This window comes from Vicugna pacos, chromosome 12 (assembly GCF_048564905.1).
Source record: "Vicugna pacos chromosome 12, VicPac4, whole genome shotgun sequence".
In the NCBI taxonomy this organism is placed as follows: domain Eukaryota; kingdom Metazoa; phylum Chordata; class Mammalia; order Artiodactyla; family Camelidae; genus Vicugna; species Vicugna pacos.
In genome coordinates this window covers 820,060-1,093,085 of record NC_132998.1, presented here as the reverse complement: position 1 = coordinate 1,093,085, position 273,026 = coordinate 820,060, and the positions used below count along the sequence as shown (strand labels likewise).

At 47.2% G+C, this 273,026-nt stretch overlaps 20 protein-coding genes, 5 long non-coding RNA genes, 2 other non-coding genes and 1 pseudogene across 51 annotated transcripts in view; 13 read left to right on the top strand and 15 right to left on the bottom strand.

Moving 5' to 3' along the window:
- Positions 1–14,397, top strand: part of LOC140685349 (protein timeless homolog) — a 24,024-nt gene extending 9,627 nt beyond the window's left edge. For both annotated transcript variants that reach the window (XM_072972451.1, XM_072972450.1), the window contains exons 2-29: positions 1,995–2,153; positions 2,311–2,464; positions 2,566–2,680; positions 2,776–2,838; positions 3,097–3,198; positions 3,373–3,528; positions 3,773–3,906; positions 4,103–4,190; positions 4,484–4,660; positions 5,020–5,237; positions 5,485–5,588; positions 5,732–5,901; positions 7,354–7,488; positions 7,603–7,754; positions 8,593–8,690; positions 8,780–8,903; positions 9,010–9,211; positions 9,480–9,625; positions 10,259–10,344; positions 10,429–10,546; positions 10,636–10,718; positions 10,952–11,094; positions 11,285–11,462; positions 11,554–11,622; positions 11,739–11,857; positions 13,119–13,344; positions 13,476–13,580; positions 13,721–14,397. In XM_072972451.1, the coding sequence (XP_072828552.1) occupies positions 2,072–2,153; positions 2,311–2,464; positions 2,566–2,680; positions 2,776–2,838; positions 3,097–3,198; positions 3,373–3,528; positions 3,773–3,906; positions 4,103–4,190; positions 4,484–4,660; positions 5,020–5,237; positions 5,485–5,588; positions 5,732–5,901; positions 7,354–7,488; positions 7,603–7,754; positions 8,593–8,690; positions 8,780–8,903; positions 9,010–9,211; positions 9,480–9,625; positions 10,259–10,344; positions 10,429–10,546; positions 10,636–10,718; positions 10,952–11,094; positions 11,285–11,462; positions 11,554–11,622; positions 11,739–11,857; positions 13,119–13,344; positions 13,476–13,580; positions 13,721–13,794 (3,621 nt within the window). In that variant the 5' untranslated portion in view covers positions 1,995–2,071 and the 3' untranslated portion in view covers positions 13,795–14,397. The remainder of the gene's footprint in view (positions 1–1,994; positions 2,154–2,310; positions 2,465–2,565; positions 2,681–2,775; positions 2,839–3,096; positions 3,199–3,372; positions 3,529–3,772; positions 3,907–4,102; positions 4,191–4,483; positions 4,661–5,019; positions 5,238–5,484; positions 5,589–5,731; positions 5,902–7,353; positions 7,489–7,602; positions 7,755–8,592; positions 8,691–8,779; positions 8,904–9,009; positions 9,212–9,479; positions 9,626–10,258; positions 10,345–10,428; positions 10,547–10,635; positions 10,719–10,951; positions 11,095–11,284; positions 11,463–11,553; positions 11,623–11,738; positions 11,858–13,118; positions 13,345–13,475; positions 13,581–13,720) is intronic.
- Positions 14,398–14,528: 131 nt separating this feature from the next.
- Positions 14,529–19,277, top strand: LOC140700012 (uncharacterized). The gene is made up of 4 exons (XM_072972479.1): positions 14,529–15,522; positions 16,879–17,441; positions 17,841–17,969; positions 18,077–19,277. Exon 4 carries the CDS (start codon positions 18,141–18,143, stop codon positions 18,903–18,905), a length of 765 nt encoding a protein of 254 aa, XP_072828580.1. The 5' UTR covers positions 14,529–15,522; positions 16,879–17,441; positions 17,841–17,969; positions 18,077–18,140; the 3' UTR covers positions 18,906–19,277.
- A 10,656-nt stretch (positions 19,278–29,933) lies between these two features.
- On the bottom strand, positions 29,934–30,006 carry TRNAA-GGC (transfer RNA alanine (anticodon GGC)). The gene has a single exon. It is a non-coding gene; the product is annotated as a tRNA-Ala (tRNA).
- A 1,498-nt stretch (positions 30,007–31,504) lies between these two features.
- LOC140700359 (apolipoprotein F-like) lies at positions 31,505–32,139 on the top strand (annotated as a pseudogene).
- Positions 32,140–32,942: 803 nt separating this feature from the next.
- LOC102529732 (apolipoprotein F) lies at positions 32,943–34,185 on the top strand. The gene is given in 3 exon segments (XM_031683402.2): positions 32,943–33,027; positions 33,265–33,299; positions 33,301–34,185. Coding segments are annotated over 3 exon segments (1,005 nt in total).
- Positions 34,186–34,930: 745 nt separating this feature from the next.
- Positions 34,931–49,144, top strand: LOC140700014 (signal transducer and activator of transcription 2). The gene is made up of 24 exons (XM_072972489.1): positions 34,931–35,077; positions 37,081–37,224; positions 37,380–37,533; positions 37,881–37,985; positions 38,161–38,250; positions 38,342–38,417; positions 38,853–38,938; positions 39,103–39,251; positions 41,502–41,660; positions 41,768–41,860; positions 42,077–42,136; positions 42,540–42,560; positions 42,794–42,887; positions 43,038–43,085; positions 43,166–43,249; positions 43,396–43,494; positions 43,596–43,731; positions 43,836–43,888; positions 44,001–44,095; positions 44,726–44,862; positions 45,015–45,197; positions 45,434–45,491; positions 46,430–46,764; positions 47,198–49,144. Exons 2-24 carry the CDS (start codon positions 37,094–37,096, stop codon positions 47,338–47,340), a joined length of 2,589 nt encoding a protein of 862 aa, XP_072828590.1. The 5' UTR covers positions 34,931–35,077; positions 37,081–37,093; the 3' UTR covers positions 47,341–49,144.
- LOC140700015 (interleukin-23 subunit alpha) lies at positions 48,353–50,415 on the bottom strand. Its single transcript, XM_072972490.1, has 4 exons — positions 49,592–50,415; positions 49,273–49,374; positions 48,615–48,761; positions 48,353–48,514 (listed from the first exon to the last, which is right to left on the bottom strand). The coding sequence occupies exons 1-4, from the start codon at positions 49,754–49,756 to the stop codon at positions 48,353–48,355; spliced, it is 576 nt and encodes a 191-aa protein (XP_072828591.1). The 5' UTR covers positions 49,757–50,415.
- A 2,677-nt stretch (positions 50,416–53,092) lies between these two features.
- On the top strand, positions 53,093–66,516 carry LOC102544921 (poly(A) specific ribonuclease subunit PAN2). Of its 3 annotated transcripts, none has more exons than XM_006218584.4 (26): positions 53,094–53,248; positions 53,895–54,311; positions 56,783–56,952; positions 57,064–57,184; positions 57,331–57,408; positions 57,794–58,061; positions 58,448–58,790; positions 58,995–59,091; positions 59,927–60,046; positions 60,258–60,377; positions 60,793–60,921; positions 61,047–61,246; positions 61,357–61,490; positions 61,626–61,732; positions 61,947–62,045; positions 62,163–62,236; positions 62,344–62,491; positions 62,790–62,933; positions 63,069–63,128; positions 63,355–63,445; positions 64,064–64,221; positions 64,321–64,464; positions 64,597–64,776; positions 64,904–64,997; positions 65,282–65,479; positions 65,833–66,516. In XM_006218584.4, exons 2-26 carry the CDS (start codon positions 54,030–54,032, stop codon positions 65,865–65,867), a joined length of 3,594 nt encoding a protein of 1,197 aa, XP_006218646.1. In that variant the 5' UTR covers positions 53,094–53,248; positions 53,895–54,029; the 3' UTR covers positions 65,868–66,516. The 3 variants fall into 3 exon arrangements, with proteins under 3 accessions (XP_072828553.1, XP_006218646.1, XP_006218645.1); XM_006218583.4 differs by having other exon boundaries at positions 61,354–61,490; XM_072972452.1 differs by lacking the exon at positions 65,833–66,516 and having other exon boundaries at positions 53,093–53,248; positions 61,354–61,490; positions 65,250–65,424.
- Positions 55,894–64,087, bottom strand: LOC116282787 (uncharacterized). Of its 2 annotated transcripts, XR_012078215.1 has the most exons (5): positions 63,841–64,087; positions 61,881–62,128; positions 60,494–60,937; positions 59,936–60,073; positions 55,894–58,201 (listed from the first exon to the last, which is right to left on the bottom strand). It is a non-coding gene; the product is annotated as an uncharacterized lncRNA (long non-coding RNA). The 2 variants fall into 2 exon arrangements; XR_012078217.1 differs by lacking the exons at positions 59,936–60,073; positions 60,494–60,937; positions 61,881–62,128.
- Positions 66,517–66,918: 402 nt separating the features above from the next.
- Positions 66,919–70,277, top strand: LOC102544650 (protein canopy homolog 2). The gene is made up of 6 exons (XM_006218580.2): positions 66,919–67,433; positions 68,020–68,132; positions 68,281–68,396; positions 69,263–69,466; positions 69,628–69,724; positions 70,112–70,277. The coding sequence occupies exons 2-6, from the start codon at positions 68,045–68,047 to the stop codon at positions 70,153–70,155; spliced, it is 549 nt and encodes a 182-aa protein (XP_006218642.1). The 5' UTR covers positions 66,919–67,433; positions 68,020–68,044; the 3' UTR covers positions 70,156–70,277.
- A 4,855-nt stretch (positions 70,278–75,132) lies between these two features.
- On the top strand, positions 75,133–96,438 carry LOC102544049 (citrate synthase, mitochondrial). The gene is made up of 11 exons (XM_006218577.3): positions 75,133–75,393; positions 85,462–85,512; positions 86,101–86,208; positions 87,263–87,328; positions 87,648–87,779; positions 88,025–88,213; positions 93,027–93,226; positions 93,789–93,918; positions 94,041–94,142; positions 94,341–94,550; positions 94,871–96,438. The coding sequence occupies exons 1-11, from the start codon at positions 75,352–75,354 to the stop codon at positions 95,039–95,041; spliced, it is 1,401 nt and encodes a 466-aa protein (XP_006218639.1). The 5' UTR covers positions 75,133–75,351; the 3' UTR covers positions 95,042–96,438.
- On the bottom strand, positions 88,956–93,780 carry LOC140700019 (uncharacterized). The gene is made up of 2 exons (XR_012078214.1): positions 93,468–93,780; positions 88,956–91,559 (listed from the first exon to the last, which is right to left on the bottom strand). It is a non-coding gene; the product is annotated as an uncharacterized lncRNA (long non-coding RNA).
- LOC102529476 (coenzyme Q-binding protein COQ10 homolog A, mitochondrial) lies at positions 94,000–100,603 on the bottom strand. Of its 2 annotated transcripts, none has more exons than XM_072972480.1 (5): positions 100,250–100,603; positions 99,579–99,725; positions 98,602–98,794; positions 98,267–98,368; positions 94,000–94,189 (listed from the first exon to the last, which is right to left on the bottom strand). In XM_072972480.1, the coding sequence occupies exons 1-5, from the start codon at positions 100,369–100,371 to the stop codon at positions 94,112–94,114; spliced, it is 642 nt and encodes a 213-aa protein (XP_072828581.1). In that variant the 5' UTR covers positions 100,372–100,603; the 3' UTR covers positions 94,000–94,111. The 2 variants fall into 2 exon arrangements, with proteins under 2 accessions (XP_072828581.1, XP_031539276.2); XM_031683416.2 differs by lacking the exon at positions 94,000–94,189 and adding an exon at positions 97,142–97,963.
- A 4,143-nt stretch (positions 100,604–104,746) lies between these two features.
- LOC102529216 (serine/threonine-protein phosphatase 6 regulatory ankyrin repeat subunit C) lies at positions 104,747–120,952 on the top strand. The gene is made up of 28 exons (XM_072972454.1): positions 104,747–104,881; positions 105,192–105,275; positions 105,731–105,809; positions 106,009–106,079; positions 107,106–107,306; positions 107,830–107,917; positions 108,062–108,204; positions 108,492–108,704; positions 108,965–109,043; positions 109,356–109,470; positions 109,665–109,747; positions 109,849–109,966; positions 110,178–110,246; positions 110,433–110,573; positions 110,653–110,733; positions 111,822–111,933; positions 112,140–112,211; positions 112,468–112,669; positions 112,917–113,004; positions 113,082–113,199; positions 113,758–113,977; positions 114,168–114,255; positions 114,363–114,446; positions 114,545–114,690; positions 114,906–114,988; positions 115,184–115,266; positions 115,438–115,529; positions 115,986–120,952. Exons 1-28 carry the CDS (start codon positions 104,855–104,857, stop codon positions 116,234–116,236), a joined length of 3,231 nt encoding a protein of 1,076 aa, XP_072828555.1. The 5' UTR covers positions 104,747–104,854; the 3' UTR covers positions 116,237–120,952.
- Positions 120,953–121,568: 616 nt separating this feature from the next.
- Positions 121,569–125,734, bottom strand: LOC102543614 (zinc transporter ZIP5). The gene is made up of 10 exons (XM_006218576.4): positions 125,400–125,734; positions 125,015–125,198; positions 124,037–124,199; positions 123,717–123,886; positions 123,353–123,493; positions 122,897–122,993; positions 122,649–122,807; positions 122,386–122,466; positions 122,060–122,250; positions 121,569–121,813 (listed from the first exon to the last, which is right to left on the bottom strand). The coding sequence occupies exons 1-10, from the start codon at positions 125,681–125,683 to the stop codon at positions 121,670–121,672; spliced, it is 1,614 nt and encodes a 537-aa protein (XP_006218638.1). The 5' UTR covers positions 125,684–125,734; the 3' UTR covers positions 121,569–121,669.
- Positions 125,735–127,060: 1,326 nt separating this feature from the next.
- On the bottom strand, positions 127,061–132,187 carry LOC102543359 (SOSS complex subunit B1). Of its 8 annotated transcripts, none has more exons than XM_072972484.1 (7): positions 131,875–132,187; positions 129,954–130,054; positions 129,409–129,563; positions 129,236–129,307; positions 128,994–129,075; positions 128,836–128,899; positions 127,061–127,586 (listed from the first exon to the last, which is right to left on the bottom strand). In XM_072972484.1, the coding sequence occupies exons 2-7, from the start codon at positions 130,029–130,031 to the stop codon at positions 127,387–127,389; spliced, it is 651 nt and encodes a 216-aa protein (XP_072828585.1). In that variant the 5' UTR covers positions 130,032–130,054; positions 131,875–132,187; the 3' UTR covers positions 127,061–127,386. The 8 variants fall into 8 exon arrangements, with proteins under 8 accessions (XP_072828585.1, XP_015106915.1, XP_072828583.1 ...); XM_015251429.3 differs by having other exon boundaries at positions 129,409–129,547; positions 129,953–130,054; positions 131,875–132,184; XM_072972482.1 differs by lacking the exon at positions 131,875–132,187 and adding an exon at positions 131,516–131,858.
- A 50-nt stretch (positions 132,188–132,237) lies between these two features.
- On the top strand, positions 132,238–156,986 carry LOC140700011 (E3 ubiquitin-protein ligase NRDP1). Of its 3 annotated transcripts, none has more exons than XM_072972476.1 (8): positions 132,238–132,432; positions 134,908–135,092; positions 147,213–147,325; positions 147,933–147,999; positions 152,209–152,480; positions 153,180–153,315; positions 153,723–153,826; positions 154,642–156,986. In XM_072972476.1, exons 3-8 carry the CDS (start codon positions 147,267–147,269, stop codon positions 154,991–154,993), a joined length of 990 nt encoding a protein of 329 aa, XP_072828577.1. In that variant the 5' UTR covers positions 132,238–132,432; positions 134,908–135,092; positions 147,213–147,266; the 3' UTR covers positions 154,994–156,986. The 3 variants fall into 3 exon arrangements, with proteins under 3 accessions (XP_072828577.1, XP_072828579.1, XP_072828578.1); XM_072972477.1 differs by having other exon boundaries at positions 132,239–132,402; XM_072972478.1 differs by lacking the exon at positions 147,933–147,999.
- Positions 141,338–164,555, bottom strand: LOC140700020 (uncharacterized). The gene is made up of 3 exons (XR_012078218.1): positions 164,504–164,555; positions 164,066–164,194; positions 141,338–141,381 (listed from the first exon to the last, which is right to left on the bottom strand). It is a non-coding gene; the product is annotated as an uncharacterized lncRNA (long non-coding RNA).
- On the bottom strand, positions 163,848–163,929 carry TRNAS-CGA (transfer RNA serine (anticodon CGA)). The gene has a single exon. It is a non-coding gene; the product is annotated as a tRNA-Ser (tRNA).
- Positions 164,556–164,820: 265 nt separating the features above from the next.
- LOC102542679 (SWI/SNF related BAF chromatin remodeling complex subunit C2) lies at positions 164,821–183,815 on the top strand. 9 transcript variants are annotated; one of them, XM_072972444.1, is made up of 30 exons: positions 164,824–164,964; positions 165,410–165,718; positions 167,021–167,140; positions 167,734–167,819; positions 168,275–168,356; positions 168,458–168,550; positions 169,164–169,233; positions 169,464–169,533; positions 170,222–170,297; positions 170,453–170,584; positions 170,691–170,806; positions 171,443–171,567; positions 172,556–172,615; positions 172,770–172,807; positions 173,076–173,206; positions 173,493–173,564; positions 175,219–175,332; positions 175,794–175,947; positions 176,633–176,725; positions 176,958–177,077; positions 177,170–177,232; positions 177,526–177,784; positions 178,030–178,191; positions 178,465–178,529; positions 178,761–178,896; positions 178,971–179,137; positions 179,513–179,647; positions 180,748–181,129; positions 181,434–181,856; positions 182,413–183,815. In XM_072972444.1, exons 2-30 carry the CDS (start codon positions 165,680–165,682, stop codon positions 182,487–182,489), a joined length of 3,660 nt encoding a protein of 1,219 aa, XP_072828545.1. In that variant the 5' UTR covers positions 164,824–164,964; positions 165,410–165,679; the 3' UTR covers positions 182,490–183,815. The 9 variants fall into 9 exon arrangements, with proteins under 9 accessions (XP_072828550.1, XP_072828545.1, XP_072828548.1 ...); XM_072972447.1 differs by lacking the exon at positions 165,410–165,718 and having other exon boundaries at positions 164,825–164,964; positions 176,961–177,077; positions 181,434–181,517; positions 181,791–181,856; XM_072972446.1 differs by lacking the exon at positions 165,410–165,718 and having other exon boundaries at positions 164,825–164,964; positions 181,434–181,517; positions 181,791–181,856.
- Positions 183,816–184,534: 719 nt separating this feature from the next.
- On the bottom strand, positions 184,535–187,774 carry LOC102542299 (myosin light polypeptide 6). Of its 2 annotated transcripts, XM_006218570.3 has the most exons (7): positions 187,648–187,774; positions 187,350–187,377; positions 186,331–186,474; positions 185,947–186,120; positions 185,772–185,849; positions 185,426–185,470; positions 184,535–184,726 (listed from the first exon to the last, which is right to left on the bottom strand). In XM_006218570.3, exons 1-6 carry the CDS (start codon positions 187,648–187,650, stop codon positions 185,442–185,444), a joined length of 456 nt encoding a protein of 151 aa, XP_006218632.1. In that variant the 5' UTR covers positions 187,651–187,774; the 3' UTR covers positions 184,535–184,726; positions 185,426–185,441. The 2 variants fall into 2 exon arrangements, with proteins under 2 accessions (XP_006218632.1, XP_006218633.1); XM_006218571.3 differs by lacking the exon at positions 185,426–185,470.
- Positions 187,775–188,013: 239 nt separating this feature from the next.
- Positions 188,014–192,259, bottom strand: LOC140700013 (myosin light chain 6B-like). Its single transcript, XM_072972481.1, has 8 exons — positions 192,146–192,259; positions 190,569–190,815; positions 189,805–189,832; positions 189,442–189,585; positions 189,039–189,212; positions 188,434–188,511; positions 188,257–188,294; positions 188,014–188,119 (listed from the first exon to the last, which is right to left on the bottom strand). Exons 2-7 carry the CDS (start codon positions 190,767–190,769, stop codon positions 188,266–188,268), a joined length of 654 nt encoding a protein of 217 aa, XP_072828582.1. The 5' UTR covers positions 190,770–190,815; positions 192,146–192,259; the 3' UTR covers positions 188,014–188,119; positions 188,257–188,265.
- A 19-nt stretch (positions 192,260–192,278) lies between these two features.
- On the top strand, positions 192,279–212,057 carry LOC140700021 (uncharacterized). Its single transcript, XR_012078219.1, has 3 exons — positions 192,279–192,383; positions 210,838–210,972; positions 211,910–212,057. It is a non-coding gene; the product is annotated as an uncharacterized lncRNA (long non-coding RNA).
- Positions 203,255–215,781, bottom strand: LOC140700007 (extended synaptotagmin-1). The gene is made up of 31 exons (XM_072972453.1): positions 215,278–215,781; positions 213,653–213,694; positions 213,339–213,473; positions 213,144–213,217; positions 212,955–213,027; positions 212,709–212,798; positions 212,477–212,532; positions 211,924–212,047; positions 211,659–211,835; positions 211,459–211,541; positions 211,107–211,155; positions 210,862–210,948; positions 210,670–210,762; positions 210,406–210,477; positions 210,138–210,224; positions 209,259–209,408; positions 208,775–208,930; positions 208,484–208,660; positions 208,226–208,308; positions 208,059–208,107; positions 207,864–207,953; positions 207,636–207,731; positions 207,313–207,384; positions 207,137–207,223; positions 205,380–205,520; positions 205,112–205,266; positions 204,910–205,008; positions 204,697–204,828; positions 204,514–204,619; positions 204,256–204,305; positions 203,255–204,065 (listed from the first exon to the last, which is right to left on the bottom strand). The coding sequence occupies exons 1-31, from the start codon at positions 215,665–215,667 to the stop codon at positions 204,032–204,034; spliced, it is 3,309 nt and encodes a 1,102-aa protein (XP_072828554.1). The 5' UTR covers positions 215,668–215,781; the 3' UTR covers positions 203,255–204,031.
- A 4,620-nt stretch (positions 215,782–220,401) lies between these two features.
- LOC140700009 (zinc finger CCCH domain-containing protein 10) lies at positions 220,402–222,345 on the bottom strand. Its single transcript, XM_072972469.1, has one exon. It carries the CDS (start codon positions 222,343–222,345, stop codon positions 221,038–221,040), a length of 1,308 nt encoding a protein of 435 aa, XP_072828570.1. The 3' UTR covers positions 220,402–221,037.
- A 4,466-nt stretch (positions 222,346–226,811) lies between these two features.
- Positions 226,812–229,938, top strand: LOC140700017 (uncharacterized). The gene is made up of 2 exons (XR_012078211.1): positions 226,812–227,176; positions 229,609–229,938. It is a non-coding gene; the product is annotated as an uncharacterized lncRNA (long non-coding RNA).
- On the bottom strand, positions 229,020–236,008 carry LOC102541294 (proliferation-associated protein 2G4). Its single transcript, XM_006218566.3, has 13 exons — positions 235,702–236,008; positions 233,756–233,884; positions 233,387–233,492; positions 233,222–233,291; positions 232,999–233,091; positions 231,179–231,242; positions 230,861–230,939; positions 230,636–230,714; positions 230,409–230,542; positions 230,013–230,107; positions 229,779–229,906; positions 229,571–229,624; positions 229,020–229,351 (listed from the first exon to the last, which is right to left on the bottom strand). The coding sequence occupies exons 1-13, from the start codon at positions 235,787–235,789 to the stop codon at positions 229,286–229,288; spliced, it is 1,185 nt and encodes a 394-aa protein (XP_006218628.1). The 5' UTR covers positions 235,790–236,008; the 3' UTR covers positions 229,020–229,285.
- A 956-nt stretch (positions 236,009–236,964) lies between these two features.
- LOC102541044 (receptor tyrosine-protein kinase erbB-3) lies at positions 236,965–254,031 on the bottom strand. 2 transcript variants are annotated; one of them, XM_072972440.1, is made up of 29 exons: positions 253,813–253,941; positions 251,429–251,576; positions 250,244–250,395; positions 249,489–249,675; positions 248,660–248,785; positions 247,948–248,013; positions 247,508–247,626; positions 247,258–247,399; positions 246,771–246,884; positions 246,549–246,669; positions 244,901–244,974; positions 244,638–244,728; positions 244,188–244,393; positions 243,865–243,997; positions 243,590–243,680; positions 243,213–243,367; positions 242,767–242,820; positions 242,281–242,422; positions 241,558–241,677; positions 241,333–241,431; positions 240,956–241,141; positions 240,646–240,801; positions 240,349–240,424; positions 240,020–240,166; positions 239,829–239,926; positions 239,543–239,731; positions 239,309–239,380; positions 238,800–239,094; positions 236,965–238,615 (listed from the first exon to the last, which is right to left on the bottom strand). In XM_072972440.1, the coding sequence occupies exons 3-29, from the start codon at positions 250,298–250,300 to the stop codon at positions 238,092–238,094; spliced, it is 3,840 nt and encodes a 1,279-aa protein (XP_072828541.1). In that variant the 5' UTR covers positions 250,301–250,395; positions 251,429–251,576; positions 253,813–253,941; the 3' UTR covers positions 236,965–238,091. The 2 variants fall into 2 exon arrangements, with proteins under 2 accessions (XP_072828541.1, XP_006218627.2); XM_006218565.4 differs by lacking the exon at positions 251,429–251,576 and having other exon boundaries at positions 253,813–254,031.
- Positions 254,032–273,026: the final 18,995 nt, after the last annotated feature.

Here is a 273,026-nt window from a genome sequence, read left to right as displayed (position 1 = left end):
TTTCTGTCTTGTTCATAATTTGCTCCAACTGCACGTATGTGCAGTTACTTTTTAGTCCCTCATAGGTTCTTTGTATTCTGTTGCTCCAGGACATGTTTGTCCAGGTGCAAGCATTACAGTAAAGGGTCCCAGGTCCCAGCCTATCTCATTACCACCTCTCGTTGTTTTTACTTTCCGGGTAAAGTGACGTGTTGGAAGCAGAGGTTTGAGTGCTCCACTGGGGTCAATTTTACAAATATTGAATCTTTGCTTAGAATTGATCCACTATGGTTGAGGCAAGATACAGGGGGAGGCAAGCTGGGAGGACTGAATGGGGTTATCTTTCCAGACATGGCTTTGTCCGCGTTGTTAGAAGACTTTACCTTTCGCACTTTTGAGTGTCAGTGTGATGCTGTGCTTTAGTTTGAGGAGGGTGTGCTGGCTCAGCGTCTCTACAGACAGCTCTGTCTGTCAGTTTCGTAGGCTGCCACTTAGAGCAGTCAGGGAAGCCTTTTAGTGTGTGTGTGTGTGTACACACCAGTGGCCTGTCTGGAAAAGCTAGATGCATTTTGAGGAAAGTCAGAGATCTCACATACTGCACCCACCTCACTGGTGCCCAGATCTCAGGGTTTCCAGGTCCCATGAGAACGGGCAGCGAAAGGAAGTCTCCCTTCAGTTTTCCTGGTCATTCAGTGAGTGTTTTACTGGCTCACTGTCGTTGGGCTGAGCATTCAGAAGGATAAGCCCTGAGTGAGGGTAGAGGGGTAGCAGGCAGCCAAGAGAAGTGGCCCCGTTACATAAATGCAGCGAGATGACATCAGGCATTAAACCCTGGCCCTTTGGACATGACCCATTTCCTGTGGGGGAACAGGGGTGGAGTCAGGGGCTAGAGGAAGGTATGGAACAGGGAAAGAAAGATGATCTTAGAGGAAGCTGCCACGCGCTGAGACCAGTGCAGATAAATGTGCTAAAGGGACAAGATTGATAGATACTCTTGGTTTTCCACAGGAGCAGGATGGTGAGTGTAGCATGTGTGTGTGTGAGAGAGAGAGAGAGAGAAACAGAGAGACTAGTGCCAAGTTTTGAAACATCCAGGATTCTGGATCTATGCCTAGTTAATTATCGGATAAGGGGTTGGGGATCTTAATCAAAAGAGCATGCTTTAGAGAAGGAAGATGATTCTTCTGGGGAGAAGGGCAAGGAGTTTAGCCAGTTGCTGTTTGCTTCTTTTTCTCATGCATTCTGTTAGAAGCTGGCTGCTACTAAGATCACCAAAATTTAAGAGTAACTTCAGGGAGGAGAGTGAAGGAATTTTCTCTACACGTCCTCAGCGCCTCAGAAGCCTCAGGGCTCCTGGATCAGATCCTCAGTGCAGTCACTGTACAGTTAGAGCTGGGTTTTCTCGATTCTCATGGCACAGAAGAGCTGTAACTATGAAAGTAGAGGGACTGGGTCTGGCAGTTTTAAGGGAGAGGGAAGCTAATTCCCCTCTTCCTCCAAAAGGCTGCAGAGCTTCCCCAGGGGAAGGTCTCTGAGGTGACACCTTTCGCCACCCAGCCTTTCTTTCTACTGGGGGGCTCTCTTGGCTCTGAAACAGACTTTCTACAGTTTCAGACCCAAATTAGAAGATGGGGCAGGTGCTTAATTCTTAGGCTTGGAGCTGCCTTGGGTTTTGTTTTTTGTTTTTTTCTTTTCTTTAAAAAAATTTTTTTATAGTTCTTTATTTTTATTTTTATTGGAGGTACTGGGGATTGAACCCACGACCTTCTGCATGCTAAGCATACGGTCTACCACTGAGCTGTACCCTCCTCCGACCCAGAGCCTCCTTGGTTTTGATACGGTAGAAGCCTAAACTTAAAGCTTCCCCTGGGACTGAGGACAGCACTTTTGGTTCTGACAAAACTAAAGCCTTTGAGGGTCTTGTTCAGAAAACTCTGAGCATTAGGGCCCTGCCTGTTCCCCTCTCCCTTTTATGGAGAGGACCTTACATTTGTTATCTTTCCTTGTCTCTGCAGGCCTCATCGTTTCTGTCTCCCTTGCTCTACCTGCCTTACCTGTCGGCTGGCCCACTGATGTATGGACTTTGTACACGATGAACTGTGAACTCCTAGCCACGTGTAGTGCCCTTGGGTACTTGGAGGGGGACACATACCACAAGGAGCCAGATTGCTTGGGTAAATACCTTTTTGAGGAAACAGGTTTTTAAAAAAAAAAAAAAACTTGCTTGAGTCGAGGTGTTTTGAATTTCTCAAGCCATGGGTGTGAAAAGCAAGTGGGCCTGGGTGAGGTTCCTTCTAGGGTTCCGTGTAAGTGTTTATTCTGTCCCTGAAGAGAGTGTGAAGGATTTGATCCGCTACTTGAAGCACGAGGACGAGACGCGAGATGTGCGGCAGCAGCTGGGGGCCGCGCAGATCCTGCAGAGCGACCTTCTGCCCATCCTTACCCAGCACCGCCGGGACAAGCCTCTCTTTGATGCCGTTATCAGGTTGATTCCCCAGCCTTTTAACTTTTACCACATTCCAGCCTTTGGCATTTGTGCCTGGTGAGAAAACTTAACAACATCTCCCTCCTTCGTTGCCTCCCCAGGCTGATGGTGAACTTGACGCAGCCAGCCCTGCTCTGTTTTGGCAGCGTGCCCAAGGAGCCCAGCTTCCGGCACCACTTTCTGCAGGTGCTCGCGTACCTGCAGGCCTACAAAGAGGTGCGGTTTTCCTTCAGAGTCCCTGGGGCAGCACTTGGGGGTGGTGGGGAAGGAGTGGGTTGGGACTACTTAAGACCCATCCCCCTATTTCATAGGCCTTTGCCAGTGAGAAGGCTTTTGGAGTCCTCAGTGAAACCTTGTATGAGCTGCTGCAGCTGGTGAGTCTCCACCTCATAGGATCCCAGGGGACAGAGCCCCAGGCCGGGCACTGTCAGGACATACTGAGTTTGCAGATATGGTCCCAGGCCTTGGAGATAACATTGTCCAATCCATTGTCTCTGCTGCCTCAGGACAGCTAGAACTCTACTTTCTTTCTTCTTAATTCTGATTCTCTTCTGTGCCTCTGTCCCCCAGTCAGGGTAGGTGGCGCCCACCTTCCGTAGGGAGCCTCTTCCTCTAACTCTTCCTCTGACTAGGGCTGGGAGGAACGGCAGGAGGAGGACAACTTGCTGATTGAGCGGATCCTGCTGCTGGTCAGAAATATTCTCCATGTCCCAGCCGACCTCGATCAGGAGAAGGTGATCTTGGGTTGTCCGGGTTCTTGTACTTGGTTAGGTCCAGCTGCCCCTTTTTCTCTGTTCTGTCCTCTTACAAGTCTGGGAGAACTTTGATCAAGGAATGAGTTGGAGAACTTCATGGAAGGCCGTAGAACTGAATGACCTCCCTCTTTCCCCTCACCCCTCACCGCTCAGAGGATCGATGATGATGCCAGTGTCCACGATCGGCTTCTCTGGGCGGTCCACCTCAGTGGCCTGGACGACCTGCTCCTCTTCCTGGCCAGCTCACCTGCGGAGCAGCAGTGGAGCCTACATGTGCTGGAGGTCATCTCCCTTATGTTCCGCGATCAGGTAAGACCCTGTCCTGTTGCTCCAGTCCCTTCCCCCATGTCGTTTTCTGCTACGCGTCCAGAATTGCTCTTGTGTCATGACTGAATTATCTGGGGAAGGCAGGTGACAGGTAGAGTTGCCATGTCTTAAATACAGTGTCCCATCAACAGTGCTATTTTGTTCACTCTTCCTGTCCCCACTAGGAATGAACTCACAATAAGGAATGACTGTCCTTCTGACTCTCCCCTCCTTGTCCCACATGTAGCACCCTGAGCAGCTGGCAGGGGTAGGGCAGGGACGCTTAGCTCAGGAGCGGAGCACAGATGTGGCAGAACTGGCGGTGCTGCGCCAGCGCGAGATGGCAGAGAAGAGGACTCGGGCCCTTCAGCGAGGCAACAGGTGAGCGGCGGGGAGCTGCTCTACCAGTGTTCCCATTCCTGCGCTACTGGGAGTGCTGGGGCTTGGGCCAAGTGCAGACAGTGGTGGCCGGAGAGCATTCTGCAGTTACAGCGTGCTCTGATGTGTTGGTGAGAGAGAGTAGGGACGGAGCTTCAAGAACATTGAGGAATCACTCTGGACCTTTTTTTCTCTGCAGGCATTCTCGATTTGGGGGCTCCTACATTGTCCAGGGCTTGAAGTCCATTGGGGAGAGGGACCTCATCTTTCACAAAGGTCTCCACAATGTGAGTATGTGCCCGTTGCGGGTGGGAACATTGTGGAGTGGGGGCCCTGTGAAAGGTAAGCATCTCTGGAGTAAAGCTTCTCTGTTCTTGGGCTTAGAAAGCTGGAGACTAGGAGAAATAGAGCCTTTGGCATTATTGTCTTTACCTATATCTTCACTTAGTACCAGAGGGCAGAGGGAGAGCACTTTCTGTGAGTTTCTTCTGAGAAAACTGCAGTACCAGGGACGTGGGAAGAGCTGCAGGGGAGGGTGGTGGTTAGGAGTAATTCTAATCCCCTCAACCCACACCCCCAGCTCCAAAACTATAGTTCTGATCTGGGAAAGCAGCCCCGACGGGTGCCCAAACGTCGCCAGGCTGCCCGGGAGCTGTCTGTCCAGCGCCGCTCTGCCCTCAATGTGAGACTCTTCCTCAAAGACTTCTGCTCTGAGTTCCTGGAGAACTGTTATAACCGGCTCATGGGCTCAGTGAAGGTGAGAGCCTAGGGAGGATGGAGTAGGGAGGGGATGGGGCCGGCCGTGGGTAAGAGGGGCAAGCTGGGGAGGGGCCGACAGGAAGCTGACCATGGAGTGTGGACTAGTAGGCAGGAAGGGCACCCCTGAGAGATGCTGTCGGGGTCAGGATGGAGTGGGTTATCGGTAATGAAAAAAGGGCTCTAGAGAAATTGCCCCAGAGGAAGGGGAAGGGGATGGGGGGAGAACAAGAGAAGGATGAAAATAGTGGGTCCTAGAATATTGTTACTGTGGTGTCCGGGGTCCACCCGGTCATCATAGGACAGCGGGAAGTTGGAAGCCCTGAGGTCATAGAATGGTCTGTTTTTCCTGGACGTTAGGACCACCTGCTTCGGGAAAAGGCCCAGCAGCACGACGAGACCTACTACATGTGGGCCTTGGCCTTCTTCATGGCCTTCAACCGAGCTGCCTCCTTCCGGCCAGGTCTGGTTTCTGAGACCCTCAGTGTCCGCACCTTCCACTTCATTGAGCAGAACCTCACCAACTACTATGAGATGATGCTGACTGACCGCAAGGAAGCTGCCTCCTGGGCACGCCGGTGAGTGGGAGGAGAACTGGGGTTAGAGCGGATGTCTTGGCCAGGCTGGGAATCTGAATACCTGAATTTTGGGTGGTACTGCCTTCCCTCTTTCAGGTTGAAGGTGTTCAGGCTGGGGAGCGAGGACTGGTTGAGTCATTCAGTTTTTGATGAAACAGTTTGAGGAGGGGAAGGTGTAGAAGAATGATGCTGTTTCCATGAGCCAAGGTCCTAAGTTGTCTTCATTTCACCTCTGTCCCTCTCGCAGGATGCACCTGGCTCTGAAGGCCTATCAGGAGCTGCTGGCCACAGTGAATGAGATGGACGTGTCCCCAGACGAGGCTGTGAGGGAGAGCAGCCGCATCCTTAAGAGTGAGGCCCCAGCCTGGCCTCTAATCCACCTCCCCCGCTTCTCCACCCGAATCCCACTCTTCCCAGCCCCAGCTTCGCCCATCTCTCCTTTGCCCAAACTTTCCAGGCCAGTCCTTCCATTCCTTTCTCTTTCCCATTTCTAGACAACATTTTCTATGTGATGGAGTACCGAGAACTCTTCCTGGCACTCTTTCGAAAGTTTGACGAGAGATACCAGCCCCGCTCTTTCCTTTGTGACCTGGTGGAAACCACCCACCTCTTCCTCAAGATGCTGGAGCGGTTCTGTCGGAGCCGTGGGAACCTGATGGTGCAGGTACTGGGCAGCCCAGGGTGTGGAAAGAGCTGGGAGGAAAAGGTCCAGGACGGGGGTTCTCACATTTTCTGTAGCTTAAGCTGATCTGTGAGAACTACCCTGAACTGAGGGCAAGCGTTTCCGTGGTGTTGCCAGTGTGAGTCTGCCTTGTGAGTTTCCTTCTCCCGTTAGGTGAATCCCTGATCTACCATAAATGTCTTAATTCATTCAGGAACATTTATTAAGCACCTGCTCTGTGCTAAGCACATAGACTCTGAGGGTTCATAATTTTAGAATTTAGTAATTAAGCTGTGATATTTCTAGATTATACTTAAGAAGTACTGTAGTGAGATGGAAAGAGCCTTAAATTAAAAGTCAGAAGGTCTGGGATCTTGCCCTGTGTCAGTTATTGTTAGAATAACTCAAGCTGCTTAGGTCAGCCTCCAGATCTTTTAAGTTGGTTGCAATATCTATCCATGAGCCTGAAATGAAATAATAAATGAAAAGTCTGGGGCCACCTCAAGGAATTTGTATCCTGGAGACACAGGGACTCTGCTTTGTAAAAATATTCCTATAATTCTATTTGCTACAGCTTAAAATCTGGTCAGAGCTGGACTTGAAAAGGGCTGTAGTACCAATGAGACTTTGCTAAAAGTTCTTTTTACACTCAGGGCTCTGTTGTATTATCAGTACTAATGGATGCTGTCATTTATTGAGTGTTTACTTTGTCACAGGTGTTATGCTAAGGTTTTCCTGTAAGTCTCACTGCACTAGGACACATACATGAGTGGTTAAGCAACTTGTCCAGGGTCTTATTGGTAAATAGCTAGCGTCAGCACTTACATCCTGATCTGCCTGACTCTGGAGTTCATGCTCCTGATCTTTGGTGTGTTTATAAGTTCCTTGAATTGAGCATGAAGCTTATTAAGGGCCTGATAGCCCATGCTGTTTGTTCACAGAGAAGACTGGTTCACAGCCTTGGCTTAGGGGAGCAGGGCTGGAGTATTGACTCATTCTCCTGTTTTTCAGGAGAAAAAATCATGGTTTACATTTGCAGAGTGCTTTGCATTTTACAAAGCCTTTTCACGTAGAATTTCTTGTCCTCCTAGCAGATCTGTTCATTCTGTAGACTTTTGCTTAAGATAGCACTGCTTTGGGGAAAACTCTGGCCCCCAGGAAATGAGCCAAGTGCTTTTCCTTTTAGGCTCAGTCACGTTCTTGGTCTTATCCACACTGCGGTGTCATTTGCTTGTGTGCTTACCTGTCTCTCCTCTAGTAGACCACAAGCACCTCAAGGGCAAGGAAATGTGTGTTCACCGTTGCCTTCCTGCTGCCATCGAGCAGAACATAGCGGTCACACTGTGAATGTCTAGTTAATTCAGACATCTAGTTAATTAATTAATAGAGAAGACATGGATAGGAAAAAGGCCTCTCTAGCTCTCCTGCCATTCCAACACAGCTCTCTCTCCATAGAACAAGAGAAAGAAGAGAAAGAAGAAAAAGAAAGTCCCAGACCAGTCCGTTGCTTCTGGTATGGTCCCCTGCAGCCCAGGGGAGCTGGAGGCTGTGTGGCCGTCCCTGGCCGAGCAGCTACAGTGCTGTGCCCAGGTACGTAGCTGTGGAAACCCTGTCTTTCTTGAGGGTAGTGCTCCGGGCAGGCTGTCTGGGTCCCCCCAAGCTCCTCCCTGCACTGTTCCCACAGCTTTAATAATCCCTCTCTAGGATCCTAAGCTCAGTTTGGACTCTATGGTTCCCTTTGATGCGGCCTCAGAGGTGCCAGTGGAAGAGCAGCGGGCAGAAGCCATGGTGCAGATCCAAGATTGTCTCCTGGCTGGCCAGGCCCCCCAGGCCCTGGGCCTCCTTAGGTCTGCCCGGTAAGAACCCTGCTTACCCATCCTCCTGGATCCAGCCCCGGGGCTTTTAGGGGCAGGGGGAGGCTTTCTCTGTGGTACCGGGTTCTCTGTCTTCAAAAGGGAAGTTCCATCGGAAGTCCTGGGGCCCTGTACTGAGTCAAGTCCTGGCGAGTTTTGATTGGTTTATTGGGGAGGTTTATTGTTTGTTTTCATTTTACTTTTGAGAAATACCAGAAAGTACAGCTAATTGGGGGAAAAAATAAAGTTAATTCTACAAGCCAAATATAGCCATCATTAATGTTGTTTTTGAGTTATCGTCCACAGTTTTTTTCCCCTCTGTGTTATATATACAGACACATATACCTTCTTTCACAAAATCAAAATATTGCAATACTGATTAATTTTTTCACTTCTCGAACATTGTGAGCATCATTTCGCATCAGATATAATTCTGCAATTGTTAATGCTTTTGAAACACCATCGTGTTGAGGGGAGGATATAGCTCAAGTGGTAGAGCACATGCTTAGTGTGCACAAGGTCCTGGGTTCAATCCCTGATACCTCCTCTAGAAAGATAAGTAAATAAATAAACCTAAATGAAACACCATTGTGTGACTATGTACATCTGTTCAACTAAACATCAAGCATTTAGATTGTTTGCATTTTGTTCCTATATGGTTTTGATTGCAATGTAGCTTCTGAGGGGAAGTTTCCCTCCAGTCTTTTTCATCTTTGAGATAACCGTTCAATTCACATCCTCTTTCTGGCTAGAAAATAAAATAAGTCTAAATTTCTTCTCCCACTTCAAATTGTAACTCAGATTCCCTCTGGTGAAAGCCTTTTTTCTCCCTGTGCCCCAGGGAGGTGTGGCCAGAAGAAGATGTGTTTGGTTCTCAAGACATTTCCCCAGAGGAGGAGATCCAACTGCTGAAACAGATCCTCTGGGCCCAGCTTCCCCGTGAGTCTCCGTTTCCTTCGTGTCTCTCTCCCTCCAGCTCCTGTCTAGCCCTCGTCGCAGAGACCCAGTGAGCCCCATTCTTTCTGTAGGGCAGCAGGGCCTGGAGGAACAAGGGGTGGAGGAAGAAGAGGAGGAGGAGGAGGAGGACGAGGAAGAGTTGCAAGTGGTCCAGGTGTCAGAGAAAGAATTTAATTTTCTGGACTACCTGAAACGGTGTGGCCCGAGAGGACTGAGGTGGTGCCCGGGTGGAGACTGGGGCGGTGAGGGCGAGCAGTGTCTTTCTCATGCCGACGTCCCCTCCCTCCCTGCCTTGGTGCAGCTTTGCAAACTCAACTGTCGTCCGAGCCTACGTGCTGCTGCTGCGCAGCTACCAGCAGAACAGCGCCCACACCAACCACTGTGTCGTCAAGATGCTGCACCGGCTAGCCCACGATCTCAAAATGGAAGCCCTGCTTTTCCAGCTTTCCCTCTTCTGCCTCTTCAATCGTTTGCTTAACGACCCTGCTGCCGGGGCCTACAAAGTGAGGGGATACAAGGAATGGGGGTCTGGAGGTGTTGGGGGGCCTGGGATAAAGGGATAGTCTTCAGGAGATAAAGTGCACTGAGCGGTGCAAGGCTGAGAGATGAGCGTGGTGAGGAGGTGGGCAGGAGGGTTGAGGGGGCTGCAGGGGGAAGGGTAGAAGATCCTGAGCCAGGAAGGGGCTTGTAGGAACAGGTGTAGAGAAAATACCTGGAGGGCTGTGTTTATATTTAGGCCCCAGGCCTCACGGCAGCATCCCTCCCCTACAGGAGCTAGTGACTTTCGCCAAATACATCCTGGGCAAGTTCTTTGCATTGGCTGCCGTCAACCAGAAAGCCTTCGTGGAGCTGCTGTTCTGGAAGAACACGGCTGTGGTTCGAGAGATGACTGAGGGCTATGGCTCCTTGGATGGCGGGTGAGCTTGGGGATGGGGAAGGCTGGGGGGTGGGGGGGGTGGATGTGACAGTCCCAGAGTGTCAGAGCTGGAAGAGCTTGCAGATCAGTTAGTGTAACCTTTCTCTCCCTTTCACAGGTGAGAAAACAAGCCCTGAAGGTGAAATGCTTTACCTAAGGTCACGCAGGAGGGGAACTGGGATTGAGCCTACGTCTCCTGTCTACCCTTGTTTCCTTCTCCTTCATCAGCCTCCATGGGGTGGGGGTCAGTGGGGAGTGGGGTGGCCCCCTAGAGACAAGAGTGTATGTGCCCTGTCCCATGATGTGCTGGGAAACTGTAAGGATGCACAGAGATGTTTGTCATCTCTTCCTGAGCATCTCACTCCTCTCCTTCCACTCTTCTCTCTTTCCCATAATACTCCCGGTCCCTGCGGCGGTCAGGTTCCATAGGCCCAACCTGGAAAATCTTAGTTTGACTTTTGGGTGCTTAAGTGGAAGAGGAGTGAGAGGAAGGAAACACACGTTAGGCCTCTGCTAACGAGCTCCTTTGCAGTACCTGCATCATCCTTATTCCTTTTGGAACTGACCAGAGGGCGCCTTTGATCTCCTCTTTTGGGGCCAACAGCCTACATGCTGCCCTCCTTTCCCCGTTTAGATCCTCCAGTCGCAGACCCCCTGTGTGGAGCCCAGAGGAGGAGGCCCAGCTTCAGGAACTGTACCTTGCCCATAAGGATGTGGAAGGTGTGAGGCCTTGAGGTCTGAAGAGTAAGGAGGGCAGCCTGAGCTCTGGGACCCCCCTTCACTGCCTTACTCCTCCCCCCCCAGGACAGGATGTGGTGGACACCATCTTGGCACACCTGAAAACCGCTCCTCGGACACGCAAGCAGGTCATCCACCATCTGGTACGGCTGGGCCTGGCTGACAGCGTCAAGGACTTCCAAAGGTACAGGCCCATGCCCTGGGAGGAACTGAGATGGGGAACCCACCGTTCAGTCCCCGAGTCCCCTCTTCCCCGGATACCTCCCTAAACAGGAAAGGAACCCAGATTGTGCTGTGGACGGAAGATCAGGAGCTGGAGCTGCAGCGGCTCTTTGAGGAGTTCCAGGACTCTGATGGTAGGTGAGGTGGAAGCTCAGGGGGCTTCCGAGATGAGGGCCAGACTGTGCGTTTCTTCTCCTGCTGCTTCCTGTTCCCAGGGAAGGCTTGTCCTGTCCCTTCTGCCCACTTGCTCTATTTGTGATGTCGTTTTTGAGTGAACTGAGCCAGCCTTTCTCCACAGACCTCCAATTTCCTTTATTAATCCCTTTCCCCTGCTGCTCTTGGGCATTCACACTTCCCCTCTCTTTAGACGTCCTGGGTAATATCATGAGGAACATCACAGCCAAACGCTCACGGGCTCGAATCGTGGATAAACTGCTGGCTCTGGGGCTGGTGGCTGAGCGGCGGGAGCTGTACAAGAAACGCCGGAAGAAGTTGGCGCCCTCAGACTTGGTAACAGTCTTACCCTGGGTCTGCCAGCTGGGCCCACCCCACTGAAATGATCCTTACAAGTAGCCCCCCCAGTTCTTCCTGCCTCAGGATGCTCTGACCAGGTCTCCCAAGTGGGCGGTCAGGAACCAGAGGATTCCACCCAGTTCCTCATCTGGTCTCCTTTATTTATTTTACTCTCAATGAAATTTAGCCTCATGAAGAGGAGTCCCTGAACAATTTTTGCCAGGAAGATCTAGAAGAAGAGGAGAACCTGCCAGAGGAAGAGAGTGAAGAGGATGAAGAGAGGTGGAGGAGCTCAGAAGCAGAACAAGCCCAGGGTACCTCCAGCCTTTCAGCTCAAAACCTCGGGCAAAGCCTGCATCTGGAAGGTGAGGAGGGAAGTCGGAAAGGTTGGGAGAGACGTCTCCGGTGGCGGGGCTGGAAGTATGGGCCAGATACAGGTTTCCCTCTTTCCCATAGGCTTTTCTGCTCCCCTCCTGTGGCTCCAGAATTGCCTGATTCGAGCAGCAGATGATCGGGAGGAGGTTGGTAAGTGGATAAATGACGGTTTCAGGAGGACTGGAGGTTCCTGGAGACCTGGTTGTGAAATGGAGGACCAGTTCTTTCTTCACAGCTTCACCATGTGATTGTTGACCCCGTCCTAGGCTGCTCCCAGGCAATTCCATTGGTGCCACTGACGGAAGAAAATGAGGAAGCAATGGAAAATGAGCAGTTTCAGCAGCTGCTGCGAAAGCTAGGGGTTCGGCCTCCTGCCTCTGGGCAGGTAAATACACCAGTTAGTGCATCAGCCAAGCCCCGCTGGTGCTACTTCAAGATACACCTCCCACTCCTCCTCCTCATTTCCTGTCGTCTCTGACCGTGACTCCTGTAACAGCCGTCCTGCAAGTCTTCCTCCCTCCTGTCTTCCACTCTGCCCCCTGAGTTGTCTTTCTAAAATACAGCCTTGATTTTATCACTCTCCCGTCCAGAGCACTTGCTGGTCCCTGACTGTTTGCAGAGCAGAATTCACAGCCTCCAAGGGGCGTGCCTGGCCTTGGCCGACCTTTGCAGCCTCACAGCCATGCCACCCGCTCTCCTGCCTTACACTGTAGTCATCCTGGGCTAATTTCCATCCTCCAAACAGTAGGCCTTCTCATACCATCAAACAGTTGGCCTTTTCATACTATCAAACAGTTGATCATGCCAGTCCCTCAGCTGGAAGGCTCCAACTGCAGACACGCGGTGACATGCACGTCACCCGTCTTCCTGATGAACTTGCACCCAGAGTCAGTTCAAGAGTCAGTTCAGTCATCACCTCCTCAGAGAAGCGGTTTCTATTACTCTTTCAGCCCCTGAAGCAGAAGTACAGTTGCCTCTGGGTTTCCAAGGAGGGGATTGGTTCCAAGACCCACTGCAAATACTGAAATTCACTGATGCTCATCTCTTTTATAAAATGACATAATATTTGCATATAACCTATGCATATCATCTGTAGATTATTCATAATGCCTAACACAATGTAAATGCTATGTAAATAGCTGCCAGTGTACAGCAAATTCCAGTTTTGCTTTTTGGGACTTTTTGGAATGGTTTTTTGTGAATATTTTTGAACCACTTGGTTGAATCCGTGGGTGTGGAACCCATGGATATGGAGGACCGACTGTAGTCACTTTGGTGGCTGGAATTTGTTCATTCCCATAGTATAGCCCCAATCCTGTGGTCTTACAGTACATTGGTTCTTTCTCCCATTAGATTGTGAGTTCCTTGGGAGCGAGGATCAAATCCGACTTAGGAGATCCCCAGGGGCCATTATTCATTTACTTATATAATTGAAAACTATATTTACTGGGAACCTCCTGATGTATCAGGCACTGTGCTCAACACTGGGCATATGCTGGAAAAATAAGCAATAAGTAGAGTTCACAACCCTTGTGGAGCTTCACCAGTGTAAGCTCATGTTTATTCAGTGAGTAATATCAAAATCTGGTGAACCAGAGGCTGCTCCTTTCCCACCACTCTCATTTTCAACTTCTTTGCCCCCGTAGGAAACCTTCTGGCGAATTCCAGCCAAGCTGAGTCCCACCCAGCTCCGGAGGGTGGCAGCTTCTTTGAGACAGCCAGAGGAGGAGGAAATGCTTCAGCCTGGACTAGAACCCAAGGTCCCTGGAGAGCAAGGCCCAGAGGAGGAGCACCAACAGGAGCACCGAGCACAAGCTCTGCGGGCCCTCCTGTTAGCCCGGAAAAAGAAAGCAGGCCTGGTGTCCCCGGAGGGTAATAGCAGGACCACTCTTGTATTGAGTGCTTACTACGTGCCAGCCGTGTGAATCAAGAGGGCTGATAAGAGTATTTTGAGTCTATGAGGACCTAGTTCCCTAATTTTATTCCTCCTGTGGTCATTTCAGAGGAGGGGACTGATGATGGGAAAGAGCAGCTGAAAGTGGCATCCAGGAAGAGACAACTGCTGGACAGTGATGAGGAACAGGAGGAAGATGAGGACAGGAGCCCAGGTAGAGCGTCTGGTCGGACCTGCTTTCTCCTCTACCCTCTAGCACTCCTCTCTCCAGTCCTGAAGATAAATGCTACCATCCCCCTTCTCCCTTAACATGTTTAGGTAACCTCTCTCTTCTTACCCCTGACATTCCCACAGCACCAGAGTTGGGAGCTCCAGGAATCAAAAAGAAGAAGCGGTTTCAAATTGAGGATGAAGATGAGAGTGACTGAGGAGCCAGGAGCCTGGGGGAAGAGATAGATCTGTTTTCGGGTGGTGAATTTAAATCTGAGTTTGGAGGGTGGTACAGGATCCAGAAATTCCTCTTACTGGACAGAAACAGTGGAGTCCTGGGCTTGCCTATCGATTTACAGTCCAAGAAGTTCAGGCAACAGTGTTGGCTTCCTGTATAGTCACTTCTTCTTCTCCCAGTTTTATCAGTGGGCCTCAAGAGTTCTCTGGAGACTTACTCCTCTTCTCATTTCTTTGAGTTAATAGCACCCCTTAGCAAATGAGAGGAGTGAGTGAAATATAGAAGGCACCTTGGACCCCTCTTACCAGTCTGTTCCTTGTGGCTTTCAGCTGGAGGTGGGTCACAGCACCAAATGGGGAGTTCTGTGACATGACGGATGAGGTGTAGGACCATCTTTGAAGGGCACCAGATGCTCCCATCCTCATTTTCTTTCCTGTGATCACCCTCTAGACACCAGATTGAGCCCAGTTCCTGCATTTGAAGTAGAATTGGGATGCATTACTCTCCAGATGATGAGTGTGTTTGGTTTATATTTGGTATTGATTTAAACATGTAAAATTAAAAGTTGCCCATGTTGATCCGACTTGCCAATCTGTCTAAGTACCCCAGCTCTCCACCTGTTACGTTCATGGAAGAACTTTTAACTACTAGGGTTAAAAGAGACTTAACCAGCCTTCCCTTTTCTCCCACTTCCCTATAGAAGACACAGAAAAACATTTTCACCTCAAGATCCTCTGTCTAGGATAAATCTTTAGTGACAAGAGCATGCATGAGAACAGGCACATGAAAAGAAGCTCAATATTAATCATAGAGAATCACAAATCAAAACCATAATGATGGATCACCTGACACCTGTCAGAACGGCTATCATTAAAAAGACCACAAATAACAAACGTTAGCAAGGATGTGGAGAAAAGGGAACCCTTGTACACTGTTGGTAGGAATGTAAATTGGTGCAGCCATGTGGAAAACAGTATGAAAGTCCTCAAAAAAACTAAAAATAGAACTATCATGACTCAGCAATTCCAGGCTTGGGTATACATCTGAGAAAAATGAAAACACTAATTCTAAAAGATACATGCACCCCTGTGTTCATAGCACCACTATTCATGATTGCCAACATAAGCAATTCGTGTCCATCAACAGATGGATGAATAAAGAAGACTCACACATGTACACACAATGGAATACTACTCAGCCATAAAAAAGAATAAAATTGCCATTTGCAGCAACATGGAACGGCTTGGAGGGTATTATGCTTAGTGAAGTAAGTCAGAGAAAGATAAAGCCTGTATGATATCACTTATATGTGGAATCTAAAAAATAAGCTACTGAATAATGAAAAAGAGACCGACTCATAGATAACGAGAACAAACCAGTGGCATTACAGTGGGAAGGGGTGAGGGGCAAAATAGGGGTAGGGAAGTAAGAGGTACAAACTGTGTATAAAATAGTTAAGCTAAATGATACATTGTACAGCACAGAATATAGCCCAATATTTTATAACTATAGATGGAGTATAACCTTTAAACATTATGAGTCACTATGTTGTATACCTGAGACTTACATTATATTGTACATCAACTATACCTCCAAAAAACGAAAAGAAAAGAGAAAAAAGCATATGCATCAGGAAGAAGCAGGAGCAACAAGAGAGAAAAAGCCAGTTTGTCAGCACAGAGGTAGACAAAGTCCGGGTAAGAAAGATGTGAGTAAACCTTGCAAATCTCTTGTCTTTCCTTGTTCTTGGAAGCCATCAGTTCTCTGGCTCCCTTGTGTTTCCAGCTGAGGTAGGGTGAAGGTAGGATTGTGAAGAAAGCCATTCAGATTAGGGAGAGCCCCCTCAGTAAACGATGTGTTTCAACTGCCTTGTTTCTCTAACTTGTTTTTTTCCCTTCCATAACCTCTAAAGATAGAGGTGAAGCTAAGTCTAGGGTAACTGCAGTTTTCAAGGGCTAAGACACATTTTGCCAGTTAGAGTAAAGTGTATAAACCTTGCCTCTCCAGGTGTCTTTACCTTCTCCCATTCATACTATAATTATTTTGAATATTTCCTCTCTATATGTTGAGAACCATATAAGGCAATGTTGTAATATTTTATTTCAATTTCCTAACATAATTTAGAAAACTCATGAGGAGACAGATGGTATATAATTATCTGTATTTTTTACCCTTTCGGTTGCTTTTTATGGGATCCAGACAAGCTGAACCCCCAAGAAGGTTGGATGCTTCTTTCAGCCACTCAGAAGAGGAAAGCTTCAGCCAGTGCTGGAACCTGACGTCTCTGGAGAGCCAGGGCCTGGGGAGGAGTGCTGAGCACAAGCCCTGAGGGCCCTCCTGTTAGCCACAAAAGGGAGCAGGCCTGGTGTCCCAAGGGAATGATAGCAGGAAGCACGTGTGTTGAGGACTTACAGTGTACCAGCCGTGCTGGTTGAGGGGGCTGACAGTGTTACTTTGATGCCTCCTATTTCAGTGGGAGATCAAGCTGATGGGGACTGGCAACTAAAAACGGCACCCAAGATTTTTAAGGCAGTGAAAGTATTCTGTATGATACTGTAAAGGTAGATTATACATTATACATTTGGTAAAATCCATAGAACTATGCAATGCAAAGAGCTGAACCCTAATGCAAGCTTTGGACTTAGGTGATAACAATGAATAATACATAATAATATAAAATAAATAAAAATTTAATATAATAATCAAATGTAACAAAGGTACCATACCAGTGGAAGATGTTAATGGGAAACTGAGGGGTTGGGAGAGAGGATACTGCTGGGGGGCGGGGGTGTCTATACTTTCTGCTCAATTTTTCTATAAACTTAAAACTAGTCTAAAATATAAACTCTTAATTAAAACAAGAAACTCATTACCCAAGAAGTGACAACTAATGGGAATTGATGAGGAACAAGTGGATGAAGACAAGAGTAAAGGTAGAAAGTCTGATTGCGAGGACTTGCCCCTGTCTTCACCCCTCTGTCATTTCTCTCCGTCCTGGAGACAAACGTACCACCACTTTCGAGCCTCCTGCCATATTGACACAGTCTCTCCTGTCATTCCCAAGGCACCAGAGTTGGAAAGTTAAGGAATTTCAACGGAAAGTCATATTTATATTGAAGATGAGAGTGACGCCGACTGAGGAACTGGAAGTGGAGACAGGACCAGTTATGGATGGTGAAGTCAAGTCAGAAATGGAAGAATCTGACAGGATCCAAAACTTCCCCAAGCTGGACAGAAGCAGTAGACGTTCCCCATGCACGGGGTTGGATATCTCTATATCCAGTTCCCCCAACTTTAGGAGTGTGTCCCCAGTAGCTCTCTGAAGACTTACTTCTCTTATTCTTGGAACTGATTTCTTCTTGCTTGTTAAGGGCCCCTCCTGGAACTGAGAGGAGTGAGTAAGAGAGGAAGAGGAACCCAGGACCACCTCTTGTCCAGCTCCCTTTGGCAGTCGGCCAGTCGGCCAGGGAAGAAGCTCTGTGGCACAATGATGTGTGGACTTTTGTACCAGTTTTAGGAGGCACCATAAACGATTGTTCGTTATTGTCCAGACTGCAGTTTCTCACCTAGAATCCTGGATGAGAAAAGAAGTCAATCCCTATAGTTTTGACACAGGCTTAGAAAGAGGTAATATCATGTATTTAATTAGGGTATTTCACTGTAATTAAGAATGTCAGAACTGAAAAGTTGCTCTGGTTTGATCTGACTTTCTGGTAGGTTCTATCATCCCATTGCTCTACCTGTTAAATTCATTGAATAAGAATTATTTTGGGGTCTTTTACCTAGAAATCATTGGCACCCCTGTCTTTGATGTCCCTGCTTCCCCAGAAGATGCAGAGGAATTTTTCCTGATCTAAGTTTGGGTCTAGAGAAGTCCTTAGGGTGGGGGGAATATGGGGCGGGAAAAGCAGTAGCCACAAAGGGAGCAGGCCTGATTGTTGGCATGGGGGCAAAGGTGAGGGCAAAGCCTGAACCAAGAAGAGGTGGATAAATATTTGTAAATGTTATGTCCTTCACTGTTTTCAGAGGGGTCAACTTTTTTGGCTGGGATAAAGAGAAGATCAGATCTAGAAAGCAGTGATTCAGATCACAGAGGCACCGAGGCAAAGGACGTGTTCAGACCTCTTTCCTCTGTCCTGTTTCTTCCCGGAGTAGGTGAGTATCACCCACAGCCTATAAGGTCTGATGTCCGGGGTGATTAAAGTTCCCAAGGGCTAAGACACTTCCTAGCTCTGACCAGTCTTGGTGTCTCTTCATCCCAGGCCTCTCCCCGCTTCCCAGCCTGAGCACTGCTTCTTTCCAGCGGGGCTGTTCTGCTGACCCACCATGGCCCAGGCTGTGCTGCTCCTTTGCTGTGTTTTCCTGTCTCTGGTGGCTGCCTTTCCAAGAAATGGCCAGAAAGGAGCCTTGAACTTCCAGCTGTCTTTCACAGAAACTGGGCATGCTCTGAACAGGCTCTCCAACCAGATCCCTCTCCCAGATCCCAAGACCTGCCAGGATCTTTTGGGCATGGCCTCCTCCTTAGCCCCTCTGCCTGAGTACCTATCCAGCTTAGCTCTGGAGGTGGTCCTGGAGGAGGTTGGCTGCCCAACTGAGGCCCACCTTCTGCAGCTTCAGCTTGTTAAGATGGGAGGAAAGGACACCACTGAAACCCTCATCCGTGAGAGTAAAAAGCACGATGAGGAGGAAGGGACTGGCATTACTACGGTCATTCTGAGGGATCAGGGAGGACCCCCAGGGGAGCTGAGGCGGCTCCAGCGCTCAGTTACCCTTCCTGAGGTATGCAGGCTTGAACATAGGTGGGTGCTCTATGAGACAGCAAAACTGATAGCTGAATTTGCTGACAAGCTTTCTTCTACTGAGCTGGTAACAGAACTAAAGGCTTCTGCCATTAATGTCACCCAGAAGTGCACGGATGAGTCTTGGAAGCATTTGGAAGCAGTAGGCAAACGGCTGATGAAAAGCCCTGAGGCTAAGGGCCTCACGATGCCTATAGAAGATCAGATATACTTTGCCAAGCGTACCATAACCCTTCTGCTGCACATTATACTGGAACATATACAGGAAGCTTTTACAGGCTTCATAGGATAAGGAGAGCCTGTGAGGCATCATATTTCCTTTCTCAAATGTCTCCGATAGGACTGTACCCAAGGACTGAGCACAACAAGTCGTTAGAAATGGACAGAAGTATGCTATTCTTTTGATCCTAGAGCTAAAAGACATGTGACCGGAGCCAGCTTTGTCCCCTCTCTTAGCAAGTCCTAGCCCCTATTTTTTCGCCTAATTTCTCTCTCTTTCAGTTGTCGAATACTGTGGATTTATTATGTACTAGACGTGAAGGATATTGTGACCTTTCCCCATTCATGTGCCATTCACTTTCTAATTGCCCAACTGGATACTGTAATTTGCTTAAGTTAATTTTTAAACTGAAAAGAGAAATTAAAAGTTGCTTCTATATCAGAATCACAGTTACTTGATCTCTCTTAACTCCGGGTCGCCATGGCTTCTTTTGTGAACTAGCGATAGAATGTGGCAGGGACATGTTGGAAATACCAAGGTCTTTTGGGGCTGAGTGTGTGACAAGGGGACAAGGTTCAGTCAGTACAAATGGACAAACATTTGTAGGAGTCATGCCCTTGCTGATCACTGGGGAAAGCAACCATCTTCCCTCCTCATGGGACAGAGAGCTGGGCAGAGTGGGTCTAGACCTACTAGAGCAGTCTCACTTCTCACTGACTGGATTTTGTGGTAATTTGGGGCCCCATAACTGCATGAAATGAGGTCCATGTGAAGCAGAGGAAGTCCCTGGTGATCTGGATGGGGAGACCAAGAAGAGAAATAAGGTCCCATTCCTCATTCCAGGCCCCAAACTTAAAACAAAGAGAGGCTGGGGGTTGTTGGGTAAGATGTCCTCTGACTGAACCCTGGGCTCCTTCAGACCACAGCCCAAGGGAAACAGTTTAAGTGTTGTCTTCCAGTCTAGCGTAGTCCGATCCAGCTAGGCTTCACCGAGACCCATCATGACCTGCTCCTTTACTGCCTCCTGCTGTACCTTGTGGTTGTCTCTTCATGTGGCACCCAGAAAAAGACCTTGGTGCCTTTTCCCTCCTCTCTGGGGATCTGGCCACCCTCTGCAGGCTCTTGGTTTTGCCAGATTCTGCTCCCAAAGCCCTTGCCTGGCCTCACCCACTTTGTCCTCCACCAAGCACGTCTCTGGAGCAGGCTGATCACCAGCCTGATTCCTAGACCCTGAAGCTTCATCTTTACAGCCAGAGAATATGAAAGCAGTACCAGGTGCCACACGGACAGCAGCACAGAGATGGGCTTCGCAGGGGATTCTCTGGTCTCTGTTCTGCAGCTAGTAGGCAGGGAACCTGCCTAATACAGGGATACAGGGAAAGAAAGATATGCCTTCTCTACCCTAGAATGTTAGTATGAGCAAGAGCAGTGTGGTCCAGCTGTTGCCAGCAGTGGGAATGTGCTGCAAAGTCAGGCACAGCTTTGTACTCTGCTGCTTTTTTTTTTTAACATTTTTTATTGATTTATAATCATTTTACAATGTTGTGTCGAATTCCAGTGTTCAGCACAATTTTTCAGTCATACATGTACATATACACACTCATTGTCACATTTTTTTCTCTGTGAGCTTCCATAACATTTTGTGTATGTTTCCCTGTGCTATACAGTATAATCTTGTTTATCTTTTCTACAATTTTGAAATCCCAGTCTATCCCTTCCCACCCAGTACTCTGCTGCTTAGAACTACTTTAGTAGACTAAGGAGTGAGGCTGAGATGGGGCCATAGACCTGAGCTGCAGCCTTCTGATGATCACGCTAAGGTTGTCTGGGGCCCAGGGGTTACTGGTGAGTTCTGTGCTTAAACCTGCAGTGAAGGCTGGGGTTCAGCAGCTGATCCAGTATTACTATGAGAAAGAGGCAAATACCCCTCTGTCAGAGACTGAGGAGGAGGGGTTGGGAGGCACCACAGATGTTAATTGCCCAGGGGTGACAGACAACAACCATGACATCAGAGGACAAGGGTCCTGAAGAAGTGAACTCAGCTCCTACTCATTGTGGGCCTTATTCAAGGACACTGTTCCTAGGAATCTTACACTTTGTATAAATAAAGGGGTTACACACAGAAGAAATTAAAGTGAATTAAAAATTATCACCAACTCCTTTGTCCTAATCCTCAGATATGGAATGAAATATTCAACTATGAGTATGTCACTCTGTCATTATCCATGCTAGTGAGGAGAACCCTCTTACCTCAAAAAAAAAAGTTTTCCTTCATAATAAAATTGTGTGACTCCTTAAATCACATATATGCTTTCTTTATTCTATTAGGTTCTGTGTACTGTAATAAGTCTAGGTTTCCCAAACAAAGATCCGATGGCCCCAGCAGCAAGAATGCTGCATAGCCCAAGAGATCTTTCTTCGATGTGCTAATCCATGCATTGAAAATCAGAGGTGACATAAATCTTAACAGTCTTTGCTGAAATTCCAGGTGGTTTGAATGAGGATGATCCTCTGATTAAGGAAGGGAAGAGGGACCTGGGGGTGAATTAAAGCCAATTACAACCTTAGGAGTTTTATGACTTCTTGCACAATTTCTAGACCACAGCTATCCAACAGAACTTTGAAGGATGATGGAAATGTTCTGTATCTGTGCTGTCCAGTATGGTGGATGCAAGCCCCATATGTCCATTGGGCACCTGAAATGTCAGTAGTGCGACTGAAAAACTGAATCTGTTTCTTTCCATGTTTTAAGTTATTATTCATAGTTTTAATTCTTGGTATTACAGGACAAGGTCTCTAGGTGTTACAGACTGAATTGTATCCCCCTCAAAATTCATACGTTGAAACCCTACCCCACAGTGTGACTACATTTGGGGAGGGGGCCTTTAAAGAGGTAGTTAAGGTTAAATGAGATCATAAGAGTGGGACCGTAATCCAATGGGACTGGTGTCATAAGAAGTGGAAGAGACAGCAGGAATGCATACACGCAGAGGAAAGGCCATGTGAAGGCACAGCCAGAAGGCAGCCATCTGCAAGCCAAGGAGAGATATCTCAGGACTAACTAAACCTGCCAATTCTGTGATCTTGGACTTCTAGCCTCCAGACAGTGAGAAATAAATTCCTTTTGTTTAAACCACTCAGTCTATGGTATTTTGTTATGGAGTTCTCACAGACTGACACATTAAGTATGGATCTTTTTTCAACTATTTTCTGGTATCCTGTGAGTCCACTCAATCCGAAAAATTTTTCTTCTTCATTCCCCTCCTCCAAAAAGAACCTCTTATAACTGAAGAAAATAATTTTCTCACTTCTCTTTTTTTAGTTTAGTTTTTTTAAATTGTGGTAAAAAACACATAACATAAAATTTACCATCTTAACCATTTCTAAGTGTACAGTTCAGTTGTATTAGCTATTCACATTGTTGTGCAGCCCGTTTCCAGAACCTTTTCATCGTATAAAATTGCAAATCTACCCATTAAACAACAACTCCCCTTTTCTACCACCCCTCAGCCCCAGCAACCACCCTTCTACTTTCTGTGAATTTGACTACTCTAGATCTTTTCCTCCTCATTGCAATGTCCTTGTCATCTTTTCTAAAACATACCTCAGCGGCCTCAGGGCCATGCCACCCACACACCTAATTTACACTGGAGTCATCCTCATCTTGGGCTACTTTCCCTTCTCCAAAAGCAGGCTTTTTTCATGTTTCTAAATTGCTGGTTATGCCAGTCCCTCTACTGGAAGGTTCCAATCACACACATACACAGACACACACACATACACACACACACACACATCGCAGTTGTCTTCCTGATAAATCTCTACCTTCAAGAGTCAGCTCAATGGTCACTTCTTTTGAAAAGTGGTCCCTGTTACCCTTTGAACCTATGGAGAAAATGTGGCAGCTGGGCTCTGTTCATTGCACTGCTATAGCACCAACCCTATAGCACAACTGTTACTTCTCCCCCTAAAGTGTGAGCTTCTAGAGGGCAAGGATCCTGCCTTACTCACTTTTAGATCTTTAGCATCCATTCAATAATTTATGCAATTAACAAATATATTTTTGGGCCAGCTGGAGAAGTAAGTGTTCAGAAGCACCTCCACCCTACCCTTAGCACAGCTCCACTGCCACCTGTTCTTTGTAACCTATAATAGTGTAATAGCTGTTGTCAAATTTGAGTGCACATGAGAATCACCTGTAGGGATTGGTAAACCCCAAATTGTTGAGCTTATTCTGAGTATCTGATTTAACAGGTCTGGGATAGGGCCCAAGAGTTTGCACTTCTAAGTTCCCAGGCAATGCTGAGGCTGGTGGCTCTGGGATCACACTTTGAGATCCACTACCCTATAGCCACTGGGGGGTACTGATCCATGTCTCTCTCCTCCTTGTAATGATCCCTGCTCTGCTACCCGACTCCAAGGCCTCTCTGGAGCCTCATTCTCACTCCCCAGAAAACTCAGAGTCCAGTGTTTGGTTCAGTGGGAGTGATGATTTAACCCACAATCTGATAATCTGATTTCTTCCTTTTTAATGCTACCTATAGACCCACTTCAGAGGCGTAGTTTATTAATATTTAGATGTCCAACTATCCTTATAGAATTTTTCTGTAACTGTATATGCACATACATTTTTAAGGAAAACTCAGACTTTATTGTTCATACTAGCTTGAAGCCTGTGAACCCTTAACCTAGTTCCCCATCCCCCCATCCTGGACTCATTCTTAATTTCTGGAAATAAATTTCCAGAAGTGGAATTTGTGGGCCAAAGGATATACACATTTTTGTTGTTAGTTGAGCCATTCATCTCTTTGTTAAAATGAAAAGAATTGCTTTGTTTTTTTTCTGGTTGTAAATGTAATACATTCACATTGCAAAAAAATTAGCCAACTTAAAAGAAAAAACAGTCCTTCAAATCTGATAACTCAGAAATCACTTCTGTCAATTTTTTGGCTGAGGTATATTTTACTTATAATAAAACAGGGGATGGGGGTATAGCTCAGTTGGTAGGGTGCATGCTGAGCCTGCACGAGGTACTTGGTTCTATTCCCATTACCTCCATTTGAAAGAGGGAAAAAAAGAGAGATACCCGTAATAAAATAGGCAGATTTTAAATGTACAGTTCGAAGCACTTTGACACACACAAAAACAAGCACACACAAAGACAGATACATAGATAAATTACCACATCAATCAAGATACAGAGCATGTCCTTCACTTTGAAATTTTCCCAGTTAATTCCACTCCCCGCCCTCATCTCTCATGACTCTCTCCCCACATACAAACACTGGACTAATTTCTATCCGTGCAGTTTAGTGTTGCCTCTCTGTAATTTCATACACATGGAATCACAGAATATGTCTTCTCTCGAGTTTGACTTCTGCTCAGCAGTCTATGATTTATCAGTGTCCTTGTGTGTATATCAGTAAATTATAGCTTTTTAATGCTGAATAATGTATCAGTTTGTAAATGTATGGTGGTTGTTTTTAAAATCCATGTGCCTGTTAGTGGATATTTGGATAGTTTCCAATTTGGGGCTATTATAGATAAATATGCTATGAACATACTTGTCTTTTATGGGACGTGTGTTATCATTTCTTTTGGGTAAATATTAAGAAGAAAAACTGCTAGGCAATAAGGTGTGTATATATTTAACCTTATAAGAAATTGCCAGTTTTCCAAAGTGATTGTACCAATGTATGAAAGTTCTAGCTGATTCTCATCAACACACTTGACATTATGTCTTTCTAGTTTTAGCCATCCTAGTGAGTATCTTCTAATGGTATTAATTTACATTTCTTTGATGACTTATTGCACATCTTTTGGCCATTGTTTCCTCCTCTCTTGTGAAGTGTCTGTTCAAGTCTTTTGTCCATTTATAAAACAGAGTTGCTTGCTTATTTAATATTGTGTGTCTATATGCATATTGTATGTATCATACCACTGATATAAATTATAGTGGCATATGGTCCTCCTTCAGTATCCGAGGGGGATTGTTTCCAGGACCCTCCACCCATACCAAAATTTGCAGATGCTCAAGTCTCTTACATAAATGTCACAGTACAGTTGAGCCTCCATATTCCAGGTTCCACATCCATGGATATAGGCTGTTTATCCCTGATATAAATTTCACACACATATCATATGTGTTAGAAATCCTTTGTCAGACATATATTTACAAGTATTTTCCTTTGGACTATGCCTTGCCTCTCAATTTTCACAGCAGCAGAAGCTTTAATTTTGAAGTCCAATTTACTGATTTTTAATTTTATGGTTAATGCTTTTTATTGTGGTAAAATATACATAACATAAAATTTACCACTTTAACCAATGTAAGTGTACAATCTAGTGACATTAAGTACATTCACACTGTTGTACACTGTTACCATGTCCATAACCAGAACTTTTTCATTATCTTTTCAAGTTGAAATTCTGTACCCATTAACACTAACTCCCCATTCCCCACTGTCCTCTGTAGGTACTTCATGTAAGTGGAATCATATAATATTTGTCTATTTGTGTCTGGCTGACTTCATTTACCATTATGTCCTCAAGTTTCATCTATGTTATGTAGTGTTCAAATTTCCTTCCTTTTTAAGGCTGAATAATATTCCATCGCTATGTATATACCATATTTTGTTTATTCATTCATCTGTGAGGGACATTGAGGTTGTGTGAACTGGTATTTCACTGTGGTTTTGATTAACATTTTCCTAGTGTTTGGTAATGTTGAGCATCTTTTCATGTGCTCATTGGCCATTTGTATGTCTTTGTGGGAGAAATGTCTTTTCAAGTCACTTGCTCATTTTTAAATTGGATTGTTTGTTTGTTGTTGTCAAGTTGTAGGAGTTCTTTATATATTCTGGATATTAGCCACTTGTCAACTATATGATATGAAAATATTTTCTCCCATTCTGTGGATTATTTTTCACTCTGTTGTTAGTGTCTTTTGATGCACAAAAGTATAAAAATTAATTAATTTTAATTTGAGTTTTTAATGAAATCCAATTTATTTATTATTTCTTTTGTTGCCTGTGTTTTTAGTGTCACGTTTGAGAACTCACTGCCAAATGCAATGTCACGAAGCTTCCTCCTATGTTTTCCTCTAAGAATTTTAGTTTTAGCTCTTTTGTTTAAGTATTTGATCCTTTTTGAGTTATATTTCATATTTGGTATAAGAGAAGGGTCAAACTTTATTCTTTTGCATGTGGATATCCAGTTGTCCCAGCACCATATGCTCCATTGAGTGGTTTCAACACCCTCATAAAAAAATCATTTAACTATATCCACAAAGATTTACTTCTGGGTTCTCTATTCTATTTCATTGGTCTATGTGTTTATCTTTATGCCAATATCACACTGGGTTTTGTTTAGGTTTTTTTTTTTGCAAATTTTCTTTTCTTTAATTAAAGTTTTTTGTTTTTCTCATTGATTTTTATAAGTTCCTGATATATTAAGCATAATTTCTTATCCACATATCTGAGTTAGGGCAAAACTAGAATTACTTTCAGAAAATACTTGCCCAAGCATATTCTCTTGGGAGACAAACCTTGTTGAGTTGTGTGTCCTACTTGATATCTTCATTTTTAAGAAAAGGAATTCTCTCACCGTAGCAAAAGCATACAAGTGTGGCTTTAATTGGCCTTGCAGAATAGCTCCTATGAGGTACTTGTCATTAAGACAATAGCACACTCTTTCCATTAAGGTAGTTTTGTAATAAATTTTGAAATCAGGAAACAAGTCCTTCAATTCTGTTTTCTTTTTCAAGATTGTTTTGGCTATTTATGTCTCTTGAAATTCCATGTGAATTTTAGTTTGGTTTTTCTATTTTGGGGGGAAAAAAAAACCACTAGGATTTTGGCAAGGAGTGCATCAAATTTTTTAGTCTCTTTGGGTTGTAATGACATCTTAAGAATAGTAAGTCTTCCAGTCCATGGGCTTGATGTCTTTCCCGTTATATATGCTTTCTTTAATTTCTTTCAGCAATGTTTTGTAACTTTCATTGCACAAGTCTTTGGCCTCCTTGGTTAAGTTTATTCCTAATTATTTTATTCTTTTTGATGCTGTTGTAAAAAAATTGGTTTTTTAATTTCTTTTTCAGATTTTCCATTGTTAGTGTATAGAAATGCAACTAATTTGGGGTGTTGATTTTGTTGATCCCGCAACTTTTCTTAATTTGTTTATTAATTCTAGCAAGTGTGTGTGTGTGCTCGAATATTTAGGGTTTTCTACATATATGATCATATCTTCTGCAAACAGAGATAATTTTGCTTGGATGTCCTTTTTTCTTTTTCTTGTCAAATTGCTCTGGCTAGAACTTTCAATACCATGTTGAAAACAAGCGTCTTTGTCTTGTTCCTGATCTTAGAGGAAAAGCTTTCAGTCTTTTGTCATTGAACATGATGTTAGCTATGGGTTTTTCATATATGGCTGTTATTATTGAGATACTTAGTTTTTTCTATTTCTAGTTTGTTGATGTGAAATGCCTTTCTGCATCAATTGAGATGATCAAGTATTTTTTTCTCCTTTATTCTGTTAATGTGATGAATTACACTGGTTGATTTTCATATATTGAGCCACATCTATATTCTATAAATAAATAAATGGTGTGTAATACTTTTAATATGCTACCAAATTCAGTTTGTAAATGTTTTGCATTAATATTCTCAAGCGATATAGGTCTGTGGCTTTCTTTTCTTGTAATGTCCTTGTCTGGCTTTGATATCAGGGTAATGCTGGTCTCCTAGAGTTAGTTATAAATGTTCCCTCCTCTTATTTTGGAAGAGTCTGAGGAGGATTAGTATTAACTCTTCTTTAAATGTTTGGTAGAATGCACCAATAAAGCCATTTGGTCCAGGGCTTTCCTTTATTGAGAAGTTTTTTTACTGATTCAGTCACCTTACTAATTGTAGGTCCATTCAGATTTTCTGTCACTTCATGATTCAGTCTTGGTATCTTGTATGGTTCTAGGAATTTGTCTGTTTCATCTGGATTACCCAACTTATTGGCATACACCTATTCATTGTACTCGCTTAAAATCATTTTTGTTTCTGCAAAACCAGTAATAACATTCCCACTTTCATTTCTTTTTAAATTGAGATATAATTGACATATAACTTTATATTAGTTTGAGGTGTACAACATAATGATTCAATATTTGTATACAATGTGAAATGATCACCACAATAAGTCTATTTAACAACCGTTGGCACACAATGATACCATGTTTTCCTTGTGATGAGAACTTTTAAGATCTACTATTTTGGTAATTTTCAAATATACAATAGAGTATTATTGATTATACTAATTAATAATAATAATTATTATTATACAGTATAGATACCATGCTGTACATTCCATCCGCAGGACTTATTTATTTTATAAGTGGAAGTTTGTGCTTTTGACCTCCTCTATCCATTTTGCCCACTGCCCACCATCTGCTTCTGGCAATCACCAATCTGTTCTTTGTATCTATGAGTTCAGTTTTTGTTTTTAAGATTCCACATTCCACTTATGATATAAGTGAGATCATAAAATATTTGTCTTTCTCTGTCTGACTTATTTCACTTAGTGTAATGCCCTCAAGGTCCATCCATGTTGTCACAAACAGCAAGATTTTATTCTTTTTATGCCTGAATATTCTACTGTGTGTGTATATATATATATATATATATATATATATACACACACACATACACATACACAGCACAGTTTCTTTATCTATCTATTCATTGATGGACACTTAGGAAGCTTCTCTTGTAAATAATAGAACTGCAATGAGCATGGGGGTGCATATACCTTTTCAAGTTAGTGGTTTCATTTTCTTTGGATAAATGCCCAGAAGTGAAACTGTTGCATCATATAGTAGTTCTATTTTTAATTTTTTGAAGAGCCTCCATACTATTTTCCATGACGGCTGCACCAATTTACGTTCCCACCAGCAGCGCACAAGGGTTCCCTTTTCTCCACATCCTTGCCAACACTTGTTATTTCTAGTCTTTTTGATAATAACCATTCTAAAAGGTGTGAGGTGATGTCTCATTGTGGTTTCAATTTGCACTTCTCTGATGACTAGTGATACTGAGCACCTTTTCTTGTACCTGTTGGCCATCTCTATGTTTTCTTTGGAATAATATCTATTCAGATCCCCAGCCCATTTTCAAATCAGATTGTTTGTTTGTTTGTTTGCTATTGCATTGTATGAGTTCCTTACTTATTTTGGATATTGTCCCCTTATCAAATGTATAGATTGCAAGTATTGTCTCTCATCCAGTAGGTTGTATCTTCATTTTGTTAATGGTTTCCTTTGCTATGCATCCCACTTTTATTACTGATGTTAGTAATTTGAGTTTCTCTCTCTCTTTTTTTTTTAAGTCAATGTAGTTGAAGTTTTGTCAATTTTGTCGATTTTTTTTTAAAGAATCAATTTTGGAAAAAAAAGAATCAATTTTGGATTTATTGATTTTATCTATTGCTTTTCTATTCTCTGTTTTATTTATCCTGCTCTAATCTTTATCATTTCCTTCCTTATGCTAGCTTTAGGTTCAGTTTGTCCTTCAGTCTTTAGTCTTCTTTAATCATTTTTGATAATTGTTTGTAGTTTTCAGTGCACAAGTTTTATACTTCTTTTGTTAAATTTATCCCTAAGTATTTTATTCTTTTTGATGCTATCAGAAATGAAACTATCTTGTAAATTTAATTCTCAGAGTATTCACTGCAAATGTATATAAATGTAATTGATTTTGTATATTGATCTTGTATTCTACAACTTTGCTGAACTCACTTATTTTAATAATTTTTTGTGTGGACTCTTTGAGAGTTTTCTATACGCAATATCATGTTATCTGCAAACTGAGATAGTTTATTTCTTCCTTTCTAATCTGGATGTCTTTTATTTCATTGTCTTGCTAAGTCACTCTGGCTAAACCCTCCAGTACAATGTTAAATAGAAGTGGCAAGAGTAAGAATCTTTGTCTTGTTCCTTCTTTTAGGAATTTTGTGTGGTTTTTTGTTTTGTTTTTTATCTTTCCTTGCTTTTTTTTTTTAATTTTGGGGGGAGATAATTAGATTTATTTATTTATTTACTTCATTTTTTTTTTTTAATGGAGGTACTGGGGATTGAACCCAGGATCTCGTGCATGCCAAGCACGTGCTCTACCACTGAGCTACACCCTCCCCCCGAATTTTATGTGTTCTTTAACAGCATTTTAATTGAATTGTTTTTCTAAGTTAACTTTTCAATATATGCTCCTAGAACACAGAAATATGTTTATATTAATATCTTATCCTGTCACCTTCCTAAATTCACTTATTAGTTCTTGTAGTTTTTTAAAAATTTTGGCTCTTTAGGATTTCCTACATAAACAATTATGTTGTTTTTAAATAAATACAGTTCTGATTCTTCTTTTCTACTTTTATGCCATTAATTTTTTTATTATTTCCTCATTACACTACTTAAGACTTCCAGTACAATGGTGATAAAGTGGTAAGCGTAGATATTCTTGCTTTTTGGTAGATTCTAGGAGAAAGGGTTAAATATTTACCCTTTGTTACGCTGCTACACAGAAACTGTAGAGTCCTTGGGATTCCCCAGGGATTTAGTGTCTGGTCACTTCAGTAGGGCTGAACCCCTTTGCACCTAGCTCCTGCTACTTCCAGTTTTGGAAGTGTGTCCTTACAGATCTCCTCCTCTTCTTTCTTCTGTCTGCTCTTGGTTGTCAAGGGCCACTTCTGAGAACTGAGAAGTGAAATAAATAGAGGAAAGGACTCTGAGCCCCCGCCCCACCTCTGGCCTGTTTTCTCTGGCTGTCTGTCAGAAGTGAGTGACAGAACCAAAGAAACTTTTTGCCATAATGCTATGTAGGAATCTGTACCAGTTTCAGAAGGCATCCAATATCTTCTTCCCCTAATTTTTGGACTGTAGTTACTGCTAGACCCCAAATGAAACCAAATGTTTGGAGTTTTGGTTAGATTTGGAAAGTGTTACTACCTAGCTGATGAACATGTTTCATTTATGGTTTGCATTGGAATTAGAAAAGTGAGAAATAAGAGTTGCACTGATTTCATTTAACTTACCAGTCTTTTCAGTTTTCCTGGCCTCCACTCAATGTATCTTTTTGAAAAAGAACTTGTGGAGTGTTTTGGAGGTCTCTTACCAGAGATCATCAGCCTTTCTGCCTTATCCATTCTCCCCTTCAGAAGATACAGAGGAACTTTTCCTCATCTCATGTATAGGTCCAGGGTAAAACCTTAGGACAACAAGGATATGGGGCAGGACTAGCAGGGCCAAAAGGGGAAAGGCCTATTTGTCATTATGGGCCAAAGGTGAGGAGGACAAAGTCTGGACCTAGAAGAGATGTATAAATATTTGCAAATGCTATGTCCTTCACTGTTTTGGACATTGTCAGCGTTCTGGCTTCCTCGTGATTCTGGCTGGGGTAAGGGAGAAAGAGCAATTAAAAAAATTCAAAAAAGTCATCCCAGTCATGAAGATACCAAAGCAAGGGAGATGTTTGGACTTTTTTGTTCCTCTGGCTTGTTTCTTCCTCAAAACAGTTGAGGATCTCTCATGGCCTTTAAGAGTGTGAGTGAAGTATGTCCAGAGTAACTGAAATTTCCAAGGCCTGACACTTCCTAGCTCTGACCAGTCTTGGTGTCTCTTCATCCCAGGCCTCTCCCCGCTTCCCAGCCTGAGCACTGCTTCTTTCCAGCGGGGCTGTTCTGCTGACCCACCATGGCCCAGGCTGTGCTGCTCCTTTGCTGTGTTTTCCTGTCTCTGGTGGCTGCCTTTCCAAGAAATGGCCAGAAAGGAGCCTTGAACTTCCAGCTGTCTTTCACAGAAACTGGGCATGCTCTGAACAGGCTCTCCAACCAGATCCCTCTCCCAGATCCCAAGACCTGCCAGGATCTTTTGGGCATGGCCTCCTCCTTAGCCCCTCTGCCTGAGTACCTATCCAGCTTAGCTCTGGAGGTGGTCCTGGAGGAGGTTGGCTGCCCAACTGAGGCCCACCTTCTGCAGCTTCAGCTTGTTAAGATGGGAGGAAAGGACACCACTGAAACCCTCATCCGTGAGAGTAAAAAGCACGATGAGGAGGAAGGCACTGGCAATACTATAGTCATTCTGAGGGACCTTTGGGGGACCTGCAGAGAAGCTTGGATAAATCCAAAACTCAGCCACTCACCCTGAGGAGTGTGTTAATGATGGTGAGTACACCCACTGGAGTGGCTGGTCTACCTGTTAGCTCAGATGGTGGTTGAATTTGCTGAGAAGCAAACAGTTTCCATGTTGCTAGCTGATGATACAATTTAAAGCATTGCTATCAACAACCCCTAGAACTGCAGATATGAGTCTTGGAAACATGTTGAAGAATTAAGCAAAGGCTGAAGACACCTCCACGTTATGGGCCTCTCAGTGTCTATAGATGATTACAGTATAATTTATCAAATGTTCCACAGTAATTCTGAAGTGTTTTAGGGGGAAATTGTTTCAGGAATTTGTCCAGATTATTTACTTCAGATATTCAATGTCACCTAGGTGACAAGTCTGATTTCCCACGACTCTGTTCGAGGATGGAGCACAGTAAGTAGGCAGAATGTTGGACACCACTTAGGACAGATGCATGTTCTTTATTTCATCCCAGTGCTAAAACACACAGGTGACTGGTATTAACCTTGCCCCTCTCTACTTAGTAGCTCTCAGTCCTTATTTCTCATTCCATTTTCCCTTTTTTCCTTTCTTTATTTCAGTTATCCTATGCTGGGCATGTAATAAGCATAAGAAATATTTTAACTTCTTTTTCATTCATCTACCCCGTGCTAAATCCCCAACTTGACACTATAGCTTGATAATTTAATTTTTAAACTGAAAAGAGAAATAAAATAAAAGATCATGAAAGACATCTAATCTGTTCTGATTCTGTCTCCTTGCTCCTATCATGGACTAGAGTAGGAATGTGGCAGGGAATTATAGGAAATGCCAAAGAACAGGGTTTTAGGTATTGAGGTTGAGTGTGACAAGGGGATGAGGTTTGAGAAGCCAGCACAAATGGGCAAATATTTGCAAAGATTACATCTCTTACTGGTGATAGGAGAAAACAAATATCGACTTTCTTCATGGAACAGAGGAGTAGGCAGAACAGGATCGAGGAGCTACCAAACCTACCAAGGCAGTCTCAATTCTTAATCGCTGGACTGTATGGTAATTTGGGGTCCCCTACAAATGGGTGCAAGTAAGGCAGAGGAAAACCCTGATGACCTGAAGATTGAGAAGGCCAAGTGGGAACAATTGGGTTGCATTTCCTGTTTCTTAGGCCTATACCTGAAAAGAACAGAAGTTTGGAGGTAACAGATGAGATGTGCCCTGAGTCCTGGGCTCCTTTCAGACCACAGCCCTTAGGGACATGATTTGTATGTTTCTGGTTTCTCCCCTCTCCAGCTCACTCTGTTCCAGACATGCGTGGCCTCAGACTCAATCATGATGCTGATTGAGCTACTTCTTTGCTACTACCTGCACGCTGTGGATGCCATTTCATATGAAAACCAGACAAATGTCTTGATGCATCTTCCCTCATCCTTGGGATCCTGGCCACCTTCCTCAGACCGCTTGTCTTGCCAAATGCTGCTCCCAAAGTCCCTGCCTGGCTTCACCCACATGGCCCCTCTACCCAAGTTTCTGGTAAGCCTGCCACTGATGATCGCCCTGGAGGAAGCGGGCTGTCAGGCTGAGGTACAGGTCCTGCAGCTTCAGCTCTATCGCCAGGTGGGTGTAAATGCTACCCAGATCCTCATGAGACATCTTCAAGAGCTCGAGAAAAGCAGAAGCACAGGAAGGAGAGTGTCAGTGGATGCCCTGGCCTCTGCTCTGCAGCTGTTGGCCAGGGAGCAACCAGGCCCACAGAGGGCCCGACGAGCCATCTCTGTCAAGGACTCTGAACAGGAGCAGGAGCAGGGTGTGTACAATACAGTCCAGCAGTTGCCGGTAGTGGGAACCTTCTACAACCTGGGCACAGCATTGTATTATGCTGCTCAGAACTGCCTGGACAAGGCCAAGGAACGAGGCCAAGATGGGGTCATAGATCTGGGTTATGATCTTCTGATGGCCATGGGTGGGCCCAAGGGACTACTGATCGGTATTGCACTTAAACCTGCAGTGAAGTTTGGGGTTCAACAGCTGATCCAGTATTACAGTGAGAAAGAGGCAAACACCCCTCCACCCGAGACCAGCAAAGAGGTCTTGGGGGACACCTTAGTTGCGAGTGACCTGGAAGAAACAACTACCATGGTCCCTTTCGTATCAGAACTAGTCAGTTCAGCACCTTTCTGGAGTTGGAACTTATTCAAGGGCTATGGCTTATAACCTGGGTATGGGAATCTTGGGGTATAAAAGAAGGTGGTAAACACAATTACTAGATCTCGTATTCTGACAAGCTCTGTGTGTGTTCAAAATCCAAATCTCTGATACATTATCAAGGAGAAAGGCAGTGCTGTTAAATGTAGGAACTTTAAAGTTTGCAGTTTGGCTGAGGACTTGGTTTTGAATCCAAGCTCCACTTGTTAGAGCTTCAGTGATCGCTGACTAGTAACTTAAATTCTTTCTCCAAACTCGGTTTTTAAGATTTCTAAAGTGAGGATGATTTTCACTTCAATGGGTTATGCGGACATTAAAAACGATACGTTGTACTAATGCTTAGCACGATACCATCAATAAACAGGTTTCTGTTGTTCTTGTTGTTGTCGTTACTTAAGCCCTCCCCTTCCTGTCCCAAAGTGTCGAAATTCCGTCTCGCTTCTTGGCATAGTGCCTCCAAGGTCCTGAGCTAGTCTCGGTTCTGGTCCTGTGGTGCGGGTTCTCGGAAATCAGCTGTTTCAGTCCTTGGCTATTCTATTCATTGGACTCCTCCCTCCGGAGGCCCGGGGCTCACTTGAGCTTTTCTACCAATCGCCGCGGCTGGAGGTGTGGTTTCGGCTCAGCTTGTCCCGCCCCGCGGAGAGGGAGGAGTTGTGCTGGCACCAATGAGCTCACAGCCTGGTGAAGAAACGGGCTGAATGGCAGCCAGTGTCCGGGTGCCCAGCTGGGAATGGCGAGTTTTGAGGTTCAGCAGCTCACAGAAGCTTGCGACAGGGGGCGGTCCCGAGAGGCGGGCCGAAGCCAAGGGCGTCGCAGGAGGTCCTGGTGCCGGAGCTCCCTCTGGGGACCGGAAGCCTGCACCGGAGCTACTGGAGGAAGCGGGGGCTGAGACCCTGACCAGGTACGATCCCTAAGAGGGCGCTCAGGGGTGAGGGTGGAGGCGCGAGTTTCTCCTTGTGAAGGGAGGCAGGCTCTGGTTGGGTACGCCCGGAAGGAGTCAAGACTCTGTCCCCAGGTTGAAATAGGAGCTGTCGCCTGCTGCATCCTCCTGTCCAACTTAGGTCCCCAACCCCAAAGCCCACCTCCCCAAACACCCTGTAACTTCCAAGACCCGAAACCTGGCATTGTTGCACTGACTCAGTGTCTTAGCCAACGCTTTTACCTTCTGGTCTGTGTTATTTTTGATCCTAACCCCCCAAAAAACAATGCCTAAATGTATCATTATTTGTTAAAGTGTAAGGTATAGGAAGGTGAAACGATTTGCCTAAGGTCACATATAAAATGCAGTTCATTTCAGAATAGCTTGTTGAGCACGCAATATGTGCCTGAGAACATGACGGATAACTGGAGAAAAATGAATTTACAGTCCTTAACCTCGGTATTTGCAATGTATTTGGGAAGACCAGGTTTTCTGTTTTTGTTTTTCATATTTAAACCTCACGGTTTACTTCCCGCCTTGCTCTTTTAATGTCAGCCGATTAGTTCCTGGGGAATTGGGGCCTCGTCATTTGTTTTTTAAAAACAGTACAGGTATACCTGGGGGGAGGGTATAGCTCAGTGGTAGAAATGCGTTCCTAGCACGGAGGAGGTCCTGGGTTCAACTCCCAGTACCTGAAATTGAAAAAAATAAAAATACAAGTACATAGTTTAAAAAGTCAAGTTAACCCTAAAAGAATTAAAATGAAAAATAGGAGCCCCTGGCCAATCCTTTCCTTTCCCTGTTTCTACTTCCCAGAGGTAGAAAGGCATCTATCTCATTATTATTAACTCTGGTAGAAAAGAATCTCTCCCACCCCAAGCATTTGATCTGTAATAAAGTCGTGTGACCTCTTTTTAGACCACAGATGTGGGTGTTTATTCTTTTCTGTTAGGCTCAGGCTGCAAGAAGTTTTGATTTCCTAAACAGACAGATGGCAGTGGGCGGGGAAAGGTAGGCAAAGATTCTCCACCCAGCCTGCTTGGTGACAGGCAAAAGCCAGTTTTGAGTGAAAGTTCTCACAAAGTTGATAATCCACTTGAAGAATCAGAGATTGACTGAGGCCATAAAAATGTCAAAATCTTAGGAATTGAGATTAAATACCCTTGCACAGTATTTAAGCATCTTCTAGAATGGAGCTCCTCCTTCCAACATGGAGAGCAGTTTATAGGGTGTAACTTATGTTCAAGGAGGTTTTAGCCCCTGGCAAAGCCGTGGGGCCAGCAGGGATAATGCTGAAGTAAATACTTAGGACCAATCTTTAAACACTCTGGCATAAATGAATACAAACACAAACAGATAAATTTAAAATCAATTCATTGGGGGAGATAGATGAAATAAAGATGGTAGAAATATCATTAATGTTCGTTGAAGCTGGATGATGGGTACATGGATGATCCTTGTGCTAGTCCCTCTACTTTGTTGTGTTTGAAAATTACCACTGAAACAAAAAGGCCTACATATTGGAGCTCTTAAATAGTACTCCCTGGAAGAATGTGTACCAAACTGATAATACTGGTTACCTCCGGAGAGGAGGGGAAAGGACCAAGATTGGGGGTGGGTGGGGCAATCTAGACTAATTTTTCTTCTTACCTGTATAATTTAAAATTTTTTAATTTGTGGGGAGGGTTATGTGCGAACTCTGTATTTTCTGCTCAATTCTGTTGTGAACCTGAAACTGCTCTAAATGAATCAAGTCTATATAAAAATGTTTTTAGGGGAGGGGATAGCTCAGTGGTAGAGTGCCTACCTAGCATGCACAAGGTCCTGGTTTCAATCCCCAGTACCCCCACTTAAAAAATAAGTAATTATCTCCTCTCCTAAAAAAAAAAGGGAAAATTTTTTTTTAATTTGTAATAATAAACAATCACGAGACTATGAATGATTTAGTCCAGCCAAATTTCCAATTGGAAACCTGCATCCTTCAGGCTCAGGCCCCAAATGGCGCAGTGGGAGATGCTGCAGAATCTTGACAGCCCATTTCAGGATCAGTTGCACCAGCTCTACTCTGATTGCCTCCTGCCAGTGGACATTCGGCAATACTTGGCTGTCTGGATTGAAGACCAGAACTGGTAAGGCCATTAGGTAGTTGAGGGGATGAGGAAAGTGATTTCTTTCTTCTGAGCCCCCAGGATCCTGGAGACATCAGGGGCAAAAAGGAGTTGGGAGGCCTCAAGATAGTAGAAACCCTGCAGAGATACTAATTCTTGTCCTTCCTGGTCCCCAGGCAGGAAGCTGCACTGGGCAATGATGATTCCAAGGCTAATATGCTATTCTTCCACTTCTTGGACCAACTGAACTATGAGTGTGGCCGCTGCAGCCAGGACTGTGAGCGTTTTTTGTTACAGCACAACTTGCGAAAATTCTGTCGGGACATTCAGGTATGTGGAGGAGCTGGGAATAACAAAGTAGGAATGGGAGCTGAGTGTAGAGGAGTACATTTTAGGGTATGGAACATGGAACAGGATCTGGAGGTTCAAAGGGATGGAGGAAGATCTGGGGAAAAGGGGACAGTGCCTCGACTTTGGAGATCACTGGCAGAGAGAAGAGCAGTCTAGGTGATCCTGTTGGGAGGAGGCTAGGGTTGGAGAGACCAGTAGTGAAAAGGGGTAGGGCTTGGGACCCTGAAGGAGAGGGAAATACTGAGGTCACTGTTGGGGAGGATCTAAGATGGTAGTTCATTGATGGCAGTTGAGTTAAATGAATCCTTTTTCTTTTCCTACTGCAGGCCTTTCCCCAGGGCCCTACCCAGTTGGCTGAGATGATCTTTAATCTCCTTCTGGAAGAGAAAAGAATTCTGACCCAGGCTCAGAGGGCTCAGAGGGCTCAGTTGGTGAGAGCAATTTGGTGGTGATGCTGAAAGCTCCTGGAGTAGAGAGGGACCATGCAAAAAACTCAGGAAATTTGTCTCAGAACAATATCACTCCACATCCTGTGATGTAATCTCCGGCCTGGATTTCAGGGATGAAAGGTCAGAGTTGAAATGTACTCAGAGCCTCTTATTTCAGGAGCAAGGAGAGCAAGCCCTTGAAGCACCCGGGGAGAGCCAGCAGCATGAGATTGAAACCCGGATCCTGGAATTAAGGACGATGATGGAGGTTGGTAGATGTGGCAAGAGCCAGGGTGGGCAGGGCTCAGCCTGCCTCTTTCCACTGGAGCAGCCTCATCTGGGTCTCATCTCCTCTGCAGAAGCTGGTGAAATCCATCAGCCAACTGAAAGACCAGCAAGATGTCTTCTGCTTCCGATATAAGACCCAGACCTCAGGTAGGAAGCACATAGAGGGATGGGAGAAAGGAGCCTACTGGGAGGTCAAGGGTGGAAGAGAGCAGCAGGGAAAAGCTTCAGTAGGCAACAGGCACCTTTGGCTATGTCTCACTGGTTGTGGTCCTGCTGTCGTGCCAAGCTAAAAGTGCCAGGGTACATTGTAGAGGTTGGGCTGGAGGTGTGGCTGAGGGACAGCTAATGAATGTTGGAGGAGATGCTTGGGAAGCTGCCTTAGCAGATTAAGTCAGCTTCTGGTTCTAGCAAGGCCATTCAGAATTCGCCCGAGGGCCCAGGTGTGCCTGTGCTCTTCTTGGTTCCCCTTCTTTTCTCTTCAAAATTCCCCTCTCCTGACTCCGATTGAGGTCTAGGTTGGGAAGGAGAGGGGGAGGAGCCTTAGGTCTGCACACTTTTCTCACTCCTGCTCCTGCCATCCAGCGAGGACACCCTCTTTGGACCCCCATCAGACCAGACAGCAGCAAATTCTGCAGGAAACTCTCAATGAACTGGACAAAAGGAGAAAGGTGGGAGGCAGAAGACAGAGGGAGTGGGCAGCAGGGAACTGGGGAAAATGAAGGATCTGGGAGCCCTGGCCTCCTAGCCTTGGCTTCTTTGTCTCTTCATCTTTAGTTAGATGGTGGAGGGTGATGGTGAGAGGTGCTCAGTACTCACTTTATGTCTTTCCTAGGAGGTGCTGGATGCCTCCAAAGCTCTGCTAGGCCGATTAACTACCCTGGTCGACCTGCTGCTGCCCAAGTTGGAGGAGTGGAAAGTCCAGCAGCAGAAAGCCTGCATTGGAGCCCCACTGGATGGAGGGTTGGAGCAGCTGGAGAAGTGGTGAGAGGCACCTCCCTCCCCTCATGCTTACCCAGCCCTAGTCTTAACTACCTCTCTGTGCTTTGTAGGTTATAACGCCCTGTATATGACAAGAGGTATTTCCCTCCTTAATCTCTGCTCCCTAGAATGATCCCTGCCCTTGTCTGGCTGCAGCTCTGCTCTTCATTCTCACCACCCAGGCAGCATGGAGCCCAGTCTTTGCTTGGAGAAAGTAATGGACTGATCCACAGTCTGATTTCTACTTCCTGTTTAATCATCCGAGAAATATCTTTTTACTTTTTTTTCAGCAAAATGAATATAAAGCCAAAAACAGAAAAAGAAAAGAAAAGAAGGAAGATTATCTATTACTTTAATATCCAGGTGTAGCTACTATAATATTATTAAACAAAAATAGAATCATACTGTTCATACCATTTTGAGATCTGTATGTTTGTTTGTTTTTAACTTAGCAGTATATTGTATTTACTCATGTTACTTTTTTTTATTTTTACTTTTTGGGAAGAGGGGGTCATTAAGTTTATTTATATATTTTTTTAATGGAGGTACTGGGGTTTGAACCCAGGACCTCGTGCATGCTAAGCATGCACTTTACCACTGAGCTAGATCCTCCCCACCATCTGTGTTACTTTTAATGGCTGCATCATAGTTCCCTACGTGGAAGTAACATAATTTAATTAATGAGCTCCTATATTTTGACATTTAGATTGTTTTTAATTTCTTGCTATTGTTTTCCAGCAAACTCTTTATTTTAAATTAATTTTATTGTGGTGTAGAAAAAATAACTAATGTGTCCTTCAACATATTCCAGAAATACCTAGTTAAATATTTTCTCGTGAGAAAATTCATTATAATTTAAACTATTAAAAATATACCACAACAGTTCAGGTAAATTGAAAACAGATGAATAGGGCTTAGGGTACAGGATAAGTATTTACATTACAGTTGCATCTATATTCACTATCTTCTACAGGTGTTGGCAAACTATGGCCTGTGAATGATTTCTTACTATTTTAAACAGTGCTGTAATAAGTAACCTCATAGCTACATCTTTCTTTACATCCCTAGTTATTTCTGTAATGTAAGTTACCAGAAGTAGTATTCCTGGGTTAAAGTATATACCTTTTTATGTTGGTGGTGGTGGTGCTGTCATTGTGTTGTTTCTTTGTTTCATTGTTTTTAATACAAAGGTTTCTTGCTTTTTCTGATCATAAATATAATGCAAACCAGTTGAAAAATTTTCAGACAACTTAAAAGGTAAAAAAAGTAAAAATTCCCCATCTGCATAATCTGATTGTGCAGAGGTACCCACAATTAATGCTTTTGAATACATTTTTCCAGATTTACCCTATGCATATATACAAATACACATCTATTTTAGACAGAAGTCAAATTATATCATATATGTACTATCCTGTAATTGTTTTTAATTTAATATTCTTGGACATTTTTTAATGTTAAAAATTTGAGCCTGTATCATTGTTTTTAATGGTTGCATAGTATTCCATCATGTGAATATGCCATAATTTATATTCCCAATATCAATTGTTTCTAATTTTGCTATTACAAATAACAAAACTATGAACTTCCTTGTACATTTATCTTTGTCCATTTGTCTGATTATTTCTTTCAGATATATCTTAGAAATGGAATACTCCAAAATGTATGCACACTTTTTGCGGCTTTAAAAAAAAATAGTTCCAAACTGCTATCTCTGTCTGTTTGCTTATATATAGTGGATGATTCTTTTCCTGTCACCACGTTGCCCAATATTTTTTTTTTCATTATAGGGAAAGTAAAATACAGAAGTTAAAAGTGTGGATTGTGCAGCCAGACTGCCTGGGATCACATACAACTTTATCCCTTACTAGTTTTAAGTCACTTAATCATTCTGTGCCTTAGCTTTATCATCTGTAAAATGGGGATAATAATAGTACCTATCTCATGGGATAGTTGTAAGGATTAAATTCATGAATATGTACAAAGCACTCAGAATAAGTAGTACATATCAAGCATCATATGAAAGTTAGGTTTATTATGTTAATAAATCTCTTAGCAGTTTTATATGTAAAAATAGCTTCAATTTTCATTTCTTGGATTATGAACCATGTTGAATAATCTTTCATTTGCTTCCTGGGTTACGTTTTCGTCTCAATTTCTGACTCTCCCCATAGTTAAAGAAGAGCTCCTGAAGTCTGTTTGGGGGTTCTGGGACACCCATGGGCTCTCTCTCCCTTGGATTCTGTCACCCAGGTTCACAGCTGGAGCAAAGCTGTTGTTTCACCTGAGGCAGCTGCTGAAGGAGCTGAAGGGGTTGAGTGGCATGGTTAGCTATCAGGACGACCCTCTGAAGAATGGGGTGGACCTGAGGAAGGCCCAGGTCACAGAGCTGCTGCAGCGTCTGCTCCACAGGTCTAGAGGCCAGGGAGGGACTTGAGGGAGGCCAGAGGGAAGGAATCAGGGGAGCCACCCTTACAGATACTGACCTACGTGTATTCTCGCCACATCTCTCTCCCCAGAGCGTTGGTAGTGGAAACCCAGCCTTGTATGCCTCAAACTCCCCATCGACCCCTCATCCTCAAGACGGGGAGCAAGTTCACTGTCCGAACAAGGTTGGCATTCCAGAACTCACCCCTGTTTCCTTTTTCTAGCCCCGGCACTGTTTGCTTTCTGGCTTTACAAATCTTCCTACCCTTGGGTGTTTCTTTTCTCTTTTCTCTTCAATCCACTTACCTTTTCCATTCTCTTCCCTTATCTTTTTCAAATATCTGGTCTATCCAGGAGATTGAGGTTGTCCACTTTCTCCCATCTACCTCCCTCCCCCGCAGGCTGCTGGTGAGACTCCAGGAAGGCAATGAGTCTCTGACCGCGGAAGTCTCCATTGACAGGTAAGTTGGGGTGGGTGAAGGGTGGGACTAAAGGGTGGCCAGGACATGGGGTGGTGGGTTGGAGGAGACCCCTACTCTCCACAACAGGGCTCGAGGGATGTTCTCCCCCTTCCATTCCTGCCTCATAGAAATAACTCATCCTTTTTGTTGAGCGCTTACTGTGTGACACACAGCTTGTCCACTACTCAATTTAGTTGTCACAGGAACCCCATGTGTTAGGTATTATCAATGCACCATTCAAATGAGGAAACAAATTCAGAGAATTTGTGTTTCTAGCGCAAGGCCATATAGCTAGTGAGCTGCAGGTTTGGGTTTGAACCCAGGTCTTTCTGATCCCCATAATCAAATTCCTAACTTCTATACTATTTTGCTACCATTGATTTTTTTTTGTATTTTTTTTCAGGAATCCTCCCGAATCACAAGGGTAGGTGCCTGACAGGAACGCTGCCTGCAAACATTTGTGTACTGCATGACCTGCACAACCACATGTGGCAGCCCTGATGGGGGCACAAACAAGGAGGAGGTTGATTTCGGGTGGTGTGTGGACAGAGGGAGGAGGGGAGATCTGAAATGAAGTGGAGCTTTTGTTGTTTTCCTGCTGAGTTTTTAGAGTAACTCCACTCCTGACCTCCATATGTCTTCTTCCTCCTGCAATAGCTTCCGGAAGTTCAACATTCTGACCTCAAAACAGAAAACTTTGACCCCCGAGAAAGGGCAGAGTCAGGGCTTAATTTGGGACTTCAACTATCTGGTAAGAAGGGATGGAATCTTAAGCTTCTAGTCCAATGGAACAGGCTGGGAGAAGTTCCCAGGCCTTGGGAAGTCCTGAGGGTACCAGCAAGGGTTCCAGGGGCCCTGGGGTCCCACTCAAGGATTCCCTCTCCTTCCCCTCAACTCACAGAATCTGATGGAGCAGCGTTCAGGTGGTTCAGGAAAGGGCAGCAATAAGGTGAGGCCTGGACAGATGGTTGGGGGGCAGGAGAAATTTGCCAAAGGGCTCTCTGATCACTGTATCTTGGGCTGTCCCAGGGGCCACTGGGCGTGACAGAGGAACTGCACATTATCAGCTTCACAGTCAAATACACCTATCAGGGTCTGAAGCAGGAACTGAAAGTAAGTGAAAATGAAACACACTGGGGGGAAAGCATAAGGAGGGGTGAAGCAGAAACCTCTTAGGGTGGGGTATTACCTGGCCCTTACCAAATGTCTGCAGCTGGAAGCATTACATCCCTCTTCTGTGATTCCTATCTCCTCCCCAGACGGACACCCTCCCTGTGGTGATTATTTCTAACATGAACCAACTCTCAATTGCTTGGGCTTCAGTTCTGTGGTTCAATCTGCTCAGCTCAGACCCCCAGGTAGGAGATGGGGCCAACAGGTGAAGGGTGGCCAAGAGGGGAGTTGAAGTGGGGCATGAGGGCACTGCTTCTGAGCCAGCCTGTCCCTCCCGCCTCTGCAGAATCAGCTGTTCTTCTCCGGCCCCCCCAAGGCCCCCTGGAGCTTGCTGGGCCCCGCTCTTAGCTGGCAGTTCTCCTCCTACATTGGCCGAGGCCTCGACCCAGACCAGCTCGGCATGCTGAGGGATAAGCTGTTTGGTACAAACGTTCTCCTTTTCTCTCAGCCTTTCCACAGCCTTAGTGCCCCCACCCTCCTTCCTATCTGCCTCCTCCCGTCATCTGAACTGTCTGTCTGCACACAGGGCATCACTCCAGGACTGAGGATGCATTTTTGTCCTGGGCTGACTTCACTAAGGTAACTCCCTGCATCCTGTGCAGCTAGACCCTGACGCCCCATCCAGTTACTAGCCCTTCCTTTCACCAGGAGCAACTCCACATTTCTTCCCGTCTTTCCCTTCCTCCTTCAGCGAGAGAGCCCCCCTGGCAAGCTACCGTTCTGGACGTGGCTTGACAAGATTCTGGACCTGGTCCATGACCACCTGAAGGATCTCTGGAAAGATGGGTAAGGCCTTAGGCCTCTCTCCACCTGCCCCGCCGCCCCCACCCTTCTCAAGGCCCAGGTGCCTTTCTGGGCTTGAGAGTGGACTCTGTGCGCCCTCATGTGGCAAATAGGGGGAGAAAGCAAAAACTGGTGCAAGGTCACACTCCACCACGTTTGCAATAATAGTCTCGTAGCCAGCATTAGTCAAGCATGCACTGTGTTCCAGAGCCTGCTGAGTGCTCTTTCTGAATTCTGTCACATAATTCTTACAACCCTGCTGAGTGATGGGTGTTGCCACCCTCAAGTGAGGAAATGAAGGCTCAGAGACGTTAAATGACTCATGCAAGGGGCAGAGTTGGGATTTGAACTCAGGCCTCTCTGACCCTAAGCCTATGCTCTTTCCTCCACACTGCCTGCTCATTTGTGTGGCACTCTGCCTTTTACAAGATGCTTTTCGCTGTGTGACCTCGCTGAATCTTCACACCTCTTCCAACCCTGGGAGATGGATGTTGTCAGGAAAGCTAAGTGACTTGGCCAACATGGAAAAGTTTGTAACAGTTTGGCAGTGCCAGGGCCAAAACCTGGCACCCTTTCCCTGTACAAGGGGAGCAGAGAGACAAGAGGGCCTCACAGCTGCTCTCTGTGCTGCAGACGCATCATGGGCTTTGTGAGCCGAAGCCAGGAGCGCCGGCTGCTGAAGAAGACCATCTCTGGCACCTTTCTGCTGCGCTTCAGTGAAACATCGGAAGGGGGCATTACCTGCTCCTGGGTGGAGCACCAAGATGATGGTCAGCTGCTCTGCCCTGCCATTCCCACAGCCTCTCCCTTCGGCCTCGCTGCCTGCCCTTGGCTTCCCTGGCTCTGTCCTGAATCCCTTGGCAGGTTTGGGGTTGGGGAGCCTCTTCCCTCAAGCCTGCTTGTTCCTATATCCACTCTCCAGATAAGGTGCTCATATACTCTGTGCAGCCCTTCACCAAGGAGGTGCTGCAGTCACTCCCGCTGACCAAAATCATCAGCCACTACCAGCTGCTCACCGAGGAGAACATACCTGAGAACCCACTACGCTTCCTCTACCCCAGAATCCCCCGGGATGAGGCTTTTGGCTGCTACCAACAGGAGAAAGGTGAGGATCATTGATATGCGTCACTGGAAGATTGCAGAGATTCACAGGCATCCACAAATCCAACTCCATCCTTCCAACGTGGAAAAACCGATTTCCAGAGAAATTAAAGGATTTGTCCATGGGACACTGCTAGTTAGCTGGGAGACGTGACTGTCAGGACTGTCTGCACTGGGGGACCCAGGGGCTATGTGCCCAATCCACTGACCTCCCCCTCCTCCTGTGTCTGTTCCCCACAGTTAATCTCCAGGAACGGAATAAATACCTGAAGCATAAGCTCATTGTGGTCTCTAACAGGTGAGCTATGAACTCTTCACCCATCCTCCCTAACCCTCTTTGGCTCATAGAGTGACCCAAACCTGCCCAGTTCCTGTCTCTCCAGCCTTCTCTCCTACTGACCCATACTCTCCAACCCTCTAGGTTTTTTCCTGGTCTTCTGGTCTCTCTCCTCTCTATGTTCCTGCTGCCATCCTTAGGTTGTCTCTGCAAGGGTTCTCTGATAATAATGGTCCTGATCGGCAGGGGGTTGGGGGCGGGGGGTATAGCTCAGTGGTAGAGTGAATGCCTAGCATGCACAATAAGGTCCTGAGCTCAATCTCCAGTACCCACATTTTAAAAAATGGTCATCATCACTGCTGTTAATGGGCACTTACTTGATGCCAAGCATGGTACTAGATTTTTTTAGAACATTTTTTTCATTTAATCCATATGGGAACCCATCTGAGTCAGTAATGATAACAGCCACATTTAATGAAAGTTTACTATGTGCCAGGCACTGGGCTAAATGCTTTGTGTTCATTTTCTCATTTATTGAATCTTCTTAATAGTCCTATGAGGCAGAAGACACTGTTATTAACTGTTTTCATCTGAGAAACCTGAGGTTTAGTGCGTTGAAGTGGCATGTCCAAGGTACATGGCTAATCAGTGATCCAGGTCTGTCAATTTCCAAAGCCCTGCTTTTAACCATCATGCTGCCTCTCAAGTACTATGAGGTATTGTTGCCTTTTTACAGATGATAAATCTGAGGCTCAGAGAGGTTAGGTCACTTTGCCTAACGTCACCAAACTAGTAAATAATATGATTTAAATTCTGGTAAGCCTAACTCCAAAGCCGGGGCTCTTAAGCCATCTGCTCTGTTGCCTTTTTCGACTAGAGAGATAGCCTCTGCTTGCTCTACCATTCTCCACTTCACCTAAACCACTGAGCCCTGCTTCTCTCTGTACTGGGGTGTCTAGACAGGTGGATGAGCTGCAGCAACCGCCAGAGCTGAAGTTGGAGCCAGAACTGGAGTCATTGGAGTTGGATCTGGGGCTGGTACCAGGGACAGAGTCAGGGCTGGGCCTGGACTTGGAGCCGCTGCTGGAGACAGGGCTGGATCTGGGGCCAGCCCTGGAGTCCCCTCTGGAGCCCGTGTTGGAGCCCACACTAAATGAGGTGTCCCAGAGCGTCCCAGAGCCAAGCCCAGGACCCAGACTGAAAGAGGAGCCTCTTCTAGCGCGTATTTCACAGCCAGTGCCAGAGCCGGATTTGCCCCACGATCTGAGACACTTGAACACTGAGGAAATGGAAAGTAAGTGATGAGGGGGAGGGTATAGTTCAGGGGTAGAGTGCATGCTTAGATGCTTAGCATGCATGAGGTTCTAGAGTCAATCCCCAGTACCTCCATTAAATATAGACAGACAAACAAACAAACCTAATTATTCCCCCCCCACCACCAAAAAACCCAGAAACTAAGTGATGAGATGCGGCTAGGGAAGAGGGGACACATTCCCTTTCCCATCTCCCCTCCCTCACCCATTACAGAAAAAGGCTGTGCTCTAAGCTCCTTATTGGAGAAAGGCTTATTTCCCTGGGGTTGCTTTTATTAGGAAATGTACATGCCTCCCCTTGCCTGACCTCTCAGGCCAGGCCTCTGCTGCCTTCCCCCCACCCCCCTTTTTTCCTGCTGGTTTGGGAACTCCTTGCCTAAGATCAGGGCCTGACTTTTTCTCTGGACTATCTAGTCTTCAGAAACAGTATGAAGATTGATGAAATCATGCCAAATGGTGACCCACTGTTGGCGAGCCAGAACAACATGGACGAAACTTACATCTTCCAATCCAGCCATTTCTACACGGATGGGCCCCTGATTCCTTCTGACTACTAGGAACTACGTTTCTTCTGTTATTTCCATATGTTTTGCCTATCCTACCCCTCACATCATAAGGATGTGAAATCAGGCATGTGCCCCTTCAAAGCTGGATTAACCCTGGGATTTGGAATGAGAGGTGGAAGCATAATATGGGTAAGAAAGAGTCACCAATGAATCAGAACAGATGTTGGCCATAGTTCCAAGGATCCTGGAGGCTGCCTGCTGTGCTGGGAGGTATAGGGATTCGGGGGCAGGCCAGGACAGTTCAGAGGTACTTGGAGGGCTCAGGGCAGTGGCTTTTTAGTACAGAAGGATTTCAACATTTTTGTAGCTGATAAGGCTAACCTGGTGCACACTTCATCTTCCTGGGATGCCCTTTCTGCTCAGAACTTCTGATCCTGTAGTGATTGGGACTACTGTCTTTGGTGAAATATATACTCTTGGCTAAGAAAGCAGGGAAGGAAACCCTGGGTCAGGGAGCAAGAGGGCCACACTTCGGAGCCCTGCTTCCTAATCACAACCTTCTGTGATCTCATTCAACTTGCTTAGCCATATAGGGATTAAGGCCAAAAAGATCCCATTTACTCTACATCCCAGGGAGTCATGAGGAAAGATCCCTCTCCACCATAGCCCTGCAGAGTAGAAGGCTATATTTTGTAGTGCTTTGGCCCTGTTTTTCCATTTTTTCTTTTTCCCAACAAGCCTAGAAAGTAGACTCAGCTATCCACATAAATAAGTCTTTATTGAAAAAAGTACATAATTCATTATAAATATAATAAATAATCCTCCTCCCCAAACCACTACGAGGATAAATAATCCCCAAATTTCCCTTCCCATGTAATAAATATTCAACCTTGTCCTAAGGCAGCATCGTAAGTCAGTCAGTATTGGTAATTTTTCAACAGAGCAAGTCCCCATAAAATTACTAAACTGATTAACTTGTGGGCTCACAGGTGTCTAAGCTGATAGATTCGTTGTAGCATTGCTGAGCCATGGAGGTCTGGGTGCCACCCTTAAGCTGTTGGATTTAGGGGCTCAGGGTTGCTGCTCCATGGGCAAAGACCCGGGCAGCTACAGCCACAAAGGCCTGGAGGCTGCGAAGGATCTTGAGGCGGAGAAGAAGACGCTGCCACGGCTGGCTGGGACTGGGGCTTGGAGTCTGCTCAGTCTCCCAGTGGTGACCCTCAGGCTGAAATGACACAGGACACAATCAGAGAGGATTCTAGATCCTTCAACCCCCAGGCCCTGACACCTGCAAGCCCTCCCCACCCCAGATCCCTAGCTCATACCTGCAAGAGTTGCCTGAGGCCCAGCAAAGAGGCATGAAGCTGGCCCACAGGGCCATGGGGGAGCAGAGAAGCCTCCCCGGTGAAAATGTCTGAGCCCAGCAGCTTCTCGTAAAAGACCAGGCCTTGGTGGATCCTTTGCAAGCAGGACTGGACAGAAAAGAAAGCCATGAAAAACACCAGATACCTTCTAATCACTCTATTTACCGAAGACCCATCTGATGTTTGCCATTCTTAGGCATGGTTGACACCTGAATATTTGCGTCCTCACAGAATTCATATGACCCCCAGCATGATGGCATTAGGAGTTTGGACCTTTGGGAGATAATTAGGTCATGAGAATGGAGCCCTCATGAATTGGATTATTGCTCTTATACAAGAGACCCACAGAACTCCCTAATCCCTTCCACAATGTGAGGATACATGAAGTCTGCAACCTGGAAGAGGGCTCTCACTCAGCCATGCAGGTACCCTGATCTCAGACTTTCAGTCTCTAGAACTGTGAGAAATAAATGTCTCTTGTTTATAAATTACGCAGTCTGTGGTTGGTGGTTATGGAAGGCTGAATGGACAAGGACAAATACAACTTTTATAAATTCACCATGGTGTCCAGTTCTGTCCCCAGTCCCCTCTTCCTTGTGGCTCAGCCTCATCTTAGTACCTGACTGTTGTCCCTGAGTCCTTGGGGATCACAGCCATCCTCACACTGGATATGGGGGACACCATTTGTAGTTTCATCTTCTCCCTCTTCTCTTGGTAGATCCTGGAATGGAGGAGGGGGTAGAAGAATGAAGAAATAAGTACTTTCAAACCCCACCTGGATTCTCAGGCCCTGACTCCCCCTGGAATCCAACCCCCTTGTCCTCTTTTACCCCTTGATGGCCTTCAACCCTCCAGCTTCCACCCCAGGCCACAGTCTTCCACTGCAGCCTTGGAGAGTTTGGATGGGCTCCTGTTTGGTCCCAGAGGCTGCCACTCACCACATGTCCCATTGGCAGATGTGCACTCCAGGCCAGCGTGCAGAGCTGCTGTGAGAGCTGCTGGCCCTGAACCCAGGCAGGGCTGTTGCCCTCCGGCACAGCCCGGCCCTGAGTGGTCCAGGGCAGCACCAGCAGCAGCAGCATCACAGCTCTGCTTCCCAACATCTTGTTGCCTGCTTCTCGAATCTGGCTGGCTCCGTGCCTTGCAGTCCCTGTGGAATCTCTGTCCACTTCCCCTTGCTCTGAGCCTGATTCTCTCTGTTCTGTGTGTCTCTGGTTTGGTTCCCTCTGTTGTGCACCAAGTTTCTGAGCTGCTTCCTGTAGATTTTCTCCCCTTGTCTGAGTCTCTTTTTAAGATCCCTGCATTGTAAGACCCGCCCTTTATACTAGCAGGTGACTCACAGCAGGTGGGATTCCCCTCCCTGCATCATCCCTCTCCTTGGGGAGCCCAGGTATGCAGCCTCAGCCCAGGGGAAATGAGTCGTGTGGTTGCTGTGGCTGGAGGCCTGGGATGAGACTTATGTGTAATGCTCTCCAGGAATCGAAGTGGCTGCGGGGGGGGGGGGGTTGGAGTAATGAATATTTAAATGAATTAAGTCTCAAGTTCCTTCCTGTTTAACCTTTCCCTCATCTTTTTGCCTCTCAAAGCTATATTCTCCCTCCCTTCAAACCAGCTCTGATTTCCTCACCTCCTCCTGCCTGAGTTAAAAACCAAAAGAGAAGCATTCATTTATCTCACAATAGAATGGCAAGTTCAGTTTGGAATGAAGTTTGGTTCCCACCTGATGCCCTCAACCTAAGAATAAAGGGGCTTCTTTTTCTCTGTTGGAAGCGTTTTTTCCACTAGGAGAGAATGTATAAGAAAACACTTTGCGAACTGGGAAGCCACATAAGTTCAGCATAAGGTATTATTGCTCCCTCACTTCAGGTCTCGCTCTGGAGGCTAGAGAGCTGCTGGAGAGAGAGCTGTGGCTAAGAACCAACTGATTCTTCAGCCTTCGTGGCTCAAGTGTCATGGGCTCTGTGGGATTCAGGTGATTTTGGGGGGGTGGGGAACACCAGTGTAAGCAAAGGCTAGAAATCCAACTTAGATATTTCAGCACCCAGTCCCTTCCCCATGGCTAGGAAGTCAGGGAGTTCTGCGTAGTTGAAGGTGCACAGTGTCAATGACTCTGGCTGGTCCTTCAGCCTGTTGCATCCATGGGTAAAATCCGCTGACACTGATTTCATCACCATCCCTGATGCAACATTCAGTGAAACAGCTGAGAGTGTGAGGTCGGGTGTGGGAGTGGAGGGTGGTCCAAATCTGGGACTGCCCCAACCCCAGTGGAGGGTCCCAGGACAATTTGGACGTCAGAATGAGGCCATGAATGACCACACAGATGGCTCCCAAAGCCTTCCCAAGAGGTTGACCCTTTTTCTCCGAGAAATTTACCCTTGATAGAAAAGTCTTCCTTCCCTTAGGACTATGTAAAACTGCCCAATGAAACTTCTGATTCAAATATGACTCTGTGGTAAATCCACTCTTTGGATAAACATTTCCAGCATTAGAGAGGTTATCTCAGTTTGAGTGAGAAATGGTTTGCCTCTTCTTACATTGGTGGATACACACGGAATAAAGACCTTGGAGGTGGGGTGTGGGAGGGGGAAGGGGAGATCACCTCACTTTTGTATAATGTCTTCCATGCTTTTACCACCTCTGGTTCTCATTCTGGGAGCCCTTTAGGATAGGAGATGGAAGGTGAAAAGGAGGAGGAGGAAGTGGAGCCCTGGGGGATGGGATGAGAGGGACAAGGGTGAGTTGGAGGCACGGGGCTTTGTTTCACTTCCTGGTGCTTCGGGAGCTGGGTAGGAAGCAAGAGTGGTGGGGCGACTGTGGGACTGTTGTGTGACAGGAACTACTTCCAGGACTAGATCTGACCTGAAGCTGCAAGGAGACCTTGACGTCAGCAGGACCGCAACCGTTATGCAAATTACATTGACAAGACACTCCCATGCAGGCCTTTCCAGTTGGATACCCAGATGCTAAATCCAGCTGAAGTTTCCCCAGGTGGTTAAAATTATGGCTTATACCCAACTCTCACTTTATGCCAAGTACTTGATTTAAGCACTTTTCACGTATTAACCCATTTAATTTTCACAACCACCCAATGAGATAGGTACTATTATTATCCCCATATTACAGATGAGGAAATTGAGATGCAGAGATAAGCAACTTGCTCAAGATCACAGAGTTACTAAGTGGCCAAAATTGTACTGCAGATTTCAGAACCTGCATTCTTGGTCATTCCATTATATTGGACTCTGTAAGGCAACACAGCATCTTAATAAAGCAGCTCATTTAGCCCAGGTATCCTTGGTATCTCAGGCCCTGTTACTCTCAGTGTGACCTCTTTCTTAATTTGCGACTTCAATATGGACATTTCTAAAGATGAACTGTCTGTCTCTCAGCACTGGTCTTTTTGGGAGACTTTAAATCTAGGGACCTGTGAAGTCAGCTGAGTTTGGGAGACCTTCTGAGTTAAGGTGTTTCTCCATCTATGACCTCTGAATAAGCCTAAGACCTGTCTGAGTCCTGGAAATTTAAATTATTGGATTCTTTTATGAAGGTCTATTTACCAGTCTTTATTGAGAGAGAAATGCTTTAAAACTGTATCCTCTATAAGGAATTCCTTTCACCAAAAAGGCCCTCTCTGTGGCCTTTAGAAACTGAGCTAAAAAGCCCCAGAGACATCTAACAACCTGGATCTATTCCAAAGCAGTTCAAGCTCAGAGATAGACTCCAAGAATTCCTCAGAGCTAGTGTTGACGCTAAACTTCTAAGAGCTGGGGGAATGCAAGTATCTAAATTCGCCCTGCTCTGCCCCTCTGGGGAATAATGTCCAGCTCCACGAGCTAGGGGAACTTGATAGCTGAGGATTCCCGTTCCCTGAAAATATTACCGGGGCCTCTAAGGAGGGAATAATCACAGATGGGAGTTTCAAACCGTAAAAGATGCATCTACTTGGGCCGTGTTAGGAGGCTGCCTCCCGCTTCCTTTTTTCTCTCCCATGCTTGGAAATGATAGGAAATGCCGGCGAGTTTCGGGGGTAACAGAGACGGAGGTGGCTGAGCGCTCACAAGAGCACCACAGGAAGAGGGGGTGGACTGGGCCATACTGGGAATACCCAGCAGTCGATTCCCAATGCTTTGGCTTGGGCTCCCCTTATTCTAGTTTTTAAAGCTATAGGGAGCATGAAGAGTCGGCTTCCAAGCCTGGGGCTAATTTTGTTCAAAGGAGGCCTAGAAGAGAAGAGGTTACTGTCTAACGAGACCAAACACAGACAGAAGCGGACTCCGTTTGTCCTCAATTGCGTCCCGTAGCTCGTTTCTGCCCAGCTTCCGCGTCATACGTCTTCTCGCGGGGCGGGGGGGGGGTGTTTGCGCGCGCGCGCTGTACCTGGCTCCTTCCGATTGGCTGAGGTGAGCCCCTAGCCCTTTCTGATTGGAAGCTGAGACTGGGAGTGCGCCGTCTTTTCCGTCGTAGAGTTTGGTTGAACCTGAGGCGCGGGGGAGAATTGGGGAAACTGGAATTTCCCGCGGAGCTGACGGCGCTTGCTCTCCCCCTACTCGTTTTAATTCCACGCGCTCCAAAATATCCGCCATGGAGAAATCTTGGTAATGACCCAATCCCCGTAAACATCCCAGGAACACATCTGACCCCTACCTTAATCCCTCCTCTCCCCGCTGCCGCCGGGGGAGAATTATGGGTAATTGATTTTTCTGGTTCCCCAAGAGAATTCTGGGTAACTAGCTATTTCCATCACGTCCCCCCACCTCCGCCCCAATTGTGGGTAGATGGCCATTCTTATTTTCCCTTGGAGAATCCTGGGTAACATTGTAGAGGATTCTAGGAAACTGACTTCTCTTGTACTCACCTCTCAACCACCCACCCCCACCCCTAATTCTGGGAAACAGGCACTTTAGCTCCCTCTACCTAACTCCTACCCCTGCAGTTGCTGCTCCTTCCACTGTTGGTTCAGGAATGAACCAGGCAAGTGGGAGGCCTGAAGGGAGGTGAAAGGGAAGTCAAGGATTAAGTTAGCTATGGGGTGGTGGGGAGTACAGAGTGCCTAGAGGAGAAGAGGAAGGGGCAACAGTTCTACCTCTACCCGACTTCCCATCCCCTTCCTGCCTGCTTCATCCCCTGCTTAGCATTCTCACATCTGCCTGCTTCATCTCCCTCCTGCTGGTAAAACCTAGAACACACTAAATACAAGTACCTCGTCCTACCCCTGACTCAGTTACCTCTTTCCCTTTGCAGGTCAGGATGTCCATTCTAGGTCCACTGGTGCTATTCTGCTGAAGGTTGGGTCAGGCATCCAAAGGGGCTGTGGCAAGGGAGGGTGTGACACAGGTCTAACCTGCTGCCATCATCATCATCATCATCATCATCATCATGAACTTCGAGAGCCTGGACCCTGGACTGGCAGAATATGCCCCGGCCATGCATTCTGCCCTGGATCCTGTCCTGGATGCCCACCTGAACCCAAGTCTGCTACCGAATGTGGAGCTGGACCCGGAGGGAGTGGCCTTAGAGGCTCTTCCTGTCCAGGAGTCAGTGCACATAATGGAAGGTGTCTACTCTGAGTTGCACAGTGTGGTGGCTGAAGTGGGTGTGCCTGTCTCCGTCTCCCACTTTGACTTGCACGAGGAGATGCTGTGGGTGGGAAGCCATGGGGTAAGAACTGTACCCCTTTGTAAGGTCTGAAAGGAGATGTTGGAGGTCTGTTCTCTGGTTTTAGCCCAAGGACAGCTGCTTTATAGGAAGCCAGAACTAAGTTGAGGTGACAAGAATTACCTGGGTCTCTTAAGTCAAGCCAAGAGGAGGGGAGTGGAGGGAGAAGGAGGGAGTCACAGGATCCAGAGGTGGGTTACATAGGTGTTCTTATTCAGAAGGCATCCCACTTCTACCACAATTTGCCCATTCCATGCTTTGATTTATCTTGATAACCGTACCCATCAGTTAGCCTATAGCCATACAAATCCGGTCTCTAATGCTCCTCCTGTATTCCATTTTTATAATTATATAACATTTAACACATATTTCTGCAACATGGAATCATTTTGTCTTCTCTGGCTGATTTTAATGTCTCTGAGAGCAGTTATCATTGTTAATTTTTTAAAATGTGTATCTGTATTGCCAGTATGCTAGGGAGCCCAAAGATTTTTTAAGAAATAGCATGGTATCCTTGGTTTATTAATTTACCTACCATAGGGTGTGAATTGTTTTTCCATTGGAAAGAATGAAGTTTTTTGGTAGTACATTCATTTCAATAGGCAGTGTCTACTGCTAGGCTAGGCCCAGGGAATAAAGTGGGAATAAAACATAATCCTTGCCCTCAAGGGATTCACAGGACAGTGGGGGGTGGGAGGAAGAAAAACATGAACAGATAATTTTATGGCATTGATAAGAAATTAAAGTGTTTCACTTAATAATTATGAATTTAGGATTTAAACTAGTAAATACCAGTGTGAAAATATGTACTGGGTGTTGGTGAGCATAGCAGAGGATCAGAGGATCTCCAGAAGGAAGTGACACCTGAGCTGAGTCTTGAGAGATGAGTAGGAGTCAGGTCAAGAAGAGGGGGAAATGCTCTCTTGGCAAAAACAGTGGGATAAACAATGATTCCCAAGGTATTACACAGCAGGGTGATTGAAGAGTGTGGGAACTACAAGCAAGTAGGGTTTATTGGATGGTAAGCTGAAGCTAAAGAGTTAGACATGTCTTCATTCAACCAGTGCTTTTTGAGTACCTAATAGGTGCCAGACCTTGCTTTGGGGTCTAAGTTTGGAGTAAGCATTTAGAAAGGCAACAAAAATACCTTTATGATACATCAGGTGTTGCTTAATATCCTTAAAAAAAATAAAGTGGAGTAAGAGGGTTGAGATATTGAAAGGTGGGAGATGTTGCTATTTTAGGTAGTTGGTCAGGGGAGGTCTCTCTGATAAAGTCATATTTGAGTAGAGACCAGAGTGTAGGCCAGGATGTCTATTTTAATCCCGTCTAGAAGGGAGAGAGGAACCCATGCTGATTTCTGGGGGAGAACGTTCTGGAAAGCCTCATATGCTGTGTTAAAAGAGCTTGGACTTGAGCCTTCAGTCCACTGAAGATTTTTATCCAGAATGGCAAGGTCTGGTTTGCATTTTGGGTGGAGTGCTGAAGTAGCAGTATACAGTTTGACTTAAGGGGGATGGGTCAGGATTCAAGTCAGTTTGTGGGATATTGTAGGAATTCACATAAAATACGATGGAGGCCTGAATGAAGCACTGTAGAGATTTATTCATGAGAACTGATTTGGGAAATATTTAGGAAGTAAATAAATAAGACTTAAGTCAGCTACCAGTGACTTACTCCTGGCTAGATCATGGTACCATAGGGAATATAATTAGGAAGAATTGAAATGGTGAATTTGATTTAGGATGTGGGGAGTTGGGGTTCTTATGGGATATCCAAGGAGAGATGTTTAGTAGAAATTTGGATGTGTAAGTCTGAAGCTTGAGGCAATGGTTCGGGCTAGGGAAGGAAATTAGGATTCATCAGCTTTAAGATGAAAGGTTAAAAACTTGAGATGGGGTGAGATTACCTAAGAAGACCAAGTAGAGTGAGAAGATAGTGGGCTGGGAATAGCCATATTTCAAGAGTGGTCATAAGGGTTGCACATAAGGAGAAGGTATGAGCTAAGAGTCAGGAGTGAAACCAGGAGTGAATGATGTCATAGGAGCCAAGGGTGGAATGAGTTTCACATTCTCTCTGCTGTAGTCTGACCCACCGTATACATTTGCCACATGGATTTAGACTTGACTGTGGAACATAAGAAAGCCAGCTGGCCAATAGAGGATTGGACCTGTGTCCTTGACCTTCTGAACACTGTTTTAACCAACTGAGCCATTAGCTATTTGGCAGGGTCATTGTGAGGATAAAATGAAGTAGAGTTTACAAAAGTACTCTGTAAAGTATTAAACAAACATAAGATAATATTATCAGTGTCTTTATCACTAACATTGGTGCCCAGCCTTATACCTTGGTCACTGCCAGCCAGAAAGGCCAGGCAAGAATGGAGAAAAACTGAGCAACGTCCAGTCTCTGATTTGTATCTGGGATGGCCCTTCCCCTCCACTCAAGGTGTCTCATCTTTTCATCTGTTACAGGGCCATGCCACTTCATTTTTTGGCCCAGCTTTGGAGCGCTACTCATCCTTTCAAGTCAATGGCAGTGATGACATTCGGCAGATCCAGAGCCTGGAGAATGGCATCCTTTTTCTCACAAAGAACAACCTCAAGTATATGACCCGTGGGGGTCTCATTATATTTGATTACCTGTGAGTGGCTTCTCACTTCTGGACTGGGAAAGAGGGTCCCTCATAGAGTGGGAAGGCTAAACGACTGGAAACTTGTGAGACTCTGGCCCGTCAGCTTTTCCTCTCCCACAGGCTGGATGAGAGTGAGGATATGCACAGTCTCCTGCTGACTGACAGCAGCACTCTGCTTGTTGGTGGGCTGCAGAACCACATATTGGAGATTGACCTTAACACTGTCCAGGAGACTCAGAAGGTACACGCAGGACCCAGGCGGGGCCTGAGGTTGTTAGTGGGGAGTATACCCGGGCTGGAATCGCCAGTGATGTGTGTGTGACCTTTCTGTTCCTTTGGTCTGTGGGAAGAATCATTCTCACTGGTTCCTTCCGCTTCCCTCCCCAGTATGCAGTTGAGACGCCTGGAGTCACTATTATGAGGCAGACAAATCGCTTCTTCTTCTGTGGCCATACATCTGGCAAGGTGGCGAAGTTCCATTTTTCCTCCCACCATAGGACCCTGTTTCACAGATACGTGATTGGGCTCTGTCTTTCCCTCAATTCTGGGGCTTTAGTTGGAGGGGTGGGAGGAATGAATTGAGTTCCTTCTCAGTCATGTTACACTATAAGATTATCTTCCAGCCTGATGTTTTCTGTTGTGAATGGGTACCTTGGAGGCAACAGGATAAATGAGAGTTCTCTTTAGGGTCCCTTCCAGCCCTTGGCTTCTCATTTTGCCTTTTCTGTGCTTTAATTGCCTGTATTCTAGAACCTTAGTTCTTTTAGTAGGAGCCTCACAGGGTTAGGTAGATGTCAGTTCCTCTTCCTGATAACAGCGTTGGCAGATAACCAAGTTCTCAACTCTTCAGGTTTCCCTTCGAGACCTCCGTACTTTTAAGGTGGAGCATGAGTTTGATGCTTTCTCAGGGAGCCTGTCGGATTTTGATGTGCACGGCAACCTGCTGGCTGCCTGTGGCTTCTCCAGCCGCCTCACCGGCCTGGCCTGTGACCGTTTCCTCAAGGTGTATGACCTGCGCATGATGCGTGCCATCACGCCACTTCAAGTACACGTGGATCCTGCCTTCTTGCGCTTCATCCCTACATATACCTCTCGTCTCGCTATTATCTCCCAGTCAGGTATGAAGGGGTTGAAGGAGCGGGTAGAAGGCGCCAGAGTATACTCCCTGGAATTTCTTTGTTGGAGAGAAAGTAACCTTTCTGAGAGGTCTCAGGGTCTCACTTAGATTTGCTCAGAGATTATAGCTTTTATTTTCTCCCTGGGTGTGAAGAACACAGGAAAAAAAAAAAGGTGGAGCAGGCAAAACAACTTCAGAACTGCCCTTTGCTGGATAGAAAATCCCCCTGTGGTTTATGGGAAGGCATCAGATAATATGTTTTCCTATCTCTAAGCATGGATTGGGGGCCTGTCTTTCCTTGATACCAGGAGAAGAGGGTAGGAAGGGCATAAAAGGATGGCTCCTTTTCACTTTCCAGGGCTCAGTGGGCTTCCTCCTCCCTCCTAGGGCAGTGCCAGTTTTGTGAGCCCACAGGCCTGGCCAACCCAGCGGACATCTTTCATGTGAATCCTGTGGGGCCTCTGCTGATGACGTTTGATGTGTCAGCCAGCAAGCAGGCCCTGGCCTTTGGGGATTCTGAGGGCTGTGTGCACCTCTGGACTGATTCCCCCGAACCTTCCTTCAACCCCTACTCCCGTGAGACCGAGTTTGCTTTGCCCTGTCTCGTGGACTCACTGCCTCCTCTGGACTGGAGCCAGGACCTGCTGCCTCTTTCCCTCATCCCTGTCCCGCTCACCACTGACACACTTCTCTCCGATTGGCCTGCTGCCAACTCTGCTCCGGCTCCCAGGTTGTACCTCATCTCTGGGCCCAAAGAAGGGGGGTGGGGGAAGGGCTGAAACACCAGGGTTCTCTGTGATCTCTGTTACTATCCTACTTCTTTCCTTATTTTTACCTAGCTTTAGTATTTTCTTTTTTTCTGGCCCCTTGGGGATTGGGGATTGGATGGGCAGACACCACTACCTTCAAGCCCTAGAACTGTACTGCATTACAGGCGAGCACCCCCTGTGGATGCAGAGATTCTGCGCACCATGAAGAAGGTGGGCTTCATTGGCTATGCGCCCAACCCCCGCACCAGGCTGCGCAATCAGGTATGTTCAGGGGGGAAGAGGGTCAGCCTCCACCTCAACTCACTGGCATTTCTGTCTTTTTCCTTTAGTAGTCCTCAGTAGTTTTTTTTAGTCAGTCAAAAAAGATTTTTTTGAAGCCTATTGAATTGAAGGTACTATATGAGGTGTTAGCAAGGATTCAGAGACTTAGATAGGGTCCTTGCTCTTAAGAAGTTCAGTATTTGGTTGGCGAAGATAAGGCCTATCCATAACAGAAATTACTTACTCTTGTTAAATGCTAAAGGAATGTTAGAAGCATTCGGTGCCAGAGCTATTTAGAGGGAAGATACTACTCTGGGCTACAGTGGTCAGGGAAAGCATACTGAAAGAGGTGGATGTTGAGCTAGCAAGGTGAGAGATGGGTAGGTAGACAGTAACAGGGGAGCCTTTCAAGATGAGAGAATGGTGTTAGTAAAGGTCTCAGGAGGCTTATCGTCAGGTGCATCTGACGGGGACTATGCTGGAGCAGCTGTTAGTATTGGGAAACAGCAAGAGATGAAGTTTGGGAAGGGCCTGATTGTGAAGCCTTGAATATGGAAGAAGTGATGCAGCAGAAGGGCCATTCTGGGAGAGTGAGTTTGGTGGTGGTATGCTGGACAGAGTGAATGTGGAGGCCCAGTGTGGAAGCCATCGCCGTGGTCCAGCTGTGATGAGATAGGGCAATGGCAGCGGGAATGAAAAGGAAGCAGTGGATGCTGAAAACCCGTGAAGTTAGAAGGTTTAGGACTCGGTGACTCTTTCAATGTTGAGATAAAGGTGGGGGGAAACCAAAGATGATTATACAGCCAATGAGGATACCTCTTTTTAAAAACCCTAGATTCCTTACCGACTCAAGGAGTCCGACAGTGAATTTGACAGCTTCAGCCAGGTCACTGAGTCACCCATAGGGCGGGAAGAGGAGCCACATCTCCACATGGTCTCTAAGAAATACCGCAAGGTGCTGGGGGATACCAAGGAAGGAGCCCTGGGATGTGGGGAAAGTTTCCCAGGGAAGGAGAGTCATATGGGGAAGGATTCAAGGCCTCATTCAAGAAGTCTTCACCTATCACTCAACTCAGGAAGGAGGTTTTGGGGAAGGTTATGGCTACTGCAAAGATTTAAGGGATTCAGAGGGCATCTTCATCTTGCTCAGACTGTTTCTGCTTCAGGTGACCATCAAATACTCCAAGCTAGGGCTGGAGGACTTTGACTTCAAACACTACAATAAGACACTATTTGCTGGATTAGAGCCCCACATCCCCAATGCCTACTGCAACTGCATGATCCAGGTAAGCCTGGGTCTTCCTGCGGCTTGAACACGCCTACTGCTTTTCTTCTTCCCTGTGGCCCACAACCCTTACTCTTTTTTCAGACCCCCCAACAAGCCCACGTTAGCTTTCTTTACCATTCTTTCTTGCCCCGTGGTCTTCAGGTCTCCTGTAAACTTTCCTTCTTCAGTGGACTTCTGCTTTGTGTTCTCCACCGGCTTTTCTTTTTAAATTTTTTTTTTTGAGGGAAGTAATGAAGTGTTTTTATTTATTTACTTGATGGAGGTATGGGGATTGAACCCAGGACCTCAGGCATGCTAAGCATGCCTCTACCAGTTGAGCTATACCCTGTCCCCCCCCCACCGGCTTTCTTAACCTTCCCATCCCTCTTCCTCTGCACAGTTGCCTGCATCATTTCTCCTGCTCTTCCCTCCAGGTGCTCTATTTCCTGGAGCCTGTTCGCTGTCTAATCCAGAACCACCTTTGCCAAAAGGAATTCTGCCTGGCATGCGAACTGGGCTTCCTCTTCCACATGTTGGACCTCTCCCGAGGTGACCCTTGTCAGGTCAGTGCCTGGAGACCTGGGACAATAAAGCAGAAGGGAGGTGGACAGTAGGCAGGGCAGCACTCTATAAATGGCCACAAAAGAGAAAATAACCCTTTTTCACCAACACACTTCCTGGATTCCAGGGCAGTAACTTTCTTCGGGCGTTCCGCACCATTCCTGAGGCCTCAGCCCTTGGTCTGATTCTGGCTGACTCGGATGAGGCTTCAGGCAAGGGCAATCTGGCCAGGCTCATTCAGAGGTGGAATCGCTTCATCCTCACTCAACTGCATCAAGATATGCAGGAGCTGGAAGTACCCCAGGCTTATCGAGGTGCTGGAGGCAGGTATGGAATTGGGACAGGAATAGTTAAAGCCATTGTGACAGGCCCCTTGGTGACTTTTGGGTCTCCTAAATCCCTCAGTGTGCATATACTGCCCTCCTCACTCTTAGCAGCTTTTGCTCATCGGGGGACTCTGTCATCGGGCAGCTGTTCAGCTGTGAGATGGAAAACTGCAGCCTCTGCCGCTGTGGCAGTGAGACCGTGCGAGCCTCATCCACCCTCCTCTTCACACTCTCCTACCCTGAGGGTAGCAACAGTGGTATACCCCGCAGCTGGGTTGGGGAGGCTCCCCCGAGTGTCCTGTAACATCAGGGAAAGGGTGTTGGGGACCTAATGGTGGGTACAGGGAGGACCTGGAGTGAAGCATTCAGTTTCCCCTCAGATAAAACCGGGAAGAACTGTGACTTTGCTCAGGTGCTGAAGCGAAGCATCTGCCTGGAGCAGAATACACAGGCCTGGTGTGACAACTGTGAGAAGTACCAGCCCACGGTGAGTGGGCTGTTGCACTGGACTAGAGTCCTGCCATGTTGGGGACTTGGCCATGGTCTCATCTGGGACTGGCTGGGTCAGCACTGCCATCCAGAGATCTGTGGGGAGTGGGAAGAACCCTAGTTTGAGGATACAGATTCAGGCTTACCTGTTCCTGTTGGGGTTTCTTTTCCTATAGGCTCCCTGCCATTCCTCGTTTGTTTTATTTTCTCAGATTCAGACCCGCAACATCCGCCATCTGCCAGATATTCTTGTCATCAATTGTGAGGTGAATAGCCTGAAAGAAGCTGGTTTCTGGAGAATGCAGGCTGAGGTAAGGACTGGGGCTGAAAACGGACCTTTAGGAGTACTTTGTAGTTTTCTTCCTCTTCTGACCTCCATGTATGATTGATGCTCCTGAGGAATTGGATATTTTCTCCTTTGTGTTCAGGTTGCCTTCAAGATGGCAATAAAAAAGCATGGTGGGGAGATCTCCAAGAGCAAGGAGTTTGCTTTGGCTGATTGGTAGGTTACTGTCTGTGGAGCACTCACAGGATTGAGCTACCCAGTGGCTCCTCTTGTCACTGGCTAGATCTCCTCAGGACAAATTTCTAATTCTTTCATCCTGATAGGAAGGAACTAGGGAGTCCAGAGGGCATGCTGATGTGTCCCTCCATTGAGGAGTTGAAGAATGTCTGGCTTCCTTTCTCCCTTCGAATGAAGATGACTAAGAACAAAGGGCTGGATGTTTGCAATTGGACTGATGGGGATGAGATGCAGGTTGTTGAAAAACTGGGAAGAGGAGGGGGAATGAGGGAGAAAAGTTCGGGGCAGAAGCAGGGCAAGGGGAAGGTGGAACTTAGGATAGGAAAAAAGAGGAATAAGGCCTAGTAATTCACCAGTTGTGGGCTTCTCCAGAGTGATTCAGTTCAGGGTTGGGAGTCACAGATGGGCTAGGATGGAGAGTCCCTACCCTGGTCCCCTGTCCCCATACCCCAAACTCCCTGTCCTCTATCCCCCTTCCCCTTCCTTCCCCAACCTCAAACTTAGCTTAGCAGCCTGGGTACCCCCCTCACAGTGGGGCCCAGCCAGGGCAGAGGAGGAGCATGGTGTCTATGTGTATGACCTGATGGCTACTGTGGTACACATCCTGGACTCACGCACAGGGGGCAGCCTGGTGGCTCACATCAAAGTTGGAGAGACCTACCACCAGCGCAAAGAGGTGAGTGAGGTAATACAGGGCAGGGACACTCCTGGTGATGTCCACAAAGGAGTCCCAGGTCTGTCCTTATCTCGAGTCTGAGCCAGAGTGGTTCAGCCATCACTTTGGTATCAGTCTTTCTCTGTATCTCCACAGGGCGTTACCCACCAGCAGTGGTATCTCTTCAATGACTTTCTCATTGAACCTATTGATAAGGTTAGTTGTAACACATTCCATTCCCCCTTTCATCTCCCCCTTTCCTAGCATCCTCATCCTCAGTGCCCGAGAATGCCGGGCAGATTCAGGAAGGAGGGATGGGTCCTCAGTAATAAAAAGCATTAGCAGAGCTAAAAATAGCACCTGAGTCCTGTCTTCTCTCTGACTTGGGAAAGAAGGGAAAGGGGGCATATATGTAGGCTACTGAGTGCTTTTTCTCTTTTAGCATGAAGCTGTGCAGTTTGACATGAACTGGAAAGTGCCTGCTATCCTTTATTACATCAAAAGGAATCTTAATTCCAAATACAACCTGAATAGTAAGTGGTACAAAGTAGACCCAAGGGTGTGGGCAGTTTAGATTTGTCTTCAGGAAGAGCTCTGAGAAATAGCTTGTTAAGATCAGGATTGGTTATCAGTGTTACCAGGTGATCAGTTTCCAGGTAAAGAGATTTCTGCTCCTCAGGGCTTAAATTTAGAAGCTGGAGATCCTGAGGGTGTATGGGAAGAGGTGATGGAGAAGAAGTCTGATCAGAATGGCTAAGATTATGATTTTGAGCCTAGCCATTCTTATCCCCAAGTGCAGGTCTCTCCTTTTTTTGGCAATAAACTCCTTATTAAATCCCTTTTTAGTATCTTTAAGCCATAATTTCTCTGTAACTTTATTTTTCTGAATTTTCTAAGCTAAAGTTCAAAGTGAAAATCTTATTCTCACCTGTCTGTTGACTTTTGTTTTCTCTTAGCATATTTCCCGATCAGTTTCTGATTTGACCTGTTCCATCTATCTCCTCTGTTTGTCAGACATGATCTTTTTACTCACGTGCTTGGATTATTGAGGGAACACAGTGTAGACCTGGTCTGTAGTCAGACACTCTGGCTTCCCTCCCCTGGTCCCTTCCCTTTCCCCAGCTGTCTGTGTTCTGGATTCTCCCTTCCAGTCAAGAACCCTATTGAGGCAAGTGTTCTACTGGCTGAAGCCTCACTAGCACGGAAGCAGCGGAAAACACATACTACCTTTATTCCACTGATGCCAAATGAGATGCCACAGGTTGGGGACCTGGTGGGCTTAGACGCTGAGTTTGTCACCCTTAATGAGGTAACCAAGACCAAAAGGGTGGGGTGTTGGAACAGAACTCTGAAGATATTAGGAGTCATAAGCATTTCTCTGGTTTTCTTACTAAGTCTTTCCACGTAGGAGGAAGCAGAGCTGCGCAGTGATGGCACCAAGTCTACAATCAAGCCTAGCCAGATGTCAGTAGCGAGGATTACCTGCGTTAGGGGCCAGGGACCCAATGAGGGCATCCCCTTCATTGATGACTACATTTCTACCCAGGAGCAGGTATTAGGATGTTGGAGGTGCAAATGAAACAAGCCCTGTGCTTATACAGGGTGCCCTAAAACCCAGGGAAGAGTGGCAGGGGGAACTGTGCGCCTCGCCTCCTGGGCGACTTGCCCTTTTCTCTATCCCTAGGTGGTGGATTACTTGACTCAGTACTCGGGGATAAAGCCAGGAGACCTTGATGCCAAGATTTCCTCTAAGCACCTCACAACTCTGAAGTCTACCTATTTAAAGCTTCGTTTTCTCATAGACATTGGAGTCAAGTTTGTGGGTCATGGTCTGCAGAAGGACTTCCGGGTCATCAACCTCATGGTTCGGGCAGGGCTTTTTTAAGAGTCTTCTTTGCATGTGGTCCCTCCAGGGTATACATCATGCGTTTGGGAAAATGGGAAATTATGGATCCCCTACCTTCAGCCTCCTACTCTTTTGTCCCTGGCAGGTGCCCAAGGACCAAGTCCTTGACACTGTTTATCTATTTCACATGCCCCGAAAACGAATGATTTCCCTGCGATTCCTTGCTTGGTACTTTCTAGGTGAGTTGCTCTGCCCTGGAGGCCCTTGTGGTGCTCAGGAAGAACGTAAAAAAGTATAACAGACCAAGGGGAGCAGGCAGGACCCTGAGTTAGTGGTGAGAGTTATTGACGGATTTAATTAGTTTCATGATCCCTTCTCTGCACTAGGGATGATGTGTGGCTCTTTCTCGTAAGGGCAGTCGGGTTTTTTATTACGGTTTATTGAGAGTTGGGGATGTGAGTAGAGGACATGTTCTTACCTCCCTTTGCTAGGTCCCAAACTATTCCACCTCTACTTCCCCCAGACCTGAAGATTCAAGGGGAGACCCACGACAGTATTGAGGATGCCCGCACAGCTCTTCAGCTTTACCGAAAGTATCTGGAACTAAGCAAAAATGGCACTGAACCTGAGTCCTTCCACAAAGTGCTCAAGGGCCTTTACGAAAAAGGCCGAAAGATGGACTGGAAGGTGCCTGAGCCTGAGGGCCAGACAAGTCCCAAGAGTAAGGCCTGGGATGGGACAGGGGAAACTAGACTAGGGGGTTTTGATTGCATATGTGAAAATTACACCCACCATAGTAAGAATGACATGATGTTAACAACTGTACTACCCCAGCCTTAATATTTGTAAAGCACTTAACACTTTACAAATCACTTAATCCTCTCAAAATTCAGTGAAACAGATTTTATTATTGAAATTCTCTATTGGTCCTAACCTCCTCTTGCCCAATTCTGAAATGTTTGGAGCAGGTCCATGCCCTTTTTTCTCTTGCTTTTTTCCTTCATAAGAAGTATCCTAGGTGCTTTTTCTCTGCTTACCTTAAGAGTCAATGCTTTTGGTTTTGCCTCTTGACAGATGCAGCTGTCTTCTCCTCAGTGCTGCCGCTCTGACCTCATCGTCTCCCAATGAACAACTCCCTCTCCCTTCAATGTTCTGTGGCCCAAGAACTGGGAGATGGCTTCCCAAGTTGGCTATACCCTGTCTACTTCCAGAATTGGACCTGCTCAGGGTCTACAGATGGTGCTATTAATAGAACTGGAATGCAGCAGAATTGTTGCAAAGGGTCTAGGAGCCAGATTCCTTTTTCATCCTTTGCAGAATAGTGGGCGAGAAACAGTCTAGAATTGACCCAGATGGAAAATAATTAGCATTCTTAATAAATATCCTGGGTAGTTAACTCAGGCAAAGAAGCTCCTGGAACCAAAACTTTTCAGTTCCTACTTAGTAAGTACTGAAGTCCCAGACAATGACATGATACAACAATAGTTCAAGACCTAGCTCAAGTCTCTGCCTGAGGGATGCCTGGAGGGGCCAACATTTAGGGTCTTGGTGGCCCCAGCAAACCAGTGTTGCCAACATCATCATTGCCAAAAGGGCCTTTGGGTCCTAGACCAAGCTTGGCTGTTGGCTTCACTCCTGCTGACAGCTGAGAAGCATCTGTCTTCCATCCACTCTCCTGTCCCAAGTCTTGTTTTCTTGTTATTTTTTAAAAATTTTGTTTTAAACTGCATGTTTTATAAAATAAAACCAAAAATATTATTATGTGTCATCTATCTCATTAGAAACGTGCCAGTGTGTGGTTCTCTGACTTCAGCCCTCATCTCCTTTGTGTTGGCGTTACTACTGGTAAAAAACACTAAGGCTTTCAAATTTACACCTAGAAATCAAAGTAAAGCTCTGGAGTCCAAAGTTAAGGATTTTGAAGGAGTATAATTATGTCTCTCCTGGGCAGTGTTATGTCTTTGCTGTGGCAGCGTAGAAGCCTAAGGTCGGATTCTTTTAAGACGTACAGTATGGTTTCCCTGTTAAATGTGTAAAAGGGGAGTTGGAGAAGCTGACAAACTACAGGTCCCAGGACATCTTAAAACGTGTAGTTACTACCAAAGAATCTGTGTGGTGCTGCGGTGCTTCCTGGGAGATGTAGTTTTCTCGGTACTGAAACCAGGGCTTCTCAGTGGCTAGCAGCGCACCTTTCTTTTTGAAGGTCCCAGCCCACCTAGACTGGCAAGCGCGAGCTTGACAGCCTCCATGCACCACGTCGGGCTCTGTCCCTGCTTCAAGCCACTCCTATTCTTCAGCTGGCCCCTAGTGGTCACGTGGAGCTGCTCGCCACGCAAGTCTGGGTCCTGAGAGCCACCGGGGTCCTCGCTGCCTGGGAGCCGCTCCTAGGCTGCCTGTTCGCGCGAGAGTTTGGAGGGGCGGGCTTGGGGTCGGTCTTCGGTGTGGGGCTCATACTACAGCGCATCCAAGCCCTGCTTAGCTGTCCGCTTAGGGTGCGAGGAGCTGAGCTGGCTCAGGCGGTCTCCGGGGCACCCCGCGTCTAGAAAGCGCAGGAGCGCTCTGGAGAAGCCTGGACAGCCCCGCTTCCCCGCAGCCAGGTGGTAGGGTCGGAAGCTAAAGTGAGAATCCGGCTGTCTTCCAGCGCCTGGGCCACGGCGGCGGCCCTGGGAGCAGAGGTGGGATGGATGCGAGTGGCACTGAGGGTCGGGGATGGACAGAAGCGAAGGCAATGGCGGGGTCTTTAGAAAGGGGGCTGGTCCGCATGGGGGATAACTTATAGGTTGGTGTTAGGGATGCAGTGATCTTCGGTGCTGGGTCCAAATAGGCCTCAGTTTTTGAGTGCTCTTCGCCAGTCAGCTACCTCGCTACCTCCTGGCCAGAATCATCTACTCTCCTTGCCAGCAGCTCCTCTGTGCTTGTCGTCCTTGTTTAATCGCCAACCACCGATCCGTAGCTGCCACATAGGACTGTGAGTCCTAGGCAGCCGACGCCTAAGTCCTGACATCTAGGGCCTCACCTGTAGTGTCTGGGGCTGAGCCCCAATTCCGGGCTTGAGCTCTCACCCACCGCCCCTGGGAATCCGGGTCCTTGAGCGCCAGAACAGAGGAACCCCTTTGTGTCCCGGCTATTTCCTGGAAAGTAGAGCCAGATCACACTGAGGCCTTTGTAGGCCTGGGTGGCGGGGGGGGGGGGGGGGGGTAGGTAGCAGGGGAGAGTGGAGCCGGCTCCTCACACCTGTGCTTTATTTCAATCCAAACCCAGGTGGAGCAACCCCATTACGCTAAAGATGAAAGGCTGGGGTTGGCTGGCCCTGCTTCTAGGGGCCCTGCTGGGAACTGCCTGGGCTCGGAGGAGCCAGGATCTACACTGTGGAGGTAAAGGCACAAAAGAAGAAATGGGAGGAAAGGAGGTGGGGGAGAAAGAGCCTTGAGAGGGCATGGGATCCAAGACCTGAGAAAAGGATGAATGGAAATCCCTGGGTTGATTCTTTTCTCTGCTCCCCCCTCCCTCCCCTTGCACCAGCTTGCAGGGCTCTGGTGGATGAACTAGAGTGGGAAATTGCCCGGGTGGATCCCAAGAAGACCATTCAGATGGGCTCTTTCCGAATCAATCCAGATGGCAGCCAGTCAGTGGTGGAGGTAACTGTGACTGTTCCCCCCTGCAAAACAACTCAATCTTTGAATGAGAACTTAACTGATTAAAGAAGGACCTTAGTTTAATAGAAATGAAGAAAACACTGACCCACAGAAGTGTCTAAAAGATTAGGCTGTCTCATTTGGAAAAGGCTGGAGGCTTATAACCTATGCACTTGCTTCCTGGCTCCAAACCTTAATACTTTGTTTCTGCTGTAGAAGTTGTTAGCAGACAGGGAACCTTGATTAGCCGCCTTATTCATATCCTTAATCCACATGACTTGTGTTTTCACTACGGCAGTATGGTATACATACAAACATTCGTTCGAAAAAGAGGTAGGTCTTATCCTTATATTTAGGAAATTTATTTTAGTTGAAAACATAACACACATGACATAAACCTGTACCTAGTGAGCATCTGAGAAACGTTATGGTTATGATCCTTGTGAAATGCTTTAATAGTTATCCTCAAAGCCTGCACTACCTCTCTAATGCTTTCCCACTGAGGGCAGGTATCAGTCGCATTTCAATACAAAAAAAATCATTACCTTACATCCCAAAAAATGAAAGGAATTCAAAAAATTTTTTAAATGAAGGGAATTCAAACGGAGAGAACACATAATTGACTAGGGTTAATCAAAGAGGCCGTTTATCTGTAATTTGGAGCTAATGACACCTATTTTATTTTTGAGGCTCGTGTAACGAAGTAAAATAAGATCATATATCAGAACTACACAAATCATACTGTTTTTAAATTAGGGAAGGCTTTTTAGAATAGGTTGGTTGAGCTAGATTTGGAAGGAAAAGTAAGGAAATAAATTACTAATGTACAGAGGTAGAAGAATGTGACCCAAGGCTGAGGACATTTCTAGGTGCCTTATGCTCGCTCAGAGGCCCACCTCACAGAGCTGCTCGAGGAGGTGTGTGACCGGATGAAGGAGTATGGGGAACAGATAGACCCTTCCACCCACCGCAAGAACTACGTGCGTGTAGTGGGACGGAATGGAGAATCCAGTGAACTGGATCTACAAGGCATCCGAATTGATTCAGACATCAGCGGCACCCTCAAGTTTGCGGTAAGCTATGGGAGTGGGCAGCTGGTTCTTGGAAATTAGGGGAGTTATTGGAGAGCCCAAGTGGAAAGTTGGGTTAATGTCTTTGTCCTCCTCTCTGGAGGTGGAGACCAGAGGCTTCCTCTTGTTGTCCTCTCTTACTCGTTTCTCCCTTGGGCTGACAGTGTGAGAGCATTGTGGAGGAATATGAAGATGAACTCATTGAATTCTTTTCCCGAGAGGCTGACAATGTTAAAGACAAACTTTGTAGTAAGCGAACAGGTAAGCTACTGCCACTTTACCTCCCGTCCTCACAGCCCTGTGGAACCTGGCACATTCTCTAGCGTGTGTCCCACCCCCACTCCTCCAGTACCCTCCTAACAACACCCCCCAACCTAATCCTCAGAAACTAGCTCAAGCTTCGACTTCCATTACATATGGCGTAGAAGCCTGGGTTGTTTCTCTCCCTTCTCTGTCAGCTTTCAGAATTTGAGGCTCCCTCACCTGAGATACAAGTGAGAGGACATAAGAATGTTTTCTCGTTTAAAAGCACATGCTCTGAAAAATGGTGGGGGGGGTGTCTGTTTGTTTTGAAGTATTTTTCTTGATAGTGGCATATATCAGTATGAGAGTGGCATTTTCTTTCAAACTGTTATGTGCTATTTGCAGATCTCTGTGACCATGCCCTGCATATATCACATGATGAGCTATGAACCACTGGAGCAGCCCAGAATGACAGGCTTGATGGATCACCCCCAGGAGGGGAAGAGGGTGGCAATGCCTTTTATATTATGTTTTTACTGAAATGAACTGAAAAAATATGAAACCAAAAGTATGAACTGTGTTGTCTTTTCATGCCCAGAATCGGCCCTTACATTAGGCTTGAAAATAGGGGATTCCAGACTGGAAAGAAAAGAGAAGGAAGAGCTTTGGAAACGATGTAGCATAATGGTAGGAGGAGCCTGAAGCTCTCATTCTTTTGCCATCTGAGATTCCTGCTGGACTCACAAACTAGATAAGCATTGATTTGGTGCCTATTCAACATAACGTGTTTAGAGTCTAATTATAGCAAGAAGAGGAACCTCTATGAATAAGCTAGGAAATAAGTGTATGGTAGTATAGGATTCTAGAAATTTCTTGTATTCATCCTGATGAAACATAAGGTAAGACAGAGCTTCGTCTTGAAGGAAATAGATCATTCCTCCCTCCCTACCCTTCCAGATGGAGGGATCGGCAAGAGCAGACAGGAGGGAGCAAATGGATGTGATCAACTCAGCTGAAAAGGAAAGGCTTTGTCAGATAGGGAGAAATGAGGTAAGGAATGGTATTTAATGAAAAGCCTTGCTTGGTGGCCTAAGCTTTCAGATTTGATGCCAACAGCAACACTAAAGTATACATTTTATCATCTCCATCACTAGGCATTGTCAGTCTGGACTATAAGTCTGTCTCCACTTTTTGTGGGTAGAGATTCTGTACTGGGGCATAGGGATGAAAATATAAAGGATACCTTCTCTGAGGAGCTTCTCAAACACCCTCATGCTGAGGTGTGGCTGTCTCAGGGTTTGGAATGGAACATTTCGGCCCCAGAAAAGCCTCAGGGGGAGAACACCTGTTTTTCAGGTTTATTCGATTTCAAAGACTTTTTAAACTAAGCTCTTTAGAAGCTAAAGGGAGCTTGGAGGTCATCTAGTTTACCTCTGCAGATTTTACAGATGAGGAGACTGAGACCTAGAGAAATCATAGGTCCTGAAGTTCTATATTTAGTGGCAAAACTGGATCTATAAGTTAGTGTTCTCAAGTGTCAGTCTGATCTAACATAGCTGTGAAGTAGCTTCTCCTTTAAGTCTTTTTTCCTCCTAAGATCTTGCACTAAGCCCTGGCACACAGATTGAATATAGTCACAAAGCTTTCTCATACCACAAATCCCTGTGAAACCTAACAATTAACTAGCCCAGGGTAAGCACCCTGATGTTAGTTGACAACTAAACTCAGGGTCTGGTGCTAATTCCTTCTTCTCTCATCAGTCATAAGAGATGCTGTCAAATAGTTTTCCACATTAGCTGTTACTAACCTTTATTTCTTCTGTGATGCATGTAAATAATGTTCACATGCTTCATATCCCTGTGAGTATACCCAGGATTCTGTCCATTGCCTGCTTGGTGTCTAAAAAGTTCTTACTCTGACACCGGAAAACTTACCAGAGCCTAAGTGAGAGTGCTCTTATAGGGATCTTGAAACTGTTTTAATTTACAAAAAAGCAAATTATTTACAAGTTTTAATAAATAAAACAAGTTTAATACTAACCAGTAATAAATTACCTGGGGTACACCTCACTGGTTTGTCAAGGTATAGCTGTTCAGAACTCTCCAGCCACTGGGACACAGGCATGTCTCATATAAGGAAGAGTGGACATTATTATCCTTGACTTGATCCTCAGAAAGCCAGGAGGATATTCTTTGCATATCTTTTAATTCATATCCCAGGGTAGCACAAGGAATCCATGAATTTATCTGAACCTTTCTGGAGGCTCACTATAACAAATTATTCTAGTCCAGTATTTGGTAGAGCATACACTCAACCTTGCATATCTGGTTACACCTAAAGTTCTAGATGCCTTCTAAATGAGTTTATCAGTAAAATGTTAGAATTTAAAGAAACTTTCCCAAAGACAGTGTTAAATGAGATCCAGGTGTGACTAGGAAATTGTATATGTGAAAACCTAGTCCTTTAAAAATAACTTTTAGAGGATTTCTTGCTGTAAAAAGGATTCAGAACAAGAATAGGATTCCTTTAAATACAGGACAAAGATGAGCAGCAAGGGGAAAAGAACTAGTATATGTTAAATACTCAGAACAAGCACATACACACACTTAGTTAATTGTTACAACTCTAAGAAATATTAGATGTTACTCCCATTTTACAAGTGAAGAAACCAAGCTCAAAGAGGGACGGGGGAGCCACGGCTTCAATCTTATCGCTAGGCCAAAGGAGTCTCCATGTAGTCCCCAGTGGCTATATAAAGTAGTACTTCTTTTATTTCTTTGAAAACTACCTTCAAGTTTGAACATGTGTTCTCTGAGTCTAGTAATATACAGTAAAAAAAGCACTATGTCCTCTTTTCAGTCATTTTTCCAGGCTGATTATTCCCTGTAAGAAGCCCATTCTACCTCCCTGGTCATTTTAGGTGCTAAATGTTTGTCTCTCCTACTTTTATTACTTGCATTCTGGGAGGGTCACCATTTATCATGTATTTCAGGTATGAGGGTACAAAGGTTTTACAGGATGAATAAGACTGTAGTCTTATCTTTTAAAATATCATTAAATATAGCAACACACTGAACTGATGTGCCAGGAGATAGTTAACAATGACTCAAAAGTCCCCTTCCTGAATTGCAGCTGATTATTTACAGTCATCACCATATAAAGTAACTAGTAGTTAAGATACAGCTTCTGGAGTAAGGCCAACCTAGGTCTGAATTCTAGCAATGCCAGTAGCAAGCTATGGCCCTGAGCAGGATACTTTATCTAAATCTTGGCTTCCTCCTCTGTAGATATACTAATATTACCTACATCCCTTAGAGTTGTGAGGATTCATTAAGATAATGCATGTACCACATTCAAATAGTATCTGTAAATATTAAGCATTCAATAAATTTTAGCTATTACCCATTAAATAAGAGTTTGGTTTACTGATAATGGATTTAAGTTTAGGCTGCATTCTTCCACTTATCCTTGGCCACTAGGGGGCACCATTGCCTCTGTCCATTTTTAAGAGGTCATCCCAAGGTCAGGATGACCTCAATTCTCAGCCTTCTCTCCATTGCCCCTTCCATTTCTCAGGCACTTAGTTGTATTTGGACCTAGAGCTCATTTGACTCCTTTATGCATGTTAATCCTTCTTTCTTAACTTTTTCCCACCTCCCCAGGCCCCAGCCATGTTCAGAGAAACTCTGCCAGCTCCTAGGAGTTTCCATTTAGTCCCTTTGATCCCTGGGCTTTCCCGTTGGCCTTATACTAGAGGATGCCAGGACTAAATAGCTTCAAAACAAGTCTAAGAAAGTCCTCCTGACACTAGGCTCCAGGACACTGTGAACATTATTGTTCCCCACTCTTACCCCAATCACTAGGACTCCAAAATAGGTTACCCTTATGGCCACTCAATAATATCCCTTTGGTAGCCTCACCCTGAGAATGCCTCCTGTCTCTTAGGGCACTGGAGTTCAGTCCTCTGGTCTGCTGGCTAGTCTCTGGTTAATAGATGATTAACCAGAGAGAGGAAACAAGGCCAGACTATTCTAGGGTTTGGAGGAAACCCTCTGTGAGATCCTAAATTGGGAGCAAATATTGATCAGTGGAGCTTTGAAGTCACTGAGGAGATAGCTGAGGTCAGTGCTCCTCTGGGACACTGCTTGGCTTCTCTTTATGAAGTTCTTTCCTGAAACCTACCGATCTGATCCCAAGCCAGAGGAGCATTGGTTCATAGGTTTAAAGCTGAGTATGAGAAAACTTGGGAAGGAAAAATGGTGTCCTTCTTTTTCCAAGTTCAAGCTATAAACTAGGTTCTTTATAAGGTCTATCTAAACCTGGCTTAGATGGTACTGAGACCTCTGAACTTTATTACTGCTATGTGAGGAGATAAAAGGACTGTTCACTTGGGGCTTGGGTTTGTAGATAAGGTGTCCTGGTCCTTGGGTTAGTTCCCCTCTGTCCTTGGGTCAATGGCAATGTTAGGCTTAGGGAGGTAGAAAGGTCCTATGGTCTCATCTACCCAGAGGAATTAATGAAGAGTGATTTGCAAGATCACTTTAGTGCCATGGTTCATTTAATGGCCTCTAGGGAGCACAGGATAAGCGTGTATAGAAGATAGCCAAGTAAGTGGAAAGGTCCACAGGCCCTATGGGAGTGACGGGAGTGATGTGACAAGAAGGGAGGGTACCTAAATGCCTTATTTGGGATGAGGTGTTGGTCTGCAACTCCTTATCTTATGGCTAGATACGGGGTGGACTGGCTGTATGGGGTTATGTGACTGGAGTGACAGTGAGACTAATGCCCAGGACCCAGAGGCTCTGGCCTGTGCTGGAAGCCTTCATAATAAGAGGGCATTTGTAAGACTTGGATTTCCCGGCACTAGACACACCAACTGACAGCTGGATGGATATTCAAGCTACTGCCTTTGCTTTCCTTCTCTGCATATTGGGGTCTGTTGGTATCTATAATACCATGGCTCTGCTTACCTCAAATGATCTCCACCAAGTAGCCAACTCTGGCAACACAGCCTGTGTCCACATGATGTCACCTCTCTGGCCATTAAGTCATTGACCAAAGACATTGTTCAAAACTGCAGGCCAAGAAGGTAGGAGGAACGGGCAATGATCAGTTGCCGTGATAGTATATTAAGGGGTTGGCTTCCGAGAACCTTCAAAGGTCGAAGTCCTTGAGGCTTTTTTCTCTAATATCCACTTCAAATTAACCCCACGTGTGTTAAGGGCATGGGGAAAAGCCTAAGAAGGAAGTTAACTGAGTTCTCAGGCAAATACTTAACCACCTACACGCTCCCCTCGGCCCATCCACCCTTAATTAGCCTCCCTCGGACGGTCCAATCCTCCCCGCCACAACAGCTGTCAACGGCTTAGGACCCGCCCCCCACGCATACTGGGCCAATGGCCGAGCCCGGGGCGAGTCCCCTGAGAGGGGGCGGGAGTGCGTTCCGGGCGGTAGGCGGGGCCTCGCTGAGGACCCCGGGCTGGGCGCCGCTGCCGGCTGGTCTACCCTTTCCCTCAGCCGCCTCCTTTCAACCTTGTCCCCCAGTCGGCGCGGCCTCTGGTGCGGCGGCGGCGGCGGCGGCTCCCGTTCCTGCCGCAGTTCTCTTTCCTCCGTCCCTCCCCACCAGATCCCCGAGTCCGCCCGCCATGGCTTTACTCACTGCGGCTGCCCGGCTCTTCGGAGCTAAGGTGAGCAACTAAGGGAGGGAGTGCGCCGTCCTAGGGTGGGGCTGAAGCGACTGCAGGCCCTCAAGCGCCGGGGTCTCCCTCCCCTACCCAGGCGCACCCCAGCGCGCCTTAAAGGGGCCCTGCGCTTGGCTGGCCGCCAGCCCTGCATGGACGCTCCCTGGGCCATGTGCTTCGCTGGCCTTCCGGCCCCAGCGAGTGAAGTGAGCGCTGCCCGCCCTGGCATGCGGTCTTGGGCGTGTGGCAAGGCTGGACCCTACTGTCACCCCACATGTCTAGAGTGGAAGAGGGGGCGATGCTTGGCGTTGGAAAGAGAAGCAGCCGCCAGTGGAGAACATAGGTGTTGTTTCATTGGAGTTAGGGAAAGAGCCTGTTTGGAAGAGGGCGCGGGGGTGAGAGAAGTGGCAGGGGTGAGCAGGTGTGCTCACTCTATCCCTGGACCAGAGAGCTAGAGCAGTGGCTAATTTCGGCTTCTGCTTTGTAGAGGGGGCCTTGTCATTTTCTGAACTGCCTGATTCCATTTTTCCAACCCAATTGTTTAAGCCTTTAGTGACCAAGCCGTAGCAGTTCCTGCTAGAGGAGTGTGACTGGGGTCCTCTGTGTCCTTGGGACTCTTGTACTTTTTATATATAGGAGGAGCTTGGGTGGGGTGGAGCAGTTGTGTAAAACCTGCATGATTATCACATATGATTGGAGAAAGAACCAGAAAGGTTGTTCCCCCAAACTGCAGGACAATAAATGAAGATACTGGGCAGGAGATAGTAATTCCAAAGTCACATGACCGGCCCTACTACTTGCTCACTCTGGTTTTACTGTTCCTCTTAAGTCTACTCTACTCAGAATAGATTCCTCTTATTCTTTGGGGCCTTTTACTTGACTTTTGTTGCCGTTGGGATCATAGGAATATTGCTGCAGATAAATGGTGCTGTCAGTTTCATATGCCAAAATTGTCTCTGGGTAACTTAGCTTTTTAAAAGACAAACTGCTGTGCTGAAGGAGTCCCAGTCCTCTAATCCAAGCAAGGACAGTCCCACAAGTGACCTTGACTCCTTCAAGGAACTTACACTTTCTCTTCTGCAGACAGATTAAAGCTGCCAGCACCTGAAAGGAAGGAAAGGAAAATCTTAGAATGGTTTTGGCTTACTGTGTATTATCTTGCATGGTTGGCAGATAAGGTGAAGCCTGGGGTTCTTCCAGGCACCTGGCAGCAAGGTGGAGGCTGATCACTTGGGAGATACTTGTCTTACTTGACTGTTGTTCTCCTGCTGCCAGGGAACAGGATAAGGAAGCCTCTTGGGAAATGAAGCAAGTTCTAGACAGTAGTTTGGCAGAATAGAGGATACTATAATTAGCTCATACCAGAGCTTCTAACCCTACAGTGGAGTTTGAAAAAACCTTTAGAATTTAGATTTGATTTTATTTTGTCTCTTAAGCCTCTGGGGAAACTCAGCTTTTGGGTTGACAGGGCTACCTAATTGGAGAATCATTATTATTTTGTTTACTTTCCTGTTAGAGATAGACCTGAGGATCCCCGAAACCTGTGTATTGGAAGCCATCAGAAGGCTTTTGACCCTTAAAGCTAACAAAGCCCCACAGACTCAGTGGAAATTTCCTGAGATCTAAGCAGTATAGCCAGGATACCAAGAAGCCTTTCAGTTTGTCAGCATTGCTAGCACCTGCCTGAGCTTTCCAGATCAGCCTGCGGCCTAATTGGTACTCTGTTTTACTTTTGCTGTTAAGCAAGGCTTTGGAAGGGAAAAATACCTGGAAAAACTGACCCCTGCCACTTTGATTCTCAAGGTCAGGTGTAGTTTCACTTTTCTGAGAAATTTTTTTTTAACCTTACTAGGAGACACAAATGCTAGTCATTGTTCTATTGCTCCACGCTACCGCCTGTCAGGTAATTTAATGAACACCTGAGTTGGAGAGCCCCCCTAATAAAGAGCTTTGAGATTATTTGACTTCTTGTTTACCTGAATGAATTCCTTCTATGCAGTGGCTTTAGTATTAGCTGTGAGTGCCTTAGCTTTTTGCTGTAGGTACTGTCTTTTCACAGGGGACCTGGATTGGGAATTGGAGAAGGGCCACCAATTAACTTATTGATTCTTAACACCAAAGTGGGTTAACCAACCCTAGTTCCATCCTGTACCATTGAATTGTTCCTCCAAGCTAGGATGTGTGATAACGTTGAGTAAATCAATCCAAAAGTGTTTCTAGATTATTTCTAGACTTTTTCAAGACACTTAAATTAATATCCATGATTCTTTTACAGCAGACTTGTACCACTCACAACATATCCTATATAAAACCTAATCTGAAATTGGGTTCATCAAAACTGAGTCAGTTTTGTCTTGTGAAATGTTAGGCTTAAAGCCCAAAACTTTTAAAGGTAAGAACTCAAATCTCTTTGCTTTCACTTTGATTACCAGCCTACCCAAAGTAATGGCAATTCTTTGATGCTTACTAGATGGACCAAAGATGAAAAATGGAGAATAAAGTGTCATTGTCATGTGCTAGTGGTGGGATGATTGCTTTTGCACTTCCTAGTGGTCTTTAGTCTGGTAGCAGATGAATGCATGGGTGTGGGGAGGCATCGAAATGAGCAGTTGTGAAGGAGATAATCAGAAAACGGGAAGGCTGGCATTCCTAGTTCTTAGAATCCAAGTGGTCAGAAGGCAGGAAACCAGACTTGGTGGGTCTCCCTAAAGCCACAGAGTAATTCTTTCTGCCCTATTTTCAGTGCCTTATGTGATAGATTTGAGCAGGATTTGAGTGAAATTTAAAACAATAGTGAGGCAACTTTAGTAATAGATCTTAGGATCTGACGAACTTTCACTTATTCCCTCAGCTGCCCAAGTTCCTGTATTTCTTTTAACGTGTTACCATTTTTAAAGGTCTATAAAGTCATAGTGGGTGTCATCACCTGAGGTGTTTGTTTTCATTGCACATTCATAAATCCTGTCTTCACATTCTGATTCAGCAAAGGTGGGATGGGATCTGAAAACTTGTATTTTTCAAGCACCTCAGTTGACTGACAATGCTTGGTGATCCCCTTCTGTTGAACCAGTAAAACCACATGCAGTCCTTTTTGTTTGCAACTGTATTTAATGTATGTATGAAGCTTTGAATGTTGGGCTTTTTTTTTTTTTAAATCAATGATTACTTTAAAATGACTTCAAAAGTGATTATTTTAAGCAATAGTCCATTTTAGTCTATTTTCTCTAGGTTTGTCTTCCAAAGCGTTTTTTTCCCCAAAAAATGCCTCAGGAAAAGTTTTTTGTAAATCCCTGAAACAAAGCATCATAACAACTCCTAGTAGAAGTGAGAGAACAGTTTCTAGTTCCTGAAAAAGTAGTGTGGTGACAGATCATAAACACTTTATTCACTACTGTACATTTGGTGTGCACATAATAAGTAGGTGTTCAGCAACTATTTGTTAAAGAACAGTAAGAATTTCTCTGAACATCAACTGTTTGGTAAAGGACAGCAAAGAACAGTAAAGGAAAATAAGGACTCTTGATTCTTTTCTGAGGCTGAATTTGTGTCCTTGGCTGTCTTCCTCACTGAATAATCAGTGAACCTTTTGGGAAGGGTCTGTTAGACAATGAGAGTTAGGTAGAATTATTAAGGAAACTCTTGTGAGTATTGTGAGTATGAAGGGGATCAGAGTATGAACTCTGAGGATTATTCTGCTCAGGCTATCAACTGGCCTGAACGAGCAGTGCAGGCTGACTTCCAGTATCACCATTGTGAAACACAGATGTTAAATGGCTTTAGTTCTCTGACCTGGTTCTGGGGAGAGAGGAACCTTTGTCCTATGCGTGTTCTTCTTTTTCCCTTAATGCAAGTTGTTTCTTCTGCGTTGGAAGGCTTTGTAGCACAAGATTTTTCCTACAGTTATTAGTGAATTATGTTTGTTTCATCAACTAAGCCAGTTCTGCTGGCTTGGCAGGCTCTGATTTTGTTTTATGAAGGAGGAGAAGGGCTCTATTAAAATCAGGAGCATCTCTCACAAGGTTTTTTTAATTAAATTTTTATTGGGTTATAGTTGATTTATAATATTAGTTTCAGGTGTACAGCATAGTGATTTAAAAATTTTGTAGACTATACTCCATTTTTTTTAGAAGTTTTTGGGGGGGAGTAAGGATTTATTTATTTATTAATTTAGTTAAATGGAGGTACTGGAGATTGAACCCAGGACCTCTTGCATGCTCTACTACTGAGCTATACCTCTCCTCAATTATACTTCATTTATAAAGTTATTATAAAATATTGGCTATATTCCCTGTGCTGTACAGTATACCCTTGTAGCTTATTTATTTGATACGTGATGGTTTGTAATCGCTCAAGTTTTTGATGTCAGAGCTCCGGGATATGTGGCAGGACTTGTTCCTGAATATGCCTAGGATGGAGGATCAAGGAAAATTTGACTTTTCCCCTGTAGAGTATGGATCCTAGATGTGAACAAATGATGATAATAGGCTAAGAGGAGTAAGGGAGAAATAACCTTATCCAAATAGGATTCTATTGTTTCCAGAATTTGGGGGAGAATGGAGTAGCTTTAATTGATTTTTGTTAAGTTATTTGGACAATACCCTGTCCCAGAAATAAGTATTATAAGGAAGTCTTTTTTTAACTTTTTTTTTTAATATAAGCAAGTTTTTAGCAGAATTTCCTGCATGTATTATTTGTCTTTATCCTCCTTTGGCCCTTTAAGATAGATGTTCCCTTAATTATATTTTTCTATCCTAACATAGCACATGTGAGAGCTACAGCCCACTTCTATCAATAATAGCAAACTCACTAAAAGAGTTATTGCAAAGGGTGACAGCATATGAGGTTTGAGAAAGCCTTTTAGTGATTATGAATCCCCCACCCTGTAGAGAATCCTAGCTGTCAGAATTTCTGAGCCAGGCCCTTATCTTTGGAAGTAGCTCTATCTCTTCCCCATGGAGGAGCCGACCTATTGAGTGGAGTGACTCCCTGATTCACCTGACAGCTGCTGTTCCAGTAGGATGACTCTACGTGTGGCATGCAACCCAAAGCCAAAAGCCCAGTTGCCACACCTCCAGAATTAGGGGAGGAGCTGGGAGGTGAAAGTTCAAGGATGACTCAGAGGTTTGTAATCTGCCTGTTCCATCTGAGTATAGCCTGAGTGCACTATACAAAGCCATTTAGCAGCTTTCATTGGCAACCAGGGGGTAGATGAAATGAGATGTGTAGGGTGTGACAGTCCTCTAACATCTCCCGTCTAGGATCACCTGCTGGTGTAGATTATGGTTGGTTAAATTTGTTTTCTCTCCCTGAGACTCCTCTCTTGGTCAGGGGGCCCTTAAGGAAATTGGGGCTTTATTTCCTGTTCTACAGCTAGAGGGAATTACCCATTCATCCCTTCGTCAAACTTGACTGCCTCTTTCCTGGGATCCAACTCCTCGAAATAGTTGTGACACTTGAGTTGGTAGTAATAGGCCAACACATTTCCAAGAAACAAATGTTTATTGAACTCAGCTATGCAGCAGGCACTGTTCTAGATGCTTTCATGCAAATGATTTCATATAGTCTACTTGTCTACCATGAAATTGGCTTTATTACCAATTTAGAGATATGAAAAGTGAAACTTAGAAGTTAGATCATATAGCCATGGTAGCACAGAAGGATAGTGTCACAACCTGAGTAGGACTTGACCCTTGATAACTCCACATCCCAGAGCCTTTATATTCTACCCTTCTGCTCGCTTAACACTTTAGACCATGACTATGTCTCAAATTTTATTGTTCATAGGAATCACCTAATGAGTTTGTTAAACTGCAGATTTGTGTTCAGTAGGTCTGCGATGAGGCATTTCTGGCAAGCTCCCAAGTAATGCTAATCCTGCTGGCTAGGCAGCCATACTGTAAATAGAAGGCTTTTGACTACTTTTACATATGTCCTTATTTGAGTCTTAGAATCAAACTTGGAGCTAAGTAGCCTGAGCATTACTAAATGTGGAGAAAGAAAGGGAAACAGTATTCAGTTGTTTTGCTTTGGATGTCTCAGTTACATAGGAATAAAGCTGGGACTAGAACCCAGATTTCCTTTCCTAATTCCAAGTCATGTGCTTGTCTTCTGCACTACTAGGTAAAGTTGCCCTAACTTGAATTTTTCCTGTTCTAGCCTTTTGAGTGGTCATATCAATGAATTGCTGCCTTTAAAATCCTTCGTATTTCTTCAGTTTCTTCTAAGCTGCAGAGTAAGCTAAAAATATGACTAAACCTGACATTGAAGGGTGCTAAAAAGTGGCCATTCTATTTGATTTTCTATATTTCTTGTATAATAAATACAGAGCACTTGCTATGTGCCAGACATGGTTTTGAGTGCTTTGTAAATATTGGCTTGATTAATTCTCATAGCAGTCCTTTGAGGTAGGTACTATTATTGTTCTCATTTTACAGATAAGAAAACTAAAGCACAGAAAGGTTCAGTGGCTAGGGTCACACAGTAAGTGGCCAAGAAGTGTAGTAGAAACAGAATATACTAGCTTTATTCTATAAGCATAGAGCCAGCTTCTCCACAAACTAGCATTGCTTTGCAAATTGGAGATCTGGCTAAGAAGTGTTACTGTTGGAGATGAGGGACAGTTGAGATTAGCTTTCCTTAAGTTACTCCTGAGGCACCTCATTAAATGGCATAGCTGCTGTCTACCAAGGCAGTTAAGACTTTGCTGGTGGTAGAAGTGGGGTGATAGTTTAGTTCCAAGTTCTTCCTTAACCGTTGCCTTATAGTGTTTATATAAACAGATCTGAGAAATGGCTGTAACTAAGCAGCAGTTGTAACCCATTTGATGCCCTTAAATGATGCTGCATTCTTACAGCCTTGTTAGGTAACCTTCTACATCCTTTTCTTTCTGATTTCTCTTTTTTCCTTTTCCTTTTTTTATTTTTTTATTTTTTTTACCTTAAGTGAAGTAAAAGGAGAGGGAAGCTTATTGATTCTAGCAGTTCTCTCAAGGGAAAAAACTGTATTTGTTTTATGTTTATATTGGTGGAAGAAAGACCTCCAGCCTGAGGAAATTTCTGTTTACATCTTAAGATCTGGCTCTCATTCTGTCTTTTGAGCTTTGGTAGATTTTTTTCCCATAAGATTTAACCTTAAACTATTCTTCTTACAATCTTTCCTCTTGCAAATGAAGCAGACAGCCATTATAGAAACCTAAAGATGGTTTAGAAGTGGACAAAATGATCATTATGAAGAGATTGCAACTTTTTTCTCTTAGATGATATGTTCCCCTATAGCCTTTTTAAAAACAAAACCAAACCACAACCACCACCTTACTCACAGTTAAAAGGTCCTGCTGAAGGCTGATGTGGTCTCTGGGAGATGGGACCTCTATAATAGGGGATCTGTGGGAGCATGGAATGGCTTGAACATGGTTAGGCCTGTAGAACAATAGTTGAAACCTATTCACAGGTTTTCCCTTGTTCATTTTTTGGTGACTAGTTAAAAAAAAAAAGAAAGTTATTTCTTGAGTGCTGGGTCCAGCCTCCGTTTGCCCCATGTAGGATGAACAAGCTAAAGGGCTATTTGTGCTGCATACTTTCTGCCCAAATGGTCCTCGGTGAGCTAGAGGAGATTCTTTTTTTTTAATTGAAGTATAGTTGATTTACAATGTTGTGTTAGTTTTGGGTGTACAGCGTAGTGATTCAGTTATACATATGTATATTCTTTTTCATTGTAGGTTATTACAAGTTATTGAATATAGTTCATTGAGCTATCCAGTAGGACCTTGTTGTTTATTCTGTATATAGTAGTTTGTATCTGCAAGAGGAGATTCTTTAGGAAGTTAATGTAAGGAGTTGTGAGCAGCCCTGGTTAACAAGTTGAAGCTTTCCCCTCTTTGTTTTAGGGCCATATCAGTTTGCTCTATGCTGTCTGAATTTAGCTTTGGGTTGATTCTTTTTAAAATAACCTTTTCTCAAGGGCCTTTTCCCTTTTCAGTCCTCACTCCTGCCCTAGCAGAAAGAGGGGTATAAAATTCTAAAAAGCCTCAGGCCCTACTGAACTCTCACCTTAGGCATGTAGTCTTTTGGAGTTTATACAGTATCACTGTTACTAATGATTTTCAGCACAATCAGACAGCAGTGCAGTGCAGTCAGTCGTCTGTATCTGCCGGTTCTGCATCCATAGGTTCAACCAGCTGTGGATCAAAATATTTTTTAAAAAATTCTGGAGAGTTCCAAAAAGCAAAACTTGAATTTGCCACCTGCTGACAGCTATTTACATAGTATTTACAATTATATAACATTTACATTGTATTAGGTATTATAAGTAATCTGGAGGTGATTTAAAGTATATGGGAGGATGTGCATTAGTTATATGCAGATACTACAACCTTTTATATAAGAGACTTGAGCTTCCTCCAATTTGGGTGTCTGTTGAGGGAGAGGTCCTGGAACCAATCCCCTCTTGGATACCGAGGGATGATTGTAGTTACTACAGAAGATGTCTCTGGCCTTTTGGCAAAAGGAGGAGAGGTGTAGCCTTGCTCCACCATTAGTTTGTGTGTGTGTGTGAAATCTTTTTAATTTGCAAGGTGCTTTCACATCCATTGTAATTTAATCATCACAAGACAGCCCTGTGAGATGTGTGGTGGGTGTGTCAGCACCATTTTATAGATGAGGAAACTGGGGCTTACTTTGTCTCATTTTATCTTCAAAATTATCTTGTGCAAAAAGGCAATCTCCTTGCCTAAGCCCTTATGATAAACTTGGTAGTAGTATAACTGGTTGTCTTTTTCAAAGGCAGTGTTGAACTTTCTCTTGCAACTCAGCAATCTTCACATAGAAAAACATAGGCTAGCTACGCTATTTATATTTACAATTGTCAAGATATGGAAGCAGCCTAGGTGTCCAACAACTGATGAATGGATAAAGAAGATGTGGTATATGTGTGTGTGTGTGTGTTTTCATATACACACACAATAGAATACTACTCAGCCATAAAAAAGAAATTTTGCCATTTGCAACATGGATGGACTTGGAGGGTATTATGCTAAGTGAAATAAGTCAGAGAAAGACAAATACTGAATGATACCACTTATGTGTGGAATCTAAAAAATGAAACTAGTGAGCATAACAAAAAAGAAAAACACTCACAGATGTAGAGAACAAACTAGAGGTTACCAGTGGGGAGAGGGAAGGAAGGTGGGGCAAGATAGGGGTACGGGATTAAGAGGTACAAACTGCTGTGTGTACAGGGATATATTGTACAGCATGAGGAATATAGCCAATATTTTATAGTAACTATAAATGGAATACAGCCTTTAAAAGATGTGAATCACTGTGTTGTATACCTGAAACTTACATAAAATTGTGCATCGACCGCACCTCAATAAAAAAAAAATTCCTTTGGTACAGTGTGTAGGTGATAAACTCAGCTTTTGTTTACATGAAATGTCTTTATTTCACCTCCTTTAAGATTTTTTTCCTCACCTGGATAACACAGCTCTAGCTTGATAATTATTTTCTCTCAACACTTTAAAGATAATTTTCCAGTTTTCTGGTTTCCGTTGCTCTTATTGAGCAGTCTGTCCGCTGTTACATTGTAGATATTGTCTTCTCTGTGTTTTTTCCAGGAGCATTTCAGGTAGGGTTGTAATAGGCTGCTTCCACCTGTGGGCTCTCCTAGACTAGAGAGGTTGAAGTGCTGCCAGAAGACCAGGTGCTGAAGAGACCTTCCCATCCGGGTTAAGTAATTGATCAGTTTCCTCATTTGCTTTTCTCAGGGCCACTCAGAGCTGTTGACAGCTAGCTTAGGGTGGACTAGGTACTTTAACAACTGCCTCTCTGACCTTCCCTGTGTGCCTAACAAAGCCCAGCCCTAGAAGCCAGGTGATGGGAGTCTCTGTCAGGAACACTAATGAAGCTGCTTCCTCCAGACTGATACCTCCTTCCAGATTGCTCAAGGCCTTTTACAGCCTTTTTGTGTCAGACTGTCCTTTGAAGCCAAGAGGAAAAGAGAGGTTGAGTCACCGTAACTACTTTCTAATGCATAAGAGGGAGGACGATTGCATAAGGTTTTGTGTTTTCTTTGCAGAATGCATCCTGTCTGGTTCTTGCTGCCCGGCATGCCAGTGCTTCTTCCACGGTAAGGTTTGAAAAAGACAACTGAGAATCCTCGAGGCAGCCTGACCCTGGGATGGGGAGGGCGGGTGGGCTACCACCCAGCCTCTCATCATTGTTGTTATATCTGTTATTACTATTACTGTTTGTTTGTTTATACTATTACTATTTTAAAATAGCCAAATCACTGTGAACGTGGTACGGGTTGTGGATTTTGGCTGGAAAAAGTAGCTCTGTAATGTACTTCAGCAAAAGTAGCATTCTCTTTACTGACTGTTCAAAGCATTCTGACCCATACAAGGAAATGTTGGAGCTTATGGTGTTCATTAGAAATTAAACTATTCTTAAGTTTATAGTTCAGTGGCAGTAAGTACATTCACATTATTGTGCAACCATCGCCACTGTTTTCATCTTACCAACTTGAAACTCTGTACCCATTAAACAGCTCCCCATTCCCTTCTCCCTCTGCCTGATTCTTTTACGCTCATATGTAGGGTAGTTGACCATATTTCCCTGATAGACAGGAAATCTAAGAAGCAAATCTTGACATACCTACTTTGTAGAAATCTAATTAATATTTTGATCATCACTTAGCCTCTACTTCTCTTTTTAGAATTTGAAAGACATATTGGCCGACCTGATACCTAAGGAACAAGCCAGAATTAAGACCTTCAGGCAACAACATGGCAAGACAGTGGTGGGCCAAATCACTGTGGACATGGTAAGGTTTGTGGGGTTTTGGCTGGGAAAAGTAGCTGTGTAACGTGCTTCAACAAAAGTACCATTCTCTTAAGGTAGGGTATATAGCTCAGTGGTAGAATGCATGCTTAGCATGCACGAGGTCCTGGGTTCAATCCCCAGTACCTCTATTAAAAAATAAATAAAAATAAATAAACCTAATTACCCCTACCTCCAAAAAAAAAAAACAAACAAAAAACTCCCCACTCCCCCCCCCCAAAAGTACCATTCTGTCTTATACAAGGAAATGTTGAAGCTTCTGGTGTTTGTTAGAAGTTAGATTATTCTTTTCTACAGATTTAATAGTTGAGCCTAACCTAATTCATGTATGGGAGGGATGAATGAAGTTTCTGTTCCTTTTCCCAACCCCTCAGCTGTTGGGGCCAAGGCTCTCTGTCTTTGAGTTGATGCTCTACTGACCATCCAGTTAAACCGCAGCTCTAGCAGGCCTTATAGAACAGCTTTAGGACAGCTTCTTCTCCAGCCCTAAGAGTCTAAGCAGCTCAGATGATAATTTCACAACAGTGTTTAGCCATTCGCCTTTGTCTCCTTTCCCTGCAATTAAACCCTTTCTGTTTACTTTGGTTGGTGGGAATGAGGGGATAAGAGTAGACAGGAGAAAAATTAAAATAAGAAAAGGGAGCAGAGGCAGAAACTAATTAAAGATAGTGATTTCTCAACTTAAAAATTCATTTCCCATGTTAGCGGTCTTCCTCTCAAAGTTCCATTCTATAATAAATTAACTTCTCAGAAATCTTCCCCCAAATGAAGCCTTGCAAGTCAGAGAATAAATCTCCTCTTCCAGATCCCGTGAAGCACTACCAGTCTCTAGCCTGAATTATTCTTTTTTTTCCCTTTTTTTTTTCTTCAGTAGGGGAGGTAATTTTAGGTTTATTTGTTTTTTTTTTTTTTTAAATAAAGGTACTGGGGATTGAACCCAGGGCCTGTGCATGCTAGGCATGCACTCCAGCACTGAGCTATACCCTACCCGCTAGCCTGAATTATTTTAATGACTGGTTACATCTTCCTTTCTTTAGATGTATGGTGGCATGAGAGGCATGAAGGGATTGGTATATGAAACATCAGTTCTTGATCCTGAAGAGGTAAGAGACTCATTGACTTTACTGTTGTGCACACCATGGATTAGACCACTGGGGAGCAGGAGAACCAAATAAAGCTCCTACCTGTGTCTTCTGGAAGGTGAAAATAGGTACATATGGAATAACTAAAGCACGAATTTACTTTTTTACTATATCAACTAATAAAACTAAAAGTACAAAGCAGGAGTGAGTTACCTGAAGATTTTCACTTTAAAAGTTCTAACTTGTTGACAGGTCTGATAAAAGTGGAACAGGTCAATTATGTGACTTCAAGGCTAATAAACTTAAGAGTTGTAACCCTTACTCTTCTCCCTCCCTCAAGGGCATCCGTTTCCGAGGCTACAGTATCCCTGAATGCCAGAAATTGCTGCCCAAGGCTAAGGGTGGGGAAGAACCCCTACCAGAGGGTTTATTTTGGCTCCTGGTAACTGGACAAATCCCAAAAGAGGAACAGGTAAGCCGAAGGACATTAGCTGTCTCATTTCCCTCCTTCTTTGCCTTTCTCTAATCTCAGACACTTAATCCTGATCTGGTTATGGGTGGTAGTTGATAGAGATGTGCAGTGAGGGGAAAGAATCAGCAGAGTTACATGGATTGGATTGAATTATCTTGGATTTTCTTTACTCAGAGGTCACTTGTCTTTTTATTTCTCTTCTTTTTCCTTGCCTAGTGTTGTGAGCAGTGTCTCCCTTTCCACAGGTATCTTGGCTTTCAAAGGAGTGGGCAAAGAGGGCAGCTCTGCCTTCCCATGTGGTCACCATGCTGGACAACTTTCCCACAAATCTACACCCCATGTCTCAGCTCAGTGCAGCCATTACAGCCCTCAACAGTGAGAGTAGCTTTGTCCGAGCATATTCAGAGGGTGTCAACCGAAGCAGGTACTGGGAGGTAAGGAAACTTTGGTGCAGTGATTGATGTGTGATGGAGAATCAGGACTTGAGTGTGAAGGAAGAGAAAGAAATGTAGAATCCTTAGGAAAATTACTACTCTGAGATATGCCAGAAACTCATTTTACACGTTTTTTTTTTGTAGGCTTGCTTTTTATTGGTTGTTGGGATTACAAAGAAAAGTGGAGCATGATTTCTATCACCAAGGCTATTGATTTAGTTAGGGTGATATACATATAAAAAAAGAAACTACAATTCAGTAATCTTGCTGTAATAGAGGTATGTACTCTGTGCTGTTGAAACATTGAAAAAGATGTGACTCAACTGCAGGGTTCAGGGTTCCCGAGGAAGCTTTCACAGAATAGTCTTACCCTGGCCCCAAAGGATTCTTTCTTCTCCTCCCCTTCTCCAAATAAGGAGAACCTTGAGAAGTTGGGTGAATGGCAGCTGAGTAACTGGAGCCTAGGAGGGCTAGTGCCTATCAGCCACAGTTCTGCACTAACCCACTCAAGATACCTGTCAGGAGTGGAATGGTGGTTAGCATCCTAGAAGTAGGATCCAAAAAACAAAAGAGCCACATTTTCTGAAAATGAAATATGACCTTAATAGTTTGAACTCTGTGGTTAGAGTACAAGAAGATTGTTGTGCCTTGTCCTAGCACACAGGACACAATTCCTTCCACCCTGTTTCTAACACCCCACATACTCACAAACACTGGGTACAGTACAACGTATCTGGCTAGGTTTACAGGAGGACATCTCATCTTTTGTTTATTTGGAAACAGGTAGCATAGGAACAGAAAAGTTCCTTTTTACAGAGCAGATACACTAAGTGATTTTTGACCAGGAGAAGGCCCCCAGTGAGTCCATTATGAGGCAAGGCAGAAAACAGCATGGGCCACTGGTCTGAACAAATCCTCTTGGGGTTTTCACAAATCCTGCTTCATTTGGTTGGTCAATATTTATTCAATGCCAACTGTGTATTTAGAGAATTGTGTTTACTGTTGGGGGAAAGAGGGAGAGAAAGTTGTGTAATTGATGTTAGTCTGGTTGGTATTGAGGAGGAAGGTGTAGGAATGATGCAAACTAAACATATTCACAAGCACTTAAAGCATTTATAGTTACACGTCAGCAGGTTCAGAAGGTCATATAACCTAAATATATTGCTTTCCATTTTCTTTTTTAAATGCTGTTTAAGTAACTGCTGTCTTTGTGGGTCACCATAAAGTGTTTAATCAAGCCCAACAGGTTTCTACTTTATAGCTTAGAAATGGGCCGCTTAGCGGTGCCTGTTAATACTTACAGTGCTGTTGTCTTGTCTGTTGTAAAGTTCTGCATGCTTTGCAATAAATACTGTCAGATATTTCCCAGGTAGCCAAACATGCTGCGTTCCTTCACACTGTCCTTTACTGAATCACTAAAATGAATCTTGTTCTTTGCTTGCTATTGCCTCCATTTCAAAGGACAGCCATTGACTGGTTGTTCTGCCACCTCTTTGTGAAATGTTATTGGGTGACTTTTGAAGTAAATGTTGTATTTCAGGACTTGGCTGCCTGGAGAGTATTTATAAGCAGCACCAGTATATCTGTCAGCTTCAGGATGTGTATCTATTAAGTTCACACTGAACAGAAATTAGCACCAGTAACTGCTTTAGTTTAGTGGAGCTTAGTGCTCTTTTGCTGTCCTGTCTTGTGGTCTCTCTCTCAAGTCAAACATGCTCTTTCAGTTCAGTTCTCTCATCTTGGTTAGTTTAACCATGGGCTGCTTAAGTAGAATTATATGACAGCATTCAGCTGGTTATTTCTGTTGAAAAATTTATGTTAAGGAGTATGTGTGATCTAAGTCTTTACTAAAATCATCAGTTCATGCTGTTTTTTACATATACCTCAAGAGGATGATTTGCCTACAACATTTTCTTCCATCATAGTTTACATGACTTTAAATAGTGTCATCTCTTGAGGTGAAACAGGTCTTTTTCTAATTGACTTAACTTCACTCATGACTAGGAGGTTACTCTGATGCAACGAGCTGTTTAATTGTGAAGTAGCCTTAAGATATTGTTGAATTGAGTAAAATTTGCAAAGCGCCTGACAGATAAGGTTTTTCTAGTAAGGCCTATGAATAGTTTATGTAGGGTTTGAAGCTGTTTATAATAAAATCATCATCCCAGCACATAAGCTCTTGAAAACATACTAAGTATTATGTTTAAATGCTTTCTATTCATTATGTGAACAACTCAGAACAACTGCATGAGATAGATGTTACTACTTATTCCCATTTGGGGAAACTGAGGATTAGAGAAATTAAGTAGCTTGCCCAAGGTCATGCAGCTAGTAACTGGTAGAGACCAGGTTCAGACTTGAGTTGGCTTCACTTTAGGGTCTCTTCACATTAATACTGGCTCTCTCCTTTTTCTTTGTCTTCTCAAAAATGATTAATAGCTAAATGCTCGGCCAGAATTTCTCTAGCAGTAGAGATAACTGGCTCACGATGATGATTATGGTCCGTTTTACCTTTACTCCAGGCAGTTGTGATAGTGGCATGTTTTAAGGTCTTTTTTCCCAAGGCTTTATAGATAAAGAATGAGTGAGTACAAGTAGCTAAATAGCACCTCAGTCTTAGCTTATTAAAGAAGAAATAAGGAGTTCTCTGTCGGTGTGTTTATTTCGTCTCTTGACTGCAGCTTTGCCACCACACAGAGCCGGGTAAGGATCCCACACCGTCATACCTGGTCTGATATGTGTTCCTTTATAAACTTCATCTCAGTGGTAGAAGTTGAAACAGTCTCCTTTTTGTAGTTTTTTATGATGTGGTCATTCATACTTTACAGATGATTTTTGAAAGTTAGTATATACTCCACAGATAACCAGTTTGCCTAGCCCCGGATCCTGTTCTTGTCATACTGCTCATGAATCCAGGTCCCTTAGAACTGCATATCCTTGATGCAGGCTTCTGGAAATAACCTACTTCCTTGGGGGATGTAAATCTGCAAAGAGGTATAGTTAATAGTATGATTATCTTGCAGGTAATCTCCTGCGAACTTGCAAGTGTTAGCTGAGTATTTCTTGCTTCAAGTCGCTTTTTAATTTTGGCAGTATTCTCACTGAATCTTGGTGGCATTGACAGAATTCACTGAGTTCTTGAGTAATAGATGATTTCATAAGGATTAACTCATTTAGGCTAGGTACTATAGATTTTGCCCTTTGTTCCAACAGAACTACTGAAACCTCATGACTTACTGCAGTAACATTTAGCCAGTAAGCTCGATAGGACAGCACCATGTGATATCATTCAGCAAGTATTTTCTCCATGCTTTCCATATGCCTGGAAAGTTATGCTTTCTATGTACTGTGAATGAAAGTAGAAATTGTTTGTTACTAAAAAAAAAAAAAAAAAACTACTAAAACTCTGTCCCCTCCCTAAAGGAACTTGAAATCCCTTTGAGAAGATGAAATTGAGACATAAAAGTTGAGCAAGCTATTAACATCACAAAAAGCAACCAGATATTTTATGTTTCTCTTAATAAATGAACCCAGCACTATTTATCAAATAGTCTTGCTTAAAAAATTGAACCTGAGTCTACTCAAGCCTCTAGCTCTGTCAGTTTGTTGGAAATACAGTGGACAGAGGAACATGTTAAATGACATCACAGGTACATAACCAGCAAAATTTAAACTGTGAGAACAGATAATCTGATCTTCCACAAATAAGCTGCAAAGTAAAAAAAGGACAGCATAAGAAAGAACTTAAATTGATTAAAAGAGACTTCAGAGACATTATCAGACAATTGCAATGTGGGCTATTTTTAGTCCTGAATGAAATGAATGGGGGAGGGCAGTTATAATAAATGAATTGAGATATGAGGATGGATTTGAATACTGAGTAGGTATTTAGTGGTATTGAAGATTTATTCAGTTTTTTTTTCCAGTGGGATAATGGTTTTGTGCTTTGATTATGAAAGCCCTTTATCTTCTAGAGATACATGCTAAAGTATTTACATGTTGAGATATCTATCTATCTATCTATCTATCTATCTATCTATCTATATCTATATCTCATGTCTGGGATTCACTCAAAATAATTTGGAAGGTGAGAGGGGAAAGTAAGGGTATAGATGAAACAAGTTGATAACTATTTAAGCCAGATGATGCTTATTAGCTGAGTGGGTGACCTTGTGCATGTTACTTAACCTGGCAAGCCTCAATTTCTTCATTTGTAAAATGAAGGATACGTAACCTTACAGGATTATTGTAAGAGAAGAAAAAAATGCAAATAATATGTGTAGCACAGTACCTGTTACATAGTAAGTGCTTAAAAAATGGAAGCCTTTGTTAACAACTAACAACTGAATGCCACTGTTTGACCCTTGGCATATGTGATGAATTTTCCTTCAAAGATGAAAGAGACTCATTAAAACCTAGTGTCTTAGCATTCATTTAGTGCGAAGTTGTGTAGCAGAAAACATGATTAAACATACAAGGATTCAAAATCTGACTTTGGCATTTAACCAAATGCTCTCTGAGCCTCAGTTCCCTATTCTGTAAAATGGAGGTCATTATATACTTTGTAGAGTGGAAGAAACTGGGAATAATGTTTTAATATACATGAGATAGTGTGTGTCAATCCCTCAGTGCAGTGCCTGGGTCACAACAGTTATTCAATTAAATAGTCACTTTTGTTATACTCCCTGTGTAACCACCCAGCATATAATCATCCACCCAAATAGCCCGACCCATGGATGACAGACACCACCCCTGCCTAATTCTTCTTTTTGATAATTTCTTTTTTTCTCCATTTTCCTCTTCTTCCCATCAGTTGATTTATGAAGACTGTATGGATCTGATCGCAAAGCTACCTTGTGTTGCAGCAAAGATCTACCGGAATCTCTACCGGGAGGGCAGCAGTATTGGGGCCATTGATTCTAAGCTGGACTGGTCCCACAATTTCACCAACATGTTAGGCTATACTGATGCTCAGTTCACGGAGCTCATGCGCTTGTACCTCACCATCCACAGGTGAGGGAGACCCAGCAACCGTAGCCACCAGGTGCCTGGATTGGTTGTGAATATTAAGAAAAGCTCCTTAACATTCTCATCTTCTGGGAACAGGTAGTGGGCAGCAAGGAGATGGAAACACAGCATAAGAGATGATACAAGGCAAAAAAGGGGTTCAGTTGGAAGGTTAGGAGGTCTAGGGAAATTACCATAACTGCCCTAAGATCATACTTCTAGCCAGGAAGAGGTACTAGCTGCTCACATTGGATAGGTCCGTCAGCTTTCCAGGAGCTCCCTCTTCTGGCCATTGCTATTAAAGTTGGGGTGAGAGTCAGGGAGCTTGGCACAGCAGCATCATCAACCAGTCACCTCTCCAGCCCTGTGGATTAGTGAACAAAGGCTGGTAGTAAGATTGGGGCATCTCTTACAAGAGCTTATGTAGAAATGACTGGCTGTAGGCTGGGTGAGCCCATAACTAGGCTAGTGTGTGACCATAAGAGAACAGCAAGGTCTGTGTTCCCATAATCTATGCCTTCTTTCTCCTTTCTCTCGGCCTTGATTCTCTTTTCTTACTTCCCCACAGCGACCATGAGGGTGGCAATGTAAGTGCCCATACCAGCCACTTGGTGGGCAGTGCCCTTTCGGACCCCTACCTGTCCTTTGCAGCTGCCATGAACGGGCTGGCAGGGCCCCTCCATGGACTGGCAAATCAGGTAAAGCTACTCTTTTTCTTTTCCTGCTCCATGTTTTTCTTACTCCCATGCTGTGTCTGATCCTGTCATTCTCTCCCGGCATACGCATTGACACTCTTTTATTCTCTAAACCTTACTCACAGGAAGTACTTGTTTGGCTGACACAACTACAGAAGGAAGTTGGCAAGGATGTGTCAGATGAGAAGTTACGTGACTACATCTGGAACACACTCAACTCAGGACGGGTAAGCAGAGATGCTGAGCAGCTAGGAGAGAAGCCAAGACTCAGGTTCTGTAATTTGGAAGAATGAAGGAGAAAAGAATGAAATAACTCCCTAAATTACAGAGGGAGATTTTTTTTTTCCCATTTGCCTACCCAGAAGAATTCAGAAGAGATAAGAATCTCTGAGACTACAACTGGCTTTTCCCCTCATTCTTTACAGGTTGTCCCAGGCTATGGCCATGCAGTGCTAAGGAAGACTGATCCACGATATACCTGTCAACGAGAGTTTGCTCTGAAACACCTGCCTCATGACCCCATGTTTAAGCTGGTTGCTCAGCTGTACAAGATTGTGCCCAATGTCCTCCTAGAGCAGGGCAAGGCCAAGAATCCTTGGCCCAATGTAGATGCTCACAGTGGGGTGCTGCTCCAGGTGAGTCCTCCCTTCCCGGCTTTCTCTCATTTATACCAAACCCTACTGTTCTCTACCGTGCACAGAGTTAACTCCCTAGTCAGAGCAAGGACTCTCACACCTCCTTCCTTCCTTTTTTGATAAAGTTGCCTTTGTTAAGGGGTGTGGGGGAGGGTACGGGCTGGAGGAAAGGGGTGCTCTCTCTTCAGAATCCAATTGCTATACTTTTCCCAATGTCATTTCTACTGAAGGCTAACTAGTTTAAGGTTTTTATCACCCTGGGCTTGTACATGCCACTATCTGTAGGCCTTTAACAAAACCTGTTTCTCTTTACCTTACAGTACTATGGAATGACGGAGATGAATTACTACACAGTCCTGTTTGGGGTATCGCGGGCACTGGGTGTATTAGCACAACTCATCTGGAGCCGAGCCCTGGGCTTCCCTCTAGAGAGGCCCAAGTCCATGAGCACTGAAGGTCTGATAAAATTTGTGGACTCTAAGTCAGGGTGAAACTGGAGGCTAGGAGGAAACTAACTACCACAAAGTGAGGGAGCTTAATTTAAAAAGTATACTTTTGTTTCAGGGGGCTTTTAAAGACTTAAGATTAAATTGTGTCTGAGGCACTGATGATAAGTTTGAGTTTAAAATATAAATTAAGATTTTAAAAAATGAAAAGTGACCCTTCTTCCCTAACCACCTCTTTCCCTTGCCTGGTATGAGTTGCCCATCAACTGTTGATGACCAGGACTAATGCATGTGGTATGCGTTAGGTTTGCCACCCCCTAGTCTCCAGAGAGAGAATCTGACTCCTATTTCCCTGGGTCAAAGCTGGTTGCAGAGAATCTGCTGTCACTTCAGAGCTTTTGGTTCTATTCTGCCCACCCTTTAATAGGCCAGCAAACCAGGACTCTGCCCCTTCTGTTTCCATAGGAATCATGTTGGATCGTCAGCTGTACCAAGCCCCATTAACCTCCCATGCACACAGACACTTCCAAGCAAGACCTATTGGTTATGCTTTGGCTTTTTTTTTTTTTAATGCTACCACATGATCTTTATAAAGGCCATGGCATTTGTTGTGACTGGCACCCAGTGTTTGATTTTTATTTATCTTTTTAAAGTTATCCCATTAAAACTAAGATCTGGGAGTGTTTTGTTGCCCACTACTTAAACACTCACCTCCTTCCAGATTTTCTATACCTGCTGCACCTCAAGCCGAGGTTGCTCTGGACTGTCCCCTCTTGGTCACTGCTAGAGGCCTCTTTCACGGGTTGTATATAGCACTGTCTGATCTGTGGTCTTTCCTAGTCATTTGGATTTATCAGTGCTTAACATAAACTAAGCTTTTTACTTCCACAGAACACAAACCACTACCCTTTGGCTTTTTTCCCCTTTAACATGCTATGGGCTATAGAATAGAGACTTGGGGATGACTGACATTTCTTCCCAGAGGTGCTAGCACCTCTTTCTGAACAGGGAAATGATTTAAGATTGGACATGGTCTCCTTTGAATATCAAGTACTGGGACTGAGGGCATTAAAAATAGTAAACCTCCCTCCTCATCCCCTGCCACAAGCAGATATCCCTTTATTTATCAGGGTCCTTATCCTGCACCTTCCCCAAGAGCTCACAGTACAGTGTTTGTTTTTAGAAGCCCCATATGCACAGGTTTCCAATGACTCAGAATGCTCTACTGCCTTTTCTTTTTAAGAAAGGATTGAAATACACTCCTGCTGTGCCCCTTTCCTCCCTCGCAACTCCTGCCTGTGTTTGTGTGGATCCCTAATCCCCAGAACCACGCTGTTGAGATGGATAATACTGTCTGTAAAACCCTGGGTAACTGTCAAGTCATAATGCAGACTTCAGGTTGTTCTCTATAAAATACAAAATAAATGTTTTTATTAACAATGCTTGAGCCTATTAAATAAGGTCTGAAAGAGTCTCTATTATGAGGTAAGGAATCTGGCTATATCCTGTGTATCCCTTTATTTTGAGGCAGGTTTGGCATTCATTTACCCTAATTAGAAGACAGGCTCCCTGTGAGATTTCCAAAGGTGATTTTTGTCTTTCTTCAAGGTTAGAAGTCTTTGACCTTTAGCCCCCATCCTTCCTAAATTTGTTGTAAGGTAGAAGCCTCAACGACTAGAGCTGAGACTTCACAACTGCTTATGTGACTGATCCAAGGAAGCTAGTCCAGCCCACTGGGTGAAAGGTACAAACGATACCAAGGGCAAACAGGATAGGACTGCTGGCTCAGGATCTGCACCTCTAGAGCGCTCGGGTACTTCACTGAGTGCCTATTCTTTGCAGCCTCCGTTAAGGAGACCCCCCAAAATAAGAGGTAGTCCTGTGGGCATCAGTTATATAGGAGGTCTGAGACCAGATTGCTCTGTCCTGAGAATCCTGCAACAACTGACCTTCTGAAAAAGTCTATAAATAGGCAAGGGAGTGGGTACTAGGTCCTGGCTTGTAGAATGTGCTACTATAGTTAGCAGGGACATTATGTCCAAGAGGCCTTCTTGCACCTTCACTCCCCTAGGGAAGGAAGCCATGACTTTTCTTCTCTGCTATATCTACATCATTCCCCCCCAAAAAACAATATAAAAAGCCAAATTCACACTGTCATAACTTATTTATTGAAATTTTATAAAAACTCAGGCCAAGTGGAAGAATAAGGTACAACCCAAGAGTACAACTGTTCAGTGTTTTTTGCTCCTTGCCCCTGTGGCACTGGTGGTAAGAAAGCCCTTCACTTTCCACTATCCAGGCAGCATGGAAATACTCTTAAAGTGAGGTCATATGGATTTCAAGCTGGGGCCAGATTTCGGGCATCTCCTGAGGCTTTCAGGCAGGCAGAGTTATTGACCACCCAACAGCTCTCTGTCAGAGGAAAGAGCTCAATGAATTCAGTCCTTAAAAAGTTGCTGTCTTTCCCTGGTCACACACTAAGGCACTTTGACAAGAGCTGAGATAACTGTGTAGTCCTGATTATAATTCAGTGTGAGAAGGTTGCAGGCATCAAGCATACAGGGCTCTCAGGATGAGCCTGACCATTTCCAAGGCATTTCTCCTTTCCATACCTCCCTGCCTTTTCTTTCTCCCAGCATTTCCAGCCAGCTTAGAGCCCAGTGTCTGGGGAATTGAGAGGGAGAATAGTATTATGAACACAGATTCTTCTCTCAGATTAGAGCAGGAGCCAAATGAAATAAATAAGAGAACTGGGTGGGAAGGGAGAGGAGAGGAGAGGCTAGGGAACAATCCTTTGCCTCAAGTCTGGTGCACCTCATGGAACATCATTTCACGGGGGATGATTGTTTCTGGACCAAACTTGGTTGCTGCCCGGCGCTCGAAAGCAGCGACATTCTTTTTGACAACCTCATCAAAAAACATGGCGGCCAGCTTGGAGTGCAGCAGAGAACGAAATTCAAAGGAAATCTGGGGATGGGTAAGAGATGGTCAGAAACTCTTCAAGACTATGTTGGATAGTCCCTGGACAAATGCAAGGATACTATTCAGTGCCTTTTCCTCCCTCCCCCTCCATTTCCTTAATCCTCTCAAAAGCGCCAGAACTGAGTACAAAGTGCAGGTTTAATACAAGCTCAGACCTGTGAAAAGCGTCACTGACTTGGAAAATGCTAAGTGCTAGCTATGCTTTAAAGAATAACCATCACAATACTTCATTCAGTTCATCCCCTACAACCCAGTGGTAGCCCTGTGCTACACAGCCTCTTGACTCACCGAAAAGTCCACAGTGCAAGTTCGGGGATAGGCAGGAATACCAGGGCTAAACCGCCAAATGGTCTCTAAGTGGTTGAAGAGCTTGCCATCAGTGCAAACAGCCTAGAATAGGACAATTAGTTAAACAATATTACAATGGAATAAAGCCTGTATCAAGTATAGGAGACATTAAGAAGGAATAGCCATTTTCCTTTCCTTCTAATATTTTATTAGGGAAATATTTGACACATGGAGACAAAAACCATTACAAGGAAAGGCAAAATAGCCCTTAAATACAAAACTGCCAGAGAACTCAGAAAAAACTTCCTGATCAGCCCCTCCCAGATTGGCCTCACCTTGACCATGTGAGGTTTGACCATGGAAACAGCAGAAGTATAACGTTCCACGACAGGAGGAAAGCCAACCTCCAACTGGGCCTTCAGGTGACCTTTGCGGCTGGAGACCACCAAAGACTTCTTACACCAGGGCACAAATTCACGATACTCCTGGACATTGGCTACCACCTCGTACATCTCCTGCATTGAGTACCTAGGGGGAGGAATCACAGGGAGAGGCCAAGGGACTGCCATCTGGGCCAGGTTCCTCCTTGCCCAGGCACCCTCACCTCATACTTTTGCCCACTAACCATGCACCTTCAGGAGCTGGAGAACTCAAATAAGCCAGGATGAATGACTTCCCAAAAGCAAATGTGCAGATTTCCATGATGTTCATGTTACCGTAAGTTTTGAGGTTTACAGAATGCTTTTGCATTTACTATCTATTTTGATTTTAAGAGGGACCATCTTAAAACAGGTTGTCAGTTTTACTAGTGATCACGCAAGGAGTCAGATCGCAGCTTTACAAATTTCTGACAATGTGGCCTTGGATAAATTACCTGTCTCCATTATCTCCTCTGTAAGTCATAGGTAATAATAGTACCTGAGTCATAGGTTTGTTGAGGTAATCATATGAGGAAATCTATGGTAAAACACCTAAGCATCCTAACTGCCAGCAGTAGCAAGTGCTCAATAATTTAGTTCTCATCCTGCTCAGAATACATAGTTCTGCAGAGAAACAATACCCTGTTGTCTTACGTTATTGTCCAACCCTAGTCATGTTTCACTTAATGCACATGCACAGCAACCAAGAAGGGGGGAATTAAGGTTGGAAGGCAGGTAGAGGAGGATAAAGGGTCAGTAATGTAGCTGGGGAGAGGGATAGCCAAGGATGAATCTTGCCCAGTATCGCTACCTTTACTTTCTAGCCCGGACCTGGCATTTTGTTTGGAGGGAAAGGGAATGTGGAGGGATGCTGAAGAGGAGAAGATGCTCACCCCATGATCCTACGCTCCGAGTAAGCCTTTCGCTTGTTGGTGAAGGGGGCAGCAAAGCCCATGAAGGAACGGCTGGGAGGTAAGCCAGCCTCAGGCGCCAAGGCCTGGGCAGCTCGGGGCAAGAAGAGGCTGCAGGAGATCAGAACTCTAAGGCCAAAAGGAAAGGAGAGAGACATCGTCACGATTCTTTCTTTGTGTCCCTCAACCATTCCCAGGGGAAGGGGAAGAGGGGCGCATCCCAGAGGACGGTCGTCCAGACAAGTTTTCCTCTAGCACCTGCTGCAGTCGGCCAGGCTCCCTAGCCAGGCAGTCACGAGTGCGAAAGGTCGAGGGCAGCTGAGGACAGTGCCGGGGGAGGAGATGGGGAAAAGTGGGGTGCGTGCGAAGCGCCAGCTGCCTTTGGGGGCTACCCTACTGCTGAAAGCGAAGATTCTCAGGCAGCATCACAGTCCCAGGGGCCTCTTCAAGCTGCGCCCGCGAGGGGCAAGTGGGAATTTGCCTAGGTAATAACTTGCAAAAGATTTCCCCAAAGCTCTGCATTAGACCCCAGGATACGACCGCTGCCGCCCCCCGCCGCGCCTGCAGCCAGAGTTTCAATCCTCCACCGCGGAACTTCGGGGTCCTGGGCGACCCCCTTCGCTCGGGCGCGGACACCCGCACCTCCCTCTCACCTCATTGGTCCCGGCGGTCGCGGAGGGCCCGGGGGCGGGGCCGGGTGCTGCGAGAGGCCGCAACAGCCCCGGGTCGCCGCGCGCGTCCCGGCCGGGAGCCGCCGCGCACCCGCCGAGGCCATGCGCGCGACCCTCCCTTACTCCCTCCGCTCTGTTACCCGCTGCGCCCTCCTCACTCTAGAGGAAGAGCGCAGGGAAGCGGCCGCCGGGCGGGTTCAGGGCCCCGAGCACAGGGGCGGCGCGGGGCGGTGGCTTCTCTCGCCCTGCTCCCGCCCGGGCGGCCGGGTAGTCAGAACTGAAGCCGGGACCGCGGCTCCAGCAGCTCCCAGTACCCCCACGTCACGCCGTTGCCATGGATCGGGACCAGGAGAGGGGGGAAGGAAGGGGACCACGCGGCCTGTCGGGAGATGTAGTTTCACACCTCTGGCGAGAATGGGCGCTGCAATGGGTGTTTGCGAAGCTTGCAGATATCGCCCAGTGGAGCGAGGTCGCCAGGCAAACTACTTAGCGAGTCTGTGGTCAGGAACCTGATACATAAGCACTGAGGCGATTTCATGGGCGTGTCAACAGCAGACACTCGTTGGTCTTCTGAACGTCTGTCTTAGAACCGTTACCAGATTCTGCCTTGTTTATAGCTAGAAGTTCCATTCATCATTGTAGCCTCCGTGGTGCCTAATACACCTGGTACACCCTTGAGAAGGGAAATTAACGTACCAACCTCTGGGCTAAGACTTTGCATAGTTTTTTCTGTTAATATTTATAGAAAGAATTCGGGGTAGGAAGAACCAGACTTACTTTTAGGGTAGAGAATCATCTTTCACTTTTGGGGAAGAGAACCATCTTTGTCTGGAAAAGTGTGCGCTTTATGGAGGTGAGACCTCATGAACAAGAACCCAGGCAAGGAAATGTCACTACACTGCTTTCAATCATGATACAAGGAGGGGGGGAAAAGCTCTCAACAGAAGTGGGGAGAAGGAAAAAAAGTGGGGAGAGAGAAGAGAGAAATCAGATATTAGAGAGAGAGACTGGATCTGGTGGGTACAAGAGCCCTTGAAATTCTCCTACGGCGGAGTAGAGGAAGGACATTTTGAGAAAGGTGGTGCCTGCTGTTGCATTTAAAGATGTTTATGGTACTATAGTGCAAGCCTCTCCTTTGTTTTCTTTCTAAGTCTTTAGTCATGCTCTCCACATTCAGGAAAGTTTCATCTGAGTAGTGTTGTGGAGGTGAGGGTGAGGGGCTAAAATAATTAGAGTCTGTATTGCCTTTTGGGTCTAGCTGGTATGGAAGAGAGACATCTTGTCCAGAAATAGGGGCCTGGAAACAGATATAAATCCTCCAACCCCCCGTCTCCTTGAGATTGGCATTAATTTTGGGAATTCCACGGGATTTGAGTTGATATAAAATGCGAGCCCATTTTATCTGGATTTCGAGGAACAGGAGCCCTCCCATGAGACTGTGGCTTATATTTAACATTTTGTAAGAAAAGCATTTTAAACCTTACTTTATATTATACATACATGAAGTCCCAAATTGGGGGGAATGGTCTCACCTCTTTTTTTCTTTCAACATTTCTTCTTTTTCCCTCAGCACTCCCACCCCCACCATTAAGATACAGTATCTCCTTCGAGGAGCCACTCTCAGAAAGGCATGTGACTTTAAGGAACAGACTTACCCTTTCCAAGCCCACTCTCTTGTCCAGCCCCACTCCCTCTGACTAAGGGCTTACACATGTGAGACAGCTGCTTAGAATGAGCAGAAAGGATCTGGTCAGATGAAAGACAGAAATTAACTGAGATACATGACTAAATTGTGACCTCATTTAACACTATGCCTTAACCGAGTTAACTGCTGCAGAGTCCCCAAGGTACAATAGGCCTGCCAAGCCAATTTTCTTGTTGTCCCCCTACTAATTAGATTAGGTAATTATTGCCATTTAAACTTCTCCTAGTTCATTCCATGTTCCTGAAACAACCAACTTCCTGCTATTTTCCTGTCATTCTACATCGATAACTTCCTTCAAGTATTGACTCAAAACACACCTCCTCCAGAAAGACCTTCTTGACTGAACCCATCTCTCAACATCACTGTGAACACATAATGCCACATGAAGTAGCATGAATTCTATATTCTCTAGTGGTTTCATGTGTATATGTATATTCTACTAAGTTATGAACTCCACAGAAATAGACACAATTACTTCAAAGTTTCTACCCCCAAACCAGGCTGAATACAATGATGAATCCTCAATCAACATTTGTTACAAGACTGAAAACTGAGGCTTGAAGACAGGGAGGCATCTGCCTAAAGTTATTCAAATATGAATTCAGTAGTCGAATCCAGAAGGACTGTTTGCATAAGAGAGCTTTGCCACCACTTCCGGCCTCCTCCTCCCTCCAACACTATGCATCTCCCTGAGCTCTGGAAGTATCTGTGTTACCTACATCATAGTCCTTTTTTCCCTACTGGGAAATCCTCTTTCTGTGCTCTGAATAATATTAAAAATAACTCTTCTAGCCCTTCCTCCTCCTTTCAGCTGCCCAGAGAACCCGTCTGGCAGATTCCCTTGTTCACCTCCACTCAGGAGCCAGAACTAGGCACGTGACCCCAGCTCAACCCCTGACTCCAATTCCTCAGGTTACCAAGAGCTATTTTGGGCAATGGAGGCCATGTAGTCCCCTCCTCCCTATCCTCTGGGCCATATCCTAGCTTAGCCCTTCCTGGAAGGTCCATCATAGCCAATAGCCAAGTCAACTTGTCCCAACACCCATATCCAATGGATCCCCAGCTACCTTCATTTCTACTTCTTCAGCCTCATCTTCTTCATCATCATCATCATCATCAAGCATTAAGTGTCTGTTCCCATATGCAGCTCTACCTGATCTACAAAGAAAACTTAATGTATATACTTGCCTTCAGAGAGCTCAACAGCCTTTTTTTCATAGAAAACCAAGCCAAAAACAATGTACAGTCCTGTGTTGGAAGACTGGCTAACAAGGAGCTGAAAATTCGTTCTGAAACATTAGACTCCTGTATGTCAAAGATGTAAGGTGAAATGAATGATAAAGGTGTGTAATTTAAACATGATTGTGACTACAATACAGGGAATATAGCCAATATTTTATAATAACTGTAAATGGAGTATAGCCTGTAAAAATTGAGTCACTATGTTGTACAGTTGTAACTAATATTTTACATCAACTTTATCTCTATTTTTAAAAAAGTAAAATAAAATAAAAAAGATTGTGACAGTCTAAGCTAAGTATGGAAATGTTAAGGAAACCTAATAAAAGGGAAAGAACCTGTTAACCAGGGAAGACTTCCTGGAAGAGGTAAGTTTCCAGGAATACTGTGAACTTTTATTTTCAAAATGGTAAAAATTCAAAAAAATTAAAGGTATGTAGTGAGAGGTAAATTTCCTTTTCATTCCTTATTCCCTGTTTCCCAGTTTTTCTCTCCAGGAAAAAACACTGGCACCAGTGTTGTGTGTATCCTTCCAGAGGAATCAAGATATTGAAGGTGATGAGGAGCATAGATTGTTGGAGAGCAACGGAGGGCTTTTATACCTCTACCTTGAGGGGGGCCAGTGTGCTACATTTCCTAAATGTGTTTCTTTCTTTGGACACATATATTGAGTTATTAAGCTCTGAACAGTACCCTGAATCACCTTTTATAAATTGTACCAATTCTTCAATATCCATTTTTCTTCTCCCCTCTTTTTCCCTTTCTGGAATGGGATGACCTCCATCCAGATCTTGCCTCCCTGGCTGCTCTCTGGCCTCTCCAATGGAGTGGGGGAAGCATCCCGACCGTTTTCTGGGGGTAAACCGTTGAGCCTTTTAGAGTGTAGACACCCTATCACCTAAGCCTGGCAACAAAGTAATTAGGGAGTCAAAAAGCCCCCTTCTGCAGGCCTTGGAGGCCTTCTACTTCCAGCTGTCCCAGCTTCTTCTTGGGGTCTGCAGCTGAGAGTCCTTGCGTTTTCTCTCTGCAGTTTGGCACTTTTGCTCTTTCCGTTCTACCCAACTCTTGTCACTGCCAGTGGAGACACGCGCCTTCCCTCCCTCTGGGACTATTGCTATTAACCCCCAGATATCCACGCCCCTGCTTCCCCAAGTCTGTGGGGGGTTTTGGGGTGTGTATCGCTGACAGGAGTTAGCTCCAGCGGAGGTATTGTGGGCTGGGTGAGATCTGGTCAGCCATCTGGTCCTCAGGTTGGAAGACACCGCAGGGTCAAGGCGCGAGTTCGCGCTAGGGTCTTCAGGGGACGCCCCGGACCGCCAGACCGGAGCGGAGAGCACGGCGCGGCCAGCCGGGGCAGCCGGGGAACCAGCGCGCGAGATGCGGGACGCCGGGGCCCCTCGACCGCTAGGGCGGGGCGGAGGGTGCCGCGGCCCGGGGCCGCCTGCGCGGCAAGCGCCCTACGGCCGGACCCAGGACGGCCGCCAGGGAGCGCTGCAGGCTCCCGCTCGCCCGCCCCCCGGTAGGCGGGGCCGCGCTCTCCCCGCAGCCGCCGCCGCAGCCGCCGCCTGGGCCGCCCCGTGTCCCCGGTGGAGCCGCCGCCGCCGCCGCCGGGAGCTCGATGCGGACGGAGCCCGGGCCGGGCCATGGGGATCCTCAGCATCACGGACCAGGTCAGCCCTCCTGCCCTTGCGCGCTTCCTCCTTCCAGGGCCGGCCGCCGCCGCCACGCGAGCCCGGGGATGTGCGGCCTAGGCTGGGCCCGAGCCCGGGGCTCCCGCCCCGCCCCACGCCGCGCTCCCCTCAACCAAGCCGGTGTCCTTGGGGGCCTGGCGACCGGCGGAGACACCGCGGGAGCCCCCTGCAGCTAGGACCCCAGAGCGGAGCCCCTCCAGCGACGCCCCCCAAACCTGGTGCCCCCCCGCACCGCTCCCCACCCCGGTTCTGCTCCGGCCCGCTCCCTGAACGCCGGTTCTCCCTGCAGCCGCCCCTGGTCCAGGCCATCTTTAGCCGAGATGTGGAGGAAGTGCGTTCCCTCCTCTCGCAGAAGGAGAACATCAATGTGCTGGTGAGTTGGGATCGGGGAGGATGGCGAGCCGGTAATCTGGGCCCTGGTGTTCTGGACCCCTCCCCACCAGTGGGGCGATTCTGTGTCTCCTCGGCTTGGGTGAGGCCACAGCTCTTTCCACCCTGGGATGGGCGACTGCTCCACATTCGGGGATGGAGAGCAGGTCAGACTTGGAGCACAGACCAGTGGGGCTGAGGATGCCCAGAAACGGTGTTCTCTTCTGAACCATCCGTGTCTGCAGCGCCCCCACCTCTCCTGGAAGAAGGAGACTCCGTCGCGGGCGCCGAACCCCTGACTCCACCCTCCTTAGGTGCTTGCTTTGACCTAGGATGGAGGCTTAGGAGGCTGCAGAATCTATGGGAAGAGGTTCTGGGGAAAGGCCTCGAACTATAAGACTTGAGCTGGGGTCCTGGGTAGTTCACCCCCACAGCTGCTCCTCTTTTCTGCCTTCCCAGGACCAAGAGAGGCGAACCCCACTGCATGCTGCTGCCTATGTAGGCGATGTCCCCATTCTCCAGTTGCTACTGATGTCAGGTGAAAGTGGGGAGCTGGAAGGTGTGGCACCAAGGGAGGGGACCTGAGGGAGGAGCCTTTTTTTCATATCCAAAGATTGTCCTCTGGTGCTTGGTCCAGACAAGGTTCCATCTCCATCCAGATTCTCTGGCCTGATTACTGGCCTCCTTCCCTACCTGCTCTCCACCTCCCACCAAAAGTGCAAATTATATCCCCACAGGTGCTAATGTCAACGCTAAGGACACACTGTGGCTGACCCCTCTTCATCGTGCTGCTGCCTCCCGAAATGAGGTACTGGCCTCCCACCTCCCTTCACCCTTCCAAAGAAGATGAGTTGGTTAAAGGTGAAAGATAAGGGTTGGAGTGTCTCTGTCCTCTGCCCTACAAACTGGTCCTCCCCCAGGTAGGGAGGAGACCAGACCTCGGCCCCTCCCTCCTACTCCTAGAACTGGCTGGTAAGGGGGAGCTAAGTGTTGCCAGCTGATGTGACGTCAGAGTAGAGCTTAACACTGGGCTGGCAGACTGTAGGGGGCCCTGCTGCCAGGCCTGAGTGACTCATCCCTCCCTGGGGGGCCACCTTGGAGTCTGATCCCCCTCTGGGCACTGAGATTACTTTCCTTGTGATAGAGGGATGAGGGTAGTGATCTGTTGCATCCCTGCCCCTCAAACAGCATGAAAGTTGACAGCACAAGGATGAAACATTCCTCATCAGCAGGGTCCTTCAGCCCTGAAGAGTGGGAAAAGGAGATCTTCCTCTGGCTTTGTCAGTCTCTTCCCTGGCTCCAGCCACCAGGGGGAGGGACTGAGGCCAGTGGGTGGAGTGGGTGGTGATTAGGAGGAGCACTGTAGCCTGGGTTTTGGAGAGAAACCAGTATCTATTTGCTTACCTAGGTAACGGAAATGACTTTGATGCCTATAGAAGGGCTGAAGGCGGGTATTTGGGGCATTAATGCAGCAGGAGCGTTTATCTTTTCCCAGAAGTGGTGGGGGATTGGGATCCTCCACATGTGTGGATTCGCTTGGTAGTAGCTCTACGTGTGGGTGAAGATTTTCAGGGTCTGGGTTGGGGAATGATACTAGGTGACTGGAGGAAGAGATCCACGTTTTCCTCAGCAAGGTGGGGAAGTTTTTAAGCCCTAAGAAGATCCAGAAGATGGGAAGTAGGTGTTGAAAGGCTAGGTATGTTGGAAAAATGAAAAGAGACTCTGCTGGCAGGGTGCAGAGACAGGGCCACGTGTGTTGTGCTGACCTCCTCTCCCCTCTGTTTCCTGTTGGTTTACCTCCTCCCCATCTCTCTTCTCCCCTGCCCCCCAACAGAAGGTGCTGGGACTGCTGCTGGCACATTCAGCAGATGTGAATGCCCGGGACAAGCTGTGGCAGACACCATTGCATGTTGCTGCCGCCAACCGGGCCACCAAGTGTGCTGAGGCTCTGGCACCCCTACTGAGCAGCCTCAACGTGGCTGACAGGAGTGGGCGCAGTGCCTTGCACCACGCAGTGCACAGTGGGCATCTGGAGGTGAGGACTGCTCCAAGTCCACGCCAGCCTCGTGCTTTTTCCCTTCCCTTCCTGCTCACCTTCCCTGGCTTCCGGGCCATGAGGCCTGGGGGGAAGCAGCCCAGATGATTATACAAACACTTGGGTTCAAGCACCAAATGAATGGTCAGGTTAGACTGAAATTCTTGACTTGGACCTCAAGAGGGTGATAAAGTCTCTGAAGCTGCATGGAACATGTTTATCTACATGCCTTTTTCTGAAGTGAGAGTCCTTGTCTTTCAGCACGTTTCAAAGACTTTTCTTAAGAGTTTAAGGACCACCAGATCACCTGAGAGACTCCCTTGAGTTTACCTCAGACTTCCACATCTACCTGGGATCTCCTTAGTGCCTGCTTTCTCTGTCCCCTCTAGTTCTCTAAATTGTGCTTCCCAAGAACAGAGAAGTTAGGCTGCCTCGGCCTTTTCAGAGGCTGAGGGCTCTGCTCTTAGGGACGTTGAGGACATGAACCCAGCTCTGAACAGGAGTCTCTCATGTCCTGATATAGACGGTGAACCTGCTCCTCAGTAAGGGAGCCAGCCTGAATGTCTGTGACAAAAAGGAGCGGCAGCCTCTGCACTGGGCAGCTTTCCTAGGTGAGAGAAGAATCATGGGAGGAGCAGACATTGGACATTTGGGATTCCTAGGATAGGAATGTGGGGGTTGCAGCCTTTGGAGAGAGGTGCTGGGGCATTAGAACTTGCCCTCCACCTCCTTGAGAGCGTCTTCTCTCTTCCCAGGGCATTTGGAGGTCCTGAAACTGCTGGTGGCACGGGGAGCAGACCTAGGCTGCAAGGACCACAAGGGCTATGGGCTGCTCCATACAGCTGCTGCCAGTGGCCAGATTGAAGTGGTGAAGTACCTGCTCCGGATGGGGGCTGAGGTCAGGGTGCTGGGCACGGGGGCTGGGGCTGAGGGTACGGAGTGGGAGGTCTCACACAGTCTGTTAGGGAGATGAGGTGTTGGGATTGCTGCTGTGCTTTGGGGAGGTCAGGAGGATGTGGTAAGAGGGTCTGAATAATGCTTATTGTAAGCAGTAGTGCCTTCAGTCTTTGGGTTTGGAACCTGAGGCAGTTGTTGGATTTCTGGGGTTCTCTAGGCTGCCTGTGCCGGCTTCCATTTTAAGCTGATACCTCCCTTATCCCCTTACCCTCACCCCTGGAAATCCAGATCGATGAGCCCAACGCTTTTGGAAACACAGCTTTGCACATCGCCTGCTACCTGGGCCAGGATGCTGTGGCTATCGAGCTAGTGAATGCAGGAGCCAATGTCAACCAGCCGAATGACAAGGGCTTCACACCACTGCATGTAGCTGCCGTCTCCACCAATGGCGCGCTCTGCTTGGAGCTGTTGGTCAATAACGGGGCTGATGTCAACTACCAGGTGCCTGAAGGGATGAGTCTGAGACTAGTGGGGAGAGGAACCTGGCTCTGGGGGCCCTGACCGTATCGTCCCCACTGGATGATTCTCTGGGGAACTGTCCACTTGCTTCCTGGGCTGATCAGACCTTCCCAGGGACCCAGGAGGGTGTGGGCTGAGAAGATGTCCACACGATCACTCCGTTCTCAGAGACATGTCCTTTGGAAGGGGGAACAGGGCATTCTCCATGCTTTGCACTAGAAAAAAATGCCATGTTTCCACAGAGCAAAGAAGGGAAAAGTCCTCTGCACATGGCTGCCATCCATGGCCGTTTTACCCGCTCCCAGATCCTCATCCAGAATGGTACGGACTTGGGAGATTTTGTGATCTCTTCTCCTCCCCACCAGAGAACCCCTCCCTAGAAACCCCTTTCTTTCCTCATTCCATCTCCCACCCCGTCTTCCAATCAGGATGGGCACCTGGAGCTCTGAGCAAGGCACCTGTGGAAATGGCCCTGCTCTGCCTGCCCAGCCCCCTCAGGCTCACAAACAAGATAACACGTGTAGAAGGCTTAGCCTGGCCCCTGGCACATAACAAGCACTCAGACGGCAGCTAACTAGCGTAAGTGGTCTGAAGCCTAAGGTCTGAGTGTGTGGGTGTGCATCCCCCCTTCAGGCAGCGAGATTGATTGTGCCGACAAATTTGGGAACACGCCACTGCACGTGGCCGCTCGCTACGGACACGAGCTGCTCATCAGCACCCTCATGACCAACGGCGCGGATACCGCCCGGTGAGTCCAGCCCCCGACCCCACTTCTGGGCTGTCTCTGGTCTGAACAGACTGCTCACGTCAGACCTGGAGAGACCATGGAGAAGCTTCCACAGCGAAGCTCGCTGTCTCCTGGGCTGGTGGGAGGTCCCAGAAAAGAGGTCTGCAGCTGCACCCTCCTTGACCCGAGGCCTGAATCCCTCCACTCCTCCCCAGGCGCGGCATCCACGACATGTTCCCCCTGCACTTAGCTGTTCTCTTTGGATTCTCTGACTGTTGTCGTAAGCTTCTTTCCTCAGGTATGAGCTGACTGGTTTGGGGCTTGGGCAGGAGGGCAGAGGCCTTTCCCCAGTCTGCTCAGTGCCCTCACGTGGGATCTGTGGCTGTTCTGGCCCCGCAGGTCAGCTGTACAGCATTGTGTCTTCACTCAGCAATGAGCACGTGCTTTCAGCTGGGTTTGACATCAATACGCCTGACAGCCTTGGCCGCACCTGTCTTCATGCTGCTGCTTCTGGAGGGTGAGTTCTCTTCCCTCTCTCCCAGGTCTTGAGAGGAGGGCCTGTCAGCAAGGGCCTGGACCCCTCCTTTCCTGCCCGGAGCTCTCCCCTCTCACAGTGAGAGCAGTCGTGGCAGAGAGGGCTGTCCGGTTGCAACCTCCCTCAGCCCCTCCCTGGGGAGAAGCCAGAGGCGCTCTTTCCCTCCCTAAACCTGTGTTCTCCTTCCTTCCAGGAATGTTGAATGTCTTAATTTGCTGTTGAGCAGTGGAGCTGACTTGAGGAGGAGAGACAAATTTGGAAGGTATGCTGATGTGCAGGGGTATATATACATAGGGAACATCTGATTTGAGAGACAAGAGATGGAGGGTGGGGTGGGGAGTTGGAGAGTAAGTGAGGAGAACATTACAAAGCAGCTTTTGGCTGCACATCCAGTTGCATTTGGATCTGCCCCTGATTCTTTTACCTACCCTCCTCCACTTCTCCCCAGGACCCCACTGCACTATGCAGCCGCCAATGGCAGCTACCAGTGCGCCGTCACACTGGTGACTGCTGGGGCAGGCGTCAATGAGGCTGACTGTAAAGGCTGCTCTCCCCTCCACTATGCTGCTGCCTCTGACACCTACAGGAGGTGAGACGCCCACCTGGTTCTTCTCAGCCCCCACCCCCACCCAGGCTCCCCCCAGACTTCTTCCCTCTCCCTCCCCCAGGGCGGAGCCCCACTCATCTTCCACCCACGATGCTGAAGAGGATGAGCCGCTGAAGGAGTCCCGCAGGAAGGAGGCCTTCTTGTGAGTAGCTGCGGAGAGCCCTGGGGTGCGTTCTCCCAGCAGTGCTGACTCTGGTCCCCTTGTTCTCCCACCACCACCACCACCGCTGCTGCCCTGCACCTGAGCTTAGTCCTGGACTACGCACTGTGGGCGCAGGAGACACGGTTCCTTCCCTCAAGGAATGATCTTGAAGGAACTAGAAAAGCCGAACATACAAATTCATTAGTTTATTCCAGAAGCATTATTTGAGTATTTACTTAATAGGTACCAAGTGCTGTGCTAGGTAGTAAGGGTAAAAGATGAATTACCCCAAATTTCTGCTCTTTGAAAACTAATAATTTGTTGGGAAAGATAAGCAAAAGGGCACTTATACACTCTAACGTAAGATATTAATAATAGCAGAAATGGGGTGAGGGATATATGGAAACTCTGTATTATTTTCACAGGTTTTAAAATTAAAGGCTTCTTTAAAAAAAAAATCCAAGAGGCTCAGCTGTGTGACCTTTAGCAAGTAACTTAACCTCTCTGTGCCTCAATTTCTTCACTCATAGCAGGGATAAGAATAGTATCTACTTCATAGGATCATTATGAGGATTAAATGACTTAATACACATGGAGTACTTAGAGCAATGTTTGACACATAGTAAATACCATATTAATATTACTACTAGCACAACCACGACAACCTATGCGAATGGTGCCAATGGAGTACAGAGGGGGAGGCACCTGACTGGGAAGGTTGGGAAAGGTGTCACAGAGGAGGAGATTCTGGGAGCGAGTTTCAGATGAGTCGGACTCTTTCAGATGGGCTGGGAAGAGAAAGCAGGGGTTCAGCATGCCTGGAGATGGGCGAAGAGTGTGTCAATCAGCAGGTTGGTAACTGATGATTGTGCTCCAGGTTCTCTAGGAGAGCATTCACGAATAAAGGAGGGCATTGAAGCCAGGGCAGACCTGGTGGGTCTGGAGCTGGAGTTGAATGGACAGGAGTTAGCCTAGCAAGAGCAGGAGATGGGTGTTGGCCAGCTAGGCCTGGAGGGGCTCCCTCACCCTCTCCTGTGCCCCTTCCTGGCTGGGCCTGTCCCTGCCTCACAGTCTGTTCCTGCCCCCAGCTGTTTGGAGTTCTTACTGGATAACGGTGCAGACCCCTCCCTGCGGGACAGGCAGGGCTACACAGCCGTGCACTATGCAGCTGCCTATGGCAACAGACAGAACCTCGAACTGGTATGTGTGGGACCTGGCCTGGAGGTGGGGAGCAGGGCAGGGCACGGCACACAGTCTACCTTTGTGTTTGTGGATTCTCAAACCAAGGGATGAATCGAATGTGGTCTCTAGATCCAGGGGCTAAGGGGATTGCTGTAGGGGGTTCAGGAGTAAAATCTTGGGAGTACCAGAACCTCAGCACCTACTGACTGTTCTGTCCATTGCAGCTCTTAGAAATGTCCTTTAACTGCCTGGAGGATGTGGAGAGCACCATTCCAGTCAGCCCTTTGCACTTAGCTGTGAGTCCCAGGTCTTTTCCTTTCGCCTTCCTTGTCCCTACCTGCCCCATTCCTACACACAGCTAGAAGCACCTGTGAGTCGGTCCTTGCTTCCACCTTCTTGTAGGGATGTGTTATGCAGGCAGGGGTCTGGAGAGAGGCCTGAGGAGCTCACAGCTGGGCGCAGGCCTGCTGCCTGGAGTCTCCCCGTGGGCCCTGAGAGCCAAGTAGGGGCAGTGTCCTGAGCTGTTTCCCTTGGTTGCCTGTGCCCCTCCAGGCCTACAACGGTCACTGTGAAGCCCTGAAGACACTGGCGGAGACGCTGGTGAATCTGGATGTAAGGGACCACAAGGGCCGGACCGCGCTCTTTCTGGCCACTGAGCGAGGCTCTACTGAGTGTGTGGAGGTGCTAACGGCCCACGGCGCCTCTGCCCTCATCAAGGAGCGCAAGCGCAAGTGGACACCCCTGCACGCTGCTGGTGAGCGCGCCCTTCAGGCTGCTCCCTCCCCTTGCCACCCACCCCAGGCTTCAGAGACTGGTCCCCAAATCCCTTCTGATTGGGACCAGGCTTGGGAGTGGAGTAGGGTGAGGAGAATGGAAACTTCAAGTACTGATTTGCAGCCTCCTGTCCAGGTCTTCCCATAGCCTCCACCCTCAAGTCCTTTATGCTTTACCTGGTCTCCTCCCCCTCACTATGCCCTGACACAGGCCCCATTTCCTCCTAGCTGCCTCTGGCCACACTGATTCCCTGCACTTGCTGATCGACAGTGGGGAACGAGCTGACATCACAGATGTCATGGATGCCTATGGACAGTGAGTGTGGGCCGGGTGTGGGGTGCAGGTTTCCCGTCCCTGCCGGGCCCACACCCTTTCTCCTGCCCACTCTGTAGAACCCCACTGATGCTGGCCATCATGAATGGCCACGTGGACTGTGTACATCTGCTGCTAGAGAAAGGATCCACCGCTGATGCTGCTGACCTCCGCGGCCGCACTGCCCTCCACCGTGGGGTGAGTGAGCTGCTAGGTGGGTCACTCACAGATGGGCCTGGATATGGGAGCACAGGACCCACCAGCAGTAAGACATCAGATTGTCCAGCAAGTGGGCCAGGATCTTGTGCCCATGGTCTTAGTGGGCATTACTGTGTCTGCTCCAGGATGCATATCTGACATCTGTAGCTAAGAGCCCTGATTACCTTGCTCTACAATCACATACGGCCACCTGCTCACTGCCCAGACTCTGTCCCAGGATACCCGGCTGGCCCTGTCCTGTTAGATAATGATGTCACTACCTTCCCCACCGTCACCTGTCCTATAGCCGCCTCCTCCTCGTCCCCTGGGATTCTTTGGCCCCTTAGTCTCCCTCTGCAAAGGGCCAGGATTGACTCTCGCCATCCTGATTGTCTGTTGGCATAGAATCAGGAAAGTGCTCCCTAACACTTAGAATCATTGCTGTAAAGACGGGTTGGAGCCTTGAAAGTGATTCTTCCTCCTGAGCCAGCCCTGGTGACTGGCCACTGGAAACAGAGTAGCTCCTCACCCTCACTCACACCCCCATGTCACCCACAGGCAGTGACTGGCTGTGAGGACTGCCTGGCTGCCCTGCTGGACCACGACGCATTTGTGCTGTGCCGAGACTTCAAGGGCCGCACCCCCATTCACCTGGCCTCCGCCTGTGGCCACACTGCAGTACTGCGCACCCTGCTGCAGGCTGCCCTTTCCACAGATCCCCTGGATGCCGGGGTGGATTACAGCGGATACTCGCCCATGCACTGGGCCTCCTACACTGGTGTGTTTCTGGGGCCTCTGGAGGCACAGCCATGTGTGTGTGTTGGGGGAGCAGACAAGGACAAGTGGGTTGAGGGAGGGACCTGGGTTGATCTGGAAGTGGAATGGAGTGTCAAGAGATGGGACAGGACAGACGTGGGGGACTTTGTTGTTGTTTCTCTCCATCACCACTCTTCCCTCCTCGTACCCAGGACATGAAGATTGTCTGGAGTTGTTACTTGAACACAGCCCGTTTTCATACCTGGAAGGAAACCCCTTCACTCCTTTGCACTGTGCAGTGTAAGTCCCTTCCTACACCCTAGCCCTTCTCAAGGCTCTGTGATCTGGGCTTAGGACAGGCAGTCCGTTTCCCCTGCCCCTCCCACTCACCCTTCCTCTTTCCCCAGAATTAATAACCAGGACAGCACCACAGAGATGCTGCTGGGAGCTCTGGGTGCCAAGATTGTGAACAGCCGTGATGCCAAAGGACGGTGAGTGTTAGGAGCCAGGGAGAAGCCTCCGTTGCCTCTGGCTTCCTCTTCACTCGGGAGAAAGGGCCTTCCCTGTTTCACACTTCCCCGCCCCCTAGGACCCCTCTTCACGCCGCTGCCTTCGCGGACAACGTCTCTGGGCTCCGGATGCTGCTGCAGCATCAAGCCGAGGTGAACGCCACTGACCACACTGGCCGCACTGCGCTCATGACGGCGGCTGAGAGCGGGCAGACCGCTGCTGTGGGTGTGTAGGGGACGCGTGGGGAAGGGAGGCGCTCCCCTGGGTTTTCACAAGATGGGTCAGCCCTGCCTGTGGGACTCAGGATACAGGAGGCATGTCTTTAGCTCTTTCCCCCTCTGCAGAGGGGATGCAAAGTGTGTGCAGATAGGAGGGTGGAGAGCCAGGATGGTGCTGCCCTGGAAGGGAGCGTCAGTCCGTTCTGCCCCTTTCCCTTGTAGAATTTCTGCTGTATCGAGGGAAGGCAGACCTTACTGTGCTGGATGAAAACAAGAACACTGCCCTCCACTTGGCCTGTAGCAAGGTACTGCCTGGGCTGCTGGTAGGGTCCAGGCTTGGTGAAGGGGGCTGGGTCTGGGGACCAAGAGCGTGCTCAGCGGAGGGCAGGACTGTCCAGCCTGTCTGACTGGTGGAATAGCTTTTTGTCCCCCTGCCATGCCCTCAGCTCCTACTGTCGTGCTTCCACTTCACGAGCCCCCACCCCCCGTCTCTCCCTCAGGGCCACGAGAAATGTGCCCTCATGATCCTGGCAGAAACCCAAGACCTTGGCCTTATCAATGCTACCAACAGTGCGCTGCAGATGTGAGTGCATGGGGAAGGGGTCTCCTGGCTGGGGGAGGCAGGTGGGTAAAGAAATTGCTGTCCACATCCCAGGGGCAGCGCACAGGATCCGCTCAGCACTCTTGCTCCCGTGGCTGGGGGTGGAAGTGCAGCAAGCTGCCTCCACACTCCTTCTTTTTCCTTTCTTCCAAGGCCACTACACATTGCTGCCCGGAATGGTCTAGCTTCTGTGGTGCAGGCCCTGCTGAGTCGTGGGGCGACAGTGCTGGCTGTGGATGAAGAAGGTGGGTGGGGTCCGGAGGCCCCCGCCTCTCCCAGGTTTGGGGTCAGGGATGTTCTTCAGGAGGTGACTTCTTAACCTTACTGGTTAAGAAACTGAATTTTCTTCACATGGGAAGTCTTCAGAGCAAGGCTCCAACACCAATACGCTAGCGTCTCTGAGGGGAGTCTGACGGAACTAGATGGAGGCAGCAGAGTGCTCAGGAAGACCTCCCACACACCTCAGTGTCCCAGCCTCCTGACCATCGGCTCTGCCCTTTACCCCATGCGTGGACAGTCTGCCTGTCAGCCTCCCTGGGCCCTCATAGCCCCTGAATTCTGACCATGCTGGGTCTTGCCTGCCTTGGCTACCCTGCACAGATAAGAGAGCTCAGGGCCTGGGGTGGGGGGGGGGTGGATGGGGTGGATGGGGACTCAGGGATGCAGGACCCTGGGGCTCAGTTCTCTGCTTTGCCCTGCAGGTCACACCCCGGCATTGGCCTGTGCCCCCAACAAAGATGTGGCAGACTGCCTGGCCTTGATCCTTTCCACCATGAAGCCTTTCCCACCCAAGGACGCTGTCAGTCCTTTCAGCTTCAGCCTGCTCAAGAACTGCAGCATCGCGGCAGCCAAGACGGTGGGTGGCTGCGGCGCCCTGCCCCACGGGGCCTCCTGCCCCTACAGCCAGGAGCGGCACGGCGCCATTGGGTTAGATGGCTGCTACTCCGAGTAGCCCCTCCAGTGTCCCTCCCCCTGCCGGTGGCTTGATACCTTATTCTATTTATTTAGAAAAAGTCTATACATTTAGGGCACTTTAAAGGAGAACACGACTGGGTTGGGGGGCGGAGGGGGGAGAAAAGCACTGGGGAGCAGCTGCTCACCCCTTTGCCACACCATCCTGGCCTGGCAGGGCTCTGGGACTGACAGGGAGCACCCCAGGCCCTTGGTACCCCCAGGGCAATCCCTTCTGCCAAGTGTCCCAAAATGATTGCTCAATGCCTGGCTCCCCTTCTTTTATCCCCTCTCTCAGTCCCCCTTTCTGCTGCCAGCTCCCTCAACTCTTCCCTCTGACTCTCCGCTCTGTCCCCTGCCCCTGCCAGGCAGATCCCTTCCTCTACTTCCATACCCATCACTGCCTCCCTGCTCAGCCGGCCCCTCCATCCCCGCAGCAGTGAGAAGCCTTAATTCCTGGTACTGTGTGAGCACTCTGGGGGTGTCCCCCTCCCCCTTCAGGGGCAGCTAGTGGACGAGGGGGGAGGGTATTTAGCACTGGGGCCTGGAGCTTTTCCCCCACTTCTGTTTCCCATCACCCCTAAAGTTCAAATGCAAAACACTTGAAGCAGCAACTACTGTACCTGGGCCCCAATCCTGCACTCTCCCTGGCTCCTCATATGCAAATCAAGGGCTGGTTCTGCCCCCACAGCCTGCCCCGCCCTGCTTCCCTCCCTGGCCTGGCCCCCTGACCACGCACTTTAACCTTGCTTCTTTCTTTTAACTTCTTTTGGGAGGGTGGAGCCTGTGGCCATTCCCCCTCTGGCTCTCCTCTCCCTTAACTTTGAGGCTTGTCATGAATTTTTAAGTAAGTATTTTATCCTTTAGGGGAAGAAACAAGTTAATTTCCTGCCCATTTCAAAACCACAGCCCTAGTATGTCCTCTGTGTTTCAGGCATGTGTTTGCATGTGTGTGGAGGGAGGGACCATATTCTTCCTCCTAGGCCCCCCAACCCCACAGCTCCTCTGTGCCCCGTCTGCCGCCACCTTCTGTTAGGTCCAAGAGTACCCACCGCCCCCAGTCACTCCTGATCTGAAGCCAAAGATGGTGGGAGGGGCAGGGCAGACTAGGGACCGTGGCTACTTGAGGACCCAGGCTTCCCCTCTTGTGTGAGGATGAAGTTCTGATCTAGGGAGCGACGAATAGACACTGAGGCTTGGTTCCTGCCTTCCCAGCAGCGGGGAGAGAAGGGATTGAGCTAGGGGCTGCACTGAGAAGATTCCTAAAAGTCGCACCCCGAAAGCCAAACTGGGCTGGAGTGAGGAGGGGGCAGTTTTCTCTCTAAATGTAGCATTGCATTTGGCCCTGGTCCCTTCAGATGCCCTGTCCATCCATCTCCTAGCCAAGCCTCCTGGACAGTTGGACCTGCTCCTGCAGCCCAGTGTTCCCTTCCTCACACTCAATACCTCAGCCAGGGGCCAAGACACAGAACTTGAATAGAGGTCATGCCCCCTCCGCCCCCACAGTGCATCCTTGCCCAGTTTGGCTGCCATCAGTATTGTCCCCTGAGAACTGGACAGGCTTCGTTTACACAGAACAGGGTCTCCCCCTGGGGGTCCCTCAGCCTCCTTCCCCCACCCACGCTTGCTTTATTCATGATCTTACCCCCTTTTCAGTTGTGTTCCCTGCAAGTCTTGCCACCCGTGCCAAGGGTGAGTTGAGGGGAGAGGGGGGCATCCCAGTGACCCCTCCCCCCGACTGACACCCTTAGCCATACCTCATGCTGGTTCCCTGAAGCCTGGGGGTGTTTGTCCAAGTCCTTGTTCTTTTTGTCGTGGTCCCTTTTTGTCCCCTTTCTCTCTGTGTCTCGCTCCCCTCAACCCTCAGTTCCTAAACCATTTCAAAGCTTCCAAATGACCATTATTGGTGAGAAGGATTGTGCAGTTTTTAGTTTTTAGTTTTGTTTTTGAAGCCAAAGGGCCTTGCGACGCCCCTCTTGCCCACCTCCCTTCACACCCTATCCTCCCCTATACGACAATCAATGTGACCTCTCTTAAGGGCTGCAGCCCCCACCCCCAACCCTGCTGGTTCTGCAAAGCTTGCCCCCAACTTCAGTTCTCTCTCCTCAGATCTTCCCGTTCCACCCCCCTCTGCCTTCTCATTTTGGTGCTGGGAATTAGGTGTTGGGGGGCAGGGGAGTGGGGAGATGGGTCCTCCAGAGAAGACACTCGGGGTATCAGTCGTGTTCTCCTTTATCAATGTTTGGCGACGACAGGAAGAAGCTGAGTATTGTCAGGAGCCCCATCGTGCTAGATGAGATTTCTGGTGGCTGCCCGTTCCCTGCTGCGCCTTCAGCACCCGTCAGCAGTGCTGGGGCCGGTTGTGGGGAGTCCTCTGTGCCTCCTCATGTGGTCGTGAGGAGGCCTGGGGGATGGGCAGCCTCCTCTCCTTATGCCAAAGGAAACCCCACACCCTACCCCAGTCTCCCCAGCCCCTAGTGTCTTTGAAGCATTTTGACCATTCTCATGGCCACTGCATATTTATTTTAATGTTAAGTTGTTTTTTTTTTAAACCTCTTTGACTTAAACGGGTGTGGAGAAGTAAAACAGGCAGAATGCCCCCCAATCTTAAGGGGGTAGGGTGGGGAGGAAACATCTTCCCTTTGCCCTCCCTCTCCCCCTCCCCCTCCCCACCGCAGCTCTAAAGCACTTGCTTCAAGTAATAAGCACTTTTGAGAAAAGGCCTATTTTAAGTGAGGACCCTGGGTGCAGCCCCAGGTCCCAGCAAAGGAGACAGAGCGAGGGCTACATAGGAGACAGGGAAACAGACGTGGGAATCAGAGGGCGAGATGAACAGAGCCAGTTTTTAGTTTCTGATTTTTGGGGAGCTGTTTCTGATTGGGCGGTGGCTTTGGTAGGGTTGTGTACTATCCTTCAGAAAAACAAATGGCACAAACTGTGGGTCCCAGGATGGACCAACAGACCCAGGTCACTGCCACTGTCCAACTGAGACTGACGGGCCACCTCCCCCGCCCCGTGGCCCCCTGAGCCATAGGACTGCTGAAAACCACTGAATGTACAGCCCAGGTTGGGGTGGGGAGCAGCCCCTGGGGGAGGGGGCTTCTCCTTTTGTTTGGTGCTGTGGGGGGTGGGAGAGATGAGACTGAGGGACTGCCACCCCACTTAGACATGTGTTCCTTGGGGTGGAGGGGCTGAGGAGGGCTTGCCTCCCTCTCCAACCCCAGCCATGGCCCCTCTTCCTTCCTCACCCCTATCCGTTTTGACTGTAAGTCCAGCTCACCTTTGCCTTCAATATGTAACCAAAGGAAAACTCAATACTGTTTCCACCGCTGTCTGCCCACCCGAGCACCTTCTTACTCCCCAGACTTAGGAGGGGAGAAGGGCGGGGGGGGACAGGGGGTGGGGGCCAGAGTGAACGGTTCTACAGCTGTACCCCCAAAGCCTCCTCTGGGGTCTTGGAAGGGACCCTGGGAGAGAGGGTGTTGGGGCCAGGCTGGAGGGACTGGGAGCAGGCATGCTCAAGATCTTGTGCACATGAGTGTGACTTCGTCTGAATGACTCCAGTGACTGCGCTCCAGAGGGAGGCCCCTTCCTCCTTCCCTCTCCGCCATTTCTCACCCTTTCCCCGCATCCAGTGTTCATACCCCACCTCCCCTTCCCACCACAAAGGAAAATAGCCTTACAGACCCTAGCCCAGAAACCCTCCTCCCGGGGCACACCAGCACGGGGCCCCATCCCGCCTAGTTTGAACCCTACCTTTTAAGAAGGAGGGATAAGGAGCAAAGCAGCCCCTTCCCCTCCAATCGCGGCGACTCCAGCCCTCCGCGGCCGCGGCCCAGACTGGGCGAGCGCGGAGGTCAGGAATCCTTGAGGACCAAGCCCAGTGGTCTGGGAAGAGGGAGGTAGAGAGGGAAGGGTCTGACTTGGGGACCCCCTCCTCCTGACCCAACCCCTAGAGAAGCGACCAAATCCCAGAGATGGGAGGAAGCTGGGGTGGGGAGGGTCTGCTCTATGAATTACTTGAAGGTACTGACTCCAAGGCTGCTGTTGCCCACTTAGGTGTGAGGGGGACACTGTCATTGCATTTGGGAGGGCGGAGGGTGGCGGGTGACGAGAGGATCTGCCCTTGGCCCTCGCTCACTCCTGCTAGGCCCTTTCCCTGAGGAGCCTGTCTTTGTCCCCAGGGAAGCCGGGGCGAGCCTGCCCCTCCCACCTCCGTCCCTCACTCTGGGCACCCTCTCCAATTGCACTAAATTAGCTGTGTGCCAGTCTTACCCCACACCACACAGGGTGGGGTCTCTGCTTCCAGTCCTTTCTCCCCACTGCCTCTGCTCCCATCCCAGACAATCTCCTTGATCCCCTGTATTCCTGGATAGCTCAGCTTTGTGTGTGTGTGTTTGGGGGGTGGGGGTGGGTTCTGGCTGGAGTGGGTTTGGTTGGGGTTTGGGAAGGGCTAGGGGGAAGATGGAGGATGCAGCCTTCTACCCCCTTCCTTAACTCCAAGCCACAGAAGCCTGGGAGGGAGGGTGCCTCCACTCGCTGCCGTGTGTCTTGCAGATGTGCCAAAATGTGGGTGGGGGGAGGGGAGGGTGCCTGGCAGAGCGGCCTCCAGGGTGGCTCTCTCAAAGCAATACAGTTCCTCCTGCCTGGGGGATGGCAAGACAGGGGAGAGGGTTGGGTTAGGGACCTGGGGGTTCCCTGTGTACAGCTGTGTATTTTCAGGGGTGTTCTCTGTCTGGTACCCACTGTGGGCGTCTCTGTGTGTGTGAACCTCCCCTTCCCTGTGCCCTGCATGACCTGTGATGCTGCAGACACCACCATCCTGTGTGCAGGGGTGTGTTGGGGGCACTGAGGGGCATGTCCCATGTCCTGTTGCACCCTCCACCCTGTGACCCATGTACTCGGTTGTAGGAAGTAAAGAGAACTGAGCACAATTCACTGGATTCTAGTTGAATCTTTCTCTAAGCAATGTTCCCCTTCCTGCCCTTCTCCCTGCCCTGGATCCACCTGTGGTGCTAGTGTTGGGGTTGGGGGTGATTAATGCTGGTGGGCAGCAATAAAGGGCAGACCTGCCCAGATGCCTGTATCCCCAGGGTGCTGAGGGCAGCAGGAAAAAGTGGGGACTTCAGTGCATTTGCCCCACCCCTCCCCCTCCTCCCTGGGCTAAAGCACAATGCTCTCCCCGCAAATTGCAGATCGCAGATCGATGCACCCTGCATCCTCGAGCCCCCCCCCCCCCCCCGCTTTGAGCCCTCCTCCCGCCACATCCTGGTTTTCTATGCTGTTTTGGTGCAAGTACAACTGTCGTAGTCATGGCTTTGGGATGGGTTCTGTTTATTAAAATCCTATTGCTCCTACTGGCCCTGTGTCCCGCTTCCATTCCTGTGGTTGGGGGGAAGGAAGGGCAACCTGGACGCCTTTCCACTGGCCCCCATCAGCCATTAGAGACCAGGGGCCACAGCCGCTCCTCCAGCAGGGCTATGGTGAGCATGAGGCTGCCCCCCAGCAGCAGCCCCAGCCCCTGCAGTAGCACGTTGAGCGTAGGGAGGGGCTCAGGTGGATGAAGCAAGGCTGGGAGCTGAAAGGGAAGAACAGCATCAGGATCCTGCCCTGGTCTCTGCCCCTAAAACTCCAGACGAAGATGTCAGAGTGTCAGCAGCCCCACTCAGACCCCTCCAAGCCCTTGTTTCTCAGACACTTGCAGGCCTGTGGTCCAGCCCCCTGCCAGGTGGCCACTGTGAAGGCAGAGGGACCGACACTCCCTCTCCTCCACACCCACCTCCCCACTTCCCTTGGTTTTTCTGTACTTCCCCACACCTCTCACCATGTCCACAAGGGCCACATAGAGGAAGACCCCAGCAGTGACCCCAAACACCCAGGGAGTGAGGGGGATGGGGCCCAAACTGAGCCCCACCCCCAGGGCTGCACCCCCAAGTCCCAGGACTCCAGACACCAGGCTCAGCAGCAGCAGGCTCCGGAACGGCAGGCCTGCCTGGAGCAGCATCGCAAAGTCACCTGTGGGGAGAGGACAGGGCTGGAGGGAGTCAACCAGGGCTGTCCCTCAGCCATGTCACCCACCAACCTCCAGCTTCCATCCCTTGCAAGTCTGTCCTTTCTGAAGTCCACCCCACACGCTTCTGCCATCCCTACCCAGTTCGTGAGGCAGCTCGTGGCAGAAGACTGCTATGGTGGTGCTGAGACCACTGGAGAAGCCGTCAGAGAAGGCAGCACCTGGGGTGGGCAGGATTGGAGGTGGTCAGTCTGAAAGGAAGCTCTCCCCAGGGGCAGGGGCCTGGGTTCCCTCTGTGGTCCTCCCATCCCCCTTTCCTGGTAGCCCTCTCCTAGCCCCAGCCAGTAGCTGAGAGCCCTGCCTTCTCCTTGGACCTCACTCCTTCCATCCCCTCCCCTCACACCTATGGCCAGCCCGTCAGTGAGGTTGTGCAGACCGTCTCCCAGGAGGACCATCCATGTGATATTGGTGCCACTGCCACTATGGTGTCCATGACTGTGGCCTTGGTGCCCAGGAGGGGCTGGGGCCTGGCTGTCCTCCCTCTGGCCCTGAGCCCCTGGCTCTGCAGAAAGAAGGACAAGGAGCAGTGTTGGTGGCTGCAACTGAGAGCTAGGAGCCAGGGGCCTGCTCTTCATTTTCTCCTCTGGTCACCTTGAGATGCCTGTAGGGGCTGAAGTGCCATCCCACTGACGTTCTCCGGGTCCAGGTCTGGTGTTCCAACATCCTTTCTTTTCCGTCGGCAGTATCTCTGAAATGGGAGGGTATCCCTCTTGGTGGAGGAGGCAGCAGAGCGGGGGCTAAGGAGAGGCCAGGCTACGGAGCTGGGAAAATGAACACCCGGTTCCACCTCTGGTACTTGGGGGTGTTCTTTGGCCTCTGCTCTCTTCCCAGGTTGGCACCTCCCTGTTTCTTGCTGACTTGAACTCAGAGAGGAGGCCGGAAGTCCTAGGTCTATGCTGAGGAGCCCCTACCCACTCCCTGTTGTCAGGTCCTGCAGTCAGGCAAACGGCAGAGCCAGGAGCATGCTTAGCCCTTCACCTCCTGGCTCGAGTGGCCACTTCTAGGACTCTGGTCACGGCAGAAATAGGGAAAAAGGGTGTCACTCACTGGCCCGAGCCCTTGGCGCCGCAAAAGCCCTAGCATGTTCTCCAGCACGAAGAGCAGGAAGAGACCACCAAGCACCGACAGTCCTGGTCCCAGGTCCTCCTCTGGTCTCCCACCAGATCCAGCGTGCTGCCCTCCATGTGCCTGACAGAGAGGCAGTCAGGGCGGACTCTGGAAGCCCCGGCACCCGACACCAACCCCCTCCTGAGTGGGAGGTGGCAAGCCTTCACGCATACGCTCTACCAGAAGGCAGCTGTAGCTGTAGAAGCCGGGGTGGGAGAGAGGATGTCCTAGGGCTGGGAACATCTTGGATTGTGGAGGCTGTTCACCCATGGGGGCAGGGGAACAAAGAAGGGACTTCACGTACATGTGGCAGCAGGTGTAGCAGCGCATCCCCACAAAGAGTGCCCACGGCCAGGGCCCCCAGGAAACCCAGCAGGGGCCGCAACAGACGAGGTCCCAGGAGCCGCAGCAACAGCAGGGAGAGGGGAGTGGGGAGGCTGAGCAGCAGGACTGCCAAGGCACTATGAACCAGAGCTGGGGAGAATCAGGGGCTGAAGTTAGGCAGGGCTGGATGGAGGCCTCCTTGGAGGTGAGGTGGGGCAGAGATATGCTGCAAGGGGAGGCAGGACCCCAATGAACCCTCTTCCTCGGCTTGGGGCCCACCACCCACTCTCACCCACTGACCAGACAGTAGATCCCCTGGGGGAGTTGGGGCTGGGGTCTGGATGCAGACACGGCTCTCAATCTGATAAAGCAGGGCTGGACACAGCAGAGCAAACTGACGAGGGGTCAGAGGAGCAGCAGGGCTCAGGCCAAAATTGACCAGCAGCTGGGAGCCATTCAGACACTAGGGGAGTTGAGTTGGAGGTCATACATTGGGGAAGTCTGGGAACTGTGACTCAGATCTTTAATGTCTGCCCTTCCACTGCATGGACTCCTGGGTCTCTCCCAGGGTCCCATTTGTTCACTGGCAGTGCATCAGGGACTGGGGACAGTTATGTATAATCAGTGTGTGTTAATTATTAGTGAATATTCAGTCCAATGTAAATATTCAATTCAGTGTGAATTGGGTGCTAGTGAACATTGCCACCAGCTCCCTTCCTCCCAAGCCCAATAATGTTTCATTGATTTGGTGATGGAATTGGGTGGACAACTAGAGCCCTCCATCCCGAAATCTTAGAAGGGAAAAGAACCTAAAATGCCATGCACCCTTCCTCTCAACAGCCCTGTTACTCGTTCACCCAGCCTTGGCTGGAATGCTTCCTGTGATGGGGTGCTCACCCTTACCAGGCATGCTTCGTGGCTGGTTTTGGCTGCCCTCTGGTGTACGTGGAACAAATTCACTGACTTTCTGTAATGAAGACAGCCATCTACCCCCTGCAGCTCTCCTCTCCAGATAACCAATGCCAGATCCTACCCTGGGCTGCTTCTCTGAATTCTCTGCTTTGCAAAATGTGGCCCCTAAACCAAGTCTTGGAGTTCTGAATGTGGGTTTATCTATTCTGAACCCAGAGGGAACATATTTCTACTGGAGTAACATACCCTAAGATCACGCCTGGATTTTTTTTTTAAGTAACCATTTAAAATTACTGACTCTCTAAACATTTTAGGCCATCAAAATCCCGTGATTCATTCCCCCTCTCTAGAGATCATCAGACTCACATCCTCATTCAGATGATCAGCCAATGAATGGTCCAGCAGCAGAAGCCTGTGAAAGAGGCCCAGGCCCGAGGGGCCTGGCCCCTGAGGTGGTACTGGGGCCTCTGGCTCCTCCAGGTCACCCCACCCTGAGGGATCCAGCGGCAGCCCTGCCCAGACATCCACACTCAGCTCAGGGTCTTGTGGCCTAGAATGGATGGGATAGCCAGTCAGACTCACTCATGCTCTTTTAGAAAGGGGGCTTGAAAGGATACAAGGAGTCAGGTTCTGAAAAATCTGTAATTCCAGGAATCTGATTTTAGGGAGCAGAGCTGGGCAACTGGAGACTGAGCCAAGCACTGAGAAGAGCTGGGGTGTGATATTTTGGGGTGGGGGTGGGGGTTACTACCTGTGCGTGAAATTGTCTCCAGCTGGGGGTATAGCCCGGCCAGCTGGCGGCCCATGGTGTCCCAGGCGGAGGGCCTGAACTCGGCCTAGCCCCAGGCTGTGGAGCAGCCGCGCCAGGCCCCCTGCAGTCAGCGTCCCATTCTCCCCGTACAGGCCAAACAGCTGGGCCAGGTAATGGTTCTGCTCCTGCTCAGCAGGGCCCAGGTTGGGGGCTGAGCCCCCTCCCCAGCTCAAGGACACCCATACACACATGCCAGCCAGCAGATGACTCATGGGGGACCTCATTATTGGAAGGACCGGGTAGAGGCGCTGGTCACGGCTTCTACTCCCCCAGGAGCATCCCGAACACTGTGCCCTGGAAGAACAAGGAGGAGGGGCTGGGGCTCCCGCTCTGCCGTCCATCGCAGGACCTGGGGAGCCCACACACCTCAGACTGCCCCCACCTCAAATCCAGCGGCAGCCCCTTCCTTCCTCCCCCCAGTGCCACCTCCTGAGCAGCACTTGTTTGCCAGTTCCTTGAGCACCGTCTCTGAACCAGAACACTCCCCTGACCTGACCCAGAGCTGACCATCCCTCCCCTGTTCCCCAAACCTGACCCCTCAACTTTGCCTCACCTCTGTCCTGCCTCAATCCCCAGGGCCTCACCCCCACTGGCAGTGTGAGAGCCGTCACTTCAGGTCCGTGGCAGGCCTTGCTGTGGACACTAAGAGGTTCCTGAGTCAGGAAGGGGAGCTGGGCTCAGCCTCCAGCTGCCCAGGTAGATTGGAGGCCACGTCAGTTAGAGGCTGGATGGACAAGCTCCCCACACCCCCAGCCCACCTGCCTGGGGGCGGGGTCAGAGGAGGGGCCAATGTGGGAAGGCTCACATCAGATAGGAGTTAATGGTTCACTGGTCTCTGGGATGGGGGAGTCAAAGGTCAGTCTTGGCTGGGCCCCTGAGTAGGGGAGGGCCACCCTCTGCCCCTAGAAAAGCCACATGGCTAAGAAGAACTGGGCCTCATCTTCTAAATAATTCGCACACATACCAACCCAGCTAGTACCATCTTAGCCTTTCCCTGCGTCCACTCCCACCCCACCTGCCTGACATCAGGCACTGGGCTTCATTCATCTCCACCCCCATCCCCACATTCCCTGGGAGGGTCGGACCCAGGTGTCCCTAAGCTGGAGAAGAAAGTGAAGAGGCAGATTAAGGGGCCACCTCAGATGTATAGGGCAGAAATTGTAGAACTTCCTCATCCCAGAAGAGTAAGAGCCAGAACTCTGGGAATCAATGACCAAGAAAAGGGAAGCACTGGTGGGAAAAGAAGTATCTGGGTCCCCTTCATAAGTCTGACCTGGTTTAAGATCAGGGAGCATAGTCTGATTGGGGTGATTGGTCAAGGGGGTCGAAGTTGGCATTACCTGACAGCAGGAAACAGGAAGAATGCCCAGAGGAAGAGGGACACAGCCTTCTTGGTTCCAGCCGTGGGAGGGGGGTAGGCAGGCAGGCGGACAAGGGTCACCAGCAGGGAGGGGGCAGGGGAGGGGCGCTGCCTTAAAGGGGCAGGCCTGCTTTGCCTAGGCCTTACCTGCAACCTATCTCCCCTCTGCCTCCTAGGGACACCCCACCCTCCCAAATGCCCAGCTGCTGATCTCTTCACTTTCTCATAAACAGTAAAGGAGTCTAGTACAGAATGGTAATGTTTATTAGGAAAGGATTCAATTCGACTTCCACATCCACACGCACAAGAAACAGACTGTAATTGTCGTTTCTACAGAGGAAGGAGGGCCCTGAATTCCGGGGGACAGGCAGCTTCAGCTGGACAAGGAAGGGAGTATGGGCTTAGGGTGGATAAGGCCACTGTTCACCACCCCTCCAGTGAAGTTTAGTGGCTAAAATACTGCTACAACCCCCCTGCTCCCCAAAGCCAGCAGCCCAGTATAAAGCTATGTTCTCTAGCAGACACCTGGGTTATAGTTGGTGGGGGGAAGGGAGGAAGAATGTCTTGCTATCTCTTGCTGCTCCTCCGGGTTTCTTTGCCGTTACTGACAGGGTTGCTGGAAGGGCCAGAAGGGCCAGCAGGCGTGTGGTTGGGCTGGCTTCGGGTAATCCGGGTGCTGGGAGGGTGGGAGGGAGTGTGAGGGGAGTGTGAGCCACCACCAGGACCTGGTGGGGCACTCAGTCCATTCCCGTTCTGGCTCTCAGAGGCTAGTTGTGGGAGAAGGGGAAGAAACACAGGAGTTAGAGAACTGAGGTGGGAAAGCTGTCTACCCACAAGGCCTCCCTCCCTGCTCCAGGAAGCAGCAGTCTTCACCAAGCACAACTGTGCACTGATGTCATGGGAGCAAGTGCAAAGAACGTAAGTTGTAGGAATGCAGCCCCAGAGAAGACATTTTTGATAGTTGCTACGTGAATCCTCATATGATATTTTTCCTCCTTTATTCATTTCTGTATTGTTGGGAGTCAGACCTAGAATTAGCTGTTTAGTTCTAGGCTCAAGGATCACTGACGAAATATCCCTTGACCAAAAGTGACTATAAAATTGGAGAAGCATTGGGAAGGGAAGGGCCTGAAGTTTCTGTGTTTAAATATAAGAAGGATCTTTAAAAAAAAAAGAAAGAAAGAAAAAGGTGTGGTGTGTATCATGATGAAAATATAAATAAGAATAAGCAAAAAAACTATTGTACATACTCTCATGCCCCCAAAATAATGAGCAACATTTCTGTGTATATTTTCAACTTTTGATGGCTTCCTCAAACTACCTGAGCTGTGTCTATCACGATCACTGCACTCAACCAAAGTATAATATAACCATCGCCTGCTTCCTTCATGGACTACAAGCTCCTAAGGGAAGTGCTGTGTTTTTCCCTTGGCATTTCCCATCAGGAAATGCTTGTTACATGAAGGCAGAAGCCTGCCTCTCACATACATAGGGCACCAGGGACTGAACCATATTCTAGATTTTGAGTTGGAAAAATCATAACCCTGAGGGTCAAGGCCTAGAAGCAAAGTCTAGTTTCAGGAAGATTGGCAACCCCGAAAGGGAACTATTTAGCATTTACAGCTGTGCAGTGTGGACTCCATGTTGTCATGTAAGTAACACGCTGTATTAGAACTGTGTGATGAATCGAAATGGGCAAGGGGAAAAGGGGCAAGGTTCTTCCAGAGAAGAAACAGAGAGGAACAAGCAAAATGAATGAGGGCAATCTTTGTGGAGAAACTGCTCTCATTTTTGCCTTTGAGTGGTAGTGGCAAAAGGGAGCTCCACCAGTGATAGAAACACATCCCTAAATATTTTCACCCCAGAGACTTGCAAAAGAGTTGGGAGAAGAATCAGGTGGAAGGGGATATATTGAGGAAAGAGAGATTTGGAAAAGGGATGAGGGCAATGCATCTTTCCAGGCTGGGGAGATTAGGAGAGCAAAGAGGACCAATGGGTGGGAGGGAACAGGTTTACCTGTAGAAGTGGCAGGGGGTCCGGTGGTAGGCTGGGGAGCCGTGGGGCTGCTGTCGTTCTGTACCTGAAGGTACAGATGGCATATTTAGACCTTGCTCCCTTCCATGCTTCTTGGCCTGACATGCCCTCCTTCCCCACATCATGGTCATGGGACTCACCGTCTTGTTGGGTGCCTGCTGGGCGCTGTACTCAGGGTTTGGCTCACTGAAGTTAGGAACCTCAGAATAAACCATACAGAATCTGCGAGGGCGGAGAGTGGCAAAGCCTCAGACCCATCCTCTGTGCCATTCTGGAGGCCTCCAGGACATGAAATGAACACCCTTATGCTGCCTCCTTGAAAACCTCAAACTCCCCTCCTGGTCTGGTTCTTCTACATCCCAATCCCCAAGATAGGACTTACTCCCCAATCTTCTGAAGATCACCCCCACGGCCAGTGTACAGCGTCAGACAACCCTTGAACACTGAAGCGTACCTGTGGGGGGCAAAAAAGCAGGATTCAGAATTACAGACTGTTAATCCCACCCCCTTGACTGTTGTTGCCATTGGATAGCCAAAAGTCACCACCTGGCTTACCCTTTGGTGAGCCGGATAATGTCTCCAGGCTGGATCAGGTTGCCCACGTCGTCCCAGACAGAGATGTTGATGCTGCCAGTTTTGTCTGCCACTTTGCAGGTCCGAACCTCGTGCCCGTCCTTTGTCTTGGTCACTCGGCCTGGAGGGAGCAGATCAGTGGGGGTAGGGGGATGCTCAAATAAGTGGGGGCGTGGTCAGATGGATGAGATTTAGATACCGGTGGAGTGAGGAAAAAGGTGGACAAATAGGGCAAAGCCAAATCTCGGGCAGGTACGGGGGCCGGGGGCAGCGGGGGAGGAGGAGCAGCACCATGGAGAGGGCCCTGAGTGGGAAGAGGCCCACGTGGCATTGGAGGCTTGGATCTGGCCAGAGTTCCATCTACCCTACATTCTGGAGGGGGCTAGGGGAGAGATTGGGGGTGCGCAGTATCTTGGGGTGCGCCCTGCATCCCAGGTGCAAGCTAAGAATGGAGATGATGTTCTCCCCCTCCTGGCCCCCAACTCCGAGAACCCGCGCAGGGGGCCCACCACCCCAGCATAGCCACCTGTCTCCAGCACAATGAAGATGAGGTTCAGGTTCTTGAGCCCGGGCTTGATATCCTTCACGAAGGTCTCCGTCGTCATGCTGCCCGAGCCTCAGCACCCCACTAGAAGGGGGGAAGGGGGATGAAGTTTCAACGCTTGGAGTCTTTGCCCCCATGTTCACTTCGCAAGGCCTATCTACTACACTAAGCTGGGGTCAGGCAGCCTCAAACCCTCTAACTCCTCTAAAAGGTTAAAAGCGAACTTCCCCTGGGGTCACCAACTTAAGATCAGAATTTGACGACCTCCGGATAGGCTGCTGCGGGGCTGGAAGCCCCCCTCACGGGATGCTCTTTCAGTCTCAGTCCCCGAGGTGGGAGAGACAACGGAGACCCGATTAGGGAACCTGGTGCAGAGCCAAGGAATGGAATCTTACTCATCAAACCTTTCCGAACCCTTATATGGACAACCGGGAACTCGATCCATCCCCTCCCCCACCCAGAGCCCACCACCCACCAGCCAACCGGCCGGACAGTGTACGCCGCTGAGCCGCCCGCAGGGGGAGCCAAAAGCTCGGCTACCGCCGGATGCAGACCAATGAAACGCAGCAGTGCGAACATTTCCGGAAGTTTCCCCCGGCGGGCCCTCCAGCCAATCAGCACCGCCCTGGCTCAGCACCGCCCTGGCTCGTCCCCGCCACCCCGCGTCCTGCCGCCCATCCCCACTCAACCAATCGGGATTTGAGATTCACGCGCCGCCAAGGGGGTGGGATTTCAGGCATTAAAGGAGCCTCAGAGAGGGTTGACTCCGCAAGGAAAAAGATAGACCACGAGGGGGCGCATCAGATCCCAATTTTCCTCTACTTGACTGGGAGAAAGCACTTAGACTCTTTAAGATTTTCTCTCCGAGACGTGACACAGTAGAAAAAGGGCCGAAGGTTTTTGGAATCCGGCGGACAAAAGCATGAAACCTGGCTCATCACTTCACTTCTTTTCTCGACAGTTCTTAAATTTGTGATTCCGTTTTGCAGAGAAGAAAACGAAGTTATATAAAAAGCAGTGCCTACCACGCAGCAGGCAGTTTCCTCCTCTTCTGCAACTGCTCTAACCCTCATCTTTATTCCTGATTTGGGGTCTTCATCTTTAATGCACTATCCAGCTTGGTCAAGGTCTCTAGAGAAAGCAGCATTCACACCAGAGACAGACGATAGGCTAACTCCCCTCCCCCTGCAACACACACACCTTTGGAAGTAATGGAATTCGAGACCCAAAGAGCAACATTTGCATTAGTCCCTCTCACAGTTCGAAAGCCACCTGTTCCTAATGCACTTATCTCACTAGATCTCAGGGTCCCCCCAGGAGTGAAAAGAGGCCTGAACCTTTAGTTTCCTTTGAGATTTGTTACATAGTCAACAAAAGGTAGCTAGCTCTGTAATGCTGTGTGTAAACCAATTACATACAAACAATGTATATACACGTCTATTACCATTTGCTTAGTGAATATCCATAACAAATAGTGCTTAATATTAGATTAACCTAAGAGGTCTTGTAAATGTAATGTCTTGTTTTGGTGAATCAATCCCTTACCTTCTCCTAGAGCGCTTTAGGCTCCACCCTGACTTTCCTCGAAGATCAGGTTCTCTCCCTCCCACACTCCCAGCCACGGTGTTGTACCCCAAAGAAATCAAACCACAACCCAGGAAGAAGGACATTTTATCTCCCTTCTCTCTCCTTAAGTGTTTCAGGGAGCTGTACGAGTGTTCGGAGAGCCGCCTAAGTGTGCCATGAGTGCGGCTAGGAGAGAGGCGGACAACCCATAGGGCACCCTAGATCAAAGTTTTCCGGTCAGACACTCCCGCATTCCCCACCCCTTGATCGCCTTGTTGACTACAGTATCCACTCCCACGACTATGAGTCATAAGATCGGGAGGCTCCGGGATGCTGACCGCGGCTCCGGAAACGGGCGAGGGGCCGGACAGACGGCAGGTCACACTGCAGGCCAGCCTCCTAGCGACGATCTCGCACCAAGCCGCATCAGCCTTAGGGCATGGAACACGTGCACCCCTCCGAAGCCAAGTCTTGCGCCCGGGGAAAGTCGGCCTCCAGCTCTGCCCCTGACGTTCACGCTGAAAAGAACACAGAGTTCGCCCTCCCAAATGACTATACAGCTCTCGCTGGGACCATAAAGATTTCCGGTCTAGAGCGGAGGTCTGGCTAGCCTTCCACTCTCCTCGTTGGCCGCTCGTGGTTTCTAATCCAGGGCTGAGTTAAACAAAGAGGCGGGGTTTGGTGACGAGCTTCCGCCGGGTTGCGTAGCAGCGGTGGGCGGGGCCAAGGCTCTGTCTCACACCGCGACGAGTGGTCGGAGCTTTCTCCCCTCTCCTTCCCCTTCCCCTTCCCCTCCCAGGAAAGGCTGGGACCCGGCGCCCGGGCTATCCCGCGGCCGCTGCGGCCTCAGCTCCAGCCAGGCCAGGGTACGGAGAGTCCAGACCGCTTCCAGGGCGGTGCGTACGGCGCCTGCGCGGGCTCCCACCTTTAAAGAGGGTGTGGGAGGGGTGGGGGCGATGTCCCAGGGGGATTGGGGCGGGGGTTTGAGATACTGGAGGTCGGAAACAGGAATGGGAGTAAAGATGAAAAATGGAGGAAGGGAGCAGCGATAGGGAGAAGTCCAGAAGTGATAAAGAGGCGCTGGAGGGTGGGTTGTTCGGGAGGTTCTGTGGAGTGGGGGAGCCTTAAGAAGTGCAGGAGAGGGCCTGAGCTGGCTGGAGGACTGGGAGGAGGGGACTCAGGCGAACAACGTGGTGTTTAAATGGGCAGTGACTGACGGGCTGGGAAGGGAGGAAGGGAACATTCTGGGGGCCAGCCTGGGCAGGGGCGGCGGAACCTGAACCCCCGCCCTCGAAACGCCATAGCTTGGCTCCTCTCCCATGCCTTGTCTTTGGCAGCCTTGTCTTCCTCCTCCGTTCCTTCCTCCTCCCCCTCCCACCCCTCCATGAAGGAATCTCACATTCCTTACATCCCTGCCCAGGGTTTGCAGCCAGTCCCTCTTCGCAGGCTTCACACACCGGAAAGCCTTCTCCAAACCAGAACGCAGGGGAAATTGAGGAGTGGGAGGAGGGGGCTGGAGAAGAAGTAGAAAGCTGGGGGGGGTGGTTTGCCTGAGGCACTGACAGACATCTTCCCCATTCAGAAACTGATTTCATTCCACTTCGTAGCGAATGTGGTCGTTAAATGAGACTACTGAGCCACTGTTCTTGTAGGCTGGGCTGTGAGTGATAGTCTAATCCCTTCCTATACAGGTGGTTTTAGTCTGACAATAGAGCAAGAAGCTGATAGTGTTGCAGGCTGATAGTTTCCCCCCAGATAGGAATGGGGTAGACTCGTGGTAGGGAATCTGAGTGATGCAATAATGTTACTGCTCTCTGTGTCCCGCCGACTTTGTGGCTGCGTCTGGTTCCCAGTAATGGAAAAGAAGGAACAAGCTTCTTTCAAGCATTTCTTCATGGGTCCTCAGTACTCTAAATTTACTTTACATTGTATTACTACAAATACCTTACCTGAGAACAACAGTATTTGGTATGTTTTCACGTTTATCATGTCATTTGACTTTTCTTAATAATATGGGTAGGTAAGGCAGGTTGTCATTTTCCCTACTTGACAGGTGAAGGAATTGGAAAGTACATAAGGGTTACATGGCATGATAAAAGTCATACAGTTGACAGAGCTGGGACCAGAACCCGTGTCTTCTGTTCCTCTCAGTTGAAAAATCCTGTTTTGTTCTGATCAAGGAAGCACTGATGTAGGATTGGTTTTCCTAGGATGGACAACTGTTTGCTTTTTGAGTCTGGAACATTTCACTAGAAGAAGACAATGTAGCCAACAACACTGGTTCCTGAAAGCATTTCTTGAGGTGCAGGTGCATATGCCAGAAGTAGGGTTGGGAAGTAGGGTGTTGTCAGAATGGAAGAAGTATTATACCTTCCTCTGTATTATGGATGAGGGAGAGCCATATCAATTTCCACCCTACCTTCCTTCCCAACCACGGGGAAGAGAAAGTGTATCTGGCATTGCACCGTTATCTCTCTGATTAGTTTTAGAATACCACACTAACGTGTTGTGGCTGCTGAGCACAGTAAACTGATGAGCTGGTATACCAGACTCAAGATGAAATGGTCTCTGTTTTATGTGTAAAGATCATTGTCATCCTATTCCTTCCTAACATAGCCCCTAATCTTGATGGATGTGAAGGTGAGGAAAGGAATTTGAATAGTTTCTATTCTGCATTGGAAGCCTTGTCTCCCTCTTCTTGATTTCATCCTTTTAGTATTGAGAATCTGAGCAGCCTAATCATACTGCTACCTCCAGTCTTCCCAGTTGCCTACCCTGGAATAACTTCCTGATCCATTGCCTCTTCATTTTTTTTTTTCTAAACCCAATCCCCTCAGGAATATTTCCTGACTTGGGAAGTAGTACAGCACCTGTACCAACATTCTTGAGTGTCCTCTCCTTATGAAATAGTGTTTTCCAAGTGGAGGGTAGGACAGAATTCTTTTTGTATGAAATACTTTATGTGAAAGCACTTTGGAAACCTTAAAGCCTCATCTTGTGCACACAGGGTATGTGGGTCACTGCATTGTATAGCCACAGATGTGGACTCACTGACGTTACTTACAGTCGTGTGCACTGAAGAAAAGACACTTTTTCTATCTCAAACAGCTCCTCCTCCCTGCCTTTCTTCTTGTCCCTTTCTCTCCCCCTCTCAGCTATGTTTGAATCTCCTGGCTGGTGTGTGTGTGATTCCTTAGCCGATGATCGCACTCCTTAGGGGGTCGTCCTGGATGCCTAGCCCTGAAACCTGTAGTCCTTATGGAGTTGTTCATCCTCCTTAGCCGACCTCCAGATCCAAGTCTGTCTAGTCTCACTGCCAAGTGCAGGTGGTTCTCCTGACTCACCTTTTTCTTCCTTGTTCTTATTAATAGAGTGCTCCTGATCGTGACATCACATCCATCCCCTTGGCGATGGAGCTTGTCACTAGGAAGGAAGACTCAGTCGGAGAATAGCCAACAAGATGGGTCACTGGGAGCGTCTCCTGAGTGGCACTGAGTGGAGGCATCAGGGGGTTGGAGCCTTGTGAACAGGGAACCTGCCCCCCAACACTTGGAAGGTAAAGAGCCTTGATTTAGAATCTCATGCCAGGCTTCCACCCCCTTCTCTGCCAGTCTGGGTTCCTTCTGCTCTTGAAAACTTGATTCTGAAAACTTGTATCATAAAACTTTCTGTGATTAACCCACTTCAGTCTGTTCTTCTTTGCATTTTTATGTGTTACATGAACTATGAACTTTTATTTGTTGGTAAATTGCTTAGTACACTTATGTCTTTTTATGTGTTTTATATCCTGTATACTCACGTATTGGGCTCAAGCCTATAGCTTAGTTTGAGGATAAGGATTATGTTTCTGTTTCTTTTACATGTCTCTACTGGCAAGGGGACTGTGTATATAGGGCGAAGACGAGGTTCGGGGTGAGCGTACAGATAGTGCTGGCGACCAAGTGGCAGGCCCTTGCTGGCCTTTGAGGCCTGGTAGGCCTCACTTACAGTGTCAGATGACTTCGTGAAGAATCATGTGCCCTCTGGATTCTTTTTTAAATTGAACCAATTAAAGTGTGCTAAAGAAGCCTAACTTAAAAACCCCCCTGGGGCAAATCCCATATGGGTCACAACATTCTAGACTCACCTTAGAGGCTGTGTACCCCACCTCCTCATCTTAGAAGGGAGGAAGCTGAGTTCTAAGAGCTCAGTTCTCTAAGAGGGGGAGTGGCTTTAAGGACTCTACTGCTTAAATGAAAAAGACCACTTTCTTTCACTTAGAAAGTCGAGTTGCCTAAAGAGAATAAGGTCACGCTTTGCTCTGGTTAAGCCAGGGTACCTTTTATAACATAATTATCCCCTAACATAACCTTTTATTGTTTTATATGCTGAATCTTAGAATCATGGAACTTGTATTAGTATTAGAATTAGTAGAAGGGAGACTATTTACCTGCATTTTAACCTTATGCTTTTGCCAAGAATTGGTGACAGCATGCCCAGTTACCCTAAAATGGGTTGGAGTGGCTTCTCTAATGTTTCTCTTCCTCTTGTGTGTGTGTGTCTGTGTGTGAATGTGAATATGCATGGTTTGCACATCTGTACATGGGTTCAAGAAGCCCTGAGTAAAGGAGGCTAAATGTTCGGGCTCCTTTAGGAACAGTCTGTTTTGAATTCCTCGCTGTCTCTAGTAGAAGATCAGAGAAAACAACTGCAGCAGTAAGTTAAAAGGGCATAGGAAAGGGTCTAGTAAAGTTCTTGCACTTTTATAATAATGCTGATGAGGAACAGAGAGAGACACCCCAGTGTAACATTACAGAAGTATAGCAACATAATTACCTGGTTATGTTCTGGCCTGCAGAATAGAAGGCTGGGAATACAGTTTCCAGTTTGGGTTCAGGGTGTTCAAATCAGGGAAGTTGGCTGAACTATAAGCCTGAAGGGGCACCTCAGTGCTACTTTAGTTCAGCTCCTTCACTTAAGTGAAACCTTCCAAGGCCTTTTCCTATTCCACAACTCAAGGAGAATATCTAGGAAATAGCTTCCAGTGGTTGTGGTGACTGGCTATGACTCTTGAGGTCCCTGGGGTTTCAGTTTTATTAAGGCTTCTGTCCCCAAGGCAGTGAGCAGTTGAGTTCTCATGAGACATTCCCCTTGGAATGATAACCCATCCCTATGACAGCCCCGCAGCAGTGTTGAGAGTCCCAGAGAGTGGAAGGAATAGTCAAGGAGCCTAGCCTGTCAGCTGGACTGTCTGCCTAGGGGCAGGGCGAGACAGGGCAAGGAGCTGGCTTCCAAGGTTGTGTATAACCCACGTCAGCTTTTGTTTCCCATAGATGACAAATGGGAAATACCCTAACCAGATTAGAAATCTAAATTTCTCCTTAGCTCTTTTTCAGCACCTCTGAAAGGATATAGTTATAGGAGGGTGGATAAAACAGGAGCATCTCCAAGCAGATAAAGGAGAGGTTTTGATTTAGGAAGAATAATGCCCAGCATCTCTGCAGAGTTTTGGAAACCCTGACTTTATGGTGGGCACCTTGCAACTCCTAACCCTGACTGGTGGCTTCCCACACCCTCTGGCTGTCTCTGCCCCAACTGAGGCAAGTTCTTTGCTGTTTCTTTTGGGGACATGGGATCTCCTGAGACCTCATTAAGATAAGTTTTCAGAATTTGTATGCCTCCTTAAGATAACATTATTAGCACTGTTTTAAAACAAAAGTGCAGTGAAACACAGTGCAGACTTACAGCCTGCTTTCTGCGTTGCCCCACAGCAACAAGAGAGAGAAGGGTAATGTTTGTTTGTTTTTTTTTTGAGAAGGGTAATGTTTTCATTTTTGCCCCTTGCTTTAAGAATAACTGATTTTTTTAAATTAAATCTTGCAGAAACATAACCTAGATCAAAAGTATAATCTCAGCATCTAGATTTTTAAACTATCCACACTACATACACTACTTGGAAAAAAAAGTTCTTCTAAAAACAGGACCATGATATTCATACTGTTTTTGCAACTTGTGTTTCTCAGTTTGAGAAACACAAGTTTAGCATAGCAGTTAACGGCTTGGGCCCCGGGGCTGGTCTGCCTGGGTTGGAGTCTGGCTCTACCACCTGTTAGCTGTATGATTTTGGACAAGCTTTTTAACCTTTACACATGTTTCTCATCTGTAAAATGTTGATCATGATAGTCCCAACCCCACAGAGCAACTCATAAGAGTTGTAAGAATTAGTTAATATACAAGAAACGCTTGGAATAGTGCCTAGCATATAGAAACATTCAATAAATACTGACTTCATTGTTATTTAGTTGTATAAATAAAACAATCATCGTTAAAGAAAGGAGAAAAATTAATGAAGCAAAGCTATGAGTGAAATTACAAGTACTAAAAATTTACATTTAGAGACAGCTTCTCTTATATGTATCCTTCTCCAGTGTGTGTACACACACTTTTTTAGAACACAATGGCACTATAATATAATATGTATAAATGTTATTTTACTTACTATGTAAATAATGAATACATTTAAATAATATAAATATTAACAAGCATCAAAAAAAAAAGTCATACTGGTGCTACATTGTGTACCGTTTTATGGATACAAGGAATTCTACTGGATGTTTACTATTTCTGATTTTATTTTTCTTGTATAAACAATCCTTAAACAATCTAGTATATTGTTTTACACCCTTGTGTAATTATTTCATTAGGCTAAGTTACTGGAATTAGGATTGCTAGGTTAAAGGGTATATATATATTTTTTAGGACATTTACTGTTTTTTTCCTTGGTTATGATTCACCTGATCACCTTGATCAACTTTTTCTTGCAAGAGGACATTTTTCCAGACCTTGGTATAGTATATGACATGTTGTGTGTGTATGTCATCTATGTTTTATTACATAAATGACGGGTATAGTCGGTGACACATTGAGTACTTTGGACATGTTTTTTGATTTAACCTTAATATTCCTTCATAACAGGATAATTATAGCCTCATTTCTTTATTTGAATATTGAATATACACACAGAGAAAACCTTTTTGAAAGGTACAAAGGAATTTTTAATTTCCTTAATCATTTCCCCCACTCGTCTTCCTTAATGACCCCTCCTCAGGAGCAACCACTGTTGGCAGTTTCCTGTGTCTCCTTCTGGAGAGTTCCATGCATATGAAAGGATATACATATACATACTTTTTTTTGCACTCGTGGTGGCATACTTTACATATACTATTATATACCTTAGTTTTTTGTCTTAACAGTGTGTCTTAGAAGACTGCATACCTGGTGCATTTTAAGGCAGCAATAATTTTTTCCCCTCTGATTAGTTTTATAGATGTTGTAGAGAAACCAACTTACAATTTATTTAATTGAGGTAGATATTGTAAAGTAAGCAGTTCAACAGTTCAGTTATGGCTGTTTGGGGATATTTTTGCAATCGTGTAGAAGCTGTCTCAGGTAGCTCCTCTTCCTGACTAAGCAGTCTAAGGTTGTATTAACTGAAGGAGAGAGGAGAGGTGGCGATAGTCCCATTATGTCCATGTTGGCCACCCCACAGGTGGCACTCTGGGTACCTTGTTTTAGGGGCCATGGGCATCCTAGAACGCTGTGGAAGAACTGAGTCTGGGCTCGATGTTTCTCCTCTGTGCTTTTGCTGCGCCCTATCTTGACCTTTCCCAGGTGTGTCTGAGTGCAGGGTGACTGCTTTTGGGTACTGTGGAGAGGATTCTTGCTCTGGAATGTTAAACCAGATTGACTCTTATGGTCCATTCTAATTCTGAAGGCAAAAATAAAACTCACTTAACAGGGTCAATGGGAAAAACTTCTAGCTATGATCAAATTCTGTCATCTTTTATTCCTGTACTTCAAAGTAAAAGCATTCTCGTATTTTTTTATTCTCAAGTAACTTCTAAATTTAAATTTATATTTTTTCCATATTTGTGGAAGACAGATGTTTAAATTTGAATTATGACTTTTGGGGGGTGGTTGGAGGTAATTAGGTTTATTCATTTAATTATTTTTAATTGTGGTACTGGGGATTGAACCCAGAGCCTCATGCATGCTAGATGTGCACTCTACCACTTGAGCTATAACCTCCCCACTGAATTATGACTTTTAAAAAAAAGTATACTAATTAAAACTTTTGGTAGTTAAAAATAGAAGAACATTATCCTCAGTCTTACGTCCAAAAGAAACCATTGTTAACATTTTGATAATTCTTTCTGGTCTCTTTGTGTATGGATTGTTTATAAATACATGCTTTTAAACAGATCTGTATGTAAATTTGTGTCCTACTTTTTTCACCAATTATTGTATTATGTTAACTGAATATTCCTCATAAGCATCATTTAAAAGATATGTTATTCCATTAAATGAATTTGCATTACCATAATTGTTTAACTACCTTTACTGTTCATTTAAATGAATAAGTGATTATCTGATTTTTTTAAGTTTACTGGTATGATTTTTGCAAATCTATTTGGACCTCTTTTACTACCATTCTTTCTTCCTTCCTCCTTTAGAGGTATCCCTCTTCCTATTTAACATAATTCCAGATCTCCTCCCTACCTCTCCCTCAATGACCAGATTCTCTCCTGTTGTTATTTTTCCTTCTTTACTAGTGTTTTCCTCTCAGTACATAAACATCTTCAAGCCTTTCTCATCCTGAGGGAAAATATCCCACACAAGCTACTTCCTCAAGCTCCTGTCCTCCTTTAGCTGGTCCTCTCTTCTTCCTTGGAGATCAGCTTTTTGACCGGGTTCTCCTCAGTCCCTGTTTCTCTGTGTCATTTGTTCATTTTGAACCGCTGCAGCCTGGCTTCCACTGGCCATGCGGCACAAAACTGCTCTCCGTGGCACCACCCAGCTCCTCGGAACCACGGAACCACTCTCTGCTATGGTCTCCACAGTTCCATGTCCTGACAATTTTCAATTTTTTTTAATCTGACTTGTATTTGCAGTTTTTGACACCTCTTTTCCCTCTAAGCACTCCACTTCCTTAGCATTTTTTTGTGGTAAAAAAAATATTTACCATCTTAAACCATTTTTGAGTGTACAGTTCAGTGCTGTTAAGTATCTTCACATTGTTGTGAAACAGATCTCCAGAACTTTTCATCTTGCAAAACAAACTACTCATGAAAGAAAAATTCCCCTTCCTCCTCCTCCCTCTGCAACTCCCTTGACTTTTGTGAGTGATTTTCTCTTATCTCTAGCCAATCTTTCTCAGTCTTTTTTGCAAGCTCCTTTTTGTTTTTTCCCTTTTCTGTCATTGTTAAAGTATCCTCATGCACTGTTAGTGGTAGTGTAAGTTGAAAAGGCTTTCCCAAAGTCCAATATGGAAGTGTCTAGGGAAAGAAATAGTAGGCACACCATTCAGCCCAGCAGTCCCACCTCTGCGTATCTGTCCTAGGAGAGAGATTTGTCCTTGCGCTCCCAAAAAATCGTATTACAAAGATGTGAATTGCAACATGAGTTGTTCCAGGGGAAAAGTTGGCAATCAGGTAAACTTTAGTCATGAGGGGAATGGCTGAATACTTTGTAATCAAAGTGTAGACTGGTGGATTGGAAATTCTTACAATTAGAATGTAAATTACATGAGGGCAAGGACCTTACGTGTCTTGCTCATACATGAATCTTTGTAGAGCAAAGAAGAGCAACTGAAAGAATGAATGTTCACCAAGCAATGGATGGGGAGAGAAAGGTGGGAAGAGAGGCCATCTTCTTTTAAATGAGAATATAGTCATACATATTTCTTGTGGAAAAGGAAAGACTGAAAAATAAAGCAAGGGTACTATAGTCTTCAGACCCACCTTCATTTTCTGTTTCCATTCTGTGCACTTTCCCTGTGTGGCTTCTCAGAAGTCATCAGCTAGATCCTACAGTAAAACACAATTAAATATAATTCACCATAGTAAAAGTTAAAAAAAATAAAAGAGAGAAATCATAAGCTATCACCTTCAGGATTCCTACTTGGAATCTTTTTCTTTTTTTAATAGGCTTTATTTTTTTTAAGAGCAGTTTCAGGTTTATAGCAGAATTGAGGAAAATACAGAGTTTGCACATATATACTCCCCTACCCTCAACGTCTCATCAGTGTGGCATATTTGGTACAATTGATGAACCAACATGGACACATTATTATCAACCAAATTCCATAGTTTACGTTAGGGCTCACTCTTGACATTGCTTACTTGAAATCTTAAACTCTGTATGTCCAAAATTAAGATCATTATCTTTTTACCCCAATCCTGATCTTTTTTTTTTTTTTTTTGAAATTCTTATTTTGGTCAATAAGAATTCACCACTTGTTATCCAAGGCAGAAACAAAGGACTCATCATCTTTTTATTGCTTTCTGAACCAATATAGATTCTTAAATGCCTTGGTTTGAGCCTTTATACTTTTTTTAAAATCTGAATTTTTACAGCAACCTCCTAAAAAGGTCTAACTTTCTCTAATCTTCCCTATCCCCTGTATCTTCTGCATAGGTGCCAGAATCATTTGTGTAAAACAGAAAACCGATCATGTCAATTTCTTAAAAATCCTTCAGGTGTACACACACTCAGAGAATGGTCCCTCACAAGATTCTCATTAATTACAAAGGAAAAAAGTAATAACTCAACAGTAGAGAAACCTGATGGACAGCATTTAACCAAAGGGTCAAAGTTAGTATCACCAGAAACAGTACAAATCAACATGTGCTCCTGATATGATGCATTGAGAACACAGTGCCACTTCTGTGGTATTTTTGCCCAAAATGAAACCTGCACTTAATCATGAGGAAACATAAGACAAATCCAAATTGAGAGGACCTTTTTTTTAAAAATTGAAGTGTAGTTGATTTACAGTGTTGTGTTAGTTTCTGGTGTACAGCACAGTGATTCAGTTATACATATATATTCATATATATTCTTTGTCATTATAGGCTATTACAAAATATTGGATATAGTTCCCTGTGCTGTACAGTAGGACCTTGTTGTTTATCTATTTTACGTATAGTAGTTTGTATCTGCTAATCCCAAACACCTAATTTATCCCTCCCCCTACCCTTTTCCTCTTTGGTAACCGTAAGTTTGTTTTCTATGTTTGTGAGTCTGTTTCTGCTTTGTAAATAAGTTCATTTGTATCATTATTTTTTAGATTCCACATATAAATGATAACATATTTGTCTTTCTCCTAACTTACTTCACTTAGTATAGTAATCTCTAAGTCCATCCATGTTGCTGCAAATGACATTATTTTATCCTTTTTTATGGCTGAGTAGTATTCCATTATATATCTATAATTGTGTGTGTATCTATATGTATATATAATTGTATATATACACACCACATCTTCTTTACGCAGTCATCTGTTGATGGACATTTAGGTTGCTTCCATGTCTTGGCTATTGTAAATAGGGCTGCTATGAACATTGGGGTGCATGTATCTTTTTGAGTCAGAGTTTTCTTCAGATACATGCCCAGGAATGGGATTCCTGGATCATATGGTAACTCTGTTTTTAGTTTTTAAGGAATCTCCATACTATTTTCCACAGTAGCTGCACCAAACTACATTCCCACCAACAGTGTAGGAGGGTTCCCTTTTCTCCACATCCTCTCCAGCATTTATTGTTTGTAGATTTTTAAATAATGACCCTTTTTACTGGTGTGAGGTGATAAACCGCATTGTGGTTTTGATTTGCATTTCTCTAATAATTAGCAATGTGGAGCATCTTTTCACATGCCTGTTGGCCATCTGTATGTCTTTGGAGAAATGTCTATTTAGGTCTTCCGCCCAGTTTCGATTGGGTTTGTTTTTTTTGTTATTGAGTTATATGAGCTATTTGTATATTCTGGAAATTAAGCCCTTGTCAGTCACATCGTTTGCAAATATTTTCTTCTAGTCTGTAGGTTGTCTTTTCGTTTTGTTTATGGTTTCCATTGCTGCGTAAAAGCTTATAAGTTTGATTAGGTCCCATTTGTTTTGTTTTTGTTTTTGTTTTTTTGCTTTTATCTCTGTTGTCTTGGGAGACTGACTTAGGATAACATTGCCAAGATTTATGTCGGAGAATGTTTTGCCTATGTTCTCTTCTAGGAGATTTATGGTATCCTGTCTTATGATTAAGTCTTTAAGCCGTTTTGAGTTTATTTTTGTGTATAGTATGAAGGAGTATTCTAACTTCATTGATCTACATGCAGCTGTCCAGCTTTCCCAACACCACTTGCTGAAGAGACTGTCTTTTCTAAATTGAAAGACATTCTCATTTAATTGGTGTGTATTCTTAAAACATGTTAAATTTATGAAAGACAAAGATTTAGTAACTTTTTCAGATTGAAGAATTAAGAAAGCTTGACAACTTAGTGCAACACAGACTTGAATGTTCTTTTGCTAAAGGAGATTATTGGGACAATAGGCAAAATTGGAAAAAGGTAGATACAGTATTACATCAGTATTAATTTCCTGATTTGCATAGTTTTACTATCATTATGTAAAATAATGTTCTTCTTTTTAGGAAATACAGTATACATTAAAGTTATCTAGGGTTAAAGGCAGCAAGTCTACAATTTACTCTCAAGCAGTTCAGAAAATTTTTATTCATCTGTTTATGTATATGTATAGAAATTATAAAGTAAATGTGGTAAAATGTTAACATTTAAGGAATCTGGATGAAGTATATATGGGATGTTTCTAAGTCTGAAATTGTCAAAATGAAAAATTAAAACCTACAGGTTTATGTCAACAAAAAGAATCCTTCAGGTATTCCTGTAGTTTTCAGGTTAATTCTAGTGCTGGTGTAGTGTCCCAGGGCCTTCCTAACTTCCTTACTCTTAATTTATCCATCCCTTTCCGAACTTCTGGTGCTAGTATGCTATTTCTTTGCTGTTGATTGAGCCAGGTTCTTTTGGTTGTAAGATACAGAAAACCAATTTAAAGTAGCTTAAGCAAAAAGAGGATACACAGGGTGGTGTCTCACAGAAACCAAAGGTTGGAAGACAGCAGGGTCTTGGGAATAAATCCAGCCCTCTGAAGCCTCAGGACTTTCCAGCTCTCATCCAGGCCTTTCTCACTGTGTCTGTTTCAGTCTTTTCTTTCGCTCTGTAGATTTGTCTTCCTCAGTCCACATAACAGGTAGAGAAAGAACAACTTCTCTTTCTTGGTGTCAAGCTCAAATTCTCAGAGATAGGATCCGTTGACCCTGCTTGGATTGCACGCTCACCCGTGGCCCAGTCAGCTGTAGCTTAGGGTCAAGTCTTACTGGTGAGCCATGTGGCTGAGAGAGAAAAGGAGAATTCCTAGTGAAGCACGCCATGGGTACGCGCTGCAGCTCTCAGTGATGGAGGCACACAGGGCAGTGACACTGTGGGCTGCTCTTGGCTCTCTTTCCACCATCTTCATTGTTCATTTCAGTGAGTTGCAATAAGGAAAATCACAAGGGGCCTTAGTTCTGGGTTTTACATTTCACTTTATGTCTTTAATATCATCCTTCATGTACTCACCCTAATCCATCACTGTTGACGGGTTATTCAAGGGAATGTTGGCATAGTAACTGAAGGCCAGCAGTCTAATGAGAGACACAAATATGGATATCCCCATTTTATATGAAGATAGCCAGACCAGGGTGGTTTACAGTAGCAATTTTGGAGGGTTTGTTAGTAAGCCCAAGGCCCTGAATTTAGGCCCTTGAGATGGAGGAATAAGCATGCAGAGAAATGGTGGTGACGGAGGTCAGTGTAATTGTAGCAGTGGCATCGGGTATCATTGTCTCTTATAAAACAGATAAAGAAAGATAAGTGGTTCCAAAGTGAGCCTTGTAATTTCTTGTATCCATCAGCCTTGTGTGTTAATCAGGATTTTTCTCAGGTTAAAGAGATAAACTAGTAAACATACTAGGGAATTTACTGGCTCGTGTAACTTATGTTTGGAAAGTGATTGTGGCTTCATGCATGGCTAAGTCCAGGATCTCGAGTGATTTCATCTGAATTTGAGTTCTCAGCTCGGCTTTCTGCATTATAGCTGCATTCTATAAGCAGCCTTTCCTCGGTAATGGCAGAGATGGTCACTGACTTCTCTGAGCTGAGCATCCTACCAGCTGTGCACCCCCAGGGGAAAGAGTGCCCCTTGAGAGCTCCAGTAGAGTCCCAGGCATCTCTCACTGACCCGGGTTGGGTCACATGTCCACTAGGAACCAGTGTGTGATTCCTGAGGGAAAACTGGTGCTGTTTGCAGACAATAGGGTGTTAAGTAGACAAAATACATGTCCACTCTACCCTGGTTGCTGGGAAGCTTCCAGTTAAAGCAACATTTAATCACACCAAACACTTTATTGTTTTGTAAAGAACTGTGCTTGCTGCAAAATTGGGTGTAGAATATGAGTTCCTACTCCTGAGAAATTTTTAATCAAGTAATAGAAATCAGATGTGTACATAAATAATGGTTACTCTCATGTACTGAGTGCCTAGTATGTGCCAGCAGGCACTTTGCTAAGTGTTTCATATGCCTTGTCTCTTTGAGGACAACTCTGTGAGAGTCACTTCTATTATTACTTATACCCATTTTATCTATTTAAAAAACCATTTAGGCTTTGGAAATGTGCAGAGTCTACCCAAGTCACACAGCTAATCAGTAGTAGACTTGGGGATGTCACACCCGTCAGTTTTGACTCAATCCAGTGCTGTACTTTGGCTTGCACTTGACCTGTCGAGGCCCTCAGCATCCATCCCATCTTCACCGCCTGCCCCGCCTCTACTGGACAGAGTGATTCTAAATTCCTGAGAACAATGTGATTGACTAGCTCATCTTTTTCAGGACATCACAGCTGATGGCTGATCTGTAGATTGTCTGCCCATCCTTGATCCAATTAGCCCACTGGTTGGATGTCCACAGGGGAGTTTCAGTTACTGTTCAGTGACCTCTTCGTTGGGTTTGGCCTTTAGGAGCCCAAAGAAGGGCACGGCAGCCTCACTGCTCTTTGAGTCTTTGTTCTCCTGAATTTCCCTCCCATTCAGACTCTCACCATCTCTCTCCTGCCTAGATGTTCTTCCTGTCTCAGATCTTGCCCCTGTTCACAGACTGATTCTTAAAGGGGACTTTTATCACATCATTCCTTGTATATCTTTCAGATGCTCCCCATAGCCCTCAGGATGAAGTCCAAACTCCTTATATAAGGCTTCTCAGGGCCTGGCCCTTGCTGGCCTCTCCAGCCTTATGTTTTGACACTCCCTTTCTGGCACCCTTCATATCAGCCTTTTTCTGAACCGTTTATAATTCCCTGAACTCATCGTATCCCTTCCTGCTCTGGGCCATTAAATATGCTATGTCATGTGCCTAAAACTCTTACGTCCCACCCTGGTCTGCCCCCCCCTGCCCCCTTACCCAGCCTAGCTAAGTCTTGTGTGTCTTGCTGGTGACACCTAGTTCTGGAAAACTTCTCAAAACCTCCCTCTCCTTTCAGCCTGGGTTAGGTATCCATATCTCTTGCCCTCATAACGCCCTGTGCTTATCCTAAAAGCATTTATCATTTCATATTCTAAGTGTATACTTATATAATGTCTTCTCCCATTAGAATTAAATTTAAGTCAGCTTTATCTACCCCCCCCAAATGACTGGCACATAGTAAGCTCTCAGTAAATATTTATTGGACAAATGAATGGATCTTGGCAATGAGATCAAGTTGGCACATGTCTGATCTTCTGAACTGGCCTCTTTTTCCTCTGTTGTTCCTTCCAGGACCTGGGTTTCAGTGATGAGACATGGGGTATGATGTAACCCGTTTCCAGGGGGATGTTGACGAAGACCTTATCTGTCCTATTTGCAGTGGAGTCTTGGAGGAGCCAGTCCAGGTGAGTCTGGCGGCAGCTTTGGGGAGGCAGTAGGTGGCAGTGGAGCTAGTAGGAGACATTCATAGGTGATGGGGCCAATGGGGAAGTCAGTGTGTCCTGGCTCCCTGTCCCCACTCCCCACACTCCTGACACACACAGGATAGTTTGGTGCAGAGGAGCAGTGGCAGCTGCAAGAGGAATGGGGCCTCCCAGAGTCTGTCTAGAGGTGGACGCCGCAGGAGTGCAGTGGTTCAGATTTCCTCCTGAGGTCGCTGTGAGACTGCTGTGCTGTGAAGCGTTTGTTTGTTTCTGTCCTCTGACAGTAGCTTGGTAGCTTCTTTTCCTCTTCAGCAGCTCTAACTAGGTTCTGTCTTCCTACCCAAGACTGAACTTTGGGACTCTCCCAAGAAGTTCTCTGCATTTTCATGATGTAGTAGTTCGGGTAATCAGCCAGTCTCCCCTCAGGCCTCTTCTGTCTGCCTACTATTTAACAAATAGGAAATAGGGGAACTGTAGGTACTGACCTAGTTTCTTCCTGGGATTTATTGAAAAAAAATTTTTGATGTAGCCATATACTCTGCATTTCGATATGAAAGCTGCCATTTTCATTAGGTCATTTCTCTACCAGCCTTGCCAGACCAGAGTCAGTTGTGTCTTCCTCGGGCAGGTATGAGAAGAAGCTCATGATTAACCAGGCAAGTATAATGAGTGAGATGAATTCTTAACAGTTGTATTCATGGGACATCATCCTGTATGGTCCTTATTGCCCACACTCTGTACATACCAGTTGATCCTCCATCACTCCTGCTTGGCTGGAAATAATCCCATTTTCCAAACCAGGACACCAGTCAGTGAGGGCTCTTGGCCCTTCCCCTACTCACTGCTTATACAACTCCCTGGAGCTCCCCTCGATCCTTAGAGTTTATTCTTACTGTCCAGTTTTCAACTCCCCAGAGCACAGATGCCTGAGCTGGATGAAAATCAGACTGCATCAATGGCAGCTAGCCCTGGACCTATCCCCTGCCTAGGCCTTTGCAGCCTACTGCCATTAGAAGCAGATTGGCTGGGTGTGGAGCAAGCTCTCCTGGCAGTGTCAAGAGGTCATGGGGTGTGTCAGTTACCTCCCTACCCTGGCAGGGCACTATCATTTGCGGTAAGTCACACGTGGAGAAGTGACTGTCTAAGGCAGAAACCACCCCCGGCCCCCAGGCTTTACCTTCTGAGGTTACCAGATACATTTCCAAGGGTAGAAGGGCCCTGATAGGGATGCTGATTTCCCTACATCATATTTATTCATTTATTGAATAGACAAATTCATACGGTTGAGAAATCAAAACAGTATAAAAAGATACACGGTGAAAACTCTTGCGTCCATTCTTGTCCCAGTTTAGCTAATCCCCCCATGGATAACCATGTTTATTGGTTTATTTGGTATCCTTCCAGTGTGTATATGGGCAGAGATAAGCAACTATGAATGTTTATGTATATATTTGCCCACCTTTCTTGCACAGAATGTAGCACATTCTGTATACTCCCGCAGGGGTGACAGGTTTAGAGAAGAAGGTCACAAAAGAGGTGCCGTTGAGCTGGAATCTGAATGCCAGGAGGCATTCTGGCAGAGGGGAGCAGCAAAAGCAAGAGCAGGCATGAGTAGGGTGTGGACAAGGAACAGAGAGAAAGCCCAAATGGCCTGAACTCGGTGCTGGGAGCATGGTGTGAGGCGAGGAGAGGCCAGAGGCACAGGGCCAAATCCAGCAGAATTTTATGGGTCCTGAGCAGGAGTTTGGATTTATTTTAAGTGCAATGGGAAACCATTGTAAAGTTTCAAGCAGGCAAGGGATATGATCTAGTTTGCATTCTTAAATGAGTACTCCGGCTGCTGAATGTGGAATGGATTATAAAGGGGCAAGGCAGAAGTAGGAAGACCAGTTAGAATACATATTTAATAATGTAGATGTGTACACCTGAAACTGACACAACATTGTAAATCAACTATACGTCAATAAAATTTAAAAAAAAATAATGTAGATGAGAGATGATAGCTTGAAGTGGGTTAGTTGGGGAAAGTGGACAAATTTAGGATTTTTTTGGAAATAGCATCTATAAGATTTTGGAAAGGATCAAATATGTCTTTAAGTGAAAAATATAATGTACTGACAGTTGGATTAACGATATTGAGAATGACTTCTTTCGTTATGAAACCTTTCTGTTACAGATTTTGGTGTTTGTGAGCATCTTGAGGGTAGAAACTGTCTTTCTTTTTTTATCTCAAGGACCTCGCGAACTGCAGGGACAGAATAGGCACTCCAGTTACTCATTCATTCACCCACATCTACTGAGTGCCTGCTGTGTTTGTCCCACTGGAGGCCAGATAGTGTCTCCCCAAAGGCCACGGAATCCTCGCACTTTGAATTATCAGGGAAGCAGGCTGAAATACCTTTATGAAACTGAAAAGAATGTGATTCTACAAAAAAACAAAACAAAACAAAAAAAAGCTTGCCCTGTTTTGGAGCATAGGCCTGTTCACTGGGACTCAGAGCAAAGCCTTAGATGGGCCCTCGTGAAGTAAGAGCTTGGGCCCACCAAGAGAGGACCCTTAACCCCTCACCAGAAGTTCAAGGTTTTTGTTTTGTTTTACTTTCTTATATTGAACTTTAGCCAGTATATCTTTGCCCCCCCTCATCTCTACTCATCCCTCAAGACCTGTATCAAATTCTATCCTCTTCAAAAAGTTCAAGTAGAAAAATAGACAGTATGAGGTGGTAGAGGAATACCTTCCAGGCCAAGGTACAAGATAAAATCCCAGATGAAGTAAGTGATGAAGATTTAGGCAATCTATCCAAGAAAGAGTTTAGAGTAATGGTGACAAAGATATTCAGAGAACTCAAGAGGAGTATAGATCCACAGAGCGAAGTTTTTAGCAAAGAGTTGGAAATAACCAAACAGAGTTGAAGAATAAAATTACTGAAATGAATAACACACTAGAAGGAACCAAGAATAGACTAAGTGAGGCAGAAGAATGGATCAGTGAGCAAGAAGACAGATGAGTGGAAATCACTGCTGCAGAACAGAAAAAATTAAAAAAGAATGAAAAGAAATGAGGATAGTTTAAGAGAACTCTGGGACAACATGAAATGCACTAATTGCATTATAGGGGTCCCCGAAAGAGAAGAGAGAGAAAAGACCTGAGAAAACTTTTGAGGAGATAATAACTGAAAACTTCCCTAACTTGGGAAAGGAAACAGTCACCCCAAGTCCAGGAAGCGTAGAGTACCACACAGGATCAACCCAAAGAGGGACGTGCCAAGGCACACAGTCATCAAATTGACAAAAATTAAGGATAAGGAGAAAACCTTAAAATCAGCAAGAGAAAAGCAACAAATGACATATAAGGCAGCTCCCATAAGGTTATCAGCTGATTTTTCAGCAGAAACTGTACAGGCCAGAAGGGAGCGGCACAATGTATTTAGAGTGATGCAAGGGGGAAACTTAAAACCAAGAATACTCTATCCAGCGAGGCCCTTGACAGACTTGATGGAGGATTCAAAAGCTTCACAGATAAATAAAAGCTAAAAGAATTCAGCACCATCAAACCAGCTTTACAGCAAATGTTAAAGGAACTTCTCTAGTCATCAAACCACAAGAAAAGAGAACAAAAAGAAGAAAGAAAAAAAGACCCACAAAAACAAACCCAAAACAATTAACAAAATGGCAATAAGAACATACATATCGATAATTACCTTAAATGTAAATGGATTAAACACTCCAACCAAAACACATAGACCGGCTGAATGGATACAAAAACAAGACCGACTGACTGGTATGCTGTCTGCAAGAGACCCACTTCAGAGCTAGAGACACATGCAGGCTGAAAGGAAGGGGTTGGAAAAAGATTCCATGCAAACAGAAACCAAAAGAAAGCTGGAGTAGCAATACTTATGTCAGACAAAATCGATTTTAAAATGAAGAGTGTTAGATTTTCTCAAAAACTTTGTGTGGCATCTACTGAGATGATCGTATAATTTTGTGTTTTTCACTCTGTTAATATGGTGTACTATGCTGATTGATTTTCTAATGTTAAACCAACATTGTGTTTCTGGGATGAAGCCCATTTGGTCATAATGTATTATCTTTTTATAAACCGAGTTATATTTGCTGAAGTTTGTTAATGTTTATATTTATGTTCATGGAGGATATGGGTTTGTCGTTTTCTTTTTTTATAACGTCTTTTCATGATACTGGTATCAGTGTAATGCTAGTCTCGTAGGATACGTTGGGAAGTGTTCCTTCTTCTACAATTTCCTGGGAAAGATTGTGTGGAATTGATATTACTTCCTCCTTAAATGTTCAGAAGATCTTACTAGTGAGCTCATCTGTGGCTGAGGTTTACCCTGTTGAAAGACCGTGGGGTATTGTTTTGAGTTTTGGGTATTTTTCAACAGCTGTATTGAGATATAATTTATATACTATTGAAAGTACGATTTTATGTGGGAAAAAAAAATCCTGTCCTCTTCAGAAATATCTGCCGTGATTGACCTAGACTGGAACGATCTCACCCTCTGGATTTCTTTGGCAATTATTGTGTATGTAATCCAGTTAGCAATTAATAATTGCCTTACGTCATCTCTCCCATTGTCTTGGAATATTATTTATACCTTTTATTGTTATATAACTTTGTTTTTCTTGTGTCACAATCCATTTGGAATCTTGAGCACAGGAAACACATCTGAAGCCTGTCGCCCACAATGCTTGGCCCATAGTAGATCTGTACTTTGCTGTGACCCCGGGGACCTCTGGTCCTGGAAGCTGCTCAGAGGCTTGATTGGCTTTGCAGAGTTAGTGTACCCAGGCTCTTAGCTCCCGCTAATTCTCTTGTGCCCCTTTTGCCCTACTCCCCCTTCTAGGCGCCTCACTGCGAGCATGCTTTCTGCAACGCCTGCATCACCCAGTGGTTCTCTCAGCAGCAGACGTGTCCGGTGGACCGAAGCGTTGTGACGGTCGCCCACCTGCGCCCAGTACCTCGGATCATGCGGAACATGTTGTCAAAGCTGCAGATTGCCTGCGACAACGCTGTGTTTGGCTGCAGTGCTGTTGTCCGGCTTGACAACCTCATGTCTCACCTCAGTGACTGTGAGCACAACCCAAAACGGCCTGTGACCTGTGAACAGGGATGTGGGTAAGATTCCTGCCCTCCTCCTGCCCAGATAAGGGCCTTCCCATTTATACCCCATCTCTGGATCCCCTGCTCACTCGCTGAGGAGCTTCCTGTGCATGTCGGCAAAGAGTGTTCTTGGCCCCCCCAGCTCCCTGCTCCAGGATCTCACTTTTGTGCTGCTTTTCCAGCTATGGTCTTTTTGCTCTTGCTTTAATAAAAGGAGAGAGACAGCGATTCTGCAATCTGTGTGATAGCAGTAAAAACTCGCTTACTTTATTCTTCCCTTTTGTCCATTACTACTTTTTCTTTGTCAGATTGACTGCTCTAATTTCCAGCCTTCTCATATTCCCTCTGGACCTATTTTTTTCTTTCTTTGGGGTGTGAAATATTTGATTAAGTGCTGATAGCTAGGCCGTGAATCTAGGGCTTCTCAGAAGGAATGAGTGCACAGGCAGAACCTAGGAGGGGAAGGAGAGGCACGTGGGAGATGAGCCACTTTCATAGAGGGAAGGCGGCCCAGAGAAAGGAGACAGCAAAGGGACAGAGGGGAGTGGAGCAGAAGGTGGTGAAGGAAATAAACAAGAGGGAGCCTGAATGTTAGAAATGACTGCATGTTAGAAATTTGAGGTAGGAGAGAGTGCTCTCAGCAGTTGTGCGCCTTCGGCCACATGTCTTATTGAATGCTCCTGTTGTCCTATTCTTTTCCCACCTGGGGGGCAGCCTGGAGATGCCCAAAGATGAGCTGCCGAACCACAACTGCATTAAGCACCTGCGCTCAGTGGTCCAGCAGCAGCAGACACGCATTGCAGAGCTGGAGAAGACCTCAGCGGAACACAAACACCAGCTGGCGGAGCAGGTAGGGCCCAGAGGACACAGGGCAGAACATGTCCTCCGTAGGCACCTGTAACCTTGTGCCTGTGGGTGACAGGCTCCGATGTGAGCGGCAGGTCGGTGCCTGTGCTTGCGAGCCTCGGTTAGTACATACTCTGTGTGTAGCAGCCAATCAGACTGGAGCTCTTCTTGCTTCCCTTCTTCCCATCAGTGACATTCATTCACCTACTGTTTATCAAATGCCTTCCCTTGAAGGCACTTTGCTAAGCACTGGGGCTAGAGCTGTGAATGACAGTTGTATCCCTGTCTTCATGAAGCCCCCAGTCTGGTTGTTCCTCAGATCTCTTGATTTCCCTCATTCTCAGACAAACTTTTGTCTTTAGTCTGTTCTCTGTCATAACCATTATCCCTCATCCTCCTTCCCTCTAACAGAAGCGAGACATCCAGCTGCTAAAGGCATACATGCGTGCAATCCGCAGTGTCAACCCCAACCTTCAGAACCTGGAGGAGACAATTGAGTACAACGAGATCCTAGAGTGAGTGTCACTCAGGACGCGGAGTTACTCCACATCCTGGCGCCGAGCCCTGTTGGGGAGGAGCAGGGCAGTGGCAGAAGGAGGGTAATAAGAGGGCTGGGCTGGGGCCACCGCCTCTCAGATGTTGGGGTGAAGAACAAGGCCGGAGGAGAAAGGGATAATCTTGAGGATCTCATTCTTCTGGGTGGATGGAAGGGGAAACTTACCCAAGAATTAGGGGGGTACCCACATGTACAGAGCCATCTGTTAAAGGCCTGTGGAGCGCTAGGAGGACCAAAAAGAAATAGAAGATATTATTCATGCCTTCAGGGGGCTTACAATTCAGAGAAGAAGGTGCAAATCCAGGAAAGTGATGTAAAATATAGCAAAAATAAGCAAAGTAAACAAGCAAAATCTAAGATCCCTTTCAGTTCTGGGGCTCTATACAGTTCATAGACTGAACTGTTAAGTGTGAGTCAGTATATACAGTACACAGTGCTGCACGGGACACAGCAGAGGGGAACAGCTGCTCCTTCAGCACATGTTTGTGGAGCGCTTCCTGCATGTCAGGTACCATGTGCTAATAAGTATTGAAATTTTTCAGAAAAATAACAGGGACCCTATAGTCGTGGAGTTTAATCTGGTGAGAAACATGCAGTGACTTAGATGGAACCAACCAGGGAATTGTTTGAAGTTTCTGAGCCAATGATGGAAGGAAAGAAGGATGAATCGGGTTAGGCTGAGTGCAGAGCGGGTGGTCGTTCCTGTTTGGAGGAAAAGCCAATGCAGAGAAAGGGGATGAGCTGGAATGACCACCTCCAACTCCCTCTGCACAGGTGGGTGAACTCCCTGCAGCCAGCAAGAGTGACCCGCTGGGGAGGGATGATCTCGACCCCGGACGCTGTGCTCCAGGCGGTAATCAAGCGCTCCCTGGTGGAGAGTGGCTGTCCTGCCTCCATTGTCAACGAGCTGATTGAAAATGCCCACGAGCGGAGCTGGCCCCAGGGTCTGGCCACATTAGAGACAAGGCAGATGAACCGGCGTTACTATGAGAACTACGTGGCCAAGCGCATCCCTGGCAAGCAGGCTGTCGTCGTGATGGCCTGTGAGAACCAGCACATGGGTGACGACATGGTGCAGGAGCCGGGGCTTGTCATGATATTTGCGCATGGTGTGGAAGAGATATAGGAGATCTCGACGGGCTATGAGGAGGAGATGAAAATCAGAAAATCCTGTCACTCCAGCAGTGGGGCCCTGAGTCCTCCCCACTTCCCTTAATACCGTGGCTTACACCTGAGCCACACATCTCCCTGCTCTTCTGGCACTGAAGGGGGGCCCCGGGGCACTCTGCTCAGCCTTTCAGGTGGGGAACCCAGATTCCCTCCTTTTGCTTTATTTCTTCCCCTAAGATGTCTGTAAATTTTCCATCTGGTTGGGAAAGGCCCCACCTCTATATCTGTTTTCCTGCCTAGGGTCCCTGGTTCCAGTTATTTTCAGAAAGCACAAGGATACTCATTTTCTCCAGAGGATCAGGGTGGAGTGAGGAATCTCTAAGTGTTCCCCTCCTCCAAAACCAAGGAATCAGAACAGGCAGGACTATTGACTCTAAACAGCATTTAGAGGGCAGCTAGGGGAGAAATGGTGAGGGTGGAACAAAACCCTAGAAATGAATAAGGAGGCCAGCCGGCCATTGTTGGTGGCCCTTAGGGGAAGACTGGACCTCTGTGCCAAGCAATACCCCATTCAGCCCACCTTAAAGGTGTGGGCCCCCGCTGGGTCTGCAGGTGTGCAGGTTAGGATACTGAAAATTTCCAGATGAGCTCTTCTTTCCTACACTTCCTCGTGGTTAGGGAATGACAGGGGTGGGGGTGAGGGGTTAGTCTACTGGGGTGCATATGCTCAGCAGGAAGCAGCTCTCTGGCGTTTGCTGGAATCGGGTAGGCGCTGCCTCTGTGGCACAGGCCCTAATGGTTCCGTAGACCCTTCTCCAGCCCGGTGATTGTAACTAGTTATTTTGATAATTTCCTTTGGCCATTGTTACTTGTTTATATTTCACTCCCTCCCTCCCACTTTTTTTTTTTTTAAGAATGGCCTGATTATGGCTACCCCACTTTTCCAGCCCAGCCACATTGTTGGCAATTTAATTTATTTACTTTTTTTTTTTTAAGAAAGGAAAAAGAAAAAAAATTAACAAAACTTAAAACTTTTGCTCTTCCTATTGTGGGGATTCTGGATAGGGTGGGACAGGGATGGGATCTGTTTTATATTTTTCCTTTTCAGCACAACCTTTGGCTTTAATATAGGAGGGCCAAGGGAGTCCTTGGCTGAACTTATGTCTGTCCCAGTCCTCCATAACCCATCCGAGATGAGGAGCTTCCTCTATTCCAGTGATGGATGTGACAGTCCAGCATCGATGCCTGTGCCCTCTGGAGAACTCTGCTCCCAGCCTATCCAGGGTCTCATTGTAAAACTCTGGACTTAGAGTATTAATTTTGAAGAAACCCTGCCCACTATGCGCCTCCCCTACCTGCCTGGTTTCCTTGGAGATAAACAGCTGGGTTCTAAGCTTCACCAGGCAAAGTGGGATAGAAAGTATGCCCCTGAGTACAGGCTGTACTCTGCCTCACCCAGGCCCCCAAGGACTTGAGCTCCACTTCAGGCTGCCCAGGGCATGCCGTGATCCCTAGGGTGACTGGCAGAGTAAGAGGAGAGGAGGTGGTGGGTGTGGGGTAGTGGGTAGTGGGTCTTAATAAGCAGGTGGGAGGTGGGGTTGGAGAGATGGCCGTGTAACAGCTGCTGCTCTTTTTGGAGTTGCTCTCCGGGCCAGCTTGCTGTAGGTCTGGGTAGTTGGGTCATGGCCCCAGTGGGACTGTGGGCAGGAGAGGGATACAGCGTGGAGGGCGTGTGGAACATCGTCATGTGTTCCAGCTCCAGGACGTTGTGCTCAGGAATTTGAAAACGCTGCTATACTTAGTCTGGTTACGACATTTCTTCCACCCCCACTGCCCCGGCCCGCCTTACCAAGGCCCATACCCTCCTGTCGTCATCCTCAGATGGAGCCAGGAAGCTCAGTAAAGGCTTCCCTACCCTTTGCACTAGTGTCTCTGCAGGTTGCTGGTTGTGTTTTATGTGCTGTTCCACGGTGTTGACTGCACTAATAAACCTTTTACTCAACTCTAAATTCTTAATTCACATCACTCCCCTCTTGAAGGTTCTCCTCTGCCTTGTCCTTTCTCTCGCCTTAATTCCCCTTACTTCCTCCCCACTTTGTAACCCACTCTTGTCTCAGAACCTCTGTTTAGGAGGATATCTGTCTGAGAGGAGTGCATTTCATATCTTCTTTGCCCTGCGTGCCCTCCTGTGTCCTTCCCTCCTGTCCCCTGTTTTGTACAATGAAAGCTCTCACTAGTGATCTGAACTGTATTCTTTTCAGGGTTTACCTTTGCTCCAAATCCACATCTTCTTACGTGCTCTGGGATTTCAGGATACTTTCTATGATGATATGCTAGTAACTTTCTCCCTTGTCCCCCAAGCACCTTTGCTTTGGAATCTGGGATTCCATCACAGGCAGGAACCCTCCACCCTTGTGTCCTAACCAAGAAGGTAAACACAAGGAAAAGAACCTGGAACATCTGCACCTGCTGTGGTTGCTAAGTCTTGCTAAACCCTTTTGTAGGCATCTGCTGCCATCTTCCTATCATGAGAAAATAATCTTTTACCGCAGTGCTATATTTTAAACTTCTTCAGCATTTATCATGCACCTAATATAAACTTGGTAGTACTCTAGCTACTCTAGTGGGGCAAAAAAAAAAAAAAAACCCCACAAAACACCCACATACGGGCATTCCTGTGCCCACTGGATCTACTACACTTTCATAAATACAAGGTCTGATTAAAAAATGCCGATGAACAAATCACAACCTAGAGCACAAGCAGTAATATTTGTACCCTAGTGATACCAGTAGTGTTTAAAAAAAAAAACTTCAAAATTACTTTCAGAAGCTGCTGTTCATTCTTTTGAATGTCATGAATGATGCAAAATCTTTTTAGGGTAGATTTGGTTTTTGCAGACCATTCATTGAGTGCCTATTCTACAAGAACTCACTAGGGTGGGACTGAGGGCAGTGGTTCATGTAGCAAAATGGCACCTATGTGAGCAGAGGGAAGAGAAAGCCACAATTCCGATGGGTTCCAGGAAAGACTTTTCCAGGAGATACAGTGTTTGTTCTAGATCAGAGTTTGGCAAACTACAGCTTGTATCCTGCTGCCTGATTTTGTAAAAAAGTTTTATTGGAACGTAGCCATGGCTGTTTCTGTTTACATATATTGTTTATGGATGCTTTGAGATTACAGCAGTAGAGCTGAGTAGTTCCCATAGAACTATGGCCACAAAGCCTAGAAGGTTTGCTATTTGATCCTTTATAGAAAAGTTGCCAACCTATTCTGGACTTTTAAGGTCAGGAGAATGGGCAGGGAAGTGCAGAGAGGGTTGGTTGGTTTGATTTTTCACTTCAGTATACATTTGAAAAGTCAGAACATTTTCCTACTGAAATAACAAATGCTTAAAATTAATATTAAATTAATATTCACAATTCCTCAACTGTCCTAAGAAAAGTACTTTTGGAGCTAGTTTTTGTCCAACCCTGGATCCAGTCCAGGAACCCTGCCATTACACCAGTTACGTGTTTTAACCCTCTTAGTCTGGATTCCTGGAACAATCTGTTTTTGGTGACAGTAATTGAAGAAATTGGGCCAGTTGTCTGGAGAGTGGCCTTTTGGATTTGATGGATTGCCTCTTGACAGTGTCCTTTAACTTGTTTTTCTAACCCCTGTTTCTACTAAACAGAACTAGGTCTAGAGTCAGAGAGATTCAAGTTAAACAGTTCTGGGGATAAAAGACATCACGGGAGAGATGTTCTTTACGTTGTGAAACATCAGGACGCAGGCCCAGCCGTCCCACCATTACTCTGATCTCTCCATTGTACGCTTGAGAGATGTTTTTAAAGCTGGCAAGGTGACGGACACGTGCCCTGAGAGAAGGGGCAGCTGGCAGTGCAGCTCCACCTGGTTACTTCTATACAAGAACAGGGCCCAACATTGCCCCTATTTTTCAAGAACTTTTGGACACCCTAATGTTTATATTAAATGTCACAACTTTTAAATATTGGCTCAATTTTTTAAAAATGTGGGCCAAAAAAAGAACAAAACAAAAACATCGGGTCCACCAGTTTGCAACCTCTGTTTTAGGCTAAGATCATAGCATGAATAAGAACAAATAAAGGTGAAAGATTTGTTGAAGGAAGAGACTAGTTAATCAGAATCTGAATTTGTTGAAGGAACTCATGGAAGATAAGACTAGAAATAATTTGGGGTCGATTCTTGGAAGGCCTTGAATACAGGGCAGGGAGTTTGGACTTCAATTTTATAGGTAGTTTTTGAGAAGAGTGACTTCCAACTTGTGAGTCTGATGGCGATATTACTAAGCTTTGCAGTAATTCATGCAAAAGAGAATTAGAGCCTGAAACACAGCAGGAAAGAGGACAAGAGACATCAGAGGAGAAAAGTCAACGGCTTTAGTAACTGACTAGATTCACTCAGCAAACGTTGATACCTGTCTTATGCCAGATGTGGTTCTAGGCATTTGAGATATACAAGTAATTGAGAAGCCTTGAAAGGAATGTGCAGCTTAGCAGTTGACATACACTTGAACAAATAAAGGAAAGCGCAGAATACCATGTTGCTATTAGGTAAGAACTAAGTACAAAGGGACAAGGAGGAAGGGGGTCAGCTACATACCTGGTGGGATGCAGGTGGGAAGGTTTCTCAGAGGAATCATTGGAATTGAGTTCTGAATAGAATCAGATCCTAGTAGTGAGGAAAGGGGCCAACAGCCAGATTCAGCATTTACTGTGAGTCACGCACTAAGTATTAAACATCTAGTCATCCCAACAGCTTCATAAAAAGATGCCATTATCATGTCCATTTTCTACGTGGAAAGACCAAGACAAAGGACACAATTAGCACAGCTAATACTCAGAACTGGGACTTGAAAGTCATGCCAGAGCCCGAGCTCCCAACCACTGCACATAACACAGGGCAGGTAACCAAAGATGAGTCACAGCTAAAGACGGATTTCTAGTCTGAATGAGAAGATAGGTTCATTAATCTGAATAGGGAGAAGAGGATGAGCAGGTTTTGGGGGTGAAGTAATGAGCTAATTTGGGGGCCAATGGGTTGGAAGTGCTTCCACACAGAGGGGTTTAGCCAGAAAATGGAAATGTGGGTCTAGAGCTCAACAGCAAGAAGTTAGGATTACAGAGGTGGATTTGCAAGTTACCTGCCCAAAGATGATGAAGAAATTCTAAGAATGAATGCAACCACTAAAGGAAAGGAACAGCAAGAAGGCTAAGAATGTGACCTTGGGGAATTCCAGAAGTAATCTGCAACAAAATCTGGAAAATAGATGAGTGATAAAGGTGGCTAATGCTTCAGCTTTTTTTTTTAAAGAAATTTTGAAGTAATGAATCATTTAAATCTGGCTAATGAACTAGTTGTGAAGGAGTTCCAGAAATGTTTTGTGCAACGACAGCATTCCTGAAATAAGCGTAGGTTGAGATCATTTCAGCTGAAGTCCTCTAATTTGCTTTACTGGATAAACTGCAGAGATCCAAGCCTCTTAACATTTGGAACAAGTCAACAACTTGGAAGGGGATAGTGAGTTCCTATGTGTTAGATTTCCCCACTTTAGCTTTTTACTCAGATAAAAGCAAATTTGATTAAAATCTAAGAAATTGTAGCTGAAAAAAATCAGTATAGGGTGGCATTAGCTAGTCATTGGTTATAAGGTGGAGACAGAAGGAACTTCACGAGAGAAGGAAGGAATTAGGCTGTGACGTGGAGGCGCCCAGCCTGATTAGATTGGTGGTATCTTACTGGGAAGAATTAAGGATTAAAAATGGGTGATTTAGGCAGAGTGTATTGAGAATAGGAGCATGTGTTTGAACAGATGGGGCTCTGAAATTCCTAGACGGGATTAATATGATGAAAGTTGTGTTTTAGAGATTTAAATGGTGAAACTGGGGCACCTGAAAGGCCATTGTAACAAAAGTGTGCATTAGATGATGTGATGGAAGAGGCAATGATTGATGAATGATGGGCACGGGAAAAGAAAATGTCCAGTAATTCTTAAGGCTGAAACTAGATGAAATTAAGATAATCGTATTAAATGGGAAAAATTGAGAACGTGATTCTGGGAAAGAAACTTTTGTTAGTGTTTTAGGAGACATTAGTTCAGCCAGGCAGATGAACATGCAGACATATAGGCAGAGGGAGATACAGGACCATGGTTTGCCTGAGAGGCCATGTCTGGGATGGTGGCATGGGGTTTTGTCTTGGGAGGAGAGAGAAGAATGCAGCTTTCATACAAAGCCACAGAAGAAGGGAGAAAACAAATGAGATGGAGAAATAGTGTTCTAAGAGAAAAACAAGAAAGTACAGAGTCTCTGAAGTCCGATAATAAATCAATGGTTTTCAACATAGCAAAGTTTTCTGCCACAGTGTTATTAAAGATAGCATTGAAGCTGAGGCAGAAGGTATACATTTTATTTAAAAAAAAAAGAAGTAGAAAACAACATGGTGATTTGGAAGTGTCAAGTGAAGGTGTAGTTTTGTTTGTCCTGAATTAACGAAGGATTGAACCAGTGGGATAGGAGCATCTTAACTTGTTATGGAAGAATATTTATGGACGGTTCCTTAGGTAGTTGAAATGAGTGAGACTGCAAGCACAGGTGGAGAAGGTAACATCAGGGCAGATGGATGAGCAAGGACAAATACTGAACCAGAAACTAAAGAATGCCCGTGAGTAGAATGTAGTAAATATGTAAGAAGGGGGCGTGTGTGTGTGTGTGTGTGTGTGTGTGTGTGTGTGTGTGTGTGTTGATTATGCAACACAAAGATACAAGGATAGAGACAGGATTTGTTGGGATGGAAGAGTGAAAGAATTGTGGAGTTGTGGTGGGCTTTGAGGATGATAAAAATTTGACATTCTCTCTCATACACGAAGGTTCGAAGTCTTAGCCTCTCACCCCGAAAGTTACAAGAGAGGTATTTGAGAGTGAAAGGTTGGATCTCAAGTACCGAATAACCTCAGCCCGCTATTCTCGGTCCAGATCCTCCATTTTGTAAACCATGGGGGTTGGGGGAGTGCTTCTTCTCTTCACAACATAGTTGTCGGTTGCCCTCTGCTGGTCAGTTTTGGTCTTGGCTCGCCAGGTGTTTAAATTTGAGAGCATGCGCAAAGTGGGATTTGGTAGGAAGTCCAGTACTGAGCCCATTAGATTCCATCCATTCAGTACGTTTTTGATCACATCTATGTCTAAGGCCTAGTAGTGGAGATGCAAACAAAATACAGTCTATCTCAAGAAGCTTACAGTCCAGTCTTAGTAAAGATTAAAACATGTACACATAACCGTGTGAAAAAACAACCATCTCACATAGTAAGATTAGGGTGTAGGATATGGTGGGTGACAGGTGGTCAGAGAAGACTTTCAGGAGAACCAACATCTAAGTGAAGACTGAGAAGGTGAGGATGAGAAAGATTATTTCAAGCAGAGAACAGCATGAACACAGATAAATACTACAGCAGGAACTAAAAGAATACCAGTGGATGAAACACAGTGAATATGGAAGAGTGGGGAGAAAAAAAGGAACCAGGTCATGGAACACAGAAAGTAGCCATGGCAGGGTTTACAGTCTCTGCTACAGTGTGGATGCTTTATTGCAGCTTTACGTAGAGCAACTCGTTAGTCCTCACAAGTACCCCTACCCTCCAAATGAAAGCTCTGGCAGGTTGTAGGTCCATCCTGCACTCACCCCTGAGAAAAGTGGACACAGTTGAGACTATCTATATAGGAAGTAGACACAACATTGTAAACAGGCTATAACTCAATTTTTTTAAATGTTAAAAATAAATCAATAGGAAGTAGAATAAATATAACTTGTTTTTATTTTAATTAATTTTTGCAGAAGCATGTCAGAGGAGATGCCTTGCATGCAACCTAGTGGATGGTGGTGGTAGACTGATCGGTTCCAGCTTTTGTAATCAAGAGCCTTAAAGAGGAAGAGTAAACAGAACTGCAGGATGGAAAGTGAGAATGGGAGGTGGAGGGGAGGCAGTGAGGGTGATCTTGGAAAATATAGCATGAGGAAAGGTAGGAAAGGGGGAAACCCCAAAGTGTGAATGTGTAAAAAGCTCTATGAACCCCTGCCCTCTGTGGATCCTACTTGGAATTGAGGCTGTGCAAGAAATTAAATACAAAAAGAACATCATCAACTAGTATCCTAGATATTCCCCACAGTCAGAAATTGGAGATAGTAAGAACTAGCTGAGGTGAGTACAGGAGGGTTAGAGGTTAGAGAAGATAAATTCCCTAGCTAGGAATTTGGAACCCGGAGAACGTAGAACAGTATTGGCACATAATGAGCACTCAATAAAAAGTAAGTTATCTTCCCACCCTCTAGCTCCAGCTAGATTGGCAGTGTTGGTATTTCAATAGGCCACTCCTCTCTAGCCCTGTGATACCTGAGGAGGTGCATCTCCTCAAGGAAATGCCGGTGAGACAATGTCTTGTTTCCTGGGTCTTCATTGTAATCAGACCTACAATACGTGACATCTGGTCATGAAATCCAGAGTGCCCTTTTTTCCCACGGAACTCCAGTTTTGACTATTGTGGCACAAGAGGCATTCATGTTCCCAATCAACAGTTAACCCTTTCACCAAATCCTTTGCTGTGCCCTCCCAAAATAATGAAACATGCCGAAACTCTGCCTGCAAACCTGAAGTTACAGAATTCTGAAAGTACTTTGTGTCCTAGCAGCCAATACAGCTGTACATAATTAAGCTTCCCATGATCACTCTCATCCCCCTCCCCCAAATCCGGGGGTGAGACCTGGCTTCTATTTCCTAGACAGAAAGGGAGGTGCACGAAAGGCGTGTGAAGACAAGGGATTTCCTTTAAACACATCCTGATGGGAAAAAAACGGCCGTCACGAACAGGATTCGAACCTGTGCGGGGAAACCCCATTGGATTTCGAGTCCAACGCCTTAACCACTCGGCCACCGTGACTTCGAAAACCAATCTTTACCGCACACTTACAGAAGGGGTCCGCTTTGCGACCGGGGAGGGAGTGTGGCAGCAGCAGGAAGCCGGGCCCGGGGCCGAACACGCACACCCTGTGACCCTCTCCCATTCGGTTCCTTACCTCTTGCTCCATGCCACCCAAAGGAAAAAAGTCGTGTGGAACGGGTGACACAAGGAGGGAGAGTCTCTCGCCCAGCGAAGATTCGGGGTCTCAAGGAGCGCAAAGCTATTTAGGAGGCGATGGCGTGGCCTGCGGAGAAAGCAGTTGGAGGGAAGAGAATGGGCCCCTAGGGTGGCGGCTAGGGGACTCCTCGAGTGAAGGAGTGAGAGGAGACCTAAGACAAGGCGTTAGGGGCGAGGGAAGCTCCGAAAGAGTTTAAACGGGGAACTTATGGGGATGGATGAAAGGAAGGAACTTTTGGGGGAAGGAGTCGGGGGTTCCTTGGGATTAGGAGCTGCATAGGGTTAGTAATGTGCAGTGGGGTTAGGGCCACTCGGGGCTATGGGCTGGGGGCTCCTCAGGCGACGGGCACCCCCTTGGTGTACGATAGAGAGGTACCCCACTCCCTGGGCTCAGAGGCAAGAAGAGAACAGGCTTCACGTCAGGTATAGAGCGATCTCAGGGGAGTGTGCGCCCCCTCCAGGAAGCAGCCTCCGCCCCAATGCTCCGGCCGCCGCCGCCGCCGCCCGGGAGGCCGCCGGGGTCCGCCCCGCGCCCGGCGCTCCGCCGCCGCCGCGCCAGGTCGGCCGGCAGGGGGCGCTGCACGAGCCGGGGCCGGCCTAGGCGGCGGGAGGCGGCGGCCGCGGCGGCGGGAGGCGGCGGGAGGCGGGTGGAGGAGGAGGCGGAGGAGGCGGGAGCTGAGCTGAGCGGGGCGGGCGGCGGCGGCGGCGGGGCCCGAGCCCGAGAAGATGGCGGTGCGGAAGAAGGACGGCGGCCCCAACGTGAAGTACTACGAGGCTGCGGACACCGTGACCCAGTTCGACAACGTGCGACTCTGGCTCGGCAAGAACTACAAGAAGGTACGCGGGCAGGGCCGCGCGGGGGCCGGGGGCGGGACAAAGGGACCGCGGCCCCGCGGCCCCCCCGGATCCTGCCCACCCTCCCGCGGCCCGCGGCCCGCGGCCCCTCCCCCGCGGCGCCGGGAGCAGCCCCAGCGCGCCCTCCGCCGCCCCGCGCCCCTCCCCCAGCCTCTTTTGCCGCCCCCCCAGGCTCTGATTCCAGCCCCCGCCCCCACTGCTGCGCCCTCTGCCCCTTGTTTTTCTCCACTGCCCCGGCGGGTCCCGTTGCCAGCTGCCCACCCTCCTGTAAACCATCGCCTTCCGGGCTTTTCCGGGAGAGACGGCCGGGGGCGGACGGAATGCCCCCCCCGCCCCACAGCGTGCCCGCCACGGTGCCCGCCAGAGCTCCCCACGGAGCCAGGTACCAGCAGGGCTGAGGCCTCCCCTGTGCTTTGTGTGTGTTCAGAGAGACGATGAAAGCAAGAGGGTAAACAGCCACAGAGCAGGCCCTTGACTGCTCATCAGCCTGAAAAGGGCCCCCACCCCGGGATCACCTGTCTGCCGCTCGTCCCCCACCTCGGTCCAAGGGGCAACAGAACCTCTTTGGGAACCAGAGTATAGGAGTTCCTGGGCAGCGACCCCTTCTTAAACCACTCCTCAGCCTCACAATGAAGTCACCCCGTCACCTGGCCGTGCATTGCCTTGGGTTTGGGGTTCAGAAGCTAAGACACGCTTTATGTCTGTAAACCCCCACCCCATAACAGGAGATAATAAGGTAATGAACAAAGGGTTCAAGAAGCCTTACCTGTCTTTTCTACCAGACCTCTTCCTGGTGGTGTCTTTGTCTTTAGGCCTGGTTGAAGGGAATCTCTCTACATAGAATTTTCCTCTGGAAATGATCTCTCTTCCTTCTCACTACCCCCAGTTAGGGGTTCTCTTTATGACTTTCCTTCGCAACCTAGTTCTTCCTGCCCAGCTTTGCAGCCTGCCAGAAATGCGGTGGGCGGTTTAGGAGAATGCCCCTCTGATCCTGGTTATGAACCCGGCCCTGCTCTCGGAGGTCTCTCTGGGTGTCAGGATCCTGACAGACAGCTGCTGGGTCTGTAGCTTGTCTGTTCCCCAGCGTGAGACTGTGGTTCCCAGACTTTTACCTTTGACCTTTTGGAAGGAAGATCAGTCTAGGGGCTTAATCTCTGGCCTCGGGGGATTGACAGCCTGTGACCTGGTTCAGCTTTCTAGCTTTTAGCTCTTTGTCGTTTACCTTTTCTTTCAAGGATCTCTTTACACCTCCCACTGAAAGGTGCACTTTTCTCTATGATTAGGGTTGAGGAAAAAGGTGTCAAAAGGTAAAGTGAAAGTTAGCTTCCTGGCTCAGTTTTAAATGAGAACAGAAGGCTAGGATGCTAAGTAGCATACTGTGGAAATGTTTAAGAAGGCTTAAGGTTGCTTGTCTCGGGTACAGTTTCCTGAGAAATGACAGATGTTACCTTGCTGTTTCCCACCAGGCTGGGTAGTAGCTGGTCTTTCCCACCTAGGAAGGCCTTTGAAGACTTTTGTGTCCAGTTCCTCGCAGAAGCAGAGTGTACACTTCACTCTCCGTCTGTCCGCCCCACCTTACTTCCTTGCACTTGCCTCATTAGGCTGTATTATAGGGGGAGTCTCGACCTGCCACAAAGTTACCCCAAGAAACAGACGGTTGTCTCGCTTAGAGCCTTGAAGATGTTGCTTCCATCTTCCATTCTGAAGTCCACGAATCTTTAGAATTTTACACCCCTCAGACATCAGGGTCCTGGAACCCCATTTTTAGGGTGTAGCTGAGGAAGAGTAGGAAGCCGCCTTTACCTCCGGCACGCAACACTGGCCGCCTAGGCTGGGGGCAGCAGAATTTCAGCTTCCTGGTGAGGGGCATCTAGAGCCTCCCTTCTGCCATTTTCTTTATAGAGACTAGACACATCAGGAAAGAAGACGCTATTTTCTTCTGCCCTAGATGCTTCCAGAGCTCCTGAGGAAGAGATAAGGAAGATGGTGGACGACTGATCTGGGGTCTATTTTTCTTTCCTCTCCCTTGTTTCCCCAGTATATACAAGCTGAACCACCTACCAACAAGTCCCTGTCTAGCCTGGTTGTACAGTTACTACAATTTCAGGAAGAAGTTTTTGGCAAACATGTCAGCAATGCACCGCTCACTAAACTGCCGGTGAGTGCAAAAAGCAAGGGGGTGAATCCTCCAAACCGGAAAGAGAGTTGTTTTCTATGTTTTTGTAAATGTCAAAATTTTGAGATTTGGATAATTTCCTACCATCATCTTTGCATTACTGGCTTGACCGAGTCCCCAGTTTACCAGTCCCTTTGTCCTAGTAATACTTTGTGCAACAGGTTGTCTTGGAGTATCTGAGCACAGTCATGAAACTCATGAAATGGTTAAAAGAAGTGAGATTTGGATTTGCACAGGCTTGTGCCACTTGGTATCTCTGTAATCTTGGGCAAGCTGTTTATACCTTTTGAATCTTGGTCCTTCATCTCTGGGTGGGAATAATACATCTACCTTGTAGCATTTCTGTAGTGGTTAAGGAGGTGACCTAGTAAAGTGCTTGGCACATGACGGGGCTTTGCGAATATTGGTTTCTTTTTCTCCCCTCTTCCAGGCCACGTGATACAATGGCACAGGGGTTAAAGAATTCCAGCTTCCAGAGGGAGATCAGTTCATCATGGGATTTTGTTAAAAGATTGTTAAGCCATAAGACAATTCAGGATGTAATTCTCACATACTTCTCTGTCTCAATTTTGTAGATCAAATGTTTCCTAGATTTCAAAGCAGGGGGCTCCCTATGCCACATACTTGCAGCTGCCTACAAATTCAAGAGTGACCAGGGATGGTGAGATGTCTTCTCGTCTGTCTTCTGTGCTTCTTATCTTTAGTTTAGAGGGAATGATTACCTGGGGTCTTTGTGGGGTGGGAGAGCACAGACATTCTCGCAAGTCTCTTACTTTGCTAGGTCAGCAGGCCTGACTTGCTAGGTCAGAAAAATGGCTGGAAGTCAGAACCAACATAGACTCTAGGAATGAGTGAATGTGTGTGTGTGTACATCAGCATGTGTGTTAGAGAGGAAAAGGGATTCTTAGGTTGGCATCTCAAGCTTTTCTTCATCCTTTTGGACTAAATATGAAGTGATTCATGGAGTTGAGATTAGTGAACCCCAGATCCCAGGTGATTTTGGCAAAACTGAAGGCAAGATTGCCTCCTAATTTCCCATGTTAAAAAAGTCACATACTCTAACCTCGTCCCCAGTCTTGAGCTTTGCCACTTACTAGATTATTGCCTCTTCACAAGGCGGCGTTACGATTTCCAGAATCCATCACGCATGGACCGCAATGTGGAAATGTTCATGACCATTGAGAAGTCCTTGGTGCAGGTAATTGTCAAGAGCCTCCCGCATCCATCTCCCTTCCCTCAGTGAGAATCCGAAACACCCTTTTCCTGTGACCTCATCCCATTTATTTCTTCTCCCCACAGAATAATTGCCTGTCTCGACCTAACATTTTTCTGTGCTCAGAAATTGAACCCAAACTGTTAGGGAAATTAAAAGACATTATCAAGAGACATCAGGTGAGTGGATGGGTCAGGAGAGGTTTCAGAAACTCCATGACCCTCTTCCTGATGTTTTCCCTACAAGAAGCTGCCCTGAGGTAGCCCTACCTACTTGGAAAAATATTAGAATTAAAGCGTTGAGCCTCTCTTTTTGTCTGTTTCTCCATTTCCCAGTCTTGACAGGTCTGGATCACTGTTCCTAGAGACTGCTTGGGCCTGGTGGGGAGGGGCATCTGCTTCCATTGAGCTAGAGGTTGTCTAATTCCAGATAAATGAAATTTTTGCTCTTTGGAACTCTATAATAACAAGCAGGTGTCGTTGGGACGTACAGGGGCATAAAATTGACTTTACATTTCCCATGTGTAATAGATTTTGTCTTTTCAGAGGGTTATCTGTAGCAATTTTCAGTTCTTTGACTTTTCTCCATTATTAGCACAGTCCCAGCTATTTCCCTCTGCCACTCAGCTGATGTGTGCTTGGAGAATGCAAACTAACTTTAATACCATTCTGAGCAAGATCTAATTAGGAAGGCAGAGCTGTGGTTAAGTCTTACTTTGGTTTATTTACACCCGTGAGTCATTCGGAGGGGTCCATAACCTCTGCTTTACCTGCTTCTCCTTGTGCCATGCAGGGAACAGTCACCGAGGATAAGAACAGCGCCTCCCATGTTGTGTGTCCTGTCCCGGGGAACCTGGAGGAAGGTGAGACTGGGGTTTTCTTGGTCACTGCAGTGGATGGCTTGGACTAGGAAGTGGAGGACAACTCAGCAGCTACATAGGGCCTGGGCTCCTCTCTCCTTTCAACCCTGAATCTTCCTACCATCTTTGTTCCTATTCCCAGGGTCCCTCCTGCAGCAGGCGTTGGGTACAGAGTTATTTTTGGCATATACCCCTTTAGCTTATGTCTCTCCCTGCTCTGTCTCTGTCCCCAGAAGAATGGGTGCGGCCAGTCATGAAGAGGGATAAGCAGGTTCTTCTGCACTGGGGCTACTATCCTGACAGGTGAGGACGGGTTCCTGGGGCAGGTGTAGGTACAGGAGCCAAACTGAGACGCCCTAGAGCATCTAGCAGAGCAAGAAGGCACTCTTTCGGGGTTATTTTTAGGTCTGTTAATTTGTTCTCTGCCCCCCACCCCCCCGTTACGCAAATCCTCTGTCTTGGACATACTAGACAAGGCTTAGGCTAAAAGGATGGGGGTTTTTTGTGTGAAATGATTATCATAGTATAATTTTTGATAAGTAAATGGTAGAAATAATCTAAATGTCTAAGAGTGGGAAAATGTTTCAACAAATTTGTGTATCTAGTCAGTGGGCTGTTTTGCAGCTTTTAAACTGATAGACGTAAGATAGATAATTTGTAGATGAATATTGTAAAAAGTAGGATGTAGTTATTATTGCAGTTATGTGAAAACAAAATTGTACAGAAAAAAATTACTGGGGGAACTAATGCGCTGAATATCACAAGTATCTGTGTTAGGGTGATCCTTCTCCTTCTTCTGCTTTTGAAATGATTTATGATCATTTGTATTTTATACTGAAAAGAATCCCAATATTAATTGGAAAAATAATGTTGCCAAAAAATAATCCAACAACCCAATACTTTTTCTAAATGGAAAAGGGAAAAGATTTGTACTTCGTTTTTCCATGACTCCATCCCACTGATTCTGGTTCATGCTTAATCCCCATGGCAGTTATGACACGTGGATCCCAGCCAGTGAAATTGAAGCATCTGTGGAAGATGCTCCAACTCCTGAGAAACCTAGGAAGGTGAGCTTTTCTTGTCCGCCCCTGTCATCCCCCAAGAAGAGTGCCAGGACCAGCCCACTCTTTGGAGGTGAAGCAGAGGCTCCTATGTTAAGGGTCCACAGACAGAGCTGGGGCCTCCAGGCCTCTCTCCAGCACAGTCTGCCTTTGTGCTTCAGGTTCATGCAAAGTGGATCCTGGACACAGACACCTTCAATGAATGGATGAACGAGGAAGACTACGAAGTAAATGATGACAAAAATCCCGTCTCCCGCCGAAAGAAGATTTCAGCTAAGACACTGACCGATGAGGTGAAAGCTCCTCTTCTTTTCTTCCTTGAGCCTTTAGCTTAAGTCTCATAACAAGTCTTCGCTGGAGATTGTTGGCTGACATTTGCCCCAATTCTCCAATTTGCAGGTGAACAGCCCAGATTCAGATCGACGGGACAAGAAGGGGGGGAACTATAAGAAGAGGAAGTGCTCCCCATCTCCTTCACCGACCCCAGAAGCCAAAAAGAAGAATGCTAAGAAAGGGTAGGCTAGCCCCTAGCCTGCCCCACCTTCACAGCTCTGTCCACATCCTGTTGAAGGCAGGAAGGACAAATCCCTTCCCTTAACCACTGGGCCCTGACCTGGGTGAGCCTGAGACAGAGATGAGGAGGCCTTCTGTAGCTGGCCAGTGGTTGGTTCTGGTCCCGGCCACTAGTAAACTCAATCTCGAAATGAAAGGTCTTCACCTCTTCCCATCACTCTGTAGTGATTGGTTTCTCTTTTTGCTCAGCCCTGCCCTCAGGATTCTCTCTCTCTCTCTCTCTCTTTCCCAGCTTTATTGAGGTGTAGTTGACATACAGCTTCGTATAAGGTGTACGGCATCATGATTTGATATACATACATCATGAAGTGATCATCACAATAAGTTAGGTGAACATCCATCATCTCATATAGACACAAAACTGAAGAAATAGAAAAACAAGTAAATGATATGTGTTGAGAACTCTTAGGATTTACCCTCTTAGCAGCTTTCATGTGGACCACACAGTGGTGTTACTTGTATTTATCACGTTCATCACAGTCCCTTTGGGAATCTCTCTTTCCTTTCTCGAACCTCAACTTCCAAAGGTTCCTTGTCTAAGGAGGACTCAGTTCCCTTGCACTGTCTTTCCTCCTCAGTCCCTCAACACCTTACACCAAGTCAAAGCGTGGCCACCGGGAAGAGGAGCAGGAAGACTTGACAAAAGACATGGATGAGCCCTCACCGGTCCCCAATGTGGAAGAGGTGACACTGCCCAAAACAGGTATGGATCAGGCCGCCCGCCCCTCCCAGTCCTGCCCCTCCTGTGTCAAACCCCTTGGTTAGGCTGACCTCTCAGGCACAGCTTCAGTGTAGAGGACCTTGCCCTTCAGCTTAGCTAGTTATTGGAATCGTTTTCATCACCACAGACAATCCTCTGACTTCATATCCATGTCTGAGTTGAGGACTGTGCTCTATACTTGACAGCAGTTGTCTCCAAACTCAGGCTTATACACTACTGGCAGTAAAATGTATTTGAGCACAAATTATATATACAAACTGTTTACTACTACTTTAGGAACATTATAAAACAGGCAAATGTTATCTAAAAAATGGGAAAATGTAAAGAATAAGACTAAAAAGCAAATACAAACAGAAGTCCTAATGCTCTCAGCCTGTGTTCCAGTGGGCCATCTTTCACATCTTCACTTTGGAGACCACTGCTCTGCAGTGCTGCTTACAGCCTGTATTCCACAGACGTCCAGGAGTGTGTTTCAGGAGTAGGGCCGGGGAGGCCACTGAGAGAGAGGCCTTCCAGCTTCTATCCCCTCCTCAGTCAGGGCAGCTCTCCTCTCTGTCCATGTTTCCTCCCAAACTTTCATGTATGAATTCAGTTGAGGCGAGTATCCTTTGCTTTCAAAAATGTTTTAAGATTTGCTCAGACTCTATCTCAGTCTCTTAAGAACTTACAGACACATAGATGAAGACAAGGGTTTATCAAAGACAAGAATGGTGTATGAATGTACATAGAAGACACCTCTTTGTAAGAAAGAAGTTGAGTTAAATGAATTTTTGGCTGGAGAAGGGGGGAAGGTGGCCAGGCCAGTGAATTTCAAGCCCTAGAATGATTGTGACTGGGGGAAGTTACTACATTTTGTAATCAGATGGAGCAGGATTTTGAAGAAAGTGAGCTCTCTGAAACTGTTAACAGTGGAGGTGAAGGTCTGATTTAGGCAGAACCTATCTGATAAAGTGACTCTCTCCTATGGCAGTCAACACTAAGAAGGACTCGGAGTCAGCCCCAGTCAAAGGAGGCACCATGACTGACCTGGGTAAGACGGGGAGCTCGGGGCAAGGCATCCAGAGCCTGAAGGAGGGGAGGGGAGGCTGCCACCCGCCCCTGCCTGCTGGGGCCTTTCAGAGAGCACACTTGTTCTCCCCTGCCTCAGGAGGCTCCAGCCTTCTATCTTGATGTCTCTCTTTCAGATGAACAGGAGGATGAAAGCATGGAGACCACGGGCAAGGTGGAGCCAGTTTAGAGAGGCCCTACCTCTCTATGTGATTCTGACTTGTGATTATAAAATTCCTTCTACCCAGAACGTTCCACTGCCCAGACGCTTCCCACCCTAGACTTGTTGCTCAAAAAGCTCTGACCCTGTCAGAGTCCTGGGGCCCATAACTGTTGATTCCCACCCCCATCTCTAGTGCCCACATTCCTGGGAGGTGGGAGAAGCACAGGGTTGCTGGGGCGAAATGGAAATGCTGAGAGTCCAGCAGCCTCCATACTCATAGGATGAAGATGAGAACAGCACGGGGAACAAGGGGGAGCAGACCAAGAACCCAGACCTGCACGAGGACAACGTAACTGAGCAGACCCACCACATCATCATCCCCAGCTATGCTGCCTGGTTTGACTATAACAGGTAGCAGTGCTCCAGCGTCTCATTAAACCCTTACTTCCCTGCCGCTGGGGCTCAGCGTGCTGTTCCTCCTCCTGCCTCCAAATAAGTTATTTCTTCCTCAGCCAGACAGACCTGGGTACAGTTCAGTTTTAGTGGGGCTTCTGGCCTCTTTGAATCTCCCAGCCCTGGCGGGAAGTTCTCTCCAAGCGTCTCATCCTTCCTGCCCGCCCCATCTTTGGGCTTTTCCTCTTTGAGGCTCCCGTCTCTCCACTGGCGCCTTCTGAGCACACCCTGACTTCTCTTGCAGTGTTCATGCCATAGAGCGGAGGGCGCTTCCTGAGTTCTTCAATGGCAAGAACAAGTCCAAGACTCCAGAAATGTAAGGAAACCTCAGCTCGTGATTCTCTCTCCCTCCTGCCCCCCATTCACCCTTCCCGATCCAGTTGAGCAAACATTTCTTGAGCTTCTTCCACGAGCCAGGCCCTGTGCTAGGCTTCCAAAGATGTGGTCCCTGTCCACAGGCACCCCCAGCCTGCTTGTCTAGGATCTGCCTGGGGGCGTGCTTTTCTGTACAAAACAGGTATCTGCCCCAGTGCCTCCATTTCTTTCAACAGGGCACAGAGCCTTTCCATCCATAATTACTGACGCCATCTAAAATGCACACATCCCTCCCTGGCACAAGTAATAGCTTTGACTAAAATGTAAGTGACTGTTACTAGGCTGGTCCCTGAGAATAGGTTTTGATAGAAAAAAAATGGGAGGAGGGACTGTGAAGACCCAAATCTGTGAATTAAGGGATGGAGAGGGCTCTCTGGAGAGAAGTATTTTATAAAGTGGGGGCTTGGGGTTCAGAAGTTTTCATGTCCTTCAAGGCTCCCCCTCAGGCCAGACTTGCTTGGCTTTGGATGAGTTTGGCCATCTTCTGTGATTAGGGATGCTCCAGGATAAATATGGTGAGGCAGGTGAGACTTAGTGCTGAGCTCAGGCCTCCTGAGAACCGAACAAGCTTGCTTCCCAGCCGGTCCTCAGCTTCCCCTCTCCTCACTCTGAGGCCACCCTCCCTTCAACTGCGTTTCTTTCCCCATAGCCTGGTTTGGTTCTCTCCTCCTCCTCTTCCTGGGGAGAGCAGTGCGTACAGAAGCCTTGCTCTCTCCAGAGAAAAAGGAAGGCGTGACAGGTGACACGAGTTCACCGTGATCTGCAGGCAGGGTTGGAACTTGAGCTGTTCTACACTGTGCACTCTCAGTATGAGATCGTAAATGATGGTAGTTGCCTGCATGCGTTGAGTGCTTTATTGTCTCCCAGGCACTGCCCTTAGTGTCCTACATACCTCAACTAATTGAATCTTCGCATCAGCTTCAGAGGTAGGTCCTATTATCTTCAGTTTCCTGATAAGGAAACTGAGGTAGAGAGGGGTTAAGTCACTTGCTTAAGGTCACACAGCTCGTCAGTAGTAAAACTGGGACATGAATCCTTTAGCCTGGCTCATGTTCTCAAACTTTACACCACACAGCAGCTACCATTTTTGGAGCTCCGACAGCGTGGCCGGCATTGTACTTAATCTTTACAGACCTTTCTAATTCTCAGCAGACACTTTACATGTGAGGAAACTGAGGTTCAAAAAATCTAAGCAACTTGCCCAGGGCCGTCACGGGAGAACTAGGATTTGAACTTAGACCTTTCCACCTTCAAAACGTATATTCTCAGTACCATGTCATGCTGACTAGGTGGGTACACCAATAAGGACTCCCTTCCCTTTAGCATCTGCCTTTGGAGTTAAGGGCACCTTTTCTTACCTTTTGATTACTTGTTCATAAGTTGGATGAAACATCCCCAAGTATAGCCAAGGAGATAATTTATTTAACTAACAACATCAAGGGTTTGAATCCCTTGTGTCTAGCACACAGTAGACCCAAGGTGGAACTTGAGCCAGGTGAGTTCTTCTGTCCCTGTCACCTAGGAGGAGTCCTTAGCTCTCGTGTCATCTTCCCTACCCTTCAGCCCTCTCATCGTTCACCTCTTTCTCTTCTAAGCTACCTGGCCTATCGAAACTTCATGATTGACACTTACCGGCTGAACCCGCAGGAGTATCTCACGTCCACTGCCTGCCGCAGGAACCTGGCGGGCGATGTCTGCGCCATCATGAGGTGGGTCTGCAGCTCAGGGGCAGGGGTATGTGAGGATGTCTGCCCACAGATGCCTCTTGGCTGGGGTAGAGAGGCCAGCAAGGAGCATAGGGGACGAGTGGGAAAAGCACCTCTAGAGAAAGGTGAAGTTCAGGTTTGGTCACCTGAGGGAGTGGCAGTGGCAGTCTCTAAAGGTGGAGGAAGGAAAGGAGCAGGTCTGTGGAGAAGGATCCTGGTTCACTTTACTAGCTATCCAGCGAGATACCCAAGAAGAGATGTTAAGTAGGCGGGTGGATAGGGAGAGGGGCCCCAGCTGTGGTGTAGACTTGGCTGTCACTGGCATTTGGGTGGTGGGAGGAGGTGGGATTTCTCAGGGCGTAGAAAGAGCAGAGAAGAGGGCTCCCCACCTCCACCCCAGCTCTCCTCTGGGTGTGCCTGTCTGGCTGTCCCGGGTGACCCCGTCTCTGCCTCTCTCCTCACAGAGTCCACGCCTTCCTAGAACAGTGGGGTCTTATTAACTACCAGGTGGATGCTGAGAGTCGACCAACCCCAATGGGGCCCCCGCCCACCTCTCACTTCCACGTCCTGGCGGACACACCATCAGGGCTGGTGCCCCTGCAGCCCAAGACCCCGCAGGTAGGGTGAGGGGCTGTGGGGACAGGGTGGGGTGGGGCAAAAACGGGGCTTCTTTGGACTTTTCTTTTCTGGTTTTTTAGGATAATGGTTCAGGAGTGTTTTGAGGCTTCTTCCTTTTCCATGAGATGCAAAGGGCCACAGGAATCAGCCCCGTGTGTTTAGCACCCTCTCTCAGCCTTTGTACCTAAGACTGGGAGGACGTGCTGAGGGAGAAGAGATGTTCCTTGTCCTCAGGGAGCAGACAGGCTCATGTAGGGGATGGAGCAGATAGAGAAAAATGGCTTAAAATTAAATTGCATGAAATTTTTTAACTTTGTCATGTTTCCAACATTTTTTCATTTTTGCCTCATAGTTTTTTTTCACTTCCATTTTTTTTTTCACTTCCATTTCATACATTACAAAAATTAAGAGGAGAAAGGTTATGTGGCTTGCCCAAGGTCACAGCATATCAAATCCAGGATTAGAACCTACTTGTCCAGCTCCTAAGAGAACCTGTAAAGATACGTGTGAATACCAATGGGTAACATGCCAACTACTGATCTAATTAATCATTAAGGGAACACGGAGGAGTGGCATGAGTGCCCCCCGAACTTGCGGGCCGCCCAGCATTTGGTCTTGAGGCCTCCAGGGCCTCGGCCTGCTCGTTTCCTGCCCAGCCTCCATGACGCCAAGCTCTGTCCCCCAGGGCCGCCAGGTTGATGCTGATACCAAGGCTGGGCGAAAGGGCAAAGAGCTGGATGACCTGGTGCCAGAGACGGCTAAGGGCAAGCCAGAGCTGGTAGGTGGGGTGTAGACCCCGCTGGGCTTCTTATTTGCCCCTTAACTGGGGGGCCTCTGCCCGGGAAGAAGAGCCTTGAGAGCAGAGGACCGCAGCAGTGAGGGAGGAAGTCCTGCCCAGGGGTGTCCCTGGCTGCGGGAAGGAAGCTCCTTCTGTCTGTTCTCTCTCTCTGTCTGCCCCTGGCTCCTGGTGGCCACTTGGACTCACCTCTTTCTTTCCCCTCCACAAATAGCAGACCTCTGCTTCCCAGCAAATGCTCAACTTCCCTGACAAAAGCAAAGAGAAACCAACAGATATGCAGAACTTCGGGCTGCGCACAGACATGTACACGAAGAAGAACGTGCCCTCCAAGGTATGGGAGTGCGGGCTGCCCGGGAGGAGTGCACCTTCACTCCTCTGGGGCTGTGGGCCCCTCTCTCTGACCTGCCCCCATTTCCCCTGCAGAGCAAAGCTGCGGCCAGTGCCACTCGAGAGTGGACAGAACAGGAGACCTTGCTACTCCTGGAGGTAACTGGGGCAAGGGGAGGAGAGTCCTTCGAAAACAGAAGTGGCCAGGGTGCTGGATGCAGTCATGAGTAGGGAGAGCATTATCTTGCCCTGGGGACCAGCTCCAGGCCAGGGATTTGGGCCATTTCGTTAACTCCTGGTCCTCTTAGTGCTACTTGGAGGTCCCCTTGGCCCCAGCAGAGTGCACAAATACCAGGACATGGAGCTTTGAAGCCAGACCCGCCTAGTGGGATGGGGGGAGCGGACCTTCAAGGGAAGTGGCTAAGTAAGTGAAGTTGTATTTCCACCACCAGGCACTGGAAATGTACAAAGATGACTGGAACAAAGTATCAGAGCACGTGGGAAGCCGCACGCAGGACGAGTGCATCTTGCATTTTCTTCGGCTTCCCATTGAAGACCCATACCTGGAGGACTCTGAGGCCTCCCTGGGCCCCCTGGCCTACCAGCCCATCCCCTTCAGCCAATCGGGCAACCCAGTGATGAGCACTGTTGCTTTCCTGGCCTCTGTTGTCGATCCTCGAGTGGCTTCTGCTGCCGCGAAGTCAGCCCTAGGTAATGTGGAGGGGTCCTGGCCCTCTTTGGTTTGCATTTGAAGGGCTGGGTACTCAGGCTGTGAAACCTCCTCAAGCTTGGCTGCCCTCCTGGCCTTTCTGCTGCTGGCATCAGCCCAGGCACCCGTCCACCTCTGTGCGGGTTTAGATGAAGAGATGGGCTTGTGAAGATGCTCTCACAGGGAGAGCCAGAACTGCCTACCTGCCCCCTCCCAGCCTCTTCCTCTCTGGGTTTGGGTCTTACAGAAGAATTCTCCAAAATGAAGGAAGAGGTTCCCACAGCCTTGGTGGAGGCCCATGTTCGGAAAGTGGAAGAAGCAGCCAAAGTGACAGGCAAGGCGGACCCAGCCTTCGGTCTAGAAAGCAGTGGCATTGCAGGAACCACTTCTGATGAGCCTGAGCGGATCGGTAAGGCCTGCAGCTTCCTGGATTCTTCCCTTTTTACCAAGACCCAGAGCCTCTTGGCCTCCTCGTGCTGTTCCTGCCTCCAGTTGGCCTCAGAACACAAGAGGAATGGGGAGAAGTGGGTGAGGTTTTTATTTTCCCTGGAACTTTACCTTGGGGACTGTGGCTCCCCGCTGGTCCTCTTGCTAAGAGCTTAGCTAGGAGAAGAGGCTGTTAGAAAAGTGTTGCAAACAGACTCTGTCAGACATTTCCCATTTCCTCTTCCCCTGGGCCCAGAGGAGAGCGGGACTGACGAGGCACGGGCGGAGGGCCAGGCCACGGAGGAGAAGAAGGAGCCCAAGGTATCTCAGGACTGATGTGGGCTGGGAGGGTGGAGGGGCCAGGCGTGGACCGTGGAGGGGGAAGCTGGCTCTGTTCAGCTCAGGCAGGCGTGGGCTGGGCTTGGATGGGGCCACGTCCCGGAGCCAGGTCACCTCCCAAGTAAGAGGCATGAACTCAGTTCCTGGTTTGGGCCCTCTGTGTGCAAACCAGCCTCCCTGATGCTCTCCGCTCTCCTTTCCCTGGGACTTCAGGAGCCGCGAGAAGGAGTTGGGACTGTAGAGGAAGAAGCAAAGGAGAAGACCAGCGAGGCACCCAAGAAGGATGATGAGAAAGGCAAGGAAGGCGACAGCGAGAAGGAGTCAGAGAAGAGCGATGGGGACCCAATAGGTGAGCCACCAGCGTGGTGGTCGGGGCCAGAGAATGAGGAGGCTGTAGGGCTGACGACCCCTTTCCTGGCCCAGTTGATCCGGAGAAGGAGAAGGAGCCCAAGGAAGGGCAGGAGGAAGTGCTGAAGGAAGTGGTGGAGTCGGAGGGGGAGAGGAAGACGAAGGTGGAGCGTGACATCGGCGAGGGCAACCTGTCCACCGCCGCCGCTGCTGCCCTGGCCGCTGCCGCCGTGAAGGCCAAGGTGAGGGCCAGAGACCCAGGGGAGGAGATTCCCCTTCCCTAATCTCCCGTCACCTGGAGGAAGTCCTTCCTGGTCGCCTTTCAGGTATTGCTGGCCTCTGTCCTTTTTCTTTTGATCATGAGAGGGGGGCCCAGTCATCACTTCTCTAAGCTGTCTTAAGCCTTTGCCGTTGGGCCTGTTCTCACCCTTGAATTATTTGACGTTGTCTTATCCTTTGCCCCTGTAAAGACAGTCGAGCCCATGCTATTCTTCTGGGTTGTGACCACAGCAAGTTATGTCTTAAAACCTGCCAGCCTCCGCACTACCCTTCTCTGCCCCAGAATGTCTGCAGCTGGGTCCTCCTGCTGACGGGCCGCCCCACCCCTCCTTCCTTAGCACCTGGCTGCCGTGGAGGAGAGGAAGATCAAATCTCTGGTGGCCCTGCTGGTGGAAACCCAGATGAAAAAGTTGGAGATCAAACTCCGGCACTTTGAGGAGCTAGAGACCATCATGGACCGGGAGCGAGAAGCGGTGAGTTGTGTCGCCTGGAGAGGCCAGCCGAGCCCCGGGCCCCCACCTTAACACTGAGCTGGGCCTCAGTTTAGGACGGAGAGGGCAGCAGTTTTTTTGATTAGTTGCAGACTCCTTAATTTGGGATAGCTGACCCTTGAACAAAGCAGGGGTTAGGGGCGCTGATGCCCCCACACAGTTCAGAAATCTACATACAACTTTACAGTCAGCTCTTCCTGTGCAGAGAGCCTGAGGCTGACAGGGCTTCATAGCAGAGCCCAGGCCAGGGCAAGAGGAGCCGGCCCAGGTGGTTAAGAACAAGTGAACCACAGGTGGAGCCTGGAGGCCAAGGTCCCACAGAATGTCTGCTCCATGGGGGAGATTCCAGTCATTTTTTTATTACTTCATCTCCAGGTCCTTGAATGGTGCTTGGCCCGGAGTAGACTCTCAATAAATATTTGTTGAGTGATAGAACAAATCCAAGGGCTTTGGGTCCAGGATGTGAACATAGAAAGGGGATGGGATGGAAAAGATGTTGAACCATTTTGTTTTTGAGAAAATATAAACAAAATAGAAGACAGGGACCCTGACTCTGATCTCCTTAAAAATATCAAATATACAGTATGGAGACATCTAAAACAGTGCTTAAAGTGTCTGATAAATGCAAATTAAGAGATTTCTGATCAAGTATAAAAATCCTGGGAGATAACAGAATAAAGGCAAAGCTCAGGGGCTAGTGAGTTGATCTGGGATGGCTTTCTAAGAGTCGTTAGTTTTTCTCCAGTTTTGAAGGAAGTAAAGAACATGAATTGACATGAGGAACTAGAGGGTTTTCCGAATTAACGTAATGACAAATTCAAAGCTTTGGAGCTGAAATGAGCAAGGGCTACCACCAGATGAGCTCCACCGCAGTGAGAAGCTCTGTGGGCCTCCAGACCTGCTGGTGGGAATTGGTGAGGGGAGGGCAGGGAGGACAGAGGAAGCCAAGCACAAGATTGAGATTTGGCATGAGAAACTTCCAGAACGAAAGTCTGGGTTTGTCAGGAGACAAAGCAGGGGGCAAGGCCTTTTCCCTTAGGACCTTCTGAACCCGGATAACAGTACTCAATTGCCACTGGCAGCTGGAGTACCAGAGGCAGCAGCTCCTGGCCGACAGACAAGCCTTCCACATGGAGCAGCTGAAGTACGCGGAGATGCGGGCCCGGCAGCAGCACTTCCAGCAGATGCACCAGCAGCAGCAGCAGCCACCGCCGGCCCTGCCCCCGGGCTCCCAGCCCCTCCCACCTGCAGGCGCTGCTGGGCCGCCCAGCGTCCACGGGTTGGCTATGGCTCCGGCCTCTGTGGCCCCTGCTCCTGCCGGCAGTGGGGCCCCTCCTGGAAGCTTGGGCTCCTCTGAACAGATTGGGCAGGCAGGGTCAACTGCAGGGCCACAGCAGCAACAGCCAGCTGGAGCCCCCCAGCCTGGGGCAGTCCCACCAGGGGTACCCCCCCCTGGACCCCATGGTGAGTGATGGGATCTGGAACTCTTGCTGACTAGAGGGATTGGGGTGGATGTTCCAGTCCCCCTCAAAGGGGATATGTGATAGGACTGGAGATCATTTCTTCAGGTGGGCCCACCTCAGTTACATCCCTAAGCCAGCAGGAGTCCCTCCTCGACCCAGAGTTTTGTTCTAAGGATTTGCCACTTATTCTAGTATCAGGAAAGAGCAAGGTGGTGCCTAGGAGTGGATAGGTTACCTTACTGTGAAAGTGAGTTGGTGAGCAAGATTTTATGTCTCTAATCTTCTCAGTCTCTCTTTGTTCCCAGGCCCCTCACCGTTCCCCAACCAACAAACTCCTCCCTCAATGATGCCAGGGGCAGTGCCAGGCAGCGGGCACCCAGGCGTGGCGGGTAATGCTCCTTTGGGTTTGCCTTTTGGCATGCCGCCTCCCCCCCCTGCTCCATCCATCATCCCATTTGGTAGCCTAGCCGACTCCATCAGTATTAACCTCCCCCCTCCTCCTAACCTGCATGGGCATCACCACCATCTCCCGTTCGCCCCGGCCACTCTCCCCCCACCTAACCTGCCTGTGTCCATGGCGAACCCTCTACATCCTAACCTGCCGGCGACCACCACCATGCCATCTTCCTTGCCTCTCGGGCCGGGGCTCGGATCCGCCGCAGCCCAGAGCCCTGCCATTGTGGCAGCTGTTCAGGGCAACCTCCTGCCCAGTGCCAGCCCACTGCCAGGTGAGAAGGGTCCTGGAGGGGAGAAGGGTGAGGGAGAGGGGTCCACGTGGAGGGCTGGAGGGCAGGTGGGGAGGGGTTCAGGCACTAGAGCTTCCACGATCCTTTTTGAACGCTCTGATAAAATTAGAATACAGGAGGGAAGGGCCTCTCTGGCTGTCCTCCACCATTCCCTAGCCTGGCAGCTGCCACCTCTGGGATGACGTTGGGGCCTTTCACTGGTGGGTCACGGAGGAGTCCTGTGGCACAGAGCATCTCAGTTGTAACTGGAAAAACAGCTACTTGTTTGCATGATGATTGGAGTCCCCTTTGCTTGTTCCCCTCACGTTCAAGTGCCTCATTTAGAGAGTTCCCTTGGGGCAGGAGGATGATTTGGGGGTATACCAGTTTTCCCAGGGTGTGATGGGAGAGGGTGCTGGGGAAAAGAAGTTGTACATTGTGGGTGTTCATTCATTGCCCGTCCATTGCATGCCAAGCCTGGTTGTCTGTCTGTGGTGGTCTGGGTCTGGAGCCCTCTCTCCCACACACCCCAGCTGATGCAGCTTCCTTCTCTCCACAGACCCAGGCACCCCCCTGCCTCCAGACCCCACGGCCCCGAGCCCAGGCACGGTTACCCCTGTGCCACCCCCACAGTGAGGAGCCAGCCAGACATCTCTCTCCCTCACCCCACATGGAGATCAAGGTTCCAGGAACAGCCCTCTCCCCACCACTGGGACCCTCCCCCAGCCTGGAGAGTTCGTCACTACGTAAGGAAAGCTCCTGCCCCTCCAAAGCCCCCACCATGCCCGTCAGAGGCGTGCATTTTTATATCGGATTGTTCAAGGACTCCTGTTTGAAAGATGTTTCTAATGTCTGGGAGAGAAGATAGGACGTGGATGCTGCCCTCAAAGGAAGGGCTGGGGGAAGGTGTTTATACAAGGTTCTAATTAACCACTTCTAAGGGTGCACCCCCTCAAAACTACTGCATTTTTTTTAATCGATGAAAAAAAGATGAAGCCCTTTAAAAGGAAGTAGAGAGATTTTAAAAAGCCACATTGGAGCTCCCTCCACTCAGTGGAAAAAATCCAACTTTTACATTTTTTGGAGGAGGGAGGGGAGAGTTTTAGGAAAGGGGAAGAGGGTCTGGGGATAGAATAGGGTGCAGAATCTGTCTCCTCCAGCCCCTCATTAGTAACTGAGTCAGCTCCCCCTCGGCCACCCCACCCCCCAGTTTATTCCCTCTAAGCTCTCCAGCTGCTTCCTCATTGTTGCTGTTTTAGGCCACCCCAGCTCAGCCAATGACCCCTTTCCCTCTGAATGTCAGTTTTGTGTTTTTTAAAAGTCACCTGCGTAGTTGATGTCAGTGTATGTGTATTTGGTGGGGAAACATTTCTGGGGATTCCTGGGGTAGGTAGTAGAGGAGGAAAGGGCACAGGGGGCTGTTCTGCCTCCTTCCCTGGGCTGTCAGCGAGCGGGCTCCCAGAGGACACCGAGAGGGGAGCTGTAAGAGGATGGGGAGTTTTAAAAACCTGAAATTGTCAAAAAGCACTTAAGCACCTCCTTCTCTGACTTGGTGGGTTACCCCTCTCGCTTCTTCCGTCTCCCACCAAGACCTTCAGAATCTTGGCTGGTAGCTAGGGACTCCCTGGGATTTAGGGGCAGCAGTCAGGGGCCGGGGAATGGTGCCTGACCTGGGGTAGTGCCGACCACCAGCAGCTCGACCACCAGCTTGCAGCTCGGCTCTGCTCCCCAGATTCCAGTGCCCCCGGTTCCAGCTCTCCCCTCTTCATCCTTGTGTGAAGGCAGAAGTGATTCCAGGCTCTCCAACCATTCTTCTAGTTCCCTCCCACCAGGCCCTTTGTTCCTCATGTCCCCATGTTTCTCTTCCTCTGCGTCTTGGCACCTTGTGTTCAAAAGTTTTCTGTAAATTTTTTTTCTTTTTCTTTTTCTTTTTTTTTATAAATTAATTTGCTTTCAGTTCCATCTTGTGGATGCCTTCTGTGTTCTCTTACCTGTGGCTGTTAGGCAGGGGGACTGGGCTGGGGGCAGCATCCCTGGAGTCCTTCCCAGGGGCATTCACTGGGGCTAGAGGCACTCGGCAGGCCACAGGCCCGCAGACACTGGGCCTCTCTCCACAGCAGGCCAAGGGCAGCACAGCTGTCAGGGCCGTGCAGCTGGCACAGGAGCTGGGCAGAGGCTCTCACCTGCCCTAAAAATAGCCATCTAAGACTTGGAAGGACATCCTCACAACCTGGAGATTTTGTCTATTTATCCTTTCAGAAGTGCTGGCTTCATTTCTTCCCTTATTAGGCGGGGAGAAGGCAGGCATCTCACTCACTAATTGTTATTATTGGCCCCTAGCCCTGCTGAGGTGACAGACAGGCTCAGGCAATGCTAATATGGCCTGACTTTCGCTCCAGTAAACACTCTGGGCTCCCTCACCAAAGGCCTTCAGTGCTGGGGAGGGCTAGGAGAGGACTCGGCCAGATACAGGATGGAACAAGGGTCCTACAGCGATTTAAGGCTTTCCTAATCCCCAAGGGGTAGCCTTTGTAGCATCAGTGAATGGGGCCAGCACTTCTTAAATGAGGCAGAGATGGCTCCTACAGGCTTTTCCCCAGCTGTCCCCAACCTCCGGTCCATTGACCCCGGACAGTCTCGCCTCGCCTTCACTGGCTCAGGAAGGAAAGGAGACCCGCACGTAGGGCACAGAGTTTATTTGGTGACTGCTGATGGCAAACACCATCCAAAAGAGACAAGCTGGTAAAAGTACTGTGATGACAAGGGAACCTAGGAAGCCTTTGGGGCCACATACACAGCCTCCCACAGGGGAAGGCACAGTCTCCGGGCACACGGGGAATGTCCTCAGCCATTCAGCACCATGCGGACGAGCTCTGTGGAAAGGAGAGAGGGGTGAACCGGCGAGCAGGGCCAAGGGGAGGGGTCCGCCAGGGGCTAGGAGACCACAAGACCACGAAGGCAGCCTAAGAAGGAACGTGCCCACAGCAACCAACCTGGGGGGTCAGTCTGCAGAGGAGCCACCTCGAGTCTGACCGGTTCCCTGGGCCCCCAGCTCCCCTCCCGCCAGCTGTTAGTTCCCCACCCCACCCTGAGCAGCAAGAACACAGCAGAGGCAGGAGTTCCAGCTACACCTACAGCTACTGTCAGCCACTGGCGGAGGAGAAGACAGAGTTTGGGGTTAGGGTACCTCCAAGCTGCCCAGCAGAAGGAAGGGAAGAGACTGCAGCTACAGCAGCACAATGGGGCACACAACCCACCCCTCTAAGCCTAAACCGCCCCTGCTCCCGGGCCAGAGGATCACCCTAAAGCAAGAGGGGACAGGCTGGTGTGAGTTCCCAGACACCAGCGCCCTATAAGCCAACCTCAGAGCCCATTCTAGGAGAGGAGGTACCACACCCCCAGGCTGTCTTCCTCTTTGAGGAACCCCTCCCCTCCCCAGTCAGCTCCATGCAGAAGCATGCCAGGAGAAAGTCAGATGGGAGCAGGGGAAGGGCAGGGGCTAGAGAGCAAAGGCCAGGAAGAAAAACACTGGGGAGGTCAACTAGAGAATGGGGGGCTGGGAGGAGCCGTACCCGCCCCATGGGCCCGTCACCCCGACAGGATATGCCTCACAAATGCTGCAGGAAGGAAGAGACATTAATGGTGAAGACAAGACACAGACATGGGGTGAAGGGGTCAGGCGTTGAGGGAACAGCCATCCATTTACTTCCCATCCCTTCCCCACCCTTCATGCCACATGACCCCTTCTTTTCTTGTCACACCCCCCTGGCCTCCCATCCCTAGGCTGGGCTGGGCCCTGCCCCTTGCCTCCTGGCACTTTCTGGAGCCCAAGTCCAGGGACAGGGAAAGCCTCAAATGCTGTGCTTGACCTGCCCTGTGTGGCTGCTTCCTCCATGAGAGCCCCACTTCGTCCCTCACCTTCATAGTTGATACAACCATTGCTGTCCTCATGCCCTGCCACCAGCATCTCTACTTCTTCCTCTGTCATCTTCTCACCTGCAGAGGGGAATAAAGAGTGACCACGCTGGAATCAGGTAACAGAAGAGGTGTATCAGGTGGCATCTCGGCTCAAAGAGCAAGGGCAGAGCTTTACCCAGAGTAACGAGAACGTGCCGAATTTCAGCACCCATCACGGTGCCGTTCCCTTCCTTGTCAAACACCCGAAGGCCTTCGACATAGTCCTCATAGGTGCCCTGGTCCTTGTTCTTGGCCACAGTCTGCAGCATGGGTAGGAAGTGCTCAAAGTCCAGCACCTTCACGTTCATCTCTGCCGAAAAGGAGGTGGAAGCAAAGTCACACGCGTTCTCAGGACTGGGGATTATGGGGGGCTCGCACTCAAGGCAGGAGAAATCTGTGGGATTTGCTAGTCTAGATAAGACTGGCTTGAGTTCAGGGCCTAGGAAGATGAAGGGAAGCTCTTAGCTGAAGACTGTGGGCCCACTTCCCACACTGAGGAGTTGTACTTAATGACCCTCACCATCACTCTTGGGGTTCCCCAGGACTTTTAGCACCTCGGCGTTGGTGGGGTTCTGGCCCAGGGCCCTCATCACGTCCCCACACTGGCTGTAGAGGATCTTGCCATCCCCTGTTCGGTCAAACAGCTGGAAGGCCTCCTTGAACTCTGAGGATTCAGATAAACGTCAGCACTGGGCATGCAACGGTTAACCCAAACCCTCCCAGGCAGTTCCTACTGCACATTCAACTATGATCATGCTGAGGAAACCAGATATTTATACCACTGTACACCCAAGCCCTCTAAGAGGGATCCAGTGTCTCTTCCTCCCAACTCAGATATCCCACATAAAGAAACAGCCTTCCTCCCCACTTTGGCAGTGTGGCAACATCCGTTCACATACCCCCTCCACCCTCAGCAAGTCTGCCCAGCCTCCTCACTACACTGCTCAGGGCAGGAATTTGCCACCGCCCTGTCTGGGCCCTGTCCTTATAAGGAAGTGGGAGCAGCAGCCTGGGACAGGGGTCATCCCAGCCTGCCGCTTCTCACCCCTCCGGTCAGAAAGAGAGGGCACAGCCCTCTTTCAGAGGGTACAGCTACAAAGAAGTACCCTCAGCAAACTCCCCTTTTCACAAAATAACAGGTCGCTGCTTTTTACAACCGTCACAATTCCAAGCTGTGGGAGGGGGAAAGTTATCACAGGAGGAGGAGAGAGGCAGAAGTAGCTGATTAAGGAACAGGGGAGCACAGGCAGCTTAATACACCGCCCCCAGACCTCACACACAGCAGGCATTAGATGACCAAGTTGTTTCACATGCCCACACCACCTAAAACTCACCCAGTGCTTGGGGCTCAGATCTAGAGTAGAAGGGGAGGGAGGAAGAAAGAGTGAGAAAAGAAAATGGAGGAACCAGAAGGAGGGAGAAGGGAATCCACGAATTACTCCCCTAGGGGTGCTGAAGGGATGACAGGTTGGTGGGTAGGTGCTAGAGGCAGTGTCCCTCTCCCTAAGCATGACCTCAGTGGGGTCGGAGACTACCTACCTGCGGTCTGGTCCTCGGTGAAATCACACTGCTCAGAGAAGAGGGGAGCGGTCAGCATCTTAACTCCAATCCCCCAAGCTTCTATCCCAGTCCCACGAACTCTGAACCACAAACTCCTGTTCCATGCTTGGGTCTCACTTCCCAGCAGAACAGGATGCCCGACTTTACAACCCCACCTCCAACCTTCGAGGCCTTCAGGTTCCTTTGCCCGCTACCCTCTACCTTCCCCTCACCCCCTACACCCGGCTTCCCGCCTCTCGCCCCAAATCCCGCTCATCCTCCCGGGCCCGGGCCCCACCATCTTGACTGCTCAGCTCTGCGGGACCTTTTCCTGCAGTAATGGCTCCGGTTCCTGGCCCAACCCTAGTCTTAGTACGTCTCAATGACGTCATCCCCAGCGGACCCAGCCAATAGGAATCTTGGCCCTGGCTTATGCAGATAATATTCCTACATTAGTAATGAGGTGGGCGGGGCCCGCTGTTCTTCAATTCTCCAGAAGAGCCCTACCTGGGGCACAGAATCCTCAGAAGAGGGTGGAGTAGGGCGTAAGGAATCTGCTCCTCCGAGCAGCAGGGAGATCCCAGGATGTTGGACTGGGGAGAAGAGAGCCCTCCCTTCCCTTCCCTTCCCTCCCCCACCTCTGAAGAAAGCAAGAGTCGGAGGCCAGGGAGGAACCATCTCTTTATTTTGAAACAAAAGGTGGCCTCCTAGTGGCAGGAACGTGCTTTCGCCTTTGGGGGCCGGGGCGGGCAGTGCTCGACCCACTGCACCTGTGGAAAAAGAGGAACTTTGCCAAACCCTGGCGTTTGCGCGCAGCAGGACGTGAAAACGTACTTCTGGGCTTTTCTACCCTGGCGGAAGAAAAGGAAGGAGGCTTGCCTTTCAAGGCGGAATGGGATGGCCCTACCTGTAATGCTCAGACGCTTAGGATGTGCTTCAGGAAGGCTGCAGAGACAGGAGGCAAGATGGCCTGATGATAATCCATCTGATTTTAGATAACCAGGCCCCAGGGTGTCCCCACCCACACACGCGAGCCTCCTGCCTCCCTTCCTCTCTTGTCTCGTCTGCTCCTCTGGTCTCTCACCTTCATAGTTGATGCAGCCATTGATGTCCTCATGTCCTGCCAGGACTGTCTCCACCTCCTCTTCAGTCATCCTCTCTCCTGAGCCCCAGACACAGCGTTTTAGCCCCAGCTTTCCCTCTTTCACCAACCCAGGCCTCAGTCTTCTGGGTGGTATCTCCTTTTTTCCCACCCTGGAGACTTGCCCATAGCAACAGTCCCCCAAGAGAATCCTCTCCTTGTAATGGTCATGCCTTCAATGTGTCCCTGAATCTTCCTTTCCATTTCACCTCAATTACATCTGGTGAAAACTTTGACAGGCAAGAAAACTGACCTCCAGAGGGTTAAGAGACATACCATATCATAGAGTATAACCATCTATTCCCAAACAGAAATTCAGGTCTCCCACCTCATCCCGTTTCCTCTGCCCTCTGGGGAGGCATCTGCATCCCCCTCACTTTAGCCTCTACAGGAGGAAGACCTTCAGATTTGGCCCCCAAAGTTCTGACCTTCTCAGTCTCCTGCCCATGACCTACAGGACAATAATCACTCCCTGACTCTGCCTACTTGGCTAACCTTTTTTTGGTTCACCTCCTCCTCTCCACCCCAGAATTTGGTCCCTGCCTCACCCAGGGTGGTGAGGACATGTCTGAGCTCTGCTCCCATGACTTTGCCGTTCCCCTCTTTGTCAAACACCCGAAGCCCTTCCAGGTAGTCCTGGTATGAGCCTTTATCCCGGTTCTTGGCCACCGCCTGGAGCATCGGCAGGAAAGTCTCAAAGTCCACACGCCGGGACTTCAGCTCTGGAGATTAAAGAGGTAAGGGAGAGGTCACCGTGGTATCACCTAGAACTCAGCTCTCATCCCCACCACGAACGGTTTTATCCGTTCAACATTCAGGATGTACTTCTGCCCCTGGGTTTGACAGTTGTTGAAGTCCTGGGACCCACTTCAACATCCTTTGTTACCTTACCAACATTCCTCAGTTCTACCACCAAACTGAAAACCTGCATTGTTCCAGGGGGTCCATTACCATCACTCTTGGGGTTCCCCATGACCCTGAGCACCTCGGCGTTGGTGGGATTATGGCCCAGGGCCCTCATCACGTCCCCACACTGGCTGAACTGGATCTTTCCATCTCCCACTCGGTCATACAGCTCGAAGGCTTCCTTGAACTCTGAAGTATAAGGAAGGGTCAGTGTTGACAAGGGGTTCCCATTAGCATCAGAAGAAAGGAGATTCAGAAACTGTGTGCTTGAGCTGGGTAGAGCAGGGAACACAAAGAACACTAGTGTGGGAGGTTTCAAGGTCAGGACCAGAGTTAGGGGAAGAGAAAGAGGATCTGACCAGGGGCTTGGGACTGGATAGTGGGCTCAGGGGACCAGCTTCTCCTCACCCTCCAGCTGGTCCTTGTTAAACTCGATCTGTGGAAGAAAAGAGCAGGTGAGGAGGGATGACAGGGCTCATTCCATCCCTCCCCAGCACTCCTCCCCACCAACTGGCAGCCACTTCTGGGGAGGGGCCCAAAGGGACCAGGCCAGGAGCCCAGACACCTCAGTCCCATTCCCAGCTCCAGACCTTGGGAGAATCCCAAGAGGAGGAATTATTGGGGGGAGGGTTTCCTGGGAACAGGGTTAATCCCATGCCACCTGTTCCACTCCCTCTACTGCCCTGAGCCCTGCATCCCTCACATAACTGGGGGCTGAACAAAGGCTAAATTTACCCCTGGCCCCCAGCTGTGATTGTCTAACAAGTCTGTCCTCTTCAGCCTTCCCTCCTGGGGTTCAGAGCTGTGGACTTTTGCAGTGAACAGTCAGCCAGGCACAGACACAGCTCCCTCCCTTCACCTTGAAACTGTCCTCAGAACCCAGATGTTCCCCATCGCACAGTCCCTGCCTCCAGCAAGAGGGTCAGTGAGAATGTGTGTGTGTGTGTGTGTGTGTGTGTGTACACACGTGTTATAGGTTAGAGGAAGAGAGCAACAAAGACAATAGCACAGTCATAAACCTGGATTGTTCCAAATGGAGGACTAAGGGAAAGCCCCAACACCATCCAGTGCTTACTGATTCCCTACCTTCTGGATGACCCCTAATCTCCTAGACTGTATCCCACCCTTGTACCACCCCCTCCAAACTCTTTTCTCACTTCCCAGAGACTCACCACCACTTTGGAGAGATCAATGGGGGGCTCCTGGACTTTCGGAGGGGGTTGAGGTACAAGTGGCACTAGTGCTGGCGCTGGCTCTGGTGCTGGCTCAGCCTTGGGCTTGGCTGGAGGGGCCCCTGCTGCTGGCTTGGCAGGGGGCTTGGAGATTGGGGGCCCCGCTGGTTTCTTCACGGGAACATCCTTCTTGGGAGGCATGATGTCCGGTGGCCAAAGGACAGTGTGCCGATGGGGGCACCCATCTCTGTTTAAATAGCCAGGGAGTCTGGGATGTCAAGGGGCGGGGGCAGGGGCAGGGAGCCAGTTGGCGGTTGGGAGGGTGAGATAGAGGAAAGATATGCCGGCCTGTCCTCACTCCCCTGGCCTCCTATGGTTCAGGACTCCTGCCCCAAGGTCTTCTCCCTTTGGATCACCCCGCCCCAAAAGCTGACCAGAACAATGGCCCCTTTGGGGGCAGGGGGAGGAAGCTAGCGACAGCCCAGAATGGAGGAGTTAACCTCCAGAGTGAGGAGAGGATGCTTGCCAGTGACAAATACTGACTAGGGGTGAGGCAAAGAAGGAGATCCAGGTATTCCAGGCCCTCAACCCCCTGATTCAGAATAGCCCTTTTTCCTAGCAGCTTTAGACACTTGAAGGTTGAGGCAAGAATGGGGGTCTTGTGAACTGGGATTGTTAAAGTGGGGTCTGGGAGCAGTGAAAGATGGGGGGGAAAAAAGCAGTCCTTCCTCTCCACTGACCATGGATGAAGAGAGCAAGGGTAGTTGATCCCACAGCCTAATGATACTCAATGCTTAAAGTCTCTGACCCCCTCCCTCCCAGCCCAGAACTGGAACTGTGCACAATATAGAGAAAGAATAGTAATAGAAGAGTGTGACACACACCCCGCATTGTCTCCTGTGCCTAGTGTTGTTTTAGGAGTAGGGATGGGGGCAAGGACCAATTTTAACACCCACCACCCAGACTCTCAAGGAAGAAATTCTTGTCCACAAGCATACGGTCATTCAAGTCAGACAAAGGTAGGCTGTCTGCTGAACCTGTAGAGACTCCGTGGTGGCACCTGGGGGGAAGGGCAGGCTCTGAGAGGCAAATGACCTAATTTCTAAAATCTGTAATCCAAAAGGTTGTGGGAGGTCCTCTGGGCTCCATGAGTACTCACCCCCAACCAGAGGGAAAATAAAACCCTGACTCGGTAGCCAGGTTACACACCTTGCTTAGAGCGCTGGAGAAGGGTCAAAGTCGGGGGCGTGTAGAAGAGGGGAGGGGTTGCTGGCTTTTTTCTTTTGGTGGGGGTAAAGAAGGAGATGATTTAGGTAGCAATTGGAGGAAGACAGTAGTGATTCCACTTAGGCCCTAGGGTTCAAAGAGTTGATGCTGGATCTCCCACCCCCAAAAAGCGTCTGAATCTCATGACGGCAAATTGTCTCATTTTAGGAAAATCAGAATAATTCCTCCAGCCGGGTGTACATCACACACACACACACACACCCACACACACACACACACACACACACACACACACACACCCTTGAGCCTTAAATAAAAGAAAGAATCCCTCCCCAGCTCCCAAAACTCACCCCGCGGGGTCCAGGTAAGGGGCGGAGGCGGGGCGCAGGGCGGCCGCGGGCCCTCAAGGGTTAATGCCGGCGGCCACGGAGCATGCTGGGAGTCGTAGTCCTCGCGCGCCCGCGGGCTCACGGGAAATGCCGTCCTCCGGCGCCAGGCGGACGCCCGCGCAGTGAGTGGCTTCCGGCCCGAGGCGTCGGTTGGTGACTCAGGATGTTTGGGACCCGATTCTTGTCCCGAAACCAAAAGGCAATGAGCACTTTACAGTCCCTATCCCTGACCCTAAAACCGTGCGCGGCCCCTCAGGATATCTCCCTTGCTTAGCCCTGAGTTCCCCGTTTAGCGTGGGCGGGGATGTTTTCCGGGATTCACCGGTGAGGACGCAGAACCACGGGAAAGGCTGAAGCTGCAAATGCAGCAGGCCAGGTAGAGGTAGATAGTAGGAGGCAGTTACTGCCCCGGCAGAGTTGTTCGGTCTCTTTAGCTTCTCTTGCGGTTTGGTAGAGAGAGAACAGAGGCTATTGAGTTGCTGTGTGACTTGGAACAGTTACTTTAAAGTTGTTTTTTGAAATGAACTTCAGGTGCATGTTAAGGAATTTATGCCGAGTCACCTGCCCCAGTCTCACCAATTGAAGAGACGCAATTGAAATTCTCAATTGAAATGCAGCTGAAGCCTCCGTTGAAATTTCTCCATTCTGCGGCCGCGTTTGCGCCAGTCACCCTGTTTGCTGCTGACAGGTCTTGGAATGGACGGCTGGGTTTTCCTCTGATATATAATTCTTCCAAGGTGTTTGGGGGTTTTTTAGATTTTTAAAAATGGAGTTGTAGTTGATGTACAATATTAAATGTTTCAGGTGTACAACATAGTTTTACAATTTTTAAGGTAATACTCCATTTATAGTTATAAAATATTGGCTGTATTTCCTGTGTTATACATAACCCAGATGTTTATCAACAGTCTCCTCTGTACTGGAAGAGAACCAGCCCGGCCAGGCCCAGCCTCGCTCAGTGGATCCGTAAATGCCCGTAGGCACATAGTGTGCTGGAGACGGGGGCTTGCATGGGCGTTTAGGCGGTGGATCAGAGTGGAAAACCCGCGGGAAGTCAGAAGGGTGAAGGCATAAGTGAACTTTACGCTGGAGACGGGGGCTTGCGTGGGCATACAGGCAGTGGATCGGTGTAGAAGGGCTGCTGGAGATCAGAGGGGTGAGGCTTAGGTGAACTCTATGGGCAATGCAGTAAGTGATGTTTGCTGTTTGGGAAAAGCTTCTTGGAAGAGTGGAAATGGGTTGTATGATAGAAACAGCACTGGTGATGAGGATGTTAGCAACCATTCCGGGAAGCCTCCACAGCAGGTACTGCATGAACCACAGTGTGTGTTAGAGTATGGATTCAGACCAGCCTACTTAAGATTTGAATCTAGGTTTTGCCAGGTACTTGCTGGTAACCTACAGCAAGTTTAGTTATCTTGCTGTGCCTCAGTTCCTTCATCTATAAAATGAGAATAATAATACCTACCTCTTAGTGCTCTTGGGAGGATTCGATGTGTTGATAATTTATAAAACAGAATAGGCCCGGCACAGTAAGTGATATGAGTGTTAAATTTCCTTTACTCTTCCTGACACATGAAGTAGTTGGTATTTCCTCATTTTACATCCATAAAGGATCACTAGGCATGAAGAGATGGAGAGCAAGAAAGAATACATTTCTGTTTAAAGTGTTTGGTTATAAGACTCAGGGAGGGCCACATCACAGATGCCTTTTTATGTCTTTCATCACTTTCACAGACGTTGATTTTGAAGATGTGGTTTATCTGATTTTTTCTCTCTTCCTCTCCTTTAGCTAGAGCCATCTTTTTGGCAGTTTGCCAAGTAGAAGTGGTTATGGCATCATCTAACTTTCTAGCATTTTTTGTCTGCTTTATAGAGAAGTAGTACAAGGAGAAAAGATGAAGACCTTTGGCAGAAATATAGGTTGGAGGACTGTCCTTCATTTTCCTTATTATCTCTGCTTTTTAATCATAAATAATGTTGACTAGGTTGAACATGATCTTAACTAGGCATAGGTGATTTATACATCATGTGTGTGGATTTTCTGTGACAAATGCCCGTCTCCTCTCTTCTGCCCCCCCCAGCTTGTGACTTGTATGTTCTTAAGGATTAAGTATTCTAATATTAGTCAACATAAAATACACTGTTGGTAGGAATGTAGTTTGGTGCAGCTATTTTGGAAAACAGTATGGAGATTCCTCAAAAAACTAAAAATAGACTTACATTATGATCCAGCAATCCCACTCCTGGGCATATATCCAGAGGGAACTCTAATTCAAAAAGATACATGCACTTTAATGTTCATAGCAGCACAATATACAATAGCCAAGGCATGGAAACAACCTAAATGTCCACTGACAGATGGCTGGATAAGGAAGTTGTGTTTGTATACAATGGAATACTACTCAGCCATAAAAAGAATAAAATTATTCCATTTGCTGCAACATTGATGGACCTTGAGATTGTCATTCTAAGTGAAGTAAGCCAGAAAGAGAAAGAAAAATACCATATGATATCACTTATATGTGGAATCGAAAAAAAAGACACAAACTTACTTACAAAACAGAAACAGACTCACAGACATAGAAAACAAACTTATGGTTACTGGGTCCCAGGAAAGGGCATGGGAAGGGATAAGTTAGGAGTTCGAGACTTGCAGATACTAACTACTATATGTAAGACAGATAAGCAACTTCATACTGTATAGCACAGGGAACTATATTCAATAGTTTGTGGTAACCTATAATGAAAAAGAATATGAAAAGGAATGTATGTGTGTATATGTATTACTGAAACATTATGCTGTACACCAGAAATTGACACAACATTGGAAACTGACTATACTTCAATTTAAAAAAAAGAAAAAATTTTTAATTAGGAAGGGCACATTTTTTATACAGTTTTTAAGGATTACTTTCCATTTACAGTCATTACAAACTATTGGCTGTATTGCCTGTGTTGTACAGTACGTCCTTGAGCCTGTCTTACACCCAATAGTTTATACCTCCCAGTTTCCCACCCCTGCATTGTCCCTCCGCCGTTTTCCCCACTGGTAACCACTAATTTGTTCTCTGTATCTCTGAGCCTGCTTCTTTTTTGTTATATTTACTAGTTTGCTGTATTTTTAAGATCTCACATCTAAGAGATATACAACATTTGTCTTTGGCTAATTTCACTTAGCATTATGTCTTCATGCAAATGGCAAAATGTTATACTTTCTAATGATTGAGTAGTATTCCATTGTGCGTGTGTGTGTGTGTGTGTATGTATACACAGCACATCTTCTTTATCCATTTGTCTGTTGATGGACACTTAGGTTGCTTCCATGTCTTGGGAATTGTAAATAATGCTGCTATGAGTGTCGAGCTGCATGTATTTTTTTGAATTAGTGTTTTTTTCAGATATAAACCAGGAGTGGTATTGCTGTATCATATATTAGTTCTATTTTTAGTTTTTTGAGAAACCTCCATACTGTTTTCCACAGTGGCTACACCAATTTACATTCCTACCAACAGTGTACAAGTGTTCCCTTTTCTCCACATCCTTGCCAACATTTATTATTTCTGTTGTTTTTGATGATAGCATTCTGACAGGTGTGAGGTGAGGAAGGGCACATCTTTAAAAGGAAAAGAAGATATACACTAAAAACCTAATAGAGGGGTGGGTATAGTTCAGTGGCAGAGCACATGCTTACCATGCCCCAGGTCCTGGATTCCATCCCCAGCACCTCCATTAAAAAATGAATCACAACAAAATACCTAATAGAACAATTTTTGAAATTACATGACACTATAGATCTTCAGTAACTTGAAAAATTGTGGGTTCACCCTATACAGCTTAACTAGCTCTTTCACCACTAGCTAATGTGTTAAGAATGGATGATAGTTTAGGTGGAGAGAACACAATTTCAGCCATTAAATAGAAATGTCTTTGGTCCTCTGGTGTTTTGACCAGAAAGGTGGTACTGGTGGTAACACAGAAGAGGCAGGATAATGAGGATGTTTTATGATAAGTAGGGGGTTTATAAAGTTGTTTTCAAATCCCATTTTTGTAGACACATACTAGATGCAAGATATAAACAGGAAAATAGATTTAATGGTAAATAATGCTAATTTGATTTTTGTAACATTCTAAAACAGTGGTTCTCAGACTTAGCTGTTCTTCACAATCTTCCTGGAAACTTTCTAAGCAGACAAACTTCCAGATTCTGCCCCCAAAGGTTCTGACTCTAGGTTTGCATTGGGGCTTATTTTATTTGAAATATTTTTAGCCTACTGGAAAGCACAAGAATAAACTAACAGACATTGGTAACCACAGCTTTAATAAAAGGAGTAATCTTTTTAAACAATGCATTTGATCATGTCATCATCCTACTTAAACCCCTTCCATGTGTTTTGGTAAAAACTAGATCCTTTCACTGGCCCACTAAAGCCAGCACAGTTTCAAACACTCCTTGCCTGGACCAGCCACACCTGCTATCTTCAAAAGTGTGCTATGTCCTCTTTGCTCAGGTTGTTCTTTTATGTTTCTGCCCCCTCTCTACCCACCAACACACTTATTTCCAGGGCCAAGGAGAGCACAGTGCCTTGCATATACTGGGCACTCAAATATCTGTAGGATGAATGGCTATCTGGGTGAACAGGAAGAATCAAGGATGGACACTGATACTAGTAAGTCAATAGGGAGATAGGCTGGGGATTCAAGAGATTGAGAGAGTTCCCATGTATTGAACTCTTTGTTTTGTCCTGAAAGAGAAAGTGAGGTGATTGATTTGCTAAAAGGGGAAGCAGAAGGAGGTGACCTGAGAAAGTATGAAGGTTTTTTGTTTGTTTTGGGCAGGGAGGCAATTAGGTTTGTTTATTTTTAATGGAGGTACTGAGGATTGAACCGAGGACCTCATGCATGCTAAGCACACACTACCACTGAGCTCTACCTTCCCCCTAGTAGTGAATGTTTGAAATAGGTGCTGTGAAAGATGGGTGACAGCTTACTGGGGACCCATCCACAAATACTCATTTGACATTTACTGAGTGCCTAGTCTGTACTCCACACATGGACTTTCTGAGCAGCATGGAGGATGGTTGCACTGGGAGGTTGTGTGTTTGTAATGGCTTCAATCTGCAGGTAGTGATTTCCTTTTTCCAGCAGTACTCAGCTGCTTGGATGATTGAGCTGGAGAAGAGAGGCACCTGGAATGGTAATGGGTTGCAGTTTTGTGGAACGGGGATAATGGGTGCACTTGGGAGCAAGGAGGTTGAGAGTCTGAGTAAAAGAGGGTTTGTGGTTCAGGCCAAATAGAGAAGGAATGAGTATGAAAGTGGCCGATTAGATTGAGAGAATATGGAAAGTCACAAGAGGCTCAAGTCTCAATGAGGTTGAAGAAGTAAGGTGGTTGGAGATCTCAGAGTTTTAGTTGGAGAAATAGTGCATTTGAGATTAAAATTTCAGAGGATGTAGAGGAAGATAGGAACTAGGACGAATGGCTGTGGGAGTGAATGTTTGAAAGGGTAGTGAGGTGAAGGTCTTTGGGTTTGAGGAGAGTGTCCCTGAAAGTTCTTTCAATTGCAAATAGCAAAAAATCTGACTAACACTGGCTAAGCAATAAAGAGGATTTATTGGCTTATGTAATTGAAAAGTCTACAGGTAGGGTGGGTTTTCAGTTCATTTTGTTGTTGTTGTTTTTGTTCGGTTTTTGGTTTGTTTGTTTTCTTAACAGAGTTACTGGAAATAGAACCCAGGACCTCATGCATGCTGAGCAGGTGCTCTATCACTGAGCTGTATCCCTCCCCTCTTCAGTTTATTTTGATCAAGAATTTCATGACATAAAGGGACCTGTTCTCTAATTCACTTGCCACTGTCCGTGTGTTAGCTTCTTTCTTGTGTCCCCTCCTGGGGCCAGATATGGCTTAGCTGCACAGCTGTTGCATCTTTATACCACAATAGGAAGAGCGAGCTTTTCTTGACCATTGCAGTCAATTCCTGGACTTCACTCTGACCAGACTTACAAGAATACCCATCCATCCTTGAACTAATCACCATGCCCAGGGAAATTGCCTGATTGTGTTAGGTCTGGGTTATTGCCTTTCCCGTGGTGGGGACGATGGTGTTGCTCTGATTCACTTGGGTCACCCAGGGTGTTTCCCTGCCAGTGGAACTGGATTGGAGTCCATCCAGGTGGGGAGGAGAGGAAAGGAAACCAGCAGTGTCCACCCCAGTGAGGAACTATGATACTAGTTATTGAATTACCTACAGTGTACATTGAAGACTCCAGGGTGACAGCAGTATCCAGGGTGCCACACCCTTCTGTAAATACTGAGTGTGTGTGCATTTAGGGAGTGATAGCAGTGGGAAAAGGTAGAGACAGTATATCAGATTGGCATCATCCCCAAAGAAGCTGAGATTTTCACTGCTCTGAGAATAAGGTTGGGGAAGCAGTATTGGGGCACAAGGAGAATGCACAGCTCACCTCCCAGTATCAGTATATGGGGTTCAGGAGAAAGGACGTTCTCCCCTAGAGGGTGCTTCCAGGATTGAGCTTTCTTGGGAGGTGAGCCAGGTTTCAGGGGAGGCCACAGTGAGATTTGTACAAATAAAGATAAAGAATTATAAGGGATATAGTGAGTGGGAAGTGTTATGTGGAACTAGGTTTGCAGAGAGCACAGTGAAAAGGTTTGAAGGAGCCCTTCAGCTGCTCTCTTACTTCTCTGTTCTTTATACCTTTCTTATGTTCAGGTGTGTTACAGTTACTCTGCTTGCCTGATTACCCTACTCCTACACAGGTTTTTAGTTCTTTTTTGAAAATTGAGGTATAATTGACATTTAACATTGTATTAGTTTCAGGTGTACAACATAGTGATTGGTATTGTATACGTTGCAAAACGATCCTCACAGTAATCTAGTTAACCTCTGTCACCATACAGTTACAAAAAGTTTGTGTGATGAGAACTTGTAAGATCTACTCTCTTAACAACTTAAAAATAATGCAATACAGTGTAATTAATTATAGTCACTGTGCTGTGCATTACATCCCTAGGAATTATTTATTTTATAACTGGAAATTTGTACCTTTTGACCCTCCACCCATTTCATCCACCCTCCATCCCCTGCCTCTGGCAGCCACCAGTCTGTGCTCTGTATCTATGAGCTTGGTTTTGTTGTCATGTTTTTTAGATTTCACATGAGTGAGACCGTATAGTATTTGTTTTTCTCTGTCTGACTTATTTCATTTACCATAATGCCCTCAAGTTCCATCCATCCTGTCACAAATGGCAAGATTTCCTTACTTATTATGGCTGAATAATATTTCATTGTATATAATATATATCACATCTTCTTTATCCATTCACCCATCAATGGACCTTTAGATTGTTTCCGTATCTTGGCTATTGCAAATAATGCTGCAGTGAAATAGGGGTATATGTATCTTTTCTAATTAGTGTTTTTGTTTTCTTCAGAAAAATACCCAGAAGTGGAATTGCTGGATCGTATGGTAGTTCTACTTTTTATTTCTTGAGGAGCCTCCACACTGTTTTACATAGTGGCTGCACCAATTTACATTCCCACCAACAGTGCACAAGGGTTGCTTTCTCTCCACATCCTTGCCAACTCTTGTTGTTTCTTGTCTTTTTTATAATAGTCGTTCTAACAGGTGTAAGGTGTTATCTCATTGTGGTTTTGATTTGTATTTCCCTGATGATTAGTGACGTTGAGCACCTTTTCATGTACTTATTGGCCATCTGTATGTCTTCTTTGGAAAAATGTCTATTCAGATCTTCTGCCCATTTTTGTTTGTTTGTTTTATGAGGTGGAGGGAATTAGGTTTATTTATTTATATTTGGAGCAGGCACTGGGGATTGAACCCAGGCTCTCGTGCATGCTAAGCATGCACTCTACCTCTTGAGCTATACCCTCCCCATCTTCTGCCCATTTTTAAATTGGATTGTTTGTTTGCTGTTGAGTTGTATGAGTTCTTTGTATGTTTTTGATATTAATCCCTTATCAGATAAATGATTTGCAAATATTTTCTCCCACTCAGCAGGTTATTTCTTTTGCTGTACAGAAGGTTTTTAGGTTGATGTAGTCTTGTTTATTTTTGCTTTCGTTGCCTTTGCTTTTTGTGTTAGATTGGATTTTAGTTCTTTAGGGCAGTCTTACCTTTACATTTCAGTAGTACCTTCCTAGTGCAACACTCCACAAATGTTATCTGGATTCCAGCCCAAGATTAGAAAAGAAAATTGACAGGTGGGGGGATTGCTGCTAGAGAGAAGGCTTACTGATTTCACAAAGAAATGACAGTTGGTAATCTAACAGTGAGAGAAGAGACAAGAAAACCTATAAAAGTAGACAAAATTTTGCCCATCAGCTGGCATGTTTTTATAATATCCAGGAGACAATATAGGAAAACACATTTTTGTGTAATGCTAGTGGGAGTACAGAAAATTCGTATAATTTCTTTACAATGCAGTTTGGAAGAATTTATTAAAAATTGTTACTGTACAGAAATTGACCCACCAATTCTATGTATGCTAAGGAAATCCTTTTAGTGTGTATAAATATTTTTATGTTCCCACAGTGAATAGCACAGTGAGAACTACCTTCATTTCTTTGTTTTGTTTTGTTGGGGGGGAGGTAGTTAGGTTTATTTATTTATTTATTTTTATTGTTTTATTTAACTGGAGGTACTGGAGATCGAACTCATGACCTTGTGCATGCTAAGCATGCACTCTACCACTCAGCTGTACCTCCCCCTGTACCTTCATTTCTGACAATAATCAGTTAAACTATCGTGCAGTCATTCTATGGAATTGTACACATTATCACCATTATAAATTATATTTTCAAAAAACAATGAAGTATAAAAATTCTTATTATGTGTTAAGTGAAAAAAGCAGGTTATAATATGACCCTAATTTATAAAATACATATTCCTATAATCATGTTAGCTTTTGCTCATTGTGTTAGTGACTTCAAGGCCTTAAAGAAAGCTGCTACAGCTCCAGGCATCACATCTTCTCACTAATGACTCAAGTGGTAAAAGAAGGGGGCAACCAGGGTTTTCTTCTGTTGACGCTCCATCCCCAGATGACTTCCTCTTACATCTTACTGACCAGAGCTGGGTCACAGAGCCATTCTGAGTTGCAGCGGAGGCTGGGGAAGTGAGTTTCCAAAAAAGAGGATTGTGATTAATCCCTTGGGGCTGGCACACTACCACCAGGAATGTTCTAGGGTTCTGTATGTAGGGAAGAGGGGCAAATGGCCGTTGGGTAGACATCTGTTGCCACGCCCAGTTAACTGCAACACATTGTTTGGGCCAATAGTCACATTCCAGGAAGGCAGTATTTGCAAACATCAGTGACAGTGTATCCATGTGCAGTTAACTCTGCCTTTCTCTGGAAGAAGTAGGCATCATGTGTCAGTGTCAGAGGTCAGCTGTTTTGAGACATGCATTAATGTTTAATTCCTATGATTAATGACCCTTAATTTGCCTCATCTTTGTATGTATAAGCACAACAATGTACTGAATTGTGTCTTGCCTTATATTTAATATGTAGATCAATACCTCTTCCCTTATGTATCCTGAATTTGAAAAGGTTGCAAAAGAGTAGGGACCTTTTTGGGATGGGAGAATTTGTGCCATGTCCTTTAGCTTTCTGGAAATGTAATTACTTGGAAGTGATGAATTAGGTCAAGAGTGCTTCTTAAAATCACACATTGCAAGATCCCTGGTTGTATTATCTGAGGCCAGCTAGAACAGCAGGCCTTGGGCCACGTGCCCAGTGTTGAATAATAAGATGAGAGACCTTAGAAATATGAGCTCCTCTGCCGTGTGTTTTGGGGTTTTCAGCCCTTAATTCTGTGGGTCTGGGGAAGGGCAACAGAAACTTCTTGCTCATGGCCAAGGCCCTTAAGTTGATGAGGAGCAAATAGGGCAAAAGAACTAGCAGTGAGTATGAAGGAATTACTGGTGGGAAAAAAGGAGCTCAGTTAGTTGATGGCATAGAGTTTAAATTCAGCTTTTGCTAATTGGGTAGATTTGACAACTCCTTGTGGAGCTGAGTTTAGTTCTTTCCCTTGAGCCTCTCCTTTCCTCCCAGTGGACAGCAGCCTGTTTATATTCTTCCAGAGAAGACGATAAAGCCCCCCGAGGCAGTTACAAAATCTCCAAGTTCCTATTCCAGGGACCTGGTTTTCAGGAATTCACTCCTCCTTTCACGTGGCAGTTAGAAGGGAGGAGGCACAGCTTCTATACTTGCATTCCAGGAAGGGTCCCAAAAGGAGCAGGGTTCAGGGTGAGAGATCTGAATGGGTATAAATATTTCTCATGTAGCTGCCCATCAGGTGGGCCCAGAGCTTCCAAGTTCACCAGGGCTAGGAATCCTTTCCCTGGGAAGCCCACAGGATGATAATGGTCAGCAGACAGGTGGATGGGTAAGACTTTGTCACGGTGACCGGGAATGAATCTCACCAGAAACAAAACAGTAGCTAATTCACATAGGTCCCTTGACCACCCTCAACGGAACCAACAGTCTTGGGGGCAAATACAGGGGGTTCCGACCACTATCGAAACTGACACAGTCCCAGCTGCATGGCGCTCATCCGCCTGCGCCTGCCTCACTGCTTTCCCCTCTCACGGGGCAACAAGTCAGTGAAGAAGCTGCACCGCAGGCTGGCTCTAAACGATCCCGGAGAAGCTCCGGTGGAACCAGAGGTTGTGATCCACCAAGTTAGAGTTATTCTAAGGAGCCAGAATGTAAAATCTTTAGAGAAGGTACGTGCTGACTTGATAGGAAAGGAATCTCAAAGGGAAAGGACCAGTTTGGATGCCTACCAAGACTCTGAGAGTAATTACAAGGACAACTTGTGGTGAAGGTTCTAAGACGTGGGATCGTTTGCTTAAATCAGCCTTTTTAATAATCTGATCATCTAGTTGTTAAAAATATAAACAAACTGACATTTGTGAATTGAATAAAGGCTTTTGACACTTGGAATAAATATCTGATGGGTAGGCTGGAGTCCCTGTTCTTAAGGAAAAGAGCCACAGCTGATTTGAGTATAACATTTAATGTAAGATAACAGTGGATTGGCAGAGTTGGTACAAAGCTAAGAGATTCGGTTCTAGTCAGTGAGTTAATAGCCTAGGCACCTGGATAAAAATTGGCCCTGCTGTCCTGAGTCCTCCAAAGCCCTCTGCACAGCACCAGCTAGAGGCGCCAAGACTGATACTGGCTACCTGAAGGCGTGGATGGAATCCAGGTGTTCCCAATTCCCAGAGTGAATCAAGAGACTGGCTGGCCCCAGTCAACATAGCAGGTGTAATTTTCAGGACAGGATTGAGGAGAGTAGGTACAGAACTGGACACAGGGTCTAGGTTGCTGTACATTTGCCACATACAGTCATCCAAGAGGCTCTCAGCTTGAGTGGTTAGCCTTTCCACCCTCCCTGACTGCTTATGGTAGGGAAGAAGGTGACTGTCCAATTTAAGAAAAAAGAACTTTCCAAAAGCTATATGTGGCATAAGCTAATGCCACTGCTAGTGCTGCCAGTGGCCAGGCACAGACACAAGGCCCTGAGGAGCTGGGAGAAAAGGAGAAGGATGTGCAGGCAGAGCAGGAGACAGCCAGCTCAGGTCCCTGTCCTAGGACCCCAGAAGGATAAAGGCCGTGCAGCAAAGGGTAACGTACGGTCCTCTTTGGTCAGGCAAAGGCCCGAGCATGGGCCTGGAGGTGAGAGGGCTGGGAGGCGCAGGCTCTGCCCGCTGGCCCCAGGCTTTAGGCACATCACATTGAGGTGGTGATGCAGCAAGAGACGAGGCAAGGAGACAGCAGTCAGGCTGGGAATCCCCGGGTCCTAGGAGCTGCCCTTGTCATCCATGAGGTCATACCTGCAGGAACAAGCAGAGGCAGCTCGGGTAGAAAGATGACTTTTGTGTCCTCTTATAAATGAGACAGGATCTGGGGCTCTTGTACTTCAGAAGATCATGGTTCTCAGCTCAGATTACATCCTTTTCTCCCCCTGTGACCGGGATGTCTCCTCAAAGATCCAGGCCCATCCCCAGCTCACCAGATACTCACCACTGGGCTGCACCCTGGGAGAGGTCTATCTCAGCAAGGTCCAACTGCACCTGTGTTGGAGGATAGTTGGGGTGAGATGTTACTTTTGATACATCCAAAGACCATCCTCACATACTCCTGGTCCCAAATCAGTGGCGAGGTAACTGGGTCACTGGTAGAGTAGTGTCACCAGGGCGATTCCTCCCAATAAGGACTGCAAGCCTTGGCACTGGCAGCCTCTAACACTCCTCTTCACCCTGCTCACCCCTGCCCTCTTACCTTCCCCAGCAGCTCACGTTCTCGTGACATGAAGGAGGAACTAGACTTCACAGAGACATCCAGCTTTCGCCGGAGAGCCTCATCCAGGGACAGCTCCCACTCAAACCTGGGGAGGGACTGGGTGTCAGGGGCAGGGTCCTTCCCGAGCCTGCTGTCTCCCCACCTGAATGCCCACTGACTTACCGCTCATTGAATTCAGGATTTAGGGTCCTCTTCTTCTGTGAGGTCTTCCTCTTGGTGCCCCGGTTCTTGTCTGGCAGTAGCAACAGTGACACATAGGGGTCAGGAGGGTCCCGTCCATTTTGTCGAAGGGCCCTGGAACAGGAGGAAGGCGGTGATGAGGGAGCCTCGGGGGAGGGATGGGGAGAAACGAGTCTGGGACGGATAGAGTCTCACCGGCACCCATGAACGATGCTGACCAGCTTTCGTTCTTCACTGTAGTACCAAACCGTCAGTCTCACCTGGCCCAGAGGCCCGGCTGGAGCCTCAAGGGGACTGTGGAGAGATGGAGATGGGCCTGGGAGAGGTGGTGCCTCGGGAGCCTGTAACTTATCCTTTAGTTCCTTGACCGTCCCATCTTTCTGTCCCAGAGCTTTACCTGTCACCGTGCGTTAGGCGTTGCCGGAGCTCTGGGGCTGAGGAGGTAATGTGTGGGAGTCCCTTCCCGAGCTCTAGTTCTTCACTCAGAGAGGAGGAGCTGTGGCTGTAGCTGTGGCTGTGAGCTTCCACCCCCGAGTGCTGGGACACCAGGATCTAGGCGGGCAAGAATGCCGTGAGCTGCACAGTGTCCTGCTCCCCCCGGGCTAGGAGGACATGGCCCTCTGCTCCTGCCCTCCCTCCCCCTGCCCACATGTCCTGGCGCTCACCCCCAGCTGTGCTCTCAGTAGCACTTGCCCTTGACCATTGCTGAGTGTAAACCAGTGGTCCAGGCAGAGCCGGTCAGCCACGAGGAGCTCGGAGAGGGGCAGGGATAACGAACCCAGTGTGCCAGTCCCCTCGCCCCGAACCTGCGGAGCAACAGGACTGTGATCAAGAGAGAAGTGATTCAGGGGGAAGATATAGCTCAAGTGGTAGAGCACATGCTTAGCATTGCAGGAGGTTCTGGGTTCAATCCCTAGTACCTACTCTAAAAATATATAAATCTAATTACCACCCCCCACCAAAAAAAAGCAAAAGAAAAAAAATCACGTTAAAAAAAAAAGAGAAGTGATTTAGTTCTGGCATCCCAGGTCCAAACGCTTGGAGGCTTGGGTGGTTGTGAGAGACGCCCATTCTGGTCCCACTTCCCTACTTTCCTGTCTTAACCAGAGCAGGCTGTGCTATTTGCTTCCTAAGCTTTCACAGATGATGCCAGCAATACCTGCACAGGGCGGAGGACAGTAAAAACGGAATTAAATGTTTCTGCCCATCCTACCCCCACGTCCATACTCCAGATGTAATGACCTTTAAGCCCTTCCTGCTTCTTCGTTCTAACAGTTCTAACTAATCTGCCTACATCTCTATTTCATAATTTGCTGACTTTAGTACATACTGATGCCCTGCTATGCAAGATGATGAATTTTAACACTCGGCAACATTTGACCACTTCCTGTCTCTTGAAACACACTTCTTTTGGCTTCTGTAACCCACTCTCTGCTGGTGAGCATCCTACCGCCATGGCCCTCTGAAGGGCTCTTCTTCCCCCATCTGTCCTTTCATTGTTTCATTGTCCATCCTTTTGTCCTCTTTTCACTCTACACACGCCCTGAGGGATCTTGCTCACCCTCATGACTACAGTTGCTCCCTGCTGCTTGCTCACGATGCTCAAACAAGAGGGAGAGGGAAGAATATTGTGATGGGCCATAGATCTACCATCGAGATGGCTGTCTCCCCTTGGATGGCCCTCAAGAGATCTCAGATGCTAACTCCTGCCCTGTGCATTCCCTCTGTCGGCAGCAGTACCTTTATCTGTCCAGCCACCCCACCCATGCTAAACCTGGGAGTTAGCACCTAGGCTGTTCCTTCTGCCTTCTCCCCTTCCATGTCAAAATAACCACTAAATACATCTGGCCTTTGTCAATTCTTGCTTCAGGTAAATCTAATAGTCTCTTAACTCATCTGCCTGCCTCCAGTGTTGCCTTCCTCTAGTCCATCTTTCACCCTGGTGTCAGCAAGATCTTTCTAAAATGAACATCTGGATATGCCACCCTCCATTCCTTTCGGTGTTCCCTATGCCTTTAGGGTAGAATCCAAATTCTTAGCATGTTTTTTAAGAGCTCCTGTGAGCTCACTTCTGCCTGCCTCTCTAATCTATAATTTGCCTTCTTTCTCCTCCATTTCCTTCTCAGCCTGAAGAGTTTTCCTGTCAGGGCCTATCTACCTTTAAGCTAAGGATGTCTTTCTTAGCACCCACCTCACCTTTTCCCTAGTCTGAGCTAGAACCTCTCCTTTTTTCCTCACGTTGCCTTTTACCTGAGTGGTTATTATCTGTCTGGAAGAATTCTCTGGTCATTTTTCTCCCAAGAGAGTGTGAGTTCCAAAAAGATAAGAACTATACTTTTTATCTCTGAATGCCCTGTGCCTGCTTCAGTGCCTGACCCATGGCAGCAATCTGCAAAATGTTTGCAGAATGAAGTTACAGTACCTGCAACTCCAGGCTCTCAGTGTTTGGTTTCCTGATGAGAAAGGAGGCACTCTCATCCCAGATAGGGGCTGACGTTTGGGAAACAGTCTGGTGGAGATGGGGGGTGATGATCAGTGGTTGACACTCTCTACTCCTCTCGTCCCTCCCATCCCTAGTCCTGCAGCATTTCCTAATACCTTAGTTTTATGGGAAGTATCTCCTACAGCAAGAGTAGCATAAGGGCTGGGAGGCTTGGTACCTTTCCGGAGCTGGAAAGAGAATATTAGTCTTAAATTTGGACCAGTGGATCCCCACCTCCCCTCACAAACTACATCCACAGCCAGTGGCCTATGTCCCCATTATCACTTGACAGCCACCACCCTCCTGTTCTTGGACAGACAATTCTTCCCACCTGGGAGAGAGGAATTTGGAATTTACTATTCCAAATACACCAGGAGCATCCAAACCTGAGGGAGGTAGAGGGGCCAGAGAGCTATGGGGTGTGGGGAGCAGATCTCACCGGCAGGTCCTCAGCCCGCTCCAGGTAGACAGACAGCAGGGCTGCTGCCAGTTCTGCACTCTTCTGAGTCTGGATCAAACTGTTCACCTGCAGCACCTGGGGGAGGACACACAGGGGCTGGGGAGTGGTCACTGACACCCTGGGGCCTGGCATATGCCTTGAAAGCTGATGGAAGAGTTTACCTTGACCCATCTGTGGTCCCTTCCTTCCTCCAGCATCTTTCCTTACCTCCTCTAACTCAGCAGCAGTGGGACGAGGGGTCAGACGCTCCAGACGCAAATGTAGGCGGCCAGATGGGACATCCTCCAAGGTCAGCCACTGTGGAATTAGGTAGGGTTAAGACTTGGGGGTGCGGAGACAGGGACTATGAGAATGAGATGTGTCAAGTTCAGGAGGGATGGTTGATTCTAATTCCATACTCACTTCATCAAGGAAGCCACTGTTTAGGACTGTGGTAAGACTCACTTTACACCTGTAAAGGAGAAAGATTCAAGTCTATGGTCAAAGCCAGTCTCTTGTCTCCAGGAGGCCAAACTTCCATGGCCTACAGAGGCCCAGCCCATGTTCCCCCCAGCCTCCTACCCTCTCACCTGCCCAGAAAGTCATCCTTGTCCAGGTCCTTGTCGAAAACCTCAACCTCTAGCTCTTGGCCTGGAATTGATGTGACGATCACCTAGTGGGAGAAAACAGTGGGGATGTAAGGGAATCCTTTCCTTTTCTTCTCCAAATGACGAGACCACACCCCCACCCCTGCCCATCAGCTGACTGCAGAGGTTTTCTGGACCACTGTCAGAACTGGGGGAAGAAGGGGGCAGGGCTGGGAGGAGTCCTAGCCACTCAGTTCTGACCTCAAAGACCTCATTCCAGTGGGGGTTGAGATCTTCCCGAACAACACGACTCCGGAAGCTTCGTCCTGCCAGCTTTAGTTTGACATAAGGGTCTGACTTGCCCTTCACCAATCCTCCCAAGAAACGGTCTTTGGCAATCAGGTCCTGGGCCTCTAATACATGAATCCGAAGCACATTCTGCAAAAGGGACAGATGGGGGCATCAGATGTCAAAGGGAGGAACCTGTCAGACCCAGCCCTGAAATAGGCTTTGCACATACAGAGTTCTAGTTCCTTCCAGATAGTGACTCACCTCTGTCCCAAAATTACTGTCAGGAGTAGTTTGATAGGGTCGAGGTGGGGCATCCACACTGCTGCCTGTCTGGGGGTCCTCACTGTCCAGGTCCCAAGCCCCAGGAGTACCAGGCACAGCAGGGAAGCGCACTTCGGATGAATCCAAGTACAGGAGCTGGGAAGGGGAGTGACTGTGATTGTCGAGTCAAAGCAGTGCATTTAGGCTCAGGCAGGCAAGGTGTCGGGGGCTAGGGGACAGAGGGGGGGCTCTGCCTGGGTAAACAGGTCCCTGCCTGGGCTGTGCATATCTCTAGAGGGTTCCCTACTCACTCACTCTACTCAACCATCTCTTCCTCCAGTGAGATCAACATTTTTTGTGTTCCTGCTAGATGCTTCCACATACACTAGCTCATTTAATCTTAGGGGATGCCCTTTCCCTACTCTTAATACCAAGGAATCCACAAGGCCCTTCCCTACCCACAGCACTTTCCCCATCTCCATACCCTCATCACCAGTTTCATGTAGAGCCGGGAGTTTGGGCCAGAGCTGCTGAGCTGGAACCACTGGTCCAGAGTGAGCTCAGGAGCAGTCAGCAGACGAGGCAGAGGCAGGGTCAGTGCCCCTAAAGTCAGGGCCCTGGAGTCATCCTTCACCTATAGGCCCAGGAGAAGGGGATGGAGTAAGAGATTAGGGAAGAGGGAGGCGGACTCAAAAAACAATAACATGGCTGCAGCTTTATTCCCTCTGTGCCAAAGACAAAACTTTTGCTCCTTTTACAGTCCTCTGCCCACTCCATGGTCCCTCCTTTGCTCTTTGTGGTCCCATTACCTGGAAAGTTCTCATTCTGCTCCTCTCTGCCTATTTAAACCCTACTGATACTTCAAGGCCCACTGAAAATCCTGCTTCCTTCACAAAATCTACTTTCTCCACCCTCTGTACCTTTCTCTGGCCATCCTTAGCACCATACTATGGGTATTTCACACCCACTGGTTAATGTTGAATCATACTTAGATGATTTTATATATGTTTGTGTCTATGAAACTAGCCAGTAAGCTTCATGAAGGCAGATACCATGTTTCATGCTCTATGACCTTAAGAGTGCTAGGTGTCTGCAGGTGCTCATTATGTTCTTCTCTTTTAAAAAATAATTGTATTGAGCTATAATTTACATACTACAAAAATCACTATTTTCAGTGTGAAATTCTCAATTATCATAATGATTCTAGAGAGAAGGGTGAGGAACCATGGAGAGTGGAGGAGGTGGAGAGTCTAGGTAGATGGACTGAAAATAGAGATCAGAGGAGAAGATGGAGAGAAGAAATGGTGCTGATCTGAAAGACAGAGTAGGGAATCCAGGAGGGGCTGATAGGTGATTCTCTTACCTGCACATCGAGCTCCTGGCTTCGAGGGTCTTGCAGGAAGAATCGGAAGGCTTCCTCCCACACCGGAGAGTTGGTGCTATAGACAGACTGGAGATGTGCAGGATGGGGTCAAAGGTACACGGCACGGTACCATTCCTGCTTCTCTAGAAAACCCCTGCCCTTACAGGCATTCTAAAGGGAAGACTTCATCCCAAGAACAGTCCTCCCTCCTTCTGGCCCCACACACGTATGACACCTCCCACAGTGATGTCCTTGTCCTGGCCCTCACCTTGCTTTCCTGGGTCACATCCTGAACTGACAGCTGTACCATGGGGTTGGGCTCCTTGTTCCCCTTTTTCAGCTGTGGGGGATACAATTCAGAAGTCACCATCTTGGTTGTTTTTGTTTCAGTGAAGGAAGGTGGGCTCTCATCAGAATCTTTTCCCTGAGGTGGCTCTGATCCCCTTCTTGGAACCCTTGTGTCACATGCTGTTGCTTCTGGAGCAGGGGCAAGGGGCGAGGGTGTGGGAATGCCCTCAGAAGCCACACTCACAGGAAGATCCTGGGCCCGATCCAGATAGACAACTAAGATGGCAGCTGATGGGGGCTCTGGTCGGGAGGAGACTCCGCGGTTCCACTGCAGAACCTGGTGGGGGCGGGTAGCAGTCAGACCTCCACCCCCTCAGGCCGCCATACTAACTACCTGTTTCTCCCCTACTAGGTTCCTGTTGTACTTGTTAGTTACCTGCTCCAGTTTTTCTGCATCTGGCAAGAGTGAAAGCCATTCTAGCCTTAAGTGAACTTGGCCTTGCCCACCTTGTAGAGGGAACCACTGGAGGGAGAGGGAGAGGAAGAAGTGAGTATAGTATACACTACAGAAGAAGTATAGTAGAGATCAGATACCCACCCAACCTCTTCCCCGCCAATGTAGCAACCATTGTCTACCCAATGGGTGACACCACCCTCCACCTTCCTCTTCTCTCAACTTACTTCGTCCATTACTCCAGCCTGCAATACCTTCCCCACATCCAGCTTCATTCTAGGGGTGGTGGTGGTGGTGGTGATGATGGCAGTGAAAGGGAAAAGAGGGGAGTGTTGTAATTAGCAGCATGTCGTTCATTGGCCCTCCACTCACCCACCCAGAAATAGCTGGCAGATCTCAGACTCCCTTCCGAAGACTCAGGAGGCATTTATGTATGTGTGCATGTGTGTGTGTGGTGGGGATGAGGGGTGGGAAGGTTGGGAAGGAAAATGACACATGATTCTCAAACTTGGAAAAGGATTATAATTCCCTCTGGGAACTTGTTGGCCTTGGGGCCACCCAGCACAGGCAGAGTCTCACCTGCCCAGAAAGTCATCTTTGTCTGGATCCTTGTCAAACACCTCCACCTCAATCTCCTGTCCTGGGACCTCATGTACCATCACCTGAAGGACACAGAGGGATAAGGGTCTGCAAGTGTGAGAATCATCCCATCAGCATCTTCTCTCAAAACCTCCCAGAGCCTCCCAATCTGACATAGCCCCTTTCCTTGGTTCTCCCACCTCGTAAGTCTCTCCCCACTGGGGGTTAAGTTCCTCATTGATGACACGACTGCAGAATGCCTGGGTGCCCACTCGCACAAGTGCATACGGGTCCGACTTGCCCTCAATCAGGCCCTTTACATATTTGTCCTTAGAGCTCAGCCCTCGTGCAGCCAGCAGGTGAATCCGAATAATGCCCTGAGGGCAGGAATCAGATTGTGAGAAATTAAAGATCCAGCACAGGGTTCCTGAGAGAAGGATCTGTCTAATAGGGGAGAGGCCATACCCTGGGAAGAGGGGAACGCAACTGGGCTACATCCTGAAGGTCAGGCACAAGGGGCACCAGTAATCGATTGGGCAACACAAGGAAGGCAGCGATGGAATCCATGATCATGTTGTCAGAGAGGGAGCTGAATGAGGGAGGAGAAAAGAAGGTGAGTGTGGCCCCAGCTTCCCATATCTCCCCACCCCCAACTGTTGCCCACAATCAAGAGATGTAAAGCTAGAGGGAAGTCCTTGCTTCAATACACCTTTTTGCTACGCTTCTACCCTGATTTCCCACCTACTGCTCTGTCCCTCCCTCACTACCCTCCCAGTTCGTCTTTCTCCTTTTGCCCCTGCTGAGGAGTCTGTAGCCTTCTTCATCCTCTACCAAAATGCACAGTCCTCCCACAGAAAAAAAATTACAGTATGCAACTTTTCATGGGTATTTGTCTGATGTCCCCAACTAGGGTCAAGGCTCCTGGAGGACACTGGCTTCAGCTTTTACTGCTCCGTATTCATTAATCCCCCAAGCCACGGCTGGAATACTTAGCAGGTGCTCAGTAAGTCCTTGATACCTGAGTCCTGGGATATCCAGCAGGTTGGTCATCCCTGTCCAGTTGATATCTAAGGTCTGGAAGCACAGAGCAAGGGAATCAGGACAGAGCATATGGTGGCATGGTCACCCCATCCAACAAGTACCAGACCCCTCAGCCTGCTTGTCAATTCCCTCCCCCATAGCTGGCCACCCTCCCCCTCCCAGTCCTCTGTTTCCTCACTCATCTACCCCTCCTCAATGTTTTCCCTTACCGGGCGTCGGATAAAGAACATCGACACAGCCCCCACGATAGGAAGGTCCCCAATAAGTGGCTCAAGAATCACCCGCAAGACACCATGTAGCTGGGCCAGGAAGAGAAAAGCAAAGCCTTTCCTCAGAAGAGGCCTTCATTCTCCCACAAACCTCCCCAGCCTGGGTTTTCCCAACCTCCCACTTCCCTACACCTGAGGAAACTTAGGGCAAAGGCTTCCCTTGGAGGCTCCTGACATCTGCCCCACCTGCATGCCCTTGACTCCTGCTTTGCAGAAATATTTCTTCACTTCCACATCAATCTGTACATCACCTACATAGCTGGGGGTTGATGAGGAAGAGAACAGAGCGGGTTAGTACAAGGTTGTAGTGGGGGTCCAGGAAGTGAAGTAGAGTGACCAGGAAGGGAAAGCGGGAAGAGTGGTGAGTGGCATTACCTGACGTTCAAGTCCATCAGGATCTGCTCTTTTCTCTGACCAGGGTGAACCTTGACTCCTAGGATGCGCAGTGGCTGGAGAGAGATGAATTCTTGAGAGGGGATGGAAAGGGAGGAATACCTCAGCCTCCTTTGGGCCACCCACCTCCCCTGTCCCATCTCCTCTCTTCCATTACTTTCCCTCCTACATACGTACTTTTTCACCCAGTTCCACTCGTGTGAATGTAAATGTCTGCAGGTGAGGGTTAGATCCTCGAACAGCCGGCGCCACAGTTTCAGCCAAAAGTTTCTCCATATACTGGCCCAGGAAGGGCCAGACCTGGGCCACAATCTGGGAGGAAAGGGAGCTGATCACAGAGCTGGCCCTCTAAGGCAAGTGCCTTCAGAATCCTCCCCACAGGGAGGACTGGGGACTAGGCTGGGGCTAGAAGTGAAGTATGGCAGGGCCTGGCAAGAGAAACGAACCCCATTCCCCCTCATGAAAAAAAAATCAAGACAATCAACCCTCACCTTGTTTAGCCACTCAGCCTTTTCCACATCTGGGAAGCTGACCTGGAGGTGGAGGAAGCAGACAGTGAGGAGCACACCCCTGCTCCTGGGCCCTACTAAGGTGCCGGGTGGGATGCCCTCAGAGGAAACCTAAGTGCGACAGAGCCTCCTCACACCCAGGGGTTGGGGGTAGGGGCTGGGGTGTCCTAAGATTCATTCCTCCATATTGTTTGGGGGCACTGAGGTCTCTGACAAAGGGAGCTTCCAGGGTGCAGGCCACACCATGTTGCTTTGTGGATAGCTCAGGGAGGTGAACTGACAGCTGCTGGGGCAGAGAGGAGGAGGGAAGAGAAGGGCACATTCTTTCTGGAGGGGGAGGTCCTGACAAGTCAGAGTTTGAGGAGGAAATCCTGGGACTGGATTAGTCCGGGTTCCTTTTACCAGCCTTCCCTCTAACCCTCAGACTGGGACTTCTATACCAAGAAAGTGAAGAGGGAAGCGGCTCCTGAGTTAGGGAGGGGCCAGAGGAGTTATTTAGGCCCAGGCTGCTGTTTTCTTTTTTGTCAATGTGACTCCTTTTACAGGAAGGAAGGACACCTGTGCTTTGTATTGGGCGGAGGAGGAGTTGCCTTAGGAGAAAGATTAATTTCCATGATGAGGAGTAGGAGGAACAGAGGCAGTTGCTGCCTGGGCTATAAGTCTCCTGGGGCCATTTCTCCCCCTTTCTCCACCCCAGTCCAGGATCTGGGTAGCAAGGCCGTGTCTGCCTTGTGTCAGCTTTGATTCTCCCTCGACGGGCACCTCTGCTGGGAGGAGCAGGAAGGGAGGGGCTGGGTAACGGGCTCTGCCTCTGCAAGGCCTAAGAGAAGCCATTCTGGCCCCTCAATAGAGGAGAGGGGCGTAGTAATAGGGTCCTGGCCCCAACCGTGAAAGCGCGGCCCACAGTCCGGAAAAGGGTGGGGCCGGCCAGGGGCGGTGGAGTGTGGGCAGCGGGCACTGCAGCAGCCGCACTGCCCTCCCCCCAGCACCCCCGCCCTTTGTCCAGCAGCCGCCTCCGCTGCGCTGCGGCCCCGCTGCCTGAGGCTGGAAGACGAGGGCCGGAGGGTCCGTCCAGGTGCAGGGGCTCGGCTGCTCCCGGAGCTGGGTCCCAGGGGTACCCAAGGATAAGAGCGGGAAAAGGAAGAACCTTACGGCCTTAAGAAATTTTTTAAAAGTCCTTGGGAGGACAGGAAAGACGAGGGAACCCTCTGAGCGGGAACGGGGATGCCCAGCAGCAGCAACGGCGTGAGTGGCACCAGGAACGAGGAGGGGCATTCGAGCAGCTTGGAGGAAGAGCCACTGCTGAGACGGGCTCCTCAGATGTTATTACTGCTCTTGCCCAAGCGTATAGGAAAAAGTCCTGATTTTGCTGAAGAACCGGGATCTGGGCGTGCGGAAGGCGGAGGTGGGGCGGCGAGGGGAGGGGAATAGTCGGTCCCAAGAGAGGCGCGTTCCAGCAGGCAGGAGGCTAGCGAGGCGGGAGGGGAAAGTCTGGGGTCCATCGTCCCAAGGTGAGGAGCTGACTTTAGGGACAGGGAGGGAGAGCCCTTCTACTGGAGGGCTAGAAGTGGGCTATGCTGCACTGAGGATTGAGGGGGGTCGCTTACCCAGGCAGGTAGCTCTCGATGGCTCATGTAAAGAGTTTTTGCCGTGAGCCGCTCCTCATCGTCCAGCAGCTGCCGCGCTACTCGAAGGCTCCGTTCTTTCTCCTCGCGGACCCGGCGCCAGCCCAGGTAGAGGGCGAGGCCGAGGAGCACGAAACCCACGCTGAGTCCCATTGCGCCGGCCAGGTACACCGGCACCAGCACCAGCAACCTCCGCCCAAACGAAGTCAGCACCGCCAGGGCCTCACCCGCCGCGCCTGGGCCGGCAGGTTGGTTCCCAGAACTCTGCTCCGGCTTTGTGTTTGCAGTGGGGGACAGGTCAGGGGGGTCGGAGGGAGTAGAGGGCTGGTCCACGGGGCTAGGGCTGGAGTCGTCTCCAAGAGAGCGCTCCATGGTGCCACCTCTGGGAGGACCCACCCGACCCAGAGACCAGCTAGCGGTTGCCTAGTCTTGCGACCAGCTCCCCTCTACAAACCAAAAATCCCAGAATGGGGGAGGGAACTTCAAGCCACGCCCTCTTCCCTGACGACTCGGGTTGGCCCGCGCCGCAGAGACCAAGGTGGAGTCAAAAGCTCGAAACCCCGCCCCCTTCCGCGGGGAGCGGGAGAGGGCTCCGGAAAGGCAGGACCTTCCTGATTGGACCAGAGTGTCAAGATGGGCGGTCTGGGATGGCGGGAAAAGGAGTAAAAAGGCTAAAAGTGCAGCCTGTGATTAGGCAGAAAGAGAAGGAGGCGTAGCGTACCACTTAAAGAGGAGAGGTGGGACCAGGAGTTCCCCCACGTGGGATTGGAGTGCCTGTGGTATGACGTCATGCAGAGCCGCGTCGCGAATTACTCGGTTTTAGAGCAAGCTGGGGTTGTGAAGTTGAGTTGTGGAGGATCAGGATTTCCTTTCACTCCATTCAGACAGTTTGGCAGGATTTAGTCTGGGATTCCTACATGCTCATTTGTTAACTTTCCCTAGCTTTCATACTTTTTCCCCTGGGTCTCCTTACACAAGGAAAGAAATTACCCTATTTGGAATTAAAGTGTTCAATGACTGACCTTGTTTGTCCTGTTCCCCAGTCTTATACCTTGTCTATGCGCTGTAAAGACAGACACTACAGAAAACGGGAGAATCTGAGAATTAGAGTTGAGATTATCCAGCCTTCAGGGAAGAGGGGAAAAAAAGGCGGAGTGAATAGGAAGTGAGGCTTTATTTCTCTTTAGAAATCTCCAGGTTATTCCATTCTGTCTCCAAGAGTTAAAGGACAGATTAAAACTAAATTGGCTCCAAAGTGGGGAGGGGGATCAGCTGCAGCAGAAATGATTACATTTTCCTAGAATTTCCTGACCCCGAGGAACTGCTAGGACACGAAAATGAGAAATCAAAAGTAATGAGACGATTCTATTTCTCATTTGCCTGAGTTATAAGGAAGGTTTAGAATACTGTCAGATGTAGAACTAATGCAGTTCTACATTGCACTGCGTAGGTTTACGAACGGAAAAATGCAGGGTTCATTGATGATGACTAAGTTAACTGGTGGAATGTTGTCTAGGGACTTAGAAAGTGGACTGATTGAAAGCCCAGGAGGGAAGGGTTGGTGATAAGATGATTACCTTTTAATGCAGTATATGTGGGGCTCGTTGTGTTATTCTGTTTGATGCAGCAGGGGAACTAGGATCGATTGTTCGAAAGAGACTAGATCTGCAGCTGTTAAATTTTATCTGGCTCTGCAGGACAGATTTCATCAGGCTGTGTTTCATCAAAGCTGCTTAAAACATGTCCCTGCCCAGCCTTCCTCCCTTAATCTTAAAATTTCTCACTTCTTTTTCTCTACTTCCCTGAAGATAACACTATCTAAACTGCTTCTTTGGAGGATGTAAGAGGGATCTACTTACCAACTGATGAAGAACTATGGCAGGAAACTGGATGAACCTCCTTAGAGAGAAACTTCTCATTAAACTGAAATTTGCCAAGCACTGGAATAGGGGGAAGGAATCCCTTAGGCTGGAGGATGGAGAGGGCGATCTATAGAGGTTCCTTTCCAAACTTTACATTTTTCATCCTATCTAAGTCATCAGACCCTCGTACTGAAGATGGTATATGGAGGACAAAAACTCATCCCCAGGAAGGTCTCTTCCCATCTGGGACCCAGGAGCCACAGAATCAGCAGCTGCATTGCAGGCACCAGAACAAGTAAACAGGGTGGGTCCCCGCGCATTGACAATTCTGCTGCCCAGGTGCCACCTGGTGGTGATAAGCAGTAAGTGGGTAACAATAAAAAAAAGATGGCCATTTGATAGAGGAAGTGTCTTAAGTGAGGAGAGTACTGAGACTTCCCGGGTTTGCAATCTGCATTTATATGTAAACTACAATTGCCTCTCAGGGGAGGCAGAGGGTGGGATGTTGTAATCTGGTCCCAGCCTACTCTAAAATGGAAGTGTCAACAGGCTTTGAGGAAACTTCCTCTGTATTATTCCTAGCAAGTTACTGCATAGTGGTCCCCTTGTTGGATGGCTGTTATCATTAGAACTATCTTATGCCAAGTCTGCCTAAACAGATTCCTGGCTCCATTTCTTACTAATTGCAGAATCCTGGGTTGATTACCCTCTTTAAGCCTGCCTGCTCCTCTGCAAACTGGGTAGATTAATAATACCCATCGTGTCAATGAGATACTGCATGTAAAGTGCTGAGCAGAGTGCCTTGGTTTATATAAAGTACTCAAATGTTAGCTATTTTTCTAGAACTTCCTGCTTATTTCCTATGCAACAAGGTAGGACCTTTTCTCCACTAGGCAGCCCTTCAAATCTTTGAAGACATCTACTGGGTCTACCCTCAGTCTTCTTGTCAGTTATTTTCAGGTACCACACTAGTTTGTCAAGGGCCCTCTCTAAAAACTGTTTAGAAGAACACACACGTCAGAATTGGTCCCACTCCTACAAGGCTGAACTGCTATATTTACACTGTGTAACTATGGTTCTCTTATCCTTATGGAGCTCCTAGAAAGGCACCTAGAACAGAGCAGGCTCTTAATATTTATTGACATTATGAAGAGTAAGATTTTAATTTTATGTAACCAATTGGAAGTCCCACGTTGTTCTCATGTGAATTACTGCTAATGTAGATCTCTGCATTTGTTCCTCAGAGAGGCACAAACAATTTTTCATGGGGAGAGTCAACCTAAATTGATCCAAATTGACCCCTTGGCTTAATTTAGTCAATCCAAGTTACAGACACTTTCAATATTACTTAGTACTTCCTTGTGTTACTGTTGGGCTCTTCATATTTTTATACTTTTTTTTTTAAAATAAAACATAACCTTTGGGGATATCACTAGAGACTAGAGATTTCTCTAACATGAATGTGCTAATCAACATTTACTAGGCACAAATTTTCAGTTTTAATTCTGTCAAATGCTACTATTAACCAACCCATTATTTGCTTATCTGCAGTGACTTAGCAGGTGAGAAAGTGGAAAGAAGCTCTGACATCTGGGAACTGGCCTGATACAGCTAGGTTTGGAACTGTTAGGGGCTAACCTGGGCTCACAGGTAGGAAATGGTGCTCTCCTGTTGGACAGAAAGCCTCACAAAACACCAACATTAGCCAAGGACACTCAGTAACTGTGATGAAGTGAGGCAAAAAACAAGACCACTTTGAAATTGTGCTTAAGCACTAAACAAGGTAACTGTGCAAACCACAAAACAGCAAACATCCCCCTCTCCCAGCTAATGAGTGACTGCTGCTTCATTACCTATTACAGCTTCAGCTTCACTTTAGTCCGCCCTTTTTCTAGATAAGATAAAGATAGCCAATCTTGGAATTATCCCTGCTTCCCTGACAGCACTGAATCCAGAGTGAAGCCCCACTTCCTCAAACCTTCCCCTAAGTCACTTTAGCAAAGTCCAGGTCCTGTAAGTCCTTTCTGACACCCTCTTGCAAGATACACTATGGTTCTGCATGGCATGTTCTCTCCATCATTGCAATGAGCATTAAATCCAATTTGTTCAACTGCAGGTGTACCCCTGGTGGTCTCTAGCTGGAGTACATTAATAAAGTACCGACAACATCTACAGTTTCCCAAATCTACCTCTTTAGAGATACTTAGCAAAAAAAAAATAGTAAAGTTAGCTTGTCAGAATTTGGCCAAGACGAATTCACATTGGTATCTATGATCACATTTGTCTAAATGCTCATAAACAATCTCTTTTAATAATCCAGAACTGTGCCAGAAAATCAACATTAAGCTTTTCAACGTGTACAATATTTTAGTATTTGCCCGTTTTTAATCTTCAGCCCCCCTCCCCCCTTAATGACTAGCCTTTACCTAGCCCACCATCTTCAACCCCAGGTGTAACCTGAGTGATCAACCAGACAAGAGAACAAGAGGTAGCACGAAACGATGGGGAGAGAACACCCCAGGATCACTTTCTCTAGCCCCAAATCCACTGACCATTAGACTAGACACCTGAGTTGTTTCCCCTACAACAGCCATGAGCTGAGGAGGAACTGAGGTTTGGCTACCGGGACCCCTGGCCTTACTTTTTAATTGGATTGAAAATCTTTGTAGTTCTAAGTGGAGGCAGAGGGAAGAAAGGGATGAACCCTGAGGCCGGTGTTCCCAGAAGAACTCTCCTTTTCCCAGCACCTCTCAAGCCTTGAAGGCTTAAGGCACTGGTAACTGAGGACAGGATGGGGTGGGAGGGATGTAACTGCCATCAACAACTCAGATTGCAGAGCCACCTGCCCTGCTCTGTTTGAATAAGGGAAGATCTGTCAATACATATCCCATTCTATTTCCCAGCACAGCCCCCTCCTTAGTACCTGCCCCCCTAAATGACCCTAGGAACCCTGGTTACTAAGGCAACCTGGGAATAGTACATGCAGATAGAAACCTGAACAGATGGGACTATTTTTAAACTAGACTAGGTGGCTCCGATGTTTTTACGCTGTGAATTGCCTTCCCCAAAGCCTTTGGTCTTGGTCTTGGTCTTGGTCTTGTCCTGGGTCCTACCCTTCTTCACTGGCTTCCATCCAACCTTACCCAAGTTATGTGAGAGTAGGGTCTTTATCTCATTTTGGCATGAGATCTATTTACTGCTCCCATCTTCTACACAGAATATCTAAGCAAGTTTTCACTGCCTCCACTTGTTAAAAATAATTTTTTTTTATTTCTTTGGAAAATGGTGGGCCCTGCCCTATGGATTGCCAGGCCAAGCCAGGTACTGAAAGCTCCCCTAGTCTTTGGGCTGGAGTACTGTGGTCCCCGCCTTCCCACGGGCCCAGGAGCAGCTCCTGTACTGTCCAGCTCAACTAGGCCCCCAAATGTCTGAAGGCTCCTATGAGGCCTTTTCTCCTGGCCACCCACTTCCCCATCTTTCCTGGCTTTCCCTCTGGACAGGGTATTTTTTTCTTCCAAAGCCAGTGCTGGAACCTGTGCTGTGCAGAAGAGAGGACAAGACCAGGGATGTCCCCAGCTTCCCATCAGAGGACACACAAGCCCTCAATCAGTCCTTCCTCTGCTGGCTTCAGTCTGCGCTCCTATGCAAGCCCCCTCTGTGAGGCTTGAAGGAAGATGGACAAGAGAACCCTCATAAAAGGGAGGTGAGAGAAAACACACCAACCCAATCCCTTCTCAGAAGCAAACTCCTTGTAGTTTCTTGTCCTCGTTCATGGGTGAGCCCTTCGGACAGGGCGTGGGATGGCTAGGCGAGTGGGTGGGTAAGGGCCCCTCGACCCCAGCCCTGGAAGGCTATACCAGGGGAGTGTCCATTAGCCCCATCAATGTGGCATGGCTGTGATACGCATGCTCTGGGAAGCGATGGGGTAAGTCACCATGGGAGTGGTGGTGTGGCTCATTGTGATTCCTGCCAAGGGCTGGGCCATTGATACGGCCACAGGGGCCACAGGAGCCACAGATACAGCCACAGGAGCCATGGAGACAGGTGGGGGTGCCATTCCCTGGGCAATGGTTTGAGCCAGAGCAGCTGACAGTGGCGTGATCTCTGGGTTCAAGTGTGGGGGTGGGGGTGGTGGAGCAGCAGGAGGTGCAGTATTAGTTGGGGGAGCAGCTGGAGCTCCAGCAGGGGCCACCAGTTCTTGCTGGGACACGGGGCGAGGCTGTAGAGCCTGGCTGCTGAGAGTAGTGTGAGTCTGGGCGATGCCATGGTTAAAAGTGGCGACAGTGCCCACGGTGGGGGCCAGAGTCTGCTCAGTCGCTGGTGCAGTGGAGCTGAGGGTCATGACCTTGGCCTGATTGCGGAACTGGGCATTTTGTTCCAGCAGTACCTCGTTGGTGGCCAGCAGGTTGCTGACCTGCTTCTTCAGCTCCTCTACCCGCTTCCTGAGCATGGCATTCTCCTCTTCTAGCAGTCTGCACTCCACCCCTCGGGACGAAGCCAGGCTGTATTCATACGATTCAAAATGGGGGCCATCTGGGGGGCAGCATCCACCTCGTCGGCGCTTGGGGCCTGGCTCATGGTCCTCAAAGCCCCTGTCAGGGAGGTCGTAGATATCATAGAGATCGTGACGTCGTCCTGGGGGAACTGGGCCTGTTGAGCCCCCACCACCAGCGCCTCCTCCACCCCGGGCATCAAACTCAAAATCTCGTTGCAGGTGCCGGAACTTGCACTTGGCTCCTCTCTGGCAATCACCCTTGAGAAAGTCACGGCAGATAGGGACCTCCTCCTTGCCATTTGGTAGGTCAGCTGGTGAAAGGCCCAGGCCGGCTGCCACTTTCTGCCTCAGCCGAGGAGGAAGCTCTCCTGTCTTTTTATAGCCATCCTCATCCTCCTTGGAGCCATGGATGAATCGACAGTTCGGGCGGCTACACTCCTTGTTCTGGAAGTCGTGGCAGAAGATGAACTCATTTTTGCTCACCCCCAAGTTGGAAACCTCACTCATGTCTGGATGGCGATAACGGCAGCGCTTGCCTCGCTTGCACACATTCCTCAGGAAGTCTCTACAGATGGCATCTGAGCTGGCCCCGCCACTGCCTGCCCCTGTCCCACTGGCCTCCTCACTGCCACCGCCTCCAGGGCCTCCACCGCTGCTCCCAGTGCCGTTGGCATAGCTGTCCCGGTCCGGCATCCTGGTCCCCCCCAATTCAGGGCTCTCTTCCTTTTCTTGCCACCCTTGGTGACTGCTAGAAAAGAGGAGAACTGTGTCAAATAGGAGTCCTCGACGGAGGTCAAGCTCTTCCTGACTATAGGAGAGGCAGTCCAGCAAGAGGCAGGCCAGAGGGGCAATGGCTTTGGAGATGGAGAATCCAAGGGATGAGAATTCTGCCTTGACTGGCTGGCTTGTCAGAAGTCCCACCCAGGCGCTAGCTGTGCACCTGGCCTGGGTCAGAATGATTCATCCTTGCCTGGCTAATGGAGGAGGGAGGGAGCTGGGGTCAAGTCACCTCACCTCACCTAATGATGACAGGCCAAGGAGGGTGCAGGGAAAGAACAGCACTGGATTTTATTTCCCCTTCTGAACTGACCTAATTAAAGTTGTGGAAGCAAAATTAAAACTGCCGTTTGTCGTTGTCTGAATAGGCTAAGAGGAGACTAGGAATAGTGGCCAAGATAAGCTGGTAAGCTATTAAGATTGTGGATAATAAGATACTGGTGACAGAACTTCCCTGAACCTCTCTTCCATGGGATCTCAGGTGAGGGCTCTGTGAAGTATCAGATCTCTAGATCCCAAGAAATCCTGAGTAAGGAGACTGGTATCACCAGCTTGAGGGCAGTCCCTATACCTGTCATTTTTTGGTATTCTCTCCCAGCTCACCACCGTTCTCAACCCTAGAGTGGTCAGCCTCTCCCCTCCATTTCAGAGGAAGAATTCTACAGCTAGACTCTCCACTTATAGGCCCCCACAAAGGACTAAAGCATTTTGGGGAGGTCAAGGCAATAGAAAGGAGTTAACTTCACAAGGACAAGGGATCTTTCTTTACCCATTCTATACCCCTTCCACCCTTCCATGGAAAGATCCCACTGACATGAAACCACACCATTCCTCACCCCATAAAGATCCTCTTTATTTATAGACTCTATAAAAGCTTTTTAAGTCTTCTCTTTCCCAAGAGGGCTCAGGAACGTCAGTCCACTGCCGTGGTTCTAGCCCTCCCCTCTCCCCACCCCCAACCAGACTAGGAGTCCCTGCTACCACGTGTCTGACCTCCTAAGCCTTTCCTAGGCAGTGTTCAGGCTCCCTCTGCTGTTCAAATAGTAAAACGCCATGCTGTTTCCCCATGAGTATAAGGGAATCTTTCCAGTTTCTTTGGCCTTGATCGCCCCTCAACCATCTAATCCATTGCTTCGACTTTGCGTTCAAGGTAAAATGAACCCTAAAATGAACCGACCAGATCAGAGACGAGAGAATCTGTAAAAGAGGGGTCCTCTTCCCCCAAAGGGAGGTAGTCCCAGAATGATAGAAACAATCAAGGAGAACAGCGGGAAAAGAAAAGATACAAACTTTTACTAAAAGGGAAATGACCTGGTGAAAAATAAATGGTACCTACCCAAGCCTGATTCACGTTGCAAGTCCCACCAGACACAGAAAAATCAAACGAGATACCCCTTCCCACCCAGCTCTCCCAGGATTGTTCGATACCTGAGGTAGCTCAGGTGAAGTCCGGGGCTCCTGTGGGTCTCCACCTCCACATCACTGCTGGGTTCTGAACAGGAGAAAAACAGAGACTTGGGTGGGAGAAGGGGTAAGAATGGAGGACTAGCGAGTGGTTGTTACAAGACTGAAGTCTGACAAAAAGGCAAGAGCTCTGGGAACTTCAAGAATTCCTTAGGGTTCAAATTGAACTTCACTTGTCAAGGGGAAAAGTTGCCAGCAAGAAGAGTAAGGGGTAGAACCAATTTGGAGAGCCTAGGAGAATGGGTTTGAAAACCAGCCTCAAGTGAACAAAGGGTGAGGGGCGCCCTGCCTCAAGATGAAGGAGGCTGTGGGGATCAGGGCTCGACCTAGGGTTGGTATTAGGAACTCTGAACAGCGAGCCGTGCAAGGGCAGCGACTGACAGTGCAGTGGGATGGCGGATTAGACTCGGGGGCGGTGATTATGACGCTTCGCAACACCCCAGAGTTAGCGAAAAAAGTCAAGGAGTTTCCTGCAGCAAGTCTTACAGCCTGGCAGGCTCTCGTTCAGTGCCGCCGGGGCTCAGCCGGGGACCAGGTGAATAGGACACTGTGGGAATACGAACTGAAGCGGGGAGGGGGCTCCAGGTGACATCAAGCTGAGGGGATGGGCAGGGCTGTGACGTCACGGAGCTGGCGTTTGCTCGCGAAGCGGGGTCAATCAGAAAAGAGGTTCGGCCCTGAGACGTGAAGAAGAACCAACTCGGCCCCGGGGGGCCTTGTGTAGCCCGGCTGAGACCAGCCGCTGGGCCGGCCCCGACTCCTCCCCTCCGGGCGCGGTCTCCACCTAAGTCTCCCGCCTCCCTCACCTGCCGCCGCCGCCGTAGTTGCTGCTGCCGCCTGCCGGTCCTCTAGCTTCGACAAAGAGCCGCCTACCCTATCGTCCTTCCGCTTCCTGCGGAAGAAAAGACGCTCTAGCCAGCAGACCCGGAACTATACTCTATGGTGTGCAAAGTACTTGCGCGACTTGCCGCAGGAAGTTCCCAGGAAGCTTTGCGTGTCACCATGGCAACCCGATAAAACAGCACAGCAAAGTACCCAAAAAGCGGGAATTTAGCTGAGACACCACTGACCTCTATGCCCCCAAAATCAACCTGAAAGCTGTCCCTGGCGTGTATAACTCCCCTCTCCAGGAAAGGCCACTCAATACTCTGGCAGCTCCGAGGGACGGGAACCAGATGTTGGTCAGGGGCGGGGCCCACACCCGCGACAGACGCCTATACAGCTCGCTTGACATCCTGTACAGCTCGGGGTAGAGGCCGACTGTACTGATAAAAAAAACTTCCCAATGGAACAACAACAACAAAAAACCACGTAACAGACAAGACGATTTTTTTCCTTCAGCTAAAACAGCAGAAGAGATGGTTTATTGTACACGTGTTACATTCAGCCACAACTGAGAACAGAACTAGTCCAGAATATCACAGGTCCAGGGCAAAGGACCAAAAGGGCCCATTTTGATATGAGCAAGATGGGTCTCTTAAAAAGTGGTCGAGGCGATCAGAATGGCGGTAGATGTTCCAGATCCACTGAGATAAGTTCTGGACAGTAGACATGCAGTCCAACATTATCTAACAGCGTCCCTGGCCTCTGGCTTTCCTTGCTTCTGCTCCTGTGGCTTCCATGGATGTACAAGTTCACTTGGACCTCTGTCTCATCTTTCTTCTTTTGCGCTTCAGCCTGAAAAATCAAACATGAGAATACACTTCCTGCCCACAAGTCCGAGGTTCAGTCTTTCCCTCCCATCTAAAATGTGCACACAATACACGGAATGGGTAAAAATCAACAAACACTACGGCTCTATTAGCTTGTGTCCAATCCCTGGCTTTGGCAAGTCAATGCTCATAACGTTTTTCACTTAAAAAAGATGCTTCAGATTTCTAAACCAAATGTTTCTCCCAAGTTCTGTCCAAGGAGTGCTCCACTTCCCCTATCCTGCAAAGTCTCAGCGTACCTGCGCATTCGCTTCTTCCTCCACTGGCAACCGATCATAACCAGAAACAAAGATTAAAACAAGAGATTATTAGTTTCAGTAGCAAGCTAGGTAGGGTTACGAAGAGCATCATTTAAAACCTGGCAAGTTCTTGACCAAGTATGAAGGCACAGTTGCAGTCATCACATAAACAATCCAGACTCCCAGCCGGGTCTCCAACGTAAAACCCCGAATTCCGCATGCTCTCTTCTACTCCCGCCCTCTCTTCCACATTTACCCACCACCTCCGCTGCTTCTCCCCAAACTATCCTCCCTCTCCCACTAGCCCTTGGGCACCCTTGAGAACCCAATGATCTGGGAATGATGGCGAACTTCCCTTGCCTGGGTCTTCGCCGCAATCGCCAATTCCTACAGCCTTAGCTTACTGGCAGGGACTGCTTACCTTCGCTCTCATTGCGAGGAGGCTTCTACGGGTAAAGAAAAAAAGGCTACGGTTAGTTTGCTGTAATGATGGTAAGTGCAGAAACGAGATGTTAATGGATTGTACTCGGAATCCGCACACAGCCAAAACCGACACTCACCTCAGAAGATGGCGCTAAGGCCGAGAGAGCGCGGAAGGCACGCCTACGGATATTTAAGGGAACATTCAGTGTCGTCACTTCCGGTAGCTCGCCCTGCCCCCGGGGCGGGGCTGCCCTGGGCCAGTAAAGGTAGTTTTCGGTCCTTCTCTGGTACCTGATAAGTGATTGAGTTAGGAGAGTTCTCTTGGAAAACAGTATTTTGAGTTACAAAATCCCCCTTTCCCCAGTTTTATTATGAATTATTTAAATATGAGCACAGTGTTTCCAATAAGAGACAAAAATGCAGACCAGCAAAGATAGCGACTTCCGCTTTCCCTCATTGCTTCATGGGAATTGCAGTTTCCTGGCGACACCCTCCATTTTACTGCGGGTTGAATGAAGTTTTGGATACATGGATAGGTGCGGACTGTACAAAAATTCCTGATTTGTTGTATTGGTTTGCTTTATTTTCTATCTAAATTGCTGCAAGGAGAATCGATCTCGGAACTTCCAAAGGTCCTAAGATTCCAGAACATGGAAGAATGTTAAGTGGGGACTTGAGAAAACTGTCATAATACAAAGAGAACTTTGTCGCTGAAATTGATCAGCTCTTTTCCTAGCCAACTCTGATCTTTTCCCACAACGCCAGAGGCAGAATGTCACTAGACTCCTGGCCACAATGCGTCTTGTTCAGAAAACACTTCAGTGATACTCCCTCTACATAGGGTGAGAATCAAATCAATGGACAGAGGAGAAGCAAGACTGGCTAGACATTTTAGGAGAATATTTGTTGGTAAGATAACATTCCCAGTCTCATGATATGGTCAGGTCAGAAGCACCCAGAAAACAGACACCCAAAGACTTGACTACAGGGACCTTGAATTATGAAGGATGAAAGAGCACCCTTAATCATAGAGGCTTCACCTTATTCACTGCAAGATATTTTAAGGCTTGTTATAGTCCCTCCTTTTTTAATGGTTTTCCTTTATAACATTTCACCTTTTTAACTCTGGCAAGTTTCTAAATTTAGAGCCCTTGTTCCAAGTGCTTAAGTGGTTCTAGTACTGTCACCACCAGAATCTACCAAGCTTTTGAAAACAAAAAATAAAAACCGAGCCAAATTATTCTGTATCATATCCACCAAGATTGCACCTGTTGATTGCCCCCTAGTCTGTAAACTCTTATGAAGGAATCTTTGTTCAGCTTTATTCAGCACAGGGGAGTGGGTCTATATGATACTCAGTGGTAGAGTGCATGTATCTTTATTCATTCATTCACTCATTAATTTATTGGGGTGGGTGGGTTAGATTTATTTTTATAAGAGGTACTGGGGATTGAACCCAAGACCTCTGGTATGCTAATCATGCACTCTACTACTACAGCTACAACTCCCCAGCTCCCAGTACCTCCATTAAAAAAATTTTGCTCAGTATAGTATCTTCAGCTCAGCAATGCCTCATGTTAAAATGCTCTAATTACGCATCTACTCTTAAACTGGCTGTGAAAAATTGCGTAATACTAAAGGCGTTCTTCCTGGCTTCCTAAATCAAGATAAACACTTCTTTGCAATAAACATTGTATCCTTGAGCAAAGTGTCAGCAGCAAGGGATGTTTTTACTTTAGAAAAATCAAACTCCCATAGAAAATTGACTCTTAATTCAGAGAACCCAATCCAAGATATTCCTTATTTTAGAAAGGCAGTAGATGGCTATAGAAAACCAGTTCCAAATGATCACCAAAAAAACCCAAAACAAACATTCTAAATGATCACTCATATCTCCCCCACCACATCAAAAAACAGCAGCACACAAAGGCACATGATTATGAGCAAATCCAAATTTATTTTAATGCCATGTCATTTTCAATATGTTTAAAAACCTCATAAATTAGCGGGAGCCCTAAGTTCCCTGGGACAGCATGCCAGAGGTACTGAAATTTGTCACCCTTCTCTCCAAACCCCTAGCAATTCATCCAATCCAAGTCCACAGCTTCAGAAAGCCAACACAGCTTCAGAAAGCCAGTTTTGTCTCTTCAGTCTGCTCCTCTGGTTCCTGGTCTTTCTTTCAAGGAAGGGAGGTCAAAATAATTCAAACAGGAAATAAAACCACAGTTGAGCTTCCAGCTCAGGATTCTAGGATGGAGCAAGGGAAGAATCCCACTGACTCCAAAGAAATGGACAAGGTTGAGATGAATTACTTCTTTACAGCTTTGTGAGGAGGAGAAAGAAAATGAGTCCTGCAGAACAAAATTGACTACAAAGATTTACAAATGAGGATCCATTTGATTGATGAGAATCCCTTAGTAAATGCAGGCTCCAGCTCCTAAAAATGGGAGGGGCCTGAATAGACAGCCTGGGTCATAAAAGGAATCTGGCATGTGGCAAAAAAACAATCTGAAGAATAGCCCCTCTTTATACCGAGGCCTAATAAAATACATGGGGGGAGAAATGGGAAGAGAGAGCAACAAGTCCCAACAGATGGGAAAACGCTGACACTGGAGTGGTATAAAAAAATTTCAGCTGAGTTTCTAGTGGTGGTGGCTACTTTAGCCTCCTTCCCATTCTGTTGTAGGGCCATGAACATCGACCAAGCAGAGAAAAGTAGAAAAAGGCTAGAAAGAGGGGCTTGAAGACGATGGATTTTGACTCCTGATTTTATTATTCAATTTCTCTTTTCTATTTAAAGTAGTCTTCGGTGGCTGGGAAGCCTGGCCTCCCAAAACCAGAGTCAGTTGGAGCTGGTTGTTGTTGGAAGGGGGTGGGTTGGGGGACTGGGATGAGGACAGGGAGACCCCGCTCTGCTGGCGGTCCTGGGTGGTGAAGACGAACTGCACTTCACAGAGCCTGGGGTGAGGTGGGAAGGGGATGAGGCAGGAGTGGCAAGCTGGGGAGATGGGACCCACCTCAGTCCCCAGCTTCATTCTCTTCTAAAGTTTCCCCACTGGTGGCATTCTCTGCAGTCTTAGAGGCCTATATTTATGGAAAGGAGAGGGAGAAGACGCGTCAGTTTCTAACAACCTGGGGTAGTATCCGGGGGATCAAGGACAAAAATACCCTAATTCTCTAGGTCAGGTCTGAGAAGGGGGGAAAAGAAGGACATACAGAAATCGATACCCCCACCACGACCCAGGAAGGCGGAATAAAGAGGGATCAGGTTCATCCTGCCACAGAGGGATGGTCATAACAAACCTTCTTTTTTTTCTTTTTCTGGGTTTTCCGACTTGCAGAACTCTGGAGGAGGGCCTGGAAAATAAGAAGGAAAACAAATTTTGAAGAATATGGAGGAAACACCGAGTGTCACTCTCAGTACCGTAGCTCTTTTCAGGACTTTGTCATCATGTAGTCCTCACTCCCAGGACAAGTGCCACATGCTGGTCACTTTCCACCCACTACTAACCTTGAGCTCTGCATCCTGGACCTCCAACTCGGACTTATAAAGGTCAGGCTCAAAGGGACCACTGGTTATCCGCATGGGGCCATTGGGCATGAGTAGAACTGTAAATTTAAACTGGGCAACAAATTCACCTATGAGGGAAACAAAGTGTTTTGATAAAATGTCCCCTTGTCATACTCTTCTGTAAGCTATAGGGAGGAGAGGACCGTAATCAGGGGCTCTCTTCTTAGAACTCACCCTCCTTCTCATAGAGAACATTAAATGGCTGCAGCAGCTCATGTTTGGCGCACTCCACCACACCCATGCGGGCCTTCTTCTCATCTTCAAATGCTCTGGGGAGGGAAAGACAAATTCAGGTGTCCTGAACTCCCTATCATGTCTTACCACTTTGCTCATGTTTTTTAAATAGCTCCTAGCCTTGGGCAGAAATCATGTGTAGGACTGTTTTTTCACACCACCTTCAATGAGAGGGAGATGGGGAGAGGGACAGAACACAGGCTGGAACTACAAGTCTAGGCAGGAGGGAAGTGGGAGGGATGGAGGGAGGGGTGGGGAGGGAAAGAAGTGTGTTCCTGGGTGTGTGGTCTGTGCAGCAGACTGGTTCAAGCTCATCCTCGTTAAGCGCAGCAGTACCTTAAAGTAAAGGGCATGGCATCAAAACGTCTTTCGACCTCACTGAAGAAGGCACGTGAAGTTTTCATTTTCAGGCCATACTGCTTAGAAGGGTCTCGTTTGTAAATGGTGGTTCTCTGTCCTGCGTCCTTAGCCTAAAGAAGTTAGATCACATTTTGGTCCGGTGCTCTTGGAACACACACACCCTCAGCCGCCCCTCTTTGCTAGCTCTGGTAAACGCTCCCCACCTTGCCCTCTCCAGAGCTGACAAGAACATCCACAGCATATACTTCATGGACCTCAAATTCAGCTTTTTCATGGTCCTTCCTAAAAGGAACAGAAGGGGAACCATAAAGAGCAATCAGCAGTTCCTGGAGTTTAGAGTAAAAGGTGGACAAGATTAGCCTGGAGTACGGAAGAAGTTCATGACGAGTCTTGTACAATGGAAGGTACAGGGTGGGATGGGCACCTACTTCTGCTGGTCTGTGGGATTCTGGATAATAGTTTTCTCTCCGTCGATGACATGCTGCTTCAATTGGTGTGACAGCATACCTGTAGACAGGACAAAGCCTGTGGTCCTGCCCATCTAGAATCCCAAAAGACTTCCAACCCACCCACCCAAGCTGATTCACAGGGCAGGCTATGAGAGCAAAGTGCCTGGCTATGGAAACCCAGAGCCCTGAGGTTTTTGGCTTGGACTGTGTCAGAGCCAGGATGGATCCTCAAGGGAGCAAAGTCTTAGTTTTGCCAAACCACTCATACCTCAACCCTCAACCCTACTGAGGTCTCACCTTCTATTGGTGTGCAATTAAATGAGTGGGCAACTTTGTTCCACGCTTCTGTCACTTGTGTGTTCTAGAAATACAAAATCAAATAAAAGTTAAGTTACCAGGGGCTAGTAGTAAGTTGTCTACCACGAGAGTAAGAAGCATAAAAGAACTAAGGGTTCTGATATCCTCCAGCAAGTGCAATGATTCTCATCCATTTTTCATCTCATAGCCCTGTCAACCCTACAACCTAAAGATTACACTTGCATACTGTTTTATAAAGTGCTTTCACGGAGATGGCCTAGACAACAATTCTGGAAGGTGAACAGGGCAGATCTATACCCCAATCTAGAGGAGGAAACTGAGGATCAGAAAGGTTAACTGATTTGCCCAGAGTTAAAGCAGTTAACTGAAAGAATCTGGTATAAACTCAGGTTTTCTGACAACAGTCCAAGTGTTAAGTTCATTATGCCTGGCATTCTAACCTGCAGAGAGGGCACAGAAACTCCTATTTCCCTCTTCTTACCTCTTTCAAACATGATCTGATCCTCACCTAAACTACAGTTATCAAGACAAAAAAAAAAAAGGAAAGAAAGAAAGAAAAAAAGAAAAGGTAAGGTGAATTACCAGTCACCGCTAGTTATTAAACTATGTGCCAGGTACTATAATAATCACTTTACATGGATCATCTCAATCTTCACAACCCTGTGAGAATGAGGCACAATTTAATTTTTCCCACCTCACAGATGAGGAAATCTGAACTTGAAGTTATTTTTAATCAGTAGGAGGTGGCAATAGGGTAAGAACCCAGGTCTGACGTCATAGCTAAATAATAGCCACTACACAACACTAGCCTTCCAGTGAAGATACACAGTAGTTAAGTACATAAACAAAAAATAATCAATGTGCAAAATAATAATAGCTAACAGAAGTGCTGTGTGCCAGGCACTGTTCAAAGTAGGTACCATTATAAGGGAACTACAACAGAGGCTTAAGTAAAAATGATGCAGTTAAGTAACAATGGGACAAATTGATGAAAAGTGTGAAGAACAAGGGAACACAGAAAAGGAGAAAAAAAGATGATGCTTTAAGTATTGAACAGGTCTCTGGAAATTTAAGTGTTAAATGCCTCTGCTGATAGTCTAACACGCTAAATTGTATGAATTCCTGAGAAGTTTATGATCCCTGGCCTTCCCAATATTGTCCTGCAAGGACCTCTGGCCTGTCTTTGTCACAGTTTACTGGTTCGATTATGATTTTTGTTTTACAAACTTTTAAAATTGAGTTTTAAAAAGTTTCTTCTGTATAGCACAGGGAACTATGTTCAATGTCTTGTAATAACCTTTAATGAAAAAGAGTATGAAAATGAATATATGTATGTATATGCATGACTGGGCCATTGTGCTGTACACCAGAAACTGCCACATTGTAACTGACTGTACTTCAATTTTGAAAAATAATAATAAAAAATAAACTGAATTTTTATATCTATGTTTTATTGTAAGTTATTGATCTCAAACTGTTTTGGGGAAACACACATCCAAGACATGAAAAAGGAAGGATCTCTATAGGTTCCACGAGGAAGGACCCACACATTCCCTCTACCCGGCACGGAACCATCCACCTATGGTAGGCACTCAGAGTTCACTACTGTTTGGTATTAAGCTTTTTAGTAGTGCCTGCCTCTTCTCTTTCGGTCCCATCCTAAGATGTTGCTAATTTTAAAAAGCTGTTTGTTTTATAAGGGGGCTGAAGGAGAAGCCGGCTGTTCAATACAGAATAGCTGTAGGTGCTCACTGCATCTTTGGCTCTAGCAAGCTTTGGAGTTGGACTAAATAGCTTACCTGGTTTCCAGGTTTAACCAGGCGTAGGGCAGCTTCAGCACAAAGGTGAGCTGCCTTAATGACATCTGCTTTCCGCCCTGTTACTTGAGTCCCCTGTAGATAAGGAAATGCAGTCAGTGCCTTCCTGGAAAGCTCTTTAACTCAGCTGGTCATTCAGTTAATAGCTGTCTGTCCATTATGCAAGGCCCACCAGTGGTCAGGAGAGAAAAAGCAGTCCACCTACCAGAGCTACATCAACCACAAAAGTGTGAGCCACATTAGCGATGAAGCCATCCACGTGGACCCCAAGGTCACTGAAAGGCAAGAGCAGACAGAGCACAGCACTAGCAATGGGCACTATTGTGAATTCTTAGGAAAAAGAAAAGTCTCTAAAATGGCTTAAGCTTACATTTTCACCAAGTCACCTTCCTTGAGAATATAGTCCTGGTCGCTCTTCAAAGGGGAGAAGTGACATACACAGTTATTTACTGAAATGCTGGTGGGAAAGGCAATACCTGTAAAGAGACAATCAGCCTTACTGCCTTGCTCGCTCTCTTGGAGCCCTGCTGCCCCTCAGAAAAATGAAAGGATTTTCTTCAGGGTCTTGCCTAAGTTTAATCAGCTTGGATTGGGTAGGAAACTGCTTAAATGTCCCCTGACATTCCAAATCTCCAAATATCTCAACAAGTGCTGGTGTAAGGGTTGCATCGTTACAATAAAACAAACAGGACTGAGTAAGAGTCAAACTTAGGAAATTAGTGGGGGATTGTTTTTTTACCTTTCTTCATTTCTTTTTCTTTCTTGAAAATTTTCCCCGTCTCTTCCATTATCATGGCATCACCTTTTTCACACAGGCTCAGTACTGACACACCTGAGCAGGATGCTTCCACCAAAGACCGAAGTACCCCTGGAAATAGAAGCCCATCGTATCAGTGCTGCATGTGTTGTCTAAGATACCATCCAAGCAATTTATCCAGAAACGGGACTCACAGTTTCTAATATTCCCTAGTGCCGCTGCCCGAAGGGTGAAAGAAGGAATAAGTTTTGCCTCTAGGGATGTACCTACCTACAATCTCTCAATCTCTACCTCCTTTTCCTCCCTTATATAATGTGATAACTGGGTATGCACCATCTGTCTCCCTAGGCAAGGGAGACTTTCCAAAGATGATACCTGTGGTGTGGTAGGACAGAGTTATGAACTTCAGGGGGTTCTCACCAAGGTACTCAACATACATGCAAAGCAGACTGGAGGAAATTTATAGGCGTCAGGGACAACAGGAAGGTAGACAGAATTGCTAACTCAAAGCTGATGCATTGTTAAATGCTACCTTCTGCCCTTTCCAGACACCCCAATTAGGTGTTAGTAATCTCAATATATATAAGACTTATTTCTTCACATAACAAGTCCAGGAGACTTAACCTAAGATCCCTGGCTTCCGCAAGCTCATGCTTATAGCTTTTAGCAGATCTCAAAGAAGTATGTGACCCAAAAGAGTTTCAAAGAGGTATCTGCAATTACAAGTGCCTCAGAAATTATAAACTGCAAGAAGAAGAAAAAAATTCTGATTCAAACCACTAAATGTCCATTACATTATAAAGCACTGTTCTTTTCACTGGATATCCACTCCATGGACCATCCTGAACTTCAGGTTTGATTTCTGTGATCCAAGTTTTGGTGATTCTTTAGAAGCCTGAAAAACTCAGGTTTTCAGTCACAGGCTTGAAGGCATCCTAAAATACCTATCTTTACTGTCAAAAACCACTTAAAAGCCCAAAGACAAGCATTTTCTGTCCCCCTAACTGGGTTTTAAATTGGAAAGAGAGAAAATAGAAAGTGACACATCTGCCTAGAGTGGCAGGCAGCTGCTGAGAAAGTGGAAGCACGGTCCTAATAAGGACGACTTCTATGATCCTATCATCGGTCCCCCCTCCACCGGTACTATTCACAGGTTTGCCTAGCTGGGATGAGGAGAACCTCAAAACACTTTAGAGTTGTCAAACCCCTGAGAACAATCAAATCTGATGGCGAACTAAATCGATCTGCGCAGACTGGAGATGGTAATGAACAACTTCAACAACAGCCAGATGTACCTCCAAGAGTTATGTTAGAAGCCCCAAGGGGTACCCTTCAACGGTCCCTGAGCTGGCCCAAAAGTAGAAGGCGGCCTCCATCAGAGAAGGAGCTAAAGTAAAGAACGAAAGACTACAGCAAAGCACGTGGTAGGCAAGCTGGTGTCAGGGACAGTGGCGGAGGAAGAAGGGAGCCGGCGACCCACAGAGGACCCGGCAACACGTGCCGGCCAGGCTCCTGATGGGGGGTTGGGGGGAGCCGCGACAAAATAGAGGGGTGCTTCCTTTCCAAGGTGGCCTCGTTGTTGCCAAAATAGGAGGAGGCAGCTATCCGGACCCAAAGGTGAGGGGCAGGAGATACGCCTTGCCTCCTTACCAACGGCCTAGGGTCGAAGCTCGCTCCGGGACTCGCTCTGAGCTCTTCCCGGCAGCCTGCCCGCACCTCCACAAGACTCCAGCCCAGGCCTAGCCGCTCAGGTCCCAGGCACGACTCAGAGCCTTCCCACTACGCCACCCCCAGCAGACCAGTACGGGGCCCTCACTAGCTCACTCCGCATGACCCCACCAGTCCAGCCCCTGGGGGGCTAGCCCAGCACCGTCCCCTTTGCCTTTCCCTCCCAGCCTCGATCTCCAGACCCCTGAGGCCGCACTTACGGTTGGCGATGTCGCCCCCCATCTTATACTTGGTCACGACGAGGTCCTCGGCGATAGTTTGCTCCTGCTGCTCGTCCTCGCCCGACATCTTCCCACCACCACCACCACCACCACAACTGCAGCCTCGTTTTTCCTGAGCCGCCGCCTCTGTCGCCCTTCCCAGCCACAGGCTGCGGCCAGAGCCCCTTCGATCCGCGAGGAGAGCGCGAGCAACAGCGCGAGCAAGCTAGGGAACGGGCGGGCGAGCGAGAGCGAGAAGCTGCGAGCGCGCGGGCTGAGGCGCAGGGCACGCTGGGACAACGAGTCCTTCCTGCCGCCAGCCTCTAGGCGCCTTCACGGACCTGTGAACTACAATTCCCAGCCTGCCTTTCGCGCCCCTAAGCCAGGCCCTGGGGCCTTGCCCTCCAAGGGCCTCGCACGCCGGAATCGCCAAGCACGCTGGGAAGGGTCAGGCTCCCGCGGGAAGGCGGAGCCGTTGGAGAGCATGAGGGGGAAGCGTGGTCTGTCCCGGAAAAAACCACATTCACCAGGAGCGCTGAGGGAGAATCCGTAATAGAGGGGGGCGGGCTATGGGAGAGGGGGCGGAGCCACAGCGGCGAAGTGGGTTTGAAGGCTGCGGGGCAGGGCGGAGCCGAGAGGAATAAGGGTAATTGCACTGAGAGCAGGGAGGCTGGGTACGCCCTTCCCTGATCCCGGGAGCGGCAGGCGGGACCAGCTCAGCCGGTCCGATTGTCCCTAGGTGCTGGGAAACCGGGAGAAGAGCTAGTGGGAAGGAGACCAAGAGTGCGTGGAGCAGGGGCTAACTGAGCAGCCAGACCCGTGAGGGATTATCCATTTACAACCTCCCAGTCTAGAGGCCGGACTCCCACTGAAGATGGCACTATTGTTCCAACAACAGGATTTGATGGCACCAAAGGGAACTGTTCAGAGACTTTTGAGAATGAGAGTTCCGAAACTGATGAGCGTTTCAGTGTTCCATCTCTTAGAGCTTTATCCAACTTCCTCAAACGTGTTGTTTTTGTTTGTTATTCCCAGTTGGTAGCCCTATGGAGATTTCCAATAAAACTCTAAAATGAAAAGGATTTTGCCCTATGACTGTCTTAAGGGGATATAAGTGAAAGTATGGAGGAAACTACATGGGGCCGAGTAGGACTGTCAGAAGACAGAGAAGGCAGCATGCGGTGCTAGCTGTCCACTGCTGAGGAACAGAGAAGAGGGAAGGTCTACCTCACACTAAGGGTTTTCATTTGACAGACAGGAAGCTGCAAAACTTTGGCATTTTTATTCAGACATGTATAAAAACAAAACAAAAAACTTCAGGGATAACAACAGATACCCCCAGTTTCCCATCCAAGGAGGCAGAAGTCTGAAGCTGCTGGGTCCTCTTTGTATCCCAACTGGAAGCTTCCCACCACTGGGTGAGAATAGCTCCCAAAAGTAGCTCGGGGAACCCTTGTGAATCTGTCCCTTGGGTAAGAAGTGGAGATTATATAGGACACATAGGTTATGGTTTACATGAAGATGGCCAGTTCTTTCTCCTTCTCACCACCCCCTGACTCCCACTTCCCAAGATGAGAAGCCCGGGTGTGGCAGGAGGCTGTGGTTGTCGGAGTTAGACTTGATTCAGTGCAAAAACAAGAAGACAATGCCCCTTAAAAGGGCTCTGACTTATGTAAGTTTTCCTTGGTACTTTTAAGAGCACATGCATTGGAAGATTTTGAATCCTGGACCTGCCACTTAATTTACTTAATCTCTTTAAGGCTCAGTTTCCTTATTTGTAAAAATGGGATAATACCTAGCTCACAGAATTGCTGTCAAGGACTGAGATAATGTAGATAAAGTTTAGCATGATGCTTGGCACATAGTAAACGCTCAATTAATAGTAATCATGATCATCTGCTCCCAAACTCTTCACACAATTTTAAGCTTTTCATTTTTTCTAAGGAGTTGAGTCATAAGCCAAAATTTTACTTTCCTCTGCCAGGTTACCCCCTTTCCTCTTTCGTAAAAGCCTAGTGGGAAACTAAGGCACACTTTAAAGCCTAGTCTCAACAGGTCAGGGTCTGAGAGAAAGGGACATGGGGAGTAATCCTTCATATCTCCAGGGAGTTCCCCTGAGGAAGCTGAGGAATGGGATTGGGAAAGCACACAAAATAGGGAAAACCGTTTCCTTTCCTGAGACTGGGAAAGAGAAGAAAGTGCACAGCTGGCTACATATCACAAGAATTTCATGTCCGAGTGTTTAAGGCCTCCAAAGGTTGAATGGAATTGTCAAGGACTAGGGCAGAGGGGCTAAGACCTGTGAGGGAGAGGGACTAAGGAGAACAGGGTTACCCTCTAGAGGAACTAGCTGCCATCAAATGCTCCCTGAGTACCTCAGACAGCAGGGGTTATGTTCTCTGGGCGTTAGCCTTGGGGAAAAGCCTGCTGTGCCAGTAATCAGGGTTGTCAAAGGCAGAGTCAGTGGCTTCTAAACTCCGCAGAGTTTTGAGGCGGGCATATTGAACTTGGGGAGCATGGTGTACAGGCCCCTGGAAAGCTCTCATTTCTTCATAACCTTGCTCAGCTGCTGGGCAGGCCTCCATGGCTGTATAATCCCCTCCAGGACCACCTCCACCACGTCGCCGATTCATATATTCATAGTCCTCATCTGGAGTTGTGCTGGCATTGGGCATGGTGGGCACGGGGTTGAGCGGGCAACTCTGTGTGCTGCCCAGGGAAGCACTGAGGTCTGATCCCACATCCATGTATTCATAACCCAGCTCCTCGAGGGAACTTGGCCTAGGGGGACGAGGTGGACTGCACCTTCTCCTCCGGTTCATGTATTCATACTCCTCATCTTCATCTTCTTCTTCAGTACCCAGGACAGAACTGAGACCCACTGAAGAAAGGGTGCCTTCCCGGGAGGAGGTACCTGGGGATTGAGAAGAGAGGCTAGGGGTGTGGAGAACTTCATGGTAATAAGCAGTGGGAGATGGGGGAAAGTTGGGGGAAAATGAACAGGGAGGGACATAATTAGAGAAGACAAAAGGATTAAGAGGAGCCTGGAGAAAAAGAATTAGAGAAAGACTTGAGGAAAGTGCTGGGGAGTCAGGCACCTTTGAATTGTGCATCTGGCATGACATAACCATTGACATCCTCTTCCTCTAATCCTGGTGGAGACTGTGGGGTGACAGGAGTAAGCAGGCTGTGGCGCTGGGAATGGTAGGCACTGTCTCCACGTGGCCGCGGACTCCGGCTCCGGCTTCTACACATGGACACCTTCTCCTGGAGCTCAGCCTCAGAGCCTGTCACATGGCCCTCCGATGACTCAGAAGCCAGGCGTCCCCGTGGCAATGGGTGCAAAGACGCTGGACGGGGGCACCGTTCATTACCCCCACAAGCTACAGACTCCTAAAGAGGAAAATAATACACAGAGATTTACACAGAGACGAGGGAAGAAGAGAGATTTGTTTAGCAGGAGATTGGGTTGTTCAGTGCCTTCTTTTTTGTGGGACACTGATTAATAAACCTCAGAGGTTTCTAAAGTCTCCCACACTACCCCTATCAATCCTAAAGTAGTCTGCCATCCAGCCTCTCAGCATCCTCCTAAAGAGACAGACCTTACCTGACAAGCTTCCCCAAGATTCCCCTGGTTCATAGGCATATATCCAGATGATGGACTTATAAGGCTCTGGCTCTAGGATGAAAAAAATGAGGAAGAGGCTTAGATTAAGAGAGAAATCTGCTTACCACGGGGGCCTTTGTGTAGTTAACTTGGACATCTGTAGGGTTCACGAGGGCACAGGTGTGCAGAGGGCTCAGGGTGCAGAAAGTCTTGGGTAACTAGAAAGTGCCTTACCCCACGTGGCCGATTAAGTGTTCCAAGTGGCAGGCTGAGGGCAGAGCCCAGTGTGGTTGCCAGGTTGTTCTCCTCTGCCTCCAACTCCAGGTCTAGGTCTAATTCCGGCTCCAGCTCTACTTCCTCCAGTTCATTGTTTGTCAGAGCAGGAGGCTCTGCCCCAGGGGGAATTCCAGGCCCACTCTCTCTCTAGAAGGGCAGGTGGTTGATTGTTAAGGTAGATCCTGGTTCCAGCTGGAGTACCATTTTCTCTGGATCTCCTTGACACCTACTAGTCCCTGCTCACCTTTATGACCAGGTACCGTGGTGGGTCTCGGGCCATCCTAGTGAACTCATTGGCTAGCTCTTTAAAAGTCGGGCGAATGTTCTCATCAATCATCCAACCTGAGAGTAAGATGTAGGAAAAGAGCCATGAGAGGTGAGTAGACTAGGGAGGAAAGTCACTTAGAAATTGGCTGGCATCAGCAGGAAACTCACACTTGACCATGACCATGTAGACATCAATGGTACAGATCTGGGGCTGCGCCAACCGTTCTCCTTTCTCCAGCAGGTCTGGTACTTCAGCCAGTCGCAGCCCTGCATAGGGCTCTGCCCCAAAGGTCATCAGCTCCCAAACTGTCACTCCTGGCACAGGGAGACACGAAGAGTTGATGGCAAAAGAGCAGACATGGGCATGCAGATGAAGGGAAGGCAGAACTTGATCTGACAAAGGATCTGAAGGGCTTAGAGAGTCTAAGGAGGGGTCTCAAGAGACAGCTTTGGAATTTGGGCCAGTGATGGTTTGGAGGGCATCCAGATGGACTCACCATAGCTCCAGACGTCACTCTGGTGTGTGTATTTCCCAAAGTGGATACTCTCGAGGGCCATCCACTTAATTGGAGTCTGGAGGATTAGAGACAGAGATGTCACCAGCTGATTTCCACATTTTCCTAGCATTTCTAAACCTATGTTCTCCATCATTCTTTTCTTTGCTGCTCTCTGAACTTTTATTTCTGGCATCTCCAGCTTCCTCTCCTTGAACTAACCTTGCAGCACCTGCTCGTTCCACGTCCCCATGCTTCACTCCATCCCCACCTCCTTACCCAGGCTTTGCATCACCTTACCTTGGCCTCACTGTGCAGCAGCTGCTTATCATCAGGGGGCAGCAAGTCAGCAACCCCAAAATCTGCCACCTGCACCTGACTGGGTGACTTCAGCAGCACATTTCGGGCAGCCAGGTTCCTATGCACCATACCATGCTCCTCAAGGTAATACATTCCCTGTAGGGGAAGGAAGTATTCTCAAGGGTCAGGGAATTGGTCCTTGAGAGTCAGTCACCCCACACCCTAAGACACCTCTCAGCACTTCAGATTCCCGCTCCCCTCCCTGTTGGCCCCCAGCCAGACAGTTTCATCATAAAACTCCTCCTCTCACCTTGGCAATTTGTACTCCCCAGTTGAGCAGCAGCTGCGGCCCCAGTGCCCCACGGTGTTGCCTCACATGATCCAGCAGGGAACCCAGAGGCAAGTACTGAGTGACGAGCTGCAGAGATGACCCTGGACACAGTCCCAGCAGCCGAACAATGTGGGCATGGTCGAGGCTGCCAATGGCCAGCATGTGCTAAGAGACACAAGAAGGGGTTATCCAGGGAGCAAACCGGTTCATGTGCACCCCGACCAGGGCTTCCCCAACAATCGAGGACACTGATGTGGCTAACACAGTACCTGTTGACACCAGACCGTGCTTCTTCATAATCGTGTCTAATATTGACCCTTTCCTAGTGGTGTACAGGACACCCTGCCTTCACTTACGTCCGTCACAGCTTGGAAACTTTGCCGTCCACTCTTGTCCTCAATGACTTTAATGCAGACTGGAATCTTGATTGATTCACCCTCAGGAATCCATACTCCCTGGGAAGTTTTGGGCAGGAGTCAGCCTAAGGTCATTCTCCCCAGGCTAGTCTTTTCCCTAAACCTTTCTCCCCTTTTGCCCGAGTTCCTTTCCCCACCTCCCCAGACTGCCTGTGGGCCACTCACTTTGTGCACAGTTCCGAAGACACCCGAGCCCAGTACTTTAAGCTTCCTCAGCTCTGTCTCTTTGAAGATTCTGGCCAGCACTTTGTTAGCCTTCTCACTGGGATCCAGAGGCTCTATGCTCTGAAGAGCAGATAGGAAGGAGGTCTTCAGGACAGCCCACTCCCATGTCCCTCTCCAACCCCCTCTCCCATAGGTGGATGCCAAGGGCAGCAAAGTCCAAAGGGGTGGGAGCAGGAAAAGGGATGTCTCTAGTCTTAGAAAGCATTGCAGGCATACTGGGGAGTAACGGGCTCTGAGGACTAAGGAAGTTGTGTTCATGAGATGAAGGGTCAAGAGGGCTGGGCTTTCCCATTGACGGCGGGTAGGGGAGAAAGCTGGTAATACTGTCACCTTGAGTACTTTTCTCTGTTTCTCAAAGCACTTTCACATACATCATCCCCTTTCACCCTTACAGCCATCCTGCAAGGATGGATGTTTTTGTTCTCTTGGGATACATGCATAAACTGAGGCCTAGAGAAGAAAGGCAACTTCTTCAAAGTCACGAGGCAAATTAATGGCAAAATTGGGACTAGAATTAACGTCTCCCATTTCCCTGGCCAGAGTCCTTTCATGTGGACCATACTACCTCCTTGAAGAAATGGATCAAAACTCTGGGAAAGGAAGAGGCTCTTAAAAGCGTGATGATGGTATAGGGAACATTTCAGGAGTAAGCTAGACACTCACCTCACCCCGTTCCAAGTAGCGCCTCATAGCCCTCTTATTCTGAATCCGGCGCCCACGCCAATAGAGAAAAGTGCTGCCCAGGATCAGGAAAATCACTGCCAATCCTATGACCACTGTTAAAGCCATTGCCAGATGGGTTTTGCTGTGGGACAGAGAAGCCCGGCATTATCCTCGGTCTACATTTCCCTCACAGATGTCATCCATACCTGTCCTAAAAGTATGGCGCAGGTCTGGGGCAAGAAGTTAACATTCACACCTACATATCTCCTTGAGCACCGAAGGGGTTAACCTAAATCTCCAGCCCCTGAGGCTACTGCAAGTTCATTTTAGGAAGGGAAGGCCAGAAGCCTGGATTCCTGCATCCTGAGTCCAGTGACAGTAGACTGTATATCAAAGGCCAGAATCAATAGAGACTCAACTCTTCCTAGCAGGTCACTGCCCTCCCCCAAATATCCCCAGCTTCCTAATTCTCCAAGCCCATCATACCTGATGAGTGCCAGTGTTTGGCCCAAACAGTCTTGTAGCTCTGGTCCCTTACACCTGGAGAAGAAAGTCACCTCCTTAAATGGGGGCTTGGGAGACTCCCACAGGAGGCTCAATGCCAGCAGCCCCAACATACAACATTGTCTTGGACCTACCATAGCATCCCACCCTGGAGCCCAAAGCATACCCCAAGACATGGCCCCTCAACCCCCTCCGAGTCCCTCTCTTGAATGAAACTCCCCCAAGCTAAAGTTATTCCAGGCTCCCCAAACATGGTGTCATTTTGTGCTGTTAGTGAGTTTCCCTTTCTCCAATCCTTCACTGCACAGCTGGGAGTAGTTCTTAAGTCATAGTTCCTTTCTTCTTTCTGCTCCTCTCACCCTCTTCCTTCCCCCTAGTTCTGTGCGCCTAACCCTCCCCCAACACCCTTTTATCATCCCATCACTGACCCCTGGGTGCAGTTCTCATGGCAGGGCCGACATTCATTCTGAGCATCTGGGTACTTGTAGATGGGGCCCTTGGCACCGAGGACTCCAAATGGGCAGCTACTCACACAGTGGGGCCCATCTCGAAAATGGGCACACTGGGCACAGGCATCAGAGCCCTGGGTGGAAGAGAGGTCAGGAAGAATGGGATCTCAAGGTCAATTCCATAATCCCCAGCAAAGACTAACCCAGCCATTTAAGACCCTCCACCCACAGACCCTAGCATTATCTGGCCTCCCTGTGCCTCTCTGTGGCCTTGAGATTTGGCCATATCATTCCCTAGACCCTCCAGTGTGGCCCCTGCCCTCTCTCCCTGAGAGATCCTGGTGTTGCTACTGTACCGAGCCATTGCACGTGGCCGTGCCCTCCATGGGCTGGCATTCCGGGTGGCAGGAGAAGCATTCAGCCTCATGGGCAAACTCACGAGGCTCCCTGCAGTAGGGGGTAAAGGGAGGGGTCACTTCCAAGGCCTCACCTTTATGCCCTGATCCCCCAAACAAGGGCCACCTACCTAATTCCCACCAAGGCATATGCAGAAAGTGGTCTAAAAGCTTTCAGGCGCCACCTGAACAGCTCCATTCCCCCACCCCTTCTTGACTCTCTGCCCTCACTGTACCCATTCAGGAAGTTGCAGTGGGTCACACAGACACCTCCTCGGCTGTAGTTTCGGCAGGATAGGCACTGACCGGGGCCTGGGCCCCAGCATCCCCCGGAGGAGCACAGTGGGTCACACACTTTGCCCTCTGCCACTGGAAAGGAAGGGGTGGGTTAGGAGGAGGCTGAGGTCTCCTTACAAGCCGTCTCCTGAATTCCTGCTTCCAGCCTAACCCTCCCTGGCTCTGTCCCCCAGCCCTACGCCCACTTGCAGGGCAGAAGGATCTGCGCAGCTGCTGCTTCCTGACCCGCTCCGCCCACCCCGCTGCGGGCCCCTTCCCTCACCGCAGTCCCTGCGGGGCCGGTTATGCTTGATGTCCAGCCTCTCTTCTGAAGGCCCCCGAAGCAGCCTGGTCCAGTTCAGAGAATGGTGGTAGCAGAGCTGCCGGTTGGCGCTTATGTATACACGCCCAGCGCTAATTTCTTTCAAGGATCGGAGGCCCAGAGATGTTACATTCAAGTTCTTCATGATCAACAATGAGAAGCCCCGGCTGAGAACGAGGAGATGGGATGAGAGGGGAGACCACAAAGGGAAACTCGACAGTGTAGTGGATTCACTTTCATTCAACAAATTTGCTCTGGGCTAGTCAGACCCGCTGAGAGGGGATCCTTCTCCTTCTGCCTTTTCCCCATCAAACTCCCACTGTATGAGGCAATGCTGTACTTCACTCAGGGATGCCTGAGAAACAGGGTTCTTTGCATGGAGATACCACCACCTCCAAACCCCTTACTCACTTGTAGAGGCTTCTGCCCCCAATGGTTGTCAGATTGGAAAAGACACTGAAGTTGTGCATGTGGGGAGGCCAGGACTGGATGTTCAGGTAACCTGAGGGGTTGGAGAGAGGCATGTGAGCGGGGAGCCTCTCCCTTTCCTTTCTTGAGTTCTCCTGGTCCCTCCCCTGCTGCTTGGGACAAGATTTTCTCAAGTGGTTATACTGCGGTTTTTGCCAGTGGTTCATCCATCCATCTCAGAACGGGCAGCCTCTCCTCCCACTCACCTGTGATCTCCCGCACGGTCCGGAAGACATGGAGTTTCTCAGGGTCCAGAGCAGGGATCTTGTGCCAGGGGTCTCTGGAGGGAACAGTAGAAACCAGTCAACAAAGCAGAGGCATAACACAGTTGCAGTGAACATGCCCAGCCTTAGAACTTAGTTTCTGAATACCATTCTCCACTAGAAGGAAGGAGGGCTGTTTGGAGAAATAGTTGAGGGAGGAGAAATGTATCTTAAGCTACAGCAGCTTGTGCAAAAAAAGTAAGGAAATGCTCAAAGCATGAAGGGTACAAGCCCAAAGAATACAGGTAACCAGTTTGAAGGGGCCCCACAATGAGCAGATCGGGGACAAGTGAACTGGTCAACTGAAATAATGATCGTAAGAGATTATGAAACACTGAATGAAACAAATATCTACACAGATTAAACACACAAACAAATAAATAGGAAAGGAAGACTCTTCTGAACACTAAAATGCCACCGCATAAATGCAGAAGCAATAATGGAGTTAGAAAGTCATCATTTTGCAAAACTGATTCAGGCAAATACCTCACCACAAGATGCTTATTAATTACAAAGGGAAAAACAGTAATTTTACAGTAGAAAAGCTGGCAGACACCACCTTAACCAAGTGACCAGAGATCTCACCACCAATGATGGGGCAAATCAACAACACGTGCTTCCTTGCAAGGACGCACTGAGAATAAATCTGAAGTATTCCTACTGAAAGTGCATAACCTGAATCTAAGCATGAGAAAACAACAGGCAAACCCAAACTGAGGAACACTCTGAATTACCTGACCTGTACTCATTAAAGTCAAGGTCATGAATTGTTACAGATTAAAGGAGACTGAAGAGATATAACAACTGAATGTAATGTATGATCCAGGACTTAGTAAAATAAATTAGTGAAATCTGAATAAGGTCTGTAGATGAGATAACACTTTGTATCGATGCTGATTTCCTAATTTAAACAACTGTACTGTGGTTATGTAAGCAAATGTTCTTGTTTTTAAGTAATACACACCTAAATGTAACTGGGATGAGGGGGCACCACATCTGGAAATTTACCCTCAAGTCGTTCCAAAAAACAAGAGCACGAATAGTGTGTGCACGCATGTGTAGAGAGAAAAATTCTAAAGCATGTGGTACATTGTTAACATTTGCAGAATCTGAGTAATGAGTGTATGGGAAAACTTTATACCATTTTTTGCAACTTTAGTGTAGGTAGCCCTAACGTTTCTCACACACACACACACACTCACTCACTGTAAGCACTGCCCTATGGATTAGAACGTCCCTTTGTTCTTTGTAGCTTCAAACCAAGGAGCAGAACTAGAGAAAATAGCTGGAAGTCACGGGGAGGCAGATTTTTATCTAAATTTAAGGAAGAACTTTTAGAAAACTTTAACAAGGAGGACACGATGTCCCTGTCCCTTACCACTCAGCTAGCTGGACTGCTTAAGGATGTCTCTGAGGGGATTCAAGCCCTGGCTGAGATACTGAGTTAAGCACCATCAGGTCCTCTGTGACTGCTAAGATTTTATGATCTAGACTCCTGATTAGCTCCACATATGAAGGGTCGAACCAACACAACAAGCTGTGAGGGGGTGGAGGGGCTGGGGGGCCGGGGGAGGAAAGCAGAATCTCTAACCCATTGAGGCCAGTGATAAGAAAGTCCAGGTTGCCCAGGATCTTGGTGCAGTTCACAAATCCATCAATGTTGCTCGAGTCCACAGTCTGGAAGCGGCTCCCAGAGCCCGTTCCCTCGCAGGCTGTGAACACAGAAGAGGCTCAGTGGGCGTTGGGGAGTGGAGGCTGAATAGTCGCAGGGGAAAAATGTCTGTTCACCAACTCCTTACCATCATCCACTCACCTTTGGGGCACAGACCCCCACAAGGTTCACATATCTTGAGTCCATTTTTATCTACTTCCATCTTATCGGGAGGACAGGCCCTGACACAAGACGTTTGATCCACTACAAAGTTATCTAGGAAAGAGAAGGGCACCCTTAAGGATGAGGGAGGAACACTGCCAACTACCAGTTGAAACTCCTCCCTTCTTCTCTGCACTGGATTGGCTCCAATCAACAACCTAACATTCCTTAAGTGCTATCTTATGGATTAGAAAGGCCCTTGCTCATTGTTGATCCAAAAAGCAGAACCAAGAGCAATTGCTGGAAGTCACGGGGAAGTAGATGGGGGAACGGGACCCAGGGGTCATACATCAGGGGTGATTAGATAATCGCACCCATTTGGCCTCTACATACTCTATTAACCACCCAACTCAATCCATTTTGCCTCCTAAAATTTTGTCTAAAATCCTGGCTCCACTACCATCGTTCCTTCCTTTTAGACACTTACGGGGACAGCTGGCGACACAAACTCCTCCATACTGATACTTGGTGTGGGGATTGGGTTCTAGCTGGAAAGTTAGCTTGTTGTAGACAAGAGGCTGTGGACACTGGCGCACGCAGGCTCCACTGTCATTGAAGAGCCGGCAAGCCTAGGAACACAGGAGGCTCATAAAACTCATGTTACATATGTCCCCTTACTTCCTCCCCAAAACCCGCATCCCATTGCAGAACAAGGCAAATGGTGGTACCGTACGTACAAAGCAGTCTGTGTTCTGAGGGCCTGAGCAGCCCCCTGCGCACTCGTCATGGCAGCACTGGTTGGGGTTGGGCCCAAAGCAGTGACCATTACACTGAGGGGCGCAGATGGTCTTGGTCACTGCGGAAGAGAGAAAGCACAGCTGTCAGAGCTCTTAGGACTGTATTCTGAGGCCATCACTCACCCTGCTGCCCTCTAGGCTCACCCCCACCCCGTGTGGACACAGGCTGAAGTGAGCAAGGATATGAAAGTGTATGTGAGTTTGAAGTGTTTTTTTTTCAATCTTCTTTTTCTGGGGGGAAGGTAATTAGGTTTACTTATTAATTTTTAGAGGAGGTACTGGGGATTGAACCCAGGACCCTGTGCATGCTAAGTAGGCACTCTACCACTTGGGCTATATCTTCCCCTGAGTTTGAAGTTTTTAGAAGGAAGAAAACCCACATGTCTGGCAGTCTTCTGGTCTGGGACCCCAGCATCGCCCCTTGCAGACCTCATGACACGGGGGACCTGGTTGGGAGAGAAAGCAACACGAGGGACTGTCAGGGCTAAGAACGGCTTGCTCGAGTCATCAAGGATGATGTCAGCACACAGGCACCCAGTCCCGGGAAGGCAAGAGCCAGGGCAGAGGCCCTCCTTGCCTTCGCAGAGCAGGGCTGGGCTCAAGTGAACCTGTCAGCGCGGGGTGGAGCCACGCCTCCGCACCACCCACAGGGCCGCTGAGGGGAGGGCCTGGGACACATGCCTCGCTCAGCCCAGTCCCAACCTGGTTATCTGGGTCCTCCTTGGCAAACTGCACCTAGCAGGAGTATGTGCGAGTGAGTGGACAGGGAGCAGCAGACTGTAGTCAGGGTAGGTAGGTTCCAAGAAGGGAGGATGTTGTAGTGGAAAGAGAAATGGATATCTGGTCCAGAGATCTGGTTTCTCACTCAGAACACAGAAATCTTTAGCCCCTTTTCTTCACTCCCTGCTTCCGTGGTTCAGAGTCTAGGGGACTGGTCTGCTTCCTGGTGGCAGGCTTCTTGGGTCTGGAGCCTGAAGTTTGCTCAGTGGAGAGGTGGGTTCAGATCAGGACTAAGTGATGGGGGTGTGGGGCGGGAAGGAGGCACTCTGGTTGGGCGGGGGCAGGGGAGCAGTCTTGATCGTGGCCACTCACAGCTCCTGCCATTGTCCTTCACCACTATCTCGGCATCTCGGTCCCGCACGATGTCCCTCCAGTCAATTGTGTCCATATGGCAAAGTTTATCGTTCTTCTCAATGTAAACGCCCCCTGACAGAATCTCTGAGGTGGGGAAGAGAAGTGACAGGGTCAGGGCTGGTCACGGAAGCCCTCCTCTTCCTGACCTCCCCACCGGTCCGAAAGGTCACCAGAGTCAGGAGCTGGGGACGTGGGGGGAGGGGCGGATATGTCCAATTAAATCCAAACTGCAGAGAAGGCTGGACCTGTAAGAAAGAGGAGGAGCCCGGCCAAAAGAAAGTCCTGCCTCCTCAGACACCTGTCCAGATCCGGTTTAGCCAGTGGGGGAGGGGAAGGGAAAGAAGGAGAGAAGATCCCTGACTCACCCCCCCCACCCCCACGAGTCCTACCTGAGTGCTTTTCAACTGACTGGGACAGGGAAAAATAGACGGGAGCCAGGCGGTATTTCAGCCCCACAGTCCTCCAGCCCGGGGTGGGGGGGGCGTTTGCGAAGGGGGAGGAGGTGGGATCCCCATCCCCAGGGAAGGCTGGACATCAAGGTACACAGTACTCGGGTCAGAAGAATGAGTAACAGCCCCAGCCCCAGCCCCAGCTCCAGCCCCTCCCCAGGGGACAGATGCCCCAGTTCTGTGTTAGGGCCTTCTTTTATCTAAGGAGGAGTGGACCCTCAGACCACAGTGGTCAAGGTGCTGGGGACTTTGAGCAGAGCACTTAGAGGGAGCAGTCTTGGGTCACCATCAGCAGGTGGGCCGAAGGGCAGGATGGGACGGAATCACCAGGAACTGACCAGTGAGCTGAGTGAAGCGGAGCTGGCGCAGGGCATGACTGGAGTTGGTGTTGTAGTTCAACATGACAAAGATGGCGAACTTCCCATCGTAGACCTGGGTTCCCCGCACCACTCGGAGGTTGGGCAGTGGCAGCGTAGAGAACTCATTCATGGCCACAAGGACATAGCCAGTCACTTCTCGGATCCACTGTGACAGAGCAGATCACAGCAGTGAGAGGGACAGTGGGGTGAAAAGTCTCAATCCCCTCTCCCTCCCTGAGGCACTGAGAATCCCTAACTCCTTGAATTCTTTCCAAGTCCTGCTTTGGAGGAGGGAGTAGATGGTACCACATAGACTTCTGCAAGTGAAGACAGGCAGCGGAAATGACTGAGGAATTCTGGGCTCCTGTCCTTTCCTTCTCAGAGCTCCTCATGCCAGGAGAGCTTCTCATGCTCCTCATGTCCGTGCTTACCCCTTCCTCACCTCCCCAGGCACCTCTCCGTCGGCAGGTGCCTCTCCACGTGGGTCCCTGGTGCAGAACACCTCCCTGTCCCCGCCCCCTTCTCGTGGCCAGCGCCTGTTTCTCCGGCCATAGTGACCAGACCACAGGTCCCAGATTCCAATCATTGCCCCAGAAACACAGGTTTGGATCCTAGAAACTATAGAGTCTTAGAAATGCTGAACTCCAGCAGACGGTAGCACTGAGGATGTGAAGGAGGCTTCTCTGGGGAGGGCAAGGGGGAACGGGTTGAGGAAGGAGGTCGAGCATGCTAACCTGCAGGAAGGAGAGGTCAGCGCTGTGTCCTGTGAGCACAATCTCGAGGTTCCCCATCACCACCTCACACCTCTCGTAGAGCTTGTACAGCGTCTGGTACTGGTTCTCGGCATCGCCAGTCACACTCAGCCCGTTCAGAGTCCCAGGGCACACTATTTGAAGTGGAGGTGAGAGTGGCAGAGGGCTGGACACAAGTTTTCAGCCCCACCCCCCAAGACCGTCCCTTTGGTTGCCCTCTTCCAGGAACATTCAATAGGCCCAGAAGGCAGCTGCCTCCGGCCCTCACCCCTAGAGGCAGACATGAAGGCCTATGTGGGACTGAGAGCCTAAACTTCCTCTTTTCCCAGAATCCCCTCACCATCCCCCCGAAAAGGAAGGTGAAAAGGTTTCCTTTATCCACCTGGGCCTCCTCTATGCCTCTTTGGGGCGCTTCTTTGGGTACTAAGGAGTTAACCGAGGAGGATGTGGGGCTGTTTTCCCCTCCCTGGAAAGAAGTTAGAAAAGGGCCACAATTTGGTTACCCTCCTCTTCCCCTCCCCCTCGAACCCGGGCACTTACGTCTCTACCCCCATCCTGCCTCTCTAGGTCCTGGAATAAATATCTCTTTGGGGCAGCACACAGCCCCTATTGTGTCTACCGAGGGTGGGATGGGGGCAGAGGGTGGGGGCAGTGCCCGGGGCCACAGTCCGGCCCACAATGAGGCGATTCTATCTAGGAGGAGGGGGCTGCCCCACCCTGTCCCCAGACACCCTGTCCTCAACAGCAGCCCCCCTCCACCCTCAAGCCTTGGGCTCAGACAAGTGACCTCACTAGAGGAGGGGCGCTCTGGTGGTGGCGGGGGTGGGGGGGTCAATGTGAGCTTTGTCTATAAAGCTGGAAGATAAGGAGCTGGTTGCCTACCCTGCACCCCCTTCCTAAACTCTGGCTTCCCTTCTCACTCCCTTCCCCATCCCAACACATTCAAGTTCCCTCAGCATCACTTTCCAGCCCTAGAGTATTTTTCAGCAAACACAGAGAAGCTGGATGGAAACAGCAGTTGACTGCCTCCATTCTAAACCGTCTAGCCCGTTTCATTGTCAGAGGAGATTCATTAAAAAGCCTTCCAACATGGCAGTCCTCACTCCCCTCAGGGAGAGCCTAGACTCAGGGAGCAGGAGGCCTGTCAGTCTCGGGGGCTTCCTTTACCTGGTAAGCGTGGAGGACACAGGGGCTATGGGAAATCTTGGACCCTGAAGGCTTATCCCTGTCTCCTTCCTCAGGCCCAGTGAGAGACCGCGGGGAGGGGCGGCAGATACCACCTGTTGCAACCACCCTTCCCTGAGGCGGCGGCAGCCTAGTGGGAGACAGGAGTGGGAATGGAGGGAGGGAGACTGGTGAGGCCCCACCCCTCCTCCTAGTGCACCCCTAGTCTGACCACTTGACCTTTGAAGGGCTCCCATTCCTTATCACTCCCCATGAACAGAAAGGGGTGAGCTGGACCCAGCAGAAGGGCAAGCATGCCAGGAGCTCCCAGAGAAGCCTGGGACCTCCAGGGTCCTTGGGCTGAAAAGAAAACGACTAGGAAGTTTAATCATTTCTAGAGTAGCCTCACCCCACCCCCCTTCCTGGCAGGATACCCCTTCTTCCAAGTCAAGGCAGCAACCCTTCTCCCCAGATAAGGGAGGAGTCAGTATTTCTGCACAGGGAAGCGGGGTGTGTACTTGTACACACACACGCACGCACGCACGCACACGCACACAAACATGTACACAGCTCCTCTACTGGCCCAGAAGTCTAAACTGGTTCTGTCCTTAAGTTTCCTCATTAGGAAGTATTTCAGGTGACCCCATCCGTCCCACCTGCCCATATGTGTTTGTGCAGACAGTGTCCGTGCCTGGGAGGCTACAGTGTTGGAGGGCCCAGTCCCTGGCCACCCTGAGGGTAAAGTCCATATTACACAAACAGGGAGCAAAGGGCTGGGCGGGAAAAGAGCACTAACAACACCTCTCAAGAGGAACCAGGCAGCTTGGGGGAGGGGTGGGGGAGGGGAATCATAAAGTTCCTGCTGGACCAGGGACCAGGGGCATAGGGAGGGCCAGTATCACAGGCCCTCCTTTGGTAGAGAGCACTGGGGTGGGTCAGAGCAAGAATCTCCAGCCCCTCCTCAACCAGAGGCCTCCTCTCCAAAGTCCCCCACCCCCATCACAGCCAGGACAAAGGGGCTATAGAAGGACTGAGACAGGGCCGGATGCCCAGAGGCTGCAGGATCCAGATAAAGGGTAAAGAGACCCAACCAAGCCTGCCTCCTGTCTCCCTCAGGGAAGGTGGCCAGGATCTGGGACTCCTGGGTTCCCAGTTGAAGATTCCAGGAGTCTGGATGGGACAGTGACAGTCACTCTACTCAGTCCCCTCCATTCCCCAGATACCCGCCCTCCACCAGCTGGGAGTGTTCACATCTCAAGATCCCAGGGTCTAAATTTAGGCCCAGCAACTGTGAGGGAAGCACAGGTGTTTCTCCCACTCCCACCCTGGGGAAGGGGCCCTGGCTGTACCAGACCTCGAGCTGAGATCTGGGGGGAGGGGAGGAGATCAACAGGATTCCTCCAATGCCAGCAACACCAGCACCCCTCAGGTGTCCATGGTCCCAGAGGCACCCCAAAGTGGTGGGTAGGCTCAGCTGGCATGAGAGTGGGAAGAAGAATAGAGAGCAATCTGACTCTTGTCTAAACTCCTAGAGACAGCCAGATAGTAAACAGAATGGGGGTGTGGGAAAAGCAGGTCTAAGACAGGCTCCCCGGGACAGGGCTCAGAAGATGGGAGAGGTGCCCTGCTGGCGCTCAGGTTGGGGAGAGAAAAGACAAAGTGAGAAATACCGTTGGAAGTCTTTGGTCCTACAGCTCCTGGCCTTGTATATAGTAGATGCTCAATAAATATTTGAATTGATCTGTCTCTTGACAAAAAGAGGTCACGTCGGGGACCAGCCAACTTTATTGTTTTGAGGGAAAGCGGGCAGTCAGCCTCTGCGTTGCCCCTCACCCTGCGGTCACCTGGACTTGGCCCTCCCAGGGCAGGCCCATTCACGGAAGAGGAGGTGCCGCTGTTGTTTTTCAACACTAGAGAACAACAACCTCCCACCCCCCCTTCCACAGCTCCGCCCTGTCGGCAAAACAACGAAACTGGAGGTGGCTGAGACCCGGGGGGCAGGAGGTGGGGGAGCAAACCGAGACTCCCCCAACTCCGCTTCCTCCAAGATCTCCACCTCCAATCATCCCCTCACATTTACAGAATGGAGGTCCCAGCTCCCCTCCCTGCAGGGCCCCTCATAAGTGTGAACTGTTTAAGCATCAGCCCTATCCAAAGAGACAAATCAGAGCGGGGTAGGCTGCTGGGGTGGGGAGGTGGTGGTCCAGGAATCCCGTCCCTGCCCGAGAACCCGAGCCTGATGGCCCCCACCCGGGGGGTCGCAGCGGGCTTGGGCTCAGCACCCCCAGGCTCACACCGCCCAAGCTCCTGCCCCTGCCCTCCCGGACCCCGCGCACTCGGTTCGGGATCCCGGGTTCCGAGCCTGCCTGTGCTCCCGCGCCGCTTACCTGCCTGCGAGTTGCCCACCTCGGAGCCCCGGGCCAGACTGAGGAGGAAGCCCAACACCTGCAGAGCCGCGTTCACCCTCATGACTCCAGCCGAGGGTGAGGGGAGCCCAGCCCAATCCGGCCGGAGGGGCCCCGGAACTAGGACATCGAAGCGGAGCCACCTGAGCCACCAGCGACTTGGTAGCGGCGGCAGAAGAGGTTGCAAACTGCAACCGGAGCCGGAGCCGGAGTCCGGGGCGGGATGGCAGGGGAGGGGTGTAGTCTGGGAGGGAGCGCAGGGGGAGGGGGTGAGTCACGGCCGCGCCCCCTCGGGCGCGAGGCTGGAGTCGGGATTGCTGGAGCCTGGGCGGCCCGCCCCGAGCGCGCCCCACGCCCGAGTGCCCTGCAACTTGGCTACGCAGAGCCCGCACGGGTCTCACCCTAATTTTCCTCCAGGAGTTGGACTAAGCGGAGGCCAAGATCCCAAACGCCCCCAAAATGCCTCCAAGGAGAAAGGTAATGGGGGTGGGGAGAACGCTCCATAGCCCGACCCCCTGAAGTTGGCCTCGCCCACTAACCAAATCACTCAACTCCCCTAGCCGGTTGGGTCACTTGAGGGATTTTCTGTCTGAATGTGAATGTTTCTCTGTGTGTTTTTGAAGGGGAGGGTGTTTTTGCCGCCTGCTTAGGGCACCTCAGTTTCCCCGGAACCTCCTCGAAACCCATAACTCATCCACGCTGCCGAGGAACCCGAGCCCCGGAGGCCGCGTGAAATTGCACTGTCTCTGGCCGCTTCCTCCTCCAGGCCCGGCGCCGGCCCGGCCTCTCCCGGGGATTTGGTTGGGGGGCGGGGGTGGTTTCCAGCCTGGGAACAGACCCCGAAGCCCGCCTTTTCACTTCCACCCCGGGAGGGGCTCCCGCACCTGTCGCCGTCCCCTCTGCTGCCCCCCACGGCCGCCTGGGAGAACAGCTGCCTCCCCTTGCCCACTGGACTCTGACCGCGCCGTCGGGGCGGCCGCCGTTGCCGCCGCTCTACTGAGGACCCAGATGGGCACACCGTTCCCACCGCAAGCGCTCACACTTTCCCAGGCCTTCCGCGCCGGGCTCTCGCCGGAGAAAAGGAGGAGGGGGCGGTGAAGGGGGACGCGGAGAGGGCACTGGAGACTGCGTCTCCGAAGGACATGGACTCCGGGCACCTCCAGCACGAGAACCCGGATCCTGGCCAGAGGCGGTCGGGCTCACCGCGAGTGGCGGCCCCTAAACCCTGCCAGGCTCTGAATAGCTCCTTCGGGCACCCCCTGGTGCCCAGCGGATGGCAGTGAGGCCCCACACGGCGTTGCATTCCGGATCCTGCCCAGAGAGCCTAATAATTTCCCTCAGAGTTTCAAGCCTGAAGACGTCAAGAACAGTTGAGCCTTGATGAAGAAAAATTTCGCCTCTCACTCTGAGCCAAGATTACTAAAATTCTTTAAACTTGCTCTGTCTTAATATGCACCCTGGAGAGCCCATTCTCGGTTAGAGGCTACCTTTGCCCTTGGGGCGTTGACTTTGCCCTGACCACTTACGTAACAGTCATAATAGTAATAGCGACATTAACATATGCATACATATACTTACATCGTTTGCAAGCATTTCCTCAAACTTAGAGAATGTTTCACTTAACATAAAGATTATGTGAGCTAGGCGACATCACTCTCCATTTTAGAGAACTGGAAATGTGTGACTACTCCAAGGTCATCCACCTGGTGACCCTGGAGAGATGATCAGGTGATCAGGAGGAGGATTTCTTCTGTCACTCTGAGACTAGAGCTTCATCTGCTCAGAATCAAACTCCCACCAGATAACAACTAATACCACTTAAGGGGCCTTTCATTTTATTACTCATCCACCTCAACCTAGTGTTTAAGGCTCTGGTTCTGAAGGAGGAAACCCCCTTAGTTTCCTTGTTTGTCAAACAATCATATTTACTTAAAGGTTATTGTTTGTATTTAATGAGAAAAAGTAGGTAGAGCTCTTCGTTACTAGCTAGCAGTATTTCTTCCTGCTATTACCAACCCCAACCCTTCCCTCCCCAACAAGATCCCCAGGTGTGCTTACTGGCTTCCCTTCTTCAGTACATTATGCTAAACATCAGGGATATAAACACTGGATAAAGCTGACAAGTCTTTGTTCATCTCTTACTTCTTTCTTACTTCTTTCATCTCTGTTGGGTGCTGCCCTGACTCTATAAATGAAGGAAGGGAGGATTTATTTAGGAAAGCTTGTTGCAGTTATCCAGCATCCCTTTATCTTTCCTTACTCTTAGTTGATGACTTTGGTTCTTATTTTACTGTGAAAATAAAAGTAACCAAAAGAAAATATCCTTATCTTTCTACCACCAATCTGGTTAATTTACCTCCATCGTTGCTTATACACTCTGACTGCCATCATGTTACAATGAATTGTTTGCTGCTATTTAAACCAACTGTCACTCTCCCATTCCCATCCGGCACCTCCACCCTCACCCTACCCTCCAGTTCTACACCTCAGTCATCTCTCCTTGCCTTTTTCCTCTCTTATCCCCTTTCTCTTATATTATCAACTGTTCTGTCTACTAGATCATTCCTATTAGCATACAAGTGTGCTGTAATATCTGCCACCTTAAAAAATAAATAAAACAAACTTTCTTTGACTCCCATGGCCTTCTAGTTCTTTGCTCCTAACTACTGCAAGATACTCTCTTATACTGGTCCCTATGCTTTATTTGTTCACTACTCTAATGATTGCCTCCAGCTTCCTGCTACCACAAGCGATGCTGAAATAAATATCCTTGTACGTGTATGTCTCCTTTGGTCCTGTGATAATTTCTTGTGCATATTGAGCTCCACACTCTCTGGAATGTCACACCACTAATGGTGTGATTTCTATATCCCAATCTTCTCGCCAATACTTGACATTATTCAACTTTACAATTTTTCAATTTGCCATGAATTTAAAATATCTCATTGCATTTCTGTAATTATTCATATGTTTGAACATCTCAATTTTTTTCTTACTTTTGGTTTTTCTCTTTTATGAATTGCATATTCATTTTCCTTTGCCAATTTTTCTATTGAGATTCCAGTTTTTTAAAATTGATTTTTGGCTGTTTATTATATATATTTCAGATATTAGTCCTTCATTGATTTTAGACACTGCAAATATCTCTTCCCAACTTTCATCAGTAACTCTGTCAATCATATTGTTTATTGAACAGAGATCCTTAATTTTGGCATAATTTAATTAGTCAGTTTTACTTCATATGATTCATGATCTTGATACATTTAAAGACTTCCTTCCACACCCTGCAACACATTTATTGAGGTATAATTGAGATGTAATTGATATACAATAAACTGTACATATTTCAAGTCTACAGTGTGATGAGTTTTGACATACATACATAACCATAACCACAGTCAACGTAATGAACATATCCATCACCCAGGAATATGTCCTCGTGCCCTTTGGTAATCCTTCCCCATAATCTCCCCCTGCCGCTGCCCCACCCCAGCAAGTGTATATCCAATTATTCAAGCACCATTTGTTCCTAGTAGTAGATTTTTAATACTAAAAAATGCTAGTACTACATAGTAAAAATTGGCACTTTTTAAAGTTATTTTGAGGGGAGAAAACTTCAGGGGAGGTATTTTACATATAGAATCCTTTGAACTGGACCATGTCAAATACTTAAAAGAGGTAAAAAGTATATGCCAGGTAAGTTTCATGTAACATAAAGCCCCTGCAAGAATACAAGAATTAATGCAGAAATGAACAAAGCTCCACATATGCATTAGAACTAGCAAGAACATTAAAAAGATATCTGAGTACAACATGAATATTACCCAATCAATACTAGTTAGATTGATCCTAAAACTGAATAATGAAAATTCACGAAACAAATGTTATTGGTCCATCTCACTAATGTGTGTATATCAAACAGCCTAAGTAAAATACTAGTTAACTTAATCAGTGTATTAAAAAATAATCATCTGCACTTTCTTTCCTGAAGTTTCTGAAAAACTTGCATAAAGTGGTAAGAAACTATCCTCCAAAGTCAGTAGAACATATCTGTAAAATCATCAGGTCGAAACTTTTGGTAGGAAAGTCTTTGATTAACATTTTAATTTCTTTAGTGCTTATTGGTATTTTCAAGTTTTCAATTTCTCTTTGACCCATTTTGTTGTTTATATTTTCCCAGAAAGTTATCCATTTCACCTAGGTTTATAAATTCACTGGTGTATGATTATTAATAATGTTATTATTTTTTAAAGTCTCTGTCCTGGGAGCTTCCGAGTTGGTGATCACATGGAGATGTGGGGGGAAAGGCACCTGAAGGGCACCGAAGCTCCTTGCCCCTTCCCACATCCTTTGCCCTACACGTCTTGTCCATCAGGCTGTTCTTGCATTATATCCTTTTATAATAAACTAGTAATCTAGTAAGTAAAATATTTTAAAAATATTGTACCTGTGTATTCTGTCTGCGGTGTTTGTGTCCCATTTCCCTCCTGTATTTTGCTTATTTGCATTTTCTTTTTTTTTTGTCTTTTTTTTTTACATTTTTTTATTGATTTATAATCATTTTACAATGTTGTGTCAAATTCCAGTGTTCAGCACAATTTTTCAGTCATACATGGACATATACACACTCATCGTCACCTTTTTTTCTCTGTGAGCTACCATAACGTTTTGTGTATATTTCCCTGTGCTATACAGTATAATCTTGTTTATCTATTCTACAATTTTGAAATCCCAGTCTATCCCTTCCCACCCTCCGCCCCCCTGGCAACCACAAGTCTGTATTCTCTGTTTATGAGTCTATTTCTGTCCTGTATTTACGCTTTGTTTTTGTTTGTTTGTTTGTTTGTTTTTTAGATTCCACATATGAGCGATCTCATATGGTATTTTTCTTTCTCTTTCTGGCTTACTTCACTTAGAATGACATTCTCCAGGAGCATCCATGTTGCTGCAAATGGCGTTATGTTGTCGGTTCTTTTTGTCTTCTTTATCTTTCTAGCTAGAGTTCTCTTTTTGTTTGCCCTCTGGTTCATTGATTATATTATTCCCTTTATTCATATTTCTTCTCCATGCATCTCATAGATTTAGCTTCTTAATGATATCCTTCAGATCTTCCATATTGCAGCTTATTGTTTGAGAGGGTATATCAAAATCCTCAGTTCTTTTTTTTTAATTGAAGTATAGTTGACTTACAATATTGTGTTAGTTTCTGATGTACAGCAAAGTGATTCAGTTATACACATATATACATATTCTTTTTCATATTCTTTTCCATTATGGTTTATTACAGGATATTGAGTATAGTTCCCTGGACTGTAAAGTAAGACCTTGTTTATCTATTTTATATATAGTAGCTTATATCTGCTAATCCCAAACTCCTAAATTATCCCTACTCCCCTTTCCCTTTTGGTAACCGTAAGTTTGTTTTCTATGTCTGTGAGTCTGTTTTTGTTTTGGAAATAAGTTCATTTGTGTCATATTTTTGATTCCTCGTATAAGTGATATCATGTGGCATTTGTTTTTCTAACTTACTTCACTTAGTACGATAATCTCTAGGTCTATCCATGTTGCTGCAAATAGCATTATTTCATTCTTTTTTTATGGTTGAGTAGTATTCCTCTGTGTGTGTGTGTGTGTGTGTGTGTGTGTGTGTGTGTGTGTGTGCAACTTCTTTATCCATTCATTTGCTGATGGACATTTAGGTTGCTTCCATGTCTCGGCTACTGAAAAGAGTACAACAGATTTTCTCTCTAAAATCTCCAGTTCTAATAGTTGATTCATTCTTGAGTTGAATGTTTTGTTCATTAGTTTCTAACCTTTTTTGGTTTCCTTCAAATGTACTTAACATTCAACGTCTCTAATTAAAACTTTATTTATAGCCTAGAAAATTTGAGAAACTTTAAAGTATTTCATAATTTCTCATCTTTCTTAACCCCAGGTTTACTAATAATAGTATGTTTTTAGTTTCCAGACATTTGAGGACTTTAAAAAGTTATCCTTTGATTAGTAATTTCTCATGTTATTGTGTTAGTCACAGAACAAAGACTGTGTATTGTTGATTCTTTAACATGGAATATTAGGTTTCCTTTGTAACTTAGTAGGTAGTCATGTTTTGTAAATGTTTCACAAGTGCTAGAAAAAGTATATGATCTGTTTGTTAGGGGTAGAATTCTCCATGTCTAATATATTGCACTTGTTAATTGCATTATTCAGATCTAGATCTCTCCTTATTGTCTGTCTGCTTGATCCATCTGTTTCTAAGAGAGCTATGTAAATATTTCCAGTTCCAATAGTTGATTTGTTTTTCTCTCCTGAATGTGTCAGTTGGTGTTTGATAACTGTAAAATGAGGAGAATAATAGTCTTTTCTTATAGGATTATAATGAAGAGTAAGAATTAATCCATGTAAAGCCTACAGAGTATGCCTGGCAGACAGAAGGTACTCAGTAAAGTTAAGTATTAAAATTTATATAGTTTGAGCCTTCATTGCCAAACACACTTATGATGGTTATATTTTCTTGTTCTCCTGTTTGTTAGGTAACTCTCTCCTTTGCCCCATAATTTTTTTGGTGGGGGTGGAGTGGGTAATTAAGTTTGTTTATTTAAAAAAAGTTTTTTAATGGAGGCACTGGGGATTGAACCCAGGACCTCGTGCATGCTAAGTACATGCTCTACCACTGATATATACCCTCCCCGCCCACTGCCCCATAATTTTTTGCCTTAATTTTTATCACATTAAAATCCCAATTTGCTTTTGGTTTATCTTTGCCTGGTAAAACTTTTTCCCTTGATCACATATTGAGTTCCCAGGGAAGCCAACTCTGAAGTGTAGGTTAGAGTTCAGGCAGTTTATTAGTGCGTGCTGTTGGTATCAGTACTTACAGGAAAGGAAGGAAACGAGACTGGAAGAAGTTGAGCAGTCACAATGCTTCAACTAATTCTGAAGGGAAATCTGGAAAAAGGTTAATCTCTCACTCTCTGGAGAGCAAGTGTCTTACCCAAGGCATCTGACATACCTGCCACTTCCTGCTCAACCGGTCCAATTTGCATGATGTTATCAACCAGCTGCTCACTGTAGTGGTGTTCTGGGAGCTGTGCAGCTGGTCAGGTCTCCTTAGACTATTTTCTGACAGAGGGCAGGAGATGCAACATAGCCTTGGGGCAAGAATGTAAATGTGTATCATCGCCTATTCCAAATGTTCTCCTATCTGATAGGGCTGGGAAGGAATGTGTTTGCCCGACCACGGGCTGCATACGGCATACTGCATACGGCAAGACCCTGTTACTCTGCCCTAGCAATGATACCACATACGGCAAAGCAGCTGCTACTAGGGCTAGTAGTTGGTTGGGTTTGCAGTCGTTCACTGTAATCCTCCAGGGTCTGTTTGTCTTTTGCAGGGACCAGACTGGTGAATTAATTGAAGATACAATGGAGACTATGACATTTGCTTCCTTTAGCTCTTTGTTGTCCAATATGGTAGCCACTAGCCGTTTAAGTATTGATTTCAAGAAATTAGAAAAAGAGAACAAATTAAATCCAAAGAAAGTAGAAGAAAGTAAGTAATAAAGGCAAGAGCTGAAACTAATGAAATATAAAATAAACTTACAATGTTGAAGATCAACAAAGCTAAGTTTGTTCTAAAAACAGGAATAAAAAAGGAGACTTCCTACGGATGCTACAGTTAGGAAGAGGATATCATGAATAACTTTATTAAAATAAATTTTAAAATTTGGTTGAAATAGAAACATTTTTAGGAAAACAAAACTGTATTTGATAAAATTCAACACCCATTATGATTTTTTTAAAATGTATTAAACTAGGAATAGATAGGAACTTTTAAAAATTTGATAGAGGATATCTGTCAAAAACCTATAGAAAATATCATACCTAGTGGTAAAATATTGAAAGTTTTCCCCTGTTACAGAAAATGGACTATTGGCAGGGGGAGGGTACAGTGCAAGAGGTAGAGAGCATGCTTAGCATGCATGAGGTTCTGAGTTCAATCCCCAGTACTTCCCCTAAGAATAAATAAACCTAACCCCACCCGGCCACAAGAAAAGAAAATGGACTACTGATACATGCTACAATGCAAATAAACCTTAAAAAGATTATGCTAAGTGAAAGGAAGCCAGGCATACAAGATCACATATTGTTTGATTCCATTTATATAAATTATCCAGAATAGGTAAATCCATAAAAACAGAAAGATCGGTGCTGCCAGGGGCTAGGGATAGTGCGTATGGGGAGTAACTGCTTAATGGATATGGGGTTTTATTTGGGGGTAAGAAAAATGTTTTAGAACTATATAGAGGTGGCAGTTGTACAATACTGTAAATGAACTGAATGACATTGCAATTTTTTTTTTTTCTTGTGATGTCTTTTTCTGGCTTTGGTATTGGGGTAATGTTGGCCTCATAGAATGAGTCAGGGCATTTCTTCTTCTTTCTCCTTCTCCTTCTTCCTTCTCTTCTTAAGAGTTTGAGAAGAATTAGCATCAGTTTTTCAAATATTTGGTAGATTTCACCAAAGAAGATGTCTGGTCCTGGACTTTTTTGATTAGGGGGTTTTTCTACTTGTTATGAGTCTGTTCAGACCTCTTATTTCCTCTTGATTCAGTTTTGCTAATCCCTGTGTTTCCAGGGATTTGCTCATTTCTTTCTCTTTTATTTTTATTATATTTATTGAAGTATAGTCAGTTTACAATGTTGTGTCAATGTCCAGTGTACAGCACAATACTTGTCATATAGGAACATACGTATATTCATTTTCATATTCTTTTTCACCATAAGTAACTACAAGATACTGAATATAGTTCCCTTTGCTAGGGATTTGCTTATTTCATCTAGGTAATCTAATTTGTTGGTGTACAATTGTTCACAGTATTGTCTTATAGTAAAGTTGCTAGTAATGTCTCCACTTCTGATTTTAGTTATTTGTTATCTCTTTTTTTTGGACTAGTTAAAGTTTTGCCAAGTTTGTTCTTTTCAAAAAATTAACTTTCGGTTTCATTTATTCTATTATTTTTCTATTCCTTATTTCATTTGTCTCTGCTCTAATCTTTATCATTTCTTTCCTGTGCTAGCATTAGGTTTAGTTTGCTCCTCCTTTGCTGTATCTTCCTCTTCTTTCTGATCTCTAAATGGTGAGGGGTTTTAGAGCTCAGTCCTTGTGTTTCAGTGTCTACTCTCACTCCATAAGTTAGGAAGTAGGGGAGATCCAGCAAAGAAGAGAGAGAGCAAATGTGTCCATGAAGAGGGAGGAGAACCAAGAGAGAAGACTGTCTCAGAAGAAAAGCAAAGAAACTTTTAACAAGCAGGGACAAACACTGCCGGGAGGGCAAAAAGGAAGAGGATTGAAAATTGGCCAGGGATTTGATCATATGTGGAGATTTTGATGACTTTAACAAGACAAGTTTCTCTCACTTGAGAAACTAAACCTGATTTAGAGTGGATTGAAGCTAGACTGGGAGAAGCTATCAAAGACTACTATCTACTTTCAGACCCTACAGATTACCCTTCTACTAGCAGAAGAATTCACGAGCCACGTTGAAGAGAACCCCAATGTAACTAGGGTAATAACCACAGTGGACTGGAGCACATTAAATATAATTAAATCCATGAGTTCATAATGCTCCTTAAAGAAATATGAACTAGTCATCACTGGAAGATGATAGGAACCAACCATTATTTTGAAAACTCTAGATAAAGTATCAAACACTTATCCTGTCTTTCCTATATAAACTGTACAGCAGAGTAGCCTACTACAGCTCTGAGGGGAAGTTTCTCACACGAATATATCAGCTAATAAATGAAGAAGTGATAATGTAATTAGAATATCACCATTTTGCAACTCCCAATGAATTTATGGATTTAAGCTTTGAGCAACAATCGCTGCTAACAACACAAAAAAAGATAACGAGATATTATATGCCTCCTAATGGAGGAACTCACTGACACCTATGAAGTCTCACCAGAGTAACCTAATCTGAATCTGATCAGCCTCTCAGTCCAATACCAATTTACATCAAATTCATAGAACAGAGGAAAGATACCACACAGTCAGCAAAATACAGAATGCAAGCTATTTTATAGGACAACAATCTAAGTTTCTTTAACAAACAGACTGCAAGAGAAAGATACCCTAGAAGATTAATAGATGATATCAATTTCCCCTGAATACTCCCAGGATAAGGAATGTCTTTTTGAGACAATCAATACAGGGCTGGGCCACTCTGAGAATCAGAAATGTTTTTACTCTCTCTAAAAGTGCACTAAATTCCTTTTTTTTTAAAAAAATTATCTTTTTATGTATTTTTTTGTAGGGAGTAATTAGGTTTATTTATTTATTTTTAATGGAGGTACTGGGGATTGAACCCAGTACCTCGTGCATGCTAGGTATGCACTCTACCACTGAGCTATACCCGCCCCAGATTCCTTTTTAAAAAGTCAAAAAATGCTGTTTATATATCCTTAAAATATATCTTGAAGGATACACAAGAAACTGCCTGTAGGAATGGATGCAAACATCACTGCATATCCTTCTGTACTTTTTGTTTTGTTCATGTTTTATGTAGTCAAAAAATGAAATAATTGGAAAGGAAGGAAGGAAGGAAGGAAGGAAAATCTTCAGACCAATTATGTTTCTCTGTAACTTCTACCAGGTAGGCCTAGTTCTACCCTCTGGTTAATCCTGCTTCTATGTAACAACCCTTCACATGTTTGAAGATGTCTGTCTTTTCTCCTTTTGTTTTCTTTTCTCCAACCAAATGTCTCCAGGTCCTCCCATTGTTCTTTAAGTGACTTGCTTAACAATCTCTTCTCTATTGCCCCGTCTCTCTTGGCTGTTCGTGGTCCAGTTTGTCAATGTGTGTCGCCCAAGACAGAATATCAGATTACAAGTGGGGCTATCACTTAGCACATCCTGAACACTACGTCTATTAATGGAAACAAAGACTAAATTAAATGACCCAGCGATTCCATTCCTGGTTATATACCGCAGAGAAATGAAACCATATGTCCCCATCAAAACTTGTACATGAATGTTCATAACAGCATTATTCATAATAGTCAAAAGATGATGAATAAAACCAGAATATGTCATCTCAAAATACGTCTCTTTGACATAAAAATTATTTTGAGCTAAAGGCAATTACAAACAGCAAACATAGAAAAATCTCTCTCTCTCCCCTCTTCCTTTTCTGCCTAAAGGCAGGATATAAAATTTCCTTTACTAGAGACACTCTAGACCCTTATCAGCCCAGAGACGGCACCAGAAAAATCTGCAAACAAATCTCACTCCATTAGCTTCCTCACATATATTTATCTTTCCACAGTTTCCTACCCTTAGAAGCTTAAAGCCCTTTTCTTTTGTCCTATCATTTCTCCACAAATTTATTGTTTCTTCTTGAAGATGCCATATTAGACAGAGTTCCAAGTCACTGCTTCCAGTTACTCTTTGTTGAGGTTTCTCCTGTGTGATGCGCACTGCATGTGTTAATAAACTTGTTTGGTTTTGTCTTGTCAATCTATCTTTCTGTTAAAGAGCCCCAGCTGAGAACCTAAGATGGGTAGAGGTAAAGTTTTGCCTCCCCTACAATGGAAACAACCCAAATGTCTATCAACGGAAAAATGGACAAACAAAACGTGATATATCCATACAACTGAATATCATTTGCCCATAAAAAGAATGGAATATTGATGAATGCTACAACTTGAATGAACCTTGAAAACATTATGCTATATGAAAGAAGCCAGACAGGAAAGTTCACATATTATATAATTCCATTTTTATAAACATCCTGAGAAACATAATCTTTAGAGTCTGAAAGTAGATTAATGGTTGCTTAGGTCTGGGAGGACGATGCGGGGATAGGAGGATGATAGTGAATGGGTATGAAGTTTTTTTAAAATTGAAGTATAGTCAGTTATAATGTGTCAGTTTCTGGTGTGCAGCACAATGTCCCAGTCATGCATATACATACATATATTCATTTTCAATTCTTTTTCATTAAAGGTTATTACAAGATATTGAATCTAGTTCCCTGTGCTGTACAGAAGAAATTTGTTTATCTGTTTTGAGGTTTCTTTTTGAGGTGATGGAAATGTTCCAAAATTGACTATAGTGGTGGTTACATGTATCTGTGAATATACTAAAACCCATTGAATTGTACACTTTCATTGTGAATTTTTGAAAGAATATATTTTTGTTTTTAAAAAAGTAAATTAACATTTTTGGTCAATTTCATCATAGTGTCACTTCGTATAGGGTTTCTGCTGACTTGTCTTTCCAGAAGCTGTTATTAAACCAGCCTATGCTCGATCATCGGTTATGAATTGGGGGTCTGAATGAGCTTTCACTTATCTTGGCTATTTATCATCTTTTTGAGATTCATCCTTTTTCTGGCCATTATATTGCCTTTTGGATTCTCATAATGTTTTCCGCTGTGCAAGCTATCTGAAAATCAGATCACTGAAATTCAGTTTTTTATTCATCATTTATACTGTATTATTTCCATGGATTCTAATCTTTGTTTCCACAATCCATTATCTTTACTGCAGTTTGTGATGTTTAAAAAGGCAAAACAAAACAGAAATTTCATCAGACCTCTCCCTTACTTAAAATCTTCTAAAGGACTTTCATTGCCCTCAGGATAAAGGCTTACAAAGCCCTACTCTGACCTGGTCCAATCCTCCAGCTTTGTCTCTCACCACTTCTCTATCCCATTTTGTGTATCTGCCACAAACTGACTCTTTTCTCTCAACCTCCTAATATGCTACTTCTTCTGGAACATTTTTCCTTCAACAAATATTTATTGAGCCCTATTTCCCAGGCGCTATTCTTGAGCTCGTCGGCACTTACAGCCTAGGGAGAAAAAGATAATGGACAAGTACACATATCACTACCACATGAAGAAGAGTAAAGCATAAGCAGGGTCCCATACAAGAGTAAGGAGGGGGGGTCTGTGTAGTGGTGGGTGGGGAGACGGCAGCCGCAAGGCAACTCGGTTCTTGGATTTCACAAATCCCCACCAAAATAGAATACAGACAGAACAGTTACTAGCTGGCAAAACCAAAAATTCATGGGCAACATTACAACAAAACTAGGGGGCAAAGTGTCCCCACAAACCCCAAAATACAAGCAGTGGGAATGAACACCGAAAGCCACAAGACCTGCTTGTTGTAATGGGTGTGTATGCAGGAGAGAGCAGAGGAAGCAACCCGGGGGTCTGAGAAGGAGAACAGGACGAGCTCCAAATGGGAAGCCTGGCCGGCCGATCCGACAACGGCAGCTGAAACTGAGGGAAATTTTGCGCCCCCCCCAGTGGCGGATGAAGGCAAAGGCCCCCACGTACCGGCATGGCCTGAAGAGTTTGGGTTACTTCACCCCTTTAAACTCTCCAAGCTGACCATCCAGGGCTCCCTTGCGGGACAGGTCCCAGACTTAAGAAAAACTGCTAAGAGAGGAATCAAAATTGAGCAGGACTGGGGCAACGGAGACAAAAGAAGAGAAGGTCCGGAGGAAAGTCGGGTCGGGGTGTGAAGCAGGAAAATCTCACAGAGCAAGCCACCGTATTTTAAACACTGACCCCAAAGCAACAGAAGAGGGAGCTCCATCGAGATAGGAAACCTACCTGAACAAATCCTTCAGGAAAATTAAATTCAGGTAAAGATGAGCAGCAGAAAGTACCAAGTTAAATCCTATACAAAGTTACTATATATATAATCAGAAATAGAAAATCAGCCCTATGGGCATAGAAAGCCTGCCAGACATATGCTCACAAAACAGGCGAAACTTGTAACATTTTATTTCAAAATGAGCCAAAAGACGGTAAGAAAGCAATAAGAAACATGAAAGAATAACATAAGCCAGAAATTTTAAGCTCAAGAATGCTTGAAGTAATAGAACTGAAGGAAAAAACTGAAGTAAAGGAAAAAACATTTTGGCAATGAAGACTGAACCATAAGGAACCCAAGAGCAAATAAACACAAGTAATGCCTTAAAAGGAATGATGAAAAAGAGGAAGAAATTAAAAGTTGAATGAAGTAAGAGGATTCAAGAGAAAATGACAAACGTTACAAACTAGGTAGATATTATAAAATCCTTGACTCATATTTTCTTTCTTTAGGTAACTTTTGAGTGTCTCCATGGACCCCACTAATAGGTTAATAGAAATCTCTGAAAAAGAAAAATAAAGCAAAGGAACAGAAAAACACCAAATACTACTCGAGATAACTTCCCTAAAATTAAAAATTTCAAAACTGTGTATTAAAAGAATATAGAAGTTACTCAAAAATATTGACCTAGAATGACCAACACCAAGACATACTCTAATAAAATTACTAGACTTTAAAGGAAAAAAAAAATTCTTGATCAGACAAAAAGAGTATGACTCATAAGGGTCAAGTTAGAAAATTATCAAGACTTTTTGACAGCAGTACTTTATGCAAGAAGGAAATGAAGTTGACATATTTTAAATATTCAAGAAAAGAGCATGTGAGCCAAAGCAAACTAATCTTCAACTATAGTGGCCACCGACAAATTGTTATCAATATGCAGGAACTCAGGGAATATTGTTCCCATGAGTCTTTCCTAAGAAGTCCACTAGAGAATGCACTTCAGACAACCCAGCTTCCTATATGGACATCAACATAAGGGCTGTGAATGAGTACTGTAATATTAGTTACTTATAGAACTGGGACTGAATGAAGGTTAAAAGAGAGAGCATAGTATATAATGACCATAGAATCTGACAATGTAGATATTATAACCACACAAAATGGGAGGGGATGACATTTGCAAAAAAATTTTTAATCTGTTTTCAGTAATCATAATTGGTGGAGGCAATATTACCAGTTTATTCTGAGACTGTTGAATGTGTCATGTGGGGTAAAGCAAACGAGTAATTATGAAATATTCTAATTTTCTATTTATGTACCTTTAAGAACCATGATTATTATTATTTATGGTTTATAGAGGTTTATTAAAATTGAAAGTTGATCGATCTTCTATCCCGTAAGCATCCAGCAAGCTGCCTGTCAACTGGTAAGCTGCATGACTGCTGCTGTCATTAATGCTCTTGAAATCTTCAGAGTAAGCGAAGGTCTGCCTTTGCTTAAAATTCCTTGTTCTATGCTTTGTAGCCAACCCAACTCTTCACACCTTTGTGTACAAGGTCACCAAAATCTGCACTCAAGCAAGCCATCCACAGATAAAAACATACAGCCAGTAGCAAAACAAAAAGTTGGTCCAGACACATCAAAGACTCCAGTCCACCCCTTCAACTTCCAGCTAATTCTCCTTCGTGCCTGTTTGTCTGTGGCTAGAGTGTGAAGCTTCCTCTTTAGAACCTGGGAAGAAACAGCCTCATGTAAACTTGGGTGCAATCTCTACGAAGAACCACAATTTTTGATGCAAGAAAGAAAATACAGATTTGTAGTTTGATAGTTCCAAATTTGAATTAGAAATATCAGTATGAACACTCTATATACATAGCTTTGTCCAGTGAAAAGACCTTGAGTGACCAACGCAATAGTCACGAGCGTTCCTAGTTCATGGTGCTCTCTAATTTCCATTTCTCATTAAAGAAACCCAAATTCTTGGAGAAATAGGTGGAGACTGCCGGATGCTGGGGAAATGGTGGGATCCATGGATTGGAGGTAAATGTGAAGAAAACAAACTATTGAGATCGGCATGGTTGAGCCAGTGACCTGGAAGGTGAGGTGGTTATTGGAGAGCTGGGTTTGAGGTTTCTAAGATGGTAATTTTTTGGTCGTGCAGAGGTCTAAAATTAAAATTACTAAAAATTAAAAAAAGGAGAGAGAGAGGAAAGAGTCTTCCAGGGGTGCTCATCACAGAGTGGGGGTTCAGGAGGGCACAGAGGCTGGGACTGTGGCAGGTCAGGGAGGCAGACAGTAGTGTTGGACTGAAGGAAGGAAGTGGGTGGAGGAAACAAGCTCTGATGGAATTGTCTCATGATCTCTTTGTGGAAGGAAACATTTCTTCTTAAACTGCTTTATTGTGGCATAACTGACATACAATGAAACGCGTATGTTTAAAGTGATCAGTTTAAGAAGAGCAAAGTCTTTAGGTAGAATGACAGACCCATGCCCTGAGCAGAGGGGAGCTCCCAGAGTCTTTCTCACTGCAGTCAGTCCTCCGGACATTTAGTTCATGCCAGGGTCATCTCCTTGTTCTAATTGTGCTTTAATTGCTTTCAAAGTATATTTGCATATGGCCTGCAAATAATGCAGTTTTAGCTCTTTCTGCTAAGTATTACACTTTTTTCTTTCTCTATTTTTTGAACTTTGGTCAGAATCTCTAGTACACTCATTCAAAAAATATTTATTGACAGCCAACTACGTGCTAAGCAAACATTTTTGAGGTCTCTGCCCTCAAAAAGCTTACAATCTATTTGCAAAAAGAGGCTGTATATTAAACAGCAGTGATGCAAGTGACCATTTGTATTATGTTAACCATAGTTAACATATAATATACAGCTGTTAACCTTTACCAGGTGAAGCAACTTTCCTTCTATCTTTGATTATTGAAAGTTATTTTTTAGGTTTATTATAAACAGCACTGAACTTTACCAAAAGCTCTTTTTGTCTCTCTTTGGATAATTCTATGATTTTTCTCACTGAGTCTATTAATGTGATAAATTACATTTTTAGATTTCTTGTTATTGAATTATTCTTGCATTACCAGGATAAACTGTGCTTGATAATGATTTATTTTTAAAGAGACATTTGATTTAGTTTAATTCAGTTCATTGCTATTTTTAAACAGCTTTATTGAGGTACAACTGACATTGACAGTGAGCTCCAAATGTCTAAGCTGATAAGCTTTGACATATGTGTGTGAAGCCATCATCACAGTCAGGATAATGAACGTATCTATGACTCTCAAAGTTTCCTCGGGAGCATTCATTTCTAACGCATCACTTGGGTTATGGCTGCTTTGGGGGCACCTGCCCACTATGGTGGGACCTGGTGGTGCGGGGGGCCCAATGGTGGCAGTGGTGCTGCCTCAGTGGTGGCTGGGTGGCTGTGAGCTGTTCCCTCAGACTGCACTCATGGCTCATTCTTTCTCATCCTTGGCCCTCAGCAGAGACCACATAGCTCAGAAGCCCTCTAACACCTCCAGACGAGAGTGGCTGCTCCTGTTCTGATCTCCCACTGCACTGACCCTATCGGTGGTCTCCTTTTATGTTACTGGCGGTTTAATTGTCTCCCTATCCAGATAGACTGTAAGCTCTTTGAGGGCAGAGACCAACTCTGTGTTTGTTTAGCACTATATTTCCCAGCATCTTGAGCATAGTAGGCCTTCAGTAAATATTTTTGGATGAATTAATGAATGAATGAATCAACCAATCAGCATTTTAAGTGTTGAAGACGCAAAGGTGAATGAACATTGGATCCAGCCCTAGAAGGCACACAGCCTAATGGAGGAGCAGAAAGGTTAACAGATGCATTCGTTTCTATGAAGAGCAGTAAGTGCTGTGACAGAATCCAGTATGGTGCAGGCACAAAAGGACTGGTTATCTGTTCTTACAGGGGACATGGTCTGAGAAGGCTACAGGGTGGGTGCAGAGCCTGAGTCAGGGCGACTAAACTAGGACTGAGGGTTATGGCTGCTACAAGCTGATTAATGACTCCCAAAGATGTCATATCCTCCCCTATGAAACCTGTGAATATATTACCTTACATAGTAAAAGGGACTTTGAGGACATGATTAAGTTAAGAATCTTGAGATGGGAAAATTTTCCTGCATTGTCTGGGTCGGCCCAATGAGATCACAGGGTCCTTACAAGAGGGAGCCGTGACTGTCAGGGAAATGTGCAGCTGCTGTGTGCTGACGCTGACGATGGAGGAGGAGGCCACAGCCAAGGAACGCAGGCAGCCTCTCGCAGTGGGAAAAGGGAAGGAAGGGGATTCTCCCCAGAGCCTCCAGAAGGAACTCAGCTCTGCTTCTATCTTGATTTTAGCTCCATATGACCCATTGCAGGCTTCTGACATCTGAAACTGTAAGATAATAAATCTGTGTTGTTTTACGCCACTGAGTTTGTGGTAATTTTGTTACAGCAACCATGGGAACTTGTATTAGTACAACGGCCCACGACCTGAAACCTTCCTTCGTGACCTCAGACATCAGTCATTCATTCAGTGCCATGCACTGTTCTAAACACCAAGGAAACAGCAGTAAAATGAGACAAGGTCTCTGCCCTCAAGGAGCTTACATTCTAGGGAGGGTAGACAATTAACAGACAACTCAAGAAATAACTGCAGTAGTAAGGGGCATGACGAAAACGAAACCAGGTACCAGGGAAAGGACCACTGGTGTGCCAGGGGAAGGGCTACTTTAGACACAATGGTCAGAGGGGAATTCTCTCAGGTGACATTTGCACCAAGACTTGCATGACGAGAAGGACCAGTTGTATGTTGATCTGGGGAAGAGCATTCCTGGCAGAGCAACCAGGAAGGGCACGGGCCCTGAGGGAGCAATGAGTTCGGAGTGTCCGAGGAAGAGAGGAGGTCCATGCGCGGGAGCAGAAAGGGTCACGGGAGGTCAGAGAGGAATGGTGGAGCCACATCATGCGGAGGCTCGTATCCACAGCAAGGAGCTGGGATTTTATTTTACTTGCAGAAGGAGGCTCTTAATAAGGATTTGAGTGGGGGAGGGACAGAATAGGGTTTTTTTTTAAATAATCAAATCTTGTTGCTGTGTAGTGAATGAACTGTGGGGGCTGAGACTAGCAGCAAAAAGACCAGTTCTGAGGTCACTGCTGGAATCTACCTGAGAAGTGGTGATGGCTTGGGGCCAGTGTCCACAGCCTGGAGGCAAACACTGCTATCAGTTTGTTGAGAATCCTTCTAGAACTGTTCTATGCACAAACACAGCAAATGCATTTTTACTTTTATTTTTCAAATCATAACCAGTTTTATTGCAAAAGGAAGGACCCTGTACACCGTTATCAATTTTAGTACCTTAATAGCTGCCCAACAAGTCATTAACACACAGAAACATACATCATGAGAAGCAAGAACTACCACTCAACCCCTCTGCATATTAGCAACTTGTCACTCCTGAGCAATAGTGCTCACATTACTGAGGTCTGCGAACACTTTTCACATTCAACCTGAGTGAAAGATGGAATGCCTCAAGTACAAATGCAACATCTTATAAATAATTTCTGACAAAAA

Coding starts and splice junctions, on each gene's coding strand:
- LOC102544049 (XM_006218577.3), top strand. CDS start 75,352: ATGGCTTTACTCACTGCGGCTGCCCGGCTCTTCGGAGCTAAG. Junction 75,394..85,461: donor CCCGGCTCTTCGGAGCTAAG/GTGAGCAACTAA, acceptor TTTTCTTTGCAG/AATGCATCCTGTCTGGTTCT. Junction 86,209..87,262: donor GCCAAATCACTGTGGACATG/GTAAGGTTTGTG, acceptor TCCTTTCTTTAG/ATGTATGGTGGCATGAGAGG.
- LOC140700009 (XM_072972469.1), bottom strand. CDS start 222,345: ATGCCGGACCGGGACAGCTATGCCAACGGCACTGGGAGCAGCGGTGGA.
- LOC102529216 (XM_072972454.1), top strand. CDS start 104,855: ATGGGGATCCTCAGCATCACGGACCAG. Junction 112,212..112,467: donor TCAGCCCTTTGCACTTAGCT/GTGAGTCCCAGG, acceptor GTGCCCCTCCAG/GCCTACAACGGTCACTGTGA. Junction 115,530..115,985: donor GCTGGCTGTGGATGAAGAAG/GTGGGTGGGGTC, acceptor TTTGCCCTGCAG/GTCACACCCCGGCATTGGCC.
- LOC102529476 (XM_031683416.2), bottom strand. CDS start 100,371: ATGGCCTCGGCGGGTGCGCGGCGGCTCCCGGCCGGGACGCGCGCGGCG. Junction 99,726..100,249: donor CGACCGCCGGGACCAATGAG/GTGAGAGGGAGG, acceptor TTTTGGCCTTAG/AGTTCTGATCTCCTGCAGCC. Junction 98,795..99,578: donor TCGGAGCGTAGGATCATGGG/GTGAGCATCTTC, acceptor TCCTCCCCCTAG/GTACTCAATGCAGGAGATGT.
- LOC102541294 (XM_006218566.3), bottom strand. CDS start 235,789: ATGTCGGGCGAGGACGAGCAGCAGGAGCAAACTATCGCCGAGGACCTC. Junction 231,243..232,998: donor TGGTTAAACCTGGAAACCAG/GTAAGCTATTTA, acceptor TTGTATTTCTAG/AACACACAAGTGACAGAAGC. Junction 229,352..229,570: donor AGAAAAAGAAAAAAAAGAAG/GTTTGTTATGAC, acceptor CCATAAATATAG/GCCTCTAAGACTGCAGAGAA.
- LOC140700014 (XM_072972489.1), top strand. CDS start 37,094: ATGGCGCAGTGGGAGATGCTGCAGAATCTTGACAGCCCATTTCAGGAT. Junction 37,534..37,880: donor AATTCTGTCGGGACATTCAG/GTATGTGGAGGA, acceptor TTCCTACTGCAG/GCCTTTCCCCAGGGCCCTAC. Junction 42,888..43,037: donor TTTGGGACTTCAACTATCTG/GTAAGAAGGGAT, acceptor CTCAACTCACAG/AATCTGATGGAGCAGCGTTC.
- LOC102542679 (XM_072972441.1), top strand. CDS start 164,854: ATGGCGGTGCGGAAGAAGGACGGCGGCCCCAACGTGAAGTACTACGAG. Junction 168,357..168,457: donor TTGAGAAGTCCTTGGTGCAG/GTAATTGTCAAG, acceptor TTCTCCCCACAG/AATAATTGCCTGTCTCGACC. Junction 171,568..172,555: donor GGTGACACTGCCCAAAACAG/GTATGGATCAGG, acceptor CTCCTATGGCAG/TCAACACTAAGAAGGACTCG.
- LOC140700013 (XM_072972481.1), bottom strand. CDS start 190,769: ATGCCTCCCAAGAAGGATGTTCCCGTGAAGAAACCAGCGGGGCCCCCA. Junction 189,833..190,568: donor TTGATCTCTCCAAAGTGGTG/GTGAGTCTCTGG, acceptor TTTCTTCCACAG/ATCGAGTTTAACAAGGACCA. Junction 189,213..189,441: donor GGGGAACCCCAAGAGTGATG/GTAATGGACCCC, acceptor TTTAATCTCCAG/AGCTGAAGTCCCGGCGTGTG.
- LOC102544921 (XM_006218583.4), top strand. CDS start 54,030: ATGAACTTCGAGAGCCTGGACCCTGGACTGGCAGAATATGCCCCGGCC. Junction 60,047..60,257: donor TCTCTAAGAAATACCGCAAG/GTGCTGGGGGAT, acceptor TTTCTGCTTCAG/GTGACCATCAAATACTCCAA. Junction 64,222..64,320: donor AGTTTGTCACCCTTAATGAG/GTAACCAAGACC, acceptor CTTTCCACGTAG/GAGGAAGCAGAGCTGCGCAG.
- LOC102542299 (XM_006218570.3), bottom strand. Junction 186,121..186,330: donor GGGGAACCCCAAGAGTGATG/GTGAGGGTCATT, acceptor CCTTTTCGGCAG/AGATGAACGTGAAGGTGCTG. Junction 185,850..185,946: donor GCACGTTCTCGTTACTCTGG/GTAAAGCTCTGC, acceptor TCCCCTCTGCAG/GTGAGAAGATGACAGAGGAA.
- LOC102544650 (XM_006218580.2), top strand. CDS start 68,045: ATGAAAGGCTGGGGTTGGCTGGCCCTGCTTCTAGGGGCCCTGCTGGGA. Junction 68,133..68,280: donor CCAGGATCTACACTGTGGAG/GTAAAGGCACAA, acceptor CCCTTGCACCAG/CTTGCAGGGCTCTGGTGGAT. Junction 68,397..69,262: donor GCAGCCAGTCAGTGGTGGAG/GTAACTGTGACT, acceptor GGACATTTCTAG/GTGCCTTATGCTCGCTCAGA.
- LOC102543359 (XM_072972484.1), bottom strand. CDS start 130,031: ATGACGACGGAGACCTTCGTGAAGGATATCAAGCCCGGGCTCAAGAAC. Junction 129,564..129,953: donor TCTTCATTGTGCTGGAGACA/GGTGGCTATGCT, acceptor CCTACCCCCACT/GATCTGCTCCCTCCAGGCCG. Junction 129,308..129,408: donor ATTATCCGGCTCACCAAAGG/GTAAGCCAGGTG, acceptor TGCCCCCCACAG/GTACGCTTCAGTGTTCAAGG.
- LOC140700007 (XM_072972453.1), bottom strand. CDS start 215,667: ATGGAGCGCTCTCTTGGAGACGACTCCAGCCCTAGCCCCGTGGACCAG. Junction 209,409..210,137: donor GCCAGGAGCTCGATGTGCAG/GTAAGAGAATCA, acceptor CTGGGCCTATAG/GTGAAGGATGACTCCAGGGC. Junction 205,521..207,136: donor CTGAGAGCCTGGAGTTGCAG/GTACTGTAACTT, acceptor GTTGCTCCGCAG/GTTCGGGGCGAGGGGACTGG.
- LOC140700011 (XM_072972476.1), top strand. CDS start 147,267: ATGTTGACGAAGACCTTATCTGTCCTATTTGCAGTGGAGTCTTGGAGG. Junction 148,000..152,208: donor AGAAGCTCATGATTAACCAG/GCAAGTATAATG, acceptor TCCCCCTTCTAG/GCGCCTCACTGCGAGCATGC. Junction 153,827..154,641: donor GAGTACAACGAGATCCTAGA/GTGAGTGTCACT, acceptor CCCTCTGCACAG/GTGGGTGAACTCCCTGCAGC.
- LOC140700012 (XM_072972479.1), top strand. CDS start 18,141: ATGGCCCAGGCTGTGCTGCTCCTTTGCTGTGTTTTCCTGTCTCTGGTG.
- LOC102541044 (XM_006218565.4), bottom strand. CDS start 253,894: ATGAGGGTGAACGCGGCTCTGCAGGTGTTGGGCTTCCTCCTCAGTCTG. Junction 241,678..242,280: donor GCTACTTGGAACGGGGTGAG/GTGAGTGTCTAG, acceptor TCTGCTCTTCAG/AGCATAGAGCCTCTGGATCC. Junction 240,425..240,645: donor TGCTGCACAGTGAGGCCAAG/GTAAGGTGATGC, acceptor CTAATCCTCCAG/ACTCCAATTAAGTGGATGGC.
- LOC102543614 (XM_006218576.4), bottom strand. CDS start 125,683: ATGAGGTCCCCCATGAGTCATCTGCTGGCTGGCATGTGTGTATGGGTG. Junction 122,251..122,385: donor CGAGCTGCCTCACGAACTGG/GTAGGGATGGCA, acceptor CTCTCCCCACAG/GTGACTTTGCGATGCTGCTC. Junction 121,814..122,059: donor ATGTGGCCCTTGTGGACATG/GTGAGAGGTGTG, acceptor CTTCCCTTTCAG/CTCCCAGCCTTGCTTCATCC.
- LOC140700015 (XM_072972490.1), bottom strand. CDS start 49,756: ATGTTGGGAAGCAGAGCTGTGATGCTGCTGCTGCTGGTGCTGCCCTGG. Junction 48,762..49,272: donor GACTCAGGGACAACAGTCAG/GTACTAAGATGA, acceptor TTTTCTGTCCAG/TCCTGCTTGCAAAGGATCCA. Junction 48,515..48,614: donor GCCTCAGGCAACTCTTGCAG/GTATGAGCTAGG, acceptor GTGTCATTTCAG/CCTGAGGGTCACCACTGGGA.